Below are 288,358 nucleotides of genomic sequence, written 5' to 3' on the forward strand. Positions count from 1 at the left end.
TTGCAAAATCATATTGAAACTAATTAAGAATTTCAAAAAATATCAACTTTGATGAGCCACAACTTTTATAATATTCAAAAGAACGACTTGAAACCTGTTGAGTTGTGTTATTTGAATTAAAATGTTATTTTTTCACTGAATCTATAACTTCAATTCTCATTTTAAAAAGTCATGCATTAAAGGGTTGATGTAGAAAATGATCAAATCGGGTTGAAAATTAAACCAAAATTAGAATAATTTACCTTCATTGCTAAGTCGTTGCATAACTTTAGGCGATCAGGTACTCGAGCAAACTTCTGTAGTAAAAAAGCGATTAAATATGGCTATCACGCCCTGAATTTTGCTCTAAATTTGGATGACTTCAGATGGTAGACACAGCAAAAATAATAACAAATTTTTGAACACGAATAGAGAAACAATCCCAAATTTAATTGTTTCGAGACCTTAAATTTACCTCGATTTTTTTTTGTTTTCTAAAAGCTTTGAAAGCATAATGATTCCAAAATTTGCTATAACTGAAAATTATATGATACCTTATATTGGCATTATTATGCTCTCCAAGCTCTCAAAAAATGAGGTGTAGTTAGGGTCTCAGTTTTAGCTCAATTTGGTATCACTTTGCTAACCATGTATGAAAATTTTTGCTCTCATTTTTGCTGTGTACCACCTTATGTCAAGCAAAATGAAAGCAAATTCGGCTCTCAGGGCGTGATAGCACAATTTGCTATAATTTTGCCATAAAAGTCTGCTCGGGAAAGCATTTGGACTATTTGGCATGTAATTTTTGTTTTAATTCTTGCCGAAAAAAGTCCATGAAAAAAAAACAAGTTATAAGATGCACATTACAATAAAATTATGATATGTACATGTTTTCAAATCTGTAGAGCCTTTGTTTCACAAATAGATTATGCCGTCCTGAATTCGAATCATTTGTCAGATTCTGTCAAATCTAGTTCTGGTGATATTGTGTTTTGAAATTTTAAAATTACTAACTTTTGAGTGAAACCCATCGTTGATAACCAACAAATCGAAAACCGTATATAAAAAAACAAAAACAGATTTCAAATCAATTTATTATCCTCCATTTGCTAGAGGATCAAGATATTACCTAGTTATTCTAGTTATAAGATTACGAGATAAACAATACGTTATTTGATAACACAGATATGCGTGAAATAAAAATGCATGTTTTAGAAGACTGATCCCAAACTTTTGGCCGTTACACCGTACTACGGGATGATACCAAACTTTTGGACGATAACTTAAGTAGCTATTTTATATATTTTAAGTAGGTACATTGCAAATTTTTCGCAAAATATTTTACAAATGTATTGTAATAAGTTTGAAAAAAAGGATTCGAATGCAACTCGAATTTTGAAATTTGGTCTACCCTACCCTGAGATGATCGGGTTTGAATTTTATGTTCGATATTTTAAAAATGTCCCAACTTTAAGGTAAATTTAAGTTATATAAACTCAATATCAACATTTTGTCAAATACAAACAAAGAAGGTTTTGCTCATGGTTCCTCAAATGAGATCAAAAGAATTCCAATATATTAAGATGAGAGGGTGATCCCAAACTTTTGGCCGGCAGTGTATGTAAGAACTCTTCTAAGATCATTATTTCAAAAAAAAACCCCCTTCAATACTTTTTGTTGTAGTTTATTTAGATTTTTTATGGGACCTCTTGGTACATTATTGATCGCCGACCGAAGGTTGTACCAAAGCAAATCTTCAATGAGGGATTGATGAGTACTGTCGAGACCCACAATCAAAAGTCAGACAGCATTCCTAAATGTTTCGATAAACCCACAAGGAGAGCTTGGACTACAAATGAGATGTCGAGTATGTCACTGAAAAACTAGTTCTAGAAGTTTCAAAGCGGATCGATTGATGTATAGATCTATAGATTACCACAGCAAAAGTAGCTGACGAAGGTGATTCTGGATTAGTTTGTAGTCGGGACGAAAGGAAGTTTTTATGAAACCAGAAAACTCAAGAACTCAATAGTTTATGAATTATGAAGCAATGGTCGAAATCACAGAAAAATCTATAATTTCACAGAATTTTGAACAAATTTTCAACACAGAATTTTGAAAAATATTCACAGGTTTTTGAAATTCAGTTCTTATTTCAAAAATTATAATTTTATTGTCAACATAAATTTTGAATTTTAAACTGTATTATGGAAAAACATGATAAGATTGGTAATGTTTATTGATTTTTCTCAAGCAAAATGCAAAACAAACTCAATTTTTCATGACTTTTCAAAGAAATTTATGCTATTTCCATCACAGAAAACCATCACAGAATTTAGAGGTAAAACACAGAAAATTAGAATTTTGTTCCGCAAAACACAGAATTTGATTCGGCAACCGTGCAATTAAGTAGCAGAAAAAATAACAAGCCTTTTTAACGAAGCTATTAAAGAAAGTGGGTGACTTTAAGCTTTAGTTGTGTTGATGTAGATATGAAAGAAATTTAAGTCTAACTATAGGAATAAAGTTACACCAAACGCTCATCAAAAGCTGGAATATATCAAAACTTTAAGATGTGTGATAAAAACATATTGATCCATAATCGTGGAATAAATTGTACGTTTAGATAATTCACTGTTTTGTCGACAGAAAAAATTGAAGAATCTTCTGTCAAGAATCAATCAAGAATAAAATACTTGTAGCTAGGTATACCCGAGCAGACTTTGATGCAAATGCAATCGATACCAAAAAGTAACCAAAATAAGTCGTCAATGCCAAAATGATAGCATGATTAAGCGATACGATTCTCCCGATTGCAAAATTGGTTTTAATTTAAGTATCAATATATGAAAAGATGATGGAAAACCAACTCAACAGTATAGCATTGATAGCTGAACGATAGCACTATAAGGTGTCGATTTCTCTACGCTAACTTTACTGGTTCATTCAATTTAATAAAGCAAAAAAAGTGAGCTCATAATGATGGCATGATTTGGCATTGAATTTTCTTTGATGAAAATCATGTTCAAATATAAATTTAGCTGAAAACAAAAAAAAACGAATTCAGTTTTAGTTTTTATTTCACAGACATGGCAAAATTAAGCATCGTTAAGATAAAATTGCACAAAACAACATGATTTGATGACTGTCTGTTTAAAAAATTCATTTTGGAAGAATTCGACGTATAACATCGATAGCATTTTGAATTTTATAGAATTAGCTTATATTGGTTTCACTGAAAGTATTTTGATACCTTGTTTGGCCAGCCTGTTTGAAGGAGTTTTGAATGCACAACGATGACAAATTTTGAATTCGTTCGATAACAAATAATGGCATCGCTGTACTCTTTCAATTCATTTTTAAATTGTAGTAAAAAAAGGTATGACAAGGCCGTGCGAACGGGGAGTCCCCCCATGGAGATTTTTTCCAAGTCAAATTTTCAGTTCAGTTCAGTGAATTAACAGTAGTAACGTGAAATTACTTGATCCCAAAAAGTGTTAGAAAATAAGTGTTAACAAACTTGTCAGAAAATTGGCTCCCCTCCGGCGGTGTTCAATCCCACATCACTCTAGGCCTTAGTCATTTCATATATATGACACTATACTTATTTTTAATTGTAAATTTCGATTTGCAATTTAATAAACTTTTTGTATTGAAACTCAAATTTGGACACACAAAACCCTATCTTGTATTTAAAAATGGTTTTTATAAAGAAGTTTATCTTAACAAGTTCATCTAATTTTTATTACTAAAAATACTACTCTCATGATACAAAAAGTTTTTTTTAAATCATTACAAATTTTATGCAGATCGGAAATATTCGTAAAGAAGCCAATTTTAACCTCTTTAACCTTTTTGTGTGTTTCTCGTTCTCAAACTCTACATTCAAAAGGGTTTTCATAAATTATACAAGACCACAAAATTCACATTTTTCTGAGGAGCAAAAATTTAAAGAGCTAATTTTGATTAATTTTGGTGCCCTGAAAGTTTTGATGATATTCAAAAGTTATTTAAGAAATCTTTGCACTTTTCTGAAAAAAACTTTAAAACAATAGTTTTGACATCTACGCAAAAAGTAATAAAACTTTTCTATTTTTAAACTTTTCTTAGCTCTGTGAAACGATTGATTTTGCAGGATTTTTTTTTAATTTTAGATGAATTGAAATTAAGTTAAAATACAAAAATCAAATCGTTTCGCAAACTTCAACAATTTGTTCTATGAAATTTAATCTTTTTCCAAACTTTATTCAGTTATTTCTAAAAATATTTTTCTCTCTTCTTTTTCTCACCAAAAACTTAACTTTTTCATCTTCATATTATATTTTAATTAATGAAGAGTTTAATTTCCGTCAGATATGTTTGTTAATTTAATTGATCGAACTTATCTTCGAAAGTTATACTCTTTTCGAAATAACATTTCAAGATTATGACAATGACAATGAAAATGTGCGAGTAGAATTTCATTAGAAGCATTTCCATCACATGTCATCCATTTGTTCATCATGAAACGATTTTTTTTTCAAAATCTTGAAATGCTCTTACTAAAACAACATAACTTTTACCGATAAGATCAACAACATGAAATAAAATTTATTTTGTAATAAATTTACGGAATTTTGAAGTCAAACAAATGAAATATTTTAAAATATTTTGAACAAGTTGACCTTGGTTTGTGTTCTGCAAACATAACCTTCTTGGAAGCCAATAAATCTGAAAATTTTGGTTTCTACCTTTTGTCCTTTGCAGGACTAAATATTTCAATTGAAGGCGACAAAATATTCATTGCTTGAAATTTAAAACTAGAATTGCGCTTGAAAATTTATAAACGTTTTACTTACTTTTATTGTTTTGATTTATATTTTTGGAATCTTTTAAAGTCATAATAAAAAAGTCAGCTTTTTGAAGCCTTTTTATTTTGATAACTGGAAGAATTTGAATATTACAAAAATTTATCTGGCACTTTGGAAAATGAAATGAAATTTTTCTTTTTCGTCAAATTCAATTCAGCCATCATCTTTGTGTTTTTGATTAATTCTCTTAATTTCAAAATGATTTTTTGGAAATTCATATTTAAAATCGATGTAATTTCAAATTTGAGATAAAATAGAAGAATTTTTCGATCAACCCTTCAATTAAAAATGAAGAATAGAAATGTAAATTAAAATGATTAATAATAAAAAATGGGTACCTATCATTTTTCCTAACATTTTTTTTAAACCTTGGTCAATTTTTGACCTGATCAGAAATTGACTTTTGAATTCGGATTTAATTTCTTTTTAATTCTAGTGACATATTTATTTTATGTATTCCATCAATTTGAATTCTGGGTTTATTCGAAATTTGTTTGTTTCATTTCATTTCGAATTATTTATTCATAGCTTACCGGAAATAACATTGATTCTGATTTATTTAGAATCGTAACAGTTAAGTTTATTTTTTTTGAGTTTGTGTGATGTGCATAAGTAAGAAAACGGTTTAAAAAATAAATATCCTTTTTTATTGTGTATTTGGGATACTTTTATTATTGGCATGATTATGCCATATATGTGAATATGAAAATTGAGACCCAAATTTTGGTATTGTACCACGGGCAAAGTAATACTAAATTTTACTTCCGGGCATGATTACAAAATAAGGTATAATTTTGCAATTAAAGTCTACTCATGGGAAAACATATGTGTTCCATGTTCTAGTATCGATAAAAACTTAATCATGTCTCGCTATGTCAGCCAGTTGAAACTTTTGAAAGCAAGACGATACCAAACTTTGGTATAAAATTATACCTTAAAATGGCAGCATTATGCCTTGAAAACTCATTTCAAAACCTTGGCTAAACAAGGCATTATTAAGGTTTCAAAGAAACCTACACGTGGTATAAATTTTGGCATTGCATTAGGACAAAATTATACCAAAAACATGACAGCAAAATTAGGTATAATTTTGGCATAAAAGTATGCCCGGGTTCTCAAACAAAAACGTGGATTCGAAAAGTGTAAAACGAGTTAGAACAACGAGTGTCTGAATGACATAATTGAGCTACATTACGAGGTTTCCAAAACTATAAATTTTGTATCGGTGGAGAAACAAAAGAGATATTTAGGTTTTAGGCAGGAGTGTCAAATTGACACTCCAGGAACTGCAATGGGTAAAAATTCTAGATACGGATGAGAGTTAGCATAAAAAAGTTTATTTGAAGCTTTCGGAATCTTCTGATCAACAGAAAAGTTAGGCATCAATTAAACTTTTTTAAGTTATATGATCCTTTTCATAGATTCTTAATTTTTCTGGTTTAAATATCCCTCAATGATCGGGAAGTGGTTAGGTACAGGTATTGTTAGATATTGAATAAAATATTCCGATATGTGATAAAACTAGCTTCGAAGCATTCGAGAGAAACCGACAATCCCACGCTAAAACTAACAAAAACTTATTGGGATTATTCTTTGATGGTAAATTCAATGTACATCTATTATATAGTATTAATTAAAATATATTTTTCAAACAGTGAAATATAGTTTTCATATTCGATTTGAATTTTTTTTTTAAATATGTTTTACTCTGCACTTAAAAAATACACAATTAGTTTCTTTTTCTCGATTGCTACTATTTTTTGCGTCCAATACGATTTTATCCCGCGGATGTAAAGGGACACTCTCCCATCAGGGTGCCACCACAAGGGACTTATTCCTTCACCAAAATATCCTCCCTGGAATCCTATAAACGTTCATCGATGCGACGCCCAGTCGTTTTCGATTGATAAAATTGTAGTAAGATATAACCGGCACGACGCACAACACACATGTGGGCCTAGCTCAACGCGAAGAAGCGCGCTTCATAATGAACCCACCAAGCACCGATCGGAATAAAATCGCTCCCAATTGATGGCCCGCCGAAAACCAATAAAGGCTTATTAAAATTCGTATTATGGGAAATTTAGTCTCTTATCGCGCCGCTTTCGGTCTGGGCCAGGCACAAACAAACAAACACTTCATCAGCATCGGTTTTTTTTCTTCCCTAGATTGACGCCATTCAGGCAGCATCATCAACCAATGTAGGTATATGGAACGCTCAATAAATGGCAACAACAATAAACATCATCCGGGGTTAAAAAAAAGAGCGAAGCACCTACAGCAACAAAAAACAATATTTTTCGAAATGAAGAAAGCAAAAAATCGCACGTTCTCTCCCATTGATGATGGATTAGATGATGAGATCGTTTGCTTTTTTATTTCCACGATGGTATTGCATAATAAAAGCTGGCTACCGCCTGAACTTCTCGCTGATTTGGACCAGCTATTATTGACTTAGTATAGACACAGGCTTAGCAAAGCAACAACAACCTTAGAAGAGAAAAAAAGCTAGTAGCTAGTTAGAGTATCTACATTCCAAAACAACGACTCTGGCGTCTCGATGGGCCACAACGAGAGCGTCTTCTTTTAGTGTGGCGTCGAATCGAACGACGGGGTCGTAAAGTCGCTAGCAATTCCACCAAAATCCGATAGCACTTAATTTGGCCAAATTCGGCAATTGCTGGTGGATGTGATCAATTGTGATTTATTGGTTAGTTTGGGGAATTTGTTTCATTCATTCCTTCATTCAGTAATTGTACTCTTTGCGGTCGTTTTGCGCCGCGCGGCCCCACGGGTGATTGGATTTTGATTCATTGTTTCCGCCGACACTTGCCGATGGCGATGATTTTGATTGTTTTGGAAGTGTGGGAGAGCGGCACATTTGATTTGATTAGAGCGAATTAGAATTACATCACTCCCAGTTAGATTGAATGAAGAGCTCATTTTTGTAGGGTTTTTGAGACCCCTAAAACGGGAACTTACGTGAAGTTTTACGCCAAGGTAATGCCACTTTCCAAATATTAACGTATCTGGCGCTTACCTGAAATGAAAAAAGGTGGAAAAATTGCAGTCAGGATTGGTTAGTTCGAAATAAGAAATTCTGTTGACATTAAATCTATAAAATGAAAGGAGACGAATATCTTAAACAATTCTTATTTTACTAATCTGAATCGAAACAAAGACTATTAAGAACAATTAATAAGCAAGTTCATGTTACAGATTCAGTATTCTAAAGAAATCGCCACTAGCGCACAGAGCTGTCAAACATAATTATTAAAGAAGCAGAGAAAACACAGAAAAATCAATAAAACATGGCACTGTGTTGCACTATTAGAGATCATGCGGACACAAATCGGAAGAGAAGAAATGCCCAAACTTCAGAACTCTCCCATTCTTAGATATTAAAAAATGAAGAGAAATTGTAAAAAATATTTGTGTGTTAACAGATTATCACCGCTGGTTTTTTTTATGATTTAATTGAATGATTAATGGCATTTCAGTGAACTATACATTCTAATAGGAAGAATATATAATGAAAGTAATGAAAATTAGATTAGATTAGATTAGGAAGCATGAAAGGTGTTGAAAATGAGCCAAGAGCGTGATTTGAGGAAACTTCTTGCCGCACAAGACCATCCCCCCCAAATCTAATCTATTCGTCTATAATTTTCATTACTTTTATTTGATATTCTTCCTATTAGAATGTATAGTTCACCGAAATGCCATTAATCATTCAATTAAATCATAAAACAATATTTATGTTTGTCTGAAAAAAATGTACTAAATAGCAAATTTTGGAATACAGCTAACAAAAAATTTCTACGTACAATCTATTGTTAAAAACATTAATCTCTATAAAAATACATTGTTATGTGGGTTCAGAGTCACTAATAAGAAGGTAAAGTAGGTACATATAAGAAAATGAAGAAAATCAGGAAAAAATTAAATAATCAATGTTTTCGGACGAGATCATTTAGGTCCTGTTGATATTTTTTTAAGTTTTCCTAAGAGTTCCTAAGTTCCTAAGAGTTCAGTTCCGATCTAAAGATATGGACAATTTTGAAAATTTCTCCATTGTCAGTTTTTGAACCTACCCTCTATGAAAAGTAATTATAAAACGAGCAGATCAGCCTTTCAGGTCACCCATCTTTGACTTTGAAACTAGACACCCTTATAGGCTTCCTGTATGTATGTATGAATGTATCCACCTTGGGTTATGGCCAAGAAAATAACCCACGCGTCCATCTTGGTTACCACGCAACACAGTCATAACCTCTCAATGAGACTTTTAAGGGAATGGAATCGTTAGCAGAGTCACTAACGGTATGCAGGGTAGTAATGGGGAAAAGTCTCAAAAAACTATAACAATATAGTTGTCTAACCAAGATAGCTCACAAATTATAATCCCGCCCCAAGGCTTTCGAAAAAAGAGTGCGTCCTTATTTTACAAAAAGTAATCATATACTATCTTTTTCTCAGCCATGCCAAATTCCCTTGACATAAATTGAGAAACGTCCAGTATTCGAAACGGGTAACGAGCACATACCGCTACCTGTTCCTTTTGCAAAAGAAGGTTGCCCTGATGCCCTACCCAGTTGTTTGAATTTGTAATATTGATAATATGAATAATACAACAATATAATATAATTAAATACAATATATGGCCAACATTTTAAACAGGCGGGCCAAATCTCAGAAATGAGATTGGCTGGCGGGCCAAATTTTTTCTGGAGTATTTGAAAAAAAAAATAAAAGCAGATTTTTGAAAACGCTATAAAACATTTGCCTAGGTCACATCGAGTAAAGATTAAGCTTGACAGGTTGCCCGGTTTTATCTGGGTTTGCCCGGATATTTAACACAAAACCTGGCAAAATTCCGATTCGGCTCGGTTGCCCGGATTTCAATGAAAAAAATCGGATTTATTCACCCTTTTTGCCAAACCGAACAAAAAAATCAAATTGTATAAGTTTTCTATTTATGCATCCAAAACGAGAAGTTTTTAGCCTGTAGTTTCGGTCGACAATTTTGAAATCAAATGCTCGGATTCTACCAGATTTTTAAATGAAAATAGTCCGGATTTTTCCGGCCCGGATACGTGCTGAAAGAATTCTGCCAACCTTATTAAAGAATCATCTTAATAAGTCGTTTTTGTTTCTAGCATATTTTTACAAATTATGCCGGAATGAAGTGAATTATGCCTCCCAACTTATGTACATCAGTATTTTCAAGGCATTCATTGGATTTACAATGAACATAATGTCAATTTTATCTCCAAACATAAAAAATGACCGCCCATTTTTCAAAAAAAAAAAAACATTCACAAGCTTTTGACATTTAAAAGAATAATTTCTTCAACGAGTTCTAGTTATATCATAAATAATATTGATTTTTCAAATGTCGGACCTCAACCTCAACTCAATCCAACTCTTTCCTAATTTTCAATATCTCGATATGTCAAGTGAAATTGGAAGGCCTCCTGTGAACAGGATAAATACGAACTTAAGGCTTTTTTCATTATTGCATCTTTTTAAAGCCAAAATTTTGCTAAAAAAAATTCGTTCTTCTGAGAGATATGTCAGTATTCAACCGAATTTTACTATCCAACAGAAAATTCGATCTAATTTTTCATTATAGATGTTCATAAATTCACAGAAAGATGCCAATTAAACTATGTTTGTTTTCAGTTTAATTTTCTTGAATATATCCTTTTTTATCAAAGCTTAGGAAACAACAACAAATTGGGAAAATTTACAGATCAAACATTACACTTTTACATAATTTAAAAAAAAACGAACACACACATACCATCTAACGGGTGTGTGGCAAGCCTATAAATTTCCGTAAGATTACAAAATATGTTTATTTTTTCGACTTTAAAACACATGATATTTTGCAGCTTCCAAAATTAATATTTTAAGGGTAATAGATTTAACATCTTTCCGTAACAAAAACCATATTTGAAATCCACATTACTTTTAAATTTTTCAGCAGATATTAAAACATGGCACATCAAAACGCATTGAAAGTTAACAGCTTTTCAAATGAAATATTTTAAAAATGTTAGCAGTGAAAATCTATGTGAAAAATAATAAATAAGCTACAAAAACTATTTAAAAGTGCCGTCTGCCAAAAATGAGCAAATTTTAAAACTGGGTGAAATTCAAAGGACATCTGCGCAAATTGTCATAAAGTATCGATTTTCCCGTAATATTTACAGTACAAATTTCGTTGGTTTCAATGGAAGCTAACAAATGAAAAAAAATCTTCCTTCTACACTGCCTAAAATACTACACTTTGACAAATAAATAGTTCAATTCGTTAATAAACATGTTTTGATTTTCGGTATAACTTCTTACTAAATTTTACAGATTTTTTTGTAAATATCATATTATTCTATCCATGAAGCCTTCAAAAACCAGCCAAAATTCAAACTAGTGGCATACACCCATTTAGGAGCTCTTATCGCTTTAAGAATAATGGCAAAGGTTATCAATTAAGAATAATTCATCGCAGTACATATCTGTTATTCGAAATTACTGTTTATGTGTTACATATTGTTACATATACAGGTTTTAGTCCGAATTGAGTTCCGAATTCTTGAATGATTGTGACAGATTTCGATAAACTACATCTCAAAATGGTACAGTAACCATCAAAAGCCTCAACTCTTAAATAGAACCAAGATTTGAATGTGGTTATTCTGGAAAAAGATTCGCGGGCCACAAAAAGACAGCCATGTTTTGGCCACCCATGAACCAAATGAAAATGTTCAAGCTCAGCTCAACTTGGCAGTCGGACTTACAAGAGGCTTCGCATTTTTCTACAGTTAGGACACGAACCAAAAATTATCATTGAGTCTGAGTATTGAAATTTTTGCTGCTTTAAAGAACCATGTGTTAACAAAAATTATTACAAATAGAATAAAGTTTAGATTTAAATCAGAAAGAACCGTTTTTATTTGTTCACACAATCTATTTTGAGAAGTCATCTTTTTGGATAGCGGGAGGTATCTTATCAGAAAGCACCACTTTTCCAATGAATGTGTGTGGAACTTTCTGGAACTATCTCACGTCACCAATTTTTACCCGCCTATAACTCTAACGCTAGCTACGACCTGCTAAAAACTTCATAATAAAAACAATCATAACATAACAATCACTTCACCTAACACTTAAACAAAAAATTTACATTTTAACGCGTCTGAATAATGCTAAATTTCACTTTGCATCTCCGTCAAAGGGCGTTGGTCGCTATCCTGTGCTCCCAAACGTGAACTGAGTAGACTAGTTAACGGTTAACCCTTCATTTAACGATTTTTTATGAAAAAAAAAACTCAATAGTGCGCAATGATGAGTACATGAAGGGAAAAATAATGAAAAAATATTATTTTCACATATTTCGAGTATTTAGCCGAAATATTAATTGTTGCAAATTTGCAACAATACGAAATGGTTAAACCTTTTCGTTCCTCACACAAGACAGTGTTTACTCTTAATAATTAAGCTACAACTATGATAAGTGCAAGATAAATTATTTATCTTGCACTAACCATAGTTTTAGCTCAGGAGCTATGTAAACCTAATGCCTGGACAGCTAGTACCTATGTATTTAGGTAGTAACTATGTATGTTGTTTATCCACCATGGGTGCACGGATAAACCGCAGTTTCTGCCTAAGTAGGGCTAGGTGGGATAATTATGAACAAAATTACTCAGTTTTTCTTACTATCAGCTCATACAAGTAGCTCTTTAACGTTGAAATTCTGGAAAGTAACCAAAAATGAATGACTGAACCCTTCTTCATTTTTAGATTTTTTTTTTCTTCTAATTTTTAAGTTGATTCTTCTAGATTTGGATGGTTATCGTGATTTTGAAGGTAAAAAGTAAATTTGGAGCATCAATTATCAAACGTAGAAATTTCAAAAACAACATTTTATCTTTATTCACATTGACGAGGGAGTCAATTGATAAGACACATCTGAAAACGTTTATCGTTTCTCAGAGACATAAATTTTGTCAATAACTGTAACTACAAAATTTATATAGCTAGGTTAACTGTAACTTATCAATAGAATGACAGACTATCACATTTGATCAGTTTTGAGACACTACTATGACCCTAACGGTGCTTACGGCGTTTGTTCGGAATTACCCCACTTAGCCCTACATAGTCTGTACTACACATCAAGCTATCCCAACAAAGACAACTCGGCCTGAAGGTTCAACTCAAAAAATACTTCGAAACGTCGTGGGATGGATGCCTTTTGCGATATTTCTCTTCCATATTCCAGCAAACCTAATTCAGTTGCTGGTGCACTACGACGAGTGCCCTGTCTAAGTGCTTTGTATTCATCTCCTATAAGGCAACAGCCAGGCACTAGTACCAAAAGTAGCTAAATAGATAGCTAAGAATTCTACTGACTGACTGAGTGAAACCATATCCGTCGCCCCGTTCGGCGTCATTCAGTCAGGCAGACAATCAGTCAGTCAGTAAGCTAGTGAGTAGCTTTTGCTGCATCCAGTAGGATGCTGAATGTGGAATTCCAGCACATTATGAAACTCTAGCTAGGAACTCGCGAATCCATGAGCTTCTACATTCTAGCTATATGGTGGAGTATCTCTTTTGCATGAACCATTACTCGAGCCGCATATGCATGTGTAAATAGTATATTTTGTGGAAACCGTTCCATGGATTGGCTTTGGGTAGAGAAGTCCCCCCTTTTTCGCCATTCCCCGAATGAACGACCCATCCATATACGGCAGTCCCACAAAGAAGGTCCTCAATGGCGACAAACGACTTTGGACGAGGGAGCTAAGTGTTTAGTCAGTTGAAAAACTTGGCCATGCTGCTATGTAACTTTATATCACATAGTAGATGCAGCCAGCCAGATGTGTAGCTCTAGCTCCATCTTGAAGCCTCTGTTTAGGCAGCTGTAGGCGGTAGCACTACCATGTACCTCCTAACTAGTAAGATAGAGCTCCTGAAACTAGAAATGATGCTTTATGGAATCGTCCCAGACCAACCAACTAACCAACTGGTTGAATGGAGCCAATAGACTCAGTTTTGTGGCAGATAATATGCACATTGCACATCCAAGAGGGGCATTAGTTGATTCGTCATTCATCGTTGACGTCGTCGTTTTCGTAGTCGAGTGCAAGAGCGAGGCAAGATTAAAACCTAATCATAACTGGGTCAAGCCACCGCAACATAGAACCTACTAATAAACGTCACCCTTCAAGTGATGGAGCTCATTTTTATGATTTCTGGCCATAGAATAGGAATCAACGCCGCGTGATAGTTAAAAAATGAATTTCTAAAGCAGGCATTTCAGTGATTTTCTCCTATCCCTTTTTTTATTTTGATCGAATAATGGATAAATTTGGCTCCGATTTGTCCGGATACTGGCCGGTTTCTGTATTTGAAAATTTGAAATTAAATTAACGATTTTCCCCGGTTTTTGAAAATAAAGCCAGACTCGAAAACGTGCTGGAAAATTTTCCGGAATGCTATGGAGGAAATGAAGGTGTTAATATGTTATTTGATTTAAAAAAAAATTATCGTTGATTGCAAGAAAAACTTCTACTTTATTATAAAATCTCTTTTTTATCTTTGCACACTTTTTTCAGTCATGTATTGATATATTATTTTTAACACAGAAGCAAAACCTTTGCAAAATCATATTTAATGTTATTTTAATCTGGAAAAACCAATTGAAATCTGGTTGGAATTTTTTCAGGAGAAGGCATCGCGAAGAATTTGACATCTAAAATTCGGTTTTAACATAAATTTATTGGTCCATCAGAACACATTTGTCACATTGCGTAAAACTCGGTTGCACAAATTGCGATCTGTGGAATTGATCAATATTAGCACAGAGAACAGACGTACAAGCTTGAACAAAAAAATCTTCAAAAAAGCGTGTGGATACTTAGAAACTCTGATATGCTTAAGGTTAGACATTATCGTTTTTTTCGACAACTATTTTGGGAGACAAATATTAAGCTGAAATTCGACATACATCTAATTCAATAAGCGATTTTAAAAAGCTTGGCACCTATTTTGTCCCAGATTTCCCCGGAACCCAATCTCTTTGGTGATAAACGTCTTAGAAGCGACAATTCATCTGATGTCCAACAACAGCTACTGGTGACATTTTGAAAATCAAAGCGACACGTCTACTTAAAGAAGATCTGATGGATTATATTTACATCTGATTGGAAACAATCGACTTTAAAACATAAGAGACATTGAAATGGAAGAAATGAATGAAAAATTAAATTATCGCATTTGTATTTCTATGGGGAAACTAGATACAATATTCGACCGAATGAATATTCGTTTGGCCGAATAGTTGAAAAAGACAATATTATTCGGTAATCTCTAGATCATAGCTTTAAGTTGGTTTTATTGGTCGATTTTTGAAAATTTCTAAAATCACAACATCATATTTGATTCCGATTCTACGGATTTTTTTTGTCAAATAAGTATAATCTGAATGAACTATTTTTGGAGTAACAGCATATGGAAACTTAAAAATAAAAATGAAGAAAACAATTTAAAAAAAAGATGCCCAACCATGTATTTCAAATAATTTAACGTTTGTCCGGAATGAGTTTAAGTATATTGAATCATAATAAGGTAAATTAATCATCGCTTAAGTAAAATACGATGCGGTAACGCAGAGTCCAATAATCAGTCGAAGTAACAATTGATTATGTCAATTAAAGATTTTTATTTGTAAATTGGTTTTTTTTATTCAAATTGATAGATTTGAGCAAATTCAAAACAAAACAAAAACAATTAACAAGATATTCTGAACTGACAAAATTTAGCACAAAAAAAAAACAAAATTGACAAATTAAAAAAATTATAAAAACAACACAAATGATAAAATTGCAAAAAATTACAAAATATACATCAATGGCAAAACTGAAGAAATTTATAAAAATAAAAGCAATTGACAGAACTGACCAAATTTAAATGAAAATTATAGAATTGAAAAACTTGACAAAATTGACAAAAAATGAAAAAAGCACGAATTGAAAAAAAAAATTAAATAACCAAATTAACAAAAATGGCAAAATTGAAAAATGTTAGGAAATGGACCGAATTGAAAAGAATAACTTATTTCAAAAAACAAACCAACAACTAACTAAACAAACTAAATTGATAAAACTAACATAATAAACAAAAATAACAAAAATCAATATTGTTATTTTGTAATTTTTGTAATTTCTGTTATTTTTGTCAGTGTTGTCATTATTGTTATTTTTGACATTTTTGTAATTTTTGTCATTCTTGACATTCTGGTCATTTTTTTCATTTTTGACATTTTTGTCACTCAAGTCATTCTAGACGTTTTTGTCATTTTTGTCATTTTTGGGATTTTTGTCAATTGTGTCTTTATTGTCATTTTTGTCTTTTTTGTTATTTTTGTCATTTTTGTCATTCTGGTCATTTCTGTCATTTTTGCAATTTTTGTAATTTTGTCATTTTTGTAATTTTTTAATTTTTGTCATTTTTGTCATTTTTGTCATTTTTGTCATTTTTGTCATTTTTGTCATTTTTGTCATTTTTGTCATTTTTGTCATTTTTGTCATTTTTGTCATTTTTGTCATTTTTGTCATTTTTGTCATTTTTGTCATTTTTGTCATTTTTGTCATTTTTGTCATTTTTGTCATTTTTGTCATTTTTGTCATTTTTGTCATTTTTGTCATTTTTGTCATTTTTGTCATTTTTGTCATTTTTGTCATTTTTGTCATTTTTGTAATTTCTGTCATTTTTGTCATTTTTGTAATTTTTGTAATTTTTGTAATTTTTGTAATTTTTGTAATTTTTGCAATTTTTGTAATTTTTGTAATTTTTGTAATTTTTGTAATTTTTGTAATTTTTGTAATTTTTGTAATTTTTGTAATTTTTGTAATTTTTGTAATTTTTGTAATTTTTGTAATTTTTGTAATTTTTGTAATTTTTGTAATTTTTGTAATTTTTGTAATTTTTGTAATTTTTGTAATTTTTGTAATTTTTGTAATTTTTGTAATTTTTGTAATTTTTGTAATTTTTGTAATTTTTGTAATTTTTGTAATTTTTGTAATTTTTGTCATTTTTGTCATTTTTGTCATTTTTGTCATTTTTGTCATTTTTGTCATTTTTGTCATTTTTGTCATTTTTGTCATTTTTGTCATTTTTGTCATTTTTGTCATTTTTGTTATTTTTGTCATTTTTGTCATTTTTGTAATTTTTGTAATTTTTGTAATTTTTGTAATTTTTGTAATTTTTGTAATTTTTGTAATTTTTGTAATTTTTGTAATTTTTGTAATTTTTGTAATTTTTGTAATTTTTGTAATTTTTGTAATTTTTGTAACTTTTGTAATTTTTGTAATTTTTGTAATTTTTGTAATTTTTGTAATTTTTGTAATTTTTGTAATTTTTGTAATTTTTGTCTTTTTTGTCTTTTTTGTCTTTTTTGTCTTTTTTGTCTTTTTTGTCTTTTTTGTCTTTTTTGTCTTTTTTGTCTTTTTTGTCTTTTTTGTCTTTTTTGTCTTTTTTGTCTTTTTTGTCTTTTTTGTCTTTTTTGTCTTTTTTGTCTTTTTTGTCTTTTTTGTCTTTTTTGTCTTTTTTGTCTTTTTTGTCTTTTTTGTCTTTTTTGTCTTTTTTGTCTTTTTTGTCTTTTTTGTCTTTTTTGTCTTTTTTGTCTTTTTTGTCTTTTTTGTCTTTTTTGTCTTTTTTGTCTTTTTTGTCTTTTTTGTCTTTTTTGTCTTTTTTGTCTTTTTTGTCTTTTTTGTCTTTTTTGTCTTTTTTGTCTTTTTTGTCTTTTTTGTCTTTTTTGTCTTTTTTGTCTTTTTTGTCTTTTTTGTCTTTTTTGTCTTTTTTGTCTTTTTTGTCTTTTTTGTCTTTTTTGTCTTTTTTGTCTTTTTTGTCTTTTTTGTCTTTTTTGTCTTTTTTGTCTTTTTTGTCTTTTTTGTCTTTTTTGTCTTTTTTGTCTTTTTTGTCTTTTTTGTCTTTTTTGTCTTTTTTGTCTTTTTTGTCTTTTTTGTCTTTTTTGTCTTTTTTGTCTTTTTTGTCTTTTTTGTCTTTTTTGTCTTTTTTGTCTTTTTTGTCTTTTTTGTCTTTTTTGTCTTTTTTGTCTTTTTTGTCTTTTTTGTCTTTTTTGTCTTTTTTGTCTTTTTTGTCTTTTTTGTCTTTTTTGTCTTTTTTGTCTTTTTTGTCTTTTTTGTCTTTTTTGTCTTTTTTGTCTTTTTTGTCTTTTTTGTCTTTTTTGTCTTTTTTGTCTTTTTTGTCTTTTTTGTCTTTTTTGTCTTTTTTGTCTTTTTTGTCTTTTTTGTCTTTTTTGTCTTTTTTGTCTTTTTTGTCTTTTTTGTCTTTTTTGTCTTTTTTGTCTTTTTTGTCTTTTTTGTCTTTTTTGTCTTTTTTGTCTTTTTTGTCTTTTTTGTCTTTTTTGTCTTTTTTGTCTTTTTTGTCTTTTTTGTCTTTTTTGTCTTTTTTGTCTTTTTTGTCTTTTTTGTCTTTTTTGTCTTTTTTGTCTTTTTTGTCTTTTTTGTCTTTTTTGTCTTTTTTGTCTTTTTTGTCTTTTTTGTCTTTTTTGTCTTTTTTGTCTTTTTTGTCTTTTTTGTCTTTTTTGTCTTTTTTGTCTTTTTTGTCTTTTTTGTCTTTTTTGTCTTTTTTGTCTTTTTTGTCTTTTTTGTCTTTTTTGTCTTTTTTGTCTTTTTTGTCTTTTTTGTCTTTTTTGTCTTTTTTGTCTTTTTTGTCTTTTTTGTCTTTTTTGTCTTTTTTGTCTTTTTTGTCTTTTTTGTCTTTTTTGTCTTTTTTGTCTTTTTTGTCTTTTTTGTCTTTTTTGTCTTTTTTGTCTTTTTTGTCTTTTTTGTCTTTTTTGTCTTTTTTGTCTTTTTTGTCTTTTTTGTCTTTTTTGTCTTTTTTGTCTTTTTTGTCTTTTTTGTCTTTTTTGTCTTTTTTGTCTTTTTTGTCTTTTTTGTCTTTTTTGTCTTTTTTGTCTTTTTTGTCTTTTTTGTCTTTTTTGTCTTTTTTGTCTTTTTTGTCTTTTTTGTCTTTTTTGTCTTTTTTGTCTTTTTTGTCTTTTTTGTCTTTTTTGTCTTTTTTGTCTTTTTTGTCTTTTTTGTCTTTTTTGTCTTTTTTGTCTTTTTTGTCTTTTTTGTCTTTTTTGTCTTTTTTGTCTTTTTTGTCTTTTTTGTCTTTTTTGTCTTTTTTGTCTTTTTTGTCTTTTTTGTCTTTTTTGTCTTTTTTGTCTTTTTTGTCTTTTTTGTCTTTTTTGTCTTTTTTGTCTTTTTTGTCTTTTTTGTCTTTTTTGTCTTTTTTGTCTTTTTTGTCTTTTTTGTCTTTTTTGTCTTTTTTGTCTTTTTTGTCTTTTTTGTCTTTTTTGTCTTTTTTGTCTTTTTTGTCTTTTTTGTCTTTTTTAATTGTTATTTTTGTTATTTTTGTCATGTATTGTCATTTTTATCAACTTTGTAAGTTTTGTCAATTACTTTACTTCTTACAATTTTTTTTAAATTTTGTAATTTTTTATCAAATTGACCCATCTTGTCAATTTTATCATTGTTGTTGAATTTGTCAATTTAACAAATTTGTAAATTTTAATATTTTTGTCATTTTTGAGGTGGTTGAAATGTTCCAAAAATCAAAACGCTACCTGAAGCTACTTGCCACTAGCTGTTAAACTTAAACTTTGCCAGAACATTAACATCTACGTATTTTGATTCTAAATATAAAGATACGTTTTCATATGTATTAATTCATCAAAATAAATCGATCTCCTTGTTTTTTTTTTTACTAGTTCCAATGTTAGCATGAAAACTTATTATTTGAGCAGCGTTCGAACCAAGAAAATATTCAATCTACCATCTCTAATCCATCGCAGCCAAGTACCACCGTAGCCCATTTGGCAACCGAGACATCCATATAGAAATAGGCCCACCTCCTCGCCCTCCTTTTTAGGCAACAAAGAACTTCCCCCTCGGCTAATAGATTTTGAAATAAATTTCTTCTTCCCCTAAGGCATTAGCCAACTTCCGCCAGCTGAGTTATCTAGAAGGTACCTGAGCCTTGCTCCTTCCCTTGGCAACTTGCCCGGAACTTGGCCCCTTAAACTTACCATCCAAGTCGGGTAACAACTAGGTGAAAAGGTGGAAAATTATATTTTTGAAGTACTTTAGAAGGGGCCGTCCTACTCTAACCCAAACAATAGATACTCATCAAATGCGTCTTAAATCATGGGAGATGGAGCTTAAGATTGGGCGGTGAAAAAAATGGAAAATTCTAAGGAGGGGATGGCGGTTAAAAAGGAGAACTTCTCCAGACCGTGCTCTATTGCGATGCGGAAAACTTAGCGGAAAAACGTGCCAAATGCGCGTATTTTTCGCGTGCGTGTGCCAGACAACGCGAGACTTGCCGAAGAGATCCTTCAAAAGGTGGACTCGTGGCCAAATCATTTCAGTCTTCCACTTTTCCCGGATCATTTTCCTTCCAAGGACTGGTTTTTTTTCTCTGTTCGTTTAAGGTTAAATATTTTTTGCTGTTTCTCTCTTTTCCACAAACACCGGGTGGGACCGGAAAAAAGTAAAAGGTAATAATTCCTCTTGTAATACACGTAAAATTAATTACATGCGGATAAGGACTCGTTTCCAGGAGGCGCCTGACGTAGAGAGGATGGGAAAAAACGAGCAGGGAAATTGTTTTGGTCGGAAAAACGGAAAAAGTTGCCCTTTTTGCATACTAGTAGGTATACAACTCATGGATGACGGTGGCGAGGCAAATGATGAAGCCTATTTGCTTTATTGGGGAACACAAACTGCTACGAGGAGTGCAGTGGAATGAGGAGTCAAGATCCGGGAAGTTTATTTCCGTCCGTGAGGGACGTTCTAGGGATGAGAAAAACACTTCTGAAGTCGTCTTCCGATTCCTGAAGAATGAAATAACGTGGAAGGGAAATAGGTTCGGTTTGGTGTATTTTAGGTATTTCTGTTGTTTTTGCAGCGACGATGATTGGGGATGATGTTTTTTATTATATTTCCGACAGCAATACATAAAATGTGGGGGTGGACATACTTACTACCTAAAAAGTACCTACGTAGTACCATTTCGAAAGGAAGTTCGAATGTTTCCTTCAGAAAGGAGATTAATTTTTCATCTAGTCGACGTGAGTTCGTGGTGGAAATGCTCAATTAGATGACCTACCTGCCTTATAGCCGTAGTAATTAATGGCGTTTGTGTCTGGGGAGGAAATCCGGATATTGTTACGCGGGAAACAAAACGTTTTGCGTATCGCGGTAAAGGGATTTTACTTTTGAAAAAAATAATAAGCTTTTTTAATTGTATTAGTTGATTTATTTTAAGAGAAAGTATAAAAAGAAAAAAGTTATGATTATGTTTGCCTCAAGAAGAATAAAATCTAATTATGCGAAAAAAAGAATTTTACTACGACATTTACCGAAAAACCTTTCAGACTGGGATATTCCGGATATTGTTACAAAAAGAAACAAAAGACTCGCTCTCCTTGAAAAAAAAAGAATCTTAAAAAAATATAAGGAAGACATAAAAAACTAATTGTGAACAAATTCGAAACAAGAAATAAATCTGATTATTAACAGACTGACTGGAGTTGAAGGTTGATTATTACCAATTCAGTTCATAAATTAAGAAAAATTTGAAATCGAAAGTTTAAATTGAGCTGAGCCAAAATTATGCTTAAAAACCAGAGGGAAATAAGTGCATTGAAGCTGACTCCAAGAAAGCGTGCTTAAAAGTTTTCGTTAATCCAGTTATACATATATTTTTCAAAAAGTTGTAATTTGCGTTTAAACATTTTTTGCTCGCCTCCGGTAGATTTTGTTTCCTAATAACTTTTGGCTTAACTAATTTTTAATGTTCAATTTCGATTTATAATTCAATAAACTTTCTGTATTGAAACTCAAATCTTGACACACAAAAACACTACCTCGTCATGGGTTTTTATTAAGAAGTGTTACTAAACACGTTCGGAATTTGAAACAAACCCTTTCAACTTTAAAATTCATTCATCGAGTGCTCAACAAGTGTTTATTTCTAGAAATAGAAAAAAATATAACTAGTCTCCATTCCTCTAGCACTAATCCCTTTGATTATAAAAAAATTCGTTTCTGTCTTTACAAATTTTATGCTTATATCAAATCTTCTTCGAGAAACCAATTTCAATCTCAATTTAATATTTTGTTTCTTATTCTATTTTTTCAGATGCTATACTCCACATTTCAAGGTGTTTCGGTAAATTAAATTTAAGATAAGGTTGCCAGAATTTTTTTCAGATCTTATCCGGGAGGAACAAGTCCAGGCAATTTTATATGAAAACCTGGTAAAATCCGGGCATTTGATTTACAAATTGACGTTAAAATCCGGGCAATAAACGGGGAAATTTTATAGAAACCCAGAAATTACTCAACAAAAATCAAGAAAAAAAAAATTAAAAAAGTTCTTAGACAATCTTATTTTAGACTTCCAAAAAACCTTTCCGGATTATTTTTATAAAACTTGCTTAGAAAATTCCGCGTTGGAGGCATAAAAAAAAAAAAAATTACAACACAATTTGATTTTTTTGTTTAATTTGCCAAATAAAGTGAATAAATCCGGGCAAAATCCTGGGATTTTTCCATGAAATCTGGGCAACCGGGCTGGCCGAAAATTTTATTTAAAATATCCGAGATTCAAGAGCTTCTTTTGATAACTGTTAATGCCCTTAATATGCAATGATTTTTTTAATAGTTTTTGCTTTTCAAACAACTTTTAAGAAATTTCTTACTTTTTTCGAAAAAAAACTTTAAAACATTACAAAAAAAATTAAAACACAGGTTTCAACTCAATGATCAACTTTTCCCACGACCGTAGCTCATTAAAAACAAAAAATGATAGAAGTTTTCTTGTTGTTTAATTTTCCGATTCTTTAAATTACTAGAATATTAAAGAATGTTTGAAAAAGTTTTGGACAAAATTGAATTTCAGATAATTTTTGATAGCTAAAATCAAATCTTTTTGCAATCTTCAACTAATTTGTTTAATAAAATTTAACGTTTTTCAACTTTTTTCTTTAAGATAAAGAATCATTAATTTTTAAAAACTGGGGAATTTATTTTTTTTAAACATTCATCATAATCATCATCCTTCGTGAATTTTGGGAATTTCAAAGGCGGGAAGGGAGGGGGGCTGACAAAAGAATAAATTGATATTTGTTCTAGTCTAATTAACAATTTCAGAATCAGTTTTTTTTACAATTCTCCACAAAACTGGAGTTGATAGACAAAATCTGACAAAAGACTCGAGTTCATGACACCAAAATTAACCATTAAAAATTAAAAAAAGAAAATTAAAGAAGGTACTTTTTAAATGGCTCAGCGTTTTTATTGAACAAAATTCGATCCATTTAAAGTTTTACTAAACTTATCATTTTCATTTTGATATTCTGTTTTGATTCTCTAATAAATTTACCGGAATATATAGACCAGCCTTTAACATTTTTTTATCATTTTTGATAAGTTTGTTATTGAATTTCAGCTCTGAATTTTTGTGTTTTGTGGACATAATCATCTTCCAGCGTATAAATCTAAATTATTAATAAGAAAAACATAGTTTCTACCTTTTGTCCTTTTCTGACCCTAAAATTTCAACTTGCTGCGAAAAAAATATTCAGAGCATAAAATTTTAAACTATAAAACCTGCGCTAGATAATTTTTATCAAATTTTTCTTAGTTATTATATGTTATGAAAAAAAAATCGGTAAGTTCCGAATGGATTTTTTTTAATCACAAATCACACTTCAAACCACGTTTAAATAGTTTTTCAAATTTAAGATTTCACAGCATAATTTCTCAATCAACCCATCATTCGTACACGTAGAAAAGAAAGTTAAATTAAGATGATTAGAAAATTTAAAATTTATTAGTTTTGAGTAAAATTGTAAAACACGTTCTCCTAAACTAATGAACCAACGTGAAAACTAAAAGCTGACTTTGAATCAGTTCAGTATCCTTCATTGAATCAAGGATTCATTTCGTGCCTAGATATCCTTATTGAGAGGATACAATGCTTAAAAAATATATAAATTATCATATTTTTAAAATATGAATGGATAATATTACAACTATTTAAGCTATCATCAAGGAAAGCCTTAGAGAATTTCATATGAAAAATTTTAACTCATTTAACAAGTTTGTTGAAGTCTGCAAAACTAAGAAATATCCAAGACTCAATTTAATTTAATCTTACGCCGTTTTGGTAGATTTGGGTAAAATTTACAAAAAAAAACTTCAATAACTTTTCTTTTAAAGAAGTCAAAATAAATCGGGGTCTTTGGGAAACTTTATTATTGATTTAAAAATTTCTATTTCCATCATATTTCAAACGGTCTAAAATTTTGCCAAAAAATACCAATTCTCAAAAAATATCTTGAAAACAAGAGCTGATAGAAAAAAACTCAGCGCTTATAAGTAAAAATAAGCTAACTAATTCTATGCACCTCACAAAAAAATGAATTTGTTCGCCATTTTGTTACAAAAAAAAATGTAATCATGGTTAATTTCTGACCTGATCTAATTCTCAAGATTCGAATTTTTTAATCTGGCTATACTTTATGTGTTCTTTTTATGACCGAAGCTTACATTTAGGTTTAATTCGAAATTATAAATCGTATCGTTTGTTGGTGTTTCGGAAATATTTATTTCAAATTTGTAAACAAGACTGCTTTAAATTCACTGACCGAATTTTATCCTATCTCACCAAGAAGGTAATTTTCGCTTCTTTTAAAGTTTTACACGAAAATCAGAAAATTTCTGAAGTTTCGAAAATATTTTTTCCCCATTCTTTCCAGTTGCAGATAAAGATAGCTACTTTTGAAATATAGTATGAATCTATAGGAAAAAAAAAACTTCATCTGAGATCTAAAAATTAAAAAAAGCTTTACAATTTGTTAGTTTTTAGTTAGAACAAATAGATGAAGTTAAATGACCTAGTGGTTTGTATGTTCAACATAAAATGTAATTAACCTAGATTCACAAGTTTATTGAAGACAAAATTACAAAATTTATCAATGCTTTAGACTCCTCAAAAATTATTCTTTTTTAGAAGTTTCTTGAAAAAGGTAATAAATTCATTAAATTAAAAACTAAGAATGAAATTTTTGAAGGTCCGTTTGTTTTTGATTAGTTTTCCCCTAATCTCAACATCTTACGCCAAATAAGCCAGATAAAATAAGGAACCATTTCCGATATACGACTCTATAAAACAAAGTTATTTTTAATGAAAATTAATAGTTGACTCCGCACTAAAGCTTTCAAAAGAAGATTTTTCTGCACATTTGGTTCAATAATAAGAATATAAATATCCAGATTGATTGATCAGCTTGTTTTGGAAATCTATCGTAAAGAAGCAACGATATGGCGATTTGCATCCGGTTGAGTACACTTTAACTAAAACCGTCGAAATTTTTTTTGCCTTAACTCAGGCCATCTCACTATCTTCGCAGGACTTGTCTGAAATAAAAAACTTGATTCCGGAACCCTTATTTTTAAAACAATTCTCCAATGCGCGTAGAAGCAAAAGTGAAAAAATGTGAAACTCTGAAATTACTCAACAAAAATCTAGAAAAAACTTTTTTTTTCATCAAAACTTATTAGCAGATTTCAAGTCGTATTTTAAGCTTCAGAAAAACCTTTCATAATTATTTTGATAAATCTTGCTCAAAAAATTTCGTTTTGATTTGACGAATAAATAGAATAATCCGGGAAAAATCCGGGCTATTTTTAATAAAATCCGGGTAATCGGGCCGGACTAGACATTTTCCAAACTTTGTATTAAATATCCGGGCAAACCCGGATAAAACCGGACAATCTGGCAAGCTTATTTTAGCTTTTATGCAGCATTTTAGTCATTTTGACCGAATTCGCTCGATTTTTTTGTCTATTGTACTAATGAAGATACAAAAGTTCAAAGGTTCGAAAAAGTGATATCAAAATTTAAAAAAAAATCATATTTAAAAGGTTTTCTTTAACCAATCGTTGCACAGCAAATTTGATTCCATGCCTAATGTTGTCCAATTTTTTTTCCATTGGTTGCACATCTTTAAGGAATTCTAAAGGCTCAAATACCGTGTAGTCTATTTAAGGAGCTGATATTTGGTACGAAAGCGTGTTATGAGAACTTCTAGTTCAAATGCAATCCAATTTGGAGATGGACCCTTAGGTGGTCCTCCCAATAAACAAATTTGGACCTCAAATCAGTTTCCCAAATGAGTTTCCTAAGCGAATTCCGCCTTTTGCCACCGGGATTCCGAAGCAAAGCAAATGATCAGCAGAAAATGCCTTAATAATCTGCGCTTGCTAAGCCAATCCGTCCTTTCCGCCGGAAGGCGAAATCAAAACGAACAATCAGCAGCAGCAGCCTAAAAAATCTGCACTTCCTTAGCAAATTTCATGTTTTCCACCAAGAACAAATCATAAGAAAAAATCAGCAGCAGCAGCTTTAAAAATCTGAGCTTCCTAAGCCAATTTCGTCTTTTTCCACCGGAAGGCCAAATCATAATAAACAATCAGCAGCAACAGCAAAAATAATGTGAGTTTCCAAAGCCAGATCCGTCTTTTCCACCGGAAGGCTAAATCAAAACAAACATTGAGCAGCAGCCTTAAAAATCTGCACTTCCTAAGCCAATTGCGTTTTTTTCCACCGGAAGGCCAAATCAAAACAACCAAACAAACAGCAGCAACAGTCTTGAAAATCTGCACTTCCTAAGCCAATCCATCTTTTCCACCGGAAAACATGGATAAAAAAAACTATCATAGCAGCAGCCTTTAAAAATCAGCGCTTTAAAATCTCTTCATCTTGTTCATCGGAGAAACAAACAATCTTAGCAGCAGCCTTAACAATCTGCGCTTTTCCAGCCTCTCGGTCTTATTTACCGAGCGCAAAGCCGAGAGCCGAAATAATGATGCGTGTTGTACGTTTCTTGGTTGGAAATTTTCTATTGATAGTAGGGTAAGTGCTCCTAATTTGGCATGTGTTCCTAATGTTAACATACGGTTCAATTTTGACTGTTTTTGACGATATTTTTCACTTATCACAATTGTAAAAAAAATATAATGTAACGGATCAGGTGAACTTTCATTTTACAAACAAATTAGTTTTCTAACTCACAGGATTTTCCGTAAAATCCGGATTGTTTCAAAGTATGTCAAAATTGAATGAAGTTGTTAGCAAATTTAAAAAAAAACACCTATTCAGAAATGGAAGGTAAAAGCTGAATTTGTCAACCGATTTTTTTGAAATTTTTTATCGGATTGTTTTTTATCATGATTTTAAAAATAAGTATGTAAGAACCATGATTTTTTCGTGTAAAAACTAAAAAAGCATATGTCCACAATTAGGAACACTATTTTCAATGTGTTCCTAATTATGGACATAGTCAAAGTTTTCCAAACTATATGAAAGTCATATAATGTATTTAAAATAAATTTGATTGATTGAATTGTGTTTTAACTTAATTTTCACCCATCTGTTGAAATAAACTGTTTTGAGTTAATAAAACATGATATTTTTTATACTTCAGTGTATCTCAAAGCTAAAAATGTTGAAAAAATATTTTCGCCAGGTTGTGAAGAACGCACCCTACGCGACAAAAAAGGAAACCATCAAGTTACAGAGAATTTTTCAACAAGAACAGAATCGAAAGAAAATATTAAAAAAAAAAAATCTAAATAAAATACGATTTATACCGTCACATGGGGCATCATGCAACACTTTTCAACTTCAATGACTTCTTAAAACCTAATGTCCATGATTACTATATGATTACTCGCTTGTACATCAAAATTTTTAAGGTTAAAGGGACATCTAATTAACGTAGTCAGAAAAATAATTGGTTTCCCCAATTATTTTTAAATGTACAAAACATACGACTTTCACCCTACTAAGAAAAAGGAGTAAGTTGCAAAAACCTTTTAACGAAAAATCCTTTTTTATGAAAAATCAAATGAAAAAGTGTGAAAAATTACAGTTTTTGATTTATTTGTGATTGCTTTACGCATAAAGCACGATCTGCAATTATTTTTTATTTTGTTCGAACTAAATTTGATACTTATTTTTTCGGTCAAAGATAAAAAAAGAAAGTATAAGGGTGCTGTATACAGTAAGGGATAAAAACTACTACAAAAAAAATTAAAACCGTATTCCAGCATATGGAAACAAGATTCTAACTTTGAATCATTGATTCGTATGTCGATGTATTTTAGCCCAGACTGGTAACTGAATTTTGAAAATATTTAAAAAAAAAAATAAATGATTGTCCGAAAAATATTTATACATCAACAGTGTTGATATAGGACAGGGGTCGGCAACCCCTGTCAGAAGTCAGAAGAGCCAAAAACTTAAAATTTTCAAAATTTCGGTGTTAAAAGACTACCATTAAGCATATGGATTCTCTTCTAGATCGTCAACTCTTCTGACACGGTGTTTTTTTTATAAATTTGAATGCGTTTTTCAAAAACCGGGTCAAGGGAATTTAATATCCTTATTAAGCTTAAATGAATATTTTGTATAGTGTTAAAGCGAAAGATTAACATAAGCCGAATATTTATAATTTCTTCGGCAAAGAAAAGCTTTCAAAATAACAAAGTAAGGAAAAATAGCTTTTCTTAAAATTGTAAAACTTTTTTATGACAATTTCCCAGATTTAGCTAATCTTTTTGAAAATCCAGAAGAATGGGATAAAATTTAACTGATATAAATGTAGCCATAAATGTAAATCTTCAAAAAATATGCTTCTGATAACTGGTTACATATGTCATTTCAGATTTAGAATTTTCAAATTTCGAACAGTTTCAAAACAGGGATGCGAATTCATGTTCGCTAAAACAAGTTAAAATTTAAGAATGTCGTAAAAATTGTGAATTATCGGAAAAAATCTGGCGTTTTTGCTCCGGGCAACCGGATCGGGAATTTCCCATTTTTATTAGGAAATCCGGGCAAGCCCTGTTAATACTGAGCAATCTGAAATGCTTATGAGGTATCTATATTCAGATGTATGTATGTATGTATTGAATCCACCTTGGGTTTACGACAGCGCCGCGGTTGTGGCAAAAAAAATAACCCACACGTCCATCTTGGCTACCACTCAACACAATCATAACCACTCAATGAGACTTCTAAAGGAATGGAATCGCAAGCAGAGGCACTAACGGTATCCAGGGTGAAAAAGGGAAAAGTCTCGAGAAGCTATAACCATATTGTTGACTAACCACGATAGCATGCAAATTATAATCCCGCCGCCAAGGCTTCCGAAAAAAGAGTGCGTCCTTATTTTACAAAAAGTAATCAAATACTTTATTTTTCTCAACCATGCCAAATTCCCTTGACATAAATTGAGGAACGTCTAGTATTCAATACGGTACTAGCATACACGGTAACCCGCTCTTTTTGTAAAACGAGGATACCCAGATGCCCCTGCCCTTGTTGTTCAAATATATTAACAATCAAATGAATAAAATGTTGTTCAACGAAATAATATAATAAATATAATACAGTATATTGTTATAAAATAAAATAAAAAGTAATATAGTTTAAAAAAATAATAATTATACAAAAGAATAAAACAATTGACATCATCAAATAAGAATGTATTATTTTGTGAACCTGTGAAGGAAGAAAAACCATAAAAATTCAATAATAATCATGTAAGAGTTAATATTAAATAAAGTGGAAGAGTAAAATATATTGTGGGATAGTTTTTTTCAAATGCCAAACTGCTTTCTCGATGCTGAAAATAAATATGATTAGTTTCAGTAAAGTTTGAAGAAAATAAAAAAATATTTTATGTAATGTCAAATGCAATTTTTAACGGTTAACTCCATTTGCTAGCAAGTATGAAATTTGGTATTGATTTTTTATAGTTGCATATGAAAAAAAAACTGAATAAATGTTACCAGAAACTACAAATATTAACAACACTTAAATGCATGAAAATATTGTTTCTGAAACTTTTGGTTAATATAATAAAAGGATGAATACATTTCAGTTCCTTCAGCATTCAGAATAATAGTTCCATTAGTTGTATTGCGGCTTGAAATGACGATGCAGAAAATAATGGTTATGTTAGTTCAGAACTTGAATTATAATGGTGTTTTAAAATTAGAGTTATTTTTGCCGGTTCGTGATAAAGACTTCTAATTCTGTAAAAATACTTTCTTTTTTACAATGAAGTGAAGATGTTACGAGCTGAAAAGAACATGTTTCAGGGTACTATGAACGATTTGGCTATTGAAAGTGGTAATTATACTGAAAAAAATGCCAATTAACTATTGCAGTACACCATTGATGAGGCGATAGAGATGAACGAAGTACGATTGAAGATTGCTGATTATACTGGGAACGTGTTGCAAATGATCTAAAAAATAACCATGATAAAATTAAGTTTTGTTATCTGCTGTTCATAGATGATTTGTATGTAACTGCCATCCATTCACTGCATTTACATGGATATCCTGTATCTTAAAAAAAAAATAAACAACTGGATATTCCGTTGGAATAACATTTTATGGGAGGCAGGCAAATTATTTTATATAATACTCCCTAATATTTAAATATTTCCTGAAATTCAAGAAAGTTATTCATTTTTAAATATTTTCACTATGGAGATTTTTATTGAACTAATTAAACGATGTAATAACATGCTTCGCCATTTTTTGATTTTTATCTCGAGCATGTTTGTTTAAATGGATTGAAAAAAAAAAACAATACAATATAATGTAAAATGAAAAAAAATATAGGCAATGTAATATTAATAAATATGTAATAGAATATAATAAAACACAATAATATACAATAGATTTTAATGCCATTTAGATGAAAGAATTTATATAATGATTTTTGAAAAATCAGTTAATGCATGCTGTTTGAATAATGAAATATTCAAATATCAATTAGATATTGATCCAAGCGGACGAGTTTTGGAATGTAAAGTAATTCAACAATAATAGCAACATTTTATTTGATCTCTGGAATAAATATCATGTATGTTATAAAATAGTTGAACGTATGTTGTCATTGGTTTTTCATTTGTATAATGCCTGGAACGAATATGAAATCGAGGAAATTCATGATATGCGATGATGAAAAAAAAATGTATTCTAATTCTGTGCTTAGATGATGGCAGATACCAATGGTTTTTGAAATGTAAAACGTCTAAAATGCTACGGATAGAGAGTAAATTATTATAACTTAGTAATATTAAAAAGTTATTTTATTAAAAAGTGATTTAAAATTGAAATTATAAAAAGATAGCGAACATTAAGTATACTTTTTTCATTTTCTTTGAACGATCTGATAGTGGAAATGTTATGAATGTATTGCGGCTGTGAAATGACAAGTTTGAAGAGGAATGAAAAATGATGAATATTATAGTAGTGTTATGATAAAAGAGACCCAACGCTTTGAAAGGGATATACTTCTTTTACAGATATGAAAATAAGCCAAAATTAAATTCAAAAATAGTTCTACTGTTTAGGGATGAGCTTCAAAGATGTGCAAATGATATTTATTTTGAAATTTTTTTAATAGAAGTTTAGAAAATAATAGAGATGAAAATTATAGTTATATAAGTAATGTTATTTTCTATTCATAATATTTCAATCTATACAGTAGCCATAATGAACCTTTAATTTATTTAAAAATAAAATCAGATATAATTATAAATAAAAAGCATATTAAAAATGGAAATCGATTGGTCATATTGCAGGAAAATAGAAAATGTGTCGTGACAAAATAATAATAAAGTGAAAACTCATCAACCCATGTTAATAGAACGCACGGCTTATATACCGCATGAACGCTCTTATCAGCAGTACAATCAATAAACTGGATCAACTACAAAATCTCGAAAGGAAACAAATTTTAATTCTCGTCATTGTACGAACAAACCAACCACTGAAAACAGAAAATTTTATTATTGTTGAATAAAACAGAAAGATATTGAAACATATTTTCAATCAAAACGTAACGGTATTTATGCATATTAATAAGCTGAAATTTAAAAAGTTAATTAAATTTACATCCAGTTTGGCAATGTATAGTACTATTGAAAATCCACTGGTTAATTTAAACTAATTTTTTAACAATGTAGGTAATGATTATAATAAATCGCAAGTCTGTTCTTTTGTACGGGGATTCCAAGCCCTGGCTTGAAACAAAATAAGAGACCTTCTATCCATCACACAAACCAAAACAACTCAACTGCCACCTGGTATACACTAGTGTAATATGAAGAAGAGAAACAAAGTAAAGGGAAAACTGGAAGTTCCTCACCGGGTTTGTAGTGTTCTCGCTTCTCAGCGTCAGCTCTCCACGCCTACTGCCATTCTCCGTACATGTTCGGACGTGATTTAGCTACACATTTTTCAAATGAAACTCGCGATATCGGCAATCAAGCCAGTTTTTCATTGGGAAACACACCTTTAAAAACACTTGCTTTCAAAAATCTCACCACAAAAATCACTTAGCCGTAGATTCATTTTTCTGAAGTTGATTCGCATCACCCCACTTTTCCTTTATGCCGCCTTCCAGCTTTTCTACACCCTCATCAACCTCTCTCAAATTAATTCGCTTCCTCCGTTCCTAAACACAAAACAACCTACAACCTTTCTTCTTCTCCCGCAAGCCACAGCACATTCAATTTTTTTTTCTGGAGCAAACGCGAGCTTGCTCTGAATGAAACCATCTTTTTCCTTAAAACCCCTTCACTTTTCTAGTTTCAAATGCACTCCTCTATAAACCAATCAGACCACTTAATATTCGGACATATTCTGCGTTAAAACTCGATTTCTTAACCCGAACACTTCGTAAAACGGCTCACAGACCAAATGCTAAAAACGACCCGTCCCGCTCGGGTGCTCACACGCAACTGTGGGGTATCTATATTCAGATACATATAAATTATCGTTTTACCTTCAAATACATAAATAGGATTGGGTTGAGGTGGTCTACCCAATATTTTTATGTTGTTACACGTGAAAGTTTGAAATATTCATAAATGTGATTGCGAGTGCTTAAATATAAAATTTTCTGTGGGTTACGTTGTTTGATAACAAAACATAGGCTATCTAAGAACTACTTTATTGTTAATGATAAACTTTGATTATCCTGAGCTTAACTTTTGTGTTCGATTGATTAAAAAAATACACGCTTTTTAGACATAAAAATATTTTTTTCTTATTTGGTTTTAATTTTTGTTGTTTGAGAACAACAGTTATTCTCTGCATTTACGATTAATTATAAAATAAATCTTGATCTGTATGCTGAGGCTTCAAAAACAGTGAAAAGCTAACAATTTAAAATTAAGCTCCTTAAAATGCTATTTTGTCGTTTGGTTCTTTTCATTTTTTGTCTACAGCAGATGCAATTTTAAAATTTTATTCTTGACCTATGAAAATTCTAGTGTCAGGTCACAGGAATCAATTATTGGTTTAGCACGATCTTTAAAATATTTTATTAAAAAATGTATACTTGCGCATAATATTTGCGCAGTGAGCTAAAGAGCCGCAGTTTGATATCTAAAGAGCCGCATGCGGCTCGCGATCTGCAGGTTGCCGACCTATGATATAGGATCATAAAATCAATATAAAGATTGTAGGTGAGCCAATCCGTCATACTGTGTAAAGTATTTTACGGCATCGAAAAATGTAAAATTTTCGATTATTCAAATTCTCTATGAGATTGAAAAACTTCAAAAAATATCTCACGATGTGAGAAACTATGGCATCATCGTTTTGTTATCATAAAATGGTAATTTTATTATGCTAAAATAAGAGTTAAATAAGTGTTGTGGTATACAAATGTTGCATCTAACCATGCTGTTGCATGATGCTCTGTTTAACTGTATCTTATTTGTATCCAATACAATGAATTTTCTACATTTGAAAAATTATAAATTAAAAAGGTAAAGTTTGTATTTTAATAAGCTAAACATCTACTACTTTCTTCACAACTAGCGTGAAGGAATATTGTGTTGGATTTAAATAGTCCTTATTTATCTATTCATATTCTAAAAACGTTGTAAAATTTATAAAAAGGTGAGTTTTGAGATTTTTTTCATTAAAGTGTTAAAAAACAGACCCATATGCAAAATCAGGAACAAATAGTGTAATATTGACTACGCGGATACATTTTTCCTCATATGTTAACATTAGGAACAATTATTGCCAAATTAGGAACATCGACACACTTTATAAAACATGACATTTCTCGTAAATTAAAGCTTGAAATGATTATTTCTTACCATAACAGAGTTCAGACAAAAATTTGGAACTTAGCTAAAAAAAATTGTAAATATAAGAATTAAAGATTCGGCCTACTAATATCAAAGCTAAAAACCTCTAACATAATATAGCGAAATTAGGCGCATTTACCCTAGTTCACGTTTGCTTGTCACGACACGCATCATTATTTCGTCTGTCGGCTTCGCTCTCTGCTCAAATCACGCGCTGCTTGTGGTTCTAGAAATTCAGGAATGATTTTACGTTTATAATTTTCATATTTGTTGTGAAATCTCACAGCGTGAATTCTTACACCTCACTAGAATTTAGATTAAATTTGCTTTCCAATGAATATACTTTTGATTGGTCCAAACAAAGTAAAAGCACTGAAAATCGGGGTACAACCTGACGGAGGACCACAAAAACAGATGAAATTTCAATTTGTAAAAAAATCGCGCAAAGTAGTGAACTTTGAAAAATTCGAGTAAATTCAATTTTTGTTGCATGAAAAATCTAAAGCAGCAAAATGTTAGAATTTTAATAGATTTTGTAGTCATATTTTTTCAGAAACTCTACCATCGCTCAAACAGTATTTACTAGCAATCTAATGAAAAGTAGGTTTTTCAGACAACCTTTTTGAACTTTTTGGGACCATTTCATTAAAAAAAATTTAAAAAAAAATATTTCTTGGCTTTATGATGTAGACATTAACTTCAGCTTTCATATGCATAAGACAAATATTTTTTTGGATAGGTAATATATGAACTACAGCAGTTTTCCTGAGGCATGTTTTTTCGATTTTTTTTTCTTTCATGCTGAATAACGAGAAAACTTGAAGCTTTAGCTATATAAAATATTCTAAACATATTTTACTGAAATTACAAGGTTTCTATTGATATAAGTTTTGTTTAGATCGGTTGAACACGCCAAAAGTTATAACGATTTTAGCTTGTAGTGTCAAATTGACACTTCTAGTGCTGATTAGGGTAATGAAATCTGATGCGGATGAGGGTTAACTATTATGAAGAAATCTCGCTCAAATTCGACCTTCAAATAATTCGCTATCAAAAAAGCAATTTTAAATTGCCCCTTTTTCGACACGTTTTGTATCAGATACCACAGGAACCAAATATATTTAGTGATAAACGGTTGTTGTAAACAATCCTCCCAATCACTAGAAATTACTTGTGAATTGTTTTTGAAGTGTTTAGGTAAGTTTGTTAAATAATGGAAGATTTTTTTAGTTTTCCTTGCATTATTTAAATTTCGAATATAATTTAAAATTCCTCATGAAATAAAACAGATTTAAGTGAAGTCTAAAGTTCATGGGAAACTTTTATTTTTATTTTCAGTAAGAACCAAGGGTCATCATTTATTTATACGACCATGAACTTCCTCGCTGATGGGTTGGTTGGTTGATTTCACCAGTAGGAAGTGGTTCTGGAAACTGCCAATTTGTGGAATGAAAAATAGGGAAATGCATTTCCTGTTGCACCTACACACCCACATAATTCCCAACTTCTCTTCTGATGAACTGTTTTTGCGGAACACTCTCTTCTTCTGGCTAGGGTAAAAAGCGTCAGTCAGCTCCACCAGTGTGTATTGCATTAAAAACCATCCTCATCCGGTTTCCGCTGAAATACATACATAAGTAACCAGTTCGCTATCATCATGGTTGGTCCTACTTCTATTGCTTGATTTGAAAATATCTACCTATTTTCTGCAAAAAAACGGATGGAAAGAGTATAGAAACAGCATCATCATTACCGAGAGAGAAGTTTCACGGAAGAAGCAACAACACTTCTGTTAGCTACGGTGCTTCTTCACAATCGCTCGATGAAGGAGGAAATTTTCCTCCTCAGTGACTATTAGCGCAGTTTCTGGAACCACAATTGTAAGAAGGTTTAGCCTTTCTACAATAATATGGCGCTAAGGTATGGTGGTTTGGTGGTGGTGCACTTCCCGATTTCGATTTCCTGAAGCTCTCGGTAACTTCTCTCACAAATAAAACACTCGAAAACTTTTGCCTCATCTTGGCCTTCCAGAAACTTCCGGAAACGGTTGTTTATTTCGGATTAAAATGCGTCAACAGCAAAACTCCACCGAAACGTCAGGTAACCGAAGATAAATGGGTGGCAAACATAAGCACCCGGTCGTCGGGGATAGGGGATAACAGCGGGAGCAAAATGGAGCACCATTGTGGGTGCAATACGCGCATTTGCGCTATTTACGGTAAGGAAAAAAATGGAGCTTCCTCCATTTCGGCCGGGAAACGGCACAGATTCTACGGTGGCCAGAAAAGCACAAAGTCCAAGTCATCCATTTCCACTGGCACTACTGCCGGTGCCTCCGGTTCCGGTTTGCTGCTTCCTGGCCTAGCCTGACCTAAAGTTCTTCGCCGTAGAGGAGGTTTCGTCTGTTGATTTAGATAGGTTTTGTGTGTACTTTGGCGAAAGTAATCACTCAGCAGCAGCAGCCAGCGAGCGGACGGATGGAAGGACCGAGTTTTGGTGGCCGAGAGATAGAGTAAGACAGAAACAGAGTCTCTTCCGAACGACCCAGAATGTTTGCGCCAAAGGTTTCTTGCTGCTGCTCCTAATTGATGAGGTGGCCCAGCTGAGTAATTATTGGGGAGAGTAATTTTGATGTATGCCTCTAATTGAAGAAGCAGTATAGCCCGCATAGAAGAGGAACAACAGGTTGAGTGGCCACTTGAATGTTTTAGCAAGCGCGCGGCTTAGGCGAAAAGTTAATACGTTGATGAAAACTTTTCCTTCGGGAGCTATTTGGGGCCGTTTCTATGGCTGCGGATTAGTGGAAGAACTGAGAATAAATGGAAAAAATATTGATTATTTCCAAGTTCTTCTTATATCGTCTTCCAATAGCTATGAGAAGGAAGGGATGCACACAGGAGTATTCAACTCAAAAACCTGGCCAAAACTCAAAATTCAAATTTCATTGGTTATGTCAATGTTTATTTGATTCTTGAATAAATTTAGCACCATCTGCCGGTCATTTTTTTAATATCTGATTTGTTTATAAGCTGTAGAAGCTGTCAAAACTTTAGTATTTTTATGAGATACAGTTTTTCTACAAAACGTTGAATCAGCGCGACTAAGTCAAATTTATGAATTAAACTTTCTTAAGTAACTAAAAATGAAAATTTGATATGGAGAACTGGAGGGATGTTAAATAATTTTGAGTATAATAGATAAAAATCGATGATAACAGGGACACTGATAACTGCTTTGAAGTAAAATTTATGTTCTTTTTTGAATATTTTCAAATGTTATTTAACTTTCAAAAACCATTAAAAAATTCTAGTTTTTTTTTATTTTTACAACTTTTTAACCTGGATCATCTATCATGTCATATAAATGTTAGAAAATTTCTAATAGAAAATTATGAAAAATTACGGAAACGGTAAAAAATATATTAAATGATCTTAAAAACGTTTGATAAGTCAAAATAAACTTTTTCATTGGTTTCAAACATAAAAAAGTACTTTTGGCCAACTTCTTCTTCTAAGTACTTCTGTGTGGGATGCCCCGATTTAATTATGGAAATGAAGAATAATTTAACATTTATCTAATTTCATTTTTTCATAAAATTTTAAAATTGTCTGTTTCTTAGTTTAAAGGCCTTAGCAGTGAAAATTAAAATCAAATTCTATGGATTTATAATTTTTAAAACAACTATGAAAAAAATGTCTATCCTGCAATTCTCGGTGCAATATACAAAAGCAGTCTAAATTTTGTACCATGAGGATTAGAAGTGGATCGGAAAACGAAAACGATCTTCCAGAGTACTATATGGCGACCGTCAAAAATTTGGTATTATAGAATTTGAAGGTATCCGGTAACCGTGTTTCGATACGTTATGCAAAAAAGCCCAGGAAAAAAACATGAATTCAATAAAAATCTGAAAAAGATCATAGAATTATATTACATTTTTTTGACAACAATTGATAACTGATCGTCTTTCCTAATTTATTTTGATAAGATTCAACAACGATCAAACATCGAGAAATGTTAGGAAATAATTCAGTTCACTTGTATTTGAGTGTTTTTTTTTTTAATTCTGTTGTTGAATTTAAAGGAAGTCGATGACTTTTTTCGTGGTTTCATTCAGCCAAGAGGTTCTTAAAACCTTCAGCCAAGAAATTGTACTGGATCGATATTTTCAATTCATGGGTCCAACCAATTATGAACTTTTAGTCGCAACTTGTGCGTATAAATCCCACCTGAAACATTGGCATAATCGAGGTATCTTGATATGAAAAGTGAGACCCAAACTTTGGCATTAGACCATCTTTATTCGGGCAAACTTATACCAAATTTTTCAGTGCATGGTAGCAAAATAAGGTATAATTTGCATATGGGTTTTTCCATATCAAGTGTGCACAGCGAAAAAAAATAAAAAATGTGCCAAACTTGGTTAAATGACTTTCTGGGGCCTACGAAAAAACCTCAATTTTTGAGAATGATCCACCCACTCCTCGTTCCGGGACCCTCCCTTCGTTTTTTCAAGATTTTGTAAAAATCGTCATTTTTAACCCTTCGTTTCATAAAGTAACAAATTTGCAACAATTAATTAAAGCTGTTGTAAATTATGCAGAAATTCAAATAGTCAACTTTTTTTTTCAAGGCAATCATATTTCTAACTTCAAGATACCGTTCAATTAAAAAAAAATGACTATCTGAGTATATATGTACAAACTAGACCAACTTCAATCTGAAAAATATGAAATGTTAAAAAAGGCTTATTTTTCAGAATTTTGACCTAGTCCAATTCATACCGAAAAAAAAAGGAAAAAAAATTTGACTGGAAAAAATATTCTCGCATTTTCAGTAATGCAATTAACACAATTGAATAAAGTTCGAAGATTATCCATCGGTTTTCTTTATTAAGGAATATTGAAAATATTGTTTTATTTTTATTATAGGTGTTCAATAAACAATGCAATTTGTTTCTTCGAAAATTTGTATTCCCTGATTTTCAAGTTACTTGGTTCTTTGCAAATAAGTACCTTGTACAACAATCGCTTTTTCTTATATAAAAGATTTAATATTTCGTTGTTGTCAGCCGAGAATGAACATTTTTTTAGATTGTTGCATATTGCGCTAAAGAACCATGAACACGAAGATTATCATAAAACCACATAAAACCTTTCATAAAAAATGAAGTTACTAAAAAAGAACTGGAGATTTATTGAACTAATTAATCAAAATGATGCATGTAAGCACATACCTAGGAAAAACTGCGGTGAATCCGTGTACCCATGGTGGATAACCAACATACATAGGTACTACCCCAAGTTATATAGTGTCCAGACACTAGGTTTACGAAGTTCTTGAGCTAAAACTATGATTAAAGCAAGATCAATTATGAGTAAGCATTTATTTCTAACTATCATGTATGAGAAACAAAAAAGTATAACCATTTCATGTTGTTGCAAATTTGCAACAATTAATATTTTGCCTGAATACTCGAAATATGTGAAAATTATATTTTTTCATTATTTTTCCCTTTATGTACTCATAACTGCGCACTATTGAGAATTTTTTCAATAAAAAATAAAAAATCATGAAATGAAGGGTTAAATACAATATCTCCGGACTGAAAACCATACCGAAATGACAAAATACATGTGGAAAAAAATAGATATTTTACAAATAAAAACATTTCATAAACAACAATTTTTTTCTATTTTTATTCATTTAAAATGTTATTTGAAATTTTCTTTAGTTATCATCACAAATCATTAAAACAAACAATCAGGGGCGGGATTATGGAACTCGAAACAATCGAGTTTCGTTCGATTCGACCAACTTTGACATTACCGATCTCGATTCGAATGAAACGTTTCGAGATGATCTACTACCCGATTTACTCGAAATCTTATACGTTAAAATTTAGAACTCGAACGAGATTCGTAATACTGATTCTAATTCGATTCGAGTTCAACTCGAAACGGGTAACTCGAATCGAAAGGGATTCATAATTTCACCCCAGTTCAAGCTTGGAATATGTGGCTTAAAATTTGGATGATTAATGCAGTCTAGTGAAATCCCTGAGTGCTGCGAGTCAATAATTGTATGACAATACAACTTCAATCTTCAAGCTTCTTCGAAAACTAAAAATATTATATTGGAATTTCGGTTGATTCTTAAGTAAAATTCTCTCAAAAAATTATGAAATCATAAAATTCAAGAAAAAAATATACTTTCCTTGAGAAAAATAACGTTTTATTTTTAAAACTCTGTATTGACGTTCCAAACCTCACTATTTCAAAAAATAAATAACATCAATCGATAGATTTTAACGAAATCTACACAACGCATATTTTGTCAATTTGGTATGATTTTTCAGTTCAAAGATATTGTATTTAAAAAATGATGAATTTTTCAAAATCTTCAAAAATGAAGGTAGGGTCCTGGACTGCCGTGATATGACGAAGTGACGTATATCCATTTTTTTCGATTTTGACTTTTTGACGCTATTGTGTGCGTTTTCCTATGAGCTATCAAATGCTTTCAACAAATCTAGAAAATATCAAACAGTTTTTAAGAAAATAGATAAAAACGAATCGCCAAAAGTGCGATTTATACGCCGAAGTCACGTATATCCTTGCGTTTTTGAAAGTGATACAGAACAATTTCAATAACCCGAATAATTTACAGGCGACATTCCTCAGATTTGAAAAAAAAAATCATATTTTAACATGACAATCGGTTTAGAATAAAATAAAAAAGCCACCCCCCCCCCCCCTTTCCTCAGAATAAAGGGTTCTCAAACAAAGAAGTTGTCGAGCCTTTTTGATAAATAAAATTTGAATGCAAACGTCGACATCTACATTAATTAAAATAAATCGAGAAATTATTTACCATTTGTAGAACAAAACTAATTCTTCATTAATTTTGCGTTGTTTTTGTTACAAAGAAATTTGTTTGTGTGGTGATTTGTTTGTGGTAATTTTGTTTGTCAAGCAACAATATTGTTTTTTTTATAGCTGTGCACTCGAATTTTATTAACGAGAAGAATTCTGGTTTCAAAAATGAGATAATGTTTAAAAAATTCAAATAGACAATAGTTATAAATTAGTTAGAAATTTAAAATCGTTTTTTTTTCTTTCAACCTCTATTCCTCTATTTTCATTTCTGAAGTGAAGCGAAGATTTAAAGTCAAAGTCCGAGTGCGTTACTTCCTTGAGTTGTTTTGAGCTTTCCTTCAGTTTCTGATTGAACACGTCGTCGTTTTGCAGAAATTTGCTTTGTATATTCCAAAATAAATTGTCGTCTTTTATCCAAATCAAAATCCCAGTAACGTACATTTGTCTGCTTTCGATTTTCGTTGGTTATTAGCGAAGAACATCGCATGTTGCATTTGCAATCAACATTTATAAGATTGTGATATTTGGCTTTTGCTCAGTTTGTTCACTGCTGTATCATTGACAATTTTCATTGAAAAATCTTGAAATTTGGTCCAATGAACCTCATTTTCTACCCGGCACCATTTTTGATCACGTTCATTGATTTTGATGGATTTTGATTGGCCTGGTACTCTATCAAACATTTTTACATCTTTGGACCAAATTTCAAGATTTTCCAATGAAAATTGTCAAAGATACAGCATATTTCATAAAGCGATTCCAAATTTCCATTTTTTTACGGGAATAGCTCTATCTTTGTTTCCAGTCATTGCAAAGACTTCAAATTTCGTAGAACGTTAATTAGATAGTTGAACTAAATTGTGTGAAAATTTCATGAAAAAATATAATTCGAGAGAGAAATGGCAGCTTGTCAAAGTTGGAAGTGGGTACGCCGCTTCGCGCAAATTCATTCTTTTTTGAACGCAACTTCATGTCAATTTTCATGTAAATCCAATGTTAAACATTATGAGTCATCTACAAATTTAACATTTTCCTTCATTCCTGGTAATAATTAGCACCCACTTATACCGAATTTCAGTTCTCTAGGTCTTATCTTAACGCTAAAACTAGGGCTGAGAGGGCAATTGAGGTCAAATAAAAAAAACTCACAAACGAACAAATGGAAATTGTTTTTTATGTACAAAGAAATACATACCTTGAGAAGTATTTCCGACAGCATCACTAAAATTTTCTTCCTCACTCGAATACAATTTAAGAAAATCCAACGCACTGGCCATTTTAATTAAGAACGAAATTTTTTCCAACTGCACGAAAAGACTAAGGATAAACGTCACTCCGACGGAGAATCGTCTGATCAACACAAACGTTTATACACCGAACTGACGCATATCCATTTGAAGTAATTATACGAATTTTACGCAAAATAAAGAGTTGTGTTTCAAAAGGCTGTATTTGTCATCTATCTATGCATAAATTCTACAGATCACATTTTATGAAAAGTCTCTGATTAACGAATAAAGAGGAAAAAGAGAAAATCGCTTTTATTCGCTTAAAACGAAAATGGTTTATACGTCACTTCGGCGTAACACGGCAGTGGAACGAGGGGTGAGCGGATCATTCTCAAAAATTGAGGTTTTTTGTAGGCCTCAGAAAGCCCTTTGGCCAAGTTTGGCGAATAAGATTTTTTTTTCGCTATGAACACTGTATATGGCATGACCCATAAATAAAATTAAGTGTGCTCGGGATAGTTTTTTTAAATCAAATTGGAAAAAAATTCAAACTGAAAAATTCTTTCATGTAGCATTCCAAGTTCACATTCAACTGAGTAAAGGGTACTTGAAAGAATTGAAAAAAAAATTCTATAGCTGGGAACAAGTTCCGAACTGTATACTAACTTTGAGAGTTCGAAGCAGGCGATTTGGTTTAAATAGCAATTTTAAAAGATGCTGTTTTTGCATTTTGACTAGCCTGTGTTTTTAATTTCTTTTCTTGGAACCGAAGAAAATATTAAAAGATGGGTCAACAGCAATTAATATTTAAAAAAAAACATGCTAAGCGTGACTTTGGGGTAGCACACTCTACCCTTGATTCAAAGGGATGCGGTTCAAATCGCCAAACCTAAGGTCATGTGAAGAAAAATGTTATAAAAGTTTAAATTTTTTGAACTGTCTGGTACAGCCATTTTTGATATTTACTCTTGAGCTTGAGCTCGTGAATATAGAAATAAAAATTCGGGTTAAAAGTGAAAGTTGTGACAATTTGTTTTTTTTTTTTTAATTTAACAAACTGGCTGCAGTGCTATTATTTCAGTTTAAAACTTAGACTTAAGATGCTAGAGGAACTTTGTTCAGCTGTGTATAGAGCATGCTTTAGACTTCGTTGAAAAGCTGAGTAATCTTTCAGGATCTCGATTGATGAAATTCTTGGATTCTTGGTAAATCATTGTATTATATCAAACAATAGTAAATAATTCAAACCAAAACACTTTATAGACATTTTTAGATATCGACTAATGTCGATAACCCACTGAGGATGCTATCAAGTAGATAGTGAAAAACTAGTATTTGGGTCTTTCAAATACTGTAGCTGAATTCAAAGGAATCTTCGACTACTTTGAAATCATAGTTTCATTCAGCTAAGAGGTTCTTCAAACTTTTGATTATTAGAAATTAAGTGTGTTTGGAAAAAAATTCTAGATTCAGAAATTTTCTCCGTATTCCAGCTTATCGAGATTGATTTTATATTCAAGAACCAAGAAACTGACTACCTTCTAAAATTGATGGAAATTTTAAAAGTAATTCAAATTTGAATTTAAATTTTTTGTTCATCATTAAAGTTGTAATTTGAGTTCCAAATTGCAATACTACAAAAGAGATTTATTTTATTTTTCTTAAATATTCTTTTCTGCTGTCATAACTTGACCTAAAATTGGTTTTCAAATCATTTATATTTGTATCTCAAATTAATACTCTGTATTTACATATTCATGGTTCCGAAATATTGCACAAAATAAAGCTTTTACTTGTATAAAATTTTTCTCCCAAGCCAAATTTAATTTCATTTGCTTTATCAGCTTCCAAGTCATTAAATATAACATTATGAGATCCCGCCTGCTAAATAATCAAGAAATCACCTCAATCCCTTGTATGCAAAATTTGATCGATCATTTCTCGTCTTAGTTTTGAAAAAAAAAAAATGTATGGGTGCACTGCAATCTATTGTCTAGCTCCCAACTGAAAAGAAAGGAGGAGTCTTAAATTCTTATTTCCATATACTTTCCTATGACAAATTTGATTTGCTATCGAGTTTTGCTAAAAATTGTATGAGAGCACCCCTCCTCCCTATTCATCCTCCACTGGAGGGTTCCCGAATAAGCATCGAAAACATTTCTCCATCCCAAATACCCTCCCCTACAACAGTTGATTTTTTTCGTATGACTAATTCTATAAGGTATGCAAACAAAATGTATGAGCCTCCCGTCTCTTCCTCCCATCCCACACAATGGAAGATGAGAAGAGTACCAAAAAGTAATAGAAATGTTACTCGTTTCAAAATACAATCGAATACCAAATTCGGTGCTTTTCGACTGATTAACTCTGGACATCTTAAAAAACTATGGTGGCCCCCTTTTTCTCTATCTATTGATTCACTGTGATCAGAGAGGGGTCTAAAACAACCGTAGAGTCTTTTTTCCGTATCCAAATATCCTCCCATGCCAAATTTAGTTCCATTTGTCGATTATTTCTTCAGTTCTGCAAAAAATTGCATAGGAGCCTCCTCTAGCTTTCTGTTTTTCCAATGGAAGCTGGAAAGGGCTTCAAACCATCTTTGTTTACCCAAATACTCTTGCATTTCAAATTTGATTCCTCTCGCTTGATTAGTTATCGAGTATCCTCCTGCCCTCTTCCTTTCCTCCCAAAGTAAGTCGGACGGAGTCTCAAACAGTCATAAGACCTTTTCCCATATCCAAATTTCCTCCTATGCTAATTTGGTTCCATTTGCGAATTATTCGAAAAAAAGGTATGGAATACCCCCTTGCCCTATCTTTTTCTCCACTGGAAGAAAGAAGAAGTCTCAAAAAATCATTGAAACAATTTTCGTATCCAAATACCCTCACATGGCAAATCTGGTTCCATTTGCATGACTAATTCTCCAGTTATGTAAAAAATTGTAAGACAGCCTCCTCCCCCTTCCTATTTCTTTTCTGGAAAAAGGGAGAGGTGCCAAATATTCATTGAAATATTTCTCGTAGCCAAATACCTTCCCATGCCAAATTTGATACCATTTGCTTGATTGGTTCTCAAGTTATGCAAACATTACTCTTTTGCTTAAGAGACCCCCTCCTCCTTCCAGTAAGAGGGAGGGGTCTCAAACTGTCATTTCCTAACAGTTTCCACCTAACAAGTTTCAAGCAAATTGGTTTAGTAGTTTCCGAGACTATAGGGAACAAATAGACAGAAATACAGAAAGACAGACGACAGACAGACAGACAGACAGACAGCAGAAATTCATTTTTATACATAAAGATAGTCTTAACATTTCGAAAAAAAAATGGAACGTTTGAGTCGTGCTAAAGTGATGAAGATGGGAGATCTTGTGCTTGTTAAATTATTGAAAATTTAATATTTTAAAGCCTTTAGCGTTTACTGTTTCAACTGCTTGATTTACCTTTATCTTCCGATTGAGGATCATCTTTGTTTTTTTTTAACCTGTTTTTAATTTGTATTAACATTTCTTATTCCAGTTAGATTGTTGTATGCATGTTTTAATTGTAACTGGTACACAATCAATTTAAGTTCAGCAAGGACAAGAACGACGTACAGTGGGACAGGTCCTAGGGAAAGGATGCCTAAAACCCTCTTTTAAAAATTGAAAAAGAATGTCATAAACTGTCATAAAGATATTCTGATCACCAATCTATCAAAAATAAATTCAAATTCGCTTGTTATTACAATTTTATACGTAGAGTAAGTTGGTGTTGGATTATATGGAAAAAAAATCGCAAAAAATAATGAATTCTCAACACACTCTCCAAAGAAATATTGTAATAATTTTGTTTTTGCATGTATGTCTTGAAAAAAAAATTAAATTTTTCTTTTTAAGGTTACAATAGATTTTGATTCCCGAATGCAAACGTATCTTAGTAGAGGTTGCCAGATTGCCCGATTTTATCCGGGTTTACCTGGATATTTAATACAAATTTTGACAAAAGTCCGGTACGGCCAGGTTGAACGGATTTCATTGAAAAAAGCCCGGAGTTATTCACTTTATTTGCCAGAAGAAACAAATTATGTTGTTAAATTTTGTATCTATACGTCCAAAACGAAACTTTTCGAACAAGTTTTATAAAAACAATCATGGCAAGTTTTTTGAAAGTGAAATTCAAAAAGTTTTGCTGAAAAAAATTTTTTTTTCTTGGTTTGTGTTTAGTATTTCCTAGGTTTTGACCATATTTGCTCGGATATTGCCCGGATTTTTGGTCGACATCTTGCAATCAAAAGCCCGGATTTTACCAGATTTTTAGATAAAATAGCAAGGATTTGTTCGGCCCGGGTATGTGCTGAAAAAATTCTGGCAACCTTAATCATAGTTATAAAAAATTGCGATTTCTTACTACCTTCGGACAACTGGATGAGAAGTTACCCCACGAGACCTCACACTCATTCCCACTTAAACATCTTAATGAGGATCTTAGCTATTCAACAAAACCAAAAAAAAAAAAAAAACAAAAGAAACCAAAAGTCATTAAAATTTTAGTGAGACATATTATTTAAATTTTTCGTACCTTTTAAGCTTACGTTTGGTAATGTTTTTGCACGTATAACTTTCACTATCATCGAAATTCTGAATAAAAAAGTTTGGCACGAAACCCTACTTGCATTCTTACTTGAAATCTCAAGAACTTCAAATGTTAGTAGTTTTTGGGCTAAAATTTTCAAAATTTGACCAATCTGTATGAAGCAGTAGGGGAGAGTGGGGATACTTGATGCCCCCTTTCTTATTCTTACCATATCTGTTTGGAAAAATTTAGCAACTCGCACTCTTTTACATTTTCTGACAGCGTGTAACTTCATGTTTCTATGCTCCTAAAATTAGAACGATACTTGAACCCGTAGATGAACTAGAAGCATTTTCGTGGGAGTAAAAAATTGCGATATTTTTGAAGTTAGGGGAGACTTGATCCTTGATTCAGGAAGCCCTAATCCATGGAAAAAATCAAACAAAACCCCAAGATAGAATGTTAATTGACTATTTTGGTCATGTTTGTTCTCATTTCACAATCTATAATTGTCAGAAAAAAAATTCTATAGCTTATTCTCAACCCTTAAGACATTGCATACTTACGGGCGCAATTTTTTATAAACAAGAGAAAATCAATTATTTTAGCCCTTCTCTTCAGATAATTGATGGATGAATATTAGCTATTGGATGAATATTAGTAATCTCGTAATCAGCAATGACCACGATCTATTGAGAAGAAGAATATACCGGGATCATTTCTACCCATATATTAGGGATCAATTGTACCCAAATTCAACATTTTAGAAAACTTTTTCTAAAAAAAGTTGGGAGTTATCCATCGCTTTGAAAATATTGTATTTTGAAGTTCATTTTACACTCGAAAGATTGATGTATTGGAATAAATATTTTCGTTATAATATTTCCATGTCAGGAACATTTTAAAATGATGAAAAAAGATCTTCAAGTCACATTTTGTGAAATTTTTCAAAAACAAAAAGACCAAGCTTATTGGAATTTTCTGGATGATTTAATGTGTAAAAATTTCTACTTCCATACAAATTTCCATACAAAGTTGAAATGCTTTGCGCTAACTCAGGAATGAACTAAATTTCGAATTTTACACTGATGCTTGGTCACCCAAAAGACATCAAAAAAACATATGGGAGCGAAGTCATTTTTTGCAGCGGTCTACTGAATATACAAGTTATTTAGATCAAATTTTAGAATATCTACATTAGAGTGGCAGCCAAATGGGCCATGTCGAATTTCAAAACTAGACCATATACATTAAGTAGTATTGCGTACAGAACTGACCTGTGCAAAACTTTAGTTCAATTGGATTTCATTAAGGAGTGCCTCAAAGCGCTCAAAGTATGATTATTTCACCCCTAAAAAATTATGGCCAAGGACCATATAAAAAGTGATTTGGTATCAAAATTTAAATTTTGAATTATCAGATTTCCTTTGGTCTTTCTTGAAGGTAAAATTTTGCACAGCTTAGTTTGTGGGCCAATCTCCAAAATGTAGATAGGGTGTCTACGATGAAATTACCACACACAAAATTGATTCGCAAAATTCGAGTTTTCATCCGACTGCTATGGCTGAAAAAAGTGTGCGCCGGCCGATAAAAGGTACCTACCAAGAATAAAGTAGACATTTTTCTTACAAAAAACGATAAACATTTTTTTTAAATTTTTTCATGAATTATCATAAAATTAGCTTCATTTCCTTCATAGAAAGTATTTAGATCATATGAATGGTTTTTGAGATACACGCATTCGAAACTGTCCCATTTCTAAAAGAACTAAGATTTAAAACTTGCAGGATGTAAACGATGCACTCTGAACTAAATCCATCCAAATTTTCATTAAATTCTACGCAACGGTTAAAAAGCTTGAGCAATTTAATAGTGTGACAATTTCTTCGAGGACATCCTTTATAGTCGGTTTACAAAATTCGATCATGAACATTTTCTCATACATCCCTAATATACATCTACACGAATAAATACACAAAATCAAAAATTTTAGACAGAGGAACAATTTTTCTTAACACATCAAATCTCTAGGATTACATTTAAAAAGTTCTGAGGTTTAGACTATTGATTGGTGTCCGGCAACTTTTCGACGATTAAGATGAGGACTTTGAGTATTGAGAATTGAGTATTGAGAAAGCTGATGTAAATTAACATTCGAAATTAGATTATCCGTTGTGAGATTTGAACTAAACATTATAAATATTGGAAACTGCCATTCAAGTTGTGAATTTCTCGCTCAAATAAAAAGCTCCTTCAAATTTGCATATGCAATCAAAATAACGCTGCGGCATGTTAAATCAGTGTCTTGATAAAATTTTCATTTGCTTAGGCTTTTGCACGATTATTCGTTTTGTCATCACAGCCAGGGGCTGCAACCGATCTGGATGCTTTGGTGTTTCTAAAAAGAGAAACCATCCACCGACGATGCACCTAATTACGAACAATAAAGTACCCTTAACAAACTCATGAGCTGAAATTAATTCGATTATTATGATAACCCATTTAAATCTACACGGATAAACACACATCTACATTCAGTTATGAGATTGGTACATCAAATACAAGATAATTGAAATGCCACGTACATTCACCATCGCCCGAAGGCTGATTGGCTGACACACACATACACAAATGAAGACACACAGACAATAATAATAAAGGATGGGTTCAACAAACAAAAATGACCGCCCTCAGGTGAATCTGTCCCTGTATAAGTGGGTGTTTGTCGTTCGGAAAAACAGTCAACCGGTCGGTGGCTGGAACGGAAAACTGGCAGCCATCAATATGCATTCATCTCTTTTAGATCCGACAGTCAATCCGCGAATTGGAATACAGACCATTTGCTTGTCGTTATAGATTTGAATGGAACCAATTTTGAATTTGTTTACCGGAACCGACTTGGCTAAGCAACTTCTAAAACCATCAATGGCTTTGTTAAGGCCATAAATGTTGATAACTTGAAAATCAAGTTGAGGGTTTTGAAAAAAATTAAAAAACTATTAGTTTCAGATGGAAAAATTATTTGCGGCACATAAATGGAAATTCAAAGATCTTTTTAACAAATGCGACTAGACCAGCTGCCGGAGTCCGACTTCGGCAGCAGCTCATTGATTATGAGTGACTTTGTTCAGCAGTTGATTCACTTTGGTGTTGCTGACTGGGCAGAAGGAAGCCGGAATATGCATATATTCAGATCACTTCTCGCCTTCGGTGTTCAGGTTGTTCCAGTTCCCGTTGCATAAACAGAGGTCCCTCGCACATGCTATTAGTTTTGAAGCCAGTCAGTCTGTGGGTCGGTCCTGTATTGGTATAAATGCTGACTCTGGCCTGGAACCCATCAGAAACGGCTCTCTCCAGGAGCAGGGAATCGCATCTTGCCGAAGGATGGAGCCTTCCGAGTGGCACGTGTGCCCTACTGGCTCCCACGACGAGCGGGTGGGAGGAGATTTGCTGTTGCTGTTGCTTCAAACCCACCGACAATAATACCGAGACTCCAATATGAATTATTTCTTGCCGGGGATACTGAAGCAGAAGGAAAGAAGGTAGGTATAGTACAATTGAGATGCTTTACAGAGAGAATAAATAAATAGAATAGAGGAAAAAAAAACTAGGTCAGCAATGGCAAACTGCAAAGCCACAACTGAAACTGGGAACCGGGCACGATTTGCAGAAGTTATATCTAATAACCTCTTGAACGATATCATGCCCACAGGCTGCTAGCTGGCGGTGTTCTAGTTCTAGTAGTCTTTCTTGGTGGTGGCGAAACCGGGCGTCTCTAAGGCTAATGTTCCTTGCAACGATCTTCTTGGAATATGTTTACCATCTTCTCTATTTACGGTTCACCGGAGAGACATGTAATTTTGTTGCAATTTATTTGCACTGTTTACAGGTAAACTTATGGAGTTTGCTGTTCCCGGGAGGTTTGGAAACAATTTTATATCACTTCATGTTTTTAAAGTTATTGTTGAGTTATTAATATCTTATATTTTTAGACAAAAATGATTCAGAACTTGTTTGATGGAATGTTCGGTCCGGCATAGAATCTTAGGCCTATTATTCCCCTCCCAGGAAGTTCATTATTGGAGTAGAGTCTGATTTGTAGGTGTAGGTATTGCAAAGTGCTTTAGAAATGAAATTTAGCGGGAAGAATTATTAGTGTCTTCCCTTTAAGTTTGATACAACTCGAATTTAAGGATTGAACAAAAAAAATGTTCTTTTTGGAATTTGTTAAAAATTTTCTCAAAATTTTAAAAAGAAATTTGAGTTTTTATATGGTTTAGCAAATAATGTGAATAAACCCGAGCAAAATTTGGGTAATTTTAAACAGATTTGACTTGTCTCTTATACTTTATTGGATATATGGGCAAGCCTGAATATATCAATAAAATCAGAAATAATCGGAATTTAAAGTGTAAAGCGATACTTACCAGTATTAGCCTGTACGATCTACAGTGATACACGGATACACCAAAGATGTTTAACTGAAACTATAAGATTTTGATGGTTGTGTAGCTTTTTCAACATTACTTTTGGATATTCTATAAATTATCCAAAATCATTTGTATAAGTCTGTTATTGTACAAATTTTCTAAATAAATATTCGGCCTTTTTGGCCAAATACTTAGCTCATCTATTCGGTGCGCCGAATTTCCGGTTTTTAGGCGGTAATCGGCGTCGAACATTCGACCGAACGAATATTCGGTACATCTTCAATTTTAACAGACCTAAATTACGTGTTAGGTTGAAGGGTCAACAGTATACATAATCATTACTATTCAATGATATTAATAACAGCGATTGATATCTTGATCTGAAATGGAAAACAAACTATTTCAAGAAACTGTATCTCAAATCATTCAATACTTACATTTTTGTCATCTTCTGCAGAACTCAACCTCGACTCGAAAGCCATTAGAAGATTTTCCCCTATAAAATATGGCAGCCAAACAAGCAGCTTCAGTTCGTTGTTTCCCAATGCCTTTGGGTGCACATACCGCAAAACAGAAATTTATCATATGGAACAGCAAATGATTCGGAAATTGGGTCCAGCCAGTGAGTGTCATTGGCCAACAAAATCACCACAAACGAAACGAAACGTTCGCTCGCTCGCTCGACGATTCCCTTTCCACTTTTCACAAAACCCAAACGAGGCAGCAGGAAATCGAAAAATAGACACATCAATAGAGAAACCGAACTGCTAAATCAAAGACAGATAATTAATTTGTCATATCGATCTTCCTCTCCGCGGGCAGCTCACCAATTTGTTGTCGTCGTCGTCTTCCCGCAGCAGGAGGGAACCTTCGATCTTCGATTCTGATTTCTGAACTGTCTGACTGAGGTTTGCTAGGAGAAGCAAAGAAGATGTACTTTCCTCTAACTCCCCTAGATGTTGCCATGGTTTCGAAAAAGTTTCCCATCCCTTGCCGGACCCTTGCTTAGCTATTCCGTGTTGGTTGTTAGTTGGTTGTGCTGCTGTTGGTCAATGTCCAGGTTGCCCCTTTTTCGTCGATGGAATTCTCTTTGATGATTCCAATGTTGATTGTTGGGATAATGTCTAAATGATCGAAGTAAAGATTGTTTGGAGAGTCCGAGTTTGTTGAGCTGGCAAAAATCTCTGTATTTGTACCAGTATTGAATTGTATATGTACACCAGCTGCTAGCAGAGAATATAAAGCTGTAAAATTTGATAACAGGTAACTCTTTGTTCGGATTTGCTAGCATTAGGACAGTTCGGTTGAAATTTTACGCTGAGAAGAAAAATTTATAAATTGACTTGGTATAAAATTTACGAGAATCATTGGAAACTCATTAGTCTTTATCTTTATCTTTATCTCCATCTCCATCTTCATCTTCATCTTCATCTTCATCTTCATCTCCATCTCCATCTCCATCTCCATCTCCATCTTCATCTCCGTCTCCGTCTCCATCTCCATCTCCGTCTCCGTCTCCATCTCCATCTCCATCTCCACCTCCATTTCCATTTCCATCTCCATCTCCATCTCCATCTCCATCTCCATCTCCATCTCCATCTCCATCTCCATCTCCATCTCCATCTCCATCTCCATCTCCATCTCCATCTCCATCTCCATCTCCATCTCCATCTCCATCTCCATCTCCATCTCCATCTCCATCTCCATCTCCATCTCCATCTCCATCTCCATCTCCATCTCCATCTCCATCTCCATCTCCATCTCCATCTTCATCTCCATCACCATCACCATCTCCAACTCCATTTCCATTTCCATTTCCATCTCCATCTCCATCTCCATCTTCATCTCCATCTCCATCTCCATCTCCATTTCCATTTCCATCTCCATCTTCATCTCTGTTTCCATCTTCGTCTCCATCTCCATCTCCATCTCCATTTCCATCTCCATCTTCATCTCTGTCTCCATCTCCGTCTCCGTCTCCATCTCCATCTCCATCTCCATCTCCATCTCCATCTCCATCTCCATCTCCATCTCCATCTCCATCTCCATCTCCATCTCCATCTCCATCTCCATCTCCATCTCCATCTCCATCTCCATCTCCATCTCCATCCTCATCTCCATCTCCGTCTCCATCTCCAACTCCATTTCCATTTCCATTTCCATTTCCATTTCCATCTCTATCTCCATCTCCGTCTCCATCTCCATCTCCAACTCCATCTCCAACTCCATCTCCATCGCATTCTCCATCTATCTCCATCGTTATTTCCTTCTCCATCGCCACCTCAATCTCAATTCTGTCTCTTTTTTTCTTTCTCTTTCTCTTTCTCTTTCTCTTTCTCTTTCTCTTTCTCTTTCTCTTTCTCTTTCTCTTTCTCTTTCTCTTTCTCTTTCTCTTTCTCTTTCTCTTTCTCTTTCTCTTTCTCTTTCTCTTTCTCTTTCTCTTTCTCTTTCTCTTTCTCTTTCTCTTTCTCTTTTCTCTTTCTCTTTCTCTTTCTCTTTCTCTTTCTCTTTCTCTTTCTCTTTCTCTTTCTCTTTCTCTTTCTCTTTCTCTTTCTCTTTCTTTTTCTCTTTCTTTTAATCCTTATCATTCTTTTTCTCTTTCTTTAATCCTTGTCTTTCTTTTTCCTCTTTCTTTTAATCCTTCTATTCCTCCGTCTCCTTTGTTTTGAAATTCCGAAGATTTCGCAGTATTTCATTTTTGAATACCTACTTGTTCATTGAATAAAATTTTATATCTACTCAATCGACATACTCAGCAACTTTGTACTGTTTTGTGTCGAAATTTTGAAATATATTTAACCGCCTTATTAAAATTAATTTATTAAATTTGCAGCATTTAGGCTTTTAAAATCGATTCAAAGAACAAGTTTGTTTAAGACTTGAATTGACATGAAATTAGGCCGAATTTTGTTGAAATCCATTTAAATACCAAGTTTAATTTAAACAAAAAACACACAAACAAGCCCCAACTTGGTAAAATATGTTCTTATTATCCCCATTTTAAACTGTTTTTCAAGACTTGTTTTTGTTTCTTTTTTGGTAAAGTTTGATTTAAAAAACAGGCGTATAAGTTTAGCTAAACTTGATTAACTTCTCACATATACTCTAAATCATTACCTGGAATCATTTTCATTTGTGATAAATTTAAGCTTTATATGTTCCCAACGTCTAACTGAAAAAAAATATACAGGTGTACAAAATTTACGATTTTCAATAATACCATGAATCTTAGAGCTGGTTTTTACTAACATAAGGTCTGTGAATTTAAATACACAATCAATGTTTCTCAAACAGCTCTATACTTTGGAAATATTTTGATAAACTGCAAAATAAAATCAATTTATAAAATTTTAAGGATTGCTACCTTCATAAAATTTGATAAAATGAAGTTTTTTTTTCAGAATCTATTTCGTAAAGTTTTGCGGTCTTCAACAAAGTTCTTTGAAAAATAAATTCTTCTCTATCAAAAACTTAGGCGTTGCCAGAAATAATTACAATTTTTTTTTTCAGTAAAATTTTAAGAAATTTCGGAATTTTATTTCTTTGAAACATTGTACAACGGGGAAAAAAGTGTAAAGTGTACATGGACCAAATTTATGAAAATATACTTTTCTTTTATGAAAATGTCCAGAAGATCGATTGGACATATTTTCAGACGTCACACGAGCTTACGAACGAAGATTTACTGCCTTTTTAATCCCTTATTCCCTCATATTTTGTAAACAATTCAGAAAATTAGACTAGAAAATTTTAAATTAAAACAGATCAATCTTTTTTGATTTTTTCCGAGGAATCGAATAAAGACTGTTTGATCCACCAAACGCTTTTCAAAATTTACTTATAGTTGATTTTACCCTCAATTCCCTTATATTTTTCAATGAATGTGCGGACTGGAAATTTTGAATAAAAAGAGACTTATGATGAGTGATTTTTTTTTCCAGAGAATCAAATGAAGGCTATTTGAGCCTCCGCACGCTTCGGAAAATGGAATTATGGCTGTTTTAACCTAAATTCCCTTACATTTTACAAGTATTTCAGGAAAAAGCTCTGATAGGAATTGAAAATTTTGAACCAAATAGGACTTATCTTGTGTGATTTTTTTTCCAGCAATCGAATTAAGGCTATTTGAGCAACCGCACGCTTTTATAAATGGAGCTATGACCGTTTTTACCCTCAATTCCTCTACATTTTTTCAAATATTTCAGAAAAGCTTGTTCGAACTTGAAAATTTTAAACCAGATGAGCCTTTTCTTGTGTGATTTTTTTTCCGAGGAATCAAGTGGAGGCTATTTCAGCCACCGCACGCTTCGGAAAATGGAATTATGGCTGATTTTACCCTCAATTCTCCTACATTTTTCAATAAATTATGAAAACAGTAAGTTCGGATTCGCAAATTTTAATCCACATGAGACTTATGTTATGTGATTTTATCAGAGGAATCAAATGAAGCTAAGGCTGAATTTACCCTCAATTCCCCAACATTTTTCAAATAATGAAACTGATCTTGTGTGATTTTTTCGGAGGAATTGAATGGAGGTTTTTTGAGCCACCGGCACAAATATGAAAATGGAGTCTGAAATATTTGAAAACTGTAGAGGAATTGAAAGTAAAAAAGCCATAATTCCATTTTACGGTGCTTGCGGTGGCTCAAAAAGCTTCCATTCAATTGAGAAAAAAAAAACATTTGGTTCCAAATTTTCAAGTCCGAACATACTGTTTCCATAATTAAATGAAAAATATAGGGGAGTTGAGGGTAATATCAGCAAAAACTTCATCTTTCGAAACGTGTGATGGCTAACACAGCCTTCATTTTATTCCTTGAAAAAAATCACAGAAGATTGGTCTATTTTTGATCAAATATATCTCCGTTTGTAATTTTGTGTGGTGTCTGAAGCTATGTCCAATCGATTTCCCGGACATTTTCACAAAAGAAAAGTATATTTTCAGAGATTTGGTTTGTGTAGGAGAGAAAATATTGTATTTCTTCGCGGTTTATACACTTTTTACCCATTTTTGGGCATTGTATCTCTAAAATAATAACATCTAGCGAATAACTGAACCCAACTGATCCTGAGAATAGAACTGTTAACTGGACATAAGAATTCGTTTGACTGTTAAATTCTCTTCGTTCAAAAATAAAACCACTTCATATAAAAATAGAAACTAAGTCGATGGTTTATAAATCTCAGAAGACTGAAAACATTGGTTTTTAGAAGAAGATGATACGTAATAAAAATTCCCAAAGACATTTCGCCCGAAATTCGAGAGAGTCGTAGCTTCTTCGAATTTCATCACCAAAATCTTTCGCCCCAACAACAAGTGATCTGTGAAATTACGACCGAAGGGGGATTACATCACCTCACGAACGAATCTCTCTCTCTGGACTAGACTCGACCGAGGTGGGAGGATTGTCACCTTCTAATCCCCGGAAAGATAGAGGGAACCCATCCAGCCATTTGCTGGGTTCATTCCGATAATGGGCAGCGCCCCGTAATCGAAACCCTTTCATCGCTTTTATATTTACTCAGCCACGGCTAATCCCTCACCAGGGTTCGATGGCTCGTTTTGTCGGAATCCTGCCCTGGGTCTGTCCCGGGTGAAGGTTCACAGTCCATTCCATGGCTTAGAAATCAAATGGAATATTGAAAATTGACTCCCAACGTCGACGCTTCCATCTAAATAGCCAAAGTGTTCCAGTTTCCATGGTTTGGTTTTGTTCATCGTTCAATCGCCCCCGCATTTTAGCACTGTGACTGGCCCCAAATCGCACAAGCAAATGATTATTAGCATTACAGCGGATTTGTGTCCATAATCGGCATTTGTTCGCTCTCTGTCCATTCTTCGAAAAGAGGGGGGTATCGATATCGGTGACACGTTCAGTCAATCCGGTCTCCCCACCTTCCCTTTCCTGGCGACCGTCACAACGCTTGAGCAGGGATTTCGAAGCTTTGACCTGCCCCTGCCTGAAGCGAGCGGTCGTTGTGGGTCTTTTTGCTTTTCGCATTCCAATTCCTTCCAGGTTTCTTTGATTCCCTTCCCCCGAACCTCCTAAGCGGGGGCCATTCCTTCATTCAAACACTCGATAATCAGGAAATTAAACCGGATTCTGCTCGCGCGACATATCTCCGCGAGTCCATCGAATCGTGGCCCAGGTGATTGCCAGGCCAAAGCTAATGCAAACCGGGCACACTGGGAGTGCGCTTCAGGGGTTTCACCTTTGCCACCCCTCACTTTTCTCCTTCCTACCCTTCCAGCTAGAAGGCTCTTCAGACGATTTTGAAAGAAGTTCTGGACGACTACGTTCTACCCAAATCCACAAAACGGGCCATTGATGCTTGTTAAGCAGTGAACACGTACTTACCTGCAATCCGACGGCTGCCAGTTTTCTTACGATTACACCATTGATTCCCGGACACACCAAAGTTCCCCCGGGGAGAGACAGTATCCGGGGATCGAGTTTGAAATGCCCTATCGAAAATCTACCACGGCGACCCAACGCACGTTCAAGAAAAAGGACTCGAAAAATTTAAGTTTTTGATGTTATTTGAATTTTGAATGCTTTGAATAAGTGGTTGAGAAATTTAAGCATTAGAATTATGTCATTGTGTCGCAGTTTTTTTTTTGCAATGGACTCGTACTTGTAATTGGAGGGTTTTATTTTGATTTTTTTTCAAAATTTTCTACCAAAATCAAATTTTGATTTCCGAATTTCCCCGTTGTGGTCCCCCATTACGAGATTTGGAAATATCGAAGTCGATTATTGACGAAAAAAAATCGAAATAACACTAGAGTTTGATTTTTATTATTATAATTTATTAGAGACCTTTTAACCAGATCATGTCCGGGTCATTCGGGTCTGTTAACCAGAGTTTGATGATTGATACTTTTTTAAGTCATTTGGCACCAAAATTATAATTTCGATTTTTTCGATTTCCTCTGGTCCTCCATTTGCTGATTTTTGTGGGTCTAAAAATCGAAACTTTTTGGGGTTATCTACAAAATGTATATGGGCGGTTTGCGAAATTCGACATGACCCATTTACATGTTTGAACATCTCAAGAACTAATCAACCGAACGGAAGTAAATTTGGTATGCAGCTAGGAAGAATATTTTAAGGATGGTTTAATTCCCTTCCCTTTCCAGTGTTGGAAGAGGGGAGCTCCCATACATTTTTTGCGCAATTCAAGAACTTAGCAGACAAATGGAATCGAATATGATATGGGTGGTTATTTGGGAACGAGAAATGTTTCTACGATGTTTTGAGACCCATTTCTAGTAACAATTGAAGCTTCATTATGATCAGCACAACTTTGTTAGAGCTACAGCATTATTCTTCATAAAAAAGCTGAAGTGCATTCTATACATCACTAGCAATCTAATAAAGCTAAAAACGTCATTTTGACTATTTTTAATCATGATATTTTAAACGCCAAAGCTTTTATAATTAAAGCTATTTTGAAACATGTAAGCTAATTAGCTTTTTTTATCCCGTGAGTTCTCCCAGTTTTTGTTTTATTTTTCCAGAAACTATGATGGTTGATGGATGATAATTCTAGCGTTACATTTCATAAAGGCGAAACTAGCAGTTAGCTCAAAACGAGAAAAACGCGTTTGAAATTTCGGAACATCTAATCAAATCCTGTTTAAAACATCGACCACTTTTTGTTCAAGAAAATCAAGAAATGTGCATTATATTCACTTATTGTTCGTTGGTTATCAAGAACTTAACCTTTTTTTCACTAAATTTAAGAAATTTTCGAGTTTTTTTTGTTGGTTTTGTTACGTCTGCAAGATTTGCTCAATTGATAGGCCATTTTTGTTTTGGTTTGAAGTTTCGCTCTTTGGTCCTACACAAAAAAAAAATTGTCGTTTGTCACACACAGTTGGCCCCACACGACTAGAAAAATTAACTTTATTTTGAATAGGCGTAATTTCACGTTCCAACAAAAATGCATCAACAGGAAGTTTCGCCCAATAGAATTTTATTAATTTTTTGAAAGTTTTGAGTGATTTTAAGACGAAACCGCGTTTATTAGGTAAAGTGCAACCGCGTACATCCGGAATAAACGTTGAATCGATTTGTTTACTTTTGGCAGCTCGGCCTTATGAAATGTTGCGTAGAATTGCATTATTGATATTTTATACTGCCAGTCAAGATTTATGGAAAAATGGGTATAAAATAGAATGTTAAAATAAATGCGCCTCGTCAAATCTTCACAATGGAACTGATTGAAATTAGGCCTTAGAAATTATTCTCAATTACTTGACATTGTGAATCCATCAACATTTTGTGCCCTTCGATTTCGCAACCAGCATGGCGTTATTCAATTCAACGTTCAACAGTTTTTATATGGTCAGATAATTGGCTTATTAATTTTAAAACGGTTTTATGAGAGCACATTTTTGCACATTTGCAAATTTTTGCTATTAAGCCAACCAATTACACGCGTAGTATGAGTTCCTCATTTCTGGTAATCATTAGTAGGGGAGAGTGGGGTATCATGGGCCACTTTTTTTCTTTGCTTCATAACTTCTTTATTATGAAGGATAAAAAGAAAAAAAAATATATGGAAAGGTTTTCTACATTCTTAAGGTATAATAAGGATTTTTTAAATTTTTTTAAAACACTAATTTCTCGAGTTCTGGCTGTTTTAAAGAAAAGTTTTTTTTTTTGGATTTTGAAAAACTGTGGGGAAATGTGGGTCACCATGTCCAAATAGATTAGATAACGTGCAAAGTTTATGAATTGACCCAAAACTGAAATTTCATAATTCATTTTGCTTTTTCAAAGCAATTTCAGATGCGGAAAAAAGAGAGTTGTGTATGATCGAAAAGTTCCTGATTCCAGGCTCGTGAACGTTTCGGCAAAATTCCTCATATAGGATTATGTTCGCCTCTAGCGCATTTGAAAAAATGTTCTGAATACTTTTCATAACTCTTTATTTGGCATAAGAAAACTTTGCAGATAAGAAAAACGCATTTTAAGTTCTGAATGAGTATAAAATCACCAAAATATAGGTGGCCTAAAACACCCCACGTTGCGTTTGTGTGACTTATTTATGTTTCATCAAAAATTCCTTTTCCACGTGAAAGAACATGACAAAACTAAGATTATAAGAGTATGAGCATATTTTTGTTATGTACTTTAGGTCTCTCACGGATGCAATTTGCGGGTGCTTATTTAATTTTGTAAGTACATTTTTCTAGGCTAGTTAAATAAAAGGAGCATATGATACGTACATAATTCAACAACATATAGAAAAACATGCTTACGCAAAGCGACGACAATGACAGTTGGATTGAGATTTTTATCTCAACACACAGCTGAGATAAGAGTGGCCCACGTTACCCCACTCTTCCCTACAATTAATGAGAATAGACTTTTTAAATGAAATAAATAAAGTCGGAACAAATATCAACGTCTTCTTTTAACCACCTCCCCCCTTCAAAATTTCCAAAAAAAAAACCCGAAGGGGGGAGAAAATAAAGTTTGAAGTATTTTATGGACATTTCGAAAAATTTATCAAATATTCGAAAGTTTATAAGAGTAAAACAAAATTGTGGAAGAACGGAGTTTTATCACCTTCTGTATTCTTGATTTTATTGTTTTTTGTTCGAAAAAACATTACTTGATGTATAGGTTTTGTGTAATGATATAGCTTTTGTGCAATTTATTCCAATTTATAATTTTTTTGCAGTTTTTTTTTATTTCCTCCCCTACCCTTGCGATGTTCCAACCTCCAGTGACAAAAGAAGGATTGAAATTTGTACCGGCCTAAGTGATTGGTTGTGAATGTCCGATGGAATGAAACCATGAGTGGTAGTCGAATTTTGTTGTCTGGCGTCATCTTGAAATCCAAGATGGCGGCTTCCGCTTTACTTTCAAATGCTTTGAAGGAAACCTCCTAAATATGGGTACTGGGTGGTAGAGCTTAACTAGAAGAAGTCAAATTTTGCTATCTGACGTAATTTTGAAATCCCAGATGGCGGTCCACTGAACTTTAAAATGCTGTTGATAAATGAAAATCGCATGAAACCTCCATAATATGGCTATTGGGTGGAAGAGCAAACTAGAAGAAGTCGCATTTCGCTTTCATAATTGAATTTATCACAAAATACAGGATGGCAGCTCCCGATTAACTTTAAAATGCTGTAAACGACTTAAAATCACATGGAATCTACACAATAAGGGTTTACGTGAATTTTGATCTTTAAAATACCGTCAAAGATCAAAAATTTCATGCGATTATCAGTGATTTTCAGCATTTTCAAGTTAAGCGAAAGCCGCCAGCTTGGATTTCAAGATGGCGTCAGATAGTGAAATTCGACTTCTTGCCTAATTTTATTACGATTTAAAAATTTAGCACTGCGTGCCGTTATAAAACATGCAAAAAAAGCTTGGACCAAACTTCTGAATCAAAGTTTTATTGGAGTTTTAACAGAGAACTCTTACCTTTTCAAAACAACTTAAACGGTACATCTAAAAGCTTTATTAACATTTTCAGAACTACTGGAAAACAAATGTTTAAATCAAGAATCTATACATTTTTCTTGACCATAATAAAACAGTTCTAAAATTAGCTGCATGAAAAATGCCATAATAAAACCATATTAAAACTTTCAAATGATAGATGGTTTAATCTGTGTTATTTGGGATCCCTCCTTCTTTCCTTTGTATTTACCGAGAAAACTGAAATTGATTGTTATTATTCCTTCAAAATATTTTCAAAGAATGAAACATTTATTGAGATGTCATTAAATGAAAGTTCCAACATCAAGAGTGCTATTAAGTGGAATTTTTTGGAGAATATTTAATGAATAATTTTTTTTCATATATTTTATTCAAAAAACTGATGAAAATTAATGCGTTTTGATGTGCTGTTTAATGATTTTTGTTGAAAATTGATAAAATTATCCCCATTTGAAACATATTTCAATTTTAACGATGATTTTTTATCTCAATTTTCTCGTTAAAACTTTTGAATTCAACAATTTTATGCCAACCATACCATATTAACTCAAAAAACTAACGATAGTTAAATATAAAAAAATTCAATTGTGTTTTGAACTAAAAGCTTCATAACTCTGCACTAATTAGAGATATTTTGATTATTTCTAAAACTTTGTAGAACAAATTTTGTCTCTATCTTTTATGTTATGAGGAACAGTCTGAATATTAAGTGTTCTGAAGACACGTAACTCTAACCGCTAAAATGAAAGAAAATTTGGTAAGGCCCCTTTGTGGCCCCTCCCCACCTTTTGGAGGAGGAGAAGCCCATTAAAACTAATTCTCAAATTCAGATTTAAACCAATAATTGAAAATCAAATTTACGATCACGTTATAATTGAAAAATCATTTAAAATTACAGGGTGGGCATTGTATTGCCATTGAAAATTTCGGCATTTCATGATATTTTAGATTTTGTTTTGATTTTATGGCATACCGACAAATTATAATTCTAAGTCAGTAGAAATTTTTAGGACAGAATTGAACGTATTGATGGGTGGAAAGGTGAAAAATAGAAAAATTTTTTTGAATAAGTTGTGGAAAATTCAAGTTTAAGCCCACAAAAAACAAAAAAAAACAGAAACCATGACTCAAAACCCAAAGTCCAATACCCAGTACGGATACACAATTAATAATTCTAATAGGGTAACGGACTTCAACTATATTTGCTCGATTTTTTTAATGCTTGAATTATTTATGAGAGACATATAAGCGAGGTGGTCTATAACAATCATCTGGTCCAAAATAATTCCGTTACTCTGTAATAATCTTATCAGGCATCCAGATTCAGAATCGGCGAAATTATAATTCTTACTAAAGTTTAAAATTCGATTGTTATCATTCTCTCTATTTGAAAATTACAATAATACATTTCAATTTTTGTTTTATTTAAAACAAAACATTATGTGTATCTTTGATCTCTGCCACCTCATATCATACCACCCAGGAGCATGTGCTCAACTGAAAAACCCCTAAAATGTTCCACTCAATAATTCCGGGGTCAGCAGAATGACCTCAAGACAAATTGCAATTTGGGTTCGGCCCAAAAATTCAATATCGAACAACGTACACAGTTCAATCGTTGGTTTCGTTCGTCCGCTCTAGATTGAAATTTCACATCATTTCCGAATGCAATTGATTTGAGCCCGGGCGCGAAATCCAAACGGAAAACCTTTCTAGTAGGTAGGCCTACATACCTAGTAGGAACAACTAAAACTAGGCGGGCATTCCAAGTAGGTTGCCATCGTTCGTTCATTGCAACTTGAAAACCACCCACCACTTTCCGCGTTCCGAATTCGGTGGCGGCATCAAAAACAACCCATGATGATGACGGCGACGACGACGAATGTTGTTCCGCGATGAACGTTGTTTCGTCTTTTGGCCGTGGTCCGTCATCCTCGATAAGGGAAGGTCGAAGCTTATAGAAGGTATTCCGGCTGGCTACGCGATGTTCTGCTGATAGTGTCAACGAATTCTTTTCGCTTCCACTTTCAATCAGGAGCAAGTTCACTGCGTACCAACAGTTTAGTCCGCCCACCACTACTATATCGTGAAGAGTCATCGAATGGCGGCGCAGAGTTAGGCTGTAGGTTTAGGTAGCATGGTCACATGGCCAGAAGCTTGAGCCTCGTCGTTTATTAGAATTTGAGCAGCTTTTTCGGGGGAAACATTGTGCTCTTGCATCATTCATTCATTCGAAAACGCCAACCACGAGCGAAGCTCACCGTCAATGCTCAAGTTTTTCGATCAACAGTCAAAAAGCCACACGCGAAATGGCGCTTTTCCTGGGTTCTCCAAATGTAGAAGCTACGTTGTCGCTGGTGAAAAGTCTAGGTTGAAAGATATTGCCCTGTATCTTGTACGATTGACGTTGTTGCGCGGATAAGGGTGGCTTAAAATCACAGTTTTGCAAAAGTCGAAGCAAGAAGACATTGTCCAGTAGACTGAGTCGATTTGGGGTCATTTTTGAATTTCTCAAACCCTGGGATCTAAAAAGCTTCGTTTAGGGTCAAAACTCAGCCATGATTTATTGCAGAATTTTTGAGTAACGTTTACATGAGTAATTTTGAACTATTAGGTTTTTATGGGAAAATTGAATACTTTGTACTGAAAAATCAACATAATTTTTGTTTCTTCTGTGGAACCGAGCCTGCTAATGAATTTTGTGCCAATTGATAAATTCGTTGAAGGAAATTTTCAGCTGAACAACTTTGTCGGAGATCGTAACTTCGTATCTTATAAGACAAAAAAGTTATTAGATGTCTAATGGAGTCAAGTCGTTTGGTATTGAAAAACAATAAATTCAATTGACATCACTGCTGAGTGCCTATTGAGGTAATGCAAGACTACTTTCCGCGCAATACTTTGCGAGGCACTGATGGCAGTGATGTCAATCGAATTTCTTGAATTGAATGAAAAAATATATACCGCTATTAAACAGCTAATAACATAGTTGCCTAATAAGGTACGAAGTTATGGTCTTCGACAAACTTGTATAGCAGAAAGTTTCCTTTAGAGAATTTATAAATTGGCACAAAAACCATTGGCAGGCTCGGTTGCACAGAAGAAACAAAAATTATGTTGATTTTTCAGTACAAAATATTCAATTTTCCCATACAAACCTAAAAGTTCAAATTTACTTATGTAAACGTTACTAAAAACATCTGCAAAAAATCATGAATGAGTTTTGACCAAAAAAGAAGCTTTAAAGACCCCAGAGTTCGAGAAATTCGAAAATGACCCCAAATCGTCTCTGTTTACTCTGTCCAGATGCATTATATCAGAATCGTGCAGAAATGTTTAGAAATAGCTGCAAAGGCTCCACTTAACTTACAGTTTAAACTTCAATTTATTATCACATTTTTCCTTGAAATTTCTTTTAGAGTTTTGTTCAACTTTATTTCTATCCGACAAATTGATTATTTAAAAATAAGCCATTTCTTAACATATATTAGATGCACTAAATTTGTAATCAATAAGGTACCAGTAGTTTATCTAATAAATTACTGAACCTTCTCATAACCATTACACTGAGACGAAAGCTGCCATTTAAACCTTCAGAATGGTTGAAGACTTCATTTCAAAGCACAAGGTAGAAATCTTAGCCATGAAGGAACCATCAGCTAGGATACAACTGCTTAAAGTGACTCACTACTAAATTTTACCTTTTTTTAACCTCTTTCAGTTGTTTGGAAGTATAACTTATGTACAGTAAGGTTTTTTTTACACCGATATACGTACTGCGTAAAAAAAACCGTGCAGAAAAAACCGTGTTAATTTCCGAAAACCGTGTAAAAAAACCGTTCTAATTCCCGAAAACCGTGTTAAAAGAGACCACTCGAATTCTGCGGCTCTGAAATTTGAAACAATAAAGACAATAATTTGACATTTAAGACCTGAGTCCTGAGACCTGAGACTTGAGTCTTGAGACCTGAAACTTGAGAATGTAGACTAGAGACATGAGACCTGAGATCTGAGACTGGAGACTTTAGGCATGACACCTGAGACCTGAGTCCAGGGACCTGAGATCTGAGATATGAGACCTGAGACCTGAAGAATGAGACCAAAGACCTGGGACATTAGGCCTGAGACCTGAGACTAGAAACCTAAGACATAAAACAGAGACCTGAGACCTGAGACATGGGACATGAGACCTGAGACCTATTACCTGATACCTGAGACCTGAGACCTAAGACCTGAGACATGAGACATGAAACATGAGACATGAGATATGATGCCTTAGACACGAGACATGAAACATTAGAAATTAGACATGAGACATGAGACCTGAGGCCTGAGACCTGAGACCTGAGATCTGAAACCTGAGACCTGAGACCTGAGACCTGAGACCTGAGACCTGAGACATGAGACATGAGGCATGAGACTGAGGCATTAGACAAGAGCTATGAAACATAGGATCTGAGACATGAGACAAGCTACTAGTGTTAGTACCGCGATTTAGTTTAGCTCCGATTTCAACTTTCGACCGGTCAAGTGAAAAGTTTTGACTTGTAGGTGACAAAATTTGTGACGTGAGTTCGCTAGGCCAAGTTACTAGCTGTCAATACTGGTAGAAATAATCTTCTTGTACTACGTTGTACAAGCTTGTATCAAGTAACTGCAAAAACAAATTCTCATCAATCCTTTTAATAATCAGGTCGCAAGTTGAAATCGAGCTTACCTAATGTCTGTCGTCGGTACTAACTCTAGTAGCTTATACTAGCGGACTCACGACACAAATTTTCGTCACCTACAAGTCAAAGCCTTTCACTTGACCGGTCGAGAGTTTAAATCGGAGCAAAACTAATTTCTCGCGGTACTAACAATAGTAGCTTGTCTCAGGTCTCAGGTCTAAAGTATCATGACTCAGGTCTCAAGTCTCATGTTTCATGGCTCTTGTCTTATGCCTCAGGTCCCATGTCTTATGTCTTATGTCTCATATCTCAGGTCTCAGGTCGCATGTCTTTTGTCTCAGGTCTCAAGAATCATGTCTCTTGTCTTATGTCTCAGGACTCTGGTCTTATGTGACAGATCTCTCGTCTCCGGTCTCAGGTCCAAAGTCTTATGTCTCAGGTCTCATATCTCAGGTCTCATGTCTCAGGTCTCAGGTCTCAGGTCTAAGATCTCAGGTCTCAGGTCTCATGTCTCAGGTCTCAGGTCTCATGTTCTTAGTCTCAGAGCTAAGATTTTCCCAACTTCAAAAACAAAGCGTTTTTTTTATGAGTTCAGCATCAGAAATACTGAATTCAGGTTCACTAATAGATTTGGAATCCAGATTCAAATTAAATATTTAGCTTTTGATTTTTATTCCTGGGATATTTTCATCTCGAAGGATAATTCATCCCTAATTTACATTTAGAGTAAACTATTAACGAATTCAAATTCAGAATACAAATTCAGACTCTGTATTATCTTTCAGTTTAAAGTTTCAAATTCATGATTAAAGTTCAGATTGAGACTATTTTCTCAGATCTTTTTCTATTAAATGACTTCATCAGCTGATTTTAAAATCGACATTAAGATTTTAATTCTGCATTCATAATCAGACTTCAGATAAAGTTAAAATTCGGAATTCAGATCCAGACATCAAATTAAAATTAGTTTTGAGATTAGATTGGAGATTTAGATTCAGCTTAGCGAGACTTTGAGTTTAAATTTCAAACTTCTGTTCGAAATTCAGATAAAATTCCAAAATCATATTCACAGTCAAAACCTAGACTTAGATTGAGAAGTCATGTTAAGATCGAAGATTCTGAATCATATTCAGAATTCAGATTGTGAAGTAGTATCAATCCTCTAAAACAATGTAGACCCCTCTCAAAATCGGCATAAAACAATTGTAAATTTGAAAAAAAACGACATCAAATCGACAAATGTGATCATATTTTACTTTTCGCATGAGCTGATATTTCTCAGTTATTTATATAACAATTCTACGAAAAATTAAATAAAAGTATAGCTTTGAAGCAGTATTACAATGTTTTAAAATTTTGGAAAAAATGTTGCAGCTACTGCGGTTATACAATTTTCGAAAAAAAATTTCAAAATTAAGCAATAAAGTTTTTTGTAGGACAAAGGTGTTTGTAATCATACAATTAAACTTCGGTGAATTTTTCATAAAAAAGTGGGTTTGAGAGAGTTCAGAGCAAGAAATTATAATTCAAATTCAACACTCAGATTCAAAATTTAGATTCAGAATTCAGTAATAAGAATGCAATTTGAGATGCAGATTCGGAATTCAAATTCATAGGTCAAATTCAGAACTCACCATTCATTTCAGAATTCAGATTCAGATTGATAATTAAGGAAGTAAATCAGAACTAGGCGTCGATAAAGAGTAAAAATTCATATTCTGAAAAAACTTTAAGTTTACAAAGTTGTTAGAAACTTGCTAATTCACAGTTAAGTTTTTTTTTTAATTTTTGAAATAGAGAGGGATTCAGATCAAGATTGCAAAATCAGAACTACATTCAGAACCCAGATACAGATTTAAAATTGAGATTGAGAAGTCATGCGGACCAAATACAAGATATTTAGTTTTTGACTCGCCGCTAGTGTGCTATGTTCAGAAGCATAACTCAAATGTTTTAAATTAAATGATGAAACTATATTCGACCAAATTGAACACGTAACTTCGGATACTCGAAGGTTCTCTTTTCGTTAATTTTGGTCCAGTGATTTCTTAGATAGAGAATACCGAATTTCTAAGAGGACGAATGACCAAGTTGGTTAAAATCCTCTATAAATAAAAAATATAGAATAGAATAGAATAGAATAGAATAGAATACCGAATTTCGTTGGTTCTCGGCTTTGATTTCTTCGCGGTCCTCAATATTTTTTTAATAGTTTTATTAAGGCATTTAATTCATAAAGAACAAAAATTCTGAATTTAGATTCAGAATCAAAATTGATATTTAGAAGTCATATTTGTCCTCTATAACCCAATCCTAGATTCAGATTGAGGTTTAGATTAAGAAGAGAGATGCATATTTCCAATATTAAACATACAGTACCGTTCATAATTGTATAGAAATTGAAAGCACGCGCACTGTCACTTCGACTTTGAACTTCCTTAACTTTTTACTCTGATAATATTGTTTAATCGAATTTCCTGCGTTAGATAGATCAACAATCACACTAATATATAAAAATATTTGAGCTTTCTGGAGTTTGTGTGGCCTGAGATACAGTAATTCTACGAAAATCGGACTTTTTGGACTTTTTCCAGTTCTAAGTCGAAGTGACAGTGTGGAAGCTTCCAATTTCTATACAATTAGGAACGGTACTGTAGATTCAAAATCAAGATTAAGACTTATTGAAAATTCAAATTTTAAAATCAGATTAGGATGTCAGATTCAGATTTCAGTTCCAATTTAATGAGTTGTTATTCATATCACTATCCTCTACTTCTACACCATTTTTTAGCAAAGTTGAGCTATAAAAATATATCATCCTTGGCTGCGCGCCACCGTCAGTCATCAACATTGAAGTTTATTTCATTAAAACAATTGTTAAAAAACAGATTTGAATCCTTCGACCACCAGCGCGAGAGTTCCGAGCGCTACCAGGACACCACTTGAACATACCTTCTAATGAATGACAAAATTTAAGTGTTTAAATACCAGTCTTCTAATACATTAAATGCACTCTTTAAATACCGGTTCGCTTTTCCCTTAAAAAAAGTATTCGGCAACGTTTTATTTAAATTTCTTTGAATTTTTCTTTAATCAAAATTGTATTATTCAGAAATAAGGAATCTATCATTGTGTCATAATGTATTCAAAGATAATTTACACTCTATAAGAAAGGCTCCAATCCACAGATAAGTGTATTAATTATTAAATCGTAAAAATCCTATTTCATAGAATATTAGATTCCAAAAGCTTTGAATAATTTGCTTCAAAATAACCTAGTATTCATCGATGGGTCTTAAGTTCGAGAGCATTGAGAGAATTCATGTCCTTGGGCACAAAAGTTACCACCTTGGGTCCAGATATCTCCGAGGAAATATTTGAATAGTGAAACGATACGTTTATGATACGGAAGAGTACGGTTTTAACACCACTTTTTTACATTTTTTGTGGTCATGATCTTAAAAAAAATCAAAAAAATATATATTCTTATGTACAACTTATTACTTCTAACTACAGCTTTCTTGAACACTAAATTTTTTTCGAGCATTCCTAGGCTGATCTACAGTCTTTTTCCCAAGAATATTTTTTCTGATTTTTCTGTTTAGTCTTTGAATAACGGAAAACTGAAGTGTTGTAGCAGAATATTCTATGAAAAACATATTTGAGTTACAGAACAAGGTTTCCAAAACTATAAATTTTGTAAAAAATTGTAGAGAAATAAGAGAGATTTATTGGTTTTAATTAGGAGTATCAAATTGATACTCCAGGGACTGTAACGGGTCAAAATTGCAGGAACGAATGACGGTTAAAGTCGCAAGCTTTAAAATTTCAACGAAAGTTGAAAGCCCATCAGATGTTGGGAGAATCATTATAATTTAAAACGTTTTAAACAATATATAGTTTAGGTATCAAATGGTAGTTTCGTCTCCTACTTCTCATTGCAAAAATGTGAAACTTCAAGCCAACAACCTTACTCCAGCCACCCTAACCATGACTAATCGCCAACAACGAACGTTCGGTGGCAGCAGAGATGATTGGCTTCTCAATCAAATGGACTTGGGAAATCAAATTCCTGTTGAATGTAATCAAGGTGTATCTTTTTTCCTTCCATTCTATGTAGTCTTTCGGTTTCGATCATTGATTGGTTGGAAGAAGGGGTGGCATCAGTCGTTGTCGTCGTCGCAACGAACGTTGAAGAATCAACTTTGCGCGACTTCCGAACAATTTGGTCAGAGCGTGTTATTTTGATTGATAGTAGCGTTGCTCGATTTGGTTGTTGTCGTTGTTATCATACAAGGAGTAGCGCCTTTCAGTTGAAGCCGCACTCAATTTAGCAGCGGACTTTGAATATCTATCGAGGTGCTTATAAAAAAAAACGGCGTAAATGACAATCAGACACTGGGGCAGCTGTTTTCGGAAAGAAAGATTTCTTGGTAAAATTAAAAAATCAACATATGTTGTTGAAAATGGCTAAGAATACAATCGATGATTCATTTGAAAAAAAAAAATGTAGCAATCTAGAGATGTTTACTTTATTTTTTTTTTCTTGTAAGAACAACTGTCTTGATTGATAATATAAGATTCAAATTCGAAGAATAATGAACGCTGTACATACTTTCCAATGTAAACAACTCTGTCGAAACGACGAACTGTATCATCCAAAAAAAAATCGACAGAATTCTGAGAGACAATTGTACAATCAGACAACGAAACTTCACCATCATTCGATGTCGAAATAAAACGCGGGAAATGATTTCATTAGCAGTTTGGCACAATATCCATCACACAAAATTTGACAGACTATCTGATACCGGGAAAAGCGCGAGTGAATAAGTGAATGACTGACTAGTACCATACCAGATTGACAAAATAACAATCAGGAAATCCCGAAAATTCATCCACAAAACCCTGTTCACCAAGCCAACAAATAGTGCCGCGTGGTTTGGGAAACTGACTGTGACATGACGAGAGATGCCATCGGGCACTGGAAACTAGAATGTAGAAAAAATAAATGAGAAAGTACTTGTTGAAATGAATTTTCGGAATGTTCATACTTAGATCTATGAACAACACTTCTTTTGGATCTCATTGATCAAAATCAAACATATTTTGGAGAATTTGAAAATTACAAAAAAAAAATGTGTCATTGTGAATTCTAAATTTGATTATTCATTTGATTTTTTTTAATTTGGATACAAATTCCGAAATAAGATTATTGTACATTCATTTTCGGCACATCGCTGAAAATGAATATTCTTGGGGAAAGAATATCAGAATTGAAAATTGATAAAGATGGAAAGAAAAGTTTGGTGAAATTTTGTAAAGGTTAAGGCCTCCTCTATCCCGGTTCTAATTCTCCTAAATAATGAAATGTTGCAGGGTAAAGTACGGTGCACGTTAATAAGTTTGCTCTTCCGTTCTTATCAACATTTGTAAACTTTCCCCTAACTTTTCGATGCATCTTTATCAATTTTAATTTCTGATTTTCTTTCTCTAAGAATATACATTTTCACCGAAACGCCGAAAATAAATTTACAAAAATCAATTAAAAGGTGGTCAAATTATTAAAAAAAAAAGATTATAAAATCTGTTTTCAGTTTAAGAAGCTTTTCAGACTCTGTTTTCATTGATTTGAACTTCAATTTCATGCTTCCATTTTAGAGTTTTGTATTCATTTAATCTCTTAAACTTAAAAGGGGTCTTTTTTATTTCTGGGAATCAATTCAGGATCTCACATTCTTTGCAATTCAAACTATTAACTAACAGATTCATATTCTTAAAACAAATATACAAGTTGAAACTCTTACGTTAATGTCATTTAATACAATCTTTTCTTGACTGGAAACTTTTGAAAGTTTTTTGTTAATCAAAATTCTACAATGTAACATTCAAATTGAAGTTCGGAGAAGAAACCAAAAATTGAAATAACAAACACGACCTTGATTAGATTTGATAAATTTGATTCAGAAGATTGTAACTTAGGATTAAAATGTGTGTTTCCAGTATTCCGAATATGGTGTTTTACTTTTTTGTATCACAACTTATTTTGAAATCATTAAAATTTACGGCAAAAGAAATCCGTGCAAGAAAAACAACTCATTTTCTTTTTTTCAATCAGATATGAGGCCCTTGGAGCCAAACGGGTATAAGTGCATAAAACCTAATTTCTAGAAAACACACTTTTAAGTTGTTGTGCTTGGCCATTATCCATATGTTTTTGGAAATTTTTTTTTCTTTCGAATGTAAATGTATGTAAATAAAATTCTAAAAATCTGAAAAAAAAATCAGCAAGTTGAGTTAAAAACATGAAAAATCGTTTGGCATCATTAGCTCAAAATCGACCATTTTGTCACTTATACCCCTTTGGCTCTGAGGGCCTCATATATAAAAATGGAGGGACCCCACCAAGTATGGTTTGTATAATAGTTCCAAGAATCTCATATTTTATAGAAGGGAGGCTCCCATACAAAATTAACTTGAAATAAGACACAATTCGAAAAATATTGAGTCCAATTTTATTAAAACCTGATACCTGATGATAAATGAAATTAAACGTTCATAACGATTTATTAGCATTCTGTTTCTGAAAAAAAATTTATACAAAACAAATTAAGATCTGACCTTGTTCTTTATTACAATTGATTTGAAATTTGAAAAAAAGTAAAAGCAAAAGTTTTTTTTCTAACATTCTGATCTCAGATTAACATTAACTTTACTAATGTTTCATTCTGGATTTGGTTTATTCAGAATGGGCTTTTTTTAAATAAAAAATTCAAATTCGGATTTAAAATTTGGCGGCAAAGGCTTAACACACATAGATTAAGGTTGCCGGATTGCCCGGATTTATCCGGGTTTTCCCGGATATTGAATATACAATTTGGGAAAAGTTCGGTCCGGCCCAATTGCCCGAATTTCATTGGAAAAGCCCGAATTTTGTCAAGGTTAATGAAAGCCTTAAAGACGATTTAAAATCTGCTGATAAATTTTGATGAATTTTTTTTTTACTTTTTTTTTCTTGATTTTTGATGAGTAATTTCTAGGTTTTGACCAAATTTGCCCGGGTATTGCCCGATCTCTGATCGACAATTTTGAAATGAAATGCCCGGATTTTGCAAAGTTTTTAGATAAAAAAAAGTTTGGATTTTTTTATTGGAAAATTCAAAAAGTTTAAAATATTCTTTTCCCCTTTCAGAATATGTTTAACTCAACAAAATGCACTGACAATAACGATACCTTCTTGAAAATAAAAAGACTAAGATAACTGAGGAGAGTTACCAAAGATCGTTTGTCAAATTTGGGCTGCGGTTTTTCTAATTGTGCACCAAATCCGGATTCCTTATAATATGTTGTGAAAAGTATGACACTTGAAGAAAATTAAAATTAAATTAGTGAGAACTCAAATTCAAATTATGTGTAAGACGTCATTATTAGTTTAAAAGGAAATTTGAATTAATAGTATAATCCATTCACAGTGAAACTAAACCTAAACGCAAAATCCGGATAGTACGCTTTCACATAAAGCACAGAAACAACGACCATTTTGTGAGTACAACATAACAATAATTAAATCAACAAACACTATTTTTAATTTGTAAAACACATCAAAACACTTGTAGAATCCCTGAGGATGGTGTTAAACGACACCGAAACGTTGGAGTAGAAATAAATATCGTTCGTTTCTAAAAAATGTGACTGATTTGCCGGAAAAATTAACATTAAAAATTATAAATTGCAAACACTTTGTTAAATATATTTTGTTCAATACATTTTGTTTTCTCATCGATTGTAAAAGTTACCAGAAATTTCGGTAAGAAAAATCAACTATTTATAAAGTTTTGATCAACGATACGGAAAAAGAAAAAAAAGTGATACAATTTGCAAATACAGAAGCAAAATTGTGTGAATTTATTTAGTTTGTTATGTACATCATTGTAAACCAATTTGAAAAAAATTAGAATACATTAGGAGTGATAAAGTGTCTCTAATAAACTAAATAGTAATATATAAAATTTTGTTTTCCGATTTTTTTATGATATTTTTTTAAATTGTTTTTAACTCAAAAAACTTCCTTGTGAACCCTAAAAAAAATTTTATGAGCTGGCGCCAGAAAAAATTTTTTTTTCTAGACTTTACACTATTTTATCACACACAAATCAAGTCAACGACTTGTAGATTTAGAGTCATCATACAGAATACAAAAAATTACTCTAAAATAGCAATGAAATGGTCAGGAATTATTGTAAATACCCTGATAGCGGTAGTGATAGTGAAAGGTGGCTGATTTTTTTTAATCTAAATGTGATTTTTTGTAAGAACTTTTGGAAGACAGCTTAAAGGTGAATATTCTGCAAAACAGAGCAAAACTTAGATCATATGAAAAATCTCAAGAAGCGTTTTTACAAGAGTTTAAAAAGGCATTTTTGTTAACATATTATAAACAAAATGAATACGAGATTCCAACCGAAAGTAAAGAATTTACTCGAAAATCTGAGATTTATTTTGAAATTTATTAGCTATACTGGTAAGTTACAGTTGTTTTGTCTAAGTCAAAAATGACTGTTAAAAGAAATTTGCATCCTATCATCGATATTGTTGTGCAAACCATCCTTTTTTCTGATGAGAAACAAGGATTAAATGTTCTGGAGTTCGAAGTTGCGGTCGAGAGCGGTCGATTTATTTTCACGATCCTGCCTTTTCGCGTTCCCAGTGGTATTTTATAAAAAAAAACAACTCAATTAATTGTGTGAATCTAGTGTTGTGTCAACTTGAAGTGAAATAATGCGGGTCAAACAATAATGTTATAGAAAATTATTAAATTTTGAAAGAAAGACATGAATGAAAATTATATATGGCACACATACATACATACATACATACATACATACATACATACATACATACAGAAATAAGGATTAAATGTTCTATCTAAACGTTATACCAGAAGATATTTTTCCGAGCTTCCAGTGCAGCAACAAAAAGAAACATAATCGGATTCTGCTGTTTTCGAATAATTTGTGGGATCAACGGACCCGCAGATGCAACGCATAAAAATCACGTATCATTTCACTGATTCACGATCGTGCGGCGCGGCTCGGCTCAGAAACGTGTGGCCTTTCAATACAAATTTCAATTGCCAGGGCCTAGGCTAGTTAGTGATCCAGCCAGACGTATATCGCGATGCCGCCATTCTCGAAATAATAGAATAGATTTGATTCATTAACTTCGGAGTATGAAAACATCCAAATTATTGACGGGAACTGCTTCGCATGCGAAGCATGATGATGATGATGGGAATCGGATTAATCCCAATAGAATATTTCCCCCATCCCACAAGAAAGAGGGGGCCACCAACTCCCAGAAAAAGCTGTCCCTAATGATGTCGCGGCAGCAGCAGCACATTCAGCGATTCCCCACTTAGCTGGTTCGGAATAATACGGTTCATACTACTTACCCGGCAACCTGGCAGCATCGTCAATATCGTTTCCATTTATTTGATAAATCATCAGCGCTTTTCATCGCGCTGCCAATTTTCTGACTAGTTTGATGACCTTTTACCCGGACCCGGAGTTTGCCTTTTTGTCATTCCTCGGTCCCCTCTGAAGCGATGAGTTTGGGGGTATTGAATGGCAGCAGAGATGCCGGCCGTGATGGAAAGTTTTCATTTATTTCGTGTATGAATGAGTGGATTTCCAAATGAACATATCAGATGAAAAATCACATGAAAAATAGGGCACATTTTCAAGATATATTGATCTAAAAGTACATTAACAATTAACTATTTACAATCCAAGATAAAAGGAAGGAATTGTAGCTAGCATAGCTTAGCTTGTTTAACTATTCATATACACCTTAAATCATTGAACCCAAAATAAAAAAAATACCACCATTTTCTCATGAGTTTTAATAAAAATATAACAAATACATTACGAATTTCATGATCGGTGGCGTGACGAAGTAGAATGAATTTCACATCGCCAATGGTTGCTACTCCGTGATTGATTTAGTACATCAATTTTGTACGAGGGCCAAAAGAATGCAGCTTGGGATTAGCAATTCATTTTCAATGCACAATAACTCATGCTATCCGTTTAGAAATGATCAATAACAGCGCCGGCCACGTCCTAGTAGTCAGTGAGGGATGAAGGAAGGGTTGTTAGTAAGATACTTTTCAGGAACCTGTTATTCAAGTTTTCTAAAGCTTGTTTTGAAAAACTCTAAAGTGATAATAAGTATGTATAACCAGCTATAACAACTATATATACGTCTGCGAATATTTATAAAAGCATCTCAGGAAGGGTTGTGTTAGTAAGGGAGAGGTTTGAATCAGGAGCCATTTTGAGAAAGTGAGGCGATCTTCATTCTATCTACACCTCCTATGATCGTAGAGTAAGGTTGCCTGACTGCTCGATGTTATCGAGATTTGTCCGGATAATTAACACTAGAAAGACCAGCAAAATGCCTTTTCGGACCGTGACCAGTCAAAATGAATGGTAAAGGGGAAAGTTTGTATAACACAATATTTTTAACTTTTTTTTCTGATATTTTTAAATAACTCATTCGAGAATGTTTTTGTTATAAGATGGAAATATTTTTTCACCATGGGTGCACGGAATCACCTCATTTTCGCAAAGTTTACATTTGAATATTTCAAATAAAGATCATAAAGCTCAAGCACATTATCAATCTTAGTAAAACATTATGTTAAATGATTATGGGTGATGACCATGGGTGCCCGGTAACACTTCAATTCTGTTGAAGTAGACGTAGTAGACATGGAAAAACCAATTGGAATCTGGTTCGAACCTTTTCATGAGTAGGCATCTCGAAAAATTTGACAACACTTTGCAACACTTTTTGCCAGCCGGAAACGGATTTACTGCATAGTTAAGCGGTCTACTTCTAGTTATTCTCAATAACCAGTGTCTTTTTACCGATATTTGAGATGAAGGGTCCCATTCCGATGCTTGGTTTGAACTTCGTGAGCATCCTAAAGTGCCTCCTTATACGTCTTAACCATTTGAACCAAAAAAAAATTTAGAAAATATCAACAGTTCATGAGTTTTCAAGTCGACAATGAAAACTTCCGAGGTGATTGTGCAAACTTATTTTTAACCATGTCTTTTTGCATCGTGAATATCTCAAACACACGTTAACTTAAAAATCTATCAAAAATAGGCAAGATAGTCCTTTTCATAACCAACACAACACAACACAACTTCTTTGCATATCCGAGCTCTAGTAACGTAGCTATCACTGAAATAAAGTGACCGGATACTAAATGATTATAGCCTTAGCACCCATTGCTCTGAAGTGTTTCAATATAACGATAATAAATTTTATAGGATTTAAAGCATAACTTTTCTATGAGCCGATTAATTCACCTCGAGTGCACGAATTCACTGCCATTCTACAAAATTTAGTTTTTTGCATGCTAAAGGTTGAAAGGAGCTGCTTCTATAAATTCGAAAGAATTTTTTTGTTTTTTTTATGTATAAGGTTCTTTACTATGGGTGCACCGAATCACTGCATGATCATCGAAGATTGAGCTTTTTGAATATTTTTGAAATGTGTTCAGACCAATCTTCACGATACCAAACTCGATACAATGTTTTAGCAGGAATCTAAAAAAAACCCGATTTTTATTGTTTGCTCCGCTTTCGTTTCTAAAAAATAATGTCAATCATCTTTTAAAATGATTAATTTCCTTATTTATTATTATAATACACGTCAATATTTCCAATCGAATATTAAACTGATTAGGTGGTACTTTAATCAATATTGTAAAATATATAAATTCATTTGTTTTCTGAAAATGTTTTTCAATTGCCAAATATTGTATTTCAAATACCTCTCTTATGTATCTTATTTGTAAGCAAATAAGATTTATGTCTGAACGATAATCCTTGATCACTATCATTGACCACAAATCTTGCAAACAAAATTTTCCTTCAGTTTTAAAAATTTATTTTCACTTTTGTTTTTGAAATGTTAATTTACGTGTACATCAAACGACATTTAAACGGATTTAAATATTCTCGTTTCATAACATCCAATTAAAAAATATTTTGTATTCTGAAGGATGTTGTTAAAATAAGTTGCGAACTTTGAATGCGACTTAGATGTTGTGAATGTAGTGATCGGCGATCATTCAATATCATAAAACAACTAATATAACGGTGCCTCGTATCGAGTAAAGAATACCTCTTTCTGCAATGGAGAACTACTTCACTCTCTATAATTTATTACGGCGAATTTGCGGTCATTCAAAACACCAATGTTGAAAAAAAATTTAAATTTTTGTGTTTCATAACAAATGTCCTAAAATAAAAGATCAAGAAAAAATATGTTTCTGTAGACATGTTTCGTTAATTCATAACTATTTCACTCATACTATTTAGTGTAATTTATATTTATCACCTAAAATTACTCAAATTACTCGGATGGACATGTATTAAATTTAACATAACTTTTACAAATTTTGATGAAAGTTCACCAAATTTCGATGGAATATTTGATGATAGCTGGGCAACAAAACAATAAAATTGGAAGTCAAGTGCTTGCAGCGCCACACAGCGGTCAATCTGAGAACTTTTTGCACAAATCTTCATGATTTCGCTTCGAAAATCAATAATTTTATATCGAATGGCACACTTCAGCCCACCATAAATCAACTAGGGATCATTGTTTTAAATGAAGATTTTGATAAAACTAATAGAAAGCGAAAAAAATATATGTTGTTTGAGTTATAGGGTTGTGAATTTTACCAGTCATTTTGACTGGTTACGGTCCGAGTGTTCTTGAAGAGATTTATATTGCTTATTAAAATTGCTAGTGAAATTAAAAGTGCACAGATTTGTAGAGAATCAAAATTCATGAAAAGTCGTATTTTTGTGAGTTGAATGAAAATGAAGTATTGAAAAGATATCCAACAAATAAAGTATCAAACCAGTCATTTTGACTGGTGCGGTCTTTCTAGTGATAATAAAACATTTGAAAAAGTCTGGTCCGGTCCGGTTGCCCGGATATCATTGAAAAAGCCCGAATTTTGCCTAGATTTATTCAAATTGCCTGGATATGCCCGGATTTTTGGTTGACATTATTGAAATCAAATGTTCGCCCCGGATACATGCTATAAAAATTCACGCAACTTTATCCTAGACATTTCCAGATGTAAGAATTAGTAGAGGTTCTATAAATTCAATGCCTATTTAGCAAATCTCTGTGCCGAAAATGCGCAGAAAAGTCAGGGTGACAAGCGAGTTTCTAATTTAAATTTTCCGGGTTTTTCCCGGTTTTCCCGATTGATTATTTTTTTTGTTCCGGTTTGAGAATGTTTATTCGTATTTTCCTGAAAAAAAGTAGACAATTCAATAAGAGTTTATTGTTAAAGAGTGAAAGAGACATCTTCGTTTATTATAAGTGAAAATGCTTTATTTTTGTTATTATCATGCGATAAATCATAGATTTAATATGATGCCACATTATACCATTACTTCAGGCTTAGTAGGGAAATTTCAAATTACTACACCTCTCATAGCTTATTTTGGTTGTTTTTGCTGCAAAAAGTAGCAATCAAATTTTTGGAAGCGATCCATCCAGTCCTGAATAAGCGCAACGAGTTCTAATTTTGTATGAAAATTTGTATGGGTAAACATTTTATTCGAAAATCGCTACAGATGTACCGAAAGTTCCAAAATATATAAATTTGGTCAATTTGGATGAAAAGTTTTCCTTGATCTTTGCAGTACAATTCACGTAAACAAAGCAAAAACCTTACTTGTACCCCAGAAAAGATATTCGATGTTATACAATTTAAAAAAAAATCATTTTTGTGTTTTTGACTGCTTGTTTGAAAGCTGAAATGAAAAAAAATTTCAAAAAACTGCTATGCATAGCCAGGGAATTTATTGATTTATATAACCTTTGCAAAAACTTTCATGAAATTATTAAAGACTCTAGCAAGCAAAGTCTGCCATTTTTGAATACTTGGATGGATGGATGGAATGGATTCATTTTTATTTTGAAATGGTTATAACTTTTTTTCATGAAATGCTTAGCTGCTCTTCATGTTAGCAAAAAATGAAACTTAAGAACAGTCAAAACCAAAAATTAAAGTCCAACTTAATTTCAAGTTTATTTGAATTTTCATATTGTTTTAATGAGCAAAAATTTCTTCTTCCATGCAAATTTCCATACAAACTTGAAACGCATTGCGCTAACTCAGCAATCAAACAAATCATCTCAAATTTTACACTGATATTTGGTGACCCAAAAGGCATCGAAAACAAAAATGCGAACATTTTTTGCAGCAGTCTCATGCCACATAATAATAGGGGAGAGTGCTACTTTTAATATTTCAGATGTGTGTTGAGATAAAAATCTCGAACCAACTGTCATCGTTGACGCTTTGCGTGAGCATATATTTCTATATGTTGTTGATTTAAATACGCATCATATGCTTCTTTTATTTATCAAGCTAACAAAAGTTCGAAAAATTTACTTTCATAATTAAAAACACACCCGCTAATTGCATCGATGGGGAACCTAAAGTTCATATCAAAAATATGCTCATACGCTTATGATCTTAGTTTTGTAATGATCTTTCACGTGGAAATAAAATTTTTGATGAAACATCAATAAGTCACACAAACGCAACCAATTTGCAAATCAAAGCTTGTGGGGAATCGTGGGCCACACATCTTGAATCACCTATATTTTTATGTTTTATATATACATTATATTATGTTTTATATATACATATATACATTCAGAACTTAAAACACGTTTTCCCTATCTGTAAAGTTTTCTTATGCCAAATGAAAAGTTGTGAAAAATATTTTGTCCATCCAATATTAGGAATTTTGTCAAAAGGCTCGCAAACCAGGTTTTGGAATCTATTCGATCATACACAGCTCTCTTTTTTCTTTCATCATCTGAAATTGCTTTGAAATAACGAAATGAATTAGGAAATCACAGTTTTGGGTCAACTCATAAACTTTGCATGTTATTTGGGCAATTTGAATTTAGTGCCCCACGAGTCCCCAGCATTTTTCAAAATCCAAAAAATATTGCTTTTTTTTAAATCAGTCTGAATTCGGCGAAAATAACTTTTTAAATTTAAAAAAAAACCTTATAATACCTTGAATGTGTAGAAAACCAGACCATTTTTTCTTCCATTTTACTTTTATAATAAAGAAGTTACGGAACAACGAAAAAAAGTGGCCCATGATTCCCCACTCTCCCATACCTTTAAAATTTCAAGTTGAAATACTAAATTTAACTATTAACATCTTGCTTGTGGAATCTGAAATTCGAAACAAAATCATGAGCGGTGAATTTCGTATTGAATAACCGATACGTAAATCAACTAAATTTCTAGTTTGGATTCACAATACAAATTGTAATAATAATTTCTGACGCTTATTTTATTTTCGGAATAAAGAACATTAAGTTTTATTTTATTGCCATGTTAATGATTGAATATTTTTCTTCAAAAGTTCTTTAAAAAGATGCTCTTTATTGTTTTTTAGAATGCTCTTTTAAAGCCTAATTGCTCGATGCTTACCTAAATTATGATAAACTTATCTACATTATAAGTCTGAATGTTCAGCCGATCTCAAAACTGCATTTTCAATTTGAAATCCTATCCAAACTTTATAAAGTTATTCTCGAGTGAAATTTTCTTTCAAAATCCGATTTTTGAGATAAATTCTTAATGTTCATGATTCCGAGATTTCAAACGTGATTCCGTAATTAAATAACTTATGATCTGTATTTATTTCAAAAATTTGTTTAATATTTTATCAAACAAATAAAAACTTGGAGTATGGTAATGGTTTTTTTTATTTGCTGAAGGTACTGTATACTCAATTCAAATCAGCTGGGAACGAGTAATGTAACTCGCCCATTTTAAATATGTTTGTTGGATTAAGCTGATTTTTTCAAGTTTCGTTGCGTTTATCTGACTAAAATGCGCTCCTGGTGGAGATGTGAACATCATCAAATCTGGATTAGTGTATAATTATTCCAGTTATAACATATAATTATTCCAGTTATAAGTTAGTTTTCGAGAAGTGGACTCAAACAAAAAAACTGTCTGGCCACACTGATATTTATTTATTCTCCTAATTCCCTGATATTAATTCATTTGCTTTTTTTGAGCGGACTCTTCAAAATTTTGTTCCGTTCGTTATAAAGATATATTTATGTTCATTTATTAAGTTTCAGAATAAAGTTTTTTTTAAGCGAAAATGAGCATCTGATGAAGTTTTGATGATCATTGATTCTGGATAAGTGTGTAAAATTTCAGTTATAAAAAAGATGTAAAGCATCAATCTTTGTTTTGCAGATGTAAAAAAAAGCTATCTAAAATTTGGAATAGCGGAGTGAAAAGTTGACGTAGTTTTTCTTTTGATTGAATACTTATTTAAAAAGATATAAACTCACTTCACGCTCGAAAAACACTATCGGTTTTTCTATAGGAAACTATTCTGGCATCTCTGGCTTCTTCAATTGGGAAGGATAATGCCCTCTTTGATGAATCAAACTCGACCCCGCCGATGATAGTCAAGCTTCATCAGCAACAAAACTGCATTCTAATGAGATCTGAAAGTGGATAAACGAATCCAGCGCCAAAAAAAAAAAAGAGTTAACAGACAACCCATTCCCTTTTTGCCGACCCTAGCTTAATATCTTTCACCTCCAAAACGAATGACGACCAAATATAATGAAACCCAAAACGAAAAGAATCGACGGACGGCATGTGAATGGCTTTCGTTTAAAGATATGCGACAAACGCGAATGGATTTTAAATTTGACAACAGATTGAAAAGCTGCCGGCGATATTGTAAGAGTGCTGCTTATTGGCTGAAACCGATGAACGAGACGCGGCGACGCGAGACTGTCAAACAACAATAATACCCGCGAAAACTTTGCTGTCAAAATATCAAGAAGATTGGAATAATCGAAGAAGAAAAAAGTGTCCAAAGTGCCAATGTACAGCGAATTGAACTTATAAGCCAAATATTGTTGTGTTTCCATTTTTTCAATTCGGGAAAGGATGATTGTTAAGAAGATGGTTAAGGAGATGCGGAATGGTTTAGTCTGCGGGAGCATTCGATCGAACTTCATCAAACTTTTGACTAGAGTGTGTCAATTGTAGAGAAATAAAAATTAAAACAACATCTCAGCATTTGAAAAGGAAATTTTTTACATTTGAATCCGGCAGTTTGGAATAAATAAACCAGAATGTTAAACCAAAACAGCACCACTGACAAATGAATCAATCGGATTCGATTTAAAAAAAGAAAAAAAAATCAAATTGAGGAAATTGGCATTTTATAATTTTTGTCATTTCAAACATTTTGATATTATTGTTATTTTTGTCATTTTTGTCATTCTTATCATTTAATTATTCTTGTCATTCACAAATCATATTTTGTCATTTTTAATTTTTTTTTTGTCATTTTTAACATTTTTCTCATTTTGGACATTTTTTTATCATTTTTGAAGTTTTTGTCTTTTTATCATTTTTGTCAATTTTGCCATTTTTGTTATTTTTGTCATTTTTGTCATTTTTGTCAGTTTTTGCGATTTTTATCATTTTTATCATTTTTGTTATTTTTGTCATTTTTGTCATTTTTGCCATTTTTTTCATTTTTGTCATATTTATCATTATTGTAACTTTTGTAATTTTTGTAATTTTTGAAATTTTTATAATTTTTGTAATTTTTATAATTTTTGTAAATTTTGTAATTTTTGTCGTTTTTGTCATTTTTGTCATTTTTGTGATTTTTGTCATTTTTGTCGTTTTTGTCGTTTTTGTCATTTTTGTCATTTCGTCATTTTTGTCATTTTTGTCATTTTTGTCATTTTTGTCATTTTTGTCATTTTTGTCATTTTTGTCATTTATTTTTGTCATTTTTGTCATTTTTGTCATTTTTGTCATTTTTGTCATTTTTGTCATTTTTGCCATTTTTGTCATTTTTGTCATTTTTGTCATTTTTGTCATTTTTGTCATTTTTGTCATTTGTGTCATTCTTGTAATTTTTGTTATTATGGACATTTTTTTCATTTTTGTCATTTTTGTCATTTTTATCATTTTTGTCATTTTTGTCATTTTTGTCATTTTTGTCTTTTTTGTCATTTTTGTCATTTTTGTCTTTTTTGTCATTTTTGTCATTTTTGTCATTTTTGTCATTTTTGTCATTTTTGTCATTTTTGTCATTTTTGTCATTTTTGTCATTTTTGTCATTTTTGTCATTTTTGTCATTTTTGTCATTTTTGTCATTTTTGTCATTTTTGTCATTTTTGTCATTTTTGTCATTTTTGTCATTTTTGTCATTTTTGTCATTTTTGTCATTTTTGTCATTTTTGTCATTTTTGTCATTTTTGTCATTTTTGTCATTTTTGTCATTTTTGTCATTTTTGTCATTTTTGTCATTTTTGTCATTTTTGTCATTTTTGTCATTTTTGTCATTTTTGTCATTTTTGTCATTTTTGTCATTTTTGTCATTTTTGTCATTTTTGTCATTTTTGTCATTTTTGTCATTTTTGTCATTTTTGTCATTTTTGTCATTTTTGTCATTTTTGTCATTTTTGTCATTTTTGTCATTTTTGTCATTTTTGTCATTTTTGTCATTTTTGTCATTTTTGTCATTTTTGTCATTTTTGTCATTTTTGTCATTTTTGTCATTTTTGTCATTTTTGTCATTTTTGTCATTTTTGTCATTTTTGTCATTTTTGTCATTTTTGTCATTTTTGTCATTTTTGTCATTTTTGTCATTTTTGTCATTTTTGTCATTTTTGTCATTTTTGTCATTTTTGTCATTTTTGTCATTTTTGTCATTTTTGTCATTTTTGTCATTTTTGTCATTTTTGTCATTTTTGTCATTTTTGTCATTTTTGTCATTTTTGTCATTTTTGTCATTTTTGTCATTTTTGTCATTTTTGTCATTTTTGTCATTTTTGTCATTTTTGTCATTTTTGTCATTTTTGTCATTTTTGTCATTTTTGTCATTTTTGTCATTTTTGTCATTTTTGTCATTTTTGTCATTTTTGTCATTTTTGTCATTTTTGTCATTTTTGTCATTTTTGTCATTTTTGTCATTTTTGTCATTTTTGTCATTTTTGTCATTTTTGTCATTTTTGTCATTTTTGTCATTTTTGTCATTTTTGTCATTTTTGTCATTTTTGTCATTTTTGTCATTTTTGTAATTTTTGTCATTTTTGTCATTTTTGTCATTTTTGTCATTTTTGTCATTTTTGTCATTTTTGTCATTTTTGTCATTTTTGTCATTTTTGTCATTTTTGTGATTTTTGTCATTTTTTGTCATTTTTGTCATTTTTGTCACTTTTGTCATTTTTGTCATTTTTGTCATTTTTGTCATTTTTGTCATTTTTGTCATTTTTGTCATTTTTGTCATTTTTGACATTTTTGTCATTTTTGTCATTTTTGTCATTTTTGTCATTTTTTTCATTTTTGTCATTTTTGTCATTTTTGTAATTTTTGTAATTTTTGTAATTTTTGTAATTTTTGTCATTTTTGTCATTTTTGTCATTTTTGTAATTTTTGTCATTTTTGTCATTTTTGTCATTTTTGTCATTTTTGTCATTTTTGTCATTTTTTTCACTTTTGTCATTTTTGTCATTTTTGTCATTTTTGTCATTTTTGTCATTTTTGTCATTTTTGTCATTTTTGTCATTTTTGTCATTTTTGTCATTTTTGTCATTTTTGTCATTTTTGTCATTTTTGTCATTTTTGTCATTTTTGTCATTTTTGTCATTTTTGTCAATTTTGTCAATTTTGTCAATTTTGTCATTTTTGTCATTTTTGTCATTTTTGTCATTTTTGTCATTTTTGTCATTTTTGTCATTTTTGTCATTTTTGTCATTTTTGTCATTTTTGTCATTTTTGTCATTTTTGTCATTTTTGTCATTTTTGTCATTTTTGTCATTTTTGTCATTTTTGTCATTTTTGTCATTTTTGTCATTTTTGTCATTTTTGTCATTTTTGTCATTTTTGTCATTTTTGTCATTTTTGTCATTTTTGTCATTTTTGTCATTTTTGTCATTTTTGTCATTTTTGTCATTTTTGTCATTTTTGTCATTTTTGTCATTTTTGTCATTTTTGTCATTTTTGTCATTTTTGTCATTTTTGTCATTTTTGTCATTTTTGTCATTTTTGTCATTTTTGTCATTTTTGTCATTTTTGTCATTTTTGTCATTTTTGTCATTTTTGTCATTTTTGTCATTTTTGTCATTTTTGTCATTTTTGTCATTTTTGTCATTTTTGTCATTTTTGTCATTTTTGTCATTTTTGTCATTTTTGTCATTTTTGTCATTTTTGTCATTTTTATCATTTTTGTCATTTTTTGTCATTTTTGTCATTTTTGCCATTTCTGCCATTTTTTCTCATTTTTGTAATTTTTTGTCATTTTTTTCCATTTTGCTACTTTTGTCCTTTTGTCATTTTTTGTCATTTTTGTCATTTTTGTCATTTTTGTGATTTTTATCATTTTCGACATTAAAACAATTTTGTTATTTTCGTCACTTTTGATTTTTTTTTTGTAATATTTGTTATTTGTTGCCATTTTTGTCATTTTAATCATTTTCGTTTTTTTTTTTTGTCATTTTTGTCATGGTTGTCCTTTTTGCAATTTTTGTAATGTTTGTAATTTTTTTAATTTTTTGTCATTTGTGTCATTTTTGTCATTTTGTCAATTGTGTCAATTGTGTCATTTTCGTAGTTTTGTATTTTTTTAATTTTTGTCATGTGTCATTTTTGTTAGTTTTTTTTTTCATTGTGTTAATTTTTGTCATTTGCTTTTTTGGCCCCTTCTATAACTTTTGTCTTTTTGTCTTTTTTGTCGTTTTTTGTTTTGTTTTTTGTTATTTTTGTAAATTTTTTTTTGTGTTTTTTTTTCTTTTTTGTCATTCTAGTTATTCTGGGCATTTTTTTTCGTAATTCTTACCATTTACAACATTTTTCTCATTTTTATCTTTTGAAGTCAGTTTTGTGCTTTTTACCATTGTTGCCACTGTTGCCATTTTTGTTATTTTTGTCAGTTTTGCTCTTTTTTATTATTTTTGATTTTTTTTTTTCATTTTCGTTATTACAATAATTTTTGTTCGTTTGTTTATGGTTTTTTTTTCAGAAACTTCAAGGCAAAAATTCGACACACTCTACTCCAGCCCAATGAAGCCTTCGAAGATGAGAGCAGAGGTGATTTCGAATGTGCAATATAACTCACGCTCCGATAAAGAACGGAGCTGCAGAATTATGCAAATTTCAATCGGACCGACACCGACAAAAAGACAGAGACAGTCCACCGGACGACGACGATCGGATTGGATTGGCTTGTGGATGGACCCGTGGAGCAGATAACAAGCTTCCATCCTCGAGGGCAGTTTGCCGAGGAAGGAAGTTGGGAAGGTCGTTGGCTATAGAGGGCTATCATCTTGTTTAACAACAACGAGGTATCAGGCCCGTTATGAATCGACTGGGAATGTCGGACGGTTTCGAATGGAGCACAATATCAATCATTTATAATTAAAAACCTTATTTCCAGCCCGATTGGCACTACAATGCAATCGTTGTCTAAGAATTTGAAAGTAGGTAGATTGATTTTCGGTCCGAAGGCAGGTGATAGGTATAGATTGTTTGCCCTTCGATGGCAAAAGACGTCCGAATGCAATCAAATAAGCGAGCGGACGAGCTGCTGATAAGAACTGATGGGCACCGTCTGACGAATTTAAATTCTTTGAATATGTTATCGAAAATGATATAAATATTCAAATCTAGGTTAAATTCGAGAAAAAGGAATTTATTTCTAAGACTCTTTTGTGGGATGTTACAAGTTATTTCGACATCCACAAATCAGACTTTACTCCAATAATGAACTTCATTGGAGGTGGAATTATCGGCATAAGATTCTATGCCGGACCGGCAATAGAAAACGGGTTCATGTTAGCCATTTCCACCCCATGCCCGTCTTATTCTCATCCTTTTTCCATCAAAGACCAAGGAGGATGAATAACGTTTGCAAACTGACTCAGATGGAGCACTGGGTAAGATATCGGACTGGTAAGCCGAGATGAGATGTTGCAGTGAGTTCGATTCTCACTATATTTTTTTTGATGAATTATCCAATGGGTTGAAAATCCCATATAATGCTTGAATGTAGTGGTCACGCTTCATTTTGCTTGGAGGTCGAGTCTTTATACCAGTAGTACTTTTCCAATCATATAATTTTTGATATCATGCATGTTTCAGTGCATTTTTGGCATAAAGTGGCACGCCGAGTGGCATTGAAATTTCATAAACATATCTTTGGGTGTAGTGTAACTGTTCATTTGTCCAGAATAAGAATGTTGGGTAACATAATTTTGTTTAAAAGAATTGTACAAGAAAATATATTGTGGAACTTTTTCTACAATAAATCTAATTCCATTTCTAGCGATATTTAAAATAATGAAAAATAACCCCCACTGTTTTCAAAGACATTTGAAATATTTTCAAATTGTCTGGTAAAATTTCTTCAAACGGTTTTTTATACGGATTGAAATAAGATCTGGGGAAAGGTACACGAAATAGGGAATCACCTGTTGAATTTGAAATAGATACAAATGTTACCTAGTAATCCGATGAAATACCGTGTTCAAACGGTTAAATACCTGAAAAGAAAGAGAAAAAAACTGTTATGAAAACATGTAGTGAAATTTTTAAATAGAAAGCTTGTTAAATACAAAGTAAAGATACTATCTGACAAAGTTTTATGGAGCAATCCAAATTCCACAGTTGTAGGTAAGTGAAAATGTCTTTCAGTAAGAAAAGCCTTCCCTCGCGATGTTCGTATTACTAAATTTCTCCAAGATTTTTTTTTTCAACCATGCTGTAATTAATCAACTTAGAGCAGTATGCACGAGATGGCTTTAACTTTCAGTTAGAGTTAGTCAATAATCGACCTTAATATTCTGAAGGTCTAAAGTCCAAATAATGAATTTTCTGATTTTTTTTCAATTCCAATATTCTACTTTGTTTCAATCGAATATATGAATAAATCTGAAACAAGTTAGACACCCGAGAACTCATCCTGAACTCTTTCGAAGCTCTCCCCTACTCTTGCCATGGCATGCGTGCTGTGCCTTACTTTGTATGTCTGCTGATCCAAAGCCGCCCGCCTTTGATCGATGCCAGTTCATTTATAATAATTTAATTGGTCTTCATTATCCGATTCCCCGTAATCGACCATTCATAAACGAAGACAAATGCCCACAATCAAAGAAGCGTTACCATTTGTTCCATTTTAGTATAGAGCTGAATCCAACCACATACCGCATATAATGATGATTTAGCTCCCCGGTGTGTTTCCTTTCTTGGGGCCTTGAGCCAAACCCAGAAACAACCCCATATCCTAGCTGATGTGCGTGGAAGTCCCGGTAAAATTCAATTACCACCTAATCACACCTGTAATTATTCTTTGCAACAGCCTATTTACCAACAATAGTAGGTAGCTCTAGATGCGGTTCGTTCCTCCAGCAGCTGTTCTTCTGCTGTTGTGCACTACCATTTTGTTTCAACCGCCCCTGTGTTGTTTTACCTGCTCTTGTTCCCATTCACCTGTGGAATACAAGATGACATGCTTTGATAGGAACCAGGGCGTGCGCGATTCACCTAAAACCACCCCCCTGAAGGAAGAAATCCCCAGGGCGAACAGTGGCCATTCTTTTCAGTGCCGGATTCAACCTTCGAGGTACCCCTTGACTTAATCAACTAAAGTTCACTAACATTTGGTAATCAAGCAACCCACAAAAGGTTAAAAACTGCTATCTGTATTAATATAAGTTCACTGGCTTCTTTTTGGTTGATTTTTCACACAGTATTTGGGATTTTACATGGTTCTAAAACATGTTTAAATAAATTGAAGACCTTCTCGGTTTTGTTAAACAACTTTTGGGAGAATAGAAATGATCACTAGGAGACCCCACGGAAAATTCGGAGCAACCGTAGTAACGGAACAATTTTCAAACCTATCATAGAGCTTCCCGATTTCTTCCGGATCACTTCAGACTGATCAACGAGTTATTGGTATGTTATATTTTTCATAAACTGCCATTTTCATAACTTAAAGTATGGGATGCGGCAGACAAAGCGTCCCAAGTAACACAGATTATGCCAACTAGTATTAGGAAGTTTTATTATGGTTTAATTATGGCATTTTTTTGTGCAACTCGTTTTATGGCGGTTTTATTATGGTCATGCAGAATGCTTATAATTTTTTTTCGACCATATGTTTTCAGATGGTTTTGAAAACGCTAATAAAACTTTTATTAAACATGCTGTTTTAGTTATTTTGAAAGAGTTATGAATGCTCTTTTTAAACTATAATAAAACACAAATCTAGAAGTTTGCTCCAAGCTTTCTTTTGAAAGTTCTATAATAGCACTCAGTGCATGATTATTAAACCGCCATAAAACTTAGTGACAGTTTTCGATCAAGATGTCAAAACAGGAAACGCTCAGATTAGATAGCACATATTTGAATTGGAACTCGCATTTTTACACATTTTTGGTAAGTTATGCGTGTTGGTTTTGAGTTAAAATTAAAAAAAATACATCTTTGAAAACTTGAAATCACCGAAAGTGGTATAAATATCTTTACAATATGAGTATTGAGTGAAAGGGCCCAAATAGTAGGAAAAAAAATTGTTGCTTGACGCCATTATTAATTCAAGATGGCGGCTTCCGCTTTTATTTTCAAAGCTGTAAATTACTGAAAATATCGTGAAACCTTCACAATATGGTTATAAGTTGAAAGTAATAAACGAGTAGAAGTCAAATTTCGTTGCCCGTTGCCATCTTAAATCCAAGATGGCGGCTACCACTCAACTTGAAAATACTGTAAATAACTGAAAATCGCATAAAACCTATATTATAGGGGTATAAGTTGAAAGAAATCAACCGGTAGAAGTTGAATTTCGCTATCTGACGCCATCTTGAAATCCAAGATGGCGGCTTCCGCTTAACTTTAAAATGTAGTGAATGACTTAAAATGACATGAAACCCAGGTGGTAGTGGGTGGAAGGGCTTAACGAGTAGAAGTCGAATATTGCTATCTTACGCCATCTTGAAATCCAAGATGACAGCTTTCTATAAACTTTAAAAATGCTCTAAATCATTGAATATCTCATGAAACCTCCCAAATATGGGTGTTTGTCAATTGGGATAAGCTATAAAAAGTTTATTTTTGCATTCTGACGCTATCTTGAAATCCAAGATGGTGGCTTCAGCTGAACTTAAAAATACTGTAAATGAATGAAAATAGCATGAAACTCTCAAATATATTGTATTGGATGCTAAGGCTAAATGATAGAAGTCAAATATCTCTTTTTGCGTTTCTCTGAAAATCTGTAAGTGACTGAAAATCCCACAAAAACCACCACAATACAGACCCCGTTCGTTTTTGGCAACATTCGATTTTGGCAACATCGAATTTGGCAAATGTGCCTAAATCAGACGGTTAACAGAAACAACATAACCTTATAGTTTTCGCTAGAATAAGACCAATACAATTTAAACATAATAGCATGATAGGAATAATAGAATTACATAAATGGCAAAAAAAAACAAAAACTATAAACAAAACAAGAAAAGTGCTAAATGCATTAGAAACATAATGAAAAAATAATAAAAGTGATTTAAAATTATCTAAATTGTCTTAAAATAGTAGTTTTAATGTAGTATTACGTGAAAAAAAGTTGTGTTCAAGCGATTTTCATTGATTAACAATATTTTAAATTCAGTGGAAGCTGCCATCTTGGATTTCAAGATGGCGTCGGAAAGAAAAAAATCGACTTCTAGTTTAGCCCTTTCACCCAATACCCGTATAGTGGTGGTTTAATGCGACTTTTTGTCAGCATTAAGCATTAAAAGTTGAGCGGATGCCACCATCTTGGATTTCAAGATGGCGTCTGATAGCGAAATTCAACTTCTACTCGTTTAGCCCTTTCACCCGATACCCATTTTGTTGGGGTTTCATGCGATTTCAAGTTATTTACACCATTTTAAAGTTCAGCGGAAGACGCCATCTTGGATTTCAAGATGGTGTCAGACAACGAAATTTAACTTCAACTCATGATTTATTCCACGGGTCATTCAAAACCAATCCTTTTTCATTCAAAAATTCTGTCCTCATTTACTGTACTAATGATTAACAACTCAGAAATGAGGAACTCAACCTTAGCGTGTAATTGGTTGGCTTGCGAGTGAAACCTCAAATCGTAGCTTTTTTTGTGGTTATCATTAAACCATAATAAAACTATGAATTGACTCACGCCATGTTGGTTGCAAAATCGAAGGGCCCAAAATGACGCCATGTTGATGGATTCACAATGCAAGCATTGGAAAATATTTTTTCAAGCCTTTTTCCATCAATTTCATCATGATTGACCATCAGATTTGACGAGGCGCATTTATTTTAAGATACTATTTCATATACATTTTACCTATAATCTTGACTGGCAGTAGAAAAGACGCTCAATATATGGTTAAAACATTGGTTTTTTAAGCTATTAATTTTACCAGATCATATCTGAATAATGCAATCATCATTCATCAACCATTATGGTTGCTGGAAAAAATAAAAAAAAAACTCCGAGAACTGACAGAACCGAAAAAAAACAAAAATTTCTAACATGTTTAATAATAGCTTTTTAAAAGCTTTGGTGACCAAAATTGATGACCAACAATTATATGTCTTGATGACGTTTCTAGGGTAGGGCAAAATAGCCTGATTTTGGCTTTATTAGAGTCCAGGTGATGTTATAGAATGCGCTTTAGCTTTTTATGAAGATTAATGCGATAGTCCAAACGATATTTTGCTGACCATAATAAAGCTAAAACTGTTACTTGGGGTACGAAGCATGGTTACATGTCAGAACTGTTGATGCTAATGAGGAGATTCTAGTTCGACTTTTGACGGCGAAGTCAAGAGTAGCCTCTCTCGAAAACTTGAAAAAGAAAAAAAAGAGGCGATCTAAAGGGTGATAAAGTTGAAATCAGTTATTTAAAAAATCAAATTAATTTTTTTTTTTTCAAGTTTAATTAGTATAAAATTCAGGAAAAATATTCAGTTAGGCTTCCGCTTTTCCAAATCCGAATTGCCGGGCCTTACGCTTAACCCCTGCCATAAGATTTTGTACAGCCAGCTTATCCACCTTCTTCGCCGCAGAAAGCCGGTTTTCTTTGAACTGCTGCTCGTCCTTAGCAGTTTTTTTTGTCTTCTTTAGGTTCCGCTTGACAATAGCCCAGTATTTCTCAATTGGGCGGAGGTCTCGCGTGTTGGGAGGGTTCTTGTCCTTGGGAACCACCTGCACGTTGTTGGTGGCGTACCACTCCATGGCCTTTTTACCGTAATGGCAAGATGCCAAATCCGGCCAAAACAGTACGGAACAACCGTGTTTCTTCAGGAAAGGCAGCAGACGTTTATTCAAACACTCTTTTACATAAATTTTTTGGTTGACAGTCCCGGAAGCTATGAAAATGCTGCTTTCAAAGCCACAGGTACAGATGGCTTGCCAAACCAGATATTTCTTCGCGAACTTTGACAGTTTCATGTGCTTGAAAATATCTGCTACCTTTCCCCTCCCTTTTGCCGTATAAAACTCCTGTCCCGGAAGCTGCTTGTAGTCGGCTTTGACGTAGGTTTCGTCGTCCATTACCACGCAGTCAAACTTCGTCAGCATCGTCGTGTACAGCCTCTGGGATCGCGCTTTGGCCGTCGTATTTTGTTTATCATCGCGATTTGGAGTCACTACCTTCTTGTAAGTCGATAGTCCGGCTCATTTTTTGGCTCGATGCACGGTTGTAGACGATACACCAAGCTTATTTGCGGCATCTCGGAGAGAGAGGTTAGGGTTTCGCTTGAAACTACCGGCAACTCTCTTTGTCGTCTCAGCGGCTTCCGGTTTTCGATTTCTCCCCCGATCCAGACTTCCTGGCTGTCGACAAACGTTCATCAAACACTTTAATTACATTTGTAACGGTTGATTTGGCAACTTTTAGCGATTTTGCCAGCTTTGCGTGCAAGTAGCTCGGATTTTCGCGATGCGCGAGCAAAATTTTGATATGCTGCACTTCTTCCTTGGACGGCATTTTGACAACTGAAGAGTGAATTCCAAAATCAAAATAGGAGCAACATTCTACACACACACCTTCAAAATGATGGGTGTTCAGGTTTTTTAAATGCAAAATTGAAAGAAATAGGCCAAGTTGATATTGACCAAATTTTGACCGTATCACCCTTTTTAAGTAAGTCGACCTCAGAGTTCAGCAAGATCCATCCGTAGTCGTCACTACGTCGAAGTCCAGGAAGCAAGAGCATGAGCAGCGGTTACTCTAACAACTCTTTGGGTGGGAATCAAACGAACATGGCTAACCATCATGGATCGGATCGGAATCGGATTCAGACCTTGTCTATCCAGCCCAAACGATTCGGGATGATTTTTTAGATACTAGAAAATTTTATCCTAGCTGGTCAAAACACTCATTTTCTTCGGATAACAAAGTACCTAGCGTTGGAGAAACATTCATTCACATCCTCTGTTAGTACGCTTTTTAGAAACAATATAGAGATTTTTCAACATTCATTAAAATTCATATTACAATCATATGAAGGTTTGGAGCTAAAAGGGTTTTTGAGTGACAAAATTGAAAAACTGAGATAAGCATCTAAGGAGTGTATTCGAAAAAAAGTGCAACACTTTATTTTAAGAATAACTTTTGAATGCCTGGATGGAATTTGATGAAATTTTCAGTGATGTTATCCAGTTATATATTGTGTACGTGTACACAATTTATGTGACAATCTTGCAAGTTCTTTTCCAGATAGCGTCCAATACTGAAGCTCATAGACAAATTTTTTTGGGCAGGATCGAGAAAAATCCAGAAAAGTCTCGGTGGGAGTCCTAAAAACAGCTAGAAATCAACTATTCGATCAAAGGTCACATGGTAAATCATTAAAGAAGTCCTAGAGGATCCGATAGTGAGCTAAAAATTGAATAAAAGTGAAGATTATTGATTCCATTTTGTGAGAGGAATGTGAAAGGAATGTGAGAGGGTTTTTTCAAGCTAAATCCGAAAATATAAAATGAGGAAGTAATAAAAAAGTCTGAATTTCTCTGACTGGTTCATCTAGCTGACTTATAAATAGGCCTGACTTAATTTCTACAAGGTAGAAAAGCTGTCCACCGGTAAAATAAACAAAATACGGTGGTCAAATCGTGCGCAAAATATTATGAATGATTGTGGGGAGATATTTCGGAAAATTACGTAATGGACAGCAAAACGAACTTTTAAGCTGTCACCTGAGAGGTTTCCAACCAGAAACTTTCTGTTGACAAGTCTCGCCTGTATTTTTCAGAGACAAACAAGAAGAAAATTCGAAAAAATTAATGTCTAGAACTGGAGGAGGCTAACGTTCTGTGCAAACTGCAAATTACTCAGTCATTCATAGCGATTGACACGATGAATGGCTAAAAATACAAAGAAGACTGCCTCCAAATGCGACCGTTTTCTCTGCAAAGCACTTCAATAGGCCCAACAAATTTGATACTCTAGTTTGGTTGGATCTGGAATCGTGCCATTACGTAAAAACGATAAAAAGTCAAATATGTTGTTTTTGTGCTGAAGGAGGTCAATCGGCTAAATTTGTAATTATTTCGACCAAATTCCAAATTTTGAGTTATTTTGAAGGTCAAGCTTCAGGAAACAGTAAACGTAATCAAAAATTGTCATGATTTGAAAAAAAGGTGGTTCAAAGTATGCATTATAGATGGCGCACATGTTGCCCAAAAATTAAAGTCGAAAAATTTCATCACAAAAAATTGCATATGTATACATTACATTACCAGGTAACGTCGCAGACAATTTCATCAATTTACTTAAAACTAGTAATAGTAGTACTCAGCAGAGCCTACAGTTAATTTCTCAGTTTCGAGAACTTTTTGTTCCTTTTTTACATTGGTTCAACCTAGCCTAAAAGTCTTATATTATTAGAGCACCTGTATCCGTGGTCCCAACAGCCGATTTAGACCTAAATTCTAACCAAAGCGACAGCATCCGTAGTCCATTATACCAGTGTCAACTCATCTTTTTTTAGAACCGGTATAAGTATTGGTCCAAAACTGATGAGATTCATCTTGAAAAAAGGAATGAAGGAATGAAGTAAATAATAAAAAGTATTATGATCATATTTTTATTGTTTTTAGAAAAAAAATCATTTTTGAGGTTGCTATAGACTTTCTGTACTATGCAAATTCAGCTTTCAATTCTAAGTCGCTTGTCGTCATTTAAACCGAACCAATAGCCCTCCTGAATGCGGCCCAGTTTATGGGATTGGGCAAAATTGCAGTTTCGCTTCTGGGACCGGTAAAACGGCAGCACAAATTGAAGTTTTTCATTCACTTGCTTGCGGTGACCCACTATTGAGCGAGCCTTCGCGATCCACATGCATGGCGGGGCGATAGTGATATTGGATTGCGCGCCCGATACATTTCCTCCTTCTTCATTCACTCCACGGGGGAGTCCATTGAGAGCGAAGGCCGCGCCGTGCCGTTCTCGTAATCAAGGAATCGATAATAATTCAAACAAATTTGTATAATTTCTCCCAGTCGGCATCTTTCCCAAGCCATTCACTGTTGTGTAGCACTTCAAACTTGGAAAATCATAACCCTCCCCTCGTGACGTTCCTCTTCGTTAGATAGAATACGGGGGGATTCCGGAATCCGGTGATCAGTTTTGTCTCTTTCAAGGCCCTCACCTCACCACCAAAACGACTGAGCTGTAGCAGCCATTCGATTGGACAGCTGACACAATTCATTACTTAAGGTATGCTAGTTAGGTATTTTCCTCCGGTTCCGAAACGGTGAAACGACTCGACTCGACGTCGATACTACACTTTGCATTGGCCTATCGGTGTGAAAGTACCTTATTCCTGTCCTATATCGAACCCGACAAATGGGCATTCATAATATTAAATGGAAAACAGACAGAGATATCACCGTGTTTCGATTCGGACTTTGGGGTTTCGTCTTCCTACTCTCATATACAAACGTGTGCCTTGCAATGGCCAAACGAAGATATATTACTGCCGTGTGACAAGTTCCCGGGAAAGTGGTCATCATGAGTAGAGATAGTCGAAATAGTCGAATCGAAGCGATAAATGAACGAGCAATAATAATGTACACCCTGGTGCTGTGATGTGTGATGTATTGCACAATTGGGTACACTGTTCAATGAATTCTAAACCAAACCGAAGCAATAATCGGGCCTTTCGGGGGGAAATGTTAGTATTGTAGGACTAGGATTTTTTCTCTCTTATTTCCGGTCCAGTTGGATAACATTTTGTGACACTTTTTGCTCGACTAGAATAGATACTTTAAGATGCAGTTCGCTACCAAAGTAACGCGTGACAAGCGTGGTAAACCTTATCAACACTATGGACTCTTGGGAAGAAAAGACAGGAAATGGTCTACATAAACCTGTGCAACCGGCGTGGGAAATTAAAGCATCACCCTTAAATCCTTTACCTTTCCTTCTACATAATCTATCCCGAATCACCTCCTTTATCCCTTCCTTCCTTTTCCTTTAACCTAAAGGCAGCTAAAAGTGAATAGTTTTAAGTAGTAGATAAGCAAAAGGCAAACACGTACTTCGAATTTTGTATTTAAAAAACCTGAACACCCCTCATTTTGAAGGTGTGTGTGTGTGTGTGTGTGTGTGTGTGTGTGTGTGTGTGTGTGTGTGTGTGTGTGTGTGTGTGTGTGTGTGTGTGTGTGTGTGTGTGTGTGTGTGTGTGTGTGTGTGTGTGTGTGTGTGTGTGTGTGTGGGTGTGTGTGTGTGTGTGTGTGTGTGTGGGTGTGTGTGTGGGTGTGTGTGTGTGTGTGTGTGTGTGTGTGTGTGTGTGTGTGTGTGTGTGTGTGTGTGTGTGTGTGTGTGTGTGTGTGTGTGTGTGTGTGTGTGTGTGTGTGTGTGTGTGTGTGTGTGTGTGTGTGTGTGTGTGTATGTGTGTGTGTGTGTGTGTGTGTGTGTGTGTTTTGGATTTGGATTTTGGAATTCACTCTTCAGCTGTCAAAATGCCGTCCAAGGAAGAAGAGCAGCGCATCAAAATTTTGCTCGCGCATCACGGAAATCCGAGCTACTCGCACGCAAAGCTCGCACAATTGCTAAAAGTGGCCAAACCAACCCTTGAAAAATGTAATTAAAGTGTTTGGGGAACGTTTGTCGACAGCCAGGAAGTCTGGATCGGGGAGAAATCGAAAACCGGAAGCCGCTGAGACGACAAAGAGAGTTGCCGATAGTTTCAAGCGAAACCCTATCCTCTCTCTCCGAGATGCCGCAAATAGGCTGGGTGTATCGTCTACAACCGTGCATCGAGTCAAAAAACGAGCCGGACGATCGACTTACAAGAAGGTAGTGACTCCAAATCGCGATGATAAACAAAATACGACGAAACCTAAGTCAAAGCCGACTACAAGCAGCTTATAAGACAGGAGTTTTATACGGCAAAAGGAAGGGGAAAGGTAGCAGATATTTTCAAGCACATGAAACTGTCAACGTTCGCGAAGAAATATCTGGTTTGGCAAGCCAAGGCTTCCGGAACTGTCAACCAAGAAATTTACGTTGAAGAGTGTTTGAATAAACGTCTGCTGCCTTTCCTGAAGAAACAAGGTTGTTCCGTACTGTTTTGGCCGGATTTGGCATCTTGCCATTACGGTAAAAAGGCCATGGAGTGGTACGCCGCCAACAACGTTCAGGTGGTTCCCAAGGACAAGAACCCTCCCAACACGCCAGAGCTCCGCCCAGTTGAGAAATACTGGGCTATTGTCAAGCGGAACCTAAAGAAGACCAAAAAACTGCTAAGGACGAGCAGCAGTTCAAGGCAAATTGGCTTTCTGCGGCGAAGAAGGTGGACAAGGTGGCTGTACAAAATCTGATGGCAGGGGTTAACCGTAAGGCCCGGCAACTCGGATTTGGAAAAGCGGAAGCCTAAATGAATATTTTTCCTGAATTTTATACTAATTAAACTTTAAAAAGAAATTTAATTTGATTTTTTAAATAAACGATTTCACCGATTTACACGCGTTTTCCCTTGACCAAATTTTGACCGCATCACCATTTAATGTCAGGTTGATTGTAGATCCTTCTAAATCAGGGGTGAGTAACCTTTTGAAGCAACGGGCCACTTCTAATTTGAAATTGTTTCGGCGGGCCGCATTAAAATAAAATTTTGGTAATAATAGTTTGCAATGCTTTACGTTATTTTTTAAAACGACAAATTTTTGATAATAAAAATGAAAAAAATATAGATAAAACGAATTCAGGTTTCATGATGTTTTTTTTATGGGGATAAATCAGCTAAAATTGAATCGATTCATCCTAAATCTTTATAATTTTTCAATAATATTTAAAGTGATCTGAAATGTTTGGGTAATATTCATTTTTTTAAAAGCAAACATCATTTTCTTTCCTTTTATTTATTAAAAACGAAAATTTTTGAAAATCTTTCTATGGTTCGTTAAAAGATTCGAACCGTTTTCTAAGAAAACCCCTTTTTTGTTCGCACCGATACGATGGTATTTTTCGTCATCACTACACTTTAATTTAAAAGTTTCATGAAGCTTAACCATAGCCATTTTTCTTTGTGCTTATTTTCGAAAAAAAAAATTTTAGAATTTTATCAAATTTTATCGTGAAGCCACAGTTTTTTTCCAATGATTTTTTTATTTGCAATCCGTATAAGATTATTATAATGAACGAGGTTTCAAAATCATGAAAATTTTTACCCGGATTTGTCAATGTTACAGGTTACATTTTTTATTCTAGAATTTTTTTAGAGATTTCATATATTAAATTAATTTAATTTAGATACCTCTGAGATAGCCTTTCAAAGACTGAATCATGAAACAATGTGGATTATCAATTTTTAAGTAAAATGACTCAATTGCATGATTTTTTGCATGATTTGCCTGTGAAATTTCGCAAAATATAGCACCACACATAACACAAGAAAACAAATTTCACATTTTTCCAAGGTGCAAAGAATTTTAGAACTGATTTTGACTTTTTTAGGGGCGCTGAATCCACATATTCAATAAGTTATTTTGTCAGTTCTAGTTTTCGAGATAACCTTTTAAAAAAGGTTAAATAAATAAGTTATTTAATTTGTGTACTTTTTTGACAAAACTGTGAAATACAGACCGCGAGTAATTTTAAATTCAGAGAAAAAAGTTTTCTTTTTGTTATTTTTTTTCCAAACCTGCAATAAACGGGAAATTCGACAAAATTTTAAAGAAAAATAAACAAAATTAAATCTTTGATATTTAAAAAACTGTATGTCAAATCATTTCCCAGTCTTCAACTAAGTCGTTGAATGAAATAAAATCTATAATCTCCAATATTCAATAACTTTATTTAATGATGTCAGAAGAAGTCGTAATCAATGGAATATTTATAAATATTAGAATTCAAATTTTGAAAGCGTTGTATCTCTGATACAAGAATATTATGGCAATATTTGAGTCCCTGATTTAGTGAAGGGTACTAAATTGATTTCACATCATCATACAATTTTAACTTTGCTTGAAACAAAAAAAAATGACTTAACGGACTTTTATATAACGTTTTCCAATAAATAATACTGTATCTATTCCTTTAAAAGAACTCAATAAAAAGCTTAAATTCTACAAAAAAGTCAACAATCTGGATGATTTTGGGACAAATTCAGCTGCAAACAAGTGACGTGCGTATCAAGTTATTAATAAATCTTTTTTTTGTTTGGTTTAGTAAGGGCTGTTATTTTATGATAATTCTATATGATATGATATGATATGATACAGGGGTATCTCTATATTGAATTGCTTGGCAAAGGTTTTCGAACTCTTGGTATTCAACGTAATGAGCACTGTTTCTTCACACATTATCGCAGAATGTCAGCACGGTTTTCGCAAAAAGAGGTCAACTTTATCAAATTTGATGGTGTATGTTCCCTTCGTCAGCAGCTGTCTTGCAAATAAAAAGCAAGTGGATGCAATATACGTGGATTTTGCCAAGGCGTTCGATCGGCTTCCCCACAACCTATTAATCGACAAACTTGATAGAATGGGTTTCCCAACTTGGCTGGTCAAATGGCTCGAGTCATATCTTCGAGGCAGAATTGCCTTCGTCAGATAGGGCCACATCAAATCCCAACATTTCACTGTTCCTTCTGGGGTCCCCCAAGGTAGCCATCTAGGTCCTCTCCTGTTTAACCTATTCATGAACGACCTTTGTCAATTAATTGGTTCTGAATTAGTGTTTTATGCAGACGATCTGAAAATGTACCGCTCAATTACGCATTACTCAGACTGTTTACTTCTTCAGCGAGACCTCGATAATCTTATGCTCTGGTGCCAAGTGAATGCGATGGAAGTCAACCTAAAAAAATGTAAGATTCTTACGTTCACCAGAAGCAGGGTTGAGATTACCCATCTGTACACAGCTGATAGCGTCTCTCTTGAAAAAGTTGAGTCTATTAGGGATCTTGGTGTAATTATGGATAAATCTCTGACATTCGAGGAGCATTTAGCTGTAACCGTGGCCAAAGCAAAAACTGTGCTGGGATTTCTGGTAAGGAACACCAAAGGATTCAGTGACATTACCACTCTCAAAGCATTATACTGCTCACTCGTTCGCAGCGGCTTGGAGTACAATGTCCAAATATGGGCACCTAATTCAATTGGAGGGCTGAAACTACTTGAGTCAGTTCAGAGGCGGTTCCTGCGATACGCGCTTCCAAATTTACCATGGAATGAACCTCAGCGACTTCCCTCCTACCATGACCGATGTGGAATCTTGAATATCGAACCAATCGGCTCACGTGTTGTGCTGCTTCGTCGTTTGTTTATATTCGACGTCATATCCGGGAATATAGATAGTGCCAGTCTCATCGAAAGGATACCGTATAATGTCCCATCTCGTTCCCTAAGAAATTTCGAGCCGCTAAGATTAAACAATTATGGAAGAAATGAATTTTATAATCCATTTGACATCTCTTGTAGATTGTTCAACCAAGTGTATGTGTATTTTGATTTTAATATAAGTAAGGATAGTTTTAAGCGTAGTTTAAGTAACCAGTCTGTATGATATTAAGTTATCGAAGACCGTGAACAATAAATAAATAAATAAATAAATAAATAATTGACAATCTATCGTAGAAAAAAATCGTGAAATAAATTTAATTTGAGATAAGCCTCGCGGGCCGCACAAAGATGCCTCGAGGGCCGCATGCGGCCCGCGGGCCGCGGTTTGCTCACCCCTGTTCTAAATGCGAATATTTTATGATAGCAGAAAAACTATCAGTTTTCTTGCTGCAATTCTTGAGCTTTTGACAATCAAAACCGTAATGTATAACCAGGTTTTACATTGATAAATACAATAAATGAGGTTAAAATTAAATTAAAAATTTCTTTCCAAAAGTATCAGGGAAAGCCTGCCAGATTTTCCACTTTTACCCGGACTTGCCTGGACATTTAATACAAATTTTGGAAAGGTCTGGTCTGGTCCAATCGCCCAGGTTTTATTCAAGAATTTAATTATTTTAACCCGTCTTCAAACACTTTACTTGTAAAAACGAACAAAAAAATCCTAAATAAGATGTTATAACTTTTAAGTTTTGCGATTAAAAACAAAAAAAAATACCGTGGTTGAATTAAAAGGAATCCTTCGATTGCTTTGATTAAAAAAAATCAGCAAGTTGTATCGAAATAATCATGAACAATTTTTACTGTACTGTGATATTACACAAAAATTCTGTGATGGATTTCTGTGCGGAAAATAGCATAAATTTATTTGAAAAGTCATGAAAAATTGTGAATTTTTTACATTTTACTTGAGAAAAATTAATAAACATTACCAATATTATCTTGATTTTTCAAAATTTAAAAATGCAAAATTTGTCAAATTAAAAAAAATTCTAAAATTCTGTAAAATTATCGATTTTCTGTGATTTCCTTTAACATGGAAGATGGTAAAAAGATGCGATTTCGTGCTTTTTTTTCTTTCGCCATGGAGCAACTTACACAAGAATATTTTTGGGTATCTAATGGTTAAAAAAGTTCCCCGACCGACTGTCCGGTTTTATCTGGACTTGCCAGGTTACTTGACTCAAATTTCAAAAAACTTCCCGTATAACTTTGCCGTATTTTCCCGGGATTTACGTACCGATTTATTATCCAAATTAAGTTGTTATAGTTTTTGATTTCTGCGTTTAATAACGGGTTTTTGAGCATGATTTAACAAAAAATTCAAAAACGGTTTTTTGAAAGCCCTGCTGATGTGTTCTGAAGGAAAAAAAGAAAACAAATGTTTTTTTATTGATTTTTATTGAACAATTCCTTATCCATATCCGTTAACTAAATAAAAGTTTAATTACAGTTACAATCAAAATTTTTAAATACTTCCAATTACCAAATATATTTGACTCATTATTGGTACTTTCCATCACATACTCGGCAATTTTTTCCGATTGCTTATTGGATATTTCATACCATTGGCTTTTGAAGTTGTTTCCACAGCTGATTGAGCATTGAGGGCTTTCAGGTGGGTTCTAGTTAAAATTTTAAGGAGTTGTGAGGGCCTCTTCAATTTCATCGAACCACATTCACATCATTATAAAATTTTTACTTCTACTTCAACTATTTGTTACTTCAACTATTTGTTTATAAAATTTCGTTTCAAAAAACATTGACTACCCAGCAAAATCTTAGAAATGAAGAAAAATAATAAAATTTATTATTTTTTCATAACTTCAACTCAAAAAGGTGTAATTATGAAAATCAAACAAAACTTGAATAGCTTGGCATTGGTAACGTAATCTTTAAATAAATAAATAATAACATTTACGGTTGACTAGTGTTGAACCTATTCAACCAGATTTCAACCAGACCGATCTGATATTGGTGAATTTCTCAGAAAGGCAACTTATTTTTATCTTTATTTTTTCTATAAGTTTGACATTTTTTACATTTTTTTTTAGTTTTGGAAAAAAATGCAATGATTATTAACAACCAAATTTATTTTTATTCTGTTTATGGATGGCTACTTTTAAGCAAATAAAAAATATAAGTATGTAATATGAAAAATTAAATTTGAAATTTTGGATTTTTGATTATGTAAGAATAAAAAAGGTTAAATTTTGAGATTTAACTCGAAAGAGTTGAGGAGGTGCATGTCTGTAAAAATCACGTTAAATAATCAATGTTGTATATGCCGAATGCCTATGAACGGTACATATTTATCAACAATCTCATTCTGAAGTGCTTTTTATAATTTTAATTTGAAACACCTACCAAAGTTTCCAGGAAGCATGGTGAATTTCAAAACATTGAAAATGGACGACATTTTTTTTTTAAATTAAAAACAATCAAATTGACTGAATGTCTATTTTTATAACACTACTAGCTGATCCCGTACGAACTTCGTTTCGCTTTTAATTTTAAAGCTGATGATTTTGTGTTTGGTTAGTAATTGGGACGCATTTTCACGAAAAAAAGGCTTAAAATACTAAACAAAATTTGCAAGCGACCTATTTGCTTGTCTACCAAACGGAAATTTGAGAAATTGATAGACCGTCGAAAAAAACACTCGTGTACGAATTTTTATCTTTTTAAGATGCATAACAACGAAATTTTGTCTAAATAATTTTAAAGATAATTTGAACGACCCCTTTTCTGTCGTCTGATTCAAAATTTGAATTCATAATTCAATTGTCCGTTTTGTAAAACACCCGTGAATGAGTTTTGGCTGGATTTCATGCATAATTAAACAATAATTGAAAAACCTTAAACAGTAAATATGGACGACCCCTTTTTCTGTCGTCTAATAGAAAGATTGTTATCAGGAATCGATTCCTCGTCCTGCAAAACTCTCGTGTTAGAATTTTTGCCTCGATATGATGCCTAAAAACGTAGTTATTGCAAAAAAAAAATCGAAAATATTATGGACGATACCTTTTACTGATTCCTTGTCGAAATTTGACACGGGAAATCAATTACATGTGCTGTAAAACTCCCATGTGCAAATTTTCATTATAATCCGATGTATAATTAAGACAATGGAGCGTATTCTGAGAGTCACGTGACGTGATGTGCAAAATTTCACATCGTTGTGCCGACTCCAGAAAACACTCTAGGCTAGAAGTTTTAGCTCAAATGTCCTGTGATCGATTTTTGGAGCTCATTCATGCTTACGTTTCTTCTCAAAAACATTTCCTGGGTCAGGATAAAGAAGTGAAATTTTGTTAGTCACATCACTCGACTTGCAGAATAACCCCCAATATAGAAGAAACAGTGAACGGACGATCATTTTTGCCGAACCCGTGACTCGAGATTTGAAACCTGAAACAATTGAGCGTGCCTCAAAACTTCTAAGTGTAAATTTTCATCTCAATAGGATGCATAATAACGTCAATACCGCAAAAACATTAACCAGTATATATAGACGTGTCGTCCGCAAATCTCTAAATAAAAATTTGACTATTGAAATCAATTACTCGTTCCCTGAAACTCCCACATATCAAGTTTCCATCTTAATCCAATGTATTTAAGCTTTAATATCGCAAAAATAGTTTATTATGAACAACCCCTTTGGCCGACCCTTGACCCTGAATTCGAAACCTGGAATCGGTTGATCATCCCTCAAAATACTTTTGTGCAAATTTTCATCAAAATCAAATCTATAATATCGCCAATATCGCAAAAACATTGAACAGTTGATATGGACGACCCCTTTTGCCGACCCCTTCTACAAAATTTGATAACTGGAATCGATTGTCCGTTCCTTAAAATAAACGTCGTCGAATTTTCATCTCAATCCAATGCATAATAACGCTAATATCGTAAAAACATTAAAAAGTCTATATGGACGACCCCTTTTGCCGACCCCTAACCCTGAATTTAATACCTGGAATCGATTGCTCGTCCCTCAAAACACTCATGTGCAAATTTTTACATCAATCCAATGTATAATAACGTCAATATAGTAAAAACACTGAACAGCTCATATGGACGACCCCTTTTGCCGACCCCTGACATAAAATTCAATACCTGGAATCAATTCCCCATGTCTCAAAACCTCTATGTGCAAATTTTTGTCATAATCCGACGAAAAATAACGTCAATATCGCGAAAACAAAATTCGTCTTGTATGTACGACCCCCTTTAGAAAGGGTCATCCAAAAATCTGAAAACATTTTTCATCATTCCTGGTCCTAATGAGTATCCATGCCAAATTTCAGCTATCTAGCTCTTAAGATGGCTGAGCCTATAGAGGACAAACAAACAAACAAACAAACAAACAAACAAACCCACAGAAATTGCTTTTTATATATATAGATTTAACTTTTCAAGGAAATAAATTATTGATATTTAATCCCATGCTTTGAACATTTTTTTTGTGTTCCTTGAATATTCAAGAAAAATAAGTTTCTTGGCCCACGAGCAAATTTCATTTTAAAAAATTGGCCCGCCTTTTTAAAATGTTGGCAACCCATGCATTAGACTGAGTCGACTTGGGGTCATCTTTGAATTTCTCAAACCCTGGGATCTAAAAAGCTTCGTTTGGTTCAAACTCAACCATGTTTTTTTGCAGAATTTTTACGCAACGTCTATTTGAGTACATTTGAACTTTTAGGTGTGTATGGGATTGAATACTTTGTCCTGGAATATCAACATCATTTATATTTCTTCTGTGGAACTGGGCCTGCAGATGGTTATTGTGCCAATATATAAACTTTTTAAAGTAATTTTTTCGCTAAAGAAATTTGTCGAAGAAGAATTTTTAAATTGGTACATAACTATTAGCAGGCTCGAGTAAAAGTATGCGCAAAAATTTCGAAAATCATATTCTTTTTTCTACAAAAAAGTAGTTTTTTAAAAATTGTTCCTATTTCTTCAGATTTGCAAATTCTAGGAATTTGTTTTTGGCTTGTGATATAGCTCAGTTGGCAAGTCTGTTGTCTCCTGCGCCGATGTCCGTGAGTTCAAGCGCAAGAGTAAACATCGAACACAGTTCTACCGGATAAGTTTTTCAATAACGATCCGCCAACTGTAACGTTGATGAAGTCGAGAATGCCATAAAGATGGCAAAACGACTATAATCGAAACAAAAAAAAAGAAATTTTTTAATCTCAATCAACCACCAACACCTTCCCGCACCCAATTAACAAGGTAATTTGAAAAACCGTATTGAAATGAACTAAGAATTTCAAAATTTATTTTTTATCTTTGATGGGCCATAACTTTTACAATACTCAAAATAACGATTTCACTCCTGTTGAGTTTTGTTATTCGAATTAAAACGTTATTATTTTAATGGGTTGATTCATTCATACAGGGAGTAGCATTTTTTGTGCTCATATACACTTTTTTCATTTCTTCTACTCCAGTTTAAATTATTTTTCACCTAACTCAGCCTGTCACCTTAACATAACTTAGAGGGCGCCATCGCCACTCTCAAATGTAATTATCATCATCGTCAACGTGTTGTGCCGTCTATCATAATCGTGTGTCCTTTTGCCAGAACAGAACACAACATGATTTCGCCCGGTGACAACAACATGACACAGAAATTGAATGTTAGCCGTTGAACCGTGTCACTGATATTCGCAGAACTTCTAGTAGGACATTTTGGGGTTGATATTCCGACTAAACCCTGCAGCAGCTGGGATCTGTCCGATTGTGAATCTTCATGTTTCAGTACGACCCTGATGTGTGTCACTGGATCAAGGTGTTAGATAGAGAATATCGATTTCTGAGTTCCGTTTGCTTGAAGTACCTACTCAAATCGTTTAGCGAACATTTTCAGTAAAAAATTTATACAATGAAAGTTTTTTTTTCAGGAAAAAGCGCCTAAAGGTCGGTATACCTGTAGAAGACGAATCGTCAGGTGATAACTCACGTTTCGGCTGCAAGAAATCAATCTCCGCCATTTGTCCTTCATTGTGTTGTAAATCCCAAAACGGGTTTGCAGACGATTGATTTATAGATATGGTAGCCTAAAACGGGAAGCAAATTTATATTCATAGAACCGATAGTTGACTGCAAAAGAAGAGGCAGCTAAACACATCACCGAGACGCAAGAATTCATCCATCAAAATAGCATCATCAAAACGCGCGTTTCGGATGCTATTCGAAGGCAGCAGCAACGCAAAATAAAAACATGACCGTTTGTGACAGACCGCTGCCTGGCACCCGAAAATAGCCGTCACAGTTAATCAAAATTCCACTCAGAAAACATGCCGACCCCGAGCTGCTGTTTCCAAAATAAAACGCCAAAATGAACAAAACGATAAATAAAAAAAATAACATACACAGTTTGAGATAGAGGAAGAATCGAATGTTCTGCAGTAGGGAGTCTGGCAGCATCATCAGCGATGCAGAGAACCAAAACATTCCTCACTCGGCGACGATTCGCAGCACCATATCCCGCCAATTTGCAACGATCCTTGGACCCAGCGAGAATGTCGGAATGACATCACTGATTGACTACTCTACCTACTCGTTCCTACTGAGCTAGGTTAAGCTAAATAGGTATTGCATGGCTTAGTGGCGACGCAGCAGGGCCATAAACTAAACAACAATCATAAGCAATTTTCAACAATTTTAGTCGGCGCTCCATGTCAGCAACTCACGAGAAGACGGGAGGAAGGCAGGAAGACTGATTATCGTCATCTAACCATAAAGCCATTTCGAAGTTGAATCCCCAGCACACCTTTGACATTTTGACATGACATTACACCACACCAAAACCGCTTGGTCGCGACCTTTTGCAACGCCATTCGGCGTCCAAACTTGCAAAACCATGCAGCAGCCAACTTCAGTCTTCGTTCTTCGTACTCGCCCTGACCGAGTAAACTTCGCAGAAGATGCATCGGAATGGTGTCCACATGACCATTGAATCGAGAGAAAAAAAAAAAGTTATACATATATCTTTGTAGTAAGGTTAACACCGTTTGGACCGGGCGTTTCCAACATTTGAGAAGGCCAACGACAACGATGTGGGGATATAAATTTAAACTTTTTTACTACTGCCGCGCCGCTTCGAGCTGTAACGCTTGGAAGGTTGGCCTAAACAGATTGGAACCGAACTTTTTTCCATGAATCAGAACATTACGGAAATGCGATTGTGGAATTGATATTCGTTTCCTTTTGCATAAAAGATCTCCATCTTCTCCTCCTCTAACTATATGCTTTTTGAAGGATTACTATTGAAGGAAAAGGGTCAAATCGAAGACCTTTGTCCACTGACTCTACAGATGTCCACATTTTTCCTGGTTCGACCCCTGAAATTTATAGCAATTTATTAGAGCTGATGGTTCTCAATTTGAAATAATGAGATCAATTTCAAGGTACATAGGTTACATACATATGAACCGGTTGTACTCCATTTACCCGAAAACCATAGCCCAGAATGAAAAATCCCCAGAATTCCAATCGCCAGAAAGAACCATTCCCCAGAATTTTTTTCCATAGACGAACCATTCCCCAGAAAAATTTTCGCCAGAATGTACCATTTCCCAGAAAAAATTTCACCAGAATGAACCATTTACCAGAAATTTTTTCGCCAGAAGAACCATTTCCCAGAAAATTGAAAACATTTATCCTTACTAGAAATTATTTAAAAAAAAGGAATTGTTACAAAAAAATGGGGTTTCATAACTTTATTCTTTTGCGGCAAAGCCGCAACCAACGAGGATGAAGGGGCTGAGGCGGCACAAAGCCGCCGAAGCTCCCAAATCCAAGGTGGCCCCGACCCGCCGTCGGAAGCGGCGGCCCCATTACATGCATCGATGTAGGTCTGCCGGGGCTTCCTAGGTCTGCGTGAAAGCTAGGGGTGATCCCTTAGCCCCGTCCGCCACGCGACAGCGTGAAGGACAATATTTCTTTAAAGTTCGAACGCGCAGCGTGAGGAGTCGGATACCAAAACGGTTTTCAAAGGACCATGGTTGGCATTGAATTAATTCAAGTACCCAAACCACAAAACATAATATCGGTTCTGAAATAATTTTAGTTGGAAACTTTCAAACAATTGATTTCATTCGAAAAATCATTTGGAAAAATTTAATTTCGAATCATATGAAATTTACAAGAATTCATTAGATTGAACAGCACAAAAGTAATAAAAAATAAATACAAGAGGAAATAATCTGGGATTTGTGTCATTCTGGGGAATGTTCTATTCAGGGAAAAAAAAATTCTGGGAAATGTTCCATTCTGGGAAAACAAAATTCTGGTAAATGGTGCATTCTGGGGAATTTTTTTCTGGGAAATGGTTCATTCTGGGGTTTGATTTCGGGTATTTGTCATTCTGGGGAAAAGTCATTCTGGGCAATAGTTTTCGGGTAAATGGGATACAATCATATGAACCTACAGAGGAGCTCTGAAAATCCAAAACGACTGTCTTTCAATCCTGAGCTACTACTTTGAATCAAACTAATCATCTGCAAATACATTTTTGGGATTTACAACACAATGGAGGCCTGACTGACGATTACTGAAAACCGAAACCAGACGATTCAGCTAGCTAGACACACTTTTAGTTAAACTTTAAGAACTCGGAATCCCAAAAATCGATACCCTACACCTGACACCTTGATCCATTGACACAGATCCAACTCTCGAAATGGGACACGAAAATCTAACAACCGGTATCATTTGAGCAGGTCATCAGGACAGATATGTATACCATCTGTTAGGAACAACTAGATATATCTGCTCCAAAATGTCCCAACATGGTAGGTTCATGTCCAACGTTTGATAAGCCAAAAGTAGAAGGACGAGTTCAATCCCAATTCGAGCGGACTGCCGGCGAGATTAAATGACCAATTTTCAAATCCTGTGACATGATGTCGTTGTCTGTCAGTGGTGTGGTGGCGCTCTAGAATTTGTTGTATATTACGGTAAAAGATTCTGATTATGTATAGGAAACGTTGAGAACGCGGTTGATGATAATGATTATGAGAATGGAAATGTCACTCGAAGAAACGTTCAGGTGGCATGCAAATTCAGACCAAAGCGAGGGAACAATGAAAACAAACTAGAAGTAGGAAGTTTTGGCAGTATTGATGAAAATTCAAATTTAAATACTATGAAAAGTTCATTTGCATGCAAAACTACTGAGACTCAGAAAGTTTTTCAAAAAAAATTTGCGATTTCAGGGAGAATTAAGAAAATTGAAAAGTTTCTGATGGTTTCATAAGCAAACTATTTAAAGGTTTTTTTTTTAACGTTTATTCCAATGATTTAAAATGCTTTTTTCAAAACCACTCTTATTTTCATTTCAAACATTTTTCATGAATTTTCATGAATGAACCTTTTTTCATGAAACATTTTTTATGAATTGATATTTTTAACGTCGAGAGCGTTACCAATCGATTCAACAGACAAATTTACTCAAATTTTTACTGCTGAGTTTTTTTTTCCATTACCAGGTATATAATTTCAATGTTTTTGAAACAAGTGCCATATTGTTGTTTATTTGATTTGAAAATATTTCAATTTAAACGAGTAGTACTAAGGCCATCGTTGGAGTTAAAAAGGACAACGCCAACATAACTGAATCAGATCCAGTGGATCTACAGAACCAACTTTTCCTTATAAATGCTGCAGTATGTAAGAGTTTGAAATTGTTATACCAAAAGAAATATTTTTAATTTTCTAGAATGATTTTTTTTTTCTTTTTAAAACCTGAACTAAAAGTTATTTTTTAACCAACTTTATCTTATTTCTAGAATCATGCACAAAAACTCCATCACATCTCCTTTCTGAAAGAAAGGTGAGGTCCTAGATAATAAAAAAATATTTTTCGCAAATTGGCTTTCACTTTTTTTGATTAGTTTTTGAACTATACAACAAAATTTGTATCATTTGTTCTTGAGCTACGCAACAAATATTTTTATGGAACCTCCCAATTGCGAAGCGGGTGGAACCTCTAATAAAACAAAATTTTATTTCATTTCTCTTATGAGATCTCGAGATATGACAAAAAAATCCCCCTTCACTCTGTTCCTTCTTCCCACTGGAAAAGAGAAGAAGTGTTTAGAATAATTATAAAAACATCCATCGCACCCAAATACATTCCCATGCCAAATTTGTGACCATTTGCTTGATTAGTTCTAGAGTTGTGAGAAAATTGTATAAGAGCCCCTCTGTCCTTTTTATATGTACCGACTAATAACAGGAGGGGAAGGGGTGGAAAATTATCATGAACACACTTTTCGTACTCTAATACCATTCTATTCCTAATTTGGATTCATTTGATAAGTGTTAAAGTATGGAAATAATATATGGAAGCCCCTTCCCGCGTCTCATCCTCGGAATGGACAACGGGAAGGGGTCTTAAATTAAAACATTTAACGTATTCAAATTCTTTCACATGCCTAATTTGATCTAATTTGCTAGATAAGTTCTCGAGTTATTAAAAAAAAAAAGGATGAGAGACCCCCTTATCCCTTCTTGTTTCCTCACTGAAATGAATAAATAACCTCAAATATCCTCACCTGCCAAATTCGGTTCCATTTTCCTGATTAGTTCTCGAGTTTTGCAAAAAATTGTATGGGAGCCCCCATTGGAACTTTGTATCTCTCCATAAGAAAGAGAGGGGGTGCGGAATATCTTAGAAACATATTACGCTCACAAACATGCTTGGCATCGCTCCTCAGATTTGCCCGTTCAGAGTAAGAGCGTGTATTTTTTTCGCTGTGCTCTTCCCAAACGGAGAATCTTTAAAAAATGCTCAGTTACCTCTAGAGCGGCCAAGCGTCCACCCGAGTGTGGGCAAGAGAAGCAAGCAAACTGATGAAGTGCGTTCTCGGTGCAGATAAATTCGTTCGCACTCGGGCGAAAGAGAAGCTTTACAGAAAACTCGGTTTGTCTTCATCGGTTGCGTCTGGATCGATGTTTCGAAGTGCGTCAGAATTTACAATGCAGAACATAAATCTAACGGAACTCAATTAATAACGCCAAAGGTAGTTAAGATAGAATGCTGGTGTCTTCGACAACTTTGCTCTGTATAATAAAGCGCATATTTTGATATGAAATAAAAAGTTTAGAGGTCCACTAATAGCGAGATATAAATCATAACTTTCTTGTTTAGCATTTTGGAGCTGAAGTTTCTTCTACAAAGTTATTTATCTCAATAAAACACACAACTTTGTTTAAAATGTCAAAGTTCTACAATCTTAACCCAAGGAGATACAGTTTAATTTAAAAAAAAAAACTTAAAAAATGCTTTACAAAAAGTTATTGTTATTATCGCGCTATTTTTGAATCTTTCGACTTTAAATTTTATATCAAAATATGCGAATTAACAACTTTGCACGAAACACCTATCTTTCAATTCCTGAGCGAGTTCCTCTAGATTGATGTTCTGCACCAGAACCAATGATTAGCTACGAAAGCTTTCTTTGATCGAAAGATATCAAAAGACAAAGATTTTTAGATAATTTTAGTAAATGTTACTTTGCGAATTGCTGCTTTTGTAAATTAATGCCCCCTCCAACTTTCTTTTTTTCACCGGAAGGAGGGGAGGGGTACCAAACTATTATAGGAACATTCCTCATTCCCAAATTCACTCCCGTGCAAAATTGGATTCCAATCACATGATCAGTTCTAAAATTGTGCATACATGTCACTTTTTTTTTGGACTACCCCTCACATCTTCCAGTGAAGGGGAGAGGTTTCGAATCATAATCTCTTTTTAAAGTTTTAGTTGGGATTATTTACAAAGTTTTCGATTTTATATTATTCAAAAACCTATAATTGTGAGGTTTCCTAAAGAAATTTAACATATTTTCCCTTGAATGCTTATTCATCCTATCACGAAACGTATTTTAAACCAACTTGTTTTTTAGGAATCTTGATTAAGTTTATGTTATCTTAAAATGATATTATTTTTTTAATCTTTTACATGTGTTATCTAATGAAAATCCAGTATCTTAAGCATGTAAAGATATGCGAACGACCTCATTTAAAGAGCCTCACACTTTTTAATACGAATGATCTATCCGTAGAATGGTTTATTTATTTTTACGTAGAATATTTTTATTTACTTAGAAATTCCTAAAAAGACTTCCGCTGAAACCTTGTGGAAGACTTAATCTGCATGTTTTCAATTGTTTGTTCCTTTTGTTTTGCTGATTAGTTTCATACAGTTTTATAATTATATTTTTTAGATGTTGAGTATAATAGATTTTTGAAATTATCCAAAATCACATCTTCTCATAACCGAAATCACCCATTCAACCAGACCGAACTAAACGCCATCAGCATTCTTTCGAGACACTTGAACTGTACCTACGTGCAAATTGTTTCATCTATAGACAACATATTTGATGTTTGTGAGCTAGAATCAATAGTTTATAATTTAAGGAATTCATTTTATTCAATCGTATTCGGTTTTACGATCTAGAATATTTTAAAATTTTCTAATGGCGCTCAGTTCAGTCTGGTCGAATGCCGGCCTTATGATGTTTTGGAAAAGGTGTTATTTGAGTTTTATTTCAATTTTTTTATAATTTAAAACAACCGATATGATGAAGAAAAAAATTTAAAATACATGTATGTCTATGGAAAACTTTTTTCTTGATTTAAAGTACACCATATGAAAGCTTATATTGAAAGCTTTCATTTGAACCGTTCAAAATTTTTGCACACTAAATTGATCATGATAAAATTAGGTAACTAATAAACATTTTATGTTTTCAAAAGTTAAAAAACTTTAAAGCATGGGTGGCCAAACCATGGCCCGCGGGCCACATGTGGCCCGCGACCAACTTTTTGTGGCCCGCGAAGCTCTTTTTGGAAAAGCCATGTTCTAAGAATTGAACGTTTTATTTTGGTCGGCTGGTTTGCTTGTGGATAAATATATTTGAATCTACACTAACTAAATTCAATACAAAGATCTGAAAACCTCTTTAAAGTTATATAAGCCAAAGGGGTAAAAGTGTATAAAAACTTATTTTTAGAAAACACGCTTTGTAATTGTTATGTTTGGCCATTTTCCACTTTTGTAAAAGTATGCGAAAATAATTCAAAAAATCTGAAAAATTTACCAAACATATTTTGAAACATGAAAGATCGTTTGTCATTATTTACTCAGAATCGATCATTTTTGCACTTATACACCTTTGGCTCTGAGGCCTTCATATTATTTTACAAAAAACGGTGATTTTTACTGAAAATAAATACATTTATAATTACAATTTTTCAAAATTGTACGACATTGGACACATTTTCTGTATATTCCGGAATACCTACTAGGTAAATAAATAAATGAATAAATAACTGTAAATTCCATCAAACATTTCAATGTTTTCTGACTGGGTTTGTTGACTATTATTTAGAAATTTAGAAATTTTTCATGAAAATGCATTGGTATGGAAAACATTCAAGCTCTAGTTTTAAAAAATTTAATATTGAGGAATTTTGATAGCCCCAGAAAGATAGTAAGATCGATCAATATCGTGTTAAAATCGTAAAAAAATCACCGAATCATATCAATATCAAAATTAAAATTATATTTTTACAAAAACTTCAACCATTCGTAGCTTGAATTCTGTTTCAACAACTTCGTTCATCCATCTATATTTAATAACTTTTGTAAATTATAGGAATATCGAAAGTTTGCTCTGCATTTTTTTCCAATTTGTTATTGTTTTTTAAGTTTTAACAGGAAATAGTATATTTATGAAAATTAAACAAAATACAAATATATTTTAATTGGAATCTTGTATTTAAGTACATCAATAATGAAAAACTGGACAGAATATACAGTTTGGTAGTAGAATTCAACTAGAACCGGTTTCGTACTGACAAATCTCCCAGAAGAATGATTTTTATATGCAAAGTTTTAAAAAGGTTCAATCATAAAAGAATCAAATTCATTTTCATCCTGTTTATAGAAGGCTTTCGCAATACACTTGTCAAATCGAGATATGAAAAGAGTTGAATTGCGTTGGGCCCGTACTTTAAAAAATCTATAATATTTTAGTTATAGCTAGAGTTCGTTAAAAAATTATCCGTTGAAATGTCAAAAGCTTGTAAACGTTACTTTTTTCAAAAATTTCACTCTGCGATTTTATTTTTTTTTTACATTTGGAGACTATAAAATTGACCTAATGTCAATTTCTGGGATGAATTAACCGAGGAGGTTTTAAATGTCTTGAAAAGATTGACGTACATACAAGTTGTGAGGGATAATTCATTTTATATTGCGTAATGTTTCTACTATTCTTCAAATGGAGCAAAACTCATTAAAATATGCAAGTAATTAAAATGACCTTTTCGGATGAATTTATACTAAGATTGCCAGATTTTTTCAGTGCGTATCCGGATCGGACATATCCGGGCTTTTTTTATCTCAAAGCCTGGCAAAATCCGGGCATTTTATTTCAAAATAGCCGACCAAAAATCCGGGCAACATCTGGGAAAATTTGGTCAATACCCAGGAATTTCTTCACAAAATTCAAGAAAAAAAAACTTTTCCATCAAAAATTATCAGAAGATTTTAAATCATATTTTAGTCTGCCACACTTTCTCGAAAAATCTCGTTTTTAATGCATAAGTTAAAAAAAAACAACAATACATTTTTTTGTTCTATTTGGCAAAAAGGTGAATAAATCCGGGAAAAAATCAGGCCTTTTTCAATAAAATCCGGTCAAGTGGGTCGGACCGGATTTTTCTTAAATTTTATATTAAATATGCGGACTACCCGGATAAAACCGGGCAATCTGGCAAGCTCGATGTGACAAAGACAAATGTTTTATTTTAGCGTTTTCAAAAAATTGTAATTATATGTATTATTAGTATTACTCCAGAACAATTTGTTTTTTTTTGGGCCCGCCAGCCAATTTCATATCTGAAATTTGGCCCGCCTGTTGAAAATGTCGGCCACCTATGCTTTAAAGCTTTGTCGAAAAAAAAAACCCCGCATGGCCTCATACTCATTTCACTTTCAAGATCTAGTTTTAAGTCCCAAAAATACAATGAAAGAGTTTTCAGACACCTTAAAGCACCTTTCTTAGAGTTATAGTTATCTTTATCTATATATATAAAAATGAATGTTTGTCTGTCTGTCTGTTCCCTATAGACTCGGAAACTACTGAACCGATCATCGTCAAAATTGGCATCTGAGGGTTTTTGAGGCCGGGGATGGTTTCTGTAATAGTCAAAACTCCATCCGACTTAAGGAAGGAGAGGCTTCCATACAAAATTTGTAGTTTTTCGAAACAAACTAAAGTCATGACATCCATTTTCTTGAGATTTTTTTTTCCTTTGGGCGGTTTGTTTTTCGTCTCTATGGTCGAGGCGTCGCGTCGCAAAAGGAAAGTAACCCAGGCATAGCATACTGATCAGTAGGAATATTTTGGCGCGTATTTCTCAACCAAGCATATTTTCTTTGAGGGGTTTGTTTTTCGTCTCCATGGGCGAGCAAACGTCGTCGCAAGAGGATAGTAACCAAAGCACACTGTTCATTGATTGCTGGAAAATTTAACAATAAGGCGCCTGTTTCTCAAACACGTGGGGCGATATGCAACCTAGATGTGTTTTTTCTTGCTTATTTGATTTGTACACAGCACGTGGTATTAAATGACGCCTAGATGTGACACGGATTGGTATTTTATCAATCGAATCAAAACCAATTGAAAGATTCGCAAAAATACTACCATATTTAGTTCGTGTTAATGTAGGTAGCATTCGACTTTTCATTCAAGGAACATTAGAACATGTTCAAACGTTCAACTTTTTCTGTTAAAAAAAATTAAAAATTATGTTTTCTTCTAGAAATTGTTACTTCGGCCCAAATACACAACTGAAACGAATTTAGAAATGAAAATGGGAGCTTTTTATTTTAAATAATTCTGAAAAAGCCATCGTACTTTTTGCTTACATACCAATTCAAGTACGTACTTAACATGAAAAGTGTTTTTGTGTTACATGGCTGCATAAAAGAGACTTTTGATCCGCTTCGTTTTTGAAAAGCGAGACTTTAGAACTGATATTCAACTGGACGCAAAATTTTTAAGAAAAATTTTTAGTTTACCCTTAAAGTGTTAAAACAATATTCCCTTCTGTCAACTTACACGGTGGCGCAAGGGCAAACGTCGAACTTTTAAGAAATTCATCTTCAAACTGATTCAATATGTTAGAAAGACCAGAAGGGGTATTCCGAATGTTGAAACTGCAGCGGATATTGAAAATTCTTAAATGTCTTTGTAAATGAAGATCATTCCCTTTGAACAGCATTCGATTTTAAAGCCATTACTCTGACGCATCTGTAAATAAGCTTTGCATTGACACTTGCCCCAATATACGGGACAAATGTAAACTTAGAAATTTGTTTTTGCCTACGTTTTTGAATATTTGACTTTCAAAGAGAAAATAAAAAAAAAACGCTGAAAATTTATTTAGTGATGCAACTGATATTTTTTTTAAATATTTATATGTTTACCGTAGTAAATTTATTTAAAAAAAAGAAATTTGCACGATATTTGATACATAATTAATTAAATATTTTTTTCATTACAATGATAAGTGCTGTTTAGGTATCGAGCCGGTTAAATTTGCCTACCTTCTTCAAGCAGTGGGGGACAACATTGAAAAAGATGGGAGAGCTCCCATGTAAATTTAGGATAATAGCTTTTCAAAGAAGGGACCATATTTAAAAAGGTTTTTTTTGGGTACAGAGTACAAATTTCAGATCTTGAAAAACGAGTTAAGAGATCAAGTTTCAGTAAATAATATATACCATCTTTGAATTGCAATTCAGAACTGCAGCTGCAGCTCTCATTTCAAAGTTGTTGGTTCTGAAGTATGATGAGGTTTGATTTGAAAAAATGCTCTCTAAAATCTAAATTTGAATAAATTTTTACAAATTACATTTATTTCCGGAAGGTGTAGCAAAGCACAACGGGTCAGCTAGTAGTCAAATAAAGATGAAAATATCATGCAAATGAGTGATTTTTACCCACAAATGAGTATAAATTCAACAAAGTTGTTGCTGGTTTGTCAAAACAATTCTTTTCTCATGGTTGATCAATCATTTCACACATTTTTCTCTTGAGTTTCATGAAATGTTTTGATAATATCAGTCATTTAATTATTATTCAATAATATAACGACTTTTAAAAGAAGTTAAAAGTAGGGTAGAAAATAACACCAGTCATCCTACAACATAAGTTGTTTTTAAACAATTTTAGTATGAACTAGCTGACCCGGTAAACTTCGTTTTACCCATTACTTAATAAATCGTTGGAAAATGTTACAAGTTCTTTAACTTCTTCGTGCTCGTGAATCAGTTTCCATGAAAATCGTCTTCAAGTTGTTCGAGTTTTGTCCCGTTTCTAGTTGATTTTGTATAGGAGCCCATGAAAAGTACTAATCTCGAAACTATTATACAAACCATCTCCGGCCCAAAAAACCCTCGGACACCAAATTTCACTTAATTCCGACCGACCATTCCTACGTGATGGTGTTACAAAGAAAACGCCTCCATTTTTATATATGAGATTTTTGTAAAGGTAGTTTAAACAGTACCTAATTATTATACAAAATTTTCAAAAAGAGGTCAAGTCCGGGGAGGTTCGCGGATTGAGAGGGTTACTCTCGATGCCGACACGAGCCACGTTGCGGTTAGCAAGCGTGAGTTCACGACCGACGGCCGGGAGGAATCCCAGGATCCGCAACCGGGGTGCGCAGAGATGGACAGGTCCAGCTGCAGCAACACCCCTGATTAATTGGTGCTGATAGCCGAGAGGGTTACTCTCGTGCTTTTGTTGTGCGCTATGGTCAGCAGTTATGAGCCGACCCATGCGCAGAGGACCACCAGCGCAGAGGATTGTCAGCGCAGAAGCCACGTGATGCTCCAGGTCAGCCAGAAGGTGTCTCTGGAGTTCGAAGCTGGGAAGTCGAGTTCCGAGAGGGTTACTCTCGATGCGTGAGTTCATTTCCCCGGGAGGAGAACTCTCGGGATCTGTAACCAGGATTGGTCAGATCCAAATGCTCCAGAAGGAGTATTAGCCAAGATTGGAGGTTGGAAGAAGCTGCTTGCTGAGAGGGTTACTCGCGTGATGTGGAGCTATGCAGCGATCAGTACGCGTGAGCTCATCTAAGCCTACAGTACGGTTTTTCTGTGGCTTTGGAGATGTTTTGGGTGATGGTTAGTTGCCAGCAACTTCAGAAACGCATCAGAGCCAGATCGGGCTCATGCTGCTGAACGTTGCTCTCCGGCTTTTTGGAGCGCTCGAAGTATTGAAGCAGCGGAACGAAAGTCTTTAAAGCTGCATTTCGAGAAAATCGTTCTCGTGCTTTTTAGCTGCACTGTGGTTAGCACGTGCGAGCTTGTCTTCGATGTTTGGAAGCTCTTCCGGGTGCTGCGGAGGAGGTGGTTCAGGCGACGGTTAGTTGCCAACCACTTCTTAAGTTTTGCAGCATTTATGACGAGTTCTGCCAAAATCGATCGAAGTCGGGATAGTTCTTGGAGCCACCGAGAGAGGGCTTTGTTAGCTACAAGAGTTTGCTTTTCTGGGGTTACCAGAAAGCAACATGTACGATACTCTGTTCGATCGCGTGCTGAGGTTATCAGCTACCGGAATCAACGAATCATCGATTCCGGTGCCAGTCAGCACATGGTGCGAGACGAGAGCGACTACGAGAATGGTGATGATGGAGATGACGATGAAGTTCAAGATTCTGTCAATCCAGTATCGACTCTGAGACGCATTCAGCGAATCAGGGAACCTACTAAGCACTACGTGGCTAACGTAGCTGCTGGTATAAATGAGGAGGTATCTCAAATTATTAGCGAACTGAAGCTAAACGATTGTGAGGTTATCACCGAAAAAGCCGTTCAAAGAGTTGATCGGTTGTCTACAATATCTGGCGACATCTTCGAGGCCAAATATCTGTGCTGCGGTTAGCGCACTGAGCAAGTACCAGGCCAGCCCGAGGGTAGACACTGGCAAGGCCTGAAGCGTATTCTGCCGTACCTTCGAGGTACGACCGATACAGCGTTGGTATTCTGCAGAAATGTGAAATCGGAACCACTCATCGGATATGCTGATGCAGATTTTGCCAACGACTCCGATGATCGAAGATCTGTATCAGGTTACGCTTACATGATCTTCGGGAATCTTATTTCGTGGTCAACGAGTCGTTAGCAGACGGTCAGTCTGTCGTCGACCGAAGCTGAGATAGGAGCCCTTTGCCATGCGGTCAAGGAAGGTTTGTGGTTAACAAACTTCCTTGGTGAATTGGGTGTGGTTAGCACTCCTTTCACGTCAATGGAGGACAACATCCCTTGCATCCAGTATCTGGAAAAGGCGCGGACTCATCAGCGGATGAAGCAGTTGGACGTAAAATATGCTTTCATCAGGGAGATCGTGAGAAGCGGTCAGCTATCTTTGCGACACATCTCCACTGAGGATCAGCCAGCTGATAGGTTCACAAAGGCGTTACCAAGGGCGAGGCATGCGAAGCTGTTCAGCATTCTCAATTTGCGAATTGAGGGGAGGTGTTGAAACTTACGGTTAGTGTGCTACTGTTCCGGACGCCGCTCCAACTTTGCTGCCGATTGCAGCAGAACCAAAACAGTATTTGTTTTGGTTCTTCACATGCTTTGGGCAATTCGCAATTGACGATTGCTGAGAACAATAGGTTGATGATGATGTACACGGTACAAATGTCATCATCGTACACGCAACCAGATCTCATATTGTGGTTAGCAGTTAAACTGCAGTGTTGCCAGATATTCTGGGTAAGAATAACAAAGTGCTCATTGAGAAATGAGTACTTTCCCGATTAGGGAATATAAGAAGTGGAAAGTGACAATTAGCTATCGCTAATCAAAATAGTTGTATTCTACTGACCTCACAGACGAAACATGAATAAAGATAACTCTATTCCACCACTGAAACCTGCGTTTTCAACAAGTACAAAACACCAAATATTACTTTTAGCCACCTCATTGTATGAAACTGTCCTAAAGTGCAGCGACTAGTTAGAAGTGTATTGGAAAAAATGCCATACTTTGCTTGAATGCATTTATCGAAATTGATGAAATTTTCGGTGAATCTTACAATCTGTCAAGTGGCTTTCAGATATCGTTTAATATAGCAACTTATTGACAACATTTTTTGGGCAAGATCGAAAAAAATCCATCCAAACAGCGAGTTAAAATTTGAAATCGAGTTGAAATTTGAAGTCTAGGAATGTGAGAGGTTCTATCAAGCGCAATCCGGAAATTTCAATGAGGGAAGTGATAAAAAAGTAAATTTTTTTGACTGGTTCATTTCTAAAAACTTGAAAAGCCGCCCACCGGTGAAATAAACAATATGCGGTGGTCAAACCGTGTGCAAAATATTTAGATCGCAAATTGAAAATATTTTGAAGAAAAAAATCGTTATTGGCAGCAAAACGAACTCGGCAGTGGGCACCTGGCAGATTCAAAAATTCAACTGGTGTGACTTAAACAATTTTAACGATTCATTGATTAAAAAGTCATACGGTTTTTAAACCCATTTTTTCAAGTTTTTGTGGTCATTTTCTCTAAAAAATATATCCTTATGTGCAACGTATACCTTCTAACTTCAGCTTTCTAGGAAACTAAGTTAATTTTTTTTTGCATTCTTTAGCTAATCTACAACCTTTTTTCAGATGTATGTTTTTTCGGTTTTTTTTCTTAGACTTTGAATAAAGGAAAACTAAAGTGTTGTAAGTGAACAATGACTGAGAAACAAATTTGAGCTACAATACGAGGTTTTCAAAACTATAAATTAATAAAAAACGGTTAAACAATATAAGATATATTAGATTAAGTCAGGAGTATCAAATTAACACTCAAGGGACTGTAACTGGTAAAATTTTTAGGGACTTCATTTAAAGTTTTTACGTCTTTAAAACCTGATTAAACAAAATTCCAACGTTGTTATTATTCATTAGATCATGTTTTGAAGATCTTCTCATAATGAACTTTTAATCGTCTTACTTTAAAGTTTGTCTTATTCGAAAAACAAAACGAAATTTATCAACATTTTCTTATTTTCTCCTCAGGGAAAAAAGGGAAAGCCAGAGAATTCCTTATTTTTTGCTTTCTTATCAACCCTTCCAGGCGACTTCCTTCGAACCCAACTGGATCGATAGCAAATATGTGTGTAACTGCAAAACAGTTGACAGTGAAGGACATCTTTAAAGACTGTCAGTGGATCACACATAACTCCCAGCTGATGTGAGGGTTACCAGAATATGAATCAGAAAATCCTCAAATTTGAATTAGAAATATGCAAGATCAACTTCGGACCAAGAACAAAATTGAAATCTTCAGATTTTATTTTAAAATTTCGTTATTTCTATCGTTTGACAACTCTGCCGTTGTAGTTCTTAAATCATTCAATGAAACCGCAGGCGGAAAAAAAAGATACAAGACAAGTAAAGTGTGGAATAACCGACACAAATGATTCTCCCCTTCCGGAAACGACGAGAAACGAGCAAGGTCCCCAAATCCCGGTTTCCCTTGAACGTCATTCTTCTTCTGCATGTTTTGAGCGAAGAAAATTGTCTCCATCATGACACGATTACAGCCTCGAGCCGGAGAAGGCCACTTGTGGTTGACGGAACTGGCTCAGCGGATTCTAAGTTTTTTTTTCGACTAAGAGTTTCTCCCGAATGGGTGAAGGATTCGTCGTCGTTGTCGTAAGCTTCCGGAAACGAGTTTGTTCCAAAGAATTCAGTTTCCACCCACTTTGCATTCGAAACCGTTTTCCTAGAAAATGGGATCCTTCATACGTAGGTATAGGTACATACACATTTTCGCATAGAGTTTGTTACAATTTGTGCGAAACGAAAAGAAGATTGCCGCAGCTGCGGTTTGTTTTTCCCTTTTTGGTTTGGTTTCGTTTGGATCCCAGAATAAGTCGGACGATAAAATGAGGAGAGACTTCATAGGACGGGATTGGGTTTTGAGGGAGGGAAACTCTGACTGTAATAAGTCATTTGACACTTTGCTGGAAAAACCGTTCGTCCATTCGTTAGGCGTTGCCTTTACGTTTGGGTCGACACTTAAGTAGAAAAGTGTTTAACAGAACCAAGTAGTAGCAACTGAAAAAGCCCTTTGGCGAGAAGAATGAGTTATGGAAAGTAGGGATGTTCTGACTTTTGGGAAACGCATCAATACCTTGTAATAGTAAGTATTTGTAATAATCTTTTACAAGTTTTATTAAGCAACTTCTCTCAGATGAATGAGGTTGGAGGAATCTATTTAGAGAAATATAAGATTTTGAGCTCATTCATAACCGAAAAAAAATGTAAAAAAACTTCAATGTAGTTTCAGCATTTTAGAGCTGTATTTACACATTTGTACATTAATATTAGTTTTACGGCAACACAAAATGTGTAGAAATGAAATTCATTGAAGGAATTTCATGCCTAGAATTGCTTCACTTTAAAAGACATCTTTTTTGAGGAACTCTTCGAATCGGTTTTGTGTAAGTTTTAAGGGTCATTGATTTCTATAAAAATGAGAACGAAAGATAAGAAATGAAAGGTGGATAGCTAAAGCTAGGGCGCTTTGGAGAAACACATTTGAAAGGTGTTTTGAAAATGTCTATTGCATGTTGGAGAGAGCTCAAACTGATCGGTTGTATCTTTGTTCAGCAACTGTTCATTCTGTAAGGGAACCGAATCAATCGCAGCTGCTATACACACACAATCAACCCCATGGATTAGAAAGGTCCCGGCAACGATATACAATCCGTGGCAGAAAGACTATGACAACAACCTTTCGTTTGCTAACCAAAAGAGATGGTGCACTGGGTAAGATATCGGACTGGCCAGCCGAGATGAGATGTTTCAGTGAGTTCGATTCTCACTATATTTTTTGTGGATGAATTATCCAATAGAATAAAAATCCCATCAAATGTTTTTTTTTTTGTTTCGCTTGAATGTAGTGATCATGCATTATTTTGCTTGGGAGCTCGAGTCTTTGTGCCAGTAGTGCTTTTCCAATCATATCATCTTTAATACAGTTCAGCGCATCTTTGGCACAGAGATTTGGTGAAAAGGCATTGTTTTTTTTTTTGCAACATCTTCTATGGGTGTATCTTTCATTCTCCTTCTCCTAGAGTTACTTGCGTTATTCAGAAAAATGTATACAAAAATAAACTGTGGCACACCCGTGGCCGTGCGCACAAAAGGGAAGAAATCACTTCACATGTTTCTGTTGGACTAAAAGAGAATTAAAAACACTTAAAGGGCATTCATTTTAACGTGCGTCCTTAACGACCGCCACTAAGTTCGTTCTGAATACCAACTCAACAAGAATGGATGTCTGATCTGATGTTCGAATAAGTGTAATTCTTAGCTTCAAGCACTTTTCGCCCGGTCTTAAAGCTTAACTGATCATAACGAATGACATCTAACGTACAGTGGATTAACTACAGAACACCAACGCATCAGCAGTTAAACTTGACTCCGAAATTGGAAGAATCATGAGACACAGGTATGCATTTAGAAAACAGTTTCAAAGATCAACAGGCCGCTCGAGTGCAGTTCCATTTGACGACCTTCCAGCTCGCTCGACAACAACCTTCCTTCAGTTTGATACCCTGCCAGCAAACGACTCGACGCTGATCTTCCAGTGGCCCTCGATTCGATGATCTTTGCCTGCCTCCGGCCCAACGACCAATGACCTTTCAGTGGTTCCGATTTGACGATCTTTCTTGGCTCCGGTCCAATAGTTTTCCAGTGGCTCCGTTTCAACGACCTACGTCGATCCTGAACAAAAACTAACAAAAAAAATCAACTTGGTTCTAAAACCCATAGATTTCTAAGCCCTGAGCCTAAGAGAGGCGGGGCTTGTCCAAAGAGTTGGAGACTTACTGATGTGCTGTCGACTCTGAGTATACAGTTCGTCAAGCACATCCAGGAGATGCTTTTAATCCATGTGAGCTACAAAATCATAATCTCTTGAGAAAGTATGACAAAGAATCCAATCAGAATCTACTGCGAAGTGGATAGCTGCGAGGCACCGGCTCAACAATAATACCGATGACGAATAGGCTTGCAGTACCAGGCCCCCAAAAAATATAGCCAGGGAACGATTAAAGGCAGACTTGTAAGTGGTCACCATTGTTTGAACTTTTTCGCAAACATCAACAACACATCGTTCTTGACAATCATGGAGAGCGCAATCGTTTAATCAGAGAACAAATCTTTGTAGTGGTTAGTCGTTTAACTTTCATTCCATATGCGTAAATAATCATTCCACATTGTTCGACCAACACATCCAAACATCACCCAGCGCTAGTGAACGGTAGACAATGTGCAACTCGAGACCCCATACACCCAACCCTCGGGTAGTGGTCATATCACCTCTTGTCTGCAACTCCGATTCTCTACCTCCCCGTGGTGCTAGCTGGGGTGCGAGCAACCTTAGCGGAGATCGGGTACCCAACCCCGGTGGATGCTTTGGTCGCATGCAGACTGAGTTAGGGGGCTTCGTACGCGTCTGTTCTCCATGTCAGGGGCGGCGTGCGGAGTGCAACAACGTCCTGGTGGTGTTCGGGACCCAAAACAGCAACATCACGACGGTCCTCCTGCGAGATAGTGGGGTTAGCTGCGGGCCTTGCGAGCCCGTGACTACAAAAAAACATAAGCAACGAACAACGAACAACAAATTTCGGATGGAAATCGGCAAAGACCCACGCGACGAAAAGGGACTAGCGATTGGAAACTTGGAACATGGAACTGCCGATCTCTAAATTTTGTGGGCAGTACCCACGTGCTCTCCAACGAATTGAAGAGCCGCAAATTCGACATCGTAGCGCTGCAGGAGGTATGCTGGAAGGGCTCCACGGTACGAACGTATCCAGATGGTCGTGCCATCTACCAGAGCTGCGGCAACACACACGAGCTTGGAACAGCTTTTATAGTGATGGGAAAGATGCAAAAGCGCGTGATCGGGTGGTGGCCGATCAACTCACGAATGTGCCGGTTGAGAATCAAGGGCCGGTTCTTCAACATCAGCATCATCAACGTACACAGCCCTCACCTCGGAAGTACCGGTGAAGACAAAGACGAATTTTACGCGCAGCTGGAGCGTGAATACGACCGTTGCCCAAAACATGATATCAAGATCGTCATCAGGGATTTCAATGCTCAGGTCGGCCAGGAGGAGGAATTCAAACCGACAATTGGAAGGTTCAGTGCGCACCAGCTGACCAACGAAAACGGCCTCAGACTTATCGATTTCGCCGCCTCCAACGAATGGCCGTACGTAGTACCTTTTTCCAGCACCGCCTCCCACACAAGTACACCTGGAGATCACCGTACCAAACTCAATCACAGATCGACCACGTTTTGATCGACAGCCGGCACTTCTCGGACATCATCGACGTCAGATCCTGTCGGGGCGCCAACATCGAGTCGGACCATTATCTGGTGATGGTGTAGATGCGCCCAAAACTCTCCGTAGTAAACAACACGCGAAACCGGCGCCCGCCTCGGTTAAATATCGCGCGACTGAAGCAACCTGAGGTCGCGGCAGACTACGCGCAATCGGTCGAAGCAGCGCTGCCGGCAGAGGGCGAGCTTGACGAAGCCCTCTCGAGGACTGTTGGGATACCATCAAAACAGCCATCAACAGTGGTGCGGAGAACGTCATCGGTTATGTGGAGCGAACTCAACGGAACGACTGGTTCGACGAGGAGTGTAGGAGGGTGATGGACGAAGAGAATGCCGCGCGGGCGGCAGTAGTGCAAAGAGGCACCCGTCGAAATGTGGAAAATCACCGACAGCGGAAGAGGCAGCGAGTCCGAAGAAAAAGCGCGGCCTGGAGGAGGAGGAGCTCGAGAAGCTGAAGCAGCTGCATCGTTCCCCAGAAACACGAAAGTTCTATCAGAAACTCAACGCATCCCGCAAAGGCTTCGTGCCGCAAGCCGAAATGTGCCGGGATAAGGACGGAGGCATCCTGACGGACAATCGTGAGGTGATCAAAAGGTGGAAGCAGCACTTCGATGAACACCTGAACGGCGCACATGCAGGAGATCAAGACGGTGGGGGAAGGTACATCGCCGGCCAACGACGAAGAGGAGCCACTCCCAACGATAAGTGAAGTTAAGGAAGCCATTCGCCAGTTGAATAGAAACAAGTCGGCTGGGAAGGATGGCATCGCAGCTGAACTCATCAAAATGGGCCCGGACAAGTTGGCCGATTGTCTACACCGGCTGATAGTGCGGATCTGGGACATAAAAAAGCTACCGGAGGAGTAGAAGGAGGGGGTAATATGCCCCATCTACAAGAAGGGCGACAATTTGTCCTCAATGCCGCCTACAAAGTGTTGTCCCGAATCCTACTCCGCCACCTAACGCCGCAAGCAAACAGATTCGTGGGAAGTCATCAGGCCGGCTTCATGGAGGGACGGTCTACGACGGACCAGATATTCACATTACGGCAAATCCTCCAGAAATGCCGTGAACACCAAGTCCCTACGCACCATCTATTCATCGACTTCAAAGCCGCATACGACACGATCGACCGTAACGAGCTATGGAAAATCATGGACGAGAACGGCTTTTCCGGGAAGCTGATTAGACTGATCAAGGCGACGATGGATGGAACGCAGTGCTGTGTGCGGATTTCGGGTGAATTGTCGAGTTCATTCGAATCGCGCAGGGGGCTTCGACAAGGTGATGGTCTATCCTGCATGATGTTCAACGTGGCGCTAGAAGGTGTTATTCGACGAGCGGTGGGCGAAATGCGGGGCACGATTTTCAACAGATCCAGTCAACTTATCTGCTTTGCCGATGACATTGATATAGTCGGCAGATCATCTGCGGCGGTGGAGGAGATCTACCGCAAACTGAAACGCGAAGCAGGAAGGATTGGGTTGATGATTAATACGTCCAAGACAAAGTACATGCTGGCCTGCGGATCCGAGACCGACCGAACCCGCTTGTCCAGTAATAACAAGGTCACGATCGACGGCGACGAGCTGGAGATAGTCGAAGACTTTGTCTATCTCGGCTCACTGGTGACCGCAGACAATGACACCAGCCGTGAGATCCGGAGGCGAATTATCAGCGGAAGTCGTGCCTACTATGGACTCCACAAGCAACTGCGGTCGAGAAGACTTAGCCCTCGCACGAAGTGTAACCTGTATATGACGCTAATTAGACCGGTTGTTCTCTACGGGCACGAGACATGGATATTGCTCGAGGAGGACCTGCGTACACTCGGAGTATTCGAGCGACGAGTGTTAAGAACCATCTTTGGCGGCGTACAGGAGAACGGAGTGTAGAGGCGAAGGATGAATCACGAGCTCGTGCGACTCTACGGCGAACCTAGTATCCAGAAGGTGGTGAAAGCTGGCCGGATACGCTGGGCGGGACATGTTGCGAGAATGCCGGACGACTGTCCTGCAAAACAGGTGTTCGCTACGAATCTTGTAGGAACAAGACGAGCGGGGGCGCAACGGGCGAGATGGTTAGACCAAGTGGAGCGTGATCTGGCGAACGTGGGATGCCCGAGAAATTGGAGAACGGTTGCCATGGACCGAGTGAATTTTAGGAATTATGTTCGTCTAGTTATGTCGTGAGACGGAATACTATGTAAATAAATAAAATACATCACCCAGCGCTGCATAGCAACGGATTTTTTTTCCACAGGAGAGAGTGAATAGAAAGGATTGCATTTGCTTGTTGAGTCTGTAGGTTCTGCTGCGTGAAAGAGATAGGCGACGTCGTTAACTGTCGGGAATTCTGGTCGTTTGACCATCAAACCATCGCTCTCGTGTACCATACCAAGACAAATTTCGTTCGACAATCACATAAAGAAGAATGAATGACGTTTCGTCTGATGGTAGTTGACTGTTCTGCAAGTGTTCGGTCGCATTCGTTTGATGACACGAACAATGAAACTGATAGAAACAGGCTGTGCGACTGTCAGAGAAAATTTCGATGGTTTACAAGTCTGATTAAAGGTAGAAATCAACTCTACCCCTTGAATTGGTTGCAACTAATACAAAGGGTACAAGACGATTATAACTAAAATAAGTTGACAAGTTTGAAAACCCAAAACCCCGAGAATTGATTTTCTCATGGCATGGGAAGATGCAGTACACTCTATTAGAGTGTAGGCAAAGCGCTTACATAGCAAAGCTTTCAAAGCGTATCGACGAGGAAGAGGGCCTATATTAACCAAATGCATGTTGAGATCCTCTGTGTCCAAAGAGAACATCGTGAGACGGCTTTTTTCAGTTGGTAACCATAGGTGGTAAATCCCGGTTTACAAATTGTATTCCCGGCGAAGACGTCATCCTACACAGACTCGAACGGCTCACCCGGCGCCGAGAGCCATTTTACCCGTGGTTATTCCCCGATCGTGGAATAACCCTTTCCCAACGATTTCCCCTGCGAAGAATGTGAAGTCTAATCCCCGCAGCTTTGATCGTGGGGAACCGGAATACTCAGATACTCTCCGAAGGTGGAGCATCCAACGCACGAACGTGGCGTACCCACAACATCCGCCAAGCAAAAGATTTTGCCTTATCTATGTAGCTTCAACCCGCATTCTACTCGACAGCCCCCCGTGTCGACGGGGTTAGTCTACTCCGACAGTTGTCCGATCTTCTTGTATCCATTTAGCTGGCAACCCTAGGATTTTTGGTCCGCGGCTTTTTTCTGCCCGTCGTGTACCAGATCGAGAGCAGCTTGTCCTGGACAATGGGAAGTCTCATGATATACTTCGTGTATACCTCCTACTCCCTAAACTCCACCTGGGGCTGCAGACCTAGTTCCCACCTCGAACTATTTAACACACTATCCTTCAATAGTGGGAGGTCTATTCTCAAAAGTGCGCTACAATGCAATACTCATAGGCGAGACCACTTTCAGCAATACCAATCATCATAACGACTCGAAGTCTGAACTCTCCTCTAAAGACTTGAGAACCGACATCGCCTCGCAATGACTCGAGATTCCCTCATAAACCTCTCCTCTTCGCGACTCCACGCCTGAATGCTCCTCTTACGACTCGAAATCCGACCCCTCCTCGCATCGACTTGAGGTTGAGCTCTCCTCTCGATTCAAGACCCGATCTCTCCTCTGGCGACTCGAGATCTGACCTCGTAATAACTCGAGGTAATGATCTTTCCTCTTGCGACTCAAAATCTGACCTCTTATCGTAAAGACTCGGAGTTGATCACACAAATCTCTTCTTCTGAAGACTCAAGGCCTGACCTCTGCTCTAACGACTCGAAGCCAACCTCTTATCCCCATGATTCGAAATTTATGCCCGTCGTGTGCCGATCGAGAGAAGCTTACCCTAGACTCGCGCCTGTCGCAGCACACGCGCGGGGCTTAACGCAACTACTAGAATGATTCCCGACGAAGACGTCATCCTACTCCGACTCGAATGGCTCGCCCGACGTCGAGAGCCACTCTACCCGTGGGTATTCCCCGAACGTGGAATAACCCTTCCACAACGATTTCCACTGCAAAGAAGGTCAAGTCTTATCCCCGCAGCTTCTGTCGTTGAGAACCGCCCTACTCGGATACTCCCCGAAGGTGGAGCATCCTACGCACGAACGCGGCGCACCCACGGCATCCGCTACGCAGAAGGTATTGTCTTATCTTTGTAGCTTCAAACCGCGGGGTCGGACGCACACTACGTCTCAAAACGTCTCTTGACCCAATTCGAGACGAGAACAACTCGCCTCTCCTCGGGTCTGGAGATAACCACACATCCAACTATTTCTCAGTCTCGAGTCTTCGAGGCCCATCCACTGGGCGCCACATGTTACGGCACAAGGCACCTCTGTCTGCCGTGAGTCAATCGTATCCGCGAATCGGGGCCAGGAACCTCCCCAAAAGGCAGATCGATCGAAGCCCGCTCAAACATTTGGTCATCCCGCATATCGGGGTCGCGACTACCCGATACACGTTCCGACCCTCCCTCTTGCAATTGAGCACTGGTACCAGGGTGCCCAGTCACACCACGTTTTTGTCAAACTCGGCACACAGCCCGTCGGTAGCTAACTGTACCAAGTGTGACGTGTAGTTTTCTTGGCCGTACAGGTGACAAGTCTGTAGACACGTTTCCACTCTGCACCACGGGGAGGTGGAACTACGTCGCAGAGCTGGAGATGGAGGAGTAGAGATTTAGAGGGCACTCTTCGACGACTGTCTTACGACAAGTTATGTCGTAAGACGGAATACTATGTAAATAAATAAAATAATCTTCGACGACTGACCTCGCACTGGTCTCTTTCAAACAAAAGTTGCCTCGTGGTTCTGGATGTAATCTAGGTAACCGGCTCCAGATGGATGTTATGTGCAATGTGGATAGATTTTCTAATCATGGAAACCTTAAGGTCAGATTAGTATCAATATACGTCCTTGGAGGTTTAAGAACCTTAATCCCCCACCTGAATGGACTGAAACGTTAAACTTTGCTTGGAAATTTTGTGACATAGCGAATTAAACCAGTATGGGTATACCCGGATTTTTTTTTTAATTTCAGAATCTAAGAAATTTGTATGATAATTTTTACGGGCATTCTGACGAATTTAATCAGTTAAATTCCAAAAAAAACGCAAACAATCTGGTGACAGTTATACATTTTCTAATTTATTTTAATTGCAAGAAAATTTATCATCTCTACGATGCAAAATTCAAAGTCGCATCCACTTGAATCTAACAATAATTCTAACCGAACGACCCTCTTTCCTTCTTCATAAAGTAGCACGGCTAACGAGGACCCAGCCAGCCAGCTAGAGAGAGAGAGGGCCAGAGGACAAACGGGCGGGACTGATCGCGCGAATAATCGTCTCCAAAAGTGCCACGGGGCAGAAACAGACAGACGGCGGTCCCATATTCTACCCAAGTATATCCATTACGAAATGACGACCGAAATTGGGTGTTAAATATAAATTTCCCAGTAACCCCGGGAGTTATTTTCCTGGGAAATCCAACTGAATGTGCAATTTCTCTGGGTATGTACGGACGTGTCGTGGCGCTTCGAGTGGCTACATAGCGACAAAAATACACCTCATATATCTAGGTTTGTATCTAGCCCGGGTGTCTCGCTCGGTTTTCTCCGGGAGCGTCTGTTGATTTAATGTGCAGGGTTTTGACAGGAACGATGCCATTCACAAACACGTCTACTCCGAGCTTCCACCTTCTACTCCTACGCTAACTTTACCCAGAGTTGGGGAGCCCTCTTCAATTTGTGGAGGTGCTTATCTGCTGCAAAAACAGTACGTGTTTGTACTCTACGAATTTTTTTTTCAACGCGGTTTGATGACATAAAATAGCAATCTATAGCAACAACAACAAAAAATCGGGGCTTCAACCCTTAAATCGCATATTTGTGCGGATTTTCCGATTTGCGTATATTTTTAACTTATGCGTTTATGAATTTCCCCATAAGCGTTTGCATGAATGAAAACTCCATACGTCCCAATTCAAGTTGCTGTATGTAGTTATTGTTAACAATTGCACATTTCTATGGCTGCTGGAGCAGCCAAACTCCCGGAGGGCTGCGGGTGATGAAAATGACAAAACTCTGATGTCCTCGGAATGAATCTGGGACAGTATTAATCAAATTGGTAAAAACAAGATTACCTTTATTTTAAAGAAATTCCGTACTCTCTAACTGTTTTAAATTAGATCCTAGAGGTTTCTATAATTGAGTTTCCCTCGAAAAATTCCCTCAACCAAAAACAATCAAAGGAACATACAAATTTGTCCAAAACTGTAACCGGTAGAACACACAGAGAATGGAAAGGGGAAAAAGCAATTAAATGCATGCATAATTTTACCGCAACAAAGGCACAACAAACACTCTGGAAACAATTCAATTGCATGCAAAGTGCGGAGCGCACTCGTAAAGAATCGATAGTGTTGCAAAAATGTCAACATTTGGAGCAAATCGAGCGAGGAGATTGTTGGAACGATGTTTTGCGGCTCGAATTAATGCGTGAATGTTTGTTGTCTCTAAACAAATTGAGTTTGATTAATCCGGCTAATTCTTCCAGCTTGTTAGGAACAGCTGTTCGGGATTGTCGGACAGATTAGGTATGAACATTTTGAGTTTAATCTGGGAATATGAAATTAATCCACTTATAATAAAAACTTACCTCCAATCTTATGGCACTAATATAGATGTGTAAAACGAACACTGACTTATACAGTTGCAGTAGAATGTGATGTTCTCCTGATGAGATCTCTTTACCTAACCATTTGAGGATTTGATGCCTAATATCTTACATATGTCAAAAGTACCAACCCAAGGAAAGAATACTATGTTTGCCATTACCGAGATTTGATCTCAAGATCATTGAAATAGAACAATTCACCTGTATTTACATCGTCATGGTCGTTGTTTTGAAGTTCCATGAGAGGGCGACTACCTGCAACAGAGTTTAAACATCTTATACAATAAAAATTGAAAAACAAAAAACAATAGAAATGATCGAAAGAAACTTTGAAAAATTTAGAATATGTATTGTAGAATTCAGAATATGTAGACTATGTTTAAAATTAGGAAACCAATTTTATAAAATGAGTTAAAATTGTTACGTTTGAGTTTATTTTACGGTATAGAGCGAATACGCAAACTTTTATTTTGAAACCCATTCCCTCTAAACAGACACAAAGCGTGCACTCATTGAAACCACCCCTGAGCAATATCAACGAATCAACACGCTCGTATTACTTTAACCATTTTTGGTTCAAAAATAACCACTTTCGGCCTTTTCCTGCGATATGTTTTTTATGACTTCTCCGCTAGAACCCATAAAATGAACTTTCGGGGAGAAGTAGAAATTTGGTTATTTTCAACCGTATTTAATATGGCGAAGACGTTGGAATATGACAATTTTTTATTGAAATTTAAAAAGCATTTTTCCTTTGATGGAAATTAAGGTTATGAGAGTCAGAAAAAGCTTTTGATCTTAAAGTGTTTTGTTTATGGTCAAAATTGTGTCCATTACTGTATTTTCTCATTTCAATGTTTTTCGTAAATTAAAATATTACGTGACAATAGGCATCGATTGCTCACTAATGGGCATGGAATCGTGAAATGGTTTTTCGATTGAACTGTATGGCTGAGAATTCCGCAGAATGAAAGGGAATCTTGTGCGGCATAAATGTCTTACGCTAAGCCTGAAACGGGTCCAGCCCATATGATATGATCTATCTAAGAGGATATCGTCCAGATCAGCACGCTAAAACCTGGAAAGTTGAAATATAATTAACATTTACTGCAGTACAAACAATTGTTTCTAGTTACTACTTAGATTTCACGGGAGTTAAAGATCCGCAGCTTAGATATCCCTGGCTACTTGACCCTTTTTCGTCCTGAACTGCCCGACCATGAATTGTTGGTGCGTAGGGATTTAGTGTTCACAGCATTTTTGGAGGATTTTCCGTAGTGTAAAAATTTGTTGCGGCGTTGATCGCCCCGCCATGAAACCGGCCTGATGACTTCCCACGAATCTGTTTGCTTGTAGCGTTAGGCGACGGAGTAGGACTCGGGACAGTACGTTATGGGCGCGTTGAAGACAGTAATCGTTCGGTAGTTCTCACAGTCCAATTTTCCCCCCTTCTTGTAGATTGGGCATATAACCCCCTCCTTTCACTCCTCCGGTAGCTGTTCTTTGTCCAACTGGTGTAGGCAATCGGTCACCTTTTCCGAGCGCATTTTGCAGCCGACTTATTGCTATTCAGCTGACGAATGGCTTCCTTAACTTCGCTTATCGTTAGGAGTATTCTCTACTTTGTTGACTACGCCGGCGATGACCTTCCCTAACGGCTTGATCTCCTGCATGTGTGCCGTTGAGGTGTTCATCGAAGTGCTGTTTCCACCTTTTGTTCGCCTCACGATTGTTTGTTAGGATGCCTCCGTCCTTTTTCCGGTACATTTCGGCTTGCTGTACGAACCCTTTGCGGGATGCGTCGAGCTTCTGATCAGGGTGGCCACAACATTTTCATTTTGAAATTCCCGGTTTTTTCCCGGTTTTCCCGGTCAAAAATTCAAAGGTCTCCAGACTTTTATTGTCCATTCTCGTCGGAATATAGCGAAATTTTCAACATATTTCATTGATTTGGTTGTTTCATAACACTCAAATCATTGAACACTTAGAAGAACACGATCCTATTTTCAGGTTTTCATCACACAAAAAACCGTTATACATAACTTAATCAGTTTCTAAAAATCTGTAATACCCCAAATTCATCTGGGTAATAATGAACAGATAGGACCAAACAAGAATAATCTGTGTTCATAATAACCTCAATTGACCCTACCGTTTTCCGAAAACCTTGTCTTCTGTTTTCAGCCAAGTTTTAAAAAAGATTTTCTTTAGTATTCAGTAAAGATTTTTTTTTAATTGAAAGGGCCAATAATTAAAAAAAAAAAAACAAATTAAATTTTTGAATCGTTGTTATAATTGTTTTTTAAACAATTGAGTTTTAGCACAGTTAACTTTCAGACATTGAAAACTGTATCGAAAAGCGATAATTATCGATACCTTTTATTTTTAGCCTGCAGTCGATCTACTTGATCAGAAATTTGTAGTTTTGCATGTCGTTAAGTTCTGAATGCGGAACATGGAAATCATGATCTCTATTTTAAATTCTGACTTTAACAGTTTAAAAAAAATGGACAACGAGTTGCATCGTCTTGATTTAACAGTTTTAGGGATTATCAAAGTATATCAAAGTTTGAGATAAAGAAAAATTAAAAACATTTATTCAATTCAGATTCATCCATTGTATTTTTTTTATTCCAAATTAAGGAATTTCAAATGTGAAACGAACATTTAAACAAAATGCATAAAGAATTCAAAATTATGATATCTTAATTTATTATCGTAAATCAATAAAAATTAGAAACATTTATTTTTGATTTTCATAGCGTAGTAAAATTGCAATTTATAATTTATTTATTTTTTTTATAAAAAAAACTTTTATTAAAATAGCTATACTATTTAAAAAAAACGAACTTTAGAACCCACGAATTTGAAGTGCAAGATAAAATTTGGATTTAAAATTGAATTTGAAAATTTCGAAAGAAATTTAAAAAGGAACAATGTAATTTTTGTAGCAGCCATAAATGTTTTAAAGATAAAAATTCTAAATCCTCTACTGCATAATATATGGTCTCGAACTTCTTTAAAAACATTTTTAGCATGATTCAGTTCTGTGAATAATTGAAGAATATATTTATAATTTTAAAAAAAAGTTATTTCATACATAATTTACACAGATCTATTTTTGCAAAATAAAACATTTTTGCATTAAAACAAATTTTAAACTTTTTTTAAAACTATTAGCTTAGTTATTAAATGCAGATTACAATAAATAAAGCTATTGTTTTAAAAATTGATTTTGCCGTCTTCAATTCGAATAATTTATCAGCCTCTATAAAATTTAGTGATATTGGCTTTTACTAAGTTTTGAGCTTAATCAATCAATAAACCGACAACCCTCTTTAAAAAACAAAAACTGATATGAAATCTATTTATTATCCTTTGTTTGATAGAGGATTAATATATTACCAAGCATTCTACTTGCTTGAATTTCAAAAACGAGAGCTAGAAGGAAAAAAAGCAAACTGCATATTTGGATATGTCGCCCTCAAATCAGTGAAAATCAGCTCTTAAACCCTTTCAAACGGAAAAACGTAAATTTTGTTGCCATGTACAACAGAAAAGAAAAAAGTTAAAATAATCATTGTTATCGCAATTTTTTTTTTTATTTAAACACTTTGCTCGAAACACAAATATGTATATTTTAAGTGATGTAGGGCTAGGTGGGGTAATTATGAACAAAATTTCTTCATTTGGCACACTTACAGCCACCATATGTTTATTTCTTAACATAAATTCTGAAAAGCTGCCAACAATCAAAGTTTCCGTGCTCTTCATCATTCTGTAGAGCAACTTTTTTTTGTTGGTTGCAACCCACGTCCTTGAGACGTCTGTTCATAACTACCCCGTCTGTTCATATTTACCTCCCTGTCTAGGGGGTAATTATGAACACGGATTACGGACTTGGTATAAAATTTTTGAAAAGTAATAGTATTTATACGTTACATTTACCCATAGTAAGCAGTGTATGCTGATTTTTTAGTTAAAAAATTATGTTCATAATTACCCCAAACTCTGTTCATAATTACCCCAGACTTTTTTCATATTTACCCCGAGACTTGTCCAATATGATTTATATGGTTTCAGAAAATCTCAATTCAACACTAAATAATGAAAATTATTAGCAGTAACAAGAAAATGGGTTGTTTTATAAAAACTCAATCCAATTCATGTATAAAACTTGCAAAATAAACAAATGTAATCAAAATTAAGATGTAAAACAATAGAAAAATAGCTATTTAGTGTTCTTTTTTATTGATATTTTCTAACTTGTGTTTCGAGAGTTTTTTTTCTTTGTTACATTTTTTACGTTTTGGTTGGTTTCTTTTTTCCAATTCTTTATGTCTTTACAGAACATTTTATTTGATAGGACCTCTCCATACGTGTGAAATTTTAGACGAGTTAGGCTACTCGATAGTTTTTACATCCGTTTAAAATGTTCTGCGCAGCAAACATCAAGTCTTCACCAAAATGTCGTGGGCTAGGCTTTTCACGGACGTGCGAGGTATCATGAAATTGAAACCTAAACATATACAGGAAATTCGAAAAAAAAATTAAAAGGGTTGTTTCACAAAAACACTTGTACCGGCTCGATTTTCTTCAGAAACTAAAGTTGAAATAAGACGGCAAAATAACCTTCGGCTAGCAATAATCCCAATTAAATCGCTATTACTCCCACTTTGTGAAACAAGAAAGTAAATTTCTGAGCAAAATTTGCGCAAATAACTTCTAGCACTTAAGCGCCAACAACTCAAGGAGTTGATGTGCTGAAGTCGCTTTAAACCCGGACTTTCTTCCCAGGGGTGGGCTTCCAACGAAAGTACACAAAATGGGGTTGGCGAAATGAGGAAAGTAGCGCCGTAACACGAACTTAGCCGCAGAGGTAATATACGCAGAATCCCGTAGCATAGAAAGTGCATACACAATGCTTAAAGGTTGTAACACCCCGAATAAGTAAAATAGTCAACTTACCGACAAAATGGTCTTATCACCTGCACACAACGTCACTGCCAGCAACTTCCACAGAACCGGGTCGAGCTGCAATCCGTTTACGTTCGGCTTTCGGGTTTACCACAGCGTAAAATAAAACTCGCACGTACTGAATCGACCGGAAATAAATGATTGCAGACCGTAATAATAACCGCCTTGAGAATCGCAATCCGAGACTTATCGAGCTTACTCAGAACCAAATCAACCGTACAACTCAAGTCCAAAATGGCTAAGACCTGAGGTTTTCTTTTCAACCTCCCAAGAAAACTTCCCTTCCCGATCCCTTAGGAAAGCCACCTTTCGTAACTTATGGCGACTGTCAGAATAACGATAAGTTATTCCGTTGTCCTTTGGGTGGAATTTCCATTTTACCGACGTTTTCCATTTCACTTACCAAGAGATCAACTCCCAGTAAGACTGACATGCTACATGAACAAATTATGATACGGAGATTCTACGGATATTACCTCATTGTCTACTACGGACCGTTACACACTCATTAAAATCTTCTTGGATCAGTGAACAGTTATTTTTTACTATTCTTGTCAGTTCTATATGATCGACAGTTTTGAAAAATATTTACACTTATAAATTTTTTCATCACCTATATGAAATTTCACATAAATAGCTCTATTCTTTTAAAAAATTGAAGTACTATCGAAGCTTTCCTCAACAAACTGAAAGAGAAAATCTTTGACCAAAAAATGTTCATTTTGCACCAAATTTAAAAAAAAATTCGAACAAATGATTTGAAAAAAGTATCTAAGTAAAAATTTAGACTGCAGAAAAATAGATTTTGGATCTTTGATATCCGGATGCAACACATAAACAATTAATATTTGCTGTAATTCTAATGTTCTGTATATCAGCACGTTGTCCGAAAATACAGGTTAATTGATCTTTGTTTTGTGGACTTGTTCACCAATTAAACTTATCAAAGTTTTTCATACATGTTACTGTTAACTACAGAGATTTAAGGTTCATTATAATGTTAAATTTCACACAGTTATGAATAAAAGCTCGATCAGCAAACCTTTTGTTAACAAACAGTGAATTTAATTTTTAGTAAAATTAAACATTTCTTCAAGTCTGGTTTATAACCTTGTAATTTATCAATTACCAAAAATTGATGGTTTTGGAAGCACGTAAAACCTGTATTCGGTATTAGAGAACTATTCATGGGATACAGGTTTTCGGTTTTGGTATAACCGGACTTTTGACTGCCTTTTTTTCTATCAACGAAAAGCAAGTTTTTGTCGCAGTTTGTTTAAACAAAATTAAGACTTGTTTAAATTGGGTTACGGGTTGAGCTTTTTTAAATTTCTGATTTATTCAGTTTTTTCCACTTTTGAAATTATATTTACATTTTAAATAAAATGGGTTCAAAAGTTTTTTCAAAGACTGAAAAGAACTGGCATAGCTTTTTTTCAAAATCCGAATCTCAATTTTGGAAAAAAAAATCAATTCCTCAAAAATTCAAAACTTAACACATTGCAGACCTAATTTAATTATGAAATTTAGGCTGGAACAAATATCAATTTCTTCGTTTGTCAACCCCCCCCCCCCCCCTTCCCCCCCTTCGAAATTCCCATAATTCCAAAGGGGGAAATAAACGAAGTTTGAAGCAATTTATGAGAATTTCGAAAAATGAAGCAATTCATGAGAATTTCGAAAAATAATTCCAATATCTGAAAGATAACAAGTCCAAAAAACAAATTTAAGAAGATGGAAGTTATTCCATATTTTGTTTTCTCGATTTGATTGAACGATTGAATTATTCGATAAAAAATTACTTGATGTTAAGATTTTGTGCTATGATATAATAGCAATTTTGTTGAATACAAGCTTCCGTGCAATTTATTTCAATTTATTTGTTTTTCACATTTTTTTTATTGTCCCTCTCCTCGTGATGTTCCAACTTCCAGTGACAAAAGAAGGATTTGTAATTTGTTCTGCCCTTATTGAATTTGGTCCAGTGGGTTCTGCCGAATGTTGGTGTTTCCCGGCTAAGATTTCTTCACGGTCGTTAATGTGTTAAGATCCTATAGAAGAGGGTGGAGGGGGGAGTAGTTTCTAGAGAAATTTCTTACAAGGGGAGGAGGGGGAAAGGGGTCTGGAAATGCTTGGGTAATTAGTGAATGGCTCTCTAAGTTGATGAATAAATCATTTGACCATTAAAAAGCATTAGAAAGGTCAGGAAATGCATAAGAAGATGTGTTCATAATTACCCCATAGGACGCAAACTATGGGGTAAATATGAACACTCATCTGTGAATCAGTGCGAATAATCTTTTTCAAAATTTCTTCAAAATCTAGACAGAGCATCTTAAACTGGATGTAAAACATGTGATAACAACATTCTAGCTGGATTTCCTATAATCAGATATTCAAAACATTATGCATTGTCCGAAACGATTTCCATTTCACGAGGTAATGGTTTTCTAAAACATCTGAAATGATATCACTATGATTTGAAAACAGATCGGAAACACCTTACAGCTATCAATCGGATGTTAAACTACCACTTTTGGAACTTTTTGTTTTAATTTATCCCCCACAGCAGCGCGTATGGCTCTTGTTCGGAATTACCCCGTGTTCATAATTACCCCACTTGACCCTACCATGCAATGTTGAATCATTTTAACATTTTTAAAGAATTTGCTTAGTGTCTTCAAAAATACACCCTCATAAAAAAAGCTCGTAAAAATTCTGAACAGTGTTACTAAAATTTCATATGAGAATTGTAGTCACGATTTTCGAAAATTTTCAAAGGAATCTCAACATATCCAAGCTTTAAAAAGTGTAATTCGAATTTTTCTGGATCAATTATGACCAGTTATCAAAAAATGTGAATTTTGGAAGCACAACTTTAAAAAATTTGATTTGGATCCCGTAATGGTATTTTTTTCAAACAGTGATAGGAGATGGTTTCCTTTTTAATCCAGCAATGTCAAATTTATTATTATTAAGCTACAAAAAACAGCGTGCCATGCGTAAAGATGATTGTCTCGTGTTTAACTCTCGAATCAAACATTATCACTCGAAAATAAGAATATTAGTATCTTTTAAAAATTTACAAATTTGAAACAAAAATTTAACTTTGATTCGTTTCATTTTACATGATTGATAGTTTTTTTAATGAATAATGATGTGCGATACTTGAAAAAAATTAGGAAACTTTTTGAATTTCTCATCTCGTTCTTCGAGGCAGTTTTAAACTCTGGGTTTTGGTAAAATTTGTGATTTTTTTTTTCAATTTAGAGAGGTAATTGGAGAGAGATTTAATAAATTTAATTTAATAATCCTCTTACACGTTTTTTAACTGTTCAATTCTGTCTTGGAAATTTAAATTATAATACAGAAATATGAATTTTGGGTTGAATTCCTGATCTTGGAACCATAACTGAATTTCGGTTTCCTTTTGTCGATTTTCCCGGTTTTGGGTCTAAATTCCCGGTTTTTTGCCGGTTTTCCCGGTTCGATTTTCAATTCCCGGTTTTTTCCCGGTTTTCCCGGTTCTGTGGCCACCCTGTTCTGATAGAACTGTCTTGTTTCCTGTGAACGACGCAGCTGCTCCAGCTCCTCGAGCTCCTCCTCCGACTGGGCGTTCCTCCTAGAAAATTCGGACTCGCTGCCTCTTCAGCTGCCGGTGATTTTCCACATTTCGATGGGTGCTTCTTTGCACTAGCGCAACACGCGCGGCGTTCATCCTTCTAAACTCCTCATTGAACCAGTCGTTCCGTCGAGTTCGTTCCACATGCCCGAAAACGTTCTCCGCAGCGATGTTGATGGCGGTCTTGATAGTATCCCAACAGTCCTCAAGAAAAGCTTCGTCAAGCTCGCCTCCAGCCGGCAGCGCTGCATCTAGCGATTGCGCGTAGTCTGCTGCAGAGCTGCAAATGGTCAGTGTCAGACAGCAATTTTCAGTCGACTTTGAAACTGTTTTGTATGTCTATGTCATACGATATTAAATTTTGGTCAGCGACATTCGATTACAATGTCATGACCAAGTTTAATGATCGAAATCTTGATTGTTGCGATTTTTTTTCTTCTCTCTGTCGAAAATTGCAGTTTTTCAACTGTTGAGCAACCAATAATATAATAAAGTTGAAACTTACGGTTTCCTCCGACATCCTCCAACAGCAGCAGACTTCTGCTGCCACGAGCAGAACCAAAACATTGTTTGTTTTGGTTCCTCTTGCCATGTTCAATTCGCAATCGAGAACAATAGAACAATGATTGCTGATGACAGGTGATGATGATAAACACGGTACAAATGTTCACATCATCACACGGTTAGGCGAGACTACTCAAATTGGGTTCGTGGTAACACAACAGTGTTGCCAGATATTCTAGGTAAGAGTATCAAAGTACTCATTGAGAAATGAGTACTTTCCCGGTTAGGGAATATAAAAAAGGGGGAGAGTGCGAACACAGCAATCGCTAATGAATTGTGTAGTTATGTAATGACTAAACTGACGAAACATGAATAAAGATAACTCTATTCCACCACTGAAACCAATGTTTTCAACAGGTTATGGGCCCGGATACGTCTGGATTTTTGGAAAAACGAGTTAGTGAGGGGTACTCTTAAGTTTATCAGGCTTGCGGTTAGCAAGTGCTTCAGCAGCCAGCGCAGAAGGACCAGCCTGGGTCGAGGAGCCAGAGGATCATCGCAGAGGGCCAGCAAGCTGTCGGAAGTCCGCCAGCGCAGACACGAGCCAGCGAGATATCCAAGGCCAGCACGGAGGTTCCACCGGAGGTCGAGTCCGAGGAGGTTCCACCGGAGGTCGAGTCCGGGGAGGTTCGTGGATCGAGTGGGTTACCCTCGATGCCATCACGAGCCGTGCTGCAGTTAGCAGCATGGTTTCATTTCCGACGGCCAGGAGGAGGACTCTCGGGATCTGTAACCAGGATTGGTCAGGTCCGAATGCTCCAGAGGGAGGATTAGCCCGAATCGAAGATTGAAAGAAACTGTTCGAAAGGGTTACTCTCGTGATGTGAAGCTACGCTGCGATCAGTACGCGTGAGCTTATCCAAGCGTACAGAAGGATTTTTCTGTGGCTTTGGAGGAGATGTTTAGGGCGACGGTTAGTTGCCAAATACTTCAGCACTATATTCGATCCAGATGGGTCGCATGCAGCTGAACGTTGCCTTCCGGTTTTATGGAGCGCTCGAAGCGTTAAAGCAACGGAGCCAAAAGCCATGAAGCTGCAAGTCGAGACAATTATTCCCGTGCTTAGTAGCAGCACTGCGGTTATCATGCGCAAGCTTGTTTTAGGCGGATGATAGATGCTTCGGGTACTAGACGTAGACGCAGGTAGACGCAGTCAGCGAACTGGAGAAGCTAATCAACGCTGCGTGGCTAATGTAGCCGCTGATGATGAGGAAGAGCAGCTTTGAATCGTCAGCAAGCTCAAGCGCCAAAGGGACTGCCTTTTCGGAAGACCAACATCGACAAGGGAATTGCAGCCGTGAAAAATAACGAGACTCGGGCTAGACGAAGTGAGGTTATCATTAGGCAGCCGTTCAACGATTTGATCGGTTGTTGCAGTTTTCGAGGCCGAACATCAGTACTGCGGTTAGCGTACTTAGCAACTATCAAGCAAACCTGGATGAGAGCGTGATTTGGGAAGCGGTTGGCTTAACCCAGGTTACAGGAAACCCATTCTGTTTCTGGTACGAATTGTCGATAGACGCAGCTAAACGATAGTGAGGTTATCACCGAACAGCCGTTCAAAGAGTTGATCGGGTTTTTGCAGTATCTGGCTATATCATCGAGATCAGATATTTGTGCAGCGGTTAGAGCACCAAGTAAATGCCAGGCCAGCCCGGCGGGTAGTAAGAAGATCGTAAGAAGCGGTCAGCTTTCTTTGCAACACATCTCAACTGATGATCAACCAGATGATGCATTCACCAAGGCGTTACTAAGGGCGAGGCGTGCGAAGCTGTTCAGCATTTTCAATTTACGAATTGAGGCAAGGTGTTGAAACTTACGGTTTCCTCCGGCATCCTCCAACAGCAGCAGACTTCTGCTGCCACGAGCAGAACCAAAACATTGTTTGTTTTGGTTCCTCTTGCTATGTTCAATTCGCAATAGAGAACAATAGATCAATGATTGCTGATGACAGGTGATGATGATAAACACGGTACAAATGTTTACATCATCACACGGTTAGGCGAGACTACTCGAATTGGGTTCGTGGTAACACAACAGTGTTGCCAGATATTCTGAGTAAGAGTATCAAAGTGCTCATTAAGAAATGAGTACTTTCCCGGTTAGGGAATATGAAAGTGGAGAGTGCGACAACAGCAACCGCTAATGAATTGTGTAGTTATGTAATGACTAGACTGACGAAACACGAATAAAGATAACTCTATTCCACCACTGAAAACCTGCATTGTTACTTAGTTTTCAACAAAAAATCCCTCCCAACATAACCAGAAAATCATATGAAAAAGATGATTGTGTGTGTGTATGATGCGAGTGCAGTTCAACAATGTCATACAACATAGACATTTCTGCCTGACGGAGTTTGTTGCTCGGTCATTCAATTCGTAGACGACTTTGATATTCTTTTGTTGACATTGACTACTAGCCGCTAGTCAGGATCGGACGAAATTGACTGATATTTAGCAGCCCTGGTCTGCTGCGATCTCAGGTTGCTTCAGTCGTGCGATACGGAGAGTTTTGGGCACATGTTATCATCCTATAGTGGTGCTAACGGTAGAGTCACTCTCAAATTCTTACGTCCCACTGCTACACCATCTGTTCTAATTCGAGTGATCCGGAGAGCAGAAACTGGAAAAAACGTTTTTAGTCTTATCCAACACATTCAATTGTGATGATAATTCGGACACAGGGGGTTTGATGGGACGGCCTAATGATACGTCGGACATTCCATTATAAAGCTCCATCATAGTCTTCTGGTAATTGTTCTGGAAAGACAAAGTATTGCGTCGTGTTCGTTGGGTGCTGTTTCGGTTTGAGTGAACTCGCTAAGTATTTTCAGTCCAACAAAGAGAGTTAAATTTTTGGTTCATAAGGTCGAACTCAGCTTTGCTTCCTCACCGAAAAAAGGGATCAATTTTGATTCCCAGTTCGAATTCCTTTTTGAATCATCGCAAGGACGAAAAAGGGTACTTAATTTTAAGTTCATAGTATTGAACTATGTTTTGAATCTCGGTCATACTTAATTTTGAGTTGAAATAAAGGAGCGTGTAGTACAAGATCTCATGCTGAACTTGGGCCAAATTGGATAAAGGGAAGTGCTTGCTCATCGAGCCTGAATTTTGTAAGAGATTTTGAGACATTTTGTTCGGGAGTAGAAATATCAAAAACCAGCTTTGCATCAATAACTTTGGTTCCCTTCTGTCGATTTTTTTTGAATATAGTTTTTATTAAAGCCTGAATTATGACTAACGTTTCATCCGAAGACTGCATTTCGATAAAAGGTAAAATAAAGAAGTTATTAGGCTTCAAAAATGGGCTAACTTTTCATCACTGTTAATGAGGCGTCAATATGTTCGACCGCCCCGACTCATTAACAGTGAATGAAATTCGGATGAAATTTTTGTCATAAATTCGGTTTTGAGAAAAACCATATTCAAAAGAAATCGGCCAAAGGGAACCAAAGTTATTGAAAAAAAAACTGGTTTTTCATGTTTCTCCCGAATAAAAATGTCTCAAAATCTCATATACACAAACTATTGTCGCTGAATCCCCAAATCGGAGTTTTCGTCAACATCAGCGACGGCGACATCACTGACGACATTTCATGTTGACCAGACATCTTTCAAACATCTTTCGAGTGTCGGAACCAAACAAAAGAACGGGTTGCCAATCGCCGAGGTGTTCGAAGAATTGTTCATCGTCGCTGGTTGGCAAGGTTGCCAATCACCAGCGCGAAAACTTCGGATTTTAACTGCATTGATAATACAGACTCGTTGAGCGACTCCTTCCCGTGATCCGATCAGACCCAAATTTGGCATGAGATCTTGTAGGATTAATTATAGCCTGCAGCGCCTAACTTTTTCAATAGTAGGGTAATTTGGGGCACTCTAGGGTTCATCTATCACTCAGATTGCGATACAGTTGTTGAAATGCTACAGATCGATGTGAAAATTGGCAAACGGAATTTGCACACGGAGGTTTTGTTTATGGAACGACCTTGTGTTGAATTTTGATTTAAAATTTAGAAAAAAGTGTCTTCCATAAAAACTGCTGTTCACCTATGTCACAATTTTTGGTAAATATAAATTGGACGGAGATGAAAATGTTGTATTATGAGTTAAAAGTTCAGGAAAAGGGAAGAAAAGAATCCTACTGTTTTTGCCAAAAATGCAATGAAAATGCATCGGATCAAAGGCAAAATTCGTGAAAAATCATTTGGTTTCAGGTTTCGAATTATGGACTACCGTGCAACAAAAAGTAACCATCCTTCAATCGTTTTTGCGACATGTTTGAGAAAATGAAGCGAGCAAACATGCGATTTACAGAACGGGGTTTTCTGGAAAGAATTGCCATAGAAACCGTGACGTAGTTGTTAAGGGTGGTTCCTTATGTTTATATGTGACTAACTTTTATTCAGTGTAAGAAATATCAAGAAAATTGTATTTATTTAAATCAACAACACTCATCACATTCTCACTGTTGCTGGCGAAACGAAGTTCGTACGAACTCAGCTAGTCATCTATTAAACAAGAAAAAGCTAATTTGAAGGATGATTCCTATCTCAAATTTGCATAAAATAAATGCAATTCACGATTTTTGGCCAGCAAAAGTGCTAATTGTCTACTGATTCAAAACCGAGATCGCAAAACCACTTCGACGATTCCATATGCTGATACCGGCATTATCGTCGGGTCAGCTTTTTGGGGGCGTCAAAAACCCCACCCTCAACTACTCCATTGGCTGCCTGTCATCATCGCCGGAATTCCATCCAATCACTTGACGCAAGCCTCAAAATTTGAATCCCGGACCAGCAGATGTCAGCCGGAGGAGGAGAAGGAGTAGGAGATACATACATCCTATCCATACTGCCAGCTCATTTTAATCAGCCTGTCAATCCTGAGCTCATTAGTGGCCGGGGTCTGTAGGCCATTCCACTTCGCTGATTATCCGCGACCCGTATTCCGGGAGTCGTTCGTTTGTTAGTCAGTCGGCCCCAAAAGTTCAGCTTTCTGGATAACAAATTCCGATGGGCCATCCAGTCGGTCGGAAACAGCAGCATTTTCCTCGTAAATCCAACTATAAACCTAATAGAAGCAGACGCAGAAGTGGAGGTGGATAAGTTAGTTGGGATGCGTTTTGGAAATTGGTATGCATCGTGTAGTGGCATTGCGAAAAGCCACCCATTGCCATCGTCATCCCCAGGAAGGTAACTGGATTTGGATAGTTTCGGATGCAGCTGATCCGGGAGTATTTCGTTAAAATATGTACTACATCGTGGGAAGCATCTATGATTAGTTAATTCAGAGTGATATGGTGATTGGGAGTTATTTACAAAACGAAAGGTCGCTTAGGTAGACAGATTTTTCTTCACGGCCACGGTAAGGTTATAAAACAGATTTGAAAATCTATCTCGAATAATCGAACTAATTCAGACCTGAACAATATTTTGAAGTCCTAACATTTTTATGAGAACAAAATTTGATTTTACGAAGCGTGATTTCAATTCTGAGAGCTGGATAATCAGTTATACCGGTTTTCAAGAAAATGGATGATCGGTTTTGGTATCGAACTGTCGAAATGTTTCGTTTTATTTCAAAAGCAGTAGCCCTTTTCGATCAATTTTAATGAATATTGAAACTTCTGTACTCAATTTATAAAAACTCGTTTAAACGTAATCACATTTTTTCACTATATACCACATTATACAAATTTTGATAGATCTTTTGATACTAACCTTTGGATTTTGGGGGATTTTTTTTCAGGTAAAAAAACACAGAACAAAGCATCGGTGGTCGTCCATTATCAGACTATCGACCGTAAAGTTTCGCATACAAACCCCGGATGTATCGAAAGGTGTTGATAACAAACTGAGAAGGCTTCACATCGATAGATCCGTCCTGAGTTAAAGCAAAGGAGCTTACAGGGCTGGTAGCGGTTTGGCAATGAAATAGTAGGGACTTTAGTGACCAAAATTTGAAAAAAAGTGACCAAATAGTGACTTTGAGGACCGAAAAAAGTGACCAAATAGTGACTATGTAGAACGAAAAAATAACTTTGAAGTACAAAAAATGTGACCAGTCAGGCCCGTGCGATGGACCCTTCCGGGGGGGTTTTCAAAATTCAAATTTAGATAAAATTAATAACAATACCAAAGATAAACAATTGAAAAGGAAAGGGTTTTCTTACACCATTTGTCACTCATGTTCGACACAAAAACTAAAAAAATGACTGATAAACAAAATTTTGGAAACTTATTACAATGAATGTTTCAAATTTTCGATAAGTCAAGAAAGTAAGAAATAAATTAGTTTCAAAAGAATTTCTTAGCAAATTTAAAATTAAAAAATATCTGAATTCTAAAATAAATTTCAAATCTTGTACAAAACTTAGCATGAATAGATGCTAGGAAAATGATAATAATTGTTAATTTTTATTCATCTAAATTTGGAATTGTTTTCCTCATTTTTAGCTGGAAATTTAGTGAGAAATTCCGCTGGATTTTTTTAATTTGAACAAAAAATATTTAATCACGATGTAAAATGTAAATTACCGATTACTGAATAAGAAATGAATTTTGAACAGAATTTATTCAATGTTTGATGTTTTAATTTAATTTTATAAAAAGAAGAATATATTTATAATTATTTTAAAAGTGCCAGTTATAGAAGCCAGACATAAAACCTTTAATAAAGTAAAATCCTCCATGTTTAACTACACTGACAAAGAAATGTTAGAAAATGAGTAATTATGTGAATGATAAAAACTGATAAAAAATTAAAAATAATGAGTTCAAAACTTTTGTTATTAATATTTAAAGCACAAATCAAATACAAAGTTAGTTAACACTGCGTATTAAAATTTATTTTTAAAGTTGCTACTTAGAACAATTTTTCAAACTTTTTAGATAATTTTAAAAATCATGATCGATCCAAAAAACATGATTTCATATAAAAAATATTAATAAAAAGTGTTTAAATTTTCAATCGCAGGTTTTTAAGCTTTTAATTACAAGCTCTGAGTATTTTGTTTCTTTTGATTAAAATATTGGGTCCTGAAAGAACAGAAGGTTTTTTTTTGTTTCGATTATAGTCGTTTTAACATCTTTATGTCATTCGCGACTTATATCAACGATGTAGTTGGCGGACAAGTCATTGAAAAACTTATCCGGTACAACTGTGATCGATGTTTACTCTTGGGCTCGAACTCACGGACATCGGCTCAGGAAGCAATCGACTTGCCAACTGAGCTATATCACAAGCCTACGAACAGAAGGTTGAAATTATGTTTTATTATTAAAAATTTGGAGTTAACCCTCCAAAGCCGTTCGGGTCAATATGACCCGAAGCGCACATTTCAAACATCTTTATCATCATTCCAATATACTAACGGACTGGTAATTTTGACAGACCAAGTATGTTCTATGAAAATAATGATCCAATCAAGGCCAAAAAATTAAAATTTGAGATTTGAAAATCGGTTCATTGGGAAATGAAATACAGCTAAGCAAAGAAAAAATTGGATGTCGTTTTTTTAAAGTAAGATTTTTTTCTATCGGAAGATTAGTCATAGCGGTCAACACTTTCATTGGACCCCAACATATCTATACAATGTCGTATAGATGGATTCTTGACAATTTCAAACATTAATAAAACAGTGAAATATAGAAAAGCTGTCAGAAGTTATGAGTATTTTAAAAATAAAATTGATTTTTCGGACTTTTTACTTTCTGGACCAGTTTCTGATAATCTGGTAATACTTATCAACTTTATTTTGAAATGTTGAGTAATTAGAATAAATTACCTAGACAATGAATATAATATCATCAAAATCGGTTAACATTTGCAGCCAGGAGAACGAAATCAAACTACAGTTCAAATTTCCCCGAAACGGATTTTTAGCGAACGGCTTTGGAAGGTTAAAGGCTTATGGTTGAAGAACACGAAAATTCAGAATTTAAAAACAAGGAAACAATTGTTAAAAATATGTCTTAAAAATTTAAAAAGTTTGATTGAAAAAAATCCGGCAAGTTGATTAGAAAATTGAAAAAAAAAAAGTGCAATAAAATTCGGTAAATTTATTTGAAAATTGAAAAAACAATATGAAAATAAAAAATATTAGTTTTTAAAAACATTTCAGGAAGAGTTTTTTCAATAAACATGTTTCACCATAACCATTTTGGTGCTTATTTTTTTAATTATTGATTTGGTAAATAGTGTCCTCAAATAGAAATTTCGTCAAATTCGGCCGAACACATTTAGTTTTGGTGATAAAGAGTTTATTACTAGTAAAATTGATAGATAACTGATTATGGAAAAATGTCATTACAAGTATTTTTGACATCACAGCAGAAAGTGAAAAAAAAACTTGATTCTATTTAAAGCTCATTAATTCATATAAAATTTTTATTTCTAAATAATATGTTTTTGATTTGAGTTTTTGTAAAAAGAAAGTGCAGAAACTTCTCTAAAGATTTTAAATTATTTTCAAAGTCATTTCAATAACAAACCCACCGTTCGAGGGAAGGTGTGCTCTGATATGTCTAACCTCACTCGAAAAGCGGCGCGTCGAACTGCAGCAAGGTTTTATATTCGACACATTGACCAACCGTATTGACTGTGCTTACATTCTACAACGTGTTAACAGTTATGTACCAACGAGAACACTTCGACAACGTCAGTTTCTTTCAATTCCTCACCACCGTACTGCCTATGGCCAAAACTACCCTATTGACAAGTGTTGTGAACTTTTTAATTAAGTGTTTAATTTGTTTAATTTTAATATGTGCAAACGTCGTTTAAAAATAGGCTTAAGAAGAATTTCCTAGTTTTTAAGTCATCAGTCTGTACGGTAATTAAACCAAAGACGAAATAAATAATAATAAATATAAAAGATGATAGAAATATTGCATACATATTTAGATTCGGGAAACCCAAATTAGTTGAAATTACCGTTTAAATTCATTGCACCTAAAAAAATGTAATTTTTGTGGCCTTGTGTAAATTTTTACAACCCTTTTTTTAAGTATTTAGAAGAACAAAAAACACGAAATAAAATTGAGTCTGAAATTGTTTTTAAAGAATATTTCATATCATCATAACATTTGTTATGACATAAGAGATTTTTTTTTCATAAAAAAAATGGTTCGTTTCAATCTCAATCTTAGTTACACTTCTTAGAAAAAACCCATTCTAACTAAAGACGAGATAGGGTTTTTGTATATCAAGTTTTGAGTTCCAATACAAAAGGTTGATTGAACTAAAAACTAGAATCTACAATCAAAGTTAGTTTCAATTCACGAACGTCAAATAATGTCGTAGATCGAAATGTCTCAAGCCAAGGGTGATTCATGCCGAAATTCCACCGGAGGCGAAAAAAATTTCTGACTGACTGATCAAGTAATTTACCGTTACTACCGTCAATATTAACACGCGCAATTCAAATTACTCTTTCATTGGTGACTTTTGGTGATAAAAGTGACCATTTTTCGGAAAATAGTGACTTTAGTGACCAAATGATGAAAAAAGTGACTTTTTAGTGACTGACCCAAAAAAAGTGACCAAGTCACTAAAAAGTGACTCGCTACCAGCCCTGAGCTTATCTGTGTAAAAAAAAATATAAGACTCATCTATTTTTTTTAAAGAGGCATTTAACTTGCCTGATAGGCCAACTTTTTTTTCAAAAATCAGGGAACTGGTGAAATAAAAATCAGGCAAAATCAGGCTAGGTTAAAGTAACGGAAATGTCGCTTAATGTAATGACCCTTTTTTTGGTCATCTCCACATTTTAACTCTAATATCATATCATATAATATTATATATAATATATAATCAATATAATATCAATATAATATAATATTATATATATATAATATATAATCAATATAATATATATATATAATATATATCATATATAATATCATATTAGTAATATGTGTTGTGAGCCTACTTGTTTGAATAATTTTACTGGATCTAGGCAATCGAAAGATACCCTTTAATTCCCTTTTTTAAATAAGAACTAAGGGAATCCTCCGATTGCTTTGACTCAGCCACATTTTCACTTTTTAATTTCAGCAATGGCACCTAATCCAGTTCCTTACTACCCATTTTTCATCACATTAGCTAAAATCAGGCAAAATCGGGCATATTTTATTTTCAAAAATCAGGGAAATTCAATGGCTTATCAGGTTGTCAGGCTGAGCCTCGAAAAATCAGGCAAATCTTGAAAAATCAGGCACATTGGCATCTCTGACATCTCTGGCCAACGATCATATTCTTTCACGCATACACACGCAGGTTCTCGTCGATTGCAGTTGAATAGGGTGGTGCGCATATGTTGAGAATTGGGGTGGGTACAAAATATTTAAATTGTTAGGATGTTCGTGACGTGGCTTGAACAGGCCGAATAGTATTTTTTTTTTTTAATTTATTCAATAAAAGACTTGTCGAATTTTTCAACTGATGTTGGATAATTGGATTTTTCTCAAAATAATGTTGAAAAAGAAACAAAATCATCAGAAACTACGCTACGAGATATTATCTTCAACTGGAATGACTTTCGAGATAATGCCAATAATATCAATTTAGAATTTTCCAGGAAATTGTGGAGTGGAGTTCTGTTTTGACAACAAATTCTACAAGCAAATATTTGGAACGGCCATGGGAAACCCATTATCTCCGATACTCACGGATTAAGTTATGAAAGGTCTACTAAAAAATGTGGTGCCGAGTTTAGACTTTACTCTGCCTTTTATTAATAAATATGACCTCATCACAGCTATTCCACCATCCAAGCTGGATTACGTCGTTGAGAAGTTTAATAGTTATAATCAACATATACAATTCACGTGTTAAAAAAAGTAAACAGGAAGATACCGTTTATCGACATGCTTCTCACAAGACAGGAGGATCAGACAATAATAACGAGATGGCATCGAAAAACGATCGCCAGTCGCCGCTTTTTGGATTATTTGTCAATTCATTCACTTCACCAGATTTTTAAAGGTAAAAAGCTTCTTTTTTTCCCTGATTTTTGCAAATAAGCCTGAGTTTGCCAGATTTATTAGATTTTACAGGAAATTCAATGTTTCAGTAAGCAAAACTTTGTACAGATACGTTCAAAACTCAATAGAAATTTAGTGGTTGTTCGTCCTTATTCCAACCTTAACTAAATAACCTCTAACTCTGTTGGATTCAAATCTTCTGTCAATGTTTTACAGGGTTGCTAGCTATTTTTCGTTTTGAAATTCCAAAGTTTTTCCCGGTTTTTCCCAGGTTTTTTTCCGGTTGTAAATGATGATTTTCCCGATATTTCTTATACTCGTTTCGGTATAAAGTCATGGTGAATAAAAAAATCAATATAAAAGTCTTAAAATTTCTAATACTTGCATCCCAAAACTTCTTAACCGGTTAGAAATCATGGCAAACACTTTGGCGTCTTCTAACACGTAGTCTTTTCGTAACAAATTGACAAGTTTTCATGATATTTTTTTAACAAATCTAACGAACAAGGCATCTATTCGTTGTTTTGCTCCACAATTTCATCAATTTTGCAAAAATAGGTCCGGTTAAATTGATCTTGAAACTATAATGTAGCACTTTTCAGCATAAATAAATTTTCTAAAATGTCTATAGAGTTCTAGAAAAAAAACTACAATTTGTATAGAATAAGGTTCCCAAATTGCCCGGTTTTATCCGGGTTTGCCCGGATATTTAACACAAAATTTAAAAAAAAGTCAGGCCCGGCCCGGTTGCCCGGATTTCAGTTAAAAATGCCCAGATTTTTCCCGGATTTAATCACTTTATTTGCCAAAACAAACAAAAAAAACAAAATTTGTTGTAATTTTTTTTTATTTAGGCCTCTAAAACGATTTTTTTTAAAAAGGTTAATAAAAATAACGATGAGAAGTTAATCCGTATTTTACGGTTTAAAAACCCCTGATGAAATTTTTTTTTCATGATTTTTTCCTTGATTTGTGTTGAGTAATTCCTGAATTTGGACCAAATTTGCCCGGATATTGCCCGGATTTTTGGTCGACATTTTGGAATCAAATGCCTGAATTTTGCCAGGTTTTTAGATGAAAATAGCCCGGATTGTTCGGTCCGGGTACGTGCTTTTTTTCAGCACGGCAACCTTAGTATAGAAATATGTTTACAATACATCGAAACAAACTATAAAATCAACTTGAATGGGGATTCGTCTTACAAAACTTAAAATCATCAGATTGCAGGAAAATATTTAGTTATTTTCTAAATACAGTTATATTTTTTGTACAAATCCAAAGAAATGTTTTTGAAAAAAATGTTTTTTAATACAAAACAATGAATAACATGAACATAACATGAATAAAGACAAAGGAAATTAGAAAAAATAACACATTTGCACTATATTGAAACTTACTCAGAAACCTTCGAACTGATGCATAAACTGGTGTCAGGTGGATTTTCATCAAATACATATTGATTAGTTGCGTTTCTAGACCACTTTAAGCATTTGTTTGTTGCTGACCCTCTATAAAATAGAACCTGGGTAAGTTAGAAACCTCTTTAAACGAGAAAAAAAATTTAGTACTTTGGATTCTTACTTAACCAGGTTCGACTGAAGTTAGTTTCGTGTTTAGTTTTGTCGATAATAGTTTCATTATTTTGAAACTCCGTGAAAAAAACTCAATCATGTCAATTTTCCCGGTGAGATGCCGAAATTCCCGGTTATTTCCCGGTTTCCCGATGACGTGATGAAATTCCAAAGTTTTTCCCGGTTTTCCCGGTTCGCTAGCAACCCTGGTTTTATAACTGGTTTTAGAAGATTTTGGCGTCCTGAACTCGAATTTTTTTTGTTAGATTTTGTATATTGCATTCAATTTTAATGATAAGGCGTCTAAAACAACAGTTTTAAGATAAATCAATCATATCTTTTTATTATTTTTTACTTCTTTGTTGCAAAGCGTTTTAACTTATACTTAAAAATTTATTTAGAATTCATTTTGGTACGAAATTTCATTCGAATACCGTTTTAACAGAACGAGGAAAAATAAAAAAATGATAAAATTTCTAAACTTGAAAGTCAAAATAACTAGCGGTATTCGGGAAAGTTGAGTTTTATGTGAAAACTTCAATTTTTAAAATCATGTTTCTACTTTCAAAAGTTATTTCTAAACCCAGAGCTGGTAGAAAAAAAACATAATTGCATATGCAAAGCTGGACGCTTTACGAAAAAACATGTCATATTTTTGCTTAACAATCAGTCAGTTTCATAATGTTCAAATAATAAGTCTCGCTTGAGCAATGTAAAACCAGTTTTATTACAAGAAAAAAAAAATAAAAAACTAACATGAACTAGTCGCAACTTTTCCCAATTTAGAATATTGGTAGTTTGGACAACATATTCTATATAGGAAATTCAAATTTTAAAGTTGTTTTGATAATTATCGTGGCAGTTTTCTGTGAATTCTTAAAATGTTTCATTCGGCGTAATGAAAGCTCACGCGAGAAGTATAGAAACGGAATGAATGATTGTTTTGTGTTTCAAAGTCAAAAACTTCGGCAAATGTACTTACAGTTTGAATAAAACAAGTCCAAAAAGGTAAATTTTCAAACAACTACTGAATCACATATCATATATTTGACACGATCGACCGTAACGAGCTATGGAAAATCATGGACGAGAACGGCTTTTCCGGGAAGCTGATCAGACTGATCAAGGCGACGATGGATGGAACGCAGTGCTGTGTGCGGATTTCGGGTGAATTGTCGAGTTCATTCGAATCGCGCAGGGGGCTTCGACAAGGTGATGGTCTATCCTGCATGATGTTCAACGTGGCGCTACACAGTGGTCCAAAACCCAGAAAAGCTGGCAGAAAGTCGATTTTTGAATCGCTCATAATTATTTATCCAAATATTTCATCGTGTTCCGGCATTTTTAGGCTACATGAAACCATGAAAATGATAGTCATAAGTTTACCCGTTTAGCAAATCTCAAAGAAATGTTAAGAAAAGTTTGAATATTTTTAAAAATTTTGCAAAGATTTGCTTACAGTTCAAAACGAATAGATTTTCAAATCGCGAATATATGTTGCTTTGCAATTATTTTTATATTTTTGTTAGGCATATTTTACACCTTATCTAATAAAAATTTGTGTTCTGGAATAAACTAGAAATTTTTTATATGGAATCTAGTTGTAAAAAACGATAAATATTTCGAATTTCATCACTTCAACTAGAGATTTAAAAAAAATCCACAAAACTCCACTCTAATTTTACGTTGGATAGATTCCCACACTTCTGAACTACAAAATATTGCAAAATGGGCTGCCTTTTTTTGCCATTTTTGGAGAAAGACGTCAAAGAGTGTAAGCACTTTTTTCTTCAAATTTGACTTCTATGCCAATAATCTCCCGGATCACGAACTGAATTGATATTTGATTGGATTTCTAGGTTGATTTTTCTCAAAAATCGATTCATAAAACATCCTTTTCATATTTTGAAGCACTATCAGTATGCATTTCTGTGTTAATTTTTGAATTAGGAATAACTCCCAAAACATAATTAAATTGCGGTTTTTCAAACATTCTTCTGATTATCGATCAATTTATAGAACCTTGTTTGCTGTTCAAAATTCATAAAAACTAACTGAAACTTGAAAAGTAGTTGGAAAATTTTATGGTATTATTTTAAAAATATGAAATGTGAATTAAAATCTAAAATAAAAATTAAAAGTTTTAAGCTAAATTAAAAATTAAGAAAATATTAAGTACAAAGTTGGTTTTTCTTGTTTAAAATGCAAATTAAGTGTTTTGTGTTAAATCAACTATTGATATAATAAATGATTATTAAAAAAGAAAAAAAACTAACATATCTTAATTTCAAAATTTTGATCAGGAGTGGCGAAATTATTAAATAATTCTCATCTATCATGAAATTTCTTTATTGACACGTTAATTATTGAAAAAAAATAAGAAAGTGATCGACACCAGAGCGTTGTCATGTAAATTTGTTTTGATTTAATTTCATATGTAATTTCGGGATGAATTTAGATTCAATGAACCGTTCTAGGATGTGAGAGGTTTTGCAGCAATCTGTTGGAAAATTTTAATACAAGAATTTTCTTACTGAGCTATTAATTTGTTTTTAAATTCTTACAATAATAGCAAAAAAAAGGAATTTCAAAGAAAATTTGAAAAAATTTCTTATTTTTTATGAAATTATAATTATTGAACAATTTTAAAAGGTTTCAGAGAAAAAACGGTCGAAAACAGACTTTTTGCCAGCTTTTTATAGGATTGGACCACTGTGCGCTAGAAGGTGTTATTCGACGAGCGGTGGGCGAAATGCGGGGCACGATTTTCAACAGATCCAGTCAACTTATCTGCTTTGCCGATGACATTGATATAGTCGGCAGATCATCTGCGGCGGTGGAGGAGATCTACCGCAAACTGAAACGCGAAGCAGGAAGAATTGGGTTGATGATTAATACGTCCAAGACGAAGTACATGCTGGCCTGCGGATCCGAGACCGACCGAACCCGCTTGTCCTGTAATAACAAAATCACGATCGACGGCGACGAGCTGGAGATAGTCGAAGACTTTGTCTATCTCGGCTCACTGGTGACCGCAGACAATGACACCAGCCGTGAGATCCGGAGGCGAATTATCAGCGGAAGTCGTGCCTACTATGGACTCCACAAGCAACTGCGGTCGAGAAGACTTAGCCCTCGCACGAAGTGTAACCTGTATATGACGCTCATTAGACCGGTTGTTCTCTACGGGCACGAGACATGGATATTGCTCGAGGAGGACCTGCGTACACTCGGAGTATTCGAGCGACGAGTGTTAAGAACCATCTTTGGCGGCGTACAGGAGAACGGAGTGTGGAGGCGAAGGATGAACCACGAGCTCGCGCGCCTCTACGGCGAACCCAGTATCCAGAAGGTGGTGAAGGCTGGCCGGATACGCTGGGCGGGACATGTTGCGAGAATGCCGGACGACTGTCCTGCAAAACAGGTGTTCGCTACGAATCCGGTAGGAACAAGACGAGCGGGGGCGCAACGAGCGAGGTGGTTAGACCAAGTGGAGCGTGATCTGGCGAACGTGGGGTGCCCGAGAAATTGGAGAACGGTTGCCATGGACCGAGTGAATTTTAGGAATTATGTTCGTCAAGTTATGTCGTGAGACGGTATACTATGTAAATAAAAAAATAAAATAAAAATAATATTTGAAAAACGCTATTTTCAAAGTGTTATATCCATCTCAACCAGATCAATAGTAAGTAGAACAGATTCCAAGGAAGATTGCATGCAAACAGAAAGCTTAAATTTTAAAACTTTGCATATTTCTGTAATTGACCACAGACAACTGGACTTACATTTCCCGAATAGACAGTTTAGCAGATTCAAAAACGAGAAATTTCAGAAAGAACACCAAATATTGTTACTCCTTTTTTTAACACATTATTTAATTTAATTTCAATAAATTTAATTGTGTCATATGAATAGACTCCTTGTCAAAGACAAAATAAATGCCGAAACTTCGGACGAAGAAATAAAAATCGTTTTAAGATTTTTTCTTGAATGAAATTTGAATGATTTTTTTATTTTTTTATTTTCTTATTGTAAAACATTTCAAGAATATTGTGTCAAATTTTCAAGTCAATTGAAGCAAAACTGTAGAAATTATAGGCCTTTATCTCCTCCTATCTAATACTGCAAGAAAGCAAGAGCAGAAACTTCAAACGCGTTTTTCTCGAAAGCACACTTTTAAAGTCCGTGGACATCGTCATTTGAAAACTACTTATCCGATTTTTTTCAAATTTGGAACATATTTTCTACATATAAAATACCAGACCCCAACGTTTTTTCTTTTTTTTTTTACTTTGGGGAGATTTTACAGATAAAAAATGGCGGATTTTTTTGTAAAAAATCGTAGTTTTTACTTTAAACAGCCACAAAAATTTCATAAAAAAATTTTTAAGTTAAATAAAAACGTTGGGGTCCAGAGAAACATCTATTGAAAATATTTTGCTCTGATTTTTTGACTTCAGATGATTCTGTGCTGAGATACAGTGTCCACCGCAAATCCTGTTTTCTAAAAAGCATCCTCGAAAATGCTCCGTCACCGGCTCATTTTTCAATATTTTTCTACGAAAAAATTACTAAATGTTCTTTTAACAATGCTTTGTATAATGCAAAAAAATTGAATACATTTGTTTGAATGATAGCTCTAGAAAAAAATCGTGAAAATGGTGTTTTTTTTTACCCGTTAGACCCGACCCCCACCCCTCCCCCCCTCGTTAATCATTTAAAACTTATGGTTTTAGCAAAAAAAAAAACATCTTAGAAATTATGACAATTTTGAAAATATTGTCAATAATTTCAATTTTGTCGTTTATGAATTTTTGTCAATTTTGTTAAGTTTTCAATTTTATAATTTTTGACAATTTAGTTGTTATTGATAATTTTTTCAATTTTATATTTTTATTCCAAAAAAGAAAATTTAGAAAAAAAATAACAATTGACAAAATTAAAAAAACTATCAAAAATTTAAAAAATTCACATAATCGACAAATTAGATGAAAAAGTACAAAATTAACATGAATGAAAAAATTGACCAAATTGACAAAATTGAAACCAATGACAAAACTAACGAAATTGACAAAAATGACATTGACAGAATTGGCCAAAACTTAAAAAATAATAAAATTGACAAGGTCAAAATTTTGTTTTAAATTTAAAAAAATTGAAAAAAAAATTGACAGAAGTGACAAAATTGACCACATTGATAAAGTCAACGAATTTAACAAAACCGACAAAATTTATAAATCTGACAAAATGAACAAAAGTAACATGAATGACAATTTTGTTATTTTTGTCATTTTGCTTATTTTGGTCATTTTGGTGAGACGGAAAACCATATGACCGAGTGAACTCTTTAAAAGCAATTATAAAAGAAAAAGCAATGGAGAAAAGCAGAGGTTTTTCATTTCTGGGTATTGAAATTGGAAATGTTTCAAATAATTTTATTAGGCTGTAGAAACGTAATTTATTATTCAGTTGCCGAAACTTGCTGAAACAAGTATTCAGTTATATTATTTTACTTTGAACTTTGAATTCTAACAAGTATTAAGATGAATGTTGAAATAAAGTTTAGAGTTCAGAAGAAAAATCTGTATGGGAAAAATTTAAACTCAAAATATGCTCAGAATTTTCAGCTTCAAAACTACTTTTTTTACGTGCATTTTCTATTGAAAATAATAAAGTAATAATACGGCAGAAAGTTGAAAAGCTGGGGTTTATCCAACATTTTTGATAAGCATTTTACGGTGATTTAAAACCTTCGAAAACAAGAGCAAAGTAGTGGTAACATTTCAAATTCATTTTATGGCATATCTTAAGAAATCCGGTTAAGAAATAAAATAAAGTTCATAAGCATCTTTAAGTTTTACGATTTTGGAGTGAATTAAAGTTCTGCTCCACAAAAGCTAAAACTAGGCACTTCAAGTAGTTCAACAAGACCAAGTTTGTGAATTTTGATTCAGCATGTTCAGATTCAGATGTTAGAATTTTGAGAACTTAATTTTTACGAACTTGATACTTATCAACAACTTTGATTTTGAAAGTCATGTCCTGTTTTCTGTGAATTATTACTTTCAGTAAACTTAGATCTGAACTTGGAATGAGAGGACTTCTCATCAATTCTGGATATACTAGCAAAATCATGCCATTGTACCAAATGTATCTTTCATAAATTAATTTTTATTCGCTTGATTGGCCCCATGAAAATGGAAAATGAAAAAAAAACCTGGCAAAGTTCATCTGTCCACAATTGGTTCAAATTTACGCGTGACGAAAATAAAGAGCCCTAATCATGTAACTTTCAACAATCTTTTTTCCTCACAGATGCAACTTGCTGATAAGAAAAGATTTCAATTACATAATAGATTCAAATTCAACCGATCCTAAGCTTTCCAAGCGTCGTGCTGGTATTAATTTACCGCAAAGAATGTTTGTCGGAAAGTTCGGCTAAGCTATACAGTACAGGCCATCATGATGGCGTGGATCTTAAATTGATTGTAAATTATGCGCGATAATCTATCGCTTTCAATCCTCCCCGCGGACGTACCGAGATATACATTTCATACCAACAAGCAGAGATGAAAGACAGAAAATACACACTCCGATTTTTTTTCTGCTTTTTTTCCGTCTCACTCGTCTAACTGACAAGATAACAATCTCCCCTCTCTCCCGGCCGATCTCTCTTACATCATATCGATGGCCTGGCCATTGCCCGGTTGAAATGTTAAACGCCAAACGAGACGGACAGCTAGAGCTAGAGCCTGGGTTAGGGCGAATCCTTTCTACCCGTTTCTGATTTGCGAGCTCTCTATTTCGGTGTAGAGGGTTTTCGCTGCAATTGGAAGGTATTTTATGGAGTTTTGTCACGGTCGCCATACCACCTTCCAGCTACCAGTCAGAGCACCACAAATCCGACTCGGATTTAACTAGCTGCACTGGACCAGGCACTGGGTAGAGGGAAATCGGTAGCCTATCTCCCAAGATGAGGGTGAACTCTATCTAACTGATGATGGGCCTTAGCAAGAGATTGAAATCTCCAGATCATCGTCAGTTTTCGGACGGCGGCGGGCGGGTTTTTCTTGGTTTTCAGTTCGGTCGATTTCGAATCCACCACCAAAGAATCGATGAAATACATTCCCCACGTTGTTCGATTGCGAATGCCATGCCAATGGAGGAAATCCCTTTTCTGGTAGCAAATACATTGTTATAGATAGATGGAATGGCATGGTGTAGAAGAGTAGCTAAACTGCGGCGTGGTTGCTTTCCTTTCATTCACAATTACACTACAATGTAATGTTTAGGGGATGAAGCTGCTGCTGCTGCTGCTGAATTTTGATGGGTTTAGATTTGAGCCTTTCATCTCTGGAGGGTTAAGGTACCTTACGTGCGGGATATGTTTTCGTGTTTCTCGTTCACTAGGGATGGAACTTTTTGAAGTCGGGGTTCTATGGCTTACTCATATTTACTGTGCGCGATGGGTCGATAAAAAGTAGGTTTGGAATTGCATTACAAACGAAGATATTCGATACTTTTTAAACGAAAGATTGTAATGATGTACTCGTATACGAATTACCAAATGTTTTTTTTAATGATTTAAAATTTTCAGAATATTGTAATTGTCTTTAACAATTTTTCATCTATAGATAAAATGCTCCATTCCACAAGTCGATTTAAAAAAAATCTCATCTCATCCTATTTAATCATGATTCTTGGAAAATTGTATACAAAACAGGCCAGGGAAAACAACAACTTCACTTAAACTTTCTTTATAGTTAGGGTCTATATGACCCGAACTGAGTCGATTTGGAGTCATTCTTGAATTTCTCAAACCCTGGGGTCTTAAAAGCTTCATTTTGGTCCAAAACTCATCCATGATTTTTTGCAGAATTTTTAAGTAACGTTTACATGAGTAAATTTGAACTTTTAGGTTTGTATGGGAAAATTGAATGTTTTGTAACAACAATCAACATCATTTTTGTTTCTTATGTGGAACCAAGCCTGCTTATGGTTTTGGTGCCAATTTATAAATTCTTTAAAGGAAATTTTTACGTAAAAAACTTTGTCCAATATCATATCTCCGTATCTTTTTAGTCAAAAAAGATATTAACTGTTTTACATGTGTATGGATGCTAAAAATCATGGATGAGTTTTGGACCAAAATGAAGCTTTTAAGACCCCAGGGCTTGGGAAATTCAAGAATGACCCCAAATCGACTCAGTCTACCGAACTATACTTTCATGACTCGATATCTAAGGAACGGTTAATGCTAGATACATGAAATTTTCAGACTTTTCCTAAAATGAGTAGCTCTACAATTTTACATTTTTTTTATTTTTTAATAGGTTCAGAGTCACCTAGCAAAAAAGGACAATTAGCCAGTTAGGATTATACAGACCCGGATTATTGTTTTGTTTATAAAATCAAAACTACTGAACTGATTTTCATAAACTATACCATTTTGAAATCGTCCAAATGTCTGCTAGCAGAGGCTTTTTAAAAAAATGAGTTTCGATTTTTATGGTTTTTTGAAAACGACCTTAAAGCCAAAAAGTCCTTGAAAAAATGATGTTTTCCATCAAAGATAACTCATTTTGTTGAAGTCGTATTGAAAAACTTTTGATTCATATGCATTCAGATAGAAAGAGAGTTCGAATTGAAATAATAAAAAAGCTTGGTTTTTCAGATCACAACTAGTTTTTTGAAAAGTTCATGAAAAAAAATTTCAATGATTTCATAACTTTATCATGATCAAAGAATTTAATGAAAAAATTGCATCAAATTCCAACCTGTAGTGATGAATTAATAATGAAGAGACTGATAAGGTGAGAATTCTAGTGTTAAATCATAGAATTTCAACATATTGAGGATCAAATCTGATGAATATCGACTTTTACTTTACGCTTTTTGTTACCCTGAGCACAACTACTTTGAAATGTTAAATAAAAGTTTTAAATATTATAAGAAATCAAACACGTCACTTTAATAAACTCAAGAATTTGAAATCTCCACATTTAATCCATATTATGTTCTTAATGTGTTAGAAATATCAATTTAGTTAGCTTCCATTTTGGTTTTCATGTTTTTATAGATTAAATAATTTACAGCCCACTTCTAAAAATATAAGCTAATTATTCAGTAAAAAAAACAATGGTTTTCAAGAAGAAAATCAATTTTTTTTATTATATTTCCATTCAATACATAAGACATCGGGTACCAAAAACCTTTTTTGATTAAATGAATTTTTTAAATCAACCAAAGTAAAACTGACATAGTGAAATTTCATTATTTAAACAGGGATGGTCACGCCATCTTTTTTTGCCATTTTGTCTTTCGGCTCAATTTTCAGATATAACAAAATTGTGATAATTTAGGTTCATATATACAATAGAGCGGCAATGGATATAAAAGAAAATTTTCATGATCGAATTCGTACATTTTGTAAATTGGCCCTAAAAACTGGTCGGTGCAAAATATCAGCTCAATCGAGCTTGATTTAGAGGTGCTTCAAAGCGCTTAAAGTTAAGATTTTTTTTACCCTCAAAATTCGAAAAACAGGGGAAACCGGAAAAATCTAAACATTAAATTGAATGCCAAATGAATTGAAAATGCATAATAAGTCGAAATCTGGTATTATCACGAAAAAAAAGAAAGTCAAAAATTAACTTAAGAATTTCAAAAATCATGTAAGCGGGGACCAAAGGAAATCCGGAAAATCGAAATTTTAATTTCGAAATAACTTCGAAATGCATGAAACGTCGAGGTCTGGTGTTATCTCAAAAAAAAAAAAAAAAAATCGGGCAGATATCAACTTTCTGGAACTTTCGTTTTTTTCTAAAAACAAGCCGTTTTTAGAATAGAAAAAAAAACGAAAATCCCAGAAAGTCGATTTTTTACCAAAAAATTTTTCCGGGTCATGATTATCAATAAGTATAATTTGCAACTAATTTGTGGTATTTAAATCACTGGATCCTGGAAAATCGTGTATGATGAAATCCGTTTCTTGGAAATCTTTTGAAATAATTATACTTACATATGCATTCCTATTGGAGTCATAACAGATGATAACATCAAAATCAAAGAGATACATACCAAAATGAATATAACAAGTAAAAACAAGATGCCAAACAATGTGTTTCGAATAATTCAACGTTTGTTCTGAGTAACCTAAAATTTTCAAAAATAAAGAAATTAGAAAAATTGACAATATTGACAGAATTGGCCAAATTTAACAAATTCAATAAATTGACAGGGTTTGCTAAATTGACGAAAATGACGAAGCATATATTTTTATTTCAATTCACCAAATTTTCAAAAATGACAAAACTGACAAAAACTGACCAAAATGACAAAAATAACAAAATTTGAAAAAAAATGACAAATGACAAATTTTGTAAAATTGACAAAGTTGATGAAAATTTCTCACTTTTGTCTGTTATACCAATTTTTTTAATTTAATCAGTTTTAAAAATTTAGACGATTTCGTCATTTTTGTCATTCTGGTCATTTTATGGAGTTTTTTTTTATTCTTGTCATTTTTGTTATTGTTGCAGTTTGAGTAATTTTTTGGGATTTTTGTCATTTTTTTGTAATTTTTGTCATTTTTGCAATTTTTGATATTTTCATCATTTTGGTCATTTTTATAAAATTTGTCATTTTTGTAATTGATGTCACTTTTGTCATTTTTGTAATTTTTTTTATTTGCATCATTTTTGTCATTTTTGTCATTTTTGTCATTTTTGTCATTTTTGTCATTTTTGTCATTTTTGTCATTTTTGTCATTTTTGTCATTTTTGTCATTTTTGTCATTTTTGTCATTTTTGTCATTTTTGTCATTTTTGTCATTTTTGTCATTTTTGTCATTTTTGTCATTTTTGTTATTTTTGTCATTTTTGTCATTTTTGTCATTTTTGTCATTTTTATCATTTTCATCATTTTTGTCATTTTCATCATTTTTGTCATTTTCATCAATTTCATCATTTTTGTCATGTTTATCACTTTTGTCATTTTTGTCATTTCTATCATTTTTGTCATTTTTGTAATTTTTGTCATTTGTGTCATTTTTGTCATTTTCGTCATTTTTGTCATTTTTGTCATTTTTGTCATTTTTGTCATTTTTGTCATTTTTGTCATTTTTGTCATTTTTGTCATTTTTGTCATTTTTGTCATTTTTGTCATTTTTGTCATTTTTGTCATTTTTGTCATTTTTGTCATTTTTGTCATTTTTGTCATTTTTGTCATTTTTGTCATTTTTGTCATTTTTGTCATTTTTGTCATTTTTGTCATTTTTGTCATTTTTGTCATTTTTGTCATTTTTGTCATTTTTGTCATTTTTGTCATTTTTGTCATTTCTAACATTTTTGTCATTTTTGTCATTTTTGTCATTTATGTCATTTTGGTCACTCAAGTCATTTTTGTCATTTTTGTCATTTTTGTCATTTTGGTTATTTTTTTTTTATTTTTGTCATTTTCGTCATTTTTGTCATTTTTGTCATTTTCGTCATTTTTGTCATTTTTTGTCATTTTTTGTCATTTTTTTTGTAATTTTGTAATTTTTGTAATTTTTGTAATTTTTGTAATTTTTGTAATTTTTGTAATTTTTGTAATTTTTGTCATTTTTGTCATTTTTGTCATTTTGGTCATTTTTGTCATTTTTGTCATTTTTGTCATTTTTGTCATTTTTGTCATTTTTGTCATTTTTGTCATTTTTGTCATTTTTGTCATTTTTGTCATTTTTGTCATTTTTGTCATTTTTGTCATCTTTGTCATTTTTGTCATTTTTGTAGTTTTTGTAATTTTTGTCATTTTTGTAATTTTTGTCATTTTTGTCATCTTTGTCATTTTTGTCATTTCTGTCATTTTTGTCATCTTTGTCATTTTTGTCATTTTTGTAATTTTTGTCATTTTTGTCATTTTTGTCATTTTTGTCTTTTTTGTCATTTTTGTCATTTTGGTCATTTTTGTCATTTTTGTCATTTTTGTCATTTTTGTCATTTTTGTCAACTTTGTCATTTTTGTAATTTTTGTAATTTTTGTCATTTTTTGTCATTTTGGTTATTTTTGTCATTTTTGTAATTTTTGTAATTTTTGTAATTTTTGTCATTTTTGTCATTTTTGTAGTTTTTGTCATTTTTGTAATTTTTGTCATTTTTGTCATTTTTGTCATTTTTGTCATTCTTGTCATCTTTGTCATTTTTGTCATTTCTGTCATTTTTGTCATCTTTGTCATCTTTGTCATTTTTGTAATTTTTGTAATTTTTGTCATTTTTGTCATTTTTGCTATTTTTGTCATTTTTGTCTTTTTTGTCATTTTTGACATTTTTGTCATTTTTGTCATTTTTGTCATTTTTGTCTTTTTTGTCATTTTTGTCATTTTTGTCATTTTTGTCATTTTTGTCATTTTTGTTATTTTTTTCATTTTTTCGTTCTTGTCATTTGAGTTATTTCGTCATTTCTGTTATATTTGTCATTTTTGTTATTTTTGTCATTTTCTTTATTTTTGTAATTTTTGTCATTTTGTCATTTTTGTTATTTTTATCTTTTTTGTCATCTTTATCAATTTTGTCATTTTTGTTATTTTAATATATTTTTGCCACATTTGCCATATTTACCAATTTTGTCATTTTTGACTTTTTTGTCGTTTTTAAAATTTTTGTCCGTTTAGTACTTTTTGTCATTTTTGTAGTTTTTGTCAGTTTTGCCTTTTTTGTCAGTTTTGGAATTTCGTCATGTGACAACGCTGTTTCCATTTTTACGATTGTTGCAATTTTTGTGAATTTTGTAATTTTTGTCATTTTTGAATGTACTGTTATTTTTGTCAATTTTTGTCAGTTTTGTTTATTTTGCCATTATTGTTGGCTTTGCCATTTTTGTCATGTTTTGTTGCTTTTTGTCACAATAGTCATTTCTTTCGTTTTTGTCATCTTTGCCATTGTTGTTATTTTCGTAATTTTTGTTATTGTTGTAATTCTTGAATTTATTGTTATTTTCGTAAATTTTGTATTTGTTGTAATTTTTTCATTATTGCTTTTTTTGGCAATTTTGTCATTTTTGTTATGTTTGCCATCTTTAGCATTTTTGTCTTTTTCCCGTTTTTGAAATTTTTGTCATTTTTGTATTTTTTGTCATTTTTGTAATTTTGGTCAACTTAGTTATTTTTGTCATTTTCAAAGTTTTGTCATTTTTGGGATGGTTGTAATTTCTGTGTGTTTTGTAATTTTTGTCATTTTTGAAATTACTGTTATTTTTGTCAGTTTTGTTTTTTTTTTACATTTTTTTTATCTTTGTCATTTTTGCCATTTTTGTCAGCTTTGTCTAAGATCCATAATTGATGGTGTCCCAAATCGACGGAAAACTATACCTATCTGTAAAAACCCGATTTAATACACTTATCAGTGGATTGGAGGCTTTCTTACTGAATGTAAATTATCTTTGGAAATAAATGACACAATAATGGATTCCTTATTTCTGAATTATATATGATTAATCTATAAAAAAGATTATAATTAAAGAAAATCGATAGCAAAAATTACTAAACTCAATATAAAAAAAGGTGGTCAGTACGTTTTTTAGAGGATAAGCAAACTGATATCCAACGAGTTCATTTACTATCAAAATATTTCAAACTGTTCAAGTTTGAGAGCCACAATTCTCAACACTCACTAGTGGTCTAGGAGTTAGCCTCCTAAACTCTCATGCTAGATGTCGTGGGTTCGATTTTCTGCTGTTTGATGAACTTTTTGTCAAATTTTCGATCGCCTCCGTATTTAATTTAGCGATTGCTGGCTGCTGCTGCTGAGCAAATGGCTACCTTTTTTGAAGCCAACGTAAGCATGATATGTTCTATGGAATAGAAAATTTTTAAAATTTTTTTTTTTAATGTTTTGAGATATGTCCTACAGGAAAAAAAATCCAATTTTTTGATACTAAATTCATCAAAATCGTGAAACCTAGAATAGGAGTTAATGTGTTAAGAACGTTTTAATGGAACATACAAATTTCCGGACATCATCGTAACTCGTCGAGCTGAGTCGATTGGTACCTATAAAGTGGGGTTTCGGACCCTTAATGAATGATATCCCCAACGGACCGTTCCCTATGCCTTTCTGTAAGAAAGCCAAAAAAGTATAGAATTCCTTAAAAATATTAAAATGATTTACATGTGCTTTTGAGCAAAAAGTGAATCATTTCTTAAAATAGTAATTTCGTAAAAACTCCATAAAAAGCCCTCTGTCGTCCAAAAAACCCAAAAATTTTATTTTTGGCCAATTTTTTTTTTCCAAGATAACACCATATTTCGACTTCTAATGATTTCTTCAGTCATGGGATATCAAAAACTCTTTTTTTTCATATTCATGAATTTCAAATTAAAAATCATGGAAATGACGGCTAGACTTTTATGGCAAAATTAAACTTTTTTTTTCGATTATAGTCGTTTTAACATCTTTATGTCATTCGCGACTTATATCAATGAAGCAGTTGGCGGACAGTCATTGAAAAACTTCTCCTGTACAACTGTGATCGATGTTTACTCTTGGGCTCGAACTCACGGACAACTGCTCAGGAAGCAACTGACTTGCCAACTGAGCTATATCGCAAGCCCGAAATTAAACGTAATTTTGGTATAAAGCCTTGAAAGTACAATGCCAAAATTGAGGTCTCAATTTTCATTTGTGGATACCACACTTGTGTCTAGTGTAGGTTTCACTAAAACCTCAATAATACCTCGTTGAGTCAGAGTTTTACACAGAGCGTTTTGAGGGCACAATAATGCCACTTTTTGGAATCGAATCCATTCAAAATTTGACATCGTTGTGCAATCAAATTTCCTGACAAAAGACTGGATGAATGAGGAATAAAAGATATCTCTTATCATGTTTGATTGATCTGAACATTGGTAATTTTTTATACAGGTTTCTACAGATAGGTACAAAGAAGCAACTCTTTAAAAGCTATGCAAACATTTACAAAATAATCATTTCATTTCATGTTGAGCAATCTCAATACAAACTCTGAAAAATCTTTAAATTGAAGTGAAGAATGTTAAAAAAATAATTATCTTGCAAATTTGAATTTTAAAAATAAACTCAGTTGGTTTTATACAATACTTAATGTTGCTTGTACTGTTGTTCAGCAAAATTGTACGAGGCAACAGAAAATCCTTTCAGGATACGGGGAGATCACAAGTCACAATATTGCCTGCTGAACGGTTTCTACGCAAACACCATCAACTGGTGGTAGCAAATGGAATGAATAACGATACTATCAGAAGGCGCCACCATATTGGCAGATAAATGGACGCCGTTGCTAATGTGCCTCCCACCAATCAATGAATGGATATATGGTGGCGTTATCCATTCGGAAGTGAAATGGTGTTTGCTGTTCCTCTATATTGACTTCGGTAGGATGTTTTGTTTATGGAGTCATTTATTCACTCTGTTGCTGGTGGATTCGATTTACTATTGATCTTAATGTTCGATTTATCCGGTTTTTGTGGATTCATTTACTAGACTGTAAATATCAGTTTTTTTAACATTTCATGTTAAAGTTGAACTCTTGAACAACCACGACCATGAAATTCCACAAAATTTGAACTTGAGGAAAAAAATTTTCACTTTCCGGCAGCAAATGTGTTGCCAAATATTGTCAAACACGTATCAGGGAAGGGCACATAAGTACATAAACCCGGTGCTGGAGTTACAAGTCGTAAAACGACGACGTTCCCGTTTTCTCGCCAAGGTCAGATTACATTTCCACCGTTGGCAAATAGCAAACAGGAAAAAAGGGTGAACATATTCCTTGCACGTTCCAGCTCAGGAAAAACCCTACTCGTGGCTTAAAATATATATTCCTAGAGCTAGGCTAGAGCGTAGGATTTGTTGGATACAAGCAACCTCGAAAAACACGTCGCGGAGTTCTACTTTTAAATCGTATACTAGATATGTAAGTATATGCATACATAAGGATTTGGATCAGCTCCAGCAACCCCCAAGAGGGTATGACTATCTACACAGATAGTCGCAGATGTGGCAAAAATACCGACATTGGTACAGGAAACCACGTAAATTGATTTGCGCCCAAAATAAACATGGATGAAGTTGTTCTGTGGAAGGCAGAAGAACTTGAACCTATTTTTGAGTCTACCTCTATAGTGATGCAATATTTGTACCCTCTAGTTTACTCATGGTGTGAAACCCACAGTTTTAGAAAAGAAAAAACAAACGTCATCCAACGGACACTTTCCCCATCCACAAACTAACACCAGTCCTGACCAAATTGACACGTGGGATTTCTTCCGGAAACAAAACCCTAGAAGTCGATACCCACCAGCCTGCTGGCAGCCCGCAGAGACCTTCGCAACCTTCAAACCGTTCATTCCGATCCGACGACGACTGGCACTGATTCATCGAATTCCAACCACGATTACAGAGTCCGGAAGCGCCTTTTCTTCTTATCATCACCAGCAGGGCCAATGGACGATATTGGGTCGGGCTGCCAGGCTGCTGATTTGATCCCAACCAGTTGTCGTTTCGACTTTGGTTATTTTTTTCTTCTTTCGGGTGGCCTTTTTGCAGCCAATGATGACGATGAGGACGAAGACGACGACGGGATGCTATTTTCATCTCCCATTCCCCGGTTTAGTAGTCGTTAGAGCAGCGACCATGTAGCCTGATGTTAGTATACAAACATTTAGTACCAGCGTGGGTAAACAGTGGTGAAAAAAAGAAAACATACACAAGGGTTGCCAAATGGACAGATTGGACTTCTTACACATGAAACTGAGAAGTATCAACTGATATTTTTGTTTTTTTGTTTCGATTATATTCGTCGATTATAGTATAGATTTTACCATCTTTAAGGCATTTGAGACTTTATATCAACGTTGTAGTCGGAGAACAGTTATTGGAAAATTAACCCGGTACAACTGTGTTCGATGTTTACTCTGGGGATCGAACTCGCGGACATCGGTTCAGGAGGTAAGTGACTTGCCAACTGAGCTAAATATATCACAAGCCCAACTGATATGATGTATATTAAGGTTGCCAGATTTCCCGGTTTTATCCGCGTTTGCCTGGAACAGTCCGGCCCGGCCCGGTTGCCAAGATTTCATTGAGAAATGTCCGGATTTTGCCCGGATTTATTCACATTATTTGGAAAATCAAACAAAAAAAACATCAAACACCTCCAAAACGAAATTTTTTGACCAAGTTTCATAAAAATAACCATGAAAGGTTTTTCGGAAGCCTAAAATACGGTTCAAAATCTATCGATATGAAAAAAATTTATTTTTCAATTTTTGTTCTTGATATTTGTTGAGAAGTTTCTGAGTTTTGATAAAATTAGCTCGGATATTGCCCGGATTTATGGTCGTCAATTTGAAATCGAATACCCGGATTTTTCCAGGTTTTTATATAAAATTTTCCCGGTTTGTCCGGCCCGGCTGCTGAAAAAATTCTGGCAACCTTAATCTAAATACATAAAAATGGATTTTTGTCTGTCTGTCTGATCCCTATAAACTCGGACACTATTGGCCAGATTTGCGTGAAACTTGGCAGGGTGGAGTATTGAACGCTGGGGAAGGTTCCTATCATAGTTTGAAACCCCTCTCCCTCACAGGAATAGGGGAGGGGGCTATTCAAACTGGTACCAAATTTGGCAAGGGAGGGTATTTGGGTACGACAAATATTTGTAAGATTATTTGAGACCCTCGCTTCTTCCAGTTGGGAAATATGAAGATATGAAGGAGGGAAGGGGACTCATTAACAATTTTTCACATATCTCAAGGACTAATCAAGCAAATAAAACCATATTTTACATGGGAGGGTATGGGTATGAAAAATATTTTATGATTATTTAAGACCCCTCCTTCCTTCCAATGGGGTTATAGGAAGGGGGAAGGGGGCATCAATACAATTTTTTTTGTATAAATAGGGAACAAATCGAGCGAATGGAAAAAAAGTCATGGGAAACTATTGGGCAATGATTTTTTTTTATGAATCTTTTGAACCCAAGCCTCTTCCAGTGGGGAGATTGAAAAAGCGAGCGGATACGGGTAATATTTTTATGATTATTTGGGACACCTTTCTTCTTCCATTGGGAAGATACTAAAAAGGCACATTACATAACTCGAATGGAACAAATAAAACCAAATTTAGCATGGAAAGGTTTTGAGTACGAAAAAGGTTTTTCTTGAAATTTGTCGATTTTAACATGGGAGAGCATGTGGAGGAAATGGTTCCAAGAATATTTGAAACCCCTACATCCTACCAATCGGTATATAGGAAGGGACAAGGGGGGCTCCCATACAATTGTTTTTCGCACAAGTTTAATTTTGTTGTATAGTTTAAGAACCAAATTTGCTAAAAGAGGGGTTTTTGGGTTTTTGAGTATGATTATTAACACGTTCGTCGCCATGGGACCCATATTCGTGTGACGGGTGTGTTTCCTAGGAGGCCCCGTCAAACAAAAACGTGTGACGCTCTCTAGCTCAAGTAAGCCGCTCATTTTAGCCACACGTTGCAAAGCTGGAGTTTTCCTTATTTAATTTCTCGCTCCGAGAATTTCCTTGGGCCTGGCTGGAAGAACTACCAAAATGAACGTGGCGACGAACTTGTTAAAAACGCCTACCTCCTTCAAGCAGAGCTGAAGGGGAAAGTGGGGGGGTCGGCCGAATACCACCAAATAACCGTTAAAGCTCATCGAATAGTTGAGCTAAGTATTCGACCTAATACGCCGAAAAGGCCGAATATTTATTTTTGAAATTCATGCAATAACAGGTTTGTTAAACTTTTCATATTATGTTGGATGGTCTATAAAATATCCTTAAGTAATGTTGGAAATGTTACCCAATAACCAGAAACTTAAGGTATCAGTGTGGTGTGTTCGTGTATTTTTTACTGTATATCGCATTAGAGAATAATTTTAATCATAATTTTAATCAACTACTTTCTAATGTTTTGGTCTCAGTCAAAAAAACCCTACTGACTGAAAGCCACATTTTGTGTGAAGGCAAAGGGGTACAAGTGCAGCACTTAAAGGGGTATAAGCGAATTCAAATGTTACGTACTCTTTTAAGAGTACGTGTACTCTTTTTCGATCAAGACATGGGTGTACTCTGCTTATTGTGAAATTCTACGATATGTATTCTTTTTGTTGAAAGTAACTTGCAGGGTGGTCACTTTTTCATTTTGAAATTCCCGTTTTTTTCCCGTTTTTTTCGGTCGTAAATTCAAGGTTTTCCAGGCTGTGATGATCTGAGATTTTCAACTTATTTTATTCATTTCGTTGTTTCATCACATTCATATAATTGAACATTAAGATGAACTCGTTCTATTTTAATCCAATTTTGCAAAAATGTTCAAAAACATTCTACAAAAAATCGTTATAAGTATAGAAAACCTGGAGTTGACGACACTTTGATGCATTCAAAACATATTTTTGATTGATGTTTTAAAATCATATTCAAAATAGATTTCAAAATGTTGTGTTAAATAATGATTTCAATTAATCAGTCGTGTTAAAAGCTTCACAAATAAATACAAAAAAAATCAGTCTTCATTATAGCCATTTTACGAACCAAAAGTATTCAAATGAATTCAATAAGAAATTCTATCGATTTTTGATACGTTACAGATGCCGCGTGTGTCATTACAGTTGAAAAAATCTGGTCTCTGGGAATTTAAAATTTTTCTGAAGTGCATTCAATCTCATAACTCGCTCGTCACAGTAAATTCAATTAATATGTTGATTTCAACTGTTGTACATTCAAAGGTAATACATTATTGCTAATAATCTATCTTACAGATTCTCAGAGGATTGTTCAAAGTTGCATAATATTTTTCAAAATTATAGTAAATTAAAGTAAAATGATAGTAGTTATGAACACTTATTTTAGGCGTTGTTTAATTATATAAACTTACCTTTTATGATTGAAATACCAATAGCTATCAAGATATAAAAATTAAGCCGTTCAACATAACATATGAAATGTCAAAATGAATCTACCCCATGACTAATGAATGGTAATTTTTGAAAAATCAAAAATCCTAGTTTGACGCGGTGTTTAGAATCTTCTAGAAATATTGCCAACACTAAAAGTTATTATGTAACAAGAAATCAAAGTAATTTCGATCAAAATCACCTAAGTTGACCCTACTATACCCTACCATACATGTATTCTGTGTTTTATCCGAGTTTTGAAAAGAAAAATATTATCTTTACAGTTCAATAATGATTTTTTTTTAATTTTTTATTCCTTGATGAAATAGTTTTTTTAGAAACAATTCATAATACATTTTTTTTTGCCTCATAACTCCAAAGTTTTCATTACAGAACTTGGAAATCACGATCTCAGTTTAGAATTCTGATTGCGAAAACTTAAAAACAATATGAGCAACAAGTTAAAAAGTCTAGAATTTACATTTACAGTTTCGGGGATTTTGCAACGCCATACCGCAAAAGAAATACCGCTATTCAATTGCTGCTAACTTTTTTGCCTAGTAAGAAACGAAGTTACAATCTTGGACAAAGTTATTAAGCGGAAATTTACGTTTTAAGAATTTATAAATATGCACAAAAAGGTTAGTGAGGTTTAATTTTCAAAACAACATATCCTATTTTTCCATACAAACCTAAAAGTTTAAATTAACTCATGCAATCGTTACTTAAAAATTCTGCAAAAATCAGGGATGAGTTTGAAACTAAAACGCAGCTTTTTAGATCCCAGGGTTAAGAAATTAAAAAATGACCCCAAATCGACCCTCAGTCAGACCCTGTTTCAATTTAGATTCAACCACTGTACTTTTTTTAGCAAAGGAATTTCAATTTTGAAATTAATATTCAAGAAAAAAATACGAAAAATAAGAAAATTGTGGTTTATAAATTAATGCTAATCAATCAAAAATCGAAACATTAGAAAACATTCATTATTTAATTTAATTGCGTAGAAAAATTGTTGAAATCGAATTAAACTGTGCTATTTCAAAACTCTGAACACTGAATTCAGAACCCATTAATTTGAAGTTCAAGTTAAAATTTTCATAAATAATTTTAGAAATAAGAAATCAGTTTCTTTTATCAGTAATTAAGAATAAAGCTGTACCGGATATTCGGGCCGAATATTACCCTATTTTTTTTATTTTTCGAATATTCAGCACACCAAACAGTTGCGCCACATTCGTACGAAATTTGTCTCTAATGTTTTTACAAATTTTAAAATAAAAATATTACCATTTGTTTGAAGTTTGAAGTAGTCATAAAAGTTTTGAACAAAACACTGTAGAGCATTTCTAAATTCACTACGCATACGACCCCATATACGTTCTCGACTTTTTTTTCTACAGTTCCTAAACTTTATTCAGTACTGCAAAACGTTGAAAACTAATTTTATAATTTGAAAAATTATCTTATTTCTTATACTTTTCAAATAATTAAATAAATTGATTGATATAAATTTCTAAGTAAGAGGCGAATTAAGTTATTTCCAATGACAATTTTTCTTCACAACTTATTCATAATTCATGCAGTAGCTTTGTTATGCAGAAGCAAGTTGATTTTTACTTTTTTTTTCATAAGTTAACCTTCAATCTAAAAAATTTGAGCTAGTAGAAAAAAATAGCAGTTTTAGATTCAGCGCCCTCAAATTAGTTAAAATCACCTTCTATACCTTTGGCACCACGGCAAATTATAAATTTTGTTGCCTAGTTTAATCAAACAAAGAACAAAAAAATGTAAAACAATAAATTCTAATGATATAATTTTGTTTTGTTTTTAAATGTTTGTTGAAACCAAATCGCTTATTAGTATTTATCTAAATACCTCTATGATATTTTCTTGACCTACTTCATTTCAAAAACAAATAGCGAGCTTTCATTACGTCGAATGAAACAATATGTAAACAAACAACTTTATAGCAAAAAAAATGCAAAAACTAATATAAACTAGTAGCAGCTACGTTTTAGTTAGAATATTTGTGGTCTGATCAACATAATCTGGATGTGAAATATAAATTTCAAAGTTGTTTTCCTTACTTTGCTGCCGTTTTCGCTGAATCTTGACGATGTTTCATACGAAGTAATTAAAGCTCACGCGATCAATTTTAAAATGTCTAAACACACTCTCATTAAAAAAAACTCTCATAAATTCTTTAGAGTGTTACTAAGAAGTTTTATTTCAGGGGTATTTCAAGTAAATTTTCACTGGAAATTTATCGATTTTTCCTTAAAATGTTTTGTCACCGATAAGGTAAAAAATCAATTAATTCGTTTTTTTTTTTTGTAAATTTTTACAGGAAGAGTAACATATTCAAGCTTTTAATTCGAAGTTCTGAATATGTTCGACTGCCCCGACTCATTAACAGTGATGAAAGTTAACAAAATTTTGAAGACTTATAACTTTTTTATCTTAACTCTAATCGAAATGTATTTTTCGGATGAAATTTTTTTCATAATTTAGGGTTTAAGAAAAACCGTTTTTGAAAACAATCGGCCGACGGGAACCAAAGTTATTGATGAAAAACGGGGTTTTCATGTTTCTTCCGAACAAAATGTCTCTATACAAACTTTAGGCTCGTTGAGCGACCCCTTCCCGTGATCCGATCTGGCCCAAATTTGGCATGAGATCACATAACATTTCACAGGTTTTGAATTTCTTATACAAATTTTGGGCAGTCTAGTAGTGGTCATAGTAATTTTGAATTTTGAATTTTCATATTCGAGTACGTGAAATGTTTCTTTTTATGTTTCGAGACACTTCCCTCTCTTGAACGGAAAGAGATGTAGAAGGAGAGATGTTGTCATACAATATTTTTAAATCACTCGAGAACTTGGGCTTGTGATATAGCTCAGTTGGCAAGTCTGTTCTCTCCTGAGCAGATGTCCGCGAGTTCGAGCCCAAGAGTAAAAATCGAACACAGTTGTACCGGATAAGTTTCTCAATAACGTTCCGCCAACTGTAACGTTGATAAAGTCGCGAATGCCATAACGATGGTAAAACGACTATAATCGAAACAAAAAAAAAATCGAGACCTTATTATTCAAATAATATAGCAGAGGATATTTCAGTAGAATTTTTTTTTCTATGATTGTTTAAGGCTTCTTCCTCCTTTCATTGGTTTGAAAGGGGAGATCCCATACATTTTTTCAATAAATCTAGTGCTAATCTAACAGATGGTAACAGATTGGGAAAAGTATTTCAATACACTAAATATATTTAAAATCATTTGGGATCCACGGGATAGGAAAGAGAAGAAATGTGTCATACGTATGTTTTGATAAACTCAAGAGCTCATCAAATAAATTAAACCAAATTTTACAGGGGAGAGTATTAGGGTAAGAGAAATGATTCTATGGCTATTAAAACCCCTTTTCACGTTCTAGTGGAAAAGGAGTTCCGTACAAGTTTTTGTATGATAAGAGAACTTCTCCAACAAATAGAACCAAATTTGAAAGAAAAACTACTCGAGTATGAAAAATGTTTCTATTTTTTTTTAAGAAGGGATTCCATACAATACTTACAGAGTCGGGAATGGGAGACGTTTTATCGCATTGTTTTTAAAACTTTTCAAGCTAAAGAAACCATATTTTATATGAGAGGTTTCTTTTCAAGATTGAAGACCTTTCCTTCTTCCAGAGGAGTAACGGGAAGAAGGAAAGTAAGTATAGCTCGAAAACGTATGAAGGAAATATGAGCCATATGTGAAATCTGATGTTATTTAGTAACAAAAAATGTTGTTATAGCAGTTCGTGAACCCTCCCCACATTGCAGGGGAGAAAGGAAAAAAAGAGTTCTTAGTATCAAATTTCAAACCATTATTGAAAAACAATTTCGGATTCTTTGTATTCCAATAATAATTTGAAGGCTAGAGACGAAAGTCTCTCTAATAAAGACAAAAAAATTTGAAGTGAAAGATCTCATTTCACATGATCAAAAATTAATTTAAAACAAAATTATTTTCAAGCAGTTTATTGATTTTTAGAAGGTGTAGCAAAGCACACCGGGTCAGCTAGTTCCATTTAAAGGATGATACGGTCAAAATTTGGTTAAGGGAAAACGCGTGTAAATCGGTGAAATCGTTTATTTAAAAAATCAAATTAAATTTCTTTTTCAAGTTAAATTAATATAAAATTCTGAAAAAATATTCAGTTAGGCTTCGGCATTTCCAAATCCGAATTGCCGTGCCTTACGCTTAACTCCTGCCATCAGATTTTGTACAGCCACCTTGTCCACCTTCTTCGCCGCAGAAAGCCAGTTTGCCTTGAACTGCTGCTCGTCCTCAGCAGTTTTTTTGGTCTTCTTTAGGTTCTGCTTGACAATAGCCCAGTATTCTCAATTGGGTGGAGCTCTGGCGTGTTGGGAGGGTTCTTGTCCTTGGGAATCACCTGCACGTTGTTGGCGGCGTACCACTCCATGGCCTTTTTAAAGTCTGCTTCATTTAATATTGGAACACAAACAATTGCGTGTAGTTCAGTCATTTATTAACGAATTCATAATTTGCTTTTCATACAAATGTAGCATTTTCTTTACTCTTTCATAAAAAAAAAAATTAAAAAAATTATTCATTGCTGTTTCGAAGAAATTCTCGTACTTTTCCCGTAATACGGCACATTAGGCGGCGCACACCCTTTTCGTCCACCGTTTTGGCGATTTGATTCCACCAGTTCTTCATTTGAGTCATGTTCCTAACAAGTTTTCCCTTTGCCTTAAGCCTCCGCTTCGTGATTGCCCAGTATTTCTCTATCGGCCGGAACTGGGGGCAGTTTGGGGGGTTGAGGTCCTTCGGTATTACGCTGACCCCGTTCGTTGCGTACCATTCCATAACCGTTTTGCTGTAATGGCAGCTTGCGAGGTTCGGCCAAAACATTACTGGACGGTCGTGGGCACTAATAAACGGCAATATCCGTTTCTGTAGGCACTCTTTTTTGTAGACTTCTGATGTCATTGTCTTGTCAGTGAGAAAGACTTTGGTTTTCTGTCCACAACTGCATATCCCCTGCCAAATCATGTACTTGCGGTCGAATTTATCCGCAAACACGAACTTAAATTTTGCAGGTACATCCCCCCGAGCCGTCGCCAAATAAAATTTTTGACCTGGGATTTGCCCAAAGTCCGCCTTCACGTAGGTCTCATCGTCCATCAGAATACATCCGTCGAACTTGGTCAGCACTTGGTCGTACAGCTTTCGAGCACGGATTCTGGCCACATTGTTCTGCTTCAGCGTCCGATTTGGCTGTTTGCTGGCTCGGAATGACCTTATTCCTTCCCGGAGACGAATTCGTCGCACCGTACTGTGAGCGGCCTGGAACTTATTGGCCAAATCGCGGTCTGAAAGATTAGGATTCCTCTTGACGGCCTTGATGACTTTCCCACGCAGTTTCCGGTCGACAGTTCCACTCCGACGCTTCGAATGCGGCTTCCGAGCCGTCGTCAATGTTTCCTTGTACTGCTTGATAACACGCCATACGGTATTTCTGGGCATTTTAAGCTGTTTAGCTAGCTTCGATGCCGACAACAATGGATTTTCAAGAAAACTGTTCGGCTTCCATGGCGGTTGTTTACAAAATGCTATCGTTTGGTGTTATGACATAAATACATGGTGAAAGGTAATGAATTTCCCGACACGTGGATGAAAAAAGTTTCCAAACCCGTCCACTAGGAGCGCCACAATGAGCAAAAGAATTTGTTCCAATATTAAATGAAGCAGACTTTACCATAATGGCAAGATGCCAAATCCGGCCAAAACAGTACGGAACAACCGTGTTTCTTCAGGAAAGGTAGCAGACGTTTATTCAAACACTCTTTCACGTGCATTTCTTGGTTGACAGTCCCGGAAGCTATGAAAATGCTGCTTTTCAAGCCACAGGTACTGATGGCTTGCCAAACCAGATATTTCATCGCGAACTTTGACAGTTTCATGTGCTTGAAAATATCTGCTACCTTTCCCCTTCCTTTTGCCGTATAAAACTCCTGTCTCGGAAGCTGTTTGTAATCGGCTTTGACGTAGGTTTCTTCGTCCATTACTACGCAGTCAAACTTCGTCAGCATCGTCGTGTTCAGCCTCCGGGATCGCGTTTTGGCCGTCGTATTTTGTTTATCATCGCGATTTGGAGTCACTACACTACCTTCGTGTAAGTCTTGATAGTCCGGCTCGTTTTTTGGCTCGATGCACGGTTGTAGACGATATACCCAGCTTATTTGCGGCATCTCGGAGAGAGAGGTTAGGGTTTCGCTTGAAACTACCGGCAACTCTCTTTGTCGTCTGAGCGGCTTCCGGTTTTCGAAATTTTTATACGCTGCTCTTCTTCCTCGGACGGCATTTTGACAACTGAAGAGTGAATTCCAAAATTAAAATAGGAGCAACATTCTACACACACACACACACACCTTCAAAATGAGGGGTGTTCAGATTTTTGAAATGCGTCAAGTTGATATTGACCAAATTTTGACCGTATCACCCTTTACATTCATTTTTTCCTAGGAATATAGAAACATTCTTATTGACTCTTAATTTTCAAAATAGAACACAGTAGAACTCGTGAAAAATTACATTTTGTACGTACATCTTTTCGAGTTAGATTTTGAAATGCAACTAGATGATTAATGACTAATACAACCCATCACCTATGAAAAAACTAAACATTTGAAAGCCGTTGTGGCATATTATAAAAACAGCCGACATTTTCAAATTATTACTTTTGAAAATCAAACCTGAAGATCTGGCACCACGTTCACCACATCTCATGCTGTGTTTAGTGTTGAACGCTAAGGGTGCGTAGTGCGTATTCAAAAAAAGAACCTGTAACGATAGCTATGTGTTGCCATTCTTTTCGTTTTTTTTGTCTAACATCCCACAACATTTCGACAAGAATCCTGACCATCCATAAAGTACAATAATCCTTCCCGGGTGCGATGACTCCGTGTAACGTGTCTTTCGAGAAACAGAAGTCGAGAGGTTGAATTTTGGCAGCGGGTTTCCCACCGAAAGTGTTCATGTCTATCACACTACTATGTATGTAAGTGGGTAGAGAAAAGCCATTTTCACAGCTTTTTTCCTAGTAGCGCCTCGACAAGCTTTTCCTCTAACCCGGGGAGCAGCTCCGTTCGGGGCCCTTTGGCTTTCTTCTTCCTGATTCCTTCTGCTTCTTTTAACACTCTACTAACAGCCGCGCGACTTGGAATCCCCATAAGTGGAACGACACTTTGAAATGGGAAATCCGTGGAGATTAAATCTTAACGGGATCCCTCGCTGGTTGCTGCTTTCGGACGCCGCCAATTCACTGCTTCTGCCTTGGATTGGAGATTGGATTTGAGCTGGAGCTGCGGATTGGTCTTGGCACATTTTTTTCCGGGCACCCAACCCAACCCAACCCATTTTCACCCCCAACAACCATTCCGCGACCTACGACGACTGACTGGGTCCTGGCATCAGCTTTGAACAGCTTGAACGTGATCGAACGACAGATGATAATCAATATTTATTTCCACTCTTGGTTGACACTTGAACGAACGTCGTCGTCGTCGTCCTCTTCTTCGTAGATGTTTCAGTGAAAAAAGCGAGAAAAATAACCGTCCAAAAGAATGGTCCACGGTGTGTATGTTTGACTCACCTTTTTCTGCTGACAAGTGTCCTGTGAAAGGAGACAAGAAAAGAAAATAATCGTTAGTAGGTACCATTTCGTTTCGTTTGCTGTTTGCTGGCAGGAGAAAGATTCGAAGTTAAGATTTATAGGACCTCGCGTCCTCGTTATTGGATAAGTTAGGCAAAGAACAGCTGAGAATGCTGTTTTAACATTGCTTATGTAACCACAGCACATCGCAACCCGTTGCAATTTTGGGGTGGGAGCATCAATATTTGAAGATTCTGCCCGTTTGAATGACAGTCACGAAAGTACACGAAAGTTTTTTATACTGACAGAGTAAATGTTTAGAAAATCCCAATTATTGTAGCATTGTAACGAAAATACAGTTGAAGTTATACATTATTCTGCAAATCGAAAAAAATGCACTAGCAGAGCCTTTTTCTTAACAATATTTATCTACATTTACGGAATACATTGATTTGGATAGTAAAATAAAATTTGGTTTAGAGGACCCAATTTTATCTACTAAATGGCATTAATTTTTATTACATATTCAACAGCTTTAATCTCCATCCCACAAATTTTATTTTATTTCTGCGTTCTACATTCCTTCTCAACTCGATTCTTAATAGAATATTTTATTTACAGACTTTTGTTTTTCTAAAATACAAAATTTTATATTCCAAATACCCCTCATCTCAATCGTACATTCCATTCTCGGAAAAAGCTTTTCAAATCTTAAAATTATATTTATTTCCTGCATATTTTTCATCCAATCCGAGAATATTCTTCACAAAAGCCTTCCCAATCTGTGCTTTTTCTGTCGCTCTGTTTTTGTTTACCAGAAATGGAATAATCCGAAAAGATTTTGAGCAACAGCTTTCGCAAACGGCGTTATACTTGCCACTCTGTCTTTGTTTACGAGAGCCGGAATAATTCGATAGTATTCTTAGAAACAGCCTTCCCAAACAGAAGGTCAATTCAAAACAAACAATAAGCAGCAGTAGCCTTAAAAACTTAAATAAAAAATCAACATCAGCAGCCTGAAAATCTGCGCTTCCGTAACCAATTCCGTCTTTTTTCCAACAGAAGACCAAAGCAGAGTAAACAATCAACAGAAGCTGCCTGCGCTTCTAAATCCATTCCATCTTTGTGCACTGGATGACTAAACCAAAACAAACACTCAGCAGCAACAGTCTTTAAAATCTGCGCTTCCGAAGCCATTCCATCTTTTTCCACCGGAAAGCAAAATCATAACAAACAATCAGCAACAGCAGGCTTCAAAATCTGCACTTCCTAAGCCAATACTGTCTTTTTTGCATCAGAAGGCCAAATCGAGGCAAACAATCAGCAGAAGCAGCTTTTAAAATCTGCACTTTTTAAATCAAAACAAAGTAAACAATTAGCAGAAGCTGCCTGAAAATCTGCGCTTCATAATCCATTCCGTCTTTTTTCACCGGAAATCCAAACCAAAACCAACAATTAGCAGCAGCAGCTTCAAAAATCTACATTTCCTAAACCAATTACGTTTTTTTCCACCGGGTGGCCAAATCAAGCAAATAATCAGCCGCAACAGTCCTAAAAATCTGCACAAGCCATTCCATCTTTATCCACCGAAAGGCCAAACCATAACAAACAATCAGCAGCAGCAGCCTTAAAATCTGCGCTTTTTTAGCTTAAAGCATGGATCACTACAAATCTGGACGCGTTAAAACGGGTCTATCTCGGAGCTATGTAAACGAAATAAAAATGTTTTGTAACCAAAATGTAGGGTTTTTATTGCACTTCAAAAGAAAAATAAGAAAAAATATATTTCGATGTTTTTTTTATGTAATTTTGAACTTTTCGTCTAGAACCACTCATCAAAGTTTGAACACCCTATACACTGACCTCAGCGGCCATTTTGTTCCACAATCTCTTCATCTCTGTTGCTTCCCGAGTCGTCCTATCATTCTTCTTCATCTTCTGCTTGACAATTGCCCACAATTTCTCGATAGGGCGGAATTGAGGGCAGTTGGGTGGGTTGATGTCCTTTTCGACAAAATCCACACGATGGCCCGATACCACCGTAATACCTCTTTGCTGTAGTGGCAGCTTGCCAAATCTGGCGAAAACTTTACTGTCTTTTTGTGAGATCTAATGTACGAAAAAAAAATCGTTTTTTGAGGCACTCCTCCTTATACATTTCGGAGTCCATGGTCTTGTTTTTCACAAAAACCGGGGTTTTTCGTCCGCAGCTGCAAATACCTTGCCAGATCAAATACTTTCATGCCAACTTATCGGCAAAAACGAATTTGAACTTGGCGGGGACATCACCCCGACCAGTGCAGTGCACCACTGCAGTGGCTTTATAAGATTTTTGGCCAGGAAGCTGCCCAAAATCCATCTTCACGTACAGCATTTTCAACGATTTCGCGATTTTTTAAACCCGACTATGTCGGTTTTTAACATGGGTGTTCAAAATTTATTTTCGTCTCGCGGCTTCCATCACGTGTAACTTTTTTTGAACAAAACGAATCGTAATGAAATTTTCAGCACTCATAGAGGAAACATTTCCGAACAAAGTACTGTCAAAACATTCCAGATCCAACAACTAGGAGCGCAACGGTATAATAAACAGTGCGTCCAGATTCTTGGTGATCCATGCTTTATTCCGTTTTTTCCACCGGAAAGCCAAACTAAAAAAAACAATCAGCAGCAGCTGCCTTAAATATCTGCGCTGCCAAAGCCATTCCGTCTTTTTACCGGAAGGACAAATCAACATAAAAAAAAACAATCAACATCAGCAGCCTTAGCAGTCCTGTGCTTCCTAAGCCAATTCCGTGGAATGGAATCAGAAACAATTTCGTTTGTAGTTGCAGACTTTGAAATCTGTGCTCCCTGTGCCAATCTGTCTTTCTACCGGAGGCCGAATCAGAAACAAATTTTTCGTAGCTGCAGCCTTGACAATCTGCGCTCTCTGTTCTTATTTTACCAACCACGCCGTTGTCGTGATTTTACGATTCTTATGAATCTCAAATCAGAGATTCACTTACACACGTCTGACACTCACAAGAATAGATCAAAGACTGACTTTGTTTTGTTTGGTTTTGCCTAGTGTTTGCAAAAATAGCAAACGTTGCCATAAAAATTTATTTTATTTTATTTATCTTAAGTGTTGCCGAAAGGCCGGCGAAAGCAACTGTAATTTTATTTTATTTTTTTTTATTAAATTTGAGTTATTTTCTGCATATCCTTCATCTAATTTCTACATTTACATCAATCAGTTTGTGCAAATAGTATTGAGGAGTGATTCTAACGGAATCAAAGCAATCCAAAGATTCTCTTTAATTAAACCACGGTACCGTGGATGAAAATATAATTTGCAAAAACACGGTTTACAGCTTTCGCTCTATCTGCAAATCCTCAGGACTGGTTTTCATCAATAATGCCATTTTGGAATCGTAATACCAGCTGCTCTAATGTTATCAAATTTGTGACATCGGGAAATTAAAAATAACTACAAAATGGTCCGATAATGTTGTTGCATTTTAAAAAAAATCCCGATTTTTGCACCATTTAGATCTATTTTCATTCCTTCTAACGATGCCCTGGAGTGATATGAAGCCAAAGAAGCCACTTTTGTATCATATAGAACATAAATTCTCCTAACGCACCGAAACTAAGAGCCATTGAAGATACTGAGCTGTTTGAATGCAGTAAGCATTTCAAAGACGTAAATTTCGAGGGAAAAATGGCGGGAAGTGGGTTTCTGTTCAGAAAAAGATGCTTTCAAATGTTGCGCAAAATCTTCTGAATAGAGTTGGTGCTGATGTACGGTTGAAATGAATCGGTTTTTACAGAACTTTTTCTGTGGTGAAATTTAATGTGGAACAACATTCATTCAAATTTATAAACGAAAATAGCATGTTTCAACTGCTCTCTGTTTTAACATCAGATTGAATATATATAAAAAAATTCTTCTGATAAAATATGAGTACACACGAAGAAGCGAACGAAGAATGCAAAGCAAAAGAAATTGAAGATCAAGTTATATTTTATGGTAAGATAAGCTTGCCTGATGGCCCGGTTTTATCCGGGTTTGTCCGGATGTTTAATACAAAATCTGGGAAAAACTGGTCCAACCCAAATCTCGTTGGAAAAGTCCGGATTTGGCCCGGATTTATTCGCTTTATTTGCCATATCAAACAAAAAAAAACAAATTTTGTTGTAAAAATTTTTAAATTATGCGTTCAAAACGAAAATTTTTCAACAAGTTTATGAAAATAATTATAAAAGGTTTTTTGGAAGCCTAAAATTCGATTAAAAATCTGCTAATAAGTACAGATTTAAAAAAATAATTTTTTATTCTCTTGATTTTTGTTGAGTAATTTTTGGGTTTCGACCAAATTTACCCGGAGTTTTGGTCGACAATTTTGAAATCAAATGCCTGATGTTTTGCCAGGTTTTATATGAAACTGCCCGGATTTGTTCGGTTCTGATGCGTGCTGAAAAAAATCTAGCAACCTTTTGGTAAAAGCCATCCCAAAACAAACAATTTCGGTTTATTTTTATCGTTTTTGGTATTTCTTCTGCAAATCTATTCGTCTATAATTTCACTACTTGTTTTCGACATCAAGACAAATTACAAAAGCTAATCGATTTTATAATGGTAGATCGATCAAAGATATTGTATTCTGAAATCTTTGACTGTTGGTCAATCAGATTAGATTATAGTTCTATAACGTAACCTGAGCTGAGGGTTACCTTGGATTTCTAAAAGGCATTTGGTCGAATCTCTTGCAATAAATGAACATTCCCCAAAAAAATGAACTTTGATGATCGGCAACTTACTTATTTTAGGACAGAGCGTCCTCTAATTTTTTTCAACCTTCTTTCACAATGTCGAAAAATGACTAAAACTGTTTAATATCAATTAAAAAAAGGCATTTAGGCAAAATTATTAAAATGACAATCTACAAGCAGACATGTAGAATAGGATGTTGACAAGTTTTTTTTTTTCAAATTTCAAACGCCTTCCGGGTGGCAATGGATGTATGGGAGTATTTCTTGATCGAGCTTCGAAAACCGACTATATACATTTTGATGATTGGCTTGAAAACTGACCTGTGAAAATTTCAGCCTAGTCGGACTTGATTTAGGGGTGCCTCCCAGCGCTCAATTTTCGCTAAAAAAAATCACCAAAGGGAATCGAAATCGGAAACATCGAAATTTTAATTTTTATACAAAATGACTTAAAAATGCATATAACGTAGAAATCTTTTATCAAAAATCGACTTTCAAATTACAAATATCACCGAATAGAAGACCAAAGTAAATCCGGAAAACAAGTTTCAGTTTTGATGCCAAATTACTATTCAGAAATGCATGAAACGTCAAAATCTAGTGTTATTTCGAAAAAAAATGTTATGGCCAAAAAGCAACTTTCGGGGACTTAGTCATTCCTGGGAAAACCGTCTAGTTTTTCGAAAAATCGGAAGTTGTTTGGAAAACCATCCAAGTTCCAGAAAGTCGATTTTGGCCAATATTTTGTTTTTTTGTTTTGAGAACATACCAGTTCTCAATTTCGTTTCATGCATTTCTAAGTCATTTGGCATCAAAAATAAAATTTCAATTTCCCGAATTTCCAGTGGTCCCCTCTTTTGTTGAATTGACCGGTTAGTTGAATTAAGGTAAGCGGATATTGATTGAAAGTTATGAAAAGTATGAAAAAAACGCTTATCCGAAGACAACGGACGCCTTCATTACTTGTTTCTGAAAGCCAACGATAGACATAGACTTCCTAATCCTGAATATATATGATTTAATTCTTTTGTATGTACTATTTGCAGAAATGATGAAAATGTACACAGTAGGTACTCTGTTTTAAATCTTTGAAAGAGATGAATGAACTTTTAGTTTAAAGTCTCTACAACAAACAAACAAATCTTTGAACTGGAACCACAATTTCATGGAGCATCCATAAAAAATTATGTTGCAAAATAGAAGATTTAATTAATTCATTTGGGATCTAGTGCAAGAAACTTAAACTTAAATTTTCCGTATCTGAATCGAAAAGTCAAAATCAAGTAATCAAATTAAAACGGACAGTCAATACAAATTCTTCACATTTTTGTTCAAAATCCTAGGTTTTATCAATAATTTGCAAATAATCAAGTCCACTTCCAGGAAAAATAAACTCAATAATGTAAAAGGATTGTAGTTTACAGAATTATTTTACAATTTGAAAACGGTACCACTAAACAATGAAATATTTGCATCAGGAATCAATGTAAATAGCGTATTGATTTTTCTAAAATATAATGTGGTTTGGAAAATGTAAAATTTATTTTTTAATACAGCTTTCAGAAACATAAAATTTAGTTAAATGAATAAAGATTGAAACAATTTATTTGGGGCTTAGAGTATTTAAATATGAAAAGATAAAAGAATTCGAAATACAGTCTACAAATGAAGAATAAAAATACATGATAAATGCTTTAAATTCACAAACATTCAACTTAAAAAAGAAATTATGTAGAGAATTGAATTATATTTTCCAACTCTATCAAGCTGCAAAATAGAAATTCAACTTTCACTATCCTGAATCTGATTAAAATTTAAAAAAATATTTGTTGTAAAACATGAAGCTAAGTAAAAAGAAAAGATCAAAATGTTCAGACTCACATCTAATGTCGATATTTTCTTTTATTTGAAACAATATTCAAAAGTCACGCTTCTTGAAAAATTGAATTTTGAAAAAGTAAACATATCCTAATTTGAGAGTTCTGTTAACTCGTATTCCAACACTTAAAATATTAAATTACATATTTGGAATATTTGATTCTACAACCGGGAGTGAAAAGGTTAGCTTAAAAAATCAGATTTCAAGAAAATTTATTTATGTAAATATTAGGGTGTCAGCAAGATTAAAGTCAAATTTCGAAAACCGACGATGTTTTTTTTTGTTTCGATTATAGCCGTTTTACCATCTTTATGGCATTTGCGACTTTATCAACGTTGCAGTTGGCGGATCGTTATTGAAAAACTTATCCGGTACAACTGTGTTCGATGTTTACTCTTGGGCTCGAACTCGCGGGCATCGGCTCAGGAGACAACAGACTTGCCAACTGAGCTATATCACAAGCCACGAAACCGACGATGTACATTTCGTAGATTGGCCCAAAAAACTGACCTGTACACAATTTTCAGCTCAATCGGACTTGATTTAGGGGTGGCTCAAAGCGCTCATAGTTTTGGTTTTTATACCTCCAAAAAGCACCAAATGGGGGACCAAAGGAAATCGCAAAAATCAAATTAAGTGGAAAAGATTTAAAAATGAAAAAAAACGTCGAGTTCTCGTTTTAATTCGAAAAAATGTAAGTCCAAAACCTACTTTCTGAGATTTTTTTTTCAGAAAGCCGTCCTAGAAATTCGAATTTTGGTCAAACATTTTTGATTCGAGATAACACTAGAACTCGACATATCAAAATTTAAATTTTGATTTTTCCGAATTGCTTTAGTAGATAGGTGATTATTGAGGGGCAAAAAACTGAAACTTTGACCGCTTTGAAACACTCCTTAAATCAAGTCCGATGGAGCTGAAATTTTGCACAGGTCAGGTTTTACAGGCCAAGCTAAAAAATATGAATAGTCATTTTTCCCATTAATGCATTGCTTCTCTAATATGTATATACATTAGACCGCTGCAAAAAATGACTTTTCGCTCCCATATGTTTTTTCGATGCCTTTTGGGTCACCAAGCATTAGTGTAAAATTTGAGATGATTTGGTTGATTTCTGGGTTAGCGCAACGCGTTTCAATTTTGTATGGAAATTTTTATGGAAGAAGAAATTTTTGCACATAAAATCATCCAGAAAATTCAAATAAGCTTGAAATGAAATCGGTCTTTAATTTTTGGTTTTGACTATTCTTAAGCTTCATTTTTTTCTAAAATGACAAGCAGCTAAAAATTTCATGAAAAAAGTTAGAACCGTTTCAAAATAAAAAATCTGAATCTATTGAAAAGTATTTAAAAATAGCAGACTTTGCTTGCTAGAGCTTCTAATAATTTCATGGAATGTTTCTGTTAAACTTATTTTGAAACATTGAAAAACAAGAGTGGATTTAGTTGATTTGGGGTCATTTTTGAATTTCTCAAACCCTTGGGTGTAAATTCATACATGATTTTTTTTTCTGAATTTTCAATTTACGTTTCATGAATAAATTTGAACTTTTATGTTTGTATGGGAATTGGTATGGTATTGAATATTTTGTACTGGAAAATCAACATCAGTTTTGTTTCTTCTGTGGAACCAAGCCTGCTAACGGTTTTTGTGCCGAAGACCATAGTTTGGTATCTTATTAGGCAAACAATTTATCAGCTGTTTAACGGGGGAATGTCTTTTGGCATTGAAAAACAATAAATTTAATTGACATCAAGGCTGGTTGCCTCGCGAATTATTACATGAAAAGCACTCACTCATGAAAAGCACCTGATAATTTGTTTGTCTAATAAGATACAAAGTTATGGTCTTCGGCAGTTGTTCAGCAGAAAATATAGCATAAATAAATTGGCACAAAAACCATTAGTAGACTCGGTTCCACAGAAGAAACAAAAATGATGTTGATTTTTCAGTAAAAATATTAAATTTCCCAATACAAACCTAAAAGTTCAAATTTATTCATGTAAACGTAAATTGAAAATTGTGCAAAAAAAATCATGGATGAGTTTTGAATCAAAACCAAAACTTTACACCCCAGGGTTTGAGAAATTCAAAAATGACCCCTAATCGACTCAGTCTAATGCACAATGAATTTAATAATATTAGCGGCCAGTGGAATGCCAAAAATCTACGGATAATATTTCCCCGAAGAGAATATTTTGCGAACAGCTCTGGAAAGGTTTTAAATCTTTTCTATGAAGCTATAGTCAAAAGTTTCATTTGAGGATTTTTTCCAGTTTGTTTAGAAGTCAAAACCATATTTTTTAAATGTTTGTTCTGTTTAGATCACCCAACTTTCCTGTGATGAATTTGAAAAATTTAAACAATAATTCACTAGCATTATAGTGACAGTCCATTTATAATCGTCAAAATCTCATTATTGTGGATTAAATCGTGTCAAACTTTAAAAGTGAAACGTTTCACAATATCAATGGTTAGCAACGCAAACGGCAACAAAGTTTCAATCAACTTTTCAATATTATACAACACAGGAGAGAAGGCCAAGATAGAAACGTAATAATCGGTAAGCCCGGGTGATTCAGCAAAACTTCCACCGGGCTGCTCCGCGTCATTCATTCTACGGCTACGGCTTCGAGAAACTCTTACGAAGGCGCGCAACAGCAGCCTCCCTCGCCCCGTAAGAAGCATGATGAGGGAAGAAAATCTTCGTAATGGTCGGTAAACGTACAACGTACGATACCGTATCGTCCCTAAGATGAAAATTGATGTGCGCAACGATTCAGAAGGAAAAACTGCCCGTTAGCCCCCCATCACAAGGAACGACGAATGAACGAACGATAGAGCGTTGCAAAATAGCAACGGCAGAATGTATTTAGAGAGGTATAAGAAGCATGGCGGCGGCGCATCGAAGATCAGAGGAAACCCGCAAAGAAAACGAACCGTCTTTTCTAACAAACTCACTCTGTAGAGTAGAGGTCGTGTGAGATGAGAAAACCATTCCGAATCATCAACATCACCACTTTTATCGCCATCATTCGCCAGCGCAATTTTGCCTTTTCCTGCTTTTTTGTCATAGATCTATACCCATATATACCTCTATACTTCTTTTTTATATCATCTATCTATCTGTCTAAGAAGAGATTCTGCACACTAGACAACAAATCTACCGCACAACAACAAACTGTTTTTTTTCTCCATTCGGCGAACTAAGAGAAAAGCGAACAAAAGTAACCATTTTCCAGGTCCACCTCCTCATCGGGGCTCCACCCCCGCTCTCTGTGGGGTCGTATGTGGGTTAGTCAATCAAAACAGAACATAACATCTTCCGCTAGACACCTGATCCGTACCAATAAAAATAAGCTATTGATGAGACCGCGGGCGCAACTAAAATGTCGGCGTCTAGTTGGAGCATTCAGATTTGCACAATTTCTTGTTATTGTTTGAAATTGTCATAAAATGTTAGTATGACAATGATTTCATAATACTTTAAGATTTGAAACGTAATTTGAATAATTTTACTATATGATTTAACGTATAACCATAAACATATCTAATCCTCTTAAGACTTATCTTAAAACTGAACTCGTTAATGCAGTACACTGTAGTTCAGCAGTATTCATTTCCGATCATTCTGTTAATTGTTATGTTGAGTTTTCGTAAACACCGGAAACCACTCAATCCAAACTGTTGTCTGGGTTTTGTTTTGTTCGGCTGCTCTCCACCAACTCAATAGAGAACGTGGGTTGGATGTATGGTTGAAATGAATGAAGGAAAAACTTGTAACACTGAACTGTTTTTGAGTGGTGTAAAAAGAGTGGGGTCAGTAGAATGCCGGAACTAATTTCGGGCCACAAGACACATGAATGAGAAGAGAATGAGCGGACGTCTGTGAATAACTGGAATTAGTAACGTATCGGTTGATGGAAAAGAGAATATACCTACCGGTAAACGGCACTGTTGTTAACCTTTGGATTTTAGAAGAAATCATTTTGAATAGGAAAGAATTCCTTAACTTGCCATATGAAGACCGTGCAACTAAACATTTTCCAAGGCTCAGTACCGTTAAAATATATTCAAATTGATTTTCTATCATCATGATTGATCTTTTTCAAATTCCGTTAAAAGTTAGTTCGAATACAGTTCAAATACGTTTACCAATATTGAAAACCCAAAATATTTGATTGAATCATGCAAGTCAAATTGAACTGCCTTGATGCCATGATTAAAATAAAACTGAATTCAAGTTAATTCTATCTACTTACAGTACACTTTGATCTTAGCCTTTAGGCCGAGAAGCGATATCTACTTACAGTAGGGTACATAGTTTAATAGGAATTGTGTCAAAATGAATAAAATACTACGCTTGGTAGAATTTTGAGCCTTGGGTCCAAAATCGCGCTTTTATGTAACTTTAGAGGAATATGAGCATATGGAAATTATGCCCACAATTGCCACAATTGATTATATCAGTTTCTTTGAAAAAAAATTCTATAGAAATTGTGATTCTTGGCTCCATACTTGAATGTTCTAGATTTTTATCTTAGTCCATAACATTTTTCGAAAATTTTACACATATTTGCTTAATTTTTCATGAATCTCTCAGTAGCGATATTTAGGGTGGTCCTTAGAGTGCTCCAAACGACGTTGAGCGACCCTTTCTCGTTATCTGATTTGGCTCAAATTTGTCATGAGATCTTGTGCTAGGTCTAGGATCAATTTTAGCCTGCAGCGCATAACATTTCACAAGTTTTAAATTTCCCATACAAATTTGGGGCAGTCATACTGGCCCTTATTTTCAAGTTTTCTTGAAACCTAGCTTCCACCTCCAATCTGGATCCAATCAATGATAAAACAATACTGGCAAAGTTTTTTGTTCAATCTCGGCTATTATTTTATACTAGCTTTCGGATTGTGTTTGTTGAAGTTAGGTCCCAGCATAAGTGTTCTTTTCACAACATCGGGTAACGTTGTATTGGCTGCGTTTTCAATCCATTCTTTCTCCTGGTTCATTTGAGAGAATCGTGTTGTTTTCAAAATCTCAATTTGTCTCCTCTTTGTTATTTGTGTCTTTTCATATGACGAGTTTACCTTCATTTCCACCAATTCTCATATCAAAATATCAAAATATTCTTAGAACTTAGATTTGAAGAAATCATTTTTTGGTTAAACTCACTAATCGTTCTTTTTATATCGCATATCATGACGCTTAGTAGCCGGATTTTAGGTTTGACTCATATTATTTGTAGTTTTTCGCTCTAACAACATTTAAAATCATTTTGATGCACTTGATAAAAAAATATTCCGGGATTTGAAATAAGCTTTCATTTTTTAATATATATATTTTCATGAAAAATCAATGAAAAGATAACAGTGAAATCATAATGCCGGGAACTATTCCACCACTTTTCTCAATGGTTGGGTATTTTCGATATTTTTTATGATATTCGTCTTCTCTTTTAAATCTTTTTAAAATAAAAAAAACCACAATTCTGCAGTGCTGCCAGATATTAAATATCATGGTTTAGTAACATATTAAAAGTTAAGATTTACATTAATTCACAAACATTTTAACTATCTCAATGTTGGTTATAACTTTGAACCTACTACTCGTGGTAGCTCAAACCTCTATAAATAAATTAAAAACAAGCAAACTTCACAAAACGGCTTCTGAAATCAGAAACTCATTTGGGTTGGGTCATCTTGAAGCAGCTTTATGCAGCGAATGTTTAGCTCCTGACTCTCTTGAAACTATTATTGGATGACAATGTTCCAGCCACAAACACAGTTGGACTGGAAGGCCAAATTATGCATAGAAAGCTACAAATAAGTACTTATGAACGGAAAATCAATAAATATATGAAAAGGGAATCATCGAGAGGATGTTTTTATCTTAACAAGCAACAATTTTACATCATTTGTAACGTTATAAAACTTTTATTTATATATGTACATATTTCGTTTCGTACCTGATTCCTCAAAAAAAAACCCCAATTTGGAAAACGTCAATAAAAGACTAGATGTAATTGTAAAAGACTAAATGTAATTGTAAAGATAGTAGTAAACAACATAACACAAACACACAACATGACAACAACAGGTTTTAAATTCATTCAGGGAAATAGAGAAATTTTACAAAAAAAAACACTGGAAAACAGTGCGCAGATCGTGGTGAAAAAAAAACACAACAGAGCAAACCCAACCGGCTCAACTATTTTACAACTACCAATCGTTTAAAAATTAGGCATTTCTTTTGTTCAATAACTTTGACTCCACCTTGAATAAATCATTGAAATGTCTTTGACTTTGACTCCACCTTGAATAAATCATTGAAATGTGTGAAGCAGTGAGGGTTTATTAGACCGTAGTCAATTCATTGACTATTCATTTTATTTCGAAGTTTTCAAGAACTTAGTTAGAATTCTTACTAAAATCACTATAATATTCTTTGAAACATTTTAAACATATCTGAATGTTTCATTTTCAAAATTCTAAGTTCAGGAAAAAAATATTCGAAGTAAAAAAAAAGATAAAATCTTAGAAAAAAACTTGCAAATGCTTCTGGTTATTTTTTGATTTATCATGCATCCCTAATGGAAATATGGATATGGAGACGAAAAACGAAAAAAAAAACGAGAAGGTCGAAAACTTCTATTTCTATTTTATAACAGCGAAATTTCTATTTTATAACAACATTCTATATAATAATTGAAGCCCACAGGGCAATTTTTTTAAAAATTTTATGCCACTATTAGCTCCAATTCATAAAATTCTTATAACAGTGGTATAGTCAATTCATTTTGATCGAGTAAATTGCAGAAATTACCCTATTTGTAACTGTTTGAAATGACTTTAACACCTTCGTCGCGTTGTAAATAAAATAACGTTCGTCGCCAAGCGTCACCCACTAAAAAAATATCCTACTTTTAAAAGCCAAAGCATCAATGGAAAACATAATTTCGGCTCCAAATGTCGGCAAGGGAACAGAGGAGAATATGCACCCATAGAAGAGGTTACAAAAATCCAATGCCTATTTAGCAAATCTCTGTGCCGATAATGCCCTGAAATGTGCACTGTGCCGAAGACGGTATGTTTCAAAAACCGTAACTGGCATAAGGACTCGGCTCCCAACCAAAATGATGCACCACTACATTCAAGCGAAACAAGAAAGACATTTTACGGCATTTCATTCCTATTGGATGATTCATCCCAGAAACAAGAAAATAAAAAAAAAACACGGCCCCGTAAGGGAGTGGAACTCAAATCACTAATTATATCGTCTTGCCAGTCTGCCATCTTAACCAGTGTACTATTTGAGCTTCATGCAGGACGAGGGATATTTGTCATAGGCTTTCTGCCACCGATCAATCACGAAAAAGAACGCTCAACGGTGGCTTCCCGGCGTTTGGCCTCCTTTCAAGGAAGTCTTTTGTCTTGTGATGGAAACGGGAAAGGGAACGGGAGTGAAGGAAACGGGAATGAAGGAAACGGGAAACCCATTGAATGAGAACTGTGCTTTGCTTACTGGCTGCTATTACATACACACGCTACATATACACAGCTGCTAAAGCCGGGCAGCTTGGCCTTTGGTTGTTTGCCCTTGAATTGAAGGAATGTTTTTTTTTGTTGCTTTTGCTACACACGCACAGCTTAGCTGGTGGTAGTTTGCCGGTGGATTGAATTGAAGCAATGTTTTTGTTGTTGCTTTTGCTACATACACACGCACAGCTTAGCCGTGGTTGTTTACCGGCGGATTGAATTGACGGAATATTTTTGTTATTGCTTTTGCTACACATGTACAGTGCTCAGTTCGCTTGCTGCCTGGTGTCGAAAATGTTAGTAAATTGCTTTACGTGATATTTGAACGTCCTCGTTTGTAAAAGCTGCTTTCGGGAAAATACGTTTTAGAATTTTCGCATTGCGCGATTTTAAAATGCACATGTCTCTAAAAGAACAATAAAGTTTAAAAACAAAATTCTAAAAACCTGTAAATGTTACAAAAAATATAAAAACAATTCTTTGGCTACATTAATTTCAAATTGATCTTCATCGCACTTATACCCCCTTGGTGCTGAAAGCCTCACTTGGCAAACTCAGCTTTTAAACTATATCCGTCGTTTGTAACGTTTTATGGTCGGAAAGAAGATGAATTTTTCGATGGCAAGGTCCAGAGCAAAATGTTGGCTTTCGCGCCAAATTCCGTGAGGAAATTGCCAACAATCCTTCCTGTCTTGGTAATCACCTGTGGTTCCGGCTTGTGGTTCTCGGTCACCTCCGATGTGGTCCTACGCCGACAGCTGGTTCTTCGGGACGGATGGGTTCTACTGGGCAGGTTCGGATCACCTCCAGAAAGTTCACTTTTTTCTAGGCTCTACTGGTTGATGTTGTCACAACGAGTGTAAAATAATTGTGTGTCATCTTTTTCCCTAACTTTGACATTTCTCATTTCAGGGGTGCCAGTATAACAGAATTCATGGTAAGTACCAAGGTAAGTAGGTATTTAAGGTAAGTGTACACGGAAAGTATAATGTAGGTGAAATATTAATTTTGTTCCAAGGTGAGTATAATTCTAGGTGAGGTAATGTGTAATTCAGTAATAATTCAAGTTTCTTATTTTTAGGTTTAACTATTTTGTGTAGGTAATGTATGCCGCAACATGCCGGCCGCCGTTGAAACCATCCGTTTCAACAGACCACGTCGTTGATCGATGTTGATGCTGATGGACCCTCACCGTTGCTGGTCTCAATTGGTAGGACTGCGACTTCCGTGATCGCTCGCTTGTATTCGCCAGACGCCGTTTTGACCATCACAACGCGTACTCGTCCGTCGGAACCGGTGATGGTTTGGATAATTCGACCAAGAGGCCATTGAAGTGGAGGGTAGTTGTCGAGCTTCAGTAGCACCAGTTGACCTTGTTGAACGTCCGAAGTTTGGCGTCTCCACTTACTGCGTTGATGAAGCTGGCTTACATAGTCCCTCGACCAGGAGCGCCACAGATCTTGAACCGAACGTTGCATGTCCTGCAAACGGGTGATTCGACTAGGCGACAGATGAAGAAGGTCGGGCTCGGGAATTGAGACGAGCGGTTCTCCAATGAGGAAGTGACCAGGAGTAAGCGATGAGAGGTCGTCCGGAGTGTCGGTTAAAGGAATGAGTGGGCGAGAGTTCAATACAGATTCAATCTGTGCAACGATGGTCAGGAGTTGGTCCATTGAGAAAGCCTTTTGTCCCATTATGCGACGAAAATGATACTTAAAGGACTTCACTCCGGCTTCCCAGAGGCCACCAAAGTGTGGTGAGCGGGCTGGGATGAAGCGAAAGATGATGCCGTGTCCTGCGCAGAATTCTCCCCATTCCTTCGACTTGAATTGTTGCTGGAACTCCTTCCGAAGTCGACGCAATTCGCGATCCGCCCCGACGAAAGCGGTTGCATTGTCGCAGTGCAATTCGAGAACGCGGCCACGACTGGCGACAAAACGTTTGACGGCGTTGATGCACGCGACGGTCGACAAGTCAGCGACGACTTCGAGATGCACGGCCTTCACCACCAAGCAGACGAACAACGCAACGTAAACTTTAACCGACGCACCTTTCCCAAACAGCGGACGAACGAAAAACGGCCCACAGTAGTCCATTCCTGAATAGGTAAAAGCTCGGGCTGGTTTTAGGCGTACAGATGGTAGAGGTGCCATGATTTGGTTTGTAGTTGTAGGATTGCACCTGAAGCAGACTACGCACTGGCGTACAATCTTCCGAGCTAACTCTCGACCCCGTAGTGGCCAAAAACGTTGGCGAATTGTTGCAAGGAGAAGTGAAGGTCCTCCATGAAGTGTCTGCAGATGAATCGATCTAGCAATCAACAAGCTCAGTTGATGGTTTGCCGGCAACAAAATTGGATGGCGAGTATCGAACGGTGCATTCAAATTTTTTAAACGTCCATCAATCCGAAGAAGTCCGAATTCATCCATCATAATATTCAGATTTTTGAGTGGCGATTTCGAGGCGAGTGAGACAGCATTGCCAGACTTGGTATGGCTATGCAAACGAACTTCCGTGGGAAATTCCTGGTGCTGTGCGATTCGAATGAGGGACTTGAGCGTAATGTCTACTTCTTCAGGCAACAAGGATGATGGAATACGCTCATTTTCCGGCAGTTTGCAGTTTTTTCGAAAGCGAAAACAGTAGGAAACGACTCGTAATAACTTTGCTAGCTCCGAAAACCGAGTGAAGATGTTGAAGTTTTCTTCTATTGCGTGAAGAGAAACCATTGGACGCATTTCCACTTCCAGTTCGGGTTTAAATGGTATCGATACAACGCCTTCCGGCCACATTTCGACGGGGGAGGAAAGAAATTCTGGACCATGCCACCACAGCTTGTCGTGCAGGATCTGGCTTGCGAGCATTCCTCGGGAAATACGATCAGCAGGGTTCAATTCCGTCGATATGTGCCTCCATTTGGAACCCTTTGTAAGACGTTGAATCTCTGCAACTCGATTGGAGACGAAAACTTTCCAACAGTTAGATCGGGAATTGATCCAGTGAAGAACGACTGTTGAATCCGTCCAAAATGTTACGGATCCGGTGATTCTTGTGTTCGTTAGCAGATTGTGAACCAATTGGCTGCCAAGAAGAGCTGCGCACAGCTCCAAGCGAGGAATAGATTGACCACGAAGTGGAGCGACACGAGATTTTGAGGTGAGAAGATGCGAGTGGAATTGGCCTTGTTCGTCAGATGATACAATGTAGATGCAGCAACCGTAACCTTTCTGCGACGCATCGCAAAAACAGTGGATCGTGTATTGTTGTTGTGTGTTCCGCAAAACTCTTCGAGGGATTTGTAATGATGATAGCTCCTTAATGTCGCTACGATATTTCCTCCACCATAGTGCCGACTCTTCTGCAAGCTCAGAATCCCACGATAGATCAGCCTCCCAGAGGGTTTGGACGAACATCTTTGCGTTGACGACTACAGGACCCAAAAGTCCAAGGGGATCAAATAGCTGAGACATCTCAGAAACCACAATACGCTTGGTAACAATTTCAAGGTCTGGGAGAGCAGGGATCTTGAACTTGAAGACATCCTCCTGGGGAAACCATAACAAACCCAAGGTTTTGACTGCTTGAGAACGATCGAGCTCTAGTTCTGTTGATGTCTCCCAGAGCTCTTCCGGAACGCCGCTGAGAACTGTTTTGTAGTTTGACGCCCATTTTCGCAGAACAAAACCTGCCGACTTCAACATTTCCATTAGTTGCTTGCAGGTTTCTATCATCGTGTCGTGGTCGTCGTGTCCAGAAATTATGTCGTCTACGTATGTGCCCTTTTGAATCACAGGTACGGCAAGAGGATACCGACTTCCCTCGTCGATAGCGAGTTGGTTAAGCACACGAGCAGCGTGAAATGGCGAACTTGCAAGACCGTAAGTAACAGTTTTCAACTGGTAGGTGCTGATTGGGTCAGTTGGGCTTCTGCGCCAAAGAATTTGCTGGAATTTTCGGTCATCAGGGTGGACCCAAATCTGCCGGAACATTTTCTCTGCATCGGCGGTAATGGCGAACAATGGCAGGCGAAAACTAACGACAGTGGAGAAAAGAGCTGGCTGAACTGTTGGTCCGACGTAGAGAGCGTCGTTGAGCGACAGAGCGGCTGCTCCACGACAGGAACCGTCAAATACCACTCGTGTTTTGGTGGTCGTACTTTCTGGACGCTGGATGGCATGGTGAGGAAGAAAAAACTGTGGGCTACGCGGCGCGACGCGAATCAACTCCATGTGACCCAAACTCTCGTACTCTGCCATGAAAGCTGAATAGCTCTGATGCAAATCTTGGTTGATAGCGAATCTCTTTTCCATTTGCTGGAATCTTCGAAGAGCAGCGGTGTATGAATCGCCAAGCATCGAGACCTTCTCTTCGTTGAGTGGAAGGCGAACGATATAACGACCTGTATCGTCACGGGAAACGGTAGTTTTGAAATGATCTTCGCAGTGTTGTTCGTCAGGAGTAAGAGCTTTACCGTTATCGAAGTTTTCGACTTCCCAAAACCTCTGAAGTTGAGTATCGAGGCTATCGTCAACGCAGATGTGGCATGCTTGCAGTTCTCTAGGCTCTGCATTTGGCTGCTTCAAAGTGCCACAAACGATGTATCCGAGGACCGTTTTCTGTAGCGTCGGAAACTCGGAACCAAGGGAAAATTGCTGGTGTTGAAGAAGGTCGAAGAACAAAGCAGCTCCAATGATGATATCAACACCTTGGCTAATGTTGAACTGCGGATCTGCAAGCGGTAGATGTTTTGGAATCTTCCAGCGAGAGGTGTCAATGTGATGGCTGGGTAGCGAGACGGTAAGCTTTGGCAGTACGAGACAGTCTAATTGAGTAGCGAAAGTTTCAAAACGTGACGCAATGGCTAATGTAACACCATAGCGAACGTTGACGATGGATTGCCCAATTCCACTAACTGGCGAGTTGAGTTTGTTCCGCTTCAAACGTAGTTTCTGACAGAGGGCTTCCGAAATGAAGCTAGGTTGAGAACCACTATCGAGCAATGCTCTGGCAAAAACGTATTTATTTTCTGCATCTTTCACTTTTATCACTGCTGTTGACAAGATCACGATTGACTGCTGTAGTTGGGTGTTTATTTCCGCACTTTGGCAGGCGGTAGAGGGAGGATTATCAACGGAAACGACCGACGGCGTTGGGAAAGGATCGACACGCGACGATAACGGAAACGACGGATCAGGTGGTGAGGCAGACGAATTTTGTTCGGACAGATTGCTTTCGGCAAAATTCGGTACGAGATGCGACATTTGGCACGAATGCGACGAAGTTGCTTCAGCGGAATTGTGAACTGGCACAGGTCGATTAGTAGATGCTGCTGGTTGTGAACCAGAAGCCGACGGAAATGGAGGCAGGTGTAGCAACGAGTGATGCCTCTTCGAACAACTTTTACAGGATCCGCTGGAGCAATTTCTGGCTTGATGTGTTCCCTTTAGACAGTTTATGCAAAGGCCATTCTTTTTGACAAGTTCAAAACGAAGTTGAGGAGAAAGTGCTCGAAATTGTTCACACTGGAACAGGAAATGCGCTTGCTTACAACAGGCACACCTGGGCGCATTATCAGAGACGACATGTGACACAATTGATCTGGATTTCGTTTGCTTATTCTCGGATTGGGTAGTTGCCGATTGGGAGAGCTTTAGGGTTTGTACTATTCGCGATCTTCTGTGGATAAACTCGAGAAGTTGATGGTATTGAGGGTATTCGTCAAAGGCTGATACTAATGTTTCCCACTCGCGAAGTGTTGCAGCATCAAGACATTGGCTCAATCGTTCGATAATAAATGAATTCCAGTGGTTCTCAGCGCCTTTTTCAAGGAAGGAACGGAAAGTAAGGCAGACATGTGTCTCTTTATTAACAGGTTAGGTTTCTCATAACGTTCTTTCAATAGATTCCACGCTACCAAATAATTGTTGGCAGTAATCTCAAGCGCAGAAATAATTCGAGCTGCTTCACCAGAAATTGTAGCTCGTAAATAGTGCATTTTCTGTACCGCTGATAATTGCACACTTGAGTGAATGAGAGAGACATAAAGATCGCGAAAGGATACCCAATCATCGAGATTTCCGGAAAATTCCTTTAATTTAATTTCCGGTAAACGAACACTTGAAGAAATGGGAACAGCTGAAGATGCAGCAGGGGTTGAGGTAGGTAAGGGTGGTGGGGCAGGAATCTTACTTTGCAATGATGCTTTTAATTCATAATAAAGTGTTTGAAAATCTTGTCTTTCTTGCAAGAATTCTTCTTCAGCATCTTCCAACACTTCTATTTCCTCTTGTGTTTCTTCGAATTCATGCCACAAAGCATCTAAACGTAATATGCGAATGGGCAGTTGTTCACTTTTACTTTGATCAAAAGAATCATTAAAAGTTTTGATCAAATTTGCGGAACCCAAAATATTTGTCCGCCGACGATAAAGGGTTTTCAATTTGGCTAACTTATTATTCGCCTTCTTTGGTGGCGTCATACTGCTCAAATTCTTCTTAAAAGTAAGTCTCACGTACCTGCATGTGCTGCTACCACCTTACCCTAACCTCACTTTCGGTATGCGGTTCCTCACGTGTGCTGCTGACGTAGAATATGCCTCAAATTTTCTGCCACCGAATGATGTTGACGATGAAACCGACGACAATGACTGCCTGATGACGAATGAATCAGCAGTCGCAACGATAGTGTTCCGTAAGATCAGATGCTGGACCGGATCTTCGTGGTTCTGAGACCACAAACCGACAAAATGTAGTGCCACGTGGTGGTCGACTTGGTAGTGCAACTGCTATCCCGGGTTTCGGCACCAAAAAATGTCTTGGTAATCACCTGTGGTTCCGGCTTGTGGTTCTCGGTCACCTCCGATGTGGTCCTACGCCGACAGCTGGTTCTTCGGGACGGATGGGTTCTACTGGGCAGGTTCGGATCACCTCCAGAAAGTTCACTTTTTTCTAGGCTCTACTGGTTGATGTTGTCACAACGAGTGTAAAATAATTGTGTGTCATCTTTTTCCCTAACTTTGACATTTCTCATTTCAGGGGTGCCAGTATAACAGAATTCATGGTAAGTACCAAGGTAAGTAGGTATTTAAGGTAAGTGTACACGGAAAGTATAATGTAGGTGAAATATTAATTTTGTTCCAAGGTGAGTATAATTCTAGGTGAGGTAATGTGTAATTCAGTAATAATTCAAGTTTCTTATTTTTAGGTTTAACTATTTTGTGTAGGTAATGTATGCCGCAACACTTCCCTTGCCCGGCTGCTAGCGGGAAGTCATGGGTCCGCAGCATGTTCTTGATGAACACTTGCTCAGCATAAAACTTATCACGAAAAAACTTTAGAAAATATCAAGATATAACAACGGTGTATTGCAAAAAAAACACTTATAACTAGCTGGCTAAATTGCCTCAACACATTGCGTGAGCTTTTTCGGCATCAGCCCTTAACTTGAAGGCATCCTTCTCTTCCATTCGAGTCCGAGTCCCAAACGACGAAATCCAGCGGGAAGAATAAAAGGCCGATGGTTTCCTGGAGATGATCGCGATCCACATTAAAAACAGCAATATCAACAACTTCACCGAACTTACTCGGCCTTTCCGCAAAACATCGTCTAGCTGATCGTTGTGCTGAAGATGATCGTGATCGCTTTCTTTCCGAGCTCTTTCTGATATATTCTGGTGGCTGTGAAAACAACCGATCCCGTTAAACGGTCTCATCTGGAATATCCAGCAATCACGATCACTATCGATGATCATTCTGCTGATTGTGGTGAACCTCCACTTCAAAATGAAGAGCTCGGCTTCGGTGCGTGTCCGCATCACCAACACGACGGTATAAAAAACCAAAACGTAATGATCACGCGCGGCCAATTGCGATCTCTTTTATGCCTTTTCATCTAGTGGATTCACCTATTTTATCCACTAGATAACGAGGGAATCTTTTGTTCTTCTCAACCTAGCTCTGAGTGTTCCTACAGTGGTGCTCAAACTGTAAATGCTACAAGTTTCAATTTCGCGTATTTCCGTAAAAAAAAATTTACGAACAGACAGACATTTTTAAAACAGACACAAAAAGTGGTTAGTTTTTTTTAAATATAGTGTTTAACTTATTATTCATTCTGGTATGTGCACGAAATTTTACAACACAAAAACTAATTATACTTATAGCTACTTACAGTTGCGTTCAAAAAAGAATGAAATTGCGTGAAGCTGCGCACCCACTTCCAACTTTGACAAGCTGCCATTTCTTCCTCGGTTTATATTTTGTCATGAAAATTTCACACAATCTAGTTCAACTATCCTTCTAAAACTCCACAAAATTTGAAGTCTTTATAATGACGGGAAACAAAGATACAGCTTTTCCCGTAAAAAAGGGAAATTTGGAATTGCTTCACTAATTTTGCTGTATCTTTGACAATTTTCATTGAAATATCTTGAAATTTGGTCCAAAGATGTAAAAATGTTTGATCTAATATCAGGCCAAGTTTCGTCAAAATAAATGAACGTGATCAAAAATGATGCCGGATTGAAAATGAGGTTCATTATCGCCCAGCAGACGATTTCATTCTTTTTTGGACGGATGTTTGTATGGAAAACATCGTAATCCATGTATTCTTGGTGTTTTCTTTCACAAAACCAAAAGTTATCACAAAGAATGTTGTAAATTACTAGAAACTTCATTCGTACTTTGTTTCGGAAGAGGAAATGTTTCAACAGGATTCAAAATATGAAAAACAGAGTTACAGAAATGATCTGCTAATTATACCGATAAACAAATTTGATCCACAATAAAAGCGAACATTCTATTCGCTCTTTTGTTTCAATACCAGCTTTGTTGGAACAATTTCTATTACTAAACAAAGTACGAATGAAGTTTTTAGTAATTTACAACATTCTTTGTGATAACTTTTGGTTTAGTGAAAGAAAAAACCAAGAATACATGGATTACGATGTTTTCCATACAAACATCCGTCCAAAAAAGAATGAAATCGTCTGCTGGGCGATAATGAACCTCATCTTCAACCCGGCACCATTTTTGATCACGTTCATCGATTTTAACGAAACTTGGCCTGGTATTTGATCAAACATTTTTACATCTTTGGACCAAATTTCAAGATATTTCAATGAAAATTGTCAAAGATACAGCAAATTTAGTGAAGCAATTCCAAATTTCCCTTTTTTACGGGAAAAGCTGTATCTTTGTTTCTTGTCTTTGAAAAGACTTCAAATTTTGTGGAGTGTTAGTTGGATAGTTGAACTAGATTGTGTGAAATTTTCATGAAAAAATATGAACCGAAGGAGGAATGACAGCTTGTCAAAGTTGGAAGTGGGTGCGCAGCTTCATGCGATTTCATTCTTTTTTGAACGCAACTGTAAATGTAATATAGTCGTTAGTCGAACAAGTTAAAATGTAAAACAGAAATTTATTCATCCCATTATAATAAATTGTAGATATTCCCTGATGATGGCCAAGATTATCGCCGAAACGTTGGTCATTAAATAAATGTGCTGTTTTTAATAATATTTCAACTAACTGAGAAGCCGGAACGTATAGATTTTTCTGTAATACTTTGTTGAATTCTTAAACTTACTAATTAGAACATATCAAGCAGATCACTTGTTGGTTGTTAGATTCATTACCTGAAACGAAAACAATAAAAAAAAATTGTAAGTTTGATTCCAAATGTTAAAGAAGAAATAAAATTAAATAATTCGTCTTTACTTAAAAAGGTTTGTGGCCGGGGAAAATGATGGCCAAGAATGGCACTATCATTTTAGAAAAACTATGTGTTTTTTAAGCTTTTCAGGTATGAATATATATGAAAGATATATAAATCTAAATATGCTCTCTTAGTAAATTGAACGAAATACACTTTTATGTTTTGCAACTACTACAAAAGCTGGAATTGCCTTACAAAGTAAAAATTTAACTTATTTCAATAACAAAAACCGTACTTTTCAATAAATCAACCGTCAAAATTGTTTAAGTCACAGCAGATAAATTTAAAAAAAGAGAATTGAAAAGTTGACGTAATTTGGCACATTTTTGCATTTTTAGATTGTCAAAATACGAAACATATAATTTTTGACGAATTGTAAATTGGCGAACCTTTTGTAAATTTGCGATTTCTCAGATTTTCTATGACTTAAATTCAACTTTGCACTGGATTTTGTGTATATTAACTCAAGATTTCCGCAACAAATTTATATTCACTAGAAATCCAATTTCATACCAATTCTACCGGTGTAATTATATAAATGCTGCGAAACTTTACAAAAATATGATATATAAATTTTGTAAAACTCGGTTGAGGAACAAGAGGGACATAGCGGTTTTTAACGAGGAGTGTCAAATTGACACCCAAGGTCTGATTAGGAAGTTTTTTTTCGGGGCTTCTAGGGTGCGTCTATAAAAAAATAATGATGCAAATTAAAGATTTCAAAGAATTCCTTTAGGGTCCCTGAAGATTTGTTTTTATTTGGATGCACCTGAATAAAGTTACAAGCCGCCAACCTTCCACTAGTGTCATATTGACACTCAAGAGCGGCTCCGAGTTAACAAACTCAGGTGAAAAAAAATTATTTTTCCTTAAATTTTCCTTCATAGTTTAAAGGTAAGTTAGCAGGCTATATATTTTGTTTCTGATAAATGTAAATATTCAAGTATTGAGCAGCCTAGTCAAGTTTCCATTCCATCAACTTCTTCAAGATCTCCCAGGAATCTATGAACATAATTTTTCCGCTTAAAATTGCATAACTCGAAAGGCTGCTTACCAAACAAAATCAAGCCAAAGCACATGAGTTGTGAAAACCTGATTCGCAAAACCGCAACACCACCATCAACATCCAATGACGTCAGTGAGTAAGCCAGCCACAGGTAAAGTAACTCTTCGACTATACTAATTACAGGATTTAGTACGAAACTGACACGTTCGTCAAAATCAACAGCCACCTCTTTCGGTATTAATTATGTCTTATTTGTCGAAACGTGCAGCGCCGACAAAAACAGGGGGGGGGGCAACTTTAGGTACAAGGTAGGTACAACAAACTGGGCATCCAGTCAGTCGGGTCACGAACCGGGTCTGTGATGATGGGAAAGGTGTTCCACAATCGTGACATTCCTAGCCCGAAATGACCGACGAGACGACGTGATTGCTTCAGCGGCAGATTTCACTCTCCAAATGAGCAGCGAGCAAATGAATGAGGTGGAGAGATTTGTATGCCCGTTTTATGCCAACCAAACGCAGCAAAATAATCATCGTGCTCACAATAACAACCAGTTACATCATCCTTGTTTGGTTTGGTTTGGTTTTGGTCTGATGATGGAATGGAGGCAACATCCCCAACCGATTTGTACCTCTGAGGGTCTCCGGGATTGAATGACACCCAACCCCGGATTACAGAAGTTGGAACGTGCAATCCTGGTGGAAATCAAAGCACCGAAAAGTAAAAAAAGGTAACCTCACTCTTTGAGCCGGGGCACCGTGATTGTCCGAAGGTCTCTTCCAAACGATTCCACCGGCTGGGGTCAGTCAAAATTTGATTTACTACACCTGACCTCTCCTGTTGACAGACAAACCGTGAGCAAATCGAGCGCGTTGTTTTGCGTTTGCTCTTGTTTTCGTGGGTTAACATATGGTCCGTGTCATTGCTGCTGCGTCCGGCGCTCACTTGGTATAGATAAATCTTTTAGAAAGGTTACTTTTACCCACCACTTAAGTCAGGGCCGAAAACATGCTGTTTTAATGTTCGTTAAATCTTAAATCATTTTTACCACAAAACGGGACGGTGAGTTAAAGCTTTTGGTTGGTGCAAATTATTCCGACAAGCCAATGGTGGATGTCAACAAAAATAATTAAAGGGTTGTTTCAACATCAAATCCAGTAAATACTCTGTTTTTTTAAACGGTTGTATTTTGAACGATTGTTTTTGACGATTTTCTCGTAATAAGACGTATTTCGATCAGCTCAAAAACCGGTCCATGCCACTCTCGCTATTTTCCTGAGCACTCCTGGATGGTCAATTGGCTAGTACGTTACTTTTCGACAAAATTCTGGACCAGAATGGTCAGTAAGAGACCCCACGGAAGATCCTGAATAACCGTTGAAGGAAACAATGTCTAAAATTCTAAAAAAAATCTTTGAGATTCTCGGTTTTAATTAGACTTCTTCAAAATGATCAACCATGTTGGAAATGATCAATTTTACTTGAATTCAACGAAGTTTTCACGCATGGTTTCCTTGGACATTTTTTTTAAATGATTTTTTTTTATATTTTTCAAAGGTGATGTAAAGTATTAGAGAAACATGGGATACCTACTGGGAAACAACGGCTCACCGACAGGACTTGAACTCGCAATTTCCGCTTAAGAACTACGGGGCGTTAGCCAATTACACCACTGTGAACGTGACGGAATAGGTTCCAGCATGCGTACATTTCGAGCTCCATCGGTTGAATGCTGGGTCTTCTATCGATACACTCCATGTATATCTCGTTCTCGCTTGTGTTCTTTGCCCACTAAAGATCTCTCTGTTGTTTCTCTATCTCCACCACCCATCGACTAGGGATTTAAGCCGAGCGCGTCTGACCCATTGCTTCGGGTTTGCCGGTACTTATAGCGTGTTTTTTTTTCACCTAGTGGCAACCTCAGTTGCAACCTAGTTGCGTACGCTGTCATCGTGCTTTTTATTACTCTAGTGGCAAACTAGTTGCGAACGAAAAATGGACGGTGTCACCCTGAGAATAAAATCAGTGTTGGGAGAAGTTCACCAATATTGTTACCCGCTTATTTAACCATCTTTCGTTTCTTCTAACTTTCTATCCAAAATTTCATTATCTTGAGATGTCCCTACTAAAAAAGACATCACTTTTCACCGATGAAGCCGATAAACTCAATAACAAACATACCTTACGGTGATTAATCTCTTCATAAAGTAAATTTGTACATTTCAATTTTTTTTAAATTAAGTTTTCCACTCAATAATCAACATTCCCGAAGGCCGCGAACGTTTTTGATTTCTGAACAAAGCTATTGAAGTTTTCTTTTCGTTATATTTTTTTTCTAAATCTGCTAAAAACGTGAATTGTGACGAAATTTTAGAGAAATTTTAAGCAAAATTGAATTATTGGTATTTCTAAAACCGCAAATCAAATCGTTTCACAGTTTTCAAAAAAGTTTTTAAACAATCTTTAATTTCTTAATGACTTTCTCCATGATATCAGAAATACTTGTAATCTTACCTATTAATCATTGTAGAATTCATTTTTTCACAATGTCGTATCTCTGAAACAGAAACATTCTAGGCAAGATCTGAATCCACGATTTAATGGAAGATAATAAATTGATTCAAAATCAGCTTTAAGTTTCATGTAAGTCTATTAGTTTATTAGTAATCAAAGATCGATTTCACGCAAAACTAATATTGAAATTTCAACATATCATCAAAACTAGATGTAATGGACAATATCTGACAAATGTTTTGGATTCAGGAAGCCAAAATTTAAAAAAAAACCAGTTTTTTAAACATAGGCACCAAAATGCTTTTCCCCAGTGTAGTATACAGTGTAAAGAATTAAGTAGCATAAAAATACTAAATGATAACTCGCGTGAGCTTTCATTACGTTGTATGAAACAAAATATAAAAAGTTTTTAAAAAAACATAAAGTGATTCAAACTACTCGCAACTTTTTCCATTTAGAATATTTGTAGTCTGGGCAACATATTCTTTATGGGTCATTCCATGTCAAGTGTGCACAGCGAAATAAAAAAATGTTATCGAAAATTCGCCAAACTTGGCCAAAAGACTTTCTGAGGCCCACAAAACAAATCCTCAATTTTTGAGAATGATCCAAAATGACAAAATATGCGTTGTGTTGACAAAATTTTACGTAAGAAACAACCAAAATCTCTATATATTTAATATTTCAAGTTTTCGAAATATGATTGAAGTTTTACTGTCCATCAAATAAATTCTTACGGTAGCCCCTTAATTTTTTGATAATTTATGTAAGTTTAGCAATCAACAAACGACCAGATTCTCGACATTTACACATTTTCTGTGAATTAGTATAACAGTTTAATAATATAATGAACCAAATCCTCACATTAATTCATCTGCAGCATCCGCTGAGTATGCACTTGCTTAATGACTGAAAACAGTGTGAGTGTGATAATGTATAAAATTGTTTCTGAATAGCAAAACGAATTGAAACACAAAACTTTTATTTTATTTTATAAGTATCTTACCTTTACGAATATGTGTTGCTTGTTGCTTTGCTAACTTCAATATGTACGCTGATTTTAAATTTGATTGGTCCAGAAAACTGTGAATCAAAAATTTAAGGGGCTACTGTAAAAATTTATTTGATGGACAGTAAAACTTCAATCTTTCATATCTTGAAAACTAGAAATATTACATTGAGATTTTGGTTAGTTCTTACGTAAAATTTTGTCAAAAAAAAAACGACGAAATCATAACATTTAAGAAAAAAATATACTTTCCTTGAGAAAACAAACATTTTATTTTTAGAGCTATGTTTTGACGTTTAAAAAATAACTTTTTCAAAAAATTATTAACAACAATCGATACATTTTAATAAAATCTACACAACGCATATTTTGTCAAGTTGGTATGATTTTTCAATCCGGCCGGAGATATTGCATTTTAAAAATGATGAATTTTTCAAAATCTTGAAAAAAGAAGGAGAAGGAGGGTCCTGGAACGAAAGGAGGGCGGATCATTCTCAAAAATTGAGGATTTGTTTTGTTGGCTTCAGAAAGTTTTTCGGCCAAGTTTGGCGTTTTCGATAAGATTTTTTTTTTCGCTGTGCACACTTGACATGGAATGACTCTTATGTAAAATATAAATTTTAAAGTTGTTTTGATAACTTTTGCAGCTGTTTTCTGTAAATTCTTAAGATGTTTCATACGACGTAATGAAAGCTCACGCGAGAAATAGTGTTTAGAGTGGATAACACAATATCGCCGCAGTGGACAGTCTCTTTAACAAAAAAAAAATCGCAATACTAGCAACACAGCAATTATTTCAATATTCTTTCAGTAAACTTGGTTTTGAAAGCTTCGAATTTCGAAATACTTAATTTTAAATTAGCTAGAAACGCATATTGCGAAAATTTAAGATGAATTCGTGAATTTTTGAAAAAACATCAAAAACTCAGTTCGTAAAAAAAGGATACATTTCAACAGATGTATGCGAATTCAGAGGCTTACGCCTCCTTTTAAGATCGTTCGTAATTTAAAAAAATTAGTTTTTCCAAAATTTTGCACAATTTTGATTGTGGCCTGAAATGCCATTTTTGGCTTAATTTACTTCATTTATTGTGACCAATATAAAAAATGCAGAGTGCTTCAAGCCATGATTACAATTTTTGTATTCCAAATGCGTTGTAACTCCCAATTTTTTACCAAATGCATTGTAGGTCATCAGGAATATCCATTATTTTAACAACGTCAACCCTAATCCGCTCTTGAGTGTCAATATGACACTATTGGAAGTTAGGGGGCTTCTGGCACATCCAAATAAAAAAAATCGAATGAATTCTTGAAATCTTTAATTTTGCATCATTACTATTTTTAACTTTCTAATCAGACCTTGAGTGTCAATTTAACACTTCTCGCTTAAAATCGCTAGATCTCTCTTGTTAAAACCTTGTAATGTAACTCAAGTATGTTTTTCAGACAATATACAGCTACAGCACTTCAGTTTACCGTTATTCAAAGTCTAAGAAAAAAATCCGAAAAAAAACATACGAACCGTCAATATCGTTTAAGTCACACCAGATAAATTTTGGAAAAAGGATTGAACAGTTGACGTATGTAATTTGGCACATTTTCGCATCTTAATATTTTCAAAATACGAAACACATAAGTTTGAACGAACTTTAGATATAAGTGAAATTCCAAAGTTTTTCCCGGTTCAAAATGATGATTTTTCATGATATTTTTATATTTGATCTTTAATATAAAATCATGGTGGATAAAACAAATTCAATTTAAACCTCTCAAATTTTTAACAATTTTTTTTCCAAAATTTGTGAACCGGTAAGAAATTATGACAAATATTTCGTCGTCTTTTAACACGTAGTCTTTTCATATCAAATTGACAGGTTTCATAAATTTTTGGAACGAATACAACGAAATTGGCATGTATTCATTGTTTTGCTTCAACAATTTAGCATAAAAAAGTCCAGTTAAATTGATCTTAAAATTATAATGTGAGTTGTAGAGATGCAGAAAAAAAATTTACAGTTTGTTTATAACTATGTAGAAAATACATCGAAATACAATATCAAATCAACTTGTAAACTTTAATATGGATTCGTCTTACAAAACTTAAAATCATCAAATTGCATGAAAATATTTAGTTATTTTATCAGTGTTTTTGTATTTTTTTGTGTAAATCCAGAGACATGTTTAAGAAAAAAATGTTTTTCGATTTTAAGAATAACAATGAATAATTTTAAATAGTAGTGCCCTAGTAATTTGAACTAAGGATTTGTGAATGTATAGAAAATCGTGAATAAGATAGGCCTGAACTTTAATCATTTGAATGTAAGATATTATTTTGTGTCAGGGTGAAGTCCTCAGATTTCGACAGGAGCTTGTTTTCGACACACTAGGTAGGGCTAGGTGGGGTAATTATGAACAAAATTTCTTCATTTGGCACACTACAGCCACCATATGTTAATTTCTTATCACAAACTTTGAAAAGCTACCATCAATGAATGTTTCTGTGCTCTTAATCATTCTGTAGAACAACTTTTGTTTTTTGGTCGCAACCTCTGTCCTTGGGACGTCTGTTCATAATTACCCCGTCTGTTCATATTTACCCCACTCTCTAGGGGGTAATTATGAACACGGATTACGAACTTGGTATGAAATTTTTGAAATGTAACAGTTGTTATACGTTTCATTTACCCATAGTAAGCAGTGTATGGTGATTTTTTACTTAAAAAACTATGTTCATATTTACCCCGAGACTTGTCCAATATGATTCATATGGTGTCAGAAAACCTCAATTCAACACCAAATAATGAAAATAATTAGCAGTAACAAGAAAATGGGTTATTTTATAAAAACTCAATCCAATTCATTTATTAAACTTTGCAAAATAAACAAATGTAATCAAAATTAAGATGTCAAACAATAGAAAAATAGCTATTTAGTGGTCATTTTAATTGATATTTTTCTATCTTTTGTTTAGAGAGTATAATTTCTTTGTAATATCTTTTACGTTTTGGTTGGTTTCTATTTTCCGTTTCTTTATGTCTTCACAGAACATTTTGGACCTCTCCATACGTGTAAAATTTTATACGAGCTTGACTACTCGATAGTTTTTACATCCGTTAAAAATGTCCTGGGCAGCAAACATCAAGTCTTCACCAAAATGTCGTGGGCTAGGCTTTTCACGTACGTGCGAGGTATCATGAAATTGAATCCTATACATATACTGGAAGTTCGAAAATATTTTAAAAGGGTTGTTTCACAAAAACACTCATTAAAATGTTCTTAGATCAGTCAACAGCCATATGATCGACATTTTTGAAAAATATTTACACTTACAAATTTTTTTATCACCTGTATGAAAGTTCACATAAGTAGTTCTATTCTTTCAAAAAAAAAAAAATTGAAGTATTACCGAAGTTTTCCTCAATAAACTGAAAGAGAAAATCTTCAACCAAAAGATGTTCATTTTGCACCAAATAAAAAAATAGGTATTTGAACAAATTAACATTGAAAAAAGTATCTATCAGGTATCAGAAAAGGGGTAGGCTTAAATTAATATTGAAAAAAGTATCTAAGTAAAAAATTAGACTGCAAGAAAATAGATTATGGATCTCTGATATCCGGATTTAACACATAAACAATTATTATTTGATGTAATTCTAATGTTCTGAATTGCTGCACGTTGTCCAAACATACAGGAAAATTGATCTTTGCTTTGTGGACTTATTCACCAATTGAATTTATCAAAGTTTTTCACATATTTTACTGTTGACCACAGAGATTTAAGGTTCATAATAATGTTAAATTTCACACGGTTATGAATAAAAGCTCGATCAGCAAACCTTTCGTAAACAGAGGGAATTTAATTTTTAGTCATTACCAAAAAACCTGGTTTTGGAAGCACGTAAAACCTGTATTCGGTATTAGAGAACTATTCCTGGGATACAGGTTTTTGGTTTTGGTATTACCGGTAAAATTTTTGACTGCATTTTTTTTATCAACGAAAAGCAAGTTTTTATCACTATTTTTTTAAACAAAATTAAGACTTATTTAAATTTGGTTACAGATTGAGCTTTTTTCAAAATTTCTGTTTTATTTACTTTTTTCCACTTTTGAAATTTTATGGGGGTTTAATGGGTTTCAAAAGTTTTTTTTGCAAAGACTGAAAAGAACTGGTATAGCTTTTATTCTAAATCCGAATCTCAATTTTGGAAAAAAAAATCAATTTCTCAAAAATTCAAAACTTAACACATTGCAGACCTAATTTAATTATGAAATTTATTAAATTTGGTCCAGTGGATCCTGGGATAAAGAATGCCGAGTGTTGATGTTTCCTTGCTAAGATCTCATCACGGTCCTTAATGAGTTAAGATCTTACAAAAGGGGGGGGGGGGTTAGTTTTGTAAGAAATTTTTTACATGGGGAGGAGGGGGAAAGGGGTCCGGCAACGCTTGGGTAATTAGTGAATCGCCCACTAAGTTGATGAATAAAACACTTGACCATCAAAAAGCCAAAGAAATGTCAGGAAATGTGTGTTCATAATTACCCCATAGGACGAAAACTATGGGGTAAATATAAACACTCATCTGTAAATCAGTGCGTTTAAAATTTTTCAAAAGTTCTTCAAAATCCAGACAAAGCATCATAAACTAAATGTAATGCAGTTGATAACATAATTTCAGCTGGATTTCCTATGATCAGGAATTCAAAACATTAAACACTGTCCGAAACGATTTCCGTTTCACGAGGTAATGGTTTTTTATGGCACTTGTTCGGAATTACCCCGTGTTCGTAATTACCCCACTTGACCCTAACACATTAAGAACCGCAAAGAAATCGCCGAAAAACGCCAAAATTCGACACGCTTTATATCTTTCAGAAACCATTTGATTAAATTCAACAAAATTGCTATCATCGAGAGACCAAACGTTTAGTGTTTAGTTTTGTCTCATTTTTTAAATCTCTTATTTGCTCCACAATAAGTTGGAGAAAAGGCTATTTAAACCTCGTTTGTTTACTAATGATCGGAAATAAGCATTTATGAGGGAAATTTAGGTATAAATCGAGACTGTGTGTGACAATGTGCAATTTCTCAGATTTTCTTGCACTTCAACTCAACTTTGCACTGAATTTTGAGTATATTCACGGAAGATTTTTGGGTTACTATACTCAAAATCCAGTGCAAAGATGCGAAAATGTGCCAAACTACGTCAACTTTTCAATCCTCATTTCAAAATTTATCTGGTGCGACATAAACAATGTTGTCGGTTCGCATGCTTTTTTCAGTTTTTTTTCTTAGACTTTGAATAACGGAGAACTGAAGAGTTCTAGCTGTATATTAGCTAATACAAATTTTGTAATAATCAGTTGGTAATCAAGAAAGATATATTGGTTTTCGTCAGGAGTATCAAATTGACACTCCAGGGACTGTAAAGAGTAAAACTTTCTGGGACGGATGAGGGTTTAAAAAATTGCCAATTCGTGTCAAATTCGGTAAAAGTGTAATCGTCCTCCAGAAGCCACAATTTTGTTTCGAAAGAGATCGTATAAACATTGTGATCTTTTATACATGCTCAGTAAAGTTTTTTTTAACGCTGGTATAAGTACCGTGTAAAAATCATAGTAATTTTCGATAACCTGCGCTGAAAATTGAGATACTTATACATGAATTCTGAGACCTGCGACTCTGCGACCTGCGACTTGAGACTTGAAACCTGAGACTTGAGACGTGAGACATGAGACCTTAGACCTGGACCATGATATATGAAATATTAGAGACCTGCGACTTGAGACCTAAAACCTGAGAGTTGAGACCTGAGATATTTTCTCTCAGATGGCGAAATCGCATAAAAAACGTGTTGTTTCCCAAAAACTGTGTTATTCTAGCTTAATTTGCTGTTTAACAATTGTTTTTCCTGTTTTGTGAAAACTATGAGCAATTTTTTAGATAATTTTTTTTAGAAAAACCACGCGTTTCTAGAATTAAAAAAGCGAGCGGCACTTAGAATTTCCCGGCCATTTATCCTTGTATGACGATTCTTTTCCTGGGAATTAGCGGGATCCCGCAAAAAATTGATAAAGAAAATTTTAACATCTGCTGCATACGAAACCTTAACTACATATATGGAACTTTTAAGTTTTTATGTAGTTGGGTTAGTGTTGTAAAGCATTTCAAAATATTTAAAATATTGTTTTTTCCTGACATAAATTTCTAAGCCACTGGTAAACAAAGTCAGTTCCACCAAAAAAAAATTTTTCAACTTTTTTCCATTTGTTCCAAATTCTTTGTTGATTATTTTGCTTATATCAAAAGTTTACTAAATGGAAATTCCAAAAGATGAGTGTCGCAAAATAGAAAATTCCAATTCTTTTCGTAGCGTTTAGTTACTGGAAATCATGGCCGTAGGAACGGGGGGGGGGGTTTGGGGGTTAAACCCCCCCCCCATGAGGGTCCGAAAAAGCATGCGAGGTATTCTACTCTACACTCAAAATTTTAAATTTATAATCAAATTATGATAATAGAGCAAAGATATCCAGGACTAAAAACTAATACCAAAACCTCAAAACCCCATCCCAAGATCAAACTCTGCTATAGTTTTTCAAAATTTTCTAACTTGTTCATAGAATAAGGTTGTCAGAATTTTTTCAGCACGTATCCGAGCCGGACAAATCTGGGCTGTTTTATGTAGAAACATGGAATAATCCGGGTATTTGGTTTCAAAATTGTCGACTATAATCCAGGCAATACTGGGCAATTTTGGTTGAAGCTTCTGCATTTCTCACAATCATGAAAAAAAAAATGAAAAAAACCTTTCAAGATTTTTTTTTTTAAACTTGCTTCAAAACTTTTGGACGCATAAATAATAAAAACAATAACAACACAATTTGATTTTTCTAAAATGTTCATTTAAGAATGAGAATGACAACAAACCCGAGCAAAATCCGGGCTTTTTCAATAAAATCCGGGCAACCGGGTCGGACCGGAATTTTTAACAAATTTTATATTAAATATCCTGTTCAACCCGGGTAAAACCGGTCAATCTGGCAACCTTATCAAAGAAATTCAGGTTTGAATATTAAATTTTAAACTAAGCCCATTTTGGATTTTATTTCTACATATTTTCTTATTTCTGATTCTGTATCAAGTCTTGGATTCTTCATTGTCAGTTCGAATAATCATAAGAAATTCGGAATGAAAAGCTGCTTTGAAATCGTGGTTCAAATTTGGTTTTGCATTTCATATTAAATTTGAATCATGTTTATCGAAAATCATTTGCATTTTTAATATTTTGATAATATTTTCCGAATATGAAAAAAAAAGAATTTGTTTTTTTGTTTCAATTCGAAGTTATTAAAATTTATTCTAACACAAAATTTAAACATTAAAAACTTCTAAGAGGCGATCCAAAATTGATAACTCGGATTTAGATTCATCATTTGAAATTCACATTTCAATTCAGATTCACAACAAGGATTAAAAATAAATAATTGATAAAATGAATTAAGATTAAACCAGCACTACAGAATTTAAATGATAGATTCATGAATGAAGGCTCTAAAACTTGCCTCATATAATTCTGATCTGGAATTAAGATTCCTAAATCGTATTTTTTGTACATTTCAGAAATAGAAATAAAATTCAGAGACAGATTCAAAGCTTAATTTTTGAATTCAGGATCAAAATTGTGATTTTCAATTCAGAAATAAATTTGGCTTGTAAATGAGTTTATCAATAAACAAAATTTTTGAAGAATTCAAAAGAACATGAACTTGAAAATTTTCTTGTCAATTTCAAGATTCAAAATTTTCTAATCAGAATTAGTTTTTACACACAATTCAGCTGAAAATCTCAAATATGAAATAGAGTTTGAGTTAGAGTTTAAGTTTTGTTTAATACAAAATATCTCAAATTATATTTTAGAAAAATCATCCACTGGATTTAGATTATGGAATAGTTTCTTTATGAAAATTATTTCCTGTTAGGGAAACATGTACCTGATCTTCACCCAAGAAATTTTATATTTTGTCGGCGTATTGTTTAACATCATTAATATTGCAGTTTTTTTAAAGTCAAATTTCACACTAAAATCGTAAATTGAGTACAAGTTTGCATCAACGAAATTTGATCCGAATTTTTTTTTATCACTTACTGTTTTTTGGAATTTTTTTTTATTTTCATCAAAGGTTAGAATCCTGGAATTTGCAAAAGAGTTTGGGAGATTGTGCTTGTTAGATTTGACCTTAGAATAAGTTTTTTTTTAAGAAATTTAAGACTACAATAAAAAAGAACTTATTTTATGCTCAAATCAAATAACTTCTGTCTAGCAGACTCTTAAACAAATTAAAAGATTTTAATTATCGATGAAATCAAATTACATATTTTGTTTTTGATGGTTGCAATGAAAAATTTAGCTTACCCTTTAGTCAAAAGACCACTTTTCTAACGTTGTGATTAAAAACGAAAACTATTAATGAGCACCTATTAAAAAACTAATAATCATATAGTAACAAATATTATTTGTTTTAATTTTTTTTTTTCGTACGTTGTTAGGCAGAAAATCATAGGTAAAAATTAGTCATCAAAATCCCCCCATGAGTCGGTTCTTCCTACGGCCCTGCTGGAAATGTTTGGTTTTACAGGTTCTTTCTTTGCCGTGTTTCACTTCTATAGACTAAGCTTTTGAAATAAAAAAAAAAACTTTTTTCTATATATCTCCAAAAAACTAATTAAAAAAAAAAACTTAGCCATAGACAAAGTAGAACATTAATTTTTCTTGCTGATTAGTTATGATCTATATTTCCAATTGAGGTCATGTACATTTTTAGTAATTTAGCTCTATTTATTGGATTTGAGAATTTCCGAAATGCGGCAGCTTCTTTTTCATTCCGGTTTCCTGGTCTCTTTTTTCCTTTGGCCTTTATAATTTTAAACATTGAAAACTTCGCATCCTTCGAAATTTGAACTCATTTATGAAAAAAAAAATTTCGCACATCATTTGTGCAGAATTGATTCGTCCAACGATGAGTTAACTTCACCTTTGCCAACTTAAATCCAATTTTTTCAACATTTTTTCAAGGGTATTTCGTAAGGTAGAGTTTAACAAACAATTCAACATTATTTTTACAATTCTAGATGCTATACACTGGATTCTTTTTTTAAACGTTTGTTGTGTCCGTGCAAAAAAGTAAATCGTTTAAAAAAAGATGAAAACTACCGGGCAAAATTCATCGCTAATCCCGTGTTGCTCACTTGGACTGTTAATCGATCATTTACAACCAGGTAGACCATTCTGAGGTGATTTGAGTGAAATCGGGAAGCTCAAAGATTTGTTTTGGATTGATTTGTTTTTGGTTTCAAGCCACGGTTGTTCCGGAACTTCCGCAGAGTCTCTAAGTGGCCATTCCGGCACATGTTTCTGTCGGGAAGCAAGGTCCGAATCAATTTACCACCCAAGAGTGGTTTGAAAAAAAAACGGGAATGCCTAGAAACTGTTTTTGACATGTTCGAAAATCGTCTTATTTCAAGAAAATCGTTTAAAATAAAACCATGTAAAAAAAGATCGTTTAACAAAAGAATCCAGTGTACTTAAATAATAAGATTAAATAAACCGTGTCCACTTTCTCTTGTGAACAGTCATGCTTCCTCCTCTTATCTGTATTTTAGATTCTGCAGTTTAAGTAAATTGATTCCAAAAAGTCAAGTTATCTCAACTTTCACAAACAACAGCACAAACATCGTGAAAATTTTAATTTGGTTAGAAACGATGAGTTAAGTAGATGACATTACACTCTCTAAATAGCCTAAATAAATTGTATCGCTGTCCGTTCTCATTATTGTACACATAGTCTCTCCCCTTTAATTACGCACCTCCAGTAAATAAACGATCCCCGTTGGTGCTCCTTCATTATTTAACCTAATTCAATATTGAACGCGCATTCTCACATTTCCTAAGTCCTGCTAAGTGATTCTCGTGTTCTTCGAGCTGCCCCTCTAATTCCTAACACACATGAAATGAATGAAGCAAGGTTGAATCAATTCCTGGTTTCTAGTTAGTGCCGTGTTAATCCTTTTAGAATCGTTGTTAAAATTTACATCAGCTCCTTTTCGTTTGCAGCAGGAAATAGAAGCTGTTCGCCCTACTTAGCATAAGCAGTGGCATTACAAGTGTCCATCTAATCCAGTGAAAGGCCCCCGCAACCCGGGACTGTTTCGTTGGTTTCGTTTTTGGAATATGTGCTGTTGCTGGATGAAAACATATCGCCTTTCCTCAAACAAACATGTAACAATAACAAAAACATCAGCTACAATAGTCTGACACGCGGAAGGAAAGGCTGCAGCAAATCATGTGTCATAGTCGCGCGCTCCTACAAATCGTAAAACTTACTTAACCAAACGAAAATCCGTTCGCCTTCCGCCTCGTTTCTTGTGACAGCTCCTCGAATTCGTAGCTCTTAATCTGCTTCTTCTGCTCGTCGTTGTTGGCTGTCCATCATCGTATCATGGGAAAAGTGTTTTAAACTCTGACTCGCTTTGGGGGCCACGGCTAATCGCCTTACTGGGGCACTGGGGCCAAGCACGCGTGTCGTTTCTACTTTACCAAAAGTGAAGTGGAGAAGGTAGAAAACGAACAGGTAAATCTGTCCCCGTTGCCACTTGCAAGCCACTCAACAGAACAGCTAGCGGCTGAAGTAACAAAATACCTTCGAAAATCCTCTTCATTTTCTGAAACTGCTCCCCACATTCCGGAATTCCCGGCCCGGTGGACTCTTTCACGGGGCTTTGGGGACACAAGTTCGAACATGACCACCCCGATAGAATATTATGGCTGCGTGGTGTGTTTGTGAGTGTCATGTGCGGTAAAGTGATTGGAAAGTCACACACAAGCTGCTTGGGCGCGAGAATCAGCCAAAGTCCTCCCCCACCCCCATCATCAGGCCTCGGCCCAAGTCGTAGAATGGCAGCCAGGTTAGGCCGCTCAAATCTTTCCCTCGCGGGCACAGCAAAGCTCATAAGTCCCTTGTTGTACAAACAGCGCAAAAACGGGTTCTCGAGTGACCTCCCGGGTCTTAACCACACTCTTTTTTTCCACCTTACTCAACTCAATCTGACACCCCACCCTTCGTTCTTTACTTTTTTCACTTAAACCTCCGAAGGCACGTCATCCCATTCACATCCCGGCCAACCGACCGACCGACCGTTCATTATGGTTCTAGAGGTGTTTGTTGCCGATGGTCGGTCGCTGTTCATGCAAGGTGTAACCGATCCTCAACCGTGCAATCCAATCCAATAACGTCCTCTTTGTTTTTTTTAACAGGGTTTTTTCTGCCTTGCTTTACCTTTGCGACTGTGAACCGAATTTCCCCCCCCCCGCCGTTTGCCTTATTCCTTCGAAGAAAACCCACCGGCACTTCTCCGTCGTTATGAGGAGGATACCCCTTTTTTCCAATGAAAGTGCACCACCAAGAGTAATTTGTTCGGTCGCGGTGACGAAAAAAAAAACACTACCAGTCAGTTTTGTGCGGAAAATCGCTGGGTGAATGTTTTACATTCGGGTTACCAATTGAGTTTAAGAAATAAAAATAACAATGTTGACAATTGCAGGAACGTTATTTTATTATTTACATGGTTTTCCGTCTCATGACATAACCTGATGAACAATATTCTTCTAATAATTCGGTGAATGGAAACCGTTCTCCAACTTGCCACAGCGTGGCGTAGAGGATAGCCTCCAAGTCTTCTAAGCCAGCGGGCATGAGATCGAATCCCGGTTACGTTTTACATAGTACACTTTCTGTAGGTTGGTGGTTTTAACATTTGTAAGATGCTAGCCATCATATCCTCGAAAGATGTACGCTTTGAGTTAAGGAAGAAATCTCTTCGAGGAAACATCAAGTATCATTGAGATCCTGTATGTGTTTGTGTTTGTTTTTAAGCTTCTCGGGCATCCCACATTCGCCAGTTCACGCTCCATTTGGTCTGACCATCTTGCTCGATGCGGCCCTTCTTACCCGTCTCGTTCCAACCGGATTCGCAGCGAACACCTGTTTTGCAGAACAGTCTTCCGACATTCTCACAACATGTCCTGCCCAACGTTTACGTTCAGCCTTTGCCACCTTCTGGATACTGGGTTCGCCGTAAAGCCGCGCGATGTCGTAGTTCATTCTTCGCCTTTACACTTCGTCCTGCACACCGCCAAAGCTGGTTCTTAACAACCGTCGCTCGAATACTCCGAGTGTGCACAGGTCCTCCTCGAGCAATATCCACGTCTTGTGCCCGTAGAGGACAAGCGTTCTAATAAGCGCCATGTACAGATTAGACTTCGTGCGAAGGTTAAGTCTTCTCGACCGTAGATGCTTGTGGGTGGAGTCCATAGTAGTCACGTCTTCCGTTGATAACACGCCGCCGAATCTCACGGCTGGTGTCATTGTCTGCGGTCACCAGTGAGCCGAGATAGACAAAGTCTGTGACTATCTCCAGCTGTACAAGCGGGTTCGGTCGGTCTCGGATCCGTAGGCCAGCATGTACTTCGTCTTGGACGTATTAATCATCAACCCAATCCTTCCTGCTTCACGTTTCAGTTTGCGGTAGATCTGCTCCACCGCCGCAGATGATCTGCCGACTATATCAATGCCATCGGCAAAGCATTCCCAAAGTTGACTGGATCTGTTGAAAATCGTGTCCCGTATTTCACCCACCGCTCGTCGAATAACTCCGCCACGTTGAACATCATGCCGGATAGACCATCGCCTTGTCGAAGCCCCCTGCGCGATTCGAATGAACTTGACAATTCACCTGAAATTCGCACACAACACTGCATTCCATCTATCGTTTCCGTAATCAATCTAGTTAGCTTCCGGGAAAAGGAGTTCTTGACCATAATTTTTCATAGCTCGTCACGGTCGATCGTGTCGTATGCGGCTTTGAAGTCGATGAATAGGTGGTGCATAGGGACTTGGTGTTCCCGGCATTTTTGGAAGATTTACTGTAGTGTGAAGATCTGGTCCGTCGTAGACCGTTACTCCATGAAGCTGGCCTGATGACATCCCACGAATCTGTTGCTTGTGGCGTTAAGGGGCGGAGTAGGATTCGGTGCAAAACTCTGTAGGCGGCATTAAGGACAGGGATCGCTCGAAACAAGGCCGTGCGAACGTGGAGGATGGGAGGGGGGGAGTTAGGGGTTTAATACCCCCTTTCCCATGGATTTTTTTTCCCAAATATAATTTTTCAGTTCAAGAAATAAATTTATTGCAGTAACGAGAAATTACTTGATCCTAAGAGGTACATACATATGTATAATGAGTGTTAAAAAATGTTTCTCCAAATTGGCTCGCCTCCGGCGAAATTTTATCTTATATTACTCTAGGCCAGGGGTGAGCAACCTTTTGAAACAACGGGCCACTTTTAATTAAAAATTCTTTCGGCGGGCCGCATCAAAATAAAATTTTTAGTAATAGTTCTCTGAGCTTTACGTTATTCTTTATAACGACAAATTTTATACAAAAAATTAAAAATGATAAAAGACGTATTCATATGCTTGCATAAACATTTTTTTTAAATTAAATATGATTAAACCAGATGAAATTTAATAGGTTCATCAATAAATCTTGATAATTTTCGAATAATTTGAATGTTTTGAGTGATTTGAAATGTTTAGCGATTATTTTTTTTTTTTAAAAAGGAAACATCATTTGGTTTTCTTTTATTCATACAAAATATGTCTTTCTATGCTTCCTTAAAAGATTTGAACCGTTTTCTGAGAAAAACCCTTTTTTGTTCGAACCGATGCGATGTTTTTTTCGTGATCACTTCAATTAAAAATTTTCATGGAGATTAACCATAACGATTTTTTTTTTGTGCCCATCGAAAAGTTTTGATCACAACTCATTCAAATTTGGCTATGAAGCCTAAATTTTTTCAATAAACGGTGATTTTTTTATTTGAAGTTTTGTGTGAAATAATTGAAATGGAATGTTGAGAAAAGTTTCAAAATTATTGAAAAAAAAAATTTAACCAGATTTGTCCATGTTACAGTTTACATTTTTGATTCTAGAAAATATTTACAGATTTCATAAATTTTAAATTAAATTTAGATATCTCTGGAATAGGCTTTCAAAAGCTAATTCATGAAAATCTTATGACTTTGATAATGTGGATGTCTAATTTTTAAGTTGAATGACTCCTTTTAATCAATGTTTTGCATGATTTGCCTATGAAATTTCTGAAAATAGCATCACACATAACACAATAAACAAAATTAACAAAATTCATATTTTTCCGAAGTGATTCCTTGCAGAATAGGTTTTGACTTATTCAGGAGCGCTGAATCCAAATATGTTTCCAATTAGTTTTTTTGTCAGCTCTAGTCTCGAGATAACTTTAAAAAATAGTTTTTCAACTCATGTCCTTTATTTTTTTGACAAAACTGTTAAATATAAATACTTATTGACCCAATCAAACCAGAACAAATATCAATTTCTTCTTTTGTCACCTCCCTTTCGAAATTTCTAAAAAAAACCCGAAGCGGGGGATAAATAAAATTTGATGTATTTTATGAAAATTTTGAAAAATTTATCAAATATTCGAAAGATTACAAGAGCAGAAAACAGATTGTGGAAGATGGAAGTTTTATCACCTTTTGTTTTCTTGATTTTATTGAATTGTTCGATAAAAAATCACTTGATTTATAGGTTTTGTGCAATGATATTGTTTGCAATTTAGTTGCATAAAATCTTTCGTGCAATTAATTCCAATTTATTTGTTTTTCGCATTATTTTTTATTTTCCCCTCCTCGTGATGTTCCAACTCCGAGTGGCAAAAGAAGGATTTGAAATTAGCTCCGCCCATATCAACTTAAAAAAAACAACGAGTAATTTTGGATTCTGAGAAAAAAAGATATGTAATTTTTTTATGTTATTCAAACCTGCAACAAGCGGAAATTTAAACAAAATTTTAAAGAAAAATCAAATTTAATTGAATTTTTGATATTTTTAAAACCGTAAGTCAAATCATTTCACAAACATGCTGAAAAAATTAAAATCTTCAATATTCAATATTAAATAACATTCTTTAATGAGGTCAGAAGAAGTTTTAATCTTATTTTTTTATTTTTGAATTTCTATACAATGTAGAATCCAATTTTTGAAAGCGTTATCCGTGAAACAAGAATATCTTGACAATATCGGAGTCCTTGATTGAAAAAAGGGTATTAAATTGATTGAAAATCCGCTTTTTTCAGCTCAGTCATTAATCAAGAACAAAAATATTTCACTTTATCATACAATTTCAACATTGTTTGAAACGAAAAATAACGTCTTAACTACCTTTTATATAACGTTTTCCAATAAATAAAAAAAAAACAATAAAAAGCTTAAATCATACAAAAAAGTCAAAAATCTTGATGATTATAGGAAATTGTACATGTAAACAAGTGACATGCATATCAACTTATTGATATTTCATGTTTTTGGTTTAGTAGGGACTGCTATTTTATGACCATTAACAACCTATCATAGAAAAAAATCGTGAAATAAATTTAATTTGAGATAAGCTTCGCGGGCCGCACAAACATGTCTTGAGGGCCGCATGCGGCCCGCGGGCCGCAGGTTGCTCACCCCTGCTCTAGGCCAGTGGTTTTCAAAGTGGTCCCTACCGCCCCCATAGGGGTGTTGAGAACTTCTAAGGGGGCGGTGAGCTAAACTTTGGAATTGGGGGGGGGGGGGGGGCGTTTATAGGGCTCAGGGGGGGGGGGGCGATGGCGTCATTTTTAAATTCACAATAACAAATTACGGAACAACTTAGAATTGAAATGACAACGAGTACGTTCAATGCACATCAATGAAACGACTTTGAAGAACTCTGAAACCAAATAATTGCCAGTTTGAGGAAAAATATCTGTAAACTCACAGAGTTGCCGTATACGATCTGTATATTGGAGATTTCATATATTCGAATTGCTCAGCTAGGTCTTTGAAAAAACTTCGAGTTGCATTGAACTCATGTGTCCGGTATGTCTATGGTTTGTCTAATTTTTCAAATGTTTCTCATCTTCAAAAAATGTTGATTGGTTGCTCATTCTATAACTTTTATAAACATAGATCGTGCGTTTAGGTCCATAGAATAGTCACCAGAGGAGGTCCTCAATACATTTAAAGACTTTTTATTCCTGTAAGAAACTCCAGAACTATTAACTCTGTCATTCCACCTCATAGCTCAGTCTACTACAACAACTCGTTTCTCGTTATAGGCATCTCAAACTGGAATAATCTTCCTAACCTTATTAAATCCATTAAATCGAAATAGGAATTCAAGAAAGCTTCACTATCAAGATTTGTATTATAAGGCAACAATTGATTCTCTCTAGTTAAATATGAAAGAAACATTAGACATAAATCAAAATCGCACAAACCCAAATATAACACTTAAAAAAGATTGTACATATCTTATGTTACACGAATAAAACATGAATTATTATTATTATTGATCTGGTTTTGTAAGTTTATTTTGGGTTATACTAAAAAGCATAAATTTTTTATGACAAAGTGTTCCGGGTCATATGAATTTGATAAATTCTAAGGTTTATACAATACCTGAAAATCTTTCAAATGTATTGTCTTAAAAAATTGACAAAAAATCATTCGATTGGAATCTGTGATAAAAGGCTTAAGGGGAATGCTAACAAGTCAAAGGATCATTTATTTTTAGTTCTGAATAGCCATTCTTTAATTCAATCGGTATAGAAATGAAATAAGGTAATTTTTCATGACGAAGCATTAAAAGTTATTCGATTTTCACTAAATTGTCAGAATTGAGTAGTTAGGACCTATCTCTGTAAAATTTTCCGATCCGTGGATGAAACAGTTTTCAAATGTATTCTACAATTGCCATAAATAGAAGTTCAAAATTTATTTCATTAAGTAATAAAACTATTTATTACACATTTAATGCTATTTCACCGAATTTTGTGAATAATTGAAGGCAAATTTAATTAGAAAAGAATTTTATTTACCGAAATTAACCAATATTCTTAGTTTTTTTTTAGTTTTCAAGTTAAAGTACTTATCCTCAAAGAATTATATTATTGTATTCCAGATTAGGTGTTTGAAACAAATTGATTTTACATTTATTAAGAGTTTTTTCTTGCTGCAATTGATGGTTATGCGTTGGCCTTTCGGTTTTCTCAAATCAGTTATAACAATTTTTAAATGTGCTACATTCAATGTTCCAATTTATACTACCATAAATTTTCAATAGTTTATGGTTTTGCAACGATGTAAACTAGCATTCTTTCTGAAGATTTTTCAAAAAATTCGCTAAGGGGAAGTTGAGCTAAAAAATTTAGCGAAAGGAGGCGGTGACGAAAAAAAAGTTTGAAAAACACTGCTCTAGGCCAAAGACTTTTCATTTTAGCACATTTTATTATGAACCAAATTTAAACTCATTTTAACTGTAAATTTCGATTTGCAAATCAATTAATTTTTTGTATTAAAACTCAAATCTTGACATCCACCTCGTCCTTAGAATGGGATTTTATCAAGAAGTGTAAATTAACAAGATTAAAATTTGAAAACAACAGTGTTCGGCACAAAAGCGCTAAACCGCTAATCGCTAGTTAATCCGCTAACTTTTTGTTAGCGGTTTAATTTTGCCGCTAAGTTTTGATTGATCTAGCGAATTAAAAAGTTCCGCTATTTTTTTGTTCCGCTAATTGAAGACCGCTAACTCCCATGTATTTGTATCAATCTCTCGAATTTTCAGTGATAGAATACACTTTTTGTCATTAATCAAGTTGAGGTGACATAATTAGATTCATTGGAGAAATGCGTACTGAAATTAGAGGAAAGATGTATTAAGTGTCATTTTCCCCTCTTTTACCACACAACAGTTACAGTTACAGAAGAAGATAACAATTGTTAAGCAATATAAAACTATTTTTAAAATCCCTTAATCAGCTTTTGTGTTAAAGAGTTTGAGATATTTACAGTTTTTTTAGTGATTTTACAGATCAGTTTATATAAAAATAAGATAAAATCTCCATAGAATGAATTGACATTGTTAAGTTGTTAATAGTTCATTGTAGCCTTCGTTTTAAGTTCAAATAGAAATTGTAAAAATGTTAACTCTTGACAATACTCCTGCAAGTTTACAAAAAGGGGAAAACAGGTTAAAATAATGAATTGCACAAAAGATTGTTTGCAATAAAATTACATACTATCTACTTAGCACAAAACCGATAAATCGAGTAAATATTTTGTTTTTTATTTTGGTAATTGTTAAAAATTCGGATATTTTTTTTTATTTGTAGATCACAGAGAGAAGTTAAAATTCCAATCTTAGACAGTCATGTTGTTCTCGAAATGAAATACTTTAAACTTTATTTTATCCCGCTTGAGGAGTTGAAAAAATCGAAGGGGGGAAAGGCGTTACAAAAGAAGAATTTGATATTTTTTCCGGCCAGTTAGCGATTAGCGTTTTAAGCTTAAAGCGATAATTTTGTTGGCACATTTAGCGTATTTAGTTTGCGATCGCTATCTTTGAATGAGTTAGCGGTTTAACTAGCGGCGCTTTTCTGTTAGCGATGCCGAACACTGGAAACCAACGATTATAACTTTAAAATTAATTCATCGAATATTGATTAAACACTTCAATAAGTTGTTAGCCATGTGAAAGGTGTTTACTACTCACTACAGGTCACAGAATAAGCGATGAAAAACCTCCATTACTTTATTATTTAAATGCCACATTCAAAAGGATTTTGATAAATTACTCAAGGCCACAAAATTCACATTTTCCGCTTATTTGAATACCTTTCGTGCCCTGAATCCATATATGAAATTAGTTATTTTCTATCAGCTTTTCTTTTTTAAATAACTTCTGGAAAAAAGGTTAACTCATTCAAGACATTTCTGCACTTTGCGGACCGAACTGTTGAACATTGCAAAAAATGTTTTAAAATAATTTTTTTAAATCTATTATTGACTTTTTCCAAGACTACAAAATAATTTGATTTTGTAAAAAAAATTAAAAATATTTTTCCAATTCTGAAAAACACGGGAAATTCGATGAATTTCAAGGGAAAAAAATATTTTTAAAATAAAATCGATAAAATTTGTTAAATGAAATAAATTCTTTTTTTATACTTTCTTTAGTAATGTCAGAAATAGTTGTTATATTCCTAAATAAAAAAAACAGTAGAATTTCACCATTTTAGATCATTGCATCTCTGAAATTAGAATTTCTAGGTGGCAGCATATTATTTCTTGATTGAATGGAGTATAATGAACAACTTCAGAATCAGTTATACTCTTTCATGTAGGTTTGTTATTTCTTCAGTAATCAATAATTCATTTCACTCAATCTGATTTATTTTTGAACTTATAAATTGTAGACGACCCGAAATTTCATAGTTGATTAATCTATTCTTCTAATTCTATTATAATTTATCTATTCATTCATCTTTTAAAAATTTGAAAAATGATTCGAAGCATCATCTTATTTTAAAGGTAAATTTTAATGCGCAATTTTTACTTAATGAGTATTTGCTTTGTACTTCCAATATTTACAATTAAACTTGGAATTCCTTATCTTTATTTTTATCAGTTTCTTATTTATATCTTAATAAATCAAATTTCCCCAATGTCAATACAAGCACTCAAAGATGAATTGAACTTGTTGTAAAGTTATTATTGTGAACTTAAAAAATGCTATATTGTGCTAATTCTGATGACTGAATAAATTTGAACGTAAATATGATTTTAACATCACATAACACATCACAACATCACATAACATAACTATGCCGCCGCCCGTGGCGTAGAGGATAGCCTTCAAGTCTTCTAAGCCAGGGGGTATGAGATCGAATCCCGGTCACGGCATATATAGTACACTTTTCGGTGGGTTGGTGGTTTTAGCATTTGTAAGATGCTAGCCATCATATCCTCGTAGGAGGTACGATTAGAGTTAAGAAAAAGGAATCTCTTCGAGGAAACATCATGTTTCATTGAGATCCTGTATGTGTTTGTGTTCGTTTAAAAAAAAAAAAAAAAAACATCGATCACTGGTAGATACTCCTGAAAAATAATGAAACATTTTCTTCTTTTATTATTCAAACATCAACTATGTGTTTTGGAAAAATTATCTTCATAATGGATATTATTTTCCTTATCACGACTTCACAAACAAAATCTTGATTAAATCGTTTATCAAATTCAAGATATAATCGTGAAATTTTCGAAGCTTTAAATTCTGGTTTATTGGAAATTTTAATACGTATTCGTTTTCTGCTTTAAATGCTTTAAATCATCAGCCGTCAACGTTGTATTAGTTAGGATTGTTTTCTTTAAATTTACTCCTAAATCCAACAATCATTGTAGGAGTAATGTAAAACTCGTATTGAAAACACGCTTTTGCAACTTGTTGGATAAATAGCGATTGCAACTTGGACAACTTTTACTTTGAAGGCCGTATGATCCTTAAGTTTTAAGAAGAATTATAAATTGTGCATCAGAACCAATAGACTTCAGCAGAATATTGTCTACGAATCCTATGTTATTCACATCACATCACAAAAATCTACGTCGTCGCTTGGATATTTAGAGTTACGAAAATATTATTGAGTTCGTGCGAAACAATCGTCGATCAAGGGCTCTTAAAATTTGTTATTTACAAATGATTGCACCAACAAAAAAGCGGATAGCTGCTTTAAATTTATACTCAGCAGAATTCAGGAATTTTGGAACTAATATATATTAAGAAAAAAAAAACAATTTTGAAATACAAAACTCTAAGAACCGAAAATCAGAATCAAGATACAGTAAAAATGTGAGAAAAAAGATAAAATTTTAAATCACGAAAAAGTTATAGCATCGAATTTAATATGAAAATAAAAACACACCAGAATTCAAAAATACCTATAATCTTAGAGCAATGTCGAAATTGAATTCCGCAGCTGATGGGTTTCTTGAATCGATGAAAAACCGCTAAGTTAGGTAAAGTACTTTTTTTGAAAATATTTAAAATTTAGATTCAGTAAAATTTACTGACATAAATCCGAAAAACTTGTGTTTTTATTTTTAAGCACGAGATTAGAGATAAGGAACAAATAAATTTAATTTTTAGATTCGTTACAATCTTAGATTAAACACGTTTTTAATCATTTCAAGGTTCTGCTTACAGAGTTTGGGAATAACGACATCAAATTGAAATTCCGATTTCAAAAATAAAAAGTAACTTCCTGAGCAATAAGCTCCGCAGTCTAGAATTAACATTTCTGGAAATTATTTAACAACGTATCAAACTTGAGTTTTAAAAAAATAAGGAACATTTTTCTTTTTTATTTAAATTCACTCATTGTATTTTTTTATTTAATCTAAATGATTTTCAATTAATATAAAAATACTTAAAATAAATGCGGAAAATGAAATTAGAAGTTTTCAATTGATGATATTGAAATCGAAAGTATTGGGAACCAATAACTATAAGAAATATTGGGCCTCCCCAGATAGATAATACGAAATATGTACATTGTACATTAGACTGAGTCGATTTGGGGTCATTTTGGAATTTCTCAAACCCTGGGGTCTTAAAAGCTTCGTCTTGGTCTAAAACTCATCCACGATTTTTTGCAAAATTTTTAAGTAACGTTTACATGAGTAAATTTGAACTTTTAGGTTTGTATGGGAAAATTGAATATTTTGTACTGAAAAATCAACATCATTTTTGTTTCGTCTGTGGAACCGAGCCAGCTGATGGTTTTTATGCCAATTTATAAAATACCGAAAGGAAATTTTCCGCTGAACAACTTTGTCCAAGACCGTAACTTCGTATCTTATTAGGCAAAAAAGTTATAAGCTGTTTAACATGGGTATGTCTTTTCGCATTGATAAACAGTAAATTCAATTGACATCACTGCTTGAGCCTCGCGAAGTTTTGCATGGAAAATAGTCACGTAATACCTCGCTAGGCACTCTGCAGGGATGTCAATTGAATTTATTGTTTATCAGTGCGAAAAAACATACCCCTGTTAAACAGATAATAACTTTTTTGCCTAATAAGATACAAAGTTACGGTCTTGGACAAAGTTGTTCAGCGGAAAATTTCCTTTCGGTATTTTATAAATTGGCATAAAAACCATCAGCTGGCTCGGTTCCACAGACGAAACAAAAATGATGTTGATTTTTCAGTACAAAATATTCAATTTTCCCATACAAACCTAAAAGTTCAAATTTACTCATGTAAACGTTACTTAAAAATTTTGCAAAAAATCGTGGATGAGTTTTAGACCAAGACGAAGCTTTTAAGACCCCAGGGTTTGAGAAATTCCAAAATGACCCCAAATCGACTCAGTCTATTGTACATCCTTTTCCTTCTGTTTTACATACCATCCGGGCGCAAAACTCAATAATTAAATGTATCTTTTATCAACCTGATGGCTGGGAGCTCAGAAAACTGGAGTTGTATAGTATCTCCTGATTTCTTGGGTAAATGATCTCAATGTACTCTTTTTTGATGTTGCGGGATCTGGTAACCGTAGTTTACATATAATCTTCTGAAAATATTGAAGCAAAGTGACTATGCAGATCAGGATATGATATGTTCTTGTTTTCGAATATGCAATCTATTTTATAAAACATACAATGGTCTTAAGATCGCTGCAAAATTTACTTTCAATTCGCATGTTTTTTCGATGCCTTTCGAGATTCATACGTCCTGGAAAAATTTATAATCGTTTAAAAATTAAACTTCTGAATTAAAAAAAATATATATATTAAAAATAAAAAACGTTAAACTTGCTATCGTTATAATTCCATGGAATGTTATCGTCAAGTCTCTATAAATTAAAAAAAAAACTCTTTTTTGCTATGCAAAGTAAATAGCCTTTCATCCTGCGGATAACCAGCTTTTAAATTAACAGCCAAAGCCGCTTAAAATTTCAAAAAATATAAGGAATGTTAATCATCCAAAAATATTTTTAAATAGTTATAAACTTATCAATTTTAAAATTTTTAAACTTCTTGCCTCGGACCTGGTAAAAAATCGATTCAATCAAAATTTCATAAACAGTTTCTAATTTAAAACAGTTAATGGAATTGTTACAAGTTCAAGTTTAAGGGGGGGGGTAGGGTCTAACACTTTCAAAAAATCGATTTTTTTATTTTTTTATTTTCTTATTGGAAAACATTTCAAGAATGTTGTGTCAAATTTTCAAGTCAATTGAAGCAAAACTGTAGAAGTTATAAGCCTTTATCTCCTCCTATCTAATACTGCAAGAAAGCAAGAGCAGGAACTTCAAACGCGTTTTTCTCGAAAGCACATTTTTAAAGTCCGTGGACATCGTCATTTGAAAACTACTTATCCGATTCTTTTCAAATTTGGAACATATTTTCTACATATAAAATACCAGACCCCAACGTTTTTCTTTTTCGATTTTTTTACTTTGGGGAGATTTTACAGGTGAAAAATGGCGGATTTTTAAGTGAAAAATCGTAGTTTTTACTTCAAACAGCCACAAAAATTACATAAAAATATTTTTAAGTTAAATAAAAACGTTGGGGTCCAGAAAAACATCTATTAAAAATATTTTGCTCTGATTTTTTGACTTCAGATGATTCTGTGCTGAGATACAGTGTCCACCGCAAATCCTGTTTTCTAAGAGGCATCCTCGAAAGTGCTCCGTCACCGGCTCATTTTTCAATATTTTTCTACGAAAAAATTACTAAATGTTCTTTTAACAATGCTTAGTATAATGCAAAAAATTTGAAAACATTTGTTTAACACTAAACATACCGACACTTTGTATATACCTATTCATACCGCGAGCGGTCAAATGACGGCAAACACCGTTTTCGCTAAAACTCCCTTGTTTCTCAACCGATTTCTACCAAATTTATAGTTTTGAAAAGCTTATAATTCGACTCAAATATGTTTCTCAAACAATTTTCAGCTACAATCAATAACTTTAAAGTTATTTACAGTACAAGAAAAATTTTATGAAAAAACATGCTTCAGGACAAAGGTTGTAAATCAGTTATTAAGAGCTCGAAAGAAATTTCACTAAGTGCCTGAGAAAGCTGAAGTTAGAAGCTATATGTTGCATTTATGGAATTTTTTTTAAAAAAATTTCTAAGATCATGGCCACAAAAAATGTAAAAAAGTTGTGTAAAACCCGTACTTTTCAATCAATCAACTGCCAAAGCTGTTCCTGTTACAGTAGAAAATTTTGAAAAAGTGAATTGAAAAGTAGACGTAATTTGTCACATTTTGGCATCTTTAGATTTTTAAAATACTAAATACATAATTTTTGACGGCTTTTCAAAGGTAGTTGTTTTGCGAACTTTTTATGAATCTGGATTTTCTGAGACAATCCCTACACCCAAATTCAGCTTTGCACTGGATTTTGAGTACGTTAACGTATAGTTTAGGCAATAAAAATATATGCAAAAGAAAGCAAATTTCATGCCGGTTCTAGTGATGTAACTGCATTGGCGGTGCAATGCTTTACAAAAATATAATAAATATATTTTTGAAAGTAAAACTAGAAAATTTGAACTAATGCTTGTTTGTTTTTTCGTTTCTTTTCATCCGTCTTCGTGTGCAAAATAGCTTTGAGATATTACCACCCACTGCGCCCGTCTGCCAAGCAACAATTTGTGCTGACTTCTCAAAATTCAGAAACTAGTTCACTGTTTTATTTATCATATTTTTGCCAAGCATTGCACCGCCAATGCAGTTACACCACTAGAACCGGTATAAAATTGGCTTTCTTTTGCATATAGTTTTATTGCCTAAACCTTACGTTAACGTACTCAAAACCCAGTGCAAAGCTGAGCTTAGGTGTAGGAATTGTCTTAGAAAATCCAAATTGATAAAAAGTTCGAAAAACAGCTACCTTTGAAAAGTCGTCAAAAACTATGTACTTCGTATTTCAAAAATCTAAAGATGCCAAAATGTGACAAATTACGTCTACTTTTCAATTCACTTTTTCAAAATTTTCTACTGTAACAGGAACAGCTTTAGCGGTTGATTGATTGAAAAGTACGGGTTTTACACAACTTTTTTACATTTTTTGTGGCCATGATCTTAGAAAATTTTAAAAAAAAAATTCCATATGTGCAACATATAGCTTCTAACTTCAGCTTTCTTAGGCACTAAGTAAAATTTTTTTCGAGCTCTTAATAACTGATTTACAACATTTTTCCTGAAGCATGTTTTTTCATAAAATTTTTCTTGTACTGTAAATAACTTTAAAGTTATTGATTGTAGCTGAAAATTGTCTGAGAAACATATTTGAGTCGAATTATGAGCTTTTCAAAACTATAAATTTGGTAGAAATTGGTTGAGAAACAAGGGAGTTTTAGCGAAAACGGTGTTTGCCGTCATTTGACCGCTCGCGGTATGAATAGGTATACCACATACGTTATTCGAAAACCGTAACACTTAAAAAAAATTTAAAAACGCAAAAATACTTGCTTTTCAAAAACAAAAATAGTCCTGTCGTTAAATTTGCGAAAAAACAATTATATAAGGCGTAATCATCGTTTAAAGTTCAAAAACCGTCATTTGACCGCCTCCGGTACGTTTAGTGTTAAACGATAGCTCTAGAAAAAAATCGTGAAAATGGTGTTTTTTTATACCCGTTAGACCCTACCCCCCCCTTAAGAAAGTGTTATTCGCAATTTTCTGGATAAATTATAAACACTTTTCTATTTCCAGTTCGCATATCCAGGTTTGCGATACAGAGTTCTAAATACAGAATATAACTTTAATTTACTTCTATTTATATGATTTTTATCATGGTTTGAGTAACATGGGGTACTTGATTGGATTTCAAGACATTTGTTGAATTTTCTTCTCTAAATTTTCAAGACAATTTGGATTCTGAGTTCCAGAAAAAATGTGAGTTTTCCAATTTAGAAGTAATTGAAGAGAGATCGGAATAGTTTTAGCTCAACTTTGCTTGATTGGCTGCTCATATCCTCCTAACATTATTGAGTTCGAAATGCATAATAAATTTTATAAAATATAAACTAGGCCGGAACAAATTTCAAATCCTTCTTTTGTCACTCGGAGTTGGAACATCGCGAGGGGGGGAATTATATTTGTTCCAGCCTTAATGTCTATTTGATGTATCATAAAATTTTAATGTGCTCGAATACAAAATTTTTATCGCAAATGCATTTAGAGTTCCACGATCCAAGGCTTTGACCAGTAGAAGGAGTTCCACATCGTCAATGCTGGTTGCTACTCCGCGATTGACCGAGGCCATCAACTGTGTTCAGTTCAGAAGTCAAATATATGAAGAGAGATCAGAGTATTTTTTTTTTCAATTTCAAACTTATAATTTTCTTCCCACAAATTTTTTGAACTTCTGAACTATGACTTTGAAATTTAATTTCTTAATCAGAATTTTGAATTTTGGGTTGAGTCGCTTGACTTGGAATCAAAACTAAGTACCTATTGGTTATTATTCATATTTTTCCCGGTTTTGGTTCTGAATTCTCGGTTTTTCTAATAGGATTTCCAATTCCTGATTTTTTTCCCGGTTTTCCCGGTTCTGTGACCACCCTGGCTAATTTTTTTTACTGTGACCTGAAGCTGGAGACATTATGAGCAACCTGTCACCCATTCGAATCTTTCGGTATTGACCTCGCCCATCAATTGGCAACCCTATCTGCCGGGCTCATCGCGCTTTCGTAACAGAAAATCTCGCGGGCGGTTGGTCGAGTCCCCCCAATAAAGTATCGCATTTGGCCATATCGCTCGGGCCCGTTTGCAAAGTATCAGCCAACAAATATCGTCTCCGCGCATTTTCTGCCGGGTAGGTACGTAAAGAGAATGAACCATCCCAAGGAGAAGCTTTAGCAAGCTCTTTTTCTGTACCCGGAGAACGTTGAAACGTTAACTTTAACGGCTCCGGGTGTTCAAGGCAGCAGCAGCCTTAAGGTGGTGGTGCTAGGGATGCTGTAACACCGATCCCATGTACTACGTACACGGATGGTAGCGGAGAAGAAAAAACGAGCTGTAATCCTATCACAATTTTTCCTCGTTCCATGCATAAATTTTCATAGTCATATTCGCAGCAACTCGCCGCGCCGTTCGTCGTTTTCTCGCGCGTTTCATCCTTGGTTTGGCTCGTCGGAATGGGATGAAGTCACAAGCTTTTGCTGTTGTAGCAGGAAAAAAAATCGGGGGAAAAAGGTTGGAATGAACGAACAAGTTTGGCTCCGGAATCTTACGCTGGCGATGTGGCGGAGAGAGATCCCTTGGCAAACATACAATTCTCGCACGGACGCCCAGTTCCAGATCCAGTAGCCCCGGCCAAAACGGCACTAGGAGACAAACATTCGCACTTACATACATACATACATATGCAGGCAGGGGTTGATCCACGGAATGCTTGCCATTTTCGACGCGGATATTATAGTAGCATCTCGTGCTAGTCGTAAGTCTTAATCCACAGCTCTGCGGCTCATGAGTTAAGTTATTATCCATTAGCTACATGGTCACATAGCTTAGCACTAACTCGGGATCAGTGTGCGGTATACCGTAATATATGGGCGGCAAGGGGAGAGTCGGCCCCAAAGTTCGCCTTCGGGTCGTTTGGTCCAAGTGCCGTAGAAGGGACTTTATGGACTGAAGCTCGACCGACAAAAGTGGTGTTAAAGGCGGGTAAAAAACTTGTCAATTGAGCGACCAACAACAACAACACGACCAGTTCGCGCGAAGAAGCCAGAATTCATAAGGCTCAATCAAACAATCTCACACACTAATCCCTTCCTAATGCCATGCAGCACTAGCTCTGGTGGCGCAAAGCTTTTCCGCCGATTATTATTATTACTATTATTGGAAAGGCAGCAGCTGGCTGAGTCAGCAAGAGACGTCCATCTTTCGAATCCCTGGCGATTGGGCCATTGAGTAGCTGCTCCTGGAACGCTCTGGTGAATGGCAGAACATTAAGCGATGTGCTAGCTGATATTCAATCGTTTGGAATGCGACTAAGGTGTTCCAACCCAATCAAGCTGCATTACACATCTACTAAACAACTTTCAATCATGAAACACCCTACCGCCCCAAAGTAGTTCCATAAATTAAACTATTCACACAGCATCGTCATCGCTCATAACCGCGCTAGGCCCCAGCGAAGTGCTAATTCAAATCTCATCCAGTAGTTACACGATTCTCGCTGTCTTTCTAATTCAAATTCCCCGGTCTTAGAGTCCTTCAAATTGGCGTGAACACTTAACCACAGTATAATATGCTCTAAGTAGCATCTTGACTTTTAAGCATCCGTCCATAATCTATCGATAGCTCACGGATGAGTGTTTCTATGGTCTTGAGACTTTTAGCGGAAGCACCGCGGAACATTAGTTAAAGTATTTAATTAGTGTTATAAGCTTAAACAGGCAATTAGAGATTAAAATTATAGTCATTTCGCATAGGAAGTTGTACTAAAACGTGTATCTGAAGTTGGTTGAAAAATAAATAAGCTCATGGCCTCTAGCCTATTCCGGATGATTGGAATATAAGAAAACAAAATACATTCTTTTCATTTTAAGAACAATAAAATTCGGCGAATAGCCGTCTGGAATGCTTTGACTAGTAAATGAAGCAAAAACTTGTATTTCTATCTTTCCTTATCTAAAAATATAAAAATGGATTTCTGTCTGTCTGTCTGTTCCCCATAGACTACTAAACCGATTTGCGTGAAACTTGGCAAGTAGGGGTATTGGAGGCAGGGGAAGGTTCCAATTGTGGTTTGAGACCCCTCCCTCTCTCATGGAGGGGTCTCCCAAACAAAAGACAATTTTTTACATAACTCAAGAACCAATCAAGCAAATGGTATCAAATTTGGCATGGTGTGGTATTAGGAACGAGGAATATTTTTATGAATATTAGGTAACCCTCCCTCATCTCATTGTGGTGATAGAAAGGGGGGAGGAGGGCTACCTTACAATTTTTCACATAAATCGAGAACTGATCAAGATATTGTAACCAAATTTGGCATGGGAAGAAATTTGGATACGAAAAATATTTCATTATTATATGAGACCCCTCCCTCTATCCAATAGAAAGAGGGAGGGGGCCTCTTTCATATTTTTTACATAATTCAAAAACTAATGAAGCAAATGGAACCAAATTTGGCATGGGAGGGTATTTGGATACGAAAAATATTTCTATGATGATTTGAGACCCCTCCCTCTTTCCAGTAGGGAGATATTAAGGGGGGAGGGAGTCTCTTTTATATTTTTTTTACATAACTCAAGAACTAATTAAGCAAATGGAACCAAACTTGGCATGGGCGGGTATTTGGGAACATGACATGTTCTAATGATTGTTTGAGACCCCTTTCCTTCTTCCAGCGGGGAGAAAGGAGAGAGGGAGGGGAGTTTCATACAATTTTTACTGCATAACTCGAGAACTACAACAGAAAATGGAATCAAATTTGACATCGAACGAGAAATGCTTCTATGAATATTTGGTATCCCTCACTCCTTCAAAAATGTGGATGAAAAGGGGGAGGAGAGGTCTCCCTTACAATTTTCAGTATAACTGGAGAGCTGATCGAGCAAATTGAACTATATTTGGCATGTGTATTTGGATACGAGAAATGTTTCTATTATTAATTGAAGCCCCACCTTTTCAGCGGAAAGATATAAACGGGGAAAGGGGGGCTTCCATGATTTTTTTTTGCATAACTCGAGAATTAATCGAGCAAATGATTCCAAATTCGGCATCAAAAAGTATTTGAGTACGAAAAATACTGTTATTAATATTAAGTTCTCACCCCTCCATTAAACGGGAAGAACGGAAGGGGGGATGGTACTCCCTTTCAAGTTTATGCATAACTCAAGAATTTACTACGCAAATATAACCAAATTTGGCGTGGGATGGTATTTCAATACGAGAAATTTTTCTATGTGAAACAATTCCTTTCTTGCAGTAGGATGATATAAATGGGAATATAGGAAGGGAAGAGAAAAAAAATTGGGTACGATTATTAAAGATCACGATCTCCATTAAGCAGAGAATGAAAGAAAGGACAGGTGGGGGCTCTTTTATCAGTTTTTTAGCATAAATTTAGAACATATCAAGCAAAAAGAACCATATTTTATAAGTTAGGTTGTTTGCGTATGAATAATTTGAGACCCTCCTTTTTCAGGGCGAAGCTTACAGAAACACAAATTTATGGACACAAATTTGTAGACATAAACTTATAGATCAAGATTCAGAAAATTAGTCGTCTTTGTGTTGCAATTCGAAACTTCAGCTGCACCTCTCATTTTATAGCGGTTGCTTTTGAATTATGCTCTAATTTGATTTGAAATAATGCCAACAAAACAATGAAAATTTGTATACTTTCTGAAAATATAATTTGTTTTTGGAAGGTGTAGCAAAGCACACCGGGTTAGCTAGTTAGATATAAATACGAAAAAAAGTTAAATCTATCAACACAAAAAGGAAAGACGAACAAATCATAAATATAGTCTGAGTCCATCAGAGCCAAATGTGTACAAATGAAAAATAGATCGCATTCAGCGTAGCAAAAAAGTAGTCGTTTCATTACCTTATAACCTAATGAAAATGAAGTTGAAGAGGGAACAATTTTCTAGACAACAGAGAGGAATTTTGAACTCAGTGGAAAAAATACTAACATTGAGATCTTTTTTAACTTTCCAAAGCTGTTCGGGGCAATATGACCCGAAACACAAATTCGCATCATCCTTATCTTCATTCCAATATGCTGAAGAACTACGATTTTTTAGAGACCAAGTATGTTCAAATCGGTTCATTGAGAAATGAGATACAGCGAAGCAAAGCCAAAATTGGATGTCATTTTTTCTAAGTAAGATTTTTTTCTACCGGAAAATCCGGGATAGCGGTAAAAAATTTCATCGGACAGCTTTATTCTTGACAATTCTAAAGACCAAAGAAATACTTAAATACAGAAAAGCGGTCAGGGGTTATAAATAATTCAAAAATAAAATTGTTTTCCGGGACTTTTCTTCATTTGGAACCAAATACAGATAACTTGGAAAAATATATCTTCTCAATTTTAAGAAACTAGAGACAAATACCTACACAATAAATGTAATATAATCAAAATAGGTTAACATTTGCGGGCAGGGGTACGCTTACAAACTACATATATTTTGCGAACAGCTTTGGAGGGTTAACACGGTTTTTATGCACGGCTTTGCATGCTGTCAAAGAGAAAATGTTTAGAATTAAAATCTTTTTTAGTGAACAACGCTTAGTTTTTTTTCTGAATTTGGAAGTGGGATAAGCTCTGCGAGGTCAGACATGGGACCTGAGAGCTGAGGCGAGACACCTGAGACATGAGACTTAAGGCAGTAGACAACAGACACATGAGAAATCTGAGACATGATACCCGAGACAAAACATTTGAGACTTGAGACGTGAGACATGGAACCTTAGAACTGAGGTATGAGACATGGGAACACAGAAAATTCTATACAGAATGTGTAAATATTTTATGTCACATATCATTAAACGATTTTTTTTTCACGATTTCCAAATCGATTTTAGAGGAACATGAGGGTCGAAGAAAAAGAAAAACATAAGCCGTAGGTAAATGTCATGAATTCCTCGAAAAGATACAATGGCTCACCGACAGGACTTGAGCCCGCAGTTTCCGCTTCAGTTCAATGGCGCGTGAGCAAATTATACCACGGTGAACGTGATGGAATCGACCCACACGAGCCTACAAATTGAACTCCATCGGCCAACTGCTGGACCTTCCATCGATTCCATCGGACCTTGCCAACATTTATTTTTTTTTTTTTTTCAAAATTCAGGGACATGAGAAATAAAAATCAGGAAACATGGTTTAACAACAAAAATTTCGGCCGGAGTGAGGACCTTTTTTTGGTCTATCTATCAGGGTGGCCACTCAAAATCAATTTTTAATTTCCCGCATTATTCCCGTTTTTTTCCCGCATGTTCTCACGAAATTCCCGGTTTTATACAACAGAAAACCAAACAAAATTCCGAATATTCATTTTTGAAACCATGTAAACGAAATTCGTTTAAGCTTTCTTTTAATGGTAAATGATCTTTAGATGGTTTTTGTTTCAGTTATGTTTACCAATAAACCTGTAAATCATTAGATTGATAAGCAGGGTTTTTTTCAATTTTCTAAAGCTATGTCACTCGATTCGAAAATGTTGATAATCATTTTTCAATTTTATTTGTTTGTCATATATTTTTAAGTATTTTAATTTTTCGTCCATCAAGCTTGCCTTTTTATGAGCGTCGAAAAGCACCTTCAATTTATTCGCTTCCAGTTCTTTACTCTCCTTTTCTGCCTCTCGCTCTCGTTTCGCTATAGTTTTTTTTCAGATTTTCCTCCATTTTTTGCTTTTACGGAAAGAATTGAGAATTGAGACCATGCATCCTGGATTAACGATTTCGTTACCGTTATAGCTGAAACTCCCCCTGACCCCTTGAAAAGCCTCTTTCCATCGTCGCGTTGCCATGAGACAAAATTAGAATTTTCTGCAATAAGGTCGTTAAATTGAAGAACTCCTTTTTCGATTCGCCCATAAGTTCCATCCAAAAAATGTCCAATCGTTGTGTTTCGATATCCCGAAATGATGTTTTTATTGAAGGTATTACACACAATTGTCTGAATTCGTCCTTAATTTTACCAGGACAAGCTCTACTTAAGTGTTGCTTGTCAACAAGTACTTCTAGACACAGGTCTAAAAGTTTTTTTGGAAATATCTGGATAGTGTGCAATCACATCGGGATGGGATAAGTCAAGGGAGATCGTATTGCCATTTTATTCAAAAATCCACAGTAAAACGAACTACAGCTATTTCTGAATACAAGGATATCCTTGTCGGGAACATGACCAGACTCTTTTGCTTTCTTAATTGCCGATTTAGTTGAGAATCCCATTTGTACGCTTACAGGAGGTAGGAGATTTATTTTTGTGTTTCACGCCATTCAAAAGGTCATTCGAGAGCGTCAACGATAAGAATGTAGAACCAATGTACCTTGCTTCAACTAGGTTTGTGTTCCAGAAGCGCACACTAATATCCATTTGTTGCTTCTGCAAAATCTTATTCAACGTTTCGTCAAATCCCAATACGAACTCGCTACAATTCTGTTGTAAATTGAAAACTTCATTCAAAAAATAGAGAGCAATACCGTGTGGAATCAAATAGCTTATTTTTGTTCTTCCCATTTCTATTCGATTAGCAATCTGGCTGTTCGGGAAAATCTTTTTGTTGTTCAATGAAGCAAGTTCAAACTAATCGAAACAGTTCCAGTTCGGCAGGAGAATTCGTTTTGACCTGATAGAAATCGTGTCGGAGTCAATTGGAAAGCGACTGGTGATCAACTGTCAATCCATTTCCATTTGTGTCGACCTATTTCGAATGAACTTCATTAACAGATTTTCACTGAGCCTAAAATTCCCGACTTTTTGGAAAAATTCCCGGCTTTTTCCCGCTTTTTTCCCGTTGGATTTCAAATCCCGTCTTTTTCCCGCTTTTCCCGTTTTTCCCGTTTGGGTGGCCACCCTGATCTATGTTATCAAGCCAAATTTTGACCTCCACTAATGTCTTTCATGCAGTTCCGTACTATTCTTTTTCCATCATATTCCCAAAAATCAGAAAAAAATCAGGCTTAAATATTTCCAAAAATCTGAGGAAAAAACGGCTGCTTTACAGTATATCATGTTGGGCCTACAAAAATCAGGCAAATCTTGAAAAATTAGGCACATTGGCAACCCTGCTCCATGTATAGCTCGCATGTGTTCTTGCCTTCTATTGATCTCTATTGTTTCTCTATCACCACCAGTGAGGTCAATCTTACAGATTTTGGGTGGATCTTCCAGACTTTTTGATCTTGGGTCAGACATTCTTTTAGCTTTCCAGATTTCCGGACTTTTGACATTTCTTCCAGACATTTCCAGACTCCATTTGAGTTTGGACATGAATTTGTTTACCAAAAAAAATCAAAATTCAAAATGTTTATGGGAAAACTCGGATTCAGATAGTAATTAATAAAGGAGGAATGCTACTAAGATGGATGTAAAACAGGGAGTAAACTATAGATAGTAGTACTGCCGACACTACCACAATTGGTCTCAGATATAGACAGTGTATCTGTACAGAATAAGCTTGCCAGATTAGGAAATTAGGGAAAAGTCCGGTCCGGCCCGGATGTTTGATTCATATTTTTTGCAACATCAAACAAAAAATTCAAATTGAGCTATTATAATTTTGAATTTTGACGTCCAAAAACAAATTTTTTCGAGCAAGTTTTATTAAAATTAGCATAAAATATTTTTTGGAAGCTTGAAATAAGATTCAGTACCTGATGATGTTTTTCGATGAAAAAATACTGATTTAAATGTTTTTTTTTCTTCATTTTTTGTTGAAAATTTTCTGGATTTTAGTCAAGATACTTTGAAACCAAATACTCGGATTTTACCAGGTTTTGAGATAAAAAAAACTCAGATTTTCCCGGCCCAGAGACGCGCGAGGAAAATTCCGGCAACCCTAAGTACCACGTATAACCACTACAGAATTTACGAATCAAATCACATAATAACAGATATTGTTTTGCAAGAACTCAGAATTTATAAAGGTGATTTTGATGCTAAGCCATGTCGATAACAAATCTAGGATCGCTCACCTAGGCTTTGTAGTTAAAGAAGAAGAGTCATATTCGTCAACATTCAGCGGAAGTATTTCTCTTGTCAACGGTTTTTTTTCTGTCAGTATTTGAGTGCTAACGGAGCTCGCCTTTTTGTTGAATTTGATGGAATATTTAAATTTTCATAAACAAAAAATCTGCTAAGCATATACCTATATTTAACTTGAAACGTGAGAAAAAATTATTTCACAATTGTAATCAGAAATGCCTTTGATGAACTTCAATGGATTTTGCATTCTAAAATTATTTTTAAAAATTAGGAAAATCGGAATTAAAAAAAATTCTAATACCGCACAATATTTCACTTAGGTATAGCTTTAAAAATTCATAAAAATTTATGAAATTGCTAGAAAAAAAAGCGACCAATCGGAATTATTCTGAGACAAATGACACTGCAAAAAGATTGTTTAGTTTGTTCTCGTGTTTAATGACAATTGACAATCTCAAGAGATAAATTAAATTTGAGAAAGGCCTTACGAGACGCACAAAAGTGCCTCGGGGACCGCGTGTTGCTCTACACGATACTTTTGGCAGGTGTCAAATTCGTAAGTGCTAGATGAAAATATCTTTATTATTTTTTTTTTGTTTCGATTATAGTCGCTTAACTCGGCCCGAACTCGCGGACAGCGGCTCAGGATGCAACTGACTTGCCAACTGAGCTAGATCACAAGCCCTATGGAAAATCGCTTTAAAATACTTTTAAAACTTTTTAGAATAATAGAAGTCGCCTAGGAATACATTTATCTATTAAACCCTTTAATGGATATGAAACTCGCTCATGGTATTTTGTGTGTGAGATATCTAAGAAAGTATGCGTAAAAATTGCGAAAACCAATTTATTTTATTATTATCAAGTAGTTTTTGGAAAATCGCAGTTATTTCTCTTAATTTGGAAATTTCAACAATTTTTTTTTTTATCTTGATAAGTCACAAACATCTTTCTGCACCTTATGAACAATGTTTGGAGGAATTTGTAAAATCGTAAAAGTAGCCAAATCAACCGTTACAAATGTAATTAAAGTGTTTGGGGAACGTTTGTCGACAGCCAGGAAGTCTGGATCGGGGGGAAATCGAAAACCGTAAGCCGCTGAGAGGACAAAGAGAGTTGCCGGTAGTTTCGAGCGAAACCCTAACCTCTCTCTCCGAGATGCCGCAAATAAGCTGGGTGTATCGTCTACAACCGTGCATCGAGCCAAAAAACGAGCCGGACTATCGACTTACAAGAAGGTAGTGACTCCAAATCGCGATGATAAACAAAATACGACGGCCAAAGCGCGATCCCGGAGGCTGTACATGACGATGCTGACGAAGTTTGACTGCGTGGTAATGGACGAAGAAACCTACGTCAAAGCCGACTACAAGCAGCTTCCGGGACAGGAGTTTTATACGGCAAAAGGAAGGGGAAAGGTAGCAGATATTTTCAAGCACATGAAACTGTCAAAGTTCGCGAAGAAATATCTGGTTTGGCAAGCCATCTGTACCTGTGGCTTGAAAAGCAGCATTTTCATAGCTTCCGGGACTGTCAACCAAGAAATTTACGTGCAAGAGTGTTTGAATAAACGTCTGCTGCCTTTTCTGAAGAAACATGGTTGCTCCGTACTGTTTTGGCCGGATTTGGCATCTCGCCATTACGGTAAAAAGGCCATGGAGTGGTACGCCGCCAACAACGTGCAGGTGGTTCCCATGGACAAGAACCCTCCCAACACGCCAGAGCTCCGCCCAATTGAGAAATACTGGGCTATTGTCAAGCGGAACCTAAAGAAAATTTAAAAAAACTGCTAAGGACGAGAAGCAGTTCAACTGGCTTTCTGCGGCGAAGAAGGTGGACAAGGTGGCTGTACAAAATCTGATGGCAGGGGTTAAGCGTAAGGCCCGGCAATTCGGATTTGGAGAAGCGGAAGCCTAACTGAATATTTTTGCCTGAATTTTATACTAATTAAACTTGAAAAAAAAATTAATTTGATTTTTTAAATAAACGATTTCACCGATTTACACGCGTTTTCCCTTGACCAAATTTTGACCGTATCACCCTTTAAAAGTTTAAAAATGGTCAATTTAGATTTAATAATGTCAAACGATTCTTCATATTACCAGGGACCACTTCGAAAACCACTGCTTTAGACTATCAATTCCACATGTTTTTCCATTTTGTTTTCATTGAAATCGTTCATATATGAATTTTAATATAAAAATATCAAAATGCAAATTTTTCAATTTCTGGAAACTAGATTTTTTTTAACATGTACCTATGTGAAATAGTCCCTTTATGTTTCAATCGATTCCTGTCAATTTAGCATATTACACAACCAACAGCAAAGGAGGGTTGCTAAAATACTGGCTCAGATGGATAGCTGCTTCGTCTCTTGAGATGAGATGCTGGAGCATTTTGTCCCGTCGTCGTATAGAGGGAGCTCCTTGACAAGACTTGAGGAGTACTGAAACCGACAACGAAGCCGAGTGAGGGGTGTGCAAAAATTTCAACACCGCCAAGCATTCCTTACTGAGAGGGTTGAAGTTTCGTCGTCGTCGTCGTCGTTGTCAGTTTACTTGCAAACCAAATCCCCATAAATTGTGTGATATATGAGTAATACATGGGAACGCGATTTGCAGGCGACTCGGTGCGCGATGCTGATATTCGATAGTTGATTGCTGTTAGTTTAGCGGCAGGGACACATCTTTGTGAATGTTGCTTGCATTGAATTTAATTTAAATTCTAGCTAGACTGTATATATCTTCCCTCTAAAGTTCGAAATGTATCTTCATTTCTATCAAATTGAAACATTTTGAAAGACTTTGAATTATTGTAAAAGATCCTTTAAGAATCTTTATATATATTTTTATACGTCAGACTGTAGCCAAACATGCCCCCAAAAGAGACCCAGGCGAATGGCAAATGAGTTGCCCGTAGTCAGTCAGCACGATGGCTTAGCTCTCGACACGGTCTTTGTTTCAGCAGCTCTCGCGAGGAGTTGCAAAGTTGCGGTAAAAGCACTCCAAGTGTTTCTTCTGCTCTTGGCGCATACGACACGTACGGCATAGCTCTGCTTTGCTCTAGTATCTTGCTAGAGCTTATCGCATCTTGCCATATTCGTGGTGTATCAGAACATGTGGTGGCAAGGCGAGGAAGAGATCAATTGAGGGTGGGCACTCCTTTGCATAGTAGTAGCAAACTTGCCAAGGCGATCACTTATTTTAAGCTTCCTCGCTCGACTCGGTTGAACCCGAAGAAGCATAATGTGACTAACTAGCTGTAGGCTAAAGAATTGGCTTCGTGAGTTGGGGGAGGAACCGCTTGCAATGTGTTTATAATGGCTGCGGCGGATTCGTATGGCACAGCTCCCTCTATCCATATGCTGTACACTAAGAATGGGGAGCGTGACAGGGCCGTTGTTTTCGTGTTTTGATGGAAGTACCTCTCCTCATTTTATTCGCGCACAGATCCTACGGAACGGACACTTGTGGGTGTCGAGCCGAGAATGGATTACCTGTTTGTTCTCGTTTCGAAAGAGATATCCTACTACTACGCACTTGTACCATTTTTATTATGTAAGACCTTGCTAGGGGTTTCAAAGTACACCTTCTGATTTATTACTTTATGGTTATCTAAATAATAATTAACATGACACTTTCAACAATAATTTTATTGGCAGCTCGTTCGCTCAGTTCAATCTTGTTGCGTTCAAATACACATCGTTAGGACTGTCGAATATTATGAAAAGGCTTGATTTGGTTTAACAAACAACCTATTTTTGAATAGGCATACTAATTGCGGAAGTTGGTTTTAAAATTGGCTGCCACAAAACCAAATGATAAGAACATTAATTTGATAACACAAAAAACATTCAGTAGAAATTTCAATTTTAGGTGAAGAAATAAAAAGGAGAGTTGTGTATGATCGAATAGTTTCAAAAACCTGCCAAGCGATCGTTCTGGCAAAATTCCTTGAACAGTGAACGAAACAGGCATAGTACCACCATGTGCATTGCTTGTAGAAATATGAATGATTGACAATCTGATTGTTCTTACATCACTTGAAAAATGCAGATTATACATACGGTAATTAAAATTGATCACCAAAACAACTTCTACCATCATTTTGCTGACCACGGAGAAAAAAGACGACAGTTGTCGCAATTATTTCAGCTCTTTATATCATTCAACAAAGTGTAGTTGATTTTTTCGCATTCAACTATAAATATAATAGATTCCACTATAAACTGCTGGTTGATCTTATACAATCAACTACAAAAATTACGGATTCATTATAATGATTATGGGTAAAAACGAAAATGGTTGAAGAGGACGGATCCGTGCCGGTTCCTTTGCGGGACAAATGCCAGAGGACAACCTGTGCGAAAAATTGCGTAAGTCTTTCGTTGCATTAGTTCATGTTATACTAATTGAGATTCCCTTTTACCTTTTGTTTGAGGTGGTATCACCAGCTCCGTTTTCCGGGAATCTTCAGATCTCGAAGTCAACACAGCCGATCCTGTGCCAGGAAATGCACTGTCGGATCCGGCTTCGGTGCTGCAGGGACAACTGAAAGATTAAGGTCACAAAGTTGTCTGTAGAAAAAAAAAAAATTTTTTTCCGATATTGTAAGTTTTTAATCATTGAAAATATCCCGCTGAATACGAGTTTATGATCAGAATTTCTTATCTTACTTTCGCCCCTTGTGCCTCTAGGTCTATCCCTACCGGGTGCAACAGCTTTTTGATCTTCTGTTTAATCTTGGTGCTAAGATCAGTGCAACTCCCAGCATGAAAGCAGTAGAACAGAAAAAAAACAATTTGTTAACAGCCGAAAAGTGCAGGTAAACAGAATCTTCGACAGGATCGTGGCGGTGACAAAAGTTCACCCAGGCATAACCAAAACGATGGCCACCTTCAAGCTGCTGACATGGGCATCAACAAAATATTTGTATTGCTTGATGGAAGCGGCTAAGAATACAACTAAAAATGTGAGGAAGTGAAAAAAAAATTTTTTTTTTGTAAATTCTTTATTTGAAACGGCTCATACCTTTAGGCTTTAAGGAGCCAAACTCGTTTTGTTTGATTACAATTGTGTGCTTATATCTAGTTCACTTTTAAAGAAAAAAGAAGATAGATAGGGAAATATGAAAATAAAAAGAATTATGGACGAAGATCAATAGCTTTTAGGACAAGGTATATTTCGAACATGTAGTCCAAGTCTATCACAGCCAGCACATCTCTCACTGGAACATAGGGTGGTTTTCCTCGGGCCCGAAGGGAATCTATGAAGTTCGTGCTAGGAAGTGAAAATGTGATTTAATAAATTTATAAATTGTGTGAAAAAAGAGAATTTTTATGCTGAATATATAAAATGCAGTAGAGGTTAATAGAGAAGGCCAATCTACAATTTCTATAGTTGGAATCATGAAATCAGTAATAAAACTATAATTGCATCTATCATATCTATAGTTGAACCAACTCTTATAGTAGAAAGTACTACACTTATTGTTCAATGCAGAAGATCAATCATACGATAATAGTTTAATCTATTATTTCTAACGGCTGGCAACTAAAATTTTCAAATTTTTTCGAGGCCCCAAAACTTAATCATAAATGAGCTCTGAGAAAAATAAAAGTGTGTACAGGGTCCGGCAATTCAACTGCTACATTACTTCAACGGTAATTATTTCGTTAACACGAAACACTATTGAACGACCCCTCGTCGCTTTGTTTACATCAAGTCTTAGCTAACATTGGATGTACAGGTGTTATCCGGAAAAATGGATCTCGAGCAGAAACGTAGCGCTGTGGTTGCTTTGTTCCTAGCTGGCAAACGTCAGAAGGACATAGTTCGTTAGCTGTCCGATATAAGTGTGTGCAGAAGTTTTGTATACCGTACAGTTAAAAGATACCTGGAGACCGGAAGTGCCGAAAAAAAAACGGCATGATGGGGAACGCCGACCAACTGTAGTAACACCTGCAGTGGCGAAGATCGTCAAGAAGCGCCTTAAGAGAAATCCTCTCGTAGTGCCACTAAATTGGCACAGGATCTCAACATATCGGATTGAAGTCTCCGTCGGATCCTGAAAGATAAACTTCAGACCAAGCCCTACAAGATCCAAAAGATTCAAGACCTTACGGCGAAGCAGAAACAAGAACGGGTAAAAAGAGCGAAGGCGCTGCCCCTCTTCAGCAGAAGGAAGGTTGAAGAATATCGTGTTTACCGACGAGAAATTCTTCACCGTACAGCAGTTCGTGAATAAGCAGAACGACAGAGTTTGGTTGCCAGACAGATCACGAAGCCATGCCGACTTGCTGACGGCCACCCGGCGACAGAAACCAGCATCGGTGATAGTTTGGGCCGAAATCACCCGTGATGGCCGGACTCCGCTGGTTTTTGTCCCTGAAGGAGTGAAGATCAACCAAAATACATATCGGGAACTATTTTTACAGAATGTCGTCGAACCGTAGACGCTGTTTTAGTATGATGGAGGCCGAAGTCTGCTCTAAGAAACATGAAAGTGTGCAGGTCCTGGAGCGACATCTCGTGGCAGCCTGGGATAAAATACCACAATAACACCTGCGGGTCTTTTACGATGCGTTCCTCGACCGTCTACGGCGAGTGGTTAGACTCAAGGGCGAACAAGTCGAACTTTTCCAGTGAATTTTTAAAAAGTAATTTGTTTTCAAGAGAAATTGAATTAATTTGAATTTAAAAAAATGTTGTTTTGATCAATTTATATGATTATTTCAATGTAGCACTTCAATTGCCGGACCCTGTATACTAGATGACGGATGATTTATTTTAGTTGAACTCAAGTTTATCAAATTTAATCAAAAAAGCCTTTTGTGGCTTTTTTATATTTTAAAATTTAAAAGATATGTGTTGGTTAGAAATATATACAGGGCTAGAAGCGACCATGCGGTAAAAAAGTAGGGCAATATAGTTACTTTGAAGTGAAATTAGGGTAAAATTAGTGACCAGATCAAGACGAAAACTAACTAACAAATGACATTTAAAGCTAAAATAAAACGCTTTAAAGACAATTCTGTTAATTGAAAAACGTTTTTTGGAAGGCTCTTAGCCTCACTTGTAGAAAAGCAATATGTTGGACAAAAGAGGAACATTTTAAATGAGCTTAGATAGTATAAGAATAGCGACCGCAGAATCCTAAAGTTCTAAAGAAACAACGGGAGTGAACCAAAACATCGTACTGTAAAACTAGGACAACTAAGCCCGACAAAAACTTTAAGTTTAACCATTTTCTTTGAAAAAAAACCCCACAAATTTTGAAAATTCAATCTATAGTATATTCACCATCAGATTTTTTTCAATGTCACTAAAACAGTTGAAAAAGTCTAAAATTATATTGAAAAAAGTTAACAATTCGAAATAAATTTACAGAAACCAAAATTTTCAGTAATTTTTTTTATGTGAGAGATCCACAAATGCAAATAAAAAACCAGCACATGTTTAACGAAAAGTTTAAAGAATTTACTTGAAATTAAGTTAAGATTTACATTTATAGAAATTTAATTTCATGAAAGAGTCATGAAATTAAAAATTGGGAGGTCCTCATGAAAAAGTGACAAAACAATGATAGAGGTTTGAAAAAAGATAAAGAACAAAATGTTGACAGAAGTTTGACAATGACTTGAAGAAGCTTGGCGAAAAAATTGACTTAAAATGATAATAACACAAAAGAGGCTAAATAATTTTACGAGACTAATCTTCAAGGTAGAATATAATTTTTCAAATTTAAAACTAACTCAAAGAGAATTTACTTACAAAAATGGAACATTTCCTAAGAGATTCACTGCAGACTTGATTGCATGATTCACATATCAATCACTAGAAAGATTTACTAGAAAAAAATGATGTTCAAAAAGGAAAAAAGATTTACTAGAAAAAAATGATGCTCGAAAAGGAAAAAAAATATTCATAAATGATTTAACACGAAAATTTCATTAAAAAATTAACAGATCCAAGAAACACCTCAGAAATATTAATATCAGGGCTGGTAGCGGTTTGACAATGAAAAAGTAGGGACTTTAGTGACCAAAATTTGAAAAAAAGTGACCAAATAGTGACTTTGAGGACCGAAAAAAGTGACCAAATAGTGACTATGTAGAACGAAAAAAGTAACTTTGAAGTACAAAACCCGATTTAATACACTTATCAGTGGATTGGAGGCTTTCTTACAGAGTGTCAATTATCTTTGGAAATAAATGACACAATAATGGATTCCTTATTTCTGAATTATTTATTATTAATCTATAAAAAAGATTATGATTAAAGAAAATCGATAGCAAAAATTACTAAACTCAATATAAAAAAAAAGGTGCCCAGTACGTTTTTTGGAGGATAAACGAACTTATATTCAACGAGTTCATTTATAATCCAAATAATTCAAACTGTTAAAGTTTGAGAGCCACATATCTCGACGCTCACTAGTGGTCAAGGGGTTAACCTCCTAAACTCTCATGCTAGATGGCGTGGGATCAATTCTCTGCTGTTTTATGAAATTTTTGTCAAATTTTTGATCGCCTTTGTACTTAATTTAGCGATTGCTGGCTACTGCTGCTGAGCAAATGGCTACCTTTTTTGGAGCCAACGTAAGCATGATATGTTCTATGGAATAGAAAAATTTTAAACAATTTTGTTTTTTTTTTTGGTTTTGAGATAGGTCCTACAAGAAAAAAAATCCAATTTTTTGATACTAAATTCATCAAAATCGTGAAACCTAGAATAGGAGTTAATGTGTTAAGAACGTTTTTATGGAACATACAAATTCCCGGACATCATCGTAACTCGTCGAGCTGAGTCGATTGGTACCTATAAAGTGGGGTCTTGGACCCTTAATTAATGATATCCCCAACTGACCGTTCCCTATGCCTTTCTGTAAGAAAGCCAAAAAGGTGGCCAGTACGTTTTTTGGGGGATAATCGAACTGATAATCAACAAGCTCATTTACTCTTGAAATATTTCAAACTGTTTAAGTTTGAGAGCCACATATCTCGACGCTCACTAGTGGTCAAGGGGTTAGCCCTCTCAACTCTCATGATAGATGTCGTGGGATCGATTCTCGACTGATGGATAAACTTTTTGTCAAATTTTCGATCGCCTCTGTAATTAATTTAGCGATTGCTGGCTACTGCTGCTGAGCAAATGGCTACCATGTTCGATATTGACTTTATTATACATTGGATTGCCATAAAAATTTGCACAGAATAATTTTGAGGGTGAACAATTAATTTTAAGACTCAAATTTTTGGCAGGGGTCGGCAAAAGGGATTCTCCATATTAACTGTTCACTTAATTTTCGATATTACCTAAATAAGACATCAAATGAATTCGGGAATTTTCAGGAAAATTTTGATTCACATGTCAAAATAAAGGGGCTGTCCATTTAAAAAGTTTCCTTTTTTGTGGCATTGACTTCATTATGCATCGGATTGAGAAAAAAAATTAGCACATGGGAATTTCGAGTGGAGAAACGGACAATCGATTTCAGGTATCAAATTTTCAGTCACATGTCTGCAAAAGAAGTCGTCCAGATTGACTGTAACCTGTTTAAAAGCCCTTGACGTTATCAACTATCCTTATTAAATGTTTAGTGTTTTGTGATATAATTTCGTGGGATTTCATGAGAAAATTTCTTATCCAATTTTAGTGTTAAGGTTTCACATGTGTTTTTTAAAGACTTATTTCTGATTTTAAGTTTAAGAACGAGAAACAGGGTTATTGAATGTTTTATTACATATTATTCTCATATCACATAATTATGGTTAAGGCTAGTATATCATAAATTATGCTTTACAAAAATAAGGAAAAATAGACGATTTAGAAAAATCAACTCCAAATATATTCTCAGTCGTTTCTGTGTTTCTGTGCAACCCCTTTTTATCGACCGCTGATTGGAAAAAATCATATTGGAAGGTTGTTGCTATTTTTATCTAGGGTTGGTGGTGAAGGGAAAACCTCGTAGTCACCATATGCTGCATTGAAAAATTCTAAAAAAAAAACAAATAAAAGAGAATCGTATGTTACCACAACAGTGTTGCTATGAAGCAATTTCTGAGTCTAACTTCTCAATATGAATTTTAATTTGTAATCTGAATTCTGAGTTTGAAATTCTATTGATAACTGATTTTTCATAACGGATGAAAATAAATTGAGGTTCAAAAAGTCTTTTTTCCTAAAGAGTGAAGTGCAGTGACGACGATGATCAACTTACGCTGGAGAGAAGGGGTGACGAACTGCATTTAAATTGAAGATGTCAACATTGTGAACAGCTTTGGCTAAAGGAAGTGTGCGATTCGTTATGTACTAGCTTTGTAGGAAAATTCTGCTACTGTTTTACTGTTTTCATTCCAATACTTGGTGCTAGAGAGTGAACTTTAAGATAATGTATTGTTAAATAAGAGTTATTGTTTTAAAAGTAGGATGGATCCTCATCCAAAAGAATTAGTTTTATAAATGAATATTTTCTCATGAAAAATAAATAAATTGAAGTAATACAATATTGATTTAAAATAATAATCTCATTTTTTTTATTAGTAATACAAATTTGATTTCCAATGATATTCTCAATGTTTATAATATTTTCTCTTAATCTAACATCTTTACTCTTAACATTGTCTCTGTTCAAAACAAACTTAAATATTTTAATCAAACAAACATGTTTATTTTGTTTCTTCTTGTGTAAATTTTAGATCGAAAAATTCATCAGGTATTGAATCAATGGATACTTTTCTTTTTTTCTTAGGTGCTGAATTTTTGCTGGTAACAAGTGAGTCATTGGCAGCTCGACTACGACGTTTCTTTCGTTTTTGTACATCCATTTTAAGCTGATCAATTTCTTGTTCACACTGGGTTTTATTTGCTTCAACTTTTCCAATAGAAGTCTTGTTTTCAGACACCGATTTTCTATTGCAACTACGAAGAGTGTTCATATTGTGTATACACCTGAAATAAATAAAAGCTCTTAAAAAAGTTTGTACAGTCATAAGGAGTAAAATTGAACAACGCACCATACACGATTATCTGAACTGTTAGAATATTTTATTTAACAGATGCAAAAAGAAACTATTGTAAACACAACTTTGTTTGTGTTTTTATTTTCATTAAATGTTTTTTACCGAACTAAAAATATCTACAATCAGTTTTTAATAAAAATTTAATTCAAGTTGCATATCAGATGTTTAATTATTTTTTAAACCATATTTATATGTGTATGAGAATTTTTCAAAATTTAAAACATAATCTCTAAAAAAAGATTAATGATGATGATGATTATAGTGTCCCACCTCATTCCCCTACATCGATTTGAGCTGATCAGTTCATCATCAAAGTTTATATAAATAAGAATTTACATACAGAATACAAATTCGATAATCTCCATTTTACATCTGTGTTTATGTTTACAATCGCATAAAACGTTTTGATTCAGAGTAAATAGTCTAGGTCTAATTATATAAAATTGAAAGAAGAAAGGTTCCAATATTTTTTGACTGACTAAATTTGAAGAACAAAGAGCCTCAATTTCTTGAATTTAGTGGATAAAACCAGTTGTTAAACGACCAAATATAACAAACTATCTTTGCAGTAACTGGAAAAGTAGATTTTGGAACTAAACGTCAAATATATGCACGGGGTTCAAATACATGTAGACAACTCTTAAGTTTATTCTACTGACAGCAAAACGCTGAAAAAACAACAAATTTTATCATAACCATCATCAACACCATTATAATCAAATGTTAAAAGAGTTCGAATATAGTTTTGAAATTGGAATGAATACTCACTGAGAATCGAAAATTACACCTTGAAATCGATAATTTTCAGACTTAAATTAAAGAACGAGCAAACAGGGTTATTGAATGTTTTATTCCATATAATCGAGAAAATGTATCGATTCAATCTGTATGCGCAAACTAATGTTCACATAATTATGGTTGAAGCTAGTTTATCATAAATTATGCTTTACAAAAATAAGGAAAAAATAGACGGCTTAAAAAAATCAACTCGAAGCAATCTTCTGTGCAACCCCTTTTTATCGACCGCTGATTGGAAAAAATTCTTATTGGAAAGCTGTTGCTATTTTTATCTTGGGTTGGTGGCGGAGGGAAAACGTCTTAGTCACCGTTTACTGCATTGAAAAATTATCAAAAAAAAAGAAACAAATAAAAGAGAATCGTATGTTACCACAACAGTGTCGCTATGAAGCAATTTCTGAGTCCAACTTCTCAATATGAATTTTAATTTGTAATCTTAATACTGAGTTAAAAATCTTATTAATTATCAATTTTTTAAAACGGATGGAAATAAATTGAGGTTCATAAAGTCTTTTAATCAAACCCCTGTTTTTTTCTAAAGAGTGAAGGGCAGTGACGACGATGATCAACTTACGCTGGAGGGAGGAGGTTACGAACTGCATTAAAATAGAAAATTTCAACACTGTGAACAGCTATGGAGAAGGGCATCCCAACTTCCAAACTAAAACTTATTTTTACTAGATAATGCAATTTGCACAACTTTGAAAAATTATCCCGGAGCAAACGAAGCCTACCGGAATTCTTGTGTTATAGCTCCGTCAAAATAAATAAAAAAATAAAATAGATCACAGTCAAATGTGTGGTGGAATAACTAAAGGACCCGAAAATTTTGAAAAACTGCATTTTCCGCATAAAATTATATTTTTCCTTGAAAACCAAACTATTTATTGAAATTGGTAGAATATTGTTCATTAAGTTCTATGTGTGACCTAAATTTAATACAGGAAGGCTCAAAAAGAACGTAGAAAAAATACAAAGACGTGATGTTTTAATTCGTAGATATTATTATCTTCGTAGACTGTTAGCATAGTATGTACCATTACCATTCACGGGCCAGACACCATTTACCGCCCAAAATCACACATTAATGTGCATTTAAAAAAAAACTGGGATGTTTGCCCCAAAAATAAGACATCTAATCTCTGTTGGCCTCATTTTTCAACCATATCACTGAAAAAAAAACAACATTCAATTATGCTAACGATAGCCATTAATTATATATTTGAATTTTCATTTTCGGTCAAATTATTCAATTCGATGCCTTTTAGCGAACTGAGCATTACTGTGCTTCTAGTGCGAAAAGGGTTTTTGTTTACCAGGTATATAGTACATATTTGGCTGAAATCGACTTGAAACGATAGATTTATTTTCACACAATAGGTTTACATAGGAAAATTTTCGATTTCTTCAATAGTTGTTGTTTTTTGAAGCGTTTAGTAATGGGCGGTCAAATGTGTAAATGTGAAGTAGCATTTAGTTTGATTATGTTACAAAATGATGAAAGTAATCGGTTACTTGAGACTGTTTGCCGGGAATCATCATTTTGTCAGTCAACGCACTTTGTTAAAATTTGCGAGAAAATTTTCACAAAATTTATTCTCTCAAGATCCAAAATATAGTTTTGACAGCTCCATACATGGACAATACTACAAAGAACAATTTACGGCTTGTAAGATAGTTTTTCTTAAAAAAAAAACACTACCGGTACCGGAAAAAGTCGTGTGGGCAGGGCCAGTTGAACAACCCCAGGTTTAGTTAGTTATACGTTTTTCGCATTCCACTAAATTTTTATTGAAAGTAGATCAGTTTTGAGATTATTAGAAAAGAAAGCGAATTAAAATCTGCCATCGTTTTCGTATCAAACATGTTTGAAGTTGAAAAATCGCTTAACTGGGCGGTAGATGGAAACTTGACGGTTTTCTCATTTTCACTTGGTTTTCAATTTACGATGATAGTGGTATGATTTGGTTAAAACCATAGTAAATAAACAAAAAAAACGACCCACGTACCTTTATTAAGTGTTACCAAGCAAAGTTGGAAACTATCTTTCACAAGATATTTTAATTTGCACAACTTTTCAACAAAACTTTTAAACACAACAAACGTACACGTACACTTCGAGGGAATTGAAATGGCTACCTAAAGATTTTCATTAGAATGAGCGTAGGGCGCTAGCAACACAAAAATAATATAGTCATCTCACTTGCACTCATGAATACCCGCATACCTATGAGAGACCAACACGAATGCTGTCAGCTGTCAGTAACCCATCATATACGCTCCCAATTTCATACTCAAAAATTTGTTGTTTTGGTACTAAACAGCAGTTCAGTGGAATCCAGGAGTGCCAGGTGTTCTTTTTTTTTTATTATTTATTATAGACATTTTACCACGGTTGTGGCTTTCGTGTCTCACCAGGTGTTCTGGTTTTCAGTATTTGTTCCGGTTTTCGAGGAATAATCATGATTTATTAATGGGCACACGTTTTCAGGTTAAATTACAAAGAAATTCATGGTAAATGTTAAGAAAATCTAACATATCTTTATGAAAATAGTTAAACCTGATCATGAGTTAGAACTTAAACGATAATGAACACGATTTTCCTCAAAATACTTTTCAATGGTAATTTCCAATGACAATGAAGAACTCTTGATCTGGGTTATGAATTCTGTCTCTGGATCTTAATTTCGAATCTGAGCTTTGAAACTTAATTCGTAATAAGAGTGACCCACTTCTATTGAATCGGGGACTCTTATACATTAACAAACTTAATATATGTCAAAACAAATGAAAATTGTAATCCATATATATAAAAAGCAATTTCTGTGTGTTTGTTTGTTTGTTTGTCCACTATAGACTCAGCCGTCTTAGAAGCTAGAGGTCTGAATTTTGGCATAGATGCTCATTAGGACCAGGAATGATGAAAAATGTTTTCAGATTTTCGGATGACCCCTTTTGAAGGGGGTCGTCCATACAAGACAAATATTGTTTTCGCGTTTTTTTACGTTATTTGTTGTCGGATCGCCATGAAAATTTGCCTACGGGTGTTTTAAGAGATAGGAAATCGATTTCAGGTATTGGATTTTGGGTCAGGGGTCGCCAAAAGGGGTCGTCCATATTAACTTTTCAATATTTTTGTCATATTGTCGTTAGTGTACATCGGATTGATATCAAAATTTGCGCTCGGAAGGTTTTGGGGACGGGCAATCGATTGCCGGTATCAAATTTTGTGTAAGGGGCCAGCCAAAGGGGTCGTCCATATTCACTGATCGCTATTTTTGTCATTCTGGTGTTATTATACATCGGATTCAGATGAAAATTAGTACACGAGTGTTTTGAATGACAAGCAATCGATTCCAGGTATCGAATTCTGTGGAAGGGGTCGACAAAAGGGGTCGACAATTTCAACTTTTCAATATTTATGTGATATTGACGTTATTGTTCAACGGATTGAGAAGAAAATTTGCACAAAGAAATTATCAAGGATGAACAATTGGTTCTAATTATCCAATTTTCGGTCAGGGGCGGTTAAAAAAGACGTCCATATTAACTATTCACTGTTTTTTGCGATAGTGACGTTATTACCCAATGGATTGGTTTGAAAATTTGCACACGGGAGTTTTGAAGGAAGGGTAATCGATTTCAGAGATCTAAGTTCGGTAACGATCGAGTCGAATTCGCTTTGCAATAGTTACGTGAAATTCATAAACGGGGGTGTTTTGGCACGATGAATTGATTCTTGATTTCAATTTAAATAGGAAATGACAGAAAAAGTGATCGTACATATAACGTGTTCAATATTTGTGCAATTATTCGTTAAAAATGCATTCGGAATTTGTCTCTGGAAAATGCATGTAAATTGACATTCATTCAAACTGTTGATGACATATTCTAAATTGAAAGCGAAACGGAGTTCCTATGGGATCAGCTAGTATTACATAAATAATACCAATTGAAGTTGGAAAATATTCTTCACTAGATGTTGCAGTTTGCACAACACAAAAACATCGCGGAGCAGATTAATCCTACCGAAATCCAAATTGCATATTGTGACATATATTTGGCAAAAATATCGTAAGCTAATTAATAATAAAACATTTTTTTTTAACTTGGATAAGTTTAATAAAACTACTAGCACAATGCGTTCATATAGCGGACAATCACGATAAGTGAATTCTGCCATAATAATTGGAGGGTATTGTCGAAACAAAATCAAAACAAGTCCACCTTTCAAGTGAACTCGTTGCAAAAATTTAGAGGGACATATCCCCCAAAGCTTCATTTTTTTTCAGGGATTTTCATCCTATTGGATGATTCATCCCGTTATATGAACAGCCCAAAGTTTCATCTGCTCAAATGCCAGATCTTGGCTCACACCCGGTATGCTCCTACAGCGATTGTCATCTCATGTCAAAATAAGATCAAAATTTTACCCAGATCAGAGAGATCTTATGTTAAAGGTTGGTGCAGGAGAGATTAGAGAGATGATAAATGAAAAGAACTCTTTGACTGTTTTTTAATAGGTCATACACGCCAAAGGTAAAAAAAATCGAGCCAGCTGGGTGACACAGATTCACGGCAGATTGATTTTTTCTATCGAAGTGATTTTTTCTATCGATGCTGGCGTTCGGAAATTAAACAAACTCCATGCAAAAACATTGAAAGGTGCTTTGACATCTAACAAAAAAAATCGATGCATCACTCAAAAAATCAGTTTACGAACACGCCGTCAGAATACAGAAATGAGATTCATTGTTATTGTTGATATTATCCAAATGGCGGCTTAAGGGAAAATCAACAATTAAAACAGCTTTCTCTTTAAAGGGCACCCAATCGGCCTGACATTGGAGAGGGAGGAGGGTCTTTTAGGACCCCAACTTTCAATCTCAGAATTCAGATTAAAATTTAAATTCATATTAAGAACTTGGACTCAGAAATTGCTTCATAGCAACACTGTTATGGTAATTTACGATACTCTCTCATGGATTTCTCTCTTTGTTAGTTTTGCAATGCAGCAAATGGTGACTATTAGGTTTGTCCTCCGCCACCAATCCAAGATAAAAATAGCAACAGCCTTCCAATAAGAAATTTTCCAATCCGGCGTCGATAAAAAGGGGTTGCACAGTAAACTGCTTCGACTGGGAATATATTTGGAGATGAGTTTTTTAAGCCGTCTATTTTTTTCCTTTATTTAGTCGAGCATAATTTATGATATACTAGCTCCAACCATTATTATGTTAATATGAGTTTGCGATTGCATATTTATTAAATCCAATGCTTTTTCTCGATAATATTGCATAAAACATTCATATCACAAAACTTTAAACATTTCATAAGAATAGTATATAACGTCTAAGGCTCAAAAACAGGCAACAGTTAATATAGACGACTTCTTTTACAGACACGTAACTGAAAATTTGATACCTGATATCGATTGGCCGTTCTTCAAAACTTCCATGTGTTAAATTTGTTTTCAATCCGAAGCATAATGAAGTCAACATCACAAAAAACTCCTCAAAACTCCTTTGTGCAAAATTGTTTTATCAATCCAATTTATAATAACGGAAACTAGCCAGATAGTTTCAGGAGAAAGCGGGATACTTCACGAAAAAAGCGAAACATTCTAGATACTCTTTAAAAAAAAGCTTCGACCATCTCTTAAACCGAAATTTAATACATGGAATCAGTTGCTCGTCTCTCAAAACTCCCTCAAAACTTTCTAAAATCCCCCATGTACAAATTTTCAGATCAATCCGACCAAAAATCACACCAAAAACGCGAAAACCGTGTTTGTTCTGTATGGACGACCCTCTCCTGAAGGAGCTATCCAAAAATCTGAAATCATTATTATTTATTGCTGGTTCTAATGAGCATCCATGTCTCATTTCAGCTCTCTACCTGTTAAAATGACTGAGCCAAATGAAGACAGACAGACAAACAAACCTTGAGCTTTTTAAAATTGAAATTCAGAATAAAGATTCGGATTTGAAATTTTTTTTTTTATTTTAATATTTCTGTTAGCTAAAGTCTTTGCGAAATATTCAATTTTAAAAATGTAAAAAAAAAATGTATTCTGTAAGATATCGAACACAGAATTCAGATTACAAATTTAAATTCATATTAAGAACCTGGACTCAGAAATTGCTTCATAACAACACTGTAATGATAACTTACGATTCTCTCTTATGCAGAAACGGTGACTACGAGGTTTGTCCTCCGCCACCACGCCAAGTTAAAAATAGCAACAGGCTTCCAATAAGAATATTTCCAATCAGCCGTCGATAAAAAGGGGTTGCACAGTAAACTGCTTCGACTGGGAATCAGGACCTTTCAAAATTATTTTTAAGCCAAGTTGTACAGACTATCCTTCATGAAAAATCAACATGACTTCACCATTAGCCACAATTTCGATTCATTTTATTTTTCGAATCGCGAAGCAGATGTAAAAACGCATACACTTGAAGTTCAATAAATATGACGACCTGAGTTTGATTTAATCAATTAACTCCATCGAAGAATCATATGCGTACAAGAAGTGTTTACGAGCAGAGTTATTTAAACTATTCTGGGTACTTCAAAATTTTGCACAACTGAGGCTTGGTTCTTTAAAATTCAATAAATATTTTTAAATCAGAATTCATTTAAGAACACGTACACTTGAAATTCAATAAAATGTCAACTGTAAAAAGATTAAATTTCAAATGTATCAGTGATCCACAACGAATTACTCTGAACTAGCTAAATGTATGCTGTTTAATTTACCAAGTTAATCTAGGAAAAATTATCTGACGTATAAGTCAAGTATTTCAAAACGTCTTGGTCTTTAAAATTTCTAAGTAGGATGCATATGAAAATTTTAAAATCTTTCTTTGCAAAGTACAAGGACGCGAAATTATATTATAGGTTTTTCCGGACACTTTAAGCAAAATATGTGTACTCACTTATCTTAACTTGGTTTTAAAGTTGTGAAAATAGTTGTTTAATTTGATTAAAAAAATTAGCACATAAACAAAAAAAACCGATCCACGTACCTTTAATAAGTGTTACCAAGCGTGGTTGGAAACTATTTCAATTTGCACAGCTTAAAAAAAAATCGCGGAGCAGAAGGGTCCTTTTGGAATCCTAAATATTGCCTTATGTGATAGCTTGGCAAAAAAAAACCATAATCGATGTTGAAAAAAGACAAACGGGAGGTAAATGAACTTTGTAAGTACCCGACAATTTCGGAAAACTGCATTTTTTCGCATTCCATCGTATTTTTTTCTTGAAAACCAACTTTGAAATTTATTGAAATTGGAAAATTTTGTTCATTAAGTATTATTTGTGACCTGTGACCTAATCATGTTCGTAGACTATTAGCGAAGTATGTGTAATCATTTTCAATCGGTTTTAAAATTGTGCAAATAGCAGTTTGATTCGATTGAAAGAATAGCAAATAAACAAAAAAAAACGACCCACATACCTTTGATAAATGTTTCCAAGCAAGGTTGGAAACTATCTTTCCTAGGTATTACAATATGCACAACTCTAAAAAAAATCGCGGAGCACCGAAATCCAAAATATCGGCTTGTGAAACATAATCCGTATCTTAAAATACAAGTGGTTGGTAAAATTAATTGTAAAGCACCCGAAATTTTGAAAAACTGCACTTTTTCGCATTACATTGTATTTTAACTTTAACCAAACCAAATTTGGTTCATTAAGTTATTTTTGTGACCTGAACATACCTCAAATAGAACGTAGAATAATATACAAAGACGTGAAATTAAAATTAAATAAGATTTGTAGACTGTTAGCAGAGTATGCGTACTCATTTTCACTTGATTTCTAAGGTGTGAAAAAAGTAGTTTGATTACATTAAAAGAATAACGCATAAACAAAAAATAACGACCCACTGCTATTGGATTGAGACCTTTTATACTTTTACAATGTTAATGTACGCAAAAAACGAATAAAAATTTTAATATTCGTACGTTTACTTTACATTGAAAATTTTACATTTTTCAATTTATGCAAAGACCAAAGGTATCCTTCGGAAATTCAAAATATCGTCTTGTGTGATAGCTTCGCCACAAAAAAAAAAACGATGTTAAAAACAAGTGATTGGTAAAATAAATTGTTGAGTACCCGAAATTTTTGAAAAAATGCATTTTTCCTCATTCCATCGTATTTTCTCTTGAAAACTAAACAGTTTTGAAATTTATTGAAAATGGCAAAATAAAGTTCATAAAGTTCTATTTGTGACCTGAATTTAAAACCGGATAACTCAAACAGAACGTAAAATAAAATACAAAGATTTCACGTCTGTATTAGAATAATCCGTTGTTTGCAAAGTATGAGTATTAATTTTCACTTGGTTGAATTTGCTGAATTCGATTAAAAGAATAACGCATAAACACAAATCAACCCACGTACCTTTGAAAGTGTAACCATGCAAGGATGGAAACTGTATTTCACTGGTTATTACAATATGCACAACTTTGAAAAAAAGAAAATTCTCGGAGCCGACGAGAACGCGTACATTCGAGGTGCTTAAAACGACAACCTTACAAAATTAGCATTAGATTCAGCGTTGGGCGCTAGCAAGACTATAAGAATATTGTCATCTCACTTCCGCTAATGAATACCTGTATACCTAAGTGAGAACATCACGTCAGCTGTCAGCTGACAGTAATCCATAATGCACCGATCATAAGGTAAAAAACGACCATTTGCTATATAGGGGAACATGCCCTATTATGCGCCACCTAAGCGAATCGCTCATTTTCTATGTATTCCACGTACAAATTGTGTTAAAAATGGGTGTAATCGTTGAAGAAAACTGTTTTCTACAAATTCCTATAATTTTTCATTACTCAAATTGCTATAGTTTCTTCAAAAACATGATTTTTAAAAATCATATTCTAAGCCACAGAACAAAACTGTGTTGCGAATACGCGCCGCTGTGTATTCAATACGCGCCTAGCAGCCGAACACACCCGAGAGCAGCCGAAGACCGAAAACACACCAATACTTACAGACACTTTGACTGAAAAGAAAATCAAAATGGACTAACAGAAATCTAACAAAAAATGAAAAATAGATTTTTTGGGCTGAATTAACGCTCAAAATATGGTTTTAGACTTTTTGTTCATTTTCAATGAAAATTGGCCTTTTTGAAAAATTAATGCGATTTTCAGCCTACTACGACTGGCGCGTTATAAAGAGCACATGGGCCGTGATAGAACATACCCATTAAAAGCATACCTTAGCGAGTTCAGTATGATTTTTTAGCATAAAATCATAATTTAGATTCTCCTCTATCGATGTGTCAGAAGATATTGTCTTATTCGTTTTTCTCTGCTTGGTGACACCTTTTTAAAAGTGTTTTAAAATTTAGATCGAAATGAAGAAAAACCTAAATTGTGAAATTATCACGACACAGGGGCATTTTAAGGGAAAATTCATACTTGCCATGACCAATCTCAGCATTTAAAACAAATTGGTAATATTTTGCAGGCTTAAAATGTGTCAGATTCTTCAAAACAAGAGTGGCGCGTATTAGCCACATGGGGCGTTATATGAACTTTTCCCCTAGAAATGCCATTTGCTGTGATGGGACAAAAAATCAGGCCAAGACACCGGGATGAAATTTACTTTTAAAAATGTTTCATACTGTTTTAGTTTGAACATCGGTATATCAAGCGTTCACTGGTGGTCTAGTGGTTAGCTCTCTGGTCTAACACGTTTCAGGGCGTGAGATCATATCTCTGCACTAGTTTGATGTTTTTTTGTCAAATTTTTGATCGCCTCGTGATTAATTTAGCGATTGCTGGCTACTGCTGCTGAGCAAATGGCTACCTTTTTTGGAGCCGACATAAGCATGATATTTACTATGGAATAGACAAATTTTAAACAATTTTGTTTTTTTTTGGTTTTGAGATAGGTCCTACAAGAAAAAAAATCCAATTTTTTGATACTAAATTCATCAAAATCGTGAAACCTAGAATAGGAGTTAATGTGTTAAGAACGTTTTTATGGAACATACAAATTCCCGGACATCATCGTAACTCGTCGAGCTGAGTCGATTGGTACCTATAAAGTGGGGTCTTGGACCCTTAATTAATGATATCCCCAACTGACCGTTCCCTATGCCTTTCTGTAAGAAAGCCAAAAAATGTGACCAAAACAGGCCCGTGCGAAGGACCCGTCCAGGGGGGACTGATAAACTAAATTTTGGAAACATCTATATATATAAAAAGCAATTTTCTGTATGTTTGTTTGTTTGTTTGTTTGTTTGTTTGTCCTCTATAGACTCAGCCGTCTTAAGAGCTAGAGAGCTGAAATTTGGCATGGATGTTCATTAGCACCAGGAATGATGAAAAATGTTTTCAGATTTTTGGATGACCCCTTCTGAAGGGGGTCGTCCATACAAGACAAATATTGTTTTCACGATATTGACGTTATTTGTTGTCGGATTGAAATAAAAATTTGCACACGAATGTTTTGAAGGATAAGCAATCGATTCTATGTATCAAAGTTAGGAAAAGGGGTCGGCCAAAGGGGTCGTCCATATCAACTGTTTGATATTTTTGCGATATTGGCGTTATTATACATTGGATTGCGGTGAAAATTTCCACATAGAAGTTTTGAGTGGCGAACAATCGATTCCAGATATTGAATTTGAGGTCAGAGGTCGGCCAAAGGGGTCGTCCATATCAACTGTTTAATGTTTTTGTGATATTAGCGGTATTATACATCGAATTGTGATGAAAATTAGCACATGAGTGTTTTGAAGGACGAGCAATCATTTCCAGGTTTTTAGTTTAGGATCAGGAGTCGCCCAAAGGGGTCGTCCATATCTACCTATTAATGTAATATTGACGTTATTCTACATTGGATTGAGATGAAAATTACCACATATGAGTTTTGAAGGACGCTCTATTGTTTTCAGGTTTCAAATTGGGGTTGGGGGTTGGGGGTCAGTGAAAGGGGTCGTCCATATTATTTGCTCACAGTTTTTGTAATATTGTCGGAATTGTGCGTAGGATTATAATGAAAATTGGCACATGGGAGTAAAAGTAATTGATTACAGGTATCAAGTTTTGGATCGTGGTCCAAAAAAGGGGTCGTCCATATTAGTTTTTCTCTGTTTTCGCGATATTGTCGTCATTATGCATAGGATTGAGATGAAAATCTGCACATGGGTGTTTTGAAGAACGAGCAATAGATTTCTGGGGCATCGACCAAAGGGGTCATCCATATGAATTTTTCACTATCTTTGCGTTTTTTTTTGTTTCGATTATAGTCGTTTTACCATCTTTATGGCATTCGCGACTTTATCAACGTTACAGTTGGCGGATCGTTATTGAAAAACTTATCCGGTACAACTGTGTTCGATGTTTATTCTTGGGCTCGAACTCACGGACATCGGCTCAGGAGACAACAGACTTGCCAACTAAGCTATATCACAAGCCACAAAAGTATCTTTGCGATGTTGAGGCTAATACACATTAGATTGAGGTAAAAAATTTGCACATGAGAGTTTTAAGGGACAACTAATTGTTTTCAAGTTTCAAATTTTGGATCGAAGATCGGCAAAAGGGGTTGTCCATATTAATAGTTCACTATTTTTGCTATATTGCCATGATGCATCTCAATGCATCACATTGAGATCAAATTTTGTACACGGGAGGTTTGAAAGACGGGAAATTTATTTCAGGTCCCCAATTTCGGTTCAGGGATCGGAAAAAGGGGTCATCCATATGAATTATTTACTGTTATCGCGATGTTGTCTTTCAAAAAAACTGTTTAATATTTTATGCAATATAGTATTGGAAATGCATCCCAATTACCATTTACACACACTTATCACATATTTGTAATTAAAAACGAAACGGAGTTCGTACGAGATCAGCTAGTATTACAATAAATGTTTCAAATTTTCGATAAGTCAAGAAAGTAAGAAATAAATTAGTTTCAAAAGAATTTCTTAGCAAATTTAAAATTAAAAAAATCTGAATTCTAACATAAATGTCCAATCTTGTACAAAACTTACCATGAATAGATGTTAGGAAAATGATAATAATTGTTAATTTTTATTCATCTAAATTTGTAATTCTTTTCCTCATTTTCAACTGGAAGTTTAGTGAGAAATTCCGCTGTAATTTTTTAATTTAAACTAAAAATAATTAATCACGATTTAAAATGGGAATTACCGATTACTGAATAAGAAATGAATTTTGAACAGAATTTATTCAATGTTCGATGGTTTAATTCAATTTGATAAAAAGAAGAATATATTTATGATTATTTTAAAAGTGCCAGTTATATAAGCCAGACATAAAACCTTTAAGGAAGTAAAATCCTCCAGTTATCAAAATGTCATTTTTGAAGCTTAAATAATAACTTCATGTTCAACTACACTGACACAGAAATGTTAGAAAATGAGTAATTACGTGAATGATTAAAACTGATGAAAAATTCAAAATAATGAGTTCAAAACTTTTGTTATTAATATTGAAAGCACAAATCAAGTACAAATTTAGTTAACATTGCGTTTTAAAATTTATTTTTAAAGTTGCTACTTAGAACAATTTTTCAAACTTTTTAGAATAATTTAAAAAATCATGATCGATCCAAAAAACATGATTTCATATAAAAAATATTAATAAAAAGTTTTTAAATTTTCAATTGCAGGTTTTTAAGCTTTAAATTAAAAGCTCTGAGTATTTTGTCTCTTTTGATTAAAATATTGGGTCCTGAAAGAACAGAGGGTTGAAATTATGTTTTATTATTAAAAATGTGGAGTTAAAGGCTTATGGTTGAAGAACACGAAAATTCAGAATTTAAAAACAAGGAAACAATATTTAAAAATACGTCTTAAAAATTTAAATAGTTTGATTAAAAAAAATTCGGCATGTTGATTAGTAAAATTCGGTAAATTTATTTGAAGATTGAAAAAACAATATGGAAATAAAAAAGATTAGTTTTTAAAAACATTTCAGGAAGAGTTTTTTCAATAAACATGTTTCACTATAACCATTTTGGTGCTTATTTTTCAAATTATTGATTTGGTAAATAGTGTCTTAAACTAGAAATTTTGTCACATTCGGCCGAACACATTTAGTTTTGGTGATAAAGAGTTTATTACTAGTATAATAAAACATTGATAGATAACTGATTATGGAAAAATGTCATTACAAGTATTTTTGACATCACAGCAGAAAGTGTAAAAAAACCTGATTCTATTTAAAACTCATCAATTGATTCAATGATTTTGATTTGAGTTTTTGTTAAAAAAAAGTGCAGAAACTTCTCTAAAGATTTTTAATTATTTTCAAAAGTCTTTGTGGCGTTTAGATAATTATTTTCAAAAGTAATTTCAATAACAAAAGCTGATAGAAATATTGCATACATATTTAGATTCGGGGAACCCAAATTAGTTGATATTACCGTTTAAATTCATTGCACCTAAGAAAAATGTAAATTTTGTGGCCTTGTGTAAATTTTTAAAACCCTTTTTTTAAGTATTTAGAAGAACAAAAAACACGAAATAAAATTGAGTATGAAATTGTTTTTTTAAAGAATATTTCATGTCAACATAACATTTGTTAAGACATTAAAAGATTTTTTTAATAAAAAAAAAATGGTTCGTTTCAATCTCAATCTTAGTTACACTTCTTAATAAAAACCTATTCTAAAGACGAGATAGGGTTTTTGTATATCAAGTTTTGAGTTCCAATACAAAAAATTGATTGAACTAAAAATTGAAATCTACAATCAAAGTTAGTTTCAATTCATGAACGTCAAATAATGTCGTAGATCGAAATGTCTCAAGCCAAGGGTGATTTATGCCGAAATTCCGCCGGAGGCGAAAAAAAATTCTAAATGACTGATCAAGTAATTTACCGTTACTACCGTCAATATTAACACGCCCAATTCAAATTACTCTTTGATTGGTATATTTTCGGTGAAAAAAGTGACTTTTGGTGATAAAAGTGACCATTTTTCGGAAAATAGTGACTTTAGTGACCAAATGATGAAAAAAGTGACTTTTTAGTGACTGACCCAAAAAAAGTGACCAAGTCACTAAAAAGTGACTCGCTACCAGCCCTGTAATATCCATCCAAGAAACACCTATTGGAATATTGTAGAAAATATATCAGTAAACCTCTAAAAAGGTACCAAAACTACTGAAAGTTATCTAAAACTTCAAAAAGAGTTTGAAATCTTTGTATATCTATCAATCTTTCAAAAGATTCGAAAATTTCTAGACATAAGGGAACTTACAAATGAAATATCTGATGTTTTCGATTCAATTGAGTCACTTTTTACAAGTTCACCTTCCATTTAATACAACCAAAAGCATTGAAAACATGGAATGTTTCCTGCCATGTGATTTAGTGCACTGTACAGATTTTGATGGATTTTTTTAAAAGTAAGTTGAGAATTATTTTTAACAAATTTAAGCTTTAAAAGTCAGAAAACTTCAAATCTTGGTTAAACATGTTGTAATAGTGTCACTTTAGGAAATATTTTTCCTTGACACGAATGCCAAAACGTTGGTAAAGTGTCACAAATAAACAAAAAACTAAATATTTTTTAGGCGAAAAACTATTTTTGTTTAAATTCCGATTGTCATCCATATAATGTTTAAGTGTAAGCGATATATCAAAGCAAAACAAAACAATAATCTTTCTTACTGAATCTGAGCCATTCTCTCAATTTAGGTCGTGTGAATTCCCACAGGACTCGAAATGAAAGAAAAGGAACCCGTCAAATAAATAATAAACGAATAAACTAATAATAAACTAATGAATACATACCAGTTGTCGTGAAACAATATAATGTTTTTAATGAGTAGAAAAAGTTAAAAAAAAGCTCAGTTGTAAGAAAATTATTTACAAAATAGTGACTTTAGGGTCCAAATTTAAAAAAAAGTAACTTCTGAGTGACCAGCCTGAAAAAAGTGACAAAGTTACTAAAAAGTGACCAACTTCTAGCCCTGTATGTACAAAAAAAACTTATGGAAAACAATTTTCTAATTGGTAAGAAATCAAATCCTAAAAAAATAGGCACTGACGTATTTTAATGCAACAAACAACATTTGGCTTTCCAATTAAGCCATTGATGGGGTTTTCAACGATTTAAGATAAAAATACGATGTTGTTTTTATCTTGTGCAAAGTTTTCTTGTTGGACTCTGGAAATTTTAAATCAAATAGGCAAATCATCATCAAAATATGAGGTTTATACACAGATTATGCACAGCTTGTGTCCAAATGGAGGGACAATGACAAAAATTTCTTTTTTTGTTCAGGTTTAAAAATTCAACGATTACAAATGGTTCCCGAAGAAAACAACAAAAGGCTGATAATTCTTCAGTAAAGAGGCAAAATTGAATTATTTTTTTAAGGACGTAAAGTTTTCAAGTGGAGTCAAGCGCAACTAACTTCCTGTTAATTTTTATGTAATTATTATGGATAAATAAAATGTGGATTTGAAAAACTTCAGATATATATAAGTCTAAATTATTTATTTTAAACTAGGGGAGATAAGGGCATAATTGCTACCTTAAGATGACGCTAATTTAACCAAAGAAAACAGCTATAATTTGTGAGTTACTCCATTGTTTCGTGTGAGACACTAAAAAAGTCTATTTCCTAACGGGTTAAAACTTGAAAAAGTATATAAAACGATTGAAAACGCATTTTAATTTGTTTGCAAAAAACTGAAAATCAATCAAAAATAGGGGCATAATGAGAACCCCCACTGAGGCAGTATAAGCACTAGACCGCTGCAAAAAATGACTTTTTGCTCCCATATGTTTTTTCGATGACTTTTGCATCACCAAGCATCAGTGCAAAATTTGAGATGATTTGGTTGATTCCTAAGTTAGTGCAACGCGTTTCAATGTTGTATGGAAGTTTGTATGTAATCAATAAATTCTCTGACAACGCAATGCACCGAATATCTGGGGTACAAGTAAGGTTTCAGTTTGTGCTTTGTTCATATGAATTATACTGCAAAAATCAAAAAATATTTTTCATCCAAAGTTATGTTTTTTAAAACTTTTAGTACATCCCTGATGATATTTGAATGAAAAATTTTGTTTTCTCATACACATTCCCATACAAAATTAAAACTCGTTGTGCTTCCAAAATTTTACATGCTATTTCTGGCAGCAAAAACTACTGAAAAAAAATATAGGAGGAGTAACAATTTAAGCATTTTGAAATTTCTATAGAAAGTGTGCAGCGGTCTACTGTACATACGGTGACCAAAGTTGATTACCAAGACAAATTTTTAGCATAATTTTGCTTATAGGATGGATGTTTTATGAAATTATCTACACTGATCGTGCCTGTTTAAGTCTATTAACACCACCTACATAAACTATATAAGTTAACAGTTGTGTTTAATCTATTTTTTCACATTATCAGAATTAAAAGGGATAAAAGCAAGTAACCGTATGAGAGCAAAGAGACAAATTCATCCAAATTTAAAAGAAACAAAAGTCAAAATTGTTATTCGCTTACCTGAGACTTGAGACCTGAGATCTGAAACATGAGATATGAGATATTAGATACATAGCAAAAAATCAGAATCCATAACATTGCATTACTGAAACTGAAATCCAAAAACATTACATGACATGGAATGCGATTCTCTATTATAAATTTACATAGTAAAAAAAATGAATCTTTAGCGGCACTAAATTTGAACAAGACTAACATTATAGATACAACACAGAACATAATTTCCGAATATAAAATTCTGTCGGCTTCTTTTTATGTACATTTTATGGGACAGATTTTTACCATTATATCAAAACAATCCTTAACAGCGCTGAAAATAGAAGACACACATTTCAAACGACACTGAATGCGTTTTAAATGTAAATTTACACACTGAGAGTCTCTAAATTTTACACGTCTCTAAGTCTCTAACAAATTTTTTAAAACTTTACTGACGTTTAATATACACATAAATACACAGAAAATTCCGTCATATATGATGCTTCTGTTTCTTTACATCACAGATGAAGTAATTTTACATATTTTGGCAGTGTAAATACATCAGTATTACATAACATGTAGCGTGATTTTGTAATGTAAATCGAAAACGCTGAATAGTAGCTGCGAATTCCGGGTCGACAAAACAAGTAAATTCTTTGCGTTTGTGAGGAAAATACTAGAAGATAACAGAATAGCGCCCACAGGTTCCCTCAGCGAGGGGACGATGTAATTGCCCCTAGGAATCTACAATAACATGCGAAATGAAGTCGGTATAGGGTCGGATTGTTTTACCAGGTCCACTAGCGACAAATCGTCATCAATTTCGTGTTTCCAGGTGCACTGGACGGATAAAGGATTCACCATCGGTCAAAATCGGTTCCTCTAATCTGGCAGACAGCTGTCTAGAATAAGCTTGCCAGATTGCCCGGTTTTATCCGGGTTTGCCCGGATATTTGATGCAAAATTTCGAGAAAGTCCGGTCCGGCCCGGTTGCCCGGATATCGTGAAAAAAGTCCGGATATTGCCCGGATGTTTTCACAATTTTCACAAAGAAACCAAAAAAAATCAAAGTTTTTGAGTAAGTTTCAGCAAAATCGATAATCGGTATGGAAATTTTCAACGGTTGTTTCAAATAATTTCGCTGATTTATTTTTAAAAACCTGTAAATATTTAAGTGTTCCAAAAAGTCGTTGGAAGTCTGCAATTACATTAATAAAATATTAATTTCGATTTTTTGCTTTTTTTTTTCTTTTATATATAATAACACCTAAACTTTGCGCGGCTTTTGCCCGGTTTTTGGATTTGAAAAATTGAAATTCATGCCCGGATTTTGCCAGGTTTTTTTGAAAAAATGGCCGGTATTGCTAGGCCCGGATGGTAGCGAAAAAAATTCTGGCAACCTTGGTCTAGAACAACATATTCTTGGCTCATTGTAGTATGGCTGCCACACAATACTGGCATTTTCAATGGCAGTTCGGTAAAACCAACATACATCTACACAGTTATGTAAGGATTGTTCAGCTCGTGACGAATCCTACTTACCATACCGTACATAGAGTTTGCTTTGACAAAGACTTGTTCGATATGTTTTGAAAAAACTGAGATCCGCATCCAACTCAACGCCTAGATCCTTTACCTACTATTTTTAGCAATGGTACAGCTGTTTTCGAAAAGATATTTGTGCAAGTTGGTACTCATCTTCCGAGAAAAGGTTATCACGTAACATTTTGTGGCATCAATTTTCAATCCAAAAGCGCTGCAGCACTCAGAAAACCTAGAGCGCGTTTTGCAAAGTCAAGCAATACTTGGGGTTTCGAATTGAAAGGAATATCTTTAGATCATCTGCGTAGGGGAAAAGTTCATATAACGCCCCATGTGGCTAATACGTGCAACCTTCGTTTTGAAGAATCTGAAACATTTAAAGCCTGCAAAATATTACCAATTTGTTCTAAATGCTGTCATTGGTCATGGCAAGTATGAATTTTTCCTTAAAATGCCCCTGTGTCGTGATAATTTCACAATTTAGGTTTTTCGTCATTTTGATCTAAATTTTAAAACACTTTCAATAAGGTGTCACCAAGCAGAGAAAAACGAATAAGACAATATTTTCTGACACATCGATAGAGGAGAATCTAAACTATGATTTTATGCTAAAAAATCATACTGAACTCGCAAAGGTATGCTTTTTATGGGTATGTTCTATCACGGCCCATGCGCTCGTTATAACGCGCCAATCGTAGTAGGCTGAAAATAGCATTAATTTTTCAAATTGGCCAATTTTCATTAAAAATGAACAAAAAGTCTAAAACCATATTTTGAGCGTTAATTCAGCCCAAAAAATCTACTTTTCATTTTTTTCAAAATTTTAATTAGTCCATTTTCATTTTCTTTTCAGTCAAAGTGTCTGTAAGTATTGGTGTGTTTTTGGTCTTCGGCTGCTTTCGGGTGTGTTCGGCTGCTAGGCGCATATTGAATACACAGCGGCGCGTATTTGCAACACAGTTTTGTTCTGTGGCTTTGAATATGGTTTTTAAAAATCAAGTTTTTGAAGCAACTACAGCAATTTGAGTAATAAAATATCATAGGCATTTGTAGAAAACACTTTTCTTCAACGATTGCACCCATTTTCAACACAATTTGTACGTGGAATACATAGAAAATCAGCGATTCGCTTAGGTGGCGCATAATAGGGCATGTTCCCCTATATCGGAACGAACACGTCACGAAGCACTTCTTCCCCATTCCCCGTTCCCCTTTCATAGCAGTGATGAAAAGAAGGGGTCCCAAGTTATTCCCTTGTGGTCACCACTGTTAACCGAGAATGCGCTGGATCTTGCATTTCCTAGCTTCAGGAACTGGACTCTTTCTGTCAGGTATGGACGAGCACAGTGATCCCAGGTGATCCCATTTATACATTAACTGACACACATGCATAGTATGTTAGCATAGCTTCTTTAAAACCTTGAGTATTCCTTTCTTAAGTATACTTAAAAAAAATCTTAAAATCACATGAGGCATATATCACAATCAAACGTAAATTAAAACGATGTAAATAACCAAAATTGAGTTTTTCATGTAGGTGTGTACTTATTGTATAACACGACTGAAATTCTAATAACATTCATAGTTCCCATCTAACATTGTGGAATTCAAATTGCAATCAAATTTCGAGTCGTTTTTCTCCCAGTTTTGGAACGAACGAAGGCAAAAATTCAATTCCGATTATGTTGCACGTCTCTTTCAAGTTCACTGGGTCGCCCGATGGCCTGCATAAAAGAGAGCCTGCACACCGACCGGCATAAATAAATTGAAAAACGCCTCGCCCACACCCACTTTCCTGTTCGTGGAAAAAAGTTCTATCCGTGACCGAAAGAAGGCCACCTAAAGGGGAGTAGTGATCCCGGAGCCCCAATAACAGCAGCAGTGTCAAGTGTCCAGTGCTTAGAGCATCTCCACCCCCATAGTATGTAGTAACCCGTTCATATATCCCAGAAAATTCTGCCAAATCCTAGAGGTGTCCTCTCCTTCTTGGCACGAGTGCCCCACATATCTATATGTGCATGTTCGTGCTCTACTCTAGTCCGATTGGTTCAGGGTCAACCCGCTGCTGTTGATGAAGTGACTTGGCTTAGAGGCGAGGATGGTTGTAGTTTTTTATGCTTCAATTTTTTCGAGATGGCAACGGTGCAAATTTTAGCGATTCACGATCCGCGATTAGGTGGCATCTAAGCGCGGTGTTTTCATTTTATGCGCTCTCTCCCTCCTTTTCTTTATGGCTTCATATCGAATCGATTCGAGCCCGGGTTCGGAATAGAATTATTATAAATTTTATGACACCGCCTTTCCAGAGTGCCGTTGGCCTCAGGGTTCATTTTGAACTTTTTGGAAACAATGTCGTCCTCTGTAACACGAATATCTGGAATGCTTTTAATACTTAGGCTTTTTTTTATAAATAATCATAATATGTTGATGTTGATTCAAACTTCAAATTAAATCAAATTAAAATTAAAAATTTTTAATTCTATTTAGAATTCGAATCGAAACTCAGGAATCATATTCCAAATTGAAATGTCCATATTTTTTTATTAGATTTATATTGAAGGTTTCGTGTTCAGAATATAGTTTAATATGGCAACAAAATTAGCTATGTCGAAAAGCGGTCTATATGTCGAACATACTATATATGTTTGTGTACGTTTAATAAAACCAATTTTCTTCTCCATCGGACTTGATTCAGCCTAGTATCAGCACAATTAATCATGAATGGTAAATGAACAAAAAAATCGAACCTTCAGTAACAGAATATGGAATTCTCTTTCATCGATGGTCAAAATCTTTAAATTTGTTTATGAGTCTGGTAGATCAAACTTTTTTGATTTAAGAATAAAATAATTTTTTAGGCGAGCATCCAATTTCTTAAAAAAAACTTATACTGTACTCAAATGAAATAAGCTCAATCTTCCAAACTCTTTTGCAAATTGGAAGATTTTAACCTTTGCTGAAAATAAATAAAATTTTCGAAAAAAAGCAAGAGATAAAAAGTTTTCGAATCAAATTTGCTTGATGCAAACTTGAACCAAATTTATGAGTTTAGTTTGAAATTTAGCTTTTAAAAAAGCTGCAATATTTAAAATGATACTTTCCATTAAGAATCATTTCCGTAATCAAAATTCTGAAGAATTTTAAAAAATTGAGATTTCCATAAAACAAAATTTGAAAAAATCACTAAAATTCTACTTTTTATTTGAGATTTTCAGCTGGATTGTGTGTACAAACGAATTATGAATAGAAATTTGAAATCTGGAAGTTTTATGTCAAGCAAATTTTCAAGTTTATGAACTCTAAAATTCCTCAAAAGTTTTATGTTGATTGTAAAGCTAATTTACAAGCATAATCTTTTTTGAATTTTGAATCTGAATTCTGAACCGGAATTCAAAAATTGAACTGTGAATCTGTTTCTGGATTTCTTTACGATTTCTGAAATTTACAAACGATTTCCGAATCTTCAACCCAGATCAGAATTTTATGAGCCAAGCTTTAGAGACCTAACTTATTTTATTATTGAAATTCAGTAGTTCTGGTATCAATTAATTATTAAAAATAATTTATTTTTCATCTGTATTGTGAATCTGAATTAAAAAATGTGAATTTCAAATGAATGAATCAATCTGAATCTGAGTTTTCAATTTTGGATCGCCAGTAAGCAGTTTAAATGTTTGAATTGTGTGTAAGAATTAAGTTTAAGAACTTCGAATTCGAAAATGAAACAATTTTTTCTTTTATATATTCTTTTTTTATATATTCGGAAAACTATTATCAAAGTATTTAACACTAAACGTACCGGAAGCGGTCAAATGACGGTTTTCGAACTTTGAAGGATGATTACGCCTTATATAATTTTTTTTTTCGCCAATTAAACGACAGGACTATTTTTATTCTCTAATTTCAAATATTTTTGCATTTTTAAATTTTTTCTAAGTGTTGTGGTTTTCGAATAACGCATGTGGTATACCTATTCATATCGCGAGCGGTCAAATGACGGTTTACACTGTTTTCGCTAAAATTTTCTTGTTTCTCAACCGATTTTATAGTTTTGAAAAGCTGTTTTTCATCTGTTTTTGTGGTCCACCGTCAGGTTGTACCCGGATTATCAGTGCTTTTACTTTGATTGGACCAACCAAGAGTATATTCATTGGAAAGCACATTTAATCTTCATTCTAGTGAGGTGCAACAAATCACGCTGTGAGATTTCACAAAAATATGAAAATTATAAACGTAAAATCATTCCTGAATTTCTAGAACTACAAGCACCTCGGCCAGCAAAACGTGTTTGTTTGCTCTCCGAGTAGGTACAGTGGGTGGTGATTCGGGCAGAGAGCGAAGCCGAAAGACGAAATAATGATGCGTGTCGTGACTAGCAAATGCAAACTACTCTCAATAGAATATTTTCAACCAAGAAATGTACGACACGCGTCATTATTTCGTTTGTCGGCTTCGCTCTCTTCCCGAATCACCACCCACCGTACCTACTCGGAGAGCAAACAAACACGTTTTGCTGGCCGAGGTGCTTGTAGTTCTAGAAATTCAGGAATGATTTTACGTTTATAATTTTCATATTTTTGTGAAATCTCACAGCGTGATTTGTTGCACCTCACTAGAATGAAGATTAAATGTGCTTTCCAATGAATATACTCTTGGTTGGTCCAATCAAAGTAAAAGCACTGATAATCCGGGTACAACCTGACGGTGGACCACAAAAACAGATGAAATTTCAATTTGTAAAAAAATCGCGCAAAGTAGTGAACTTTGAAAAATTCCAGTAAATTCAATTTTTGTTGCATCAAAAATCTAAAGACAGCAAAATGTTGGAATTTTAATACATTTTGTAGTCATATTTTTTTCAAAACTCAACCATCGCTCAAACAGTATTTACTAGCAATCGAATGAAAAGTAGGTTTTTTTGACCACTTTTTTGAACTTTTTGTGACCATTTCATTAAAAAAAATTTAAAAAAATATTTCTTGTGTTCATGATGTAGGCATTAACTTCAGCTTTCATATGCATAAGGCAAATATTTTTTTGGACGTGTAACATATGAACTACAGCAGTTTTCGTGAGGCATGTTTTTTCAGATTTTTTTTCTTTCATACTGAATAACGAGAAAACTTGTAACTTTAGCTGTATATAATGTTCTAAACATATTTTACTGACATTACAAGGTTTCTATTGATATAAGTTTTATATGAAGTTCATAATAATTCAAACGACTTAAATAGATTTTACTTTTGTGGTGTCAAAATGACACCAAAAGTCGGAAAAGGGAGTTTTTTTGTCCAGGCTTCCAGGGTTCGTCCATAAAAAAAAGTAAAGATGCAATATTGAAGAACTTTTGAATTCATTTAGGGTCCCCGAAGAAATTTTTGTATTTTGAAGCTTCTGAAAAAAGTTACAAGCCTTCAAACTTGCAATGGTGTCAAAATGACACCCTAATGCGGATGAGGGTTAATCAATATGATTACGATACTTATACTCACATGATAAGCTATTATTTACATTTTTTTTATCAAATGGAGTAGGGGAGGAGCGGGCTATATGCGCCTATTAAGCGGAATACTGATTTAATCAAATATTACATCGAATATGTTTACAAAAACTATATACACATGAGCAGACATCTGTTTTCTATACATTGGAGTAATTTTTATGTTGAAATCTGCTTCCGTTTTTGAGAAATTGATTTTATTAAAACTGTTGTCAAAATTGCCGAACCTCAAACAGTGCGGGCTAAACGCGCCTATTTTTGTTTCAGGTCAAATTTTTGTTTTTTGGCAAAACTTCCGTATAATTTTATTGGAAATGCTAGAAACTGATAACTTCCATACGACAAAGCTGAAGTTTTATAAAAATCTATGTCTTTTATAACTTTATGGAATAAACAAAATTTAGGGCTGCCATCATATGGAGGAATTTCATTCCTAAGATAAATTTTATCAAATCTGTTTTGAGATCTTCGATTTACTCTTAGGATCTTAATTAGAGCTTAGATTTGAAGTTTTAATGATAAAAATCATATATTTATTCTATTTAACCTGTTATTTCAGGGTAGCGGCATTTTACAAACATGATGGGGGCATACAAAAACACTCTCTTATTCCACTTTCCCATCATTATGAAACCATCAAAAAAGCTTACATTTGTTTTACTTATAAGGTTCAATTGAATAAGAAACAAAAACCACCCAACTTTTTGTTTTGAGCTTCTTTACGTATAATTTTCAAAAGTTAAAATATTACATAAAAAGGTATCAAAACCTTGTATGAATTTTTAATTTTTTTTTAGTTGGTTTATTCATAAAATTCTCCCTGGCCTTATGTTCAAAGCGTATCACCCTCAAAATGCATTGATTAGATATGTTGTCTTGTCAGCCATTTCGTCAAACGGCCGTAGGGTCATTTAAGCCGATAGGCCCATTTAGGAAACCTTTCCCCTAAACGCGCAAAGTTTACGAAGAACATAAGCCAAGAATTTTATTAGATTTTTTTTATATTTTATCCATAAAATGAAAATTAAAGTATTTTTTTTTCGGGAATTTAAAAGCAAGCTGTTCATCCCTATTTCAAAATAGTCGATAGTAAACAAAACTGCTTAAAAAAATTTATTTTCAACAACCATGTGTCCATTTATAGACAAAAATTAATTACCATCGCTACTTGCAAGTATAAACTTTGAAGGTATAAAATTTAAAGTTCTTACAAAACTTAAAAATATAAAATTTAAAATTCTTACATTAAATAATGTTATTGAAGCAACTTTAAAAAAATTACTTTAAAAAAACAAAAAACATTTATGCTTCACCTTTTAAAGGTTTTTTTTTTCATGATTTTTAAAACTTTTTCACTATTCACTGCACAATTTCCATGAGCTAGTAAATAGTTTATTCAAGAAAAAAAACCTACCTTCTACGTTTTTTTTTTATTTTAGAATACGCATAAAATATTTTGGAATTGAATCTGGAACACTGGAAATGTATACGCTTAGCACAAAAATTCCGAAATTAGAAAAAAAATCCTGATTTATACATAATTTCTTTATGGAATTGAAATCCCGCTACTTTCGAGCTTTCCTGAATCGTTGGCTTACCTTAAATAAAGGACTATGAAATGTAAAGTTTCTGAAAAAAAAGAACGCTTTTATACGTTTTTAAATCCTTTTGACTCCAAGGGTCTCATTTGATAACATAAATTCAAAATGGAAATTGAATGTTAGAAGAATTAGATAAAGACTCCAAATAAGTTTAGTACCTTGAATAAAAGTCATAAAAACCATGAAACTAGCCTCAGTTACTGAAGAAACAACACAAGACTTGAAGATCTCATTTGAATGAATCTACAAAAAGATAAGATTAAAAACATAGAAATATTCATAATAAAAAATCACTCAATGAAACTAGCATTTCAACTTTTACATCGTTTTTATGATGAAAAAAAAATTAATTGAAACATGATAAGTTGAATTTAGATTATTTACTTCAGTAGAGAGTAACTGAAAAACAGAAGTACTTCATTAAACAGTAAAAAGCTTCGGTTAAACCAGTTCAAAATAATACAATTCAAATATCAAACCTAAGCCTGAAATTGAAATGGAAATTCAATTGAAAAACAACTACAGCATTTTCATTTTTATTTTTTTTAATGGAAGAGAAAACCGTTTTAGAATTTATAAATTAACGCAAATTTAAATAACGGTGATCGAAAAGTGAAAACTTTCAATAATACCCGGTATTAACTTGGATAAAATTCTTAAATATTTATTAATAAGTCTTTTAGTTTAATTAAGTAAACTTTAGTCTGTTAATAAATTGCAGGTTTATGAAATTCCTAGCAAAATTATTAATAGTTAAAGCTATAGTAATGAGCCCGGTAATTCTCAAATACGATTGTACTAAATAAAAATAGGAGATGTTTTTCTTTAGTCTGCCTAGTCTGTTCTGAAAATCTTCTTAAAAACCTTGTAATTTATTGTAATTTATTCAAATATTGACGTTACATTTCTTTAGTATCGAGAAAATTTTTCATGATCATAACTCAATGTTTGATTCGTGGGGCCCTCCTTATTTATATTCTTTGTTGTTTAACTAATAGAAGCGATACAAACGCAAATTAGGCTAAGTTTTTGAGCTTGGTTTATTAAAATTGGTTTTGTTTTTGGAAGTTTGAAAAACAATTTGAACTTTTCTGACGTGTTTCGCAGTTTTGTCAATTTTCGTCATTTTTGTCATTTTTTATATTTATGTGAATTTTGTCAATATGATCAATTTCGTCAATCTCTTAAATAATGTTAATTTTTTCAATTATGTCAATTTTGTCATTTTGTCAAATTCGCCATATGGGCTTTATGGTAATTTTTTTCAATTTCTGTCAATTTTGTCAATTAAGTCAATTTTGGCAATATTGCAAATTTTGTCAAATTTGTCAATTGAAATGTGAAATTTTGTATTTTTGTCACATTTGCCGTTTTGTCAAATTTGTCAATTTTGTCAATATTGTAGTTTTTGTCCATTTTGTAAATTTTCGACATTTTTGTACATTTTATGATCAATTTCGTCATTTTAGTAAATCATGTTAATTTTTTTAATTTTGTCATTATGTAAAATTTGCCTTATTAGCTTTATTGTAATTTTTTTCAATTCAGTTAATTCTGTCAATTTTGTCAATTTGGTCAATTTTATCAATTTTGTCAAAATCGTGAATTTTGATTATTTTGTAAATTTTGTGAAATTTTCTCATTTTGTCAAATTTGCCATTTTGTCAACTTTGTCAATTTTGTCAATATTGTAGATTTTGCTAATTTTTTCAATTTAGTCAATTTTATCAATTTGTTCATTTGGTCAATATTGTGAAATATTGAAATTTTGTCAAATTTGGTTTCAGTAACTTTGTTCAATTTTGTCAATTTTGTTATTTTGTCATTTCTGTTAATTCTGTCATTTTTTTCAATTCTGTCATTTTTGTCAGTTTCTTCAAATTTGTCAATGCCAGTTTTCTTATTTTTTCATTTTTGTCAATTTCTTCCATTTTGTCCAATTTTTCAATTTTGTCAATTTTGATGTTTTGTCAATTTTGTCAATTCTGTAAATTCTGTCTTTTTTCAATTCTGTCAATTTTGTCAATTTTGTCAATTCGGTCATTTTGGTTAATTTCGTCAATTTTGGTAATAAAGTTAATTTTTTCAATATTGTAAATATTGTTAGTTTTATCAATTTTGAAAATTATTTCAATTTGGTCAATTTTTCCAAATTAGGCAATTTTGTCAAATTTGTCAATTTCTTCAATCTTATCAATTTTGTCATTTTGTCATTTTTGTCAATTTTGTCACTTTTCTCTTTTTTAGTCATTATTGCCAATTTTGTCAATTTCTTCAATTTTGTCAAAATTGTCAAATTTGTCAATTTGGTCAATGTTGTCAATTTTGAAAATTTTGTCTATTTTATGAAATTTTATAATTTAATCAAATTAGCCATGTTGGCACTTTTGAAATTTTTTTCAATTTCGTTAGTTTTGTCAGTTTTGTCAGTTTTGTCAATTTGGTCAAACTTTTCAATTTTGTCAATTTTATAAGTTTTGGCAATTTTGTGAATTCGGTCAATTTTGTCAATTTATTCAGTTTTGTGATTTTTGTCAATTTTGTAAATTTCTTCAATTTTGTCAACTTCTACAGTTTTGTTCAATTTGTCAATTTTTTCAATTTTGCCATTTTTGTAAATTTAGTCATTTTTGTCATTTTTGTCAATTTTGTCAATTTTATCAATTTTGTCAATGTTGTCAATTTTATCAACCTTGTCATTTTGTCAACTTTATCATTTTTAATTTTTTTTCTATTTTGTTTTTTTTTTGTCAGTTTTGTCAATTTTCTCAATTTCGTCATTTTTGTCATTTTTTTCAATTTTTTCAATTTCATCAATTTTGTCCAGTTTTGTCAATTTGGTTTCAAATTTGTCAATTTGGTTTCAAATTTGTCAATTTGGTCAAATAGTCAATTTCTTCTCAATTTATCAAATTTGTCATTTTTTTTTAAATTTTGTCAGTTTTGTCAATATTGTAAATTTTGTAAAATTTGATAATTTTGTAGTTTAATTCAATTTTGTTCATTTCTTCAATTTTGTCAATTTCGTTTGTTAATTTTGTCAATTTCTCCAAATTTGTCATTTTGTCTTTTTTTTTTCAATTCCGTCTATTTTGTCAATATTCTCAAATTTGTCAATTTTGTCAATTTGTTCAATTTCTTCAACTTTGTCAACATTGTCAATTTTGTCAATTTCGTCAATTTTGTCAATTTTGTCAATTTTGTAAATTTAAGCGGAGTAAGCGCAAGAAAAACAATATTAGCGGTAAGTTACAGTTGGAGCCATACTGGTTAAATTTTTTATTACAGAATTAGCCATGGGAACTGGTTTATTAACAAGTGATTTAAAATCTTTAAAAAATAAATCTGTATAAATCAAGGTTTGAAAATCATTATGAAAATCTGTATCTATCTGTAATTTATTGTATTGGCGTTGCAAAATCTGTGTAATACAGGAAAATCTGCGTATATGACACCGTTGTAATGTATATCTAATTTATGTAACTTTTGTTTTATAGGAAATTTTCTCATTTTTATTTTTTTGTCATTTTTGTAACATTTTATCTTTAAAAATAAAATTTATAATTTTTGTCATTATTTGCCATATTAGTCATTTGTGTCACATTTGATTGAATTTTCAACTTTTTAAATTTTCTCTTTTTCGTTTTGTTTGTTTTTTTTTGTCATTTATCTCACTTTTGAATAAAAAATTCTTATTATCATTTTTGTCTCTATTTTTTTTTATCACTTCGTTATTTTTGTCGTATTTTAACTGTTTTAATTTAATATTTATCGTTTAAAACGTGTGTGAAATTTTACCTATACTTATATTACTACCAAAATAATTAAAACTTCAATTAAAAATCCAATTTAAGTAAATTTATTCAAAAAACAGCTTCGGGTTTTTTTTGAATGTTTACTGAACATACTCTCGAGTTGGAATATTTTCAAGTGCTCGTTAATCTCTTCCTCAGGACTTTTGTGTTACTATAAAAAAAAGCTTCATTCATCATTCAACTCAATACTTAAAGTGCATGTTCCAATTTTGCGACTTAGAAATCAAGTTTTGAAAATTTCTAAACAAGTTATCAAAGAATTTATTTCTTAATTTTATAATATACTATTTTGTTGTGAGTAAAAAACGAAATGTTTCGTCTTTAACCTTGGAACACGAGAAAAAACAACTACCTTAAACAAAAAAAAAAGTTACCGTCGAAAAAAGATTGGCGCAAAAAAGAAACAGGTAGGTTAACATTTGACCTACCACGTCAATTTGGGGTCCATTCTGAATCAATCAAACTCGGTATAGTAGAAACCGCACGCCGCCGCCTAAATATCTCCTTATGAAGTGACAATAGCAAAAAAAAATAACATAAACAAACAAGTCGGGGGGAAAATGGCTAAGGTGGGTTGGTCGATCGTTCGATCTTT

The 288,358-nt window shown here is 34.6% G+C and overlaps 1 protein-coding gene across 1 annotated transcript; it reads right to left on the reverse strand.

The window, feature by feature from the left end:
• Positions 1 to 199,218: 199,218 nt before the first annotated feature.
• On the reverse strand, positions 199,219 to 203,334 carry LOC129743088 (uncharacterized). Its single transcript, XM_055735040.1, has one exon. The coding sequence runs from the start codon at positions 203,332 to 203,334 to the stop codon at positions 199,219 to 199,221; it is 4,116 nt and encodes a 1,371-aa protein (XP_055591015.1).
• Between the last annotated feature and the right edge of the window lie 85,024 nt (positions 203,335 to 288,358).

This window comes from Uranotaenia lowii, chromosome 2 (assembly GCF_029784155.1).
Source record: "Uranotaenia lowii strain MFRU-FL chromosome 2, ASM2978415v1, whole genome shotgun sequence".
NCBI lineage: Eukaryota > Metazoa > Arthropoda > Insecta > Diptera > Culicidae > Uranotaenia > Uranotaenia lowii.

What these genes read in the sequence shown, in the direction of transcription:
- LOC129743088 (XM_055735040.1), bottom strand. Translation starts at nt 203,334, where the DNA reads ATGTCGCATCTCGTACCGAATTTTGCCGAAAGCAATCTGTCCGAACAA.